The sequence below is a fragment of the Nyctereutes procyonoides genome, unplaced genomic scaffold (assembly GCF_905146905.1).
Source record: "Nyctereutes procyonoides isolate TBG_1078 unplaced genomic scaffold, NYPRO_anot_genome, whole genome shotgun sequence".
Lineage (NCBI taxonomy): Eukaryota > Metazoa > Chordata > Mammalia > Carnivora > Canidae > Nyctereutes > Nyctereutes procyonoides.
In genome coordinates, this window is record NW_026575122.1 from 15,857,240 (window position 1) to 16,145,597 (window position 288,358).

At 39.3% G+C, this 288,358-nt stretch overlaps 2 protein-coding genes across 9 annotated transcripts in view; one reads left to right on the forward strand and one right to left on the reverse strand.

Annotated features, from left to right (window-relative positions):
- The window catches only part of LRBA (LPS responsive beige-like anchor protein), a 732,259-nt gene extending 653,668 nt beyond the window's left edge, over positions 1-78,591 (forward strand). For 5 of the 7 annotated variants that reach the window (XM_055336397.1, XM_055336402.1, XM_055336398.1 and 2 more), the window contains exons 48-57: positions 5,658-5,825; positions 28,690-28,779; positions 33,026-33,218; positions 37,987-38,049; positions 43,337-43,492; positions 50,164-50,331; positions 66,007-66,108; positions 69,142-69,338; positions 73,511-73,662; positions 77,268-78,591. In XM_055336397.1, coding sequence (XP_055192372.1) covers positions 5,658-5,825; positions 28,690-28,779; positions 33,026-33,218; positions 37,987-38,049; positions 43,337-43,492; positions 50,164-50,331; positions 66,007-66,108; positions 69,142-69,338; positions 73,511-73,662; positions 77,268-77,358 — 1,380 coding nt within the window. In that variant the 3' untranslated portion in view covers positions 77,359-78,591. The remainder of the gene's footprint in view (positions 1-5,657; positions 5,826-28,689; positions 28,780-33,025; positions 33,219-37,986; positions 38,050-43,336; positions 43,493-50,163; positions 50,332-66,006; positions 66,109-69,141; positions 69,339-73,510; positions 73,663-77,267) is intronic. The other 2 variants (XM_055336401.1, XM_055336403.1) reach the window with 1 other exon arrangement.
- A 7,354-nt stretch (positions 78,592-85,945) lies between these two features.
- DCLK2 (doublecortin like kinase 2) lies at positions 85,946-233,854 on the reverse strand. 2 transcript variants are annotated; one of them, XM_055336512.1, is made up of 16 exons: positions 233,302-233,854; positions 210,219-210,553; positions 141,755-141,857; positions 138,666-138,767; positions 137,742-137,792; positions 133,639-133,733; positions 116,032-116,107; positions 115,091-115,199; positions 113,195-113,252; positions 105,118-105,237; positions 104,727-104,873; positions 98,171-98,304; positions 97,697-97,774; positions 92,121-92,217; positions 91,426-91,506; positions 85,946-90,253 (listed from the first exon to the last, which is right to left on the reverse strand). In XM_055336512.1, exons 1-16 carry the CDS (start codon positions 233,720-233,722, stop codon positions 90,053-90,055), a joined length of 2,208 nt encoding a protein of 735 aa, XP_055192487.1. In that variant the 5' UTR covers positions 233,723-233,854; the 3' UTR covers positions 85,946-90,052. The 2 variants fall into 2 exon arrangements, 1 of the variants encoding a protein (XP_055192487.1); XR_008665900.1 differs by having other exon boundaries at positions 90,188-90,253; positions 90,391-91,506.
- Between the last annotated feature and the right edge of the window lie 54,504 nt (positions 233,855-288,358).

A 288,358-nucleotide genomic window follows, 5' to 3' on the forward strand; every position in this document is an offset into this window, starting at 1 on the left:
AAGGGGACAGGAAATCTGGCAACTATTGCAGAAACTAGACCTAATGGTGCACACAAACAATTTGTCAGTCTTCTTAAATGTGAATAGCTTTCCGCAAAGTGGCTGCTCTTGCTTTGTTTGAACAGGCTAAACTTTTCCTTTTTGGACTTTAAATCTTAGAAGTGAAATGTGATCCACATATTCAATCAAAATCATTTAATTCAAAGCATATTTTGATTGGAACAAAGTTGACATGGAAAGAAACTCTAGAATAAAAAAGTTGAAAGGACTTTATATCATATATTTAGCAGGAAAATTTGAAACAGTTCTAATTAGGCTGAAAAAAACAGCTTTCTTCAATGTAAATTACAAAGGTCATATATCAATGTTAAGGAAACATTACCACTAGTGTTTGAAATCCAGCACATGCAAACATAACAGACCAGTTCATTTTAAATCTGTGTGTGTGTGTGTGTGTGTATGTGTATAGGAAGAAGGCTGTATTACATGTATTTGAAGTGAAAAATACTTAAAATTCCAAGTTCATAATGTTGTGTATTACCTTCTATCCAATCCCAACATTAACTCGTTTGAAACATGTGATCTACACTCAAATGAATTCATACTCTTAATATATAAAAGTACGATGAAAAATTTACAAAACTAATGTTTATTCTTCCATGTAAAATATGATTGGGTGCCTGACTGGCTCAGTCAGAATAGCATGGAACTCTTGATCTCAAGGTTGTGAGTTCAAGCACCACATTGAGTATACATTACTTAGAAGTTTTTTTTAAATCTTTAAAATATGATTAAATACACCTTATAATTAAATGTATACCAGGTCAAGAGGGTTAGTCATTGATTTTTATTTTCTTCTTTGATACCTAGAGCAAATGCATTTTGAATCTCAGAACTGAATCAGGTCTTCTGGAAGCCTGAGAAGGGCAGTGGTGGTATCGATGAATAGAAATATGTATCTGGGTTACACAGACCTACCTCCTTCTGGTTCTACAATTATTTCTATACTTAAGGATTTGTAAATACTATTTGATCTTTTTTTTTTTTCATAAAAATGACTTGTCACATAGCTATCAGTAGCTTTATTTGATGGCTTTTTAAAATGGTGTTGTATGAGAACATTTAACAAAAATATAAATAAATATTAGCATTAATTTGGGAATAATACATAAATAAGGTTTTCAGATCTTGAGATGAATGATTATCTTTCTTTTGTTAATTAAAATTGGCTTTCTTGATTTTTGCATAATTTTTACATTAGAGAAAATTTGATTGTTTGAAAATAAAAAGACATTGCTACAGTATCTCTGAAGCATACATAGATTAAGAAACACATGATTAATGCCTTTTATTTTAGAATTTTTATTCCCAGGTAACAGCATGTTTTGGAAAAAAACAAGCCATTTCTACATAAATTATCGTATTATTTGTACTAGAGGAAACAAGAATAATTTTAAGTAATATTTTTTATCAATAAATAATTCATTTCTTTAATGGGTAGTTTCAGGAAAACATAGGTTACATTCTTTCAATGAAATTTATTGTGGGACACATATTCATATATGTTATAATTATTTCTGACACAAGATTACACAAATGAGTTGTTTATGAATAATTTAGTATTATCTTTATAATATTAAAGCTTGAATTTGTTGATGTTCTGCACGTGGACCAAACAAATGAAAGTTACTAATAAGTGTTTGTATTTGACATCTGTATACTGTACTTTTTAGCATATCTCAAGTGTTTTAGTCTCTGCTTAATAGATCTCATTAAAAAAACAGATATCAGCCCCAAGACAGTTTGTCAAGACTAATATGAGTCCCCCTGGATTGGATTGACAATTTGTGTGAGGCTTCATATGATAGTCTTTTCATAGTCTTATTTGATCCTTAACAATTGGACATTAGTCACTGATTTATTTTATAATAACTCAGATGAGTTGAATATTATTGTATTGTGTTGGACATTTTAGTGGATTTTCTTTTTACAAATTTTACTCAGAGCACACATTGGATGTAAATGATGTATCCAGCCTGCTAGGGGAGTACTAACAATTGATTGGTTAGGTTTGAGAGCAGCATGGGAAGAATGTTACTATCCCCTAGCTGCAAACCGTATTTAATTCCAGTCTTAATGAGGACTGTCTGACCTAAAGGCTTTGAAAAATCACAAATGTTTAGCATTCCACTGTCATATTTTTATTTTTTCGTGACTAAAAGTGTGGATATAAGTATTTTATACTGAATATTTTTAAAAATCTTAACATATAAAAAGAGCTTTAAAGAATTTTTCATATGTTTTATGATTTATATTTTTGACTTAGAGAAACAAGTTATAAGATGGAATCTCAGGGTATTCCATTTTGAATTATTTGTATTTCTTTCCCTCAATAATATCCTCCTGCCTGTCTTTACCTCTTACCTCAAGACTTTACTACGTGCATTTGTTTATTATTACATGCTTTTGGCTAGGCACTAGCCATTCACTACTACCAAAAGGATGTTAAAGTCCTGAGCTGACTTTGTTTTGAGATGGTTTTAAACTTTTTTGGAACTCTTAACACCTGTAGTAGTTGTTCTTTTGGATCTCTTTTTAAAACTTTAGTAAATTGCAAGAAATGCTTGAAGACCACTAATGAGATTTTTTTGATTCGTTTTTAAAAATTTATTCAAAGTCTATCCATGAACCTCTGGAAAAGATTTTTGCCAATAATTCCATGAATTTTACTAGTCAACACCTTAAGACTTGACCAATATGACAGTGTAAAGGGAGGGTGACCCATGACACTCCGGTCATCTCTGCATGTGTGTTAAGGTGTAATAGGAGCATAGAGTGTCTTTCAGCATTTTTGCTTAACATTTTGATGTAGCATCACGATATAAAATTTTAAGCATCTAAATGTTAAACGTGTTGTTACCAAGTTCACCATTTTGAATGTGCATAAGGAAGTAATCAACATTAAGAAAACTCACAATTCTTTTTTTGATGATGCATAAAATGAAATTGCCCTGGTTTTTAGAGCTTTAATATTGAGAAAATTTGCTTGTACTTTATCATCTGCTGAGCCTTCTGGAATTTTATAGTCTCAAATCACAACACTACGGACACTCAGGAGACTCCTGACTGTTTTATCTTATTAAACAATTTTGAAATCATTAATTTTTAATTAGCTTGGATGCAGAGTTTTTTTATTGTTTCAATAGTGTGCGTATATGAAATAAACGTTTTTTATTTAAACTACTGGCGAGAGTATTATTTACATAAATAAGTGTAGGTTCTTTCTAAGAGTACATACTGTGGGTTTGCTTCATATAGTCACACTTTTTTGTAGACTCAGAGATATTACATGCTAATCTATTATAGTAGGGCTTTTCAGCAGTTTATTAACTCAGATTTTGAACAACTAAAAAGGATGTAAGCTCAAAGATACGTGTAAGTCCTTCCTGATTGAAAGTTCTAATTAAGTGAATTGGAGAAAATTAACTGAAATTAGCTGTCAGAAAGTCACATTTAAATGAGTGATGAGCTAGTCTGGCAGTAAACATTTAAATGATATAAATTGCCATTTAAGTGTATGGTTTAATGTTTGTCATGCATTAATGTGACATGAGACTGCAGTGACAATCAAGCAGCTTGCTCTAATTTGAACATATTTAGGGCTTTTGTGTGGAGTGCACTGCACACAAATTAAGACAATTGCTGTTTTTATGTGTCACTTTAAACATGGCTCCCACTCCCTCATCCCTACCCAAGGCCCAAGTTAATGAAACAAACGTATCATTTTTGTGTGCAGCTTCCATTAATAATTCCTGAATTTTCAGATTAATTTTAAATCCATGTACTTAAAATAGGAATTTGCTTAAAGCCCTTCTCTATTTCAAAAAATACATGCAGCAGTTCTCTTTTCTCTTAGCTATTTACTAAATTTATAAAGTTCATGAGTTTTATCAGAGATATCTAAAATACTAACTTTCACAGTTGTATGAGAATTGCCTCGAGTTTTATTTACAGATTTATTTTTTGCATTTTATATACTATGTGGTATATTGTGAAATCCTCTTAAATATTAAAGGAAATATATTCTTTGAATTCAGATGTAAATATTTTTCTTATTCAAAGGCACTTATTTGGGGCAGCCCGGGTGGCTCAGTGGTTTAACGCCGCCTCCAGTGTGGTCCTGGAGACCTGGGATCGAGTCCCATGTCAGGCTCTCTGCATGGAGCCTGCTTCTCTCTCTGCCTGTGTCTGTGTCTCTCTCTCTCTCTCTCTCTCTCTCTCTCTCTGTCTGTCTCTCATGAATAAATAAATAAATAAACCTTAAAAAACAAAACAAAAAACAAAGGCACTTATTTTTTAAAGGGATTTTTTTTAAGTAATTTTTATACCCAGCAAGGGCTCAAACTCACAATCCCAAGATCAAGAGTTGCATGCTCCTTTGACTAAGCCAGCCAGGCACCCACATAGACACTTATTTCAATAAAGCATGTTCTTACACAGGTGTACACCTGGGAACTATAGGAATGTCTTTTGTCATGAGGTGGTTTATATCTTATTGGTTGCTTGCTATAGAGGTTATTCAATTTTGTTCTATAACCAATAGGTTTCTTTTTATATTGATAATATAGTAAACCACACCAAATACATCACAGCCATATACTTAACTACAGGAAAGTAAGAATTTTAAAGAGATAACATCATCCGATAAAATCTGGTATACTTCAAATCAAGCTTCAGCATTTGAGTTTTAGAGCTCTGTGATTTGAATAGCACTATTTATTGATAAACTAGTCCATAATGCTAAAGTTTTATGGTGAAATAATTTTGAAGAATTTTAAATAATACAAATCTAAGCACTTTTATAAAAATGTCTCCAATTTTTTAAATTATTTTATGTTTATAACTTTATTACATTCGGCAGTCATTTGTTGGTACTTACTATGTTTTAGGTACAGTGGTTGGTAATTGGGAAGGTAATGATGAATTGGAAGTGTATCTTGTGCCCAGCATTTCCACTGAATTCTTGATTATGTTTGTTCATTATTTATTGGACACTATTAGCATAAAATATTTGGTCTGGTTTGATATTAATATCCAGAATAATAATTCAGTAATCATAATTCAGTCATTATAAGTATCCCTCCAAAGATAAAATTTGCTGGCATAAAATTTGCTGGCATATTTCAACTCAGTTGAAATAACTACATAATTTGGTTATAGTTGTTGCAGTAGACAACAAAATATTTATATCTAGAAAAAGCATAAACATTTCAGGTGAATAGTAAATGTTTAATGTTTTCACATATGCTGTTCCAAAGTGGCCTTTATATTGCATCACCTCTTTTCTTTGAAGCATAAATTGGGTACCTGTCAGGCCCTGAGTTACAAATATGACCAAAATAGACCCAGTCCTGGTCCTCACAGTGCTTACAGTATAGTAGAATGATACTGAAATGTAAGCAACCTAATACAATTCAGTGTGAAAAGTGCCAGAAAGCTTCTAATTATAAAGAAAGGAGAATAGATTCTGGTGGAAAATAAGACATCAGAATAAGTCTGCTCGCCATAAATTTAGTGTAAAACTTTGCTACTTGTTCTAAATTTCTCTATATTTTAAAAGCTGAATTCAGAATAATCATCTGTGTACCTTTTTTCAGGCCCTGGAGAGTGAATTTGTTTCCTGCCAGCTTCACCAATGGATTGATCTCATTTTTGGCTATAAACAGCAAGGACCAGAGGCTGTTCGATCCCTCAATGTGTTCTATTACCTGACGTATGAAGGAGCTGTCAATCTGAATTCAATAGCTGATCCTATATTGAGAGAAGTAAGTTATCTGACTGGATCTCTTAGGTATCTTTAGACTAGAAGGTACTAGATATCATCTTCCCCATGCTTTCATTTTGCATATGATGAAACTAAAACCAGGTGAGTGAAGTGACTTAAGCAGAATAACCTTTCAGTTAGTGACCTAGCTGGAACTTGAATCTAGGACTTCCCTCCAACAAAATATTTGAATCAATATAAAATGAGAGCTGCTTCTTCAATTTGGACCCATTCAGGGATCACTAATCATTTCTATAATTGTTAAATTTTGAAGGCTGCTCACTAAGTTAAATTATTAGGAAAACAGTAATTATTAAAGAAATAAGATTGTAAGCGTAGGGGCACCTAGGTGGCTCCATGGTTGAGCATCTGCCTTTGGCTTAGGTTGTGATCCCGGGGTCCTGGGATCAAGTTCTACGTTGAGCTCCCTGCAGGGAGTCTGCTTCTCCCTTTGCCTATGTCCCTGCCTCTCTCTGTGTGTCTCATGAATAAATAAATAAAATCTTTAAAAAAAAAAAAGATTGTAAGCATAAATCTATTTAAATGTGATAAAACTTGTGTTTAGATATTATAGTACATAAGTATATATGTAACCGTAAAGAAGTTAATAGTAGGAAGGAATTCTAAATCTTTTTCATGTCCTCAAACTTGATCTTAGAAGTTATTGAGACTTGTTTTGTCTTGTCATTTATTTTCTTAAGTAAAACACTCAAAACGTGGTTTTTGATGAATACAATATTCACCAAAAAAGTCTGTAGATAGCCTTGATATTTTTGTATGTATTTTAATCTAATTATGAATCCTAATGCTAACATATATTATGTGCAAAGATTATAGGATTTAACAGAGTGACTTAGGTATCTGTACAATTTTAGAACAAGTATATTTAAGAAACTAAGACTGATTCATAGGGAATATTTATTTCATTTTAAAGGGAACATTATTTGTAATAAGATTTGCCATTTTTCACCAACATGAAATGCATTATTTTTATTTTAAGATTTTATATATTTACTCATGAGAGACACACACACACACACACAGAGAGAGAGAGAGAGAGAGAGGCAGAGACACAGGCAAAGGGAGAAGCAAGCTCCATGCAGGAAGCCCAATGTGGGACTCGATCCCGAACTCCAGGATCACACCCTGGCCAAGGGCAGGTGCTAAACCGCTGAGCCACCCAGGGATCCCCAGAGATGCATTCCTTTTTAATTCTACTTATGACTTGATAATATTGACAGTATATAATAAGTACATATTTAAATATACTTGCCAGTATATATCATTGCCTGGTTCATGTGCCAGACAATGATTAGTACACAAGCAGAAGCATCATGTATTTGATGTACATATGTCTTAAATCGCATAGGGTTTGGATTGTTGTTTTTTTATTTAATTTAGAGCTGAATCAAATGAACCCTTAAAGACTTTTCTAATTTTTCATTTCTTGGAAAACGTTCCTTATGGGGCCATTTTATTTTATTAGAGCAATAACTGATTGCATGACCTAGAATATACATACTTCCATATATAAAACTGAGGTTAGGGCAAATATACAAGTGGAAAACAATATATATATATATATACATATATATATATATTACATATTTCATTGTTAGACTAGAATAGCATAGGCCAGTTTCCTTTTTTTTTTTTACATATTTGAAGTGTTAACTTTGTTTTATAGATGTCCATAATTCTTCACCAAATACACCACCTACTTTTGTTTTTTCATGTTCCCTTAGAGTAATTATTCACAAAGCTACATAGTTGAATTATGACTGAAAGGACAATATAGATTTGATTTTAGAATCTCCTGTTTTACTTAACATACCAGCATATTATCTTATATTGCTATATAATCTGCAATTTTAATTTTGAAATTCCATAATACTCTGTAGAGTTGCACTGAAGATATACTTAACACTCTCTTCCAATGTGAGATCCTATTTTTAAAGATTTTATTGATATGTCCAAGATGATATAACTATACCTTCCTTGTCATTAGAGTCTGTGCTACCTTTGCATGATAAAGGATGGTTCTCAGCCTGTACCTTTATGATACTGCTAGTTAAAAAGTGAAACATTTACTTAGCAGGTTGTTTAAAGAATGTAATTTGTTCTTTGTTTTATGGGATTTTTTCCCCTTTTATCTGTTTCACCCATTTCCCCATACTTGCCTCCCCTCTGGCAACTACCAGTTTATTCTCTGTATTTAAGAGTCTGTTTTTTTCGTTGTCTCTTTTTTCCTTTGTTTGATTTTTTTTAATTTTTAAATTCTACATATGAGTGAAATCATGTGATATATGTCTTTTTCTGAATTATTCACTTAGCATTATACCCTCTAGGTCCATCCATGTTGTTGCAAATGTCAAGATCTCATATTTTATGGCTAAATAATACTGTGTGTGTGTGTGTGTGTGTGTGTGTGTGTGTGTGTGTGTGTGTGTGTGAATGAATAAAGACATCTTTATCCATTCATCTACAGATGGTGGATGCTTAGGTTGCTTTGATAGCTTGGCTGTTCTACATAACACTGCAATAAATATAGGAGTGCCTTTATCTTTTTGAATTCATGTTTTCCTTTTTTTGGGTAAATAGTAATAGAATTACTAGATCATATGATAATTCTAGTTTTAATTTTTTGAGGAACTTCTATACTGTTTTCCAAAGTGGCTGCACCAGGTTGTATTCCCACGAACAGTGTATAAGAGTTGTTTTTTTCGCCCCACATCCTTGCCAACACTTGTTATTTCTTATATTTTTTATTTTAGCCCTCTGACTGGTATAAAGTGATATCTCATTGTGGTTTTGATTTGCGTTTCTCTGATGATGAGCAATGTTCAACATCTTTACTGTGTCTGTTGGCTATACAGAAGACATTTGGAAAAATGTCTATTCAGGTCCTCTGGCCATTTTTTTAAATTTGATTATTTGGTGTTTTAGTGTTGAGTTGTGTAAGTTCTTTATATACTTTGGATATTAACCCTGTCTTGGATATATCATTTGCAAATATTTTCTTGCATTCAGTAGGTTGCCTTTTTGTTTTGTTGACGGTGTCCTTTGCCATGCAAAGGTTTTTATTTTGGTGTGGTCCCCATAGTGGAATTTTGCTTTTGTTTCTCTTTCCTGAGGAGACATAGCTGGAAAAATATTTCTATGCTAATGTCAAAGAAATTACTGCCGATGCTTTCTTCTAGGAGTTTTATGGTTTCAGGTCTCACTTTTAGGTCTTTAATTCATTGTGGGTTTATTTTTGTGTCTGATTTAAGAAACCATACACAGTTTCATTCTTCTACATGTAGCTGTCCAGTTTTTCCAGCACTATTTGTTGAGAAAACTATCTTTTCCCCTTTCTAAGTCTCTGCTTTCACTTCTTTTGTATATATACCCAAAAGTAGAATTGCTAGATTATATGATAGTTCTGTGTTTAGCTTTTTGAGGAACCACCGTACCAAATAAATTTTTAGTATTTCTTTTTCAAGATCAGCATTTGCTAAAGATTATTTAAAACTTTTGCTTTAAATTTCCTTGGTTCCTATTATTTTCCACATTAGCAAGTAGTTAATTATTAGCAAATTAAACTTTAACCAGTTTTCCACTCATCACACATATATTTATTTTTATATTATATAAACATATATATTAGATTCACCATTCATTTAAAAAAATGGCCTATTATGTCCTAAATATGGTAGGTACTTAGTATTCTTGAAAGAAATACAGTAGTCCATCCCCGCCCACCCTTATCCACAGAGCATATGTTTCAAGACCCACAATGGATGCCTGAAACTGTGGAGAGTACCAAACCCTATATATACTATGTTTCATCCTGTACATATATACCTATAATAAAGTTCTGTTTATAAATTAGGTACAGTAAGAGATTAACAACAATAACAAAAGTTAGTTGAATATAGTTTCTTTCTCTCTCAGAATATCTTATGTACTCTACTCACCCTTCTTGTGATAATGTGAGATGATAAAATGCCTACATGTTGAGATTAAGTAGGGTGAATGACGTAGGCATTGTGCCATAGTGTTAGGCTAGTACTGACCTGATGTCATGGCAGAAAAAAGATCATCTGCTTCCAGACCATGGTTGAGGTCATGAATCCATTGAAAGTGAAACCATAGATAAAGGGGGACACCTACATATTACTTCATTATTTAGCACTATTCATAAATATACATGATTAATTCTCAAAGTTTTCTGGATGTTATTAAAACAAATATAATTTTTATTGTAGTCATTCCATATCATAGTGCTAACTTGGTGATGTAATGCAATGTGATACAGTAGAATAGATAGATAGATAGATAGATAGATAGATAGATAGATAGATATGAATTTAATTCCTGACCCTGATGCCTGCTAGTTGTGTGACTTGGATCTTCCCAAGACTCTGTTTCCTTATATATTGAATTGGCATGAGTACACCCACCCCATAATTTAGATGAGGCATAATGCATGTAAAGTGCCGGCATGGTACCTATCCCATCATTAAGTATTCATTAAGTGTTAAGTGTTAGCTCCTTTCCTTATTCTTCTCTGTTAAACCCCTGGGTTAAGAAACACAGCCATGAAAAGAATATGAATTACTGATTGTATCACAGAAAGATCATAAAATACTAACACTAGATAGGTTATCAGAGACTGTTTCCTAGAAGACACATGCAAAGTTCATTGTAAAGTGAGGCAAGGAAAGAAAAGTATAGGTCATTGATTTATTCATTTTTTAAAACATTTTATTTATTTGAGAGAGCATGGGGAGAGGGAGGGTGAAGCAGGCTGCCCGCTGAGCAGTGAGCCCTATGCAGGGCTCAGTCCCAGGACCCTGAGCCTAAGGCAGACACTTAACCAACTGAGCCACCCAGGCATCCCAATTTACTCATTTTTTTAAACAACCTTTTACTAAACCCAAATTATATAATAAGGTTAAAAAGTTGAAAGTCAAACACCTGCTCTCATCAGCTTGAGTACATTATCGAGCTTGGAAATATGGATAAGTAAACAATTATAATATACTGTGGTAAACTCAGTTTAGAGGTAAGTACACTGTATGTATGCACAAGCATACACAATAGGCACTAACCCCTAACTGCCAGAATCCAGACACGTTTTCTGGGAAATGAGAGACTGGATTGAAGGATAAATGAGAACATTGGATAGAGTCACAAGCAAAGGGTATCTACACAGAAGAAAATGTATACACTTTCTGCACATAGGTGAGGGAGATCATGATAGGAGAATGTGATATATGTGCAATGAACCACAGGATAAGATAAGAGAGAAAGACAGGAACCATACCATAAAGGGCCTTTAATACTATAAAAGTAATTATAACTACACTGGCAGAAGGCAGTAGATTATAGGTTGAAGTTTAGTGACATAACCACATGTGTGTCTTAGGACCTATCTGAAAGATTGAAAAGATAAAAACTGAAAAGTGCCCGCTGGATTATTCTAAGATCACCATGTGATCTTACAGAAATATTAGGAGGTAGAGGACTGTGCAGTGGATGGGACATGAGCAAGTAAACACAGTGAGAAAAGAAATAATTGAAGAGAGAATCTTTAGTCACTTTATTGAGATATAGCTCGCATATGATACAATTTACCCATTTAACATGTACATTACAGTAGTTCTTCGTATATTCACAGAGTTTTATAAGCACTACCATAATCTAATTTTAGAACATATTTGTCACCACAAAAAGAAACCCATACCCCACTAGAAGTCACTCTGAGATTTATTTTCTTTTTTAATGGGTAAATATTTGACCATGTTTCTATGTTAATTGGAAAGATCCAAAAAGAGGGAAGTGTGTAAAACATACATGGAAGAGAGCATGTAGTAGACTACCAAACTCTATGAGGAAGAAAAAAGGAACAAAATCCAGGACACAGATAGAGATAAGTACTGTACAGCGTGGAGCAATACTGCCTTGTCTGAGATCAGAGAGTAGACGTTTACCCTGAGGACTGGTGTAAGTAAATGTGCATGAACAAGAGGGAAAAGGCAACAAGAGTATGAGGTTTATACCAAAGGTGAGGGTGAGATAATATTTATGGGAATACCTAACGTAATGATGGGTGCTTCCTAGATGTTCAGTAATAGATGATTACTTTCTTTCCGTTGTTTTTCTCTGTTCTCATCCGCACAAGAGTAGATGTACAAAAAAACTTGACTGGAGGGGCACCTGGGTGGCTCAGTCACTTAAGGGTTTGCCTCCCGCTCAGGTCATGATCCCAGGGTCCTGGGATCAGGCCCCACCCCAGGCTCCCTGCTCAGCGGAGAATCTGCTTCTGCCTCTGCCTCTGCCCCTTCGCCGGGGTGGGGGTGGGGGTGGCGCTCTCTCTCTCTCTCTCAGATAAATAAAAGAATTTTTTTTAAAGAAAAAAAAATTGGAGAGGCGTGCGTGTGTGTGTGTGTGTGTGTGTGTGTGTAAATACATGGAATATATAAAGCAGGGTTGAAAGTGGAAGGGTGATTGATGGAATTTGTTAAAGAGGTGCTGTTAACTGGTACATCTAGGCTGGTTTGGATAGATAAGGAAGGGGCCAATAAACTGGGCAAATTTGTTCTTTTATTCATTTATTCAACAAGTAACCATTTTATTCAAGGTACTGAAAATAGAGATGAGCAAGACAGACAGAGCCCCCCCCCCCCGTGGAACTCACATTCGAATGGGGTGCACAGAAAATAAGCAGTAAAGATTAATGAAGAAAATAAGACTAGGTAAGAGGATACAGAGTGCCATGTGAATAGGGTGCTCTTTCAGAAAGGTTTCTCATGGGCTGCCTCTCTCTTCATAAACAATTTCCTTCCTACTTTGAGATTGGAGCAAAGCTGTACAAGGTGACCCAGGGAGGCAGCTCCTATGGCTCTAACCATGGCCCGCCACGTGCCTGTAACCCCCTGGCCCCGACAGCCTCCAAGCCCTCTTGTCACAGCCTCCTGCTAGTGGTAAAGCTCCCATAATTGCCCTCTTCTTGTTCACTCCCCACCTCATCTCCAGGCTACACTGTCTTTTCTTCAGAACCTTGTACCTCTAAGATGCTTTAACACCTCTAATATTAGTAAATATGTGCATATACTTGAATTATATTAGAACGTTATCTCTGCAAGATCATAGTAATGGGACCACTATAGATTTGTGCTTCTCTTGTATTAAAAGCAAATTGGACTTATTTCTGTCATTAAGTATAGTTTTACTTATTTCTATTCACTGCCATATATTTAGTTTAACTTGGAACAACACTTAGATACTCACAGAGTCAAGTTATTTATATACAAGCCATGTATTTACTTACTACTTGGGAAAAGCTTCATTTCTCTTGAGGAAGTTTTATTCTAGAGTGAATGGTTAATATATATGGCATAGTAAGTGATCATCAAAATAATCTCTCTATAAAAAAAGCACTAAACGATAGAAATAATAACCGTAAGAGGGGGAAGAGTAATCAGAGAAACAGCCTGCAGCACATTAAACTTTTATGTTGTTTTTAATTTTTAGAAAACAGCTGGGTTATCAATATCCAACTATGTGTACATTTGCATATCACACACCAGAGAGAATTATTTTTCAGGCAAACACACTATTTTTTTTCAAATATCTGTGACCTCCGATTAAAAGATAGATTCTTATCTTTAGCTGTTTATTCTAACAGACCTCTTTGCTCCTTATTTCTGTCTCTTTGATAAATTTTTCTTTTTCTCTACCTTTACTATTTTTCAATCTATTTTCCAGCATTTACATATATTCTCTTTTTTGTGCATTTTTTAAAAATTGAGGTATAATATTAGTCTCGGGAATAGATCATAATAGATATTTGTGTATATTGTGAAATGATTACCGCAGTAGGTCTAGTTAGTTAGCATCTGTCACCATACAGAGTTATGGAATCTTTTTTCCTGTAATGAGTACATATATTCCTTCATGGACAAGGTACACATAAATAAAAGTAGTTATCTTCTTCTTGTTAACTCTGCTGAATTTGGTTTGACTTCTTCACTTCTCTTCCTTTATATTCCTTTCTCTTCCTTATCAAACCTTCCTAACACTATTTCAAAAAACTAAAATCAAGGAAAGAACAAATTTAAAAAGAGAAAAATTAGTATACTTGAATTCAGGGTCAGATATGAGTAAGAATAAATATATTTTTATTAAGAAAAAAAAACCTTCTAAACTCCAGATTCACAAAATAAATACATGATGAGAGAGTAGACTCTCTGCTGAACAGAGATCCCAATATGGGGCTCGATCCCAGGACCTGGGATCATGACTTGAGCCAAAGGCAGATGCTCAACTGACTGAGCCACCCAGGGGCCTCAAGATTTTCATTATTTTTTTAAAGGTTTTGTTTATTTATTCATGAGAGATACAGAGAGAGAGAGGCAAAACACAGGCAGAGGGAGAAGGAGGCTCCTTGCTCTATTTACATAGATGGGCAGGGAAGAGGAGGAGGAGGAGGAGAGCCATGATATTGCTCAATTTAAAGAATTATATACAATGGGTCTCATAATGTAAAAGTAAAATCTGAAAAATTTCCCTAAGTTGTGTTTAGTGTCAGTGGTTGGTTTTCCCTCTTCCAAATTTATCCTTCCAAATGCTGTTTTAGCAACACATAATCACTCTGAGAAGGTCTGTTTTCCAAAAGCAGCAGCAGCAGTGTTTAAGTTTACATGACCCCAGTTTCATGACGGCAGTAGCAAATCAGATATCTTATCCAAGGAAAAGCATTTTTGGCTTAGAATTCAATCACTTTCGTGGTGGGAGTCAACAACTTGTTTCAGCTCTAACACTACTGCAGAACGCTGGCTGCAGTGAATCTTTCAGGAAGCATAAACACAATTGGTATTTATAGCATTGTTAACATTTGTTAAATAGTTAGGGGAATGGTCTGTAAGTCTGTTTTAAGCAGGTGGGGCAAGAATCTTTGTTTTGACTGCAGTGAGATTTAAGAGTAGGACAGTAAGACAACATGATTACTATGGTTATAGCAATAGAGTAGATTAGAAGTATTGAATACAGTAAGTTAAGAGTTCATGCAGCCACTATTCAGAGTGTTACAAAAATAATTCTGAAGTATCTCTGGCCAGAAGTGTGTTACACAGATGGCATATTTGACACAGTGCAGGCCAGGAACTGTACAACGAAAAGCCAAATAAACAGTAAGGATTAGTCAAGTTTTAATTGAAAACCTACATAAAAAAATACCTTGAAATTATGCCAGACTTTCTTGTATATCAAAACCACAGAAATCAAAGTTTCCCTTAGTCAATTAAATGAACATCAAAGTTGTCAGTAAAGCTAATCTTTGTATTTTGCTAGTTATTATTGCATATTGCAGTCTTCTTAGTTAAACAGGTATAGCTAAATTATACGTGCAAGGATATAAAACAGGCACAGTGTTAATATTTTCATGATTTTTTTTTTGCCCTGTCAACCACCCAAGGAATCCAGAGCCATTCTATCATGCTGATGTCTTCTGTCATGAACCTGTTTACTTCAGATACCATCTTCATTCTAAATTGAGAATGTGAAAGTAGTCTCAAAGCAAGTGACTGAATTTTGTTCTCTAAATTTTAAACTAAATGCAAGCTTCTAGGAAGGGTGAGATGAAAAATAATTGCATAGATATGAAAAATCTATATAAGATTATTTACAAGTATGATAGATTTCCAAATGCTCAGAATAGCAACATTAAAAAAACACTGCTAACGAAGATGAGGAAGTTTACTTAGAATATAATCACTGTTTTTAGTTTTCATTATTGGTGCGCAAAAGCAACAAAAATTCTAGTAGTTTTTGGGAACTTCTTGAGTCAAGTACAAATTTTTTAAATGTTAAATATTATTAACTACATTCTAACAGTAATTTTATTGTCTTACCCTGTTCTGCCCCTGTCAGTACTGTGTAATTAGAGAGTGTGTATTTGTGTGTATGTATGTGTGCATATTGTCTTTCAACTCTACATCCCTCAAGGTTGATGATCATGTCATCTAATTGCTCACTGTACCTCATTTCATTATTCTTACACAGTAGATGTTCACAAATATTCTTGTGAAAATAGACAACATGTTTTTTACCAAATGAATAACTCAATATGGCTGCTTATTTCCAGGACATAAGTTAAACATATTTGTCTGGTTTTGAGAAATAATATAATGGTCTGAATCCAGTAAATTAACTCTTCTGATTTTCTTTTTTTTTTTTAGAAATGTGCCCTACGTTTTCACTGTTTGCCTCTCAACTTTGGCAACCTCTTTGAAGCAGCATTTCACTTATTTTTCTAGGCAGGCTGCTTTATCTACTCATTTCCAGTAGCTAGAGATGGAGGTGTTTTGAATGAGCACATCAATGTTCTAGACAGAGATACTGTTTGAAATTATCCATGAACACAGTGCCGCTGAACATTATTGAGTGACATTTGTTTCTGTTGGTTGTGTCTGCTCTGACTAGCTGGTTTCTTTCAGATTGGCAGCTGGGATTATGCTGCAGTGGATGGACAGCTATAAGAAGTGGAGATTGTAGTGAGGTTGGGCTGGGCCTCAATTTAATGTGTGTCTGGAATGTATGAGTTCAGTTAAATGCACTAATGGGAAATCTATGCATATTTTTACAATTTAAAATCACCTTATGTTTTACCTTGCTAACTTCCATAATATTATGGAATAAATATGTAAGTAAAAATACTCCTCTCCTTTCCTAATGTTCCCTCTCTGCTGATTTCTTATTACTGCATTATTTTTTTAATAAGTTTTATTTTATTTAGCAAGCTGCTCTTTCTCTTTGCTCTTTATGTACTCCATATCATCATCATGACATGTATATATCTCCAGATAACAAGTACATTGTGAAAAGCATATAGTTTACTTGCAAAATTTATATACTAAATGATGACCAAATATTGCTAAAACAAAAGGCTCTTTGATATCAGGTAGATATAAATTAGGAAATAAGCTCAAATAACAAAATTAACTTTGTAGAAGGTCTCTGCATTTCACAGTTTTTGACCAGTTTATCAACTGGAGTTGTTCCTAAATGATTAAAAAATTCTTCTGGCTACTATGTTGATGGAGAAATTAAACTTCATAAAGGTATAATAAATATTGGCATATTTTTCTTAGATTTTTCATATTAAGATTTTTTCAAAATGGAAATATTTTTGTTTTTCTTTATTTTTAAAGTAATGCATGTTAAGATATTAAACAGTATATAAAATATTAAACAGTATAAAAATGAAGAAAGTATTAATTTTTATTCGCCAATCTTTTTATCCACTTTCACCAGAGATAACAGCTGATAATAGATTGGTACATACCCTCCAGATTTTGTGCATGTATACTCAGGTATATGTACGCTCAGATAACACATGGAAGTATGTGTGTGTGTTTATACTTTTTTTTTTTTTAATGGCAGTCACACACACAGAGAGAGAGAGGCAGACACACAGGCAGAGGGAGAAGCAGGCTCCATGCACCAGGAGCCCGATGTGTGGAATTCGATCCCGGGTCTCCAGGATCACGCCCTGGGCCAAAGGCAGGCGCTAAACCGCTGCGCCACCCAGGGATCCCTATACTTTTTATTTTTTGCTTAAATGAGGTCATATATTAAATTCTTTGGTAATTAGGATTTTTTTCATCAACATATTATAGACTAGTTTCCATGTAAGATACGTTCAGCTCAACTCATTCATTTTAATGGCTGCATAATATTTCATCATCAGAGTTTAAGTAGTTTTGTCCCATTTTTACTGCTGGAGAGTGCTGTCATAATTGTATCTAAGTTGTGCATTCATCTCCCTCTTTCCTTATGAAAATTTGTTGAAGTAGAATCAAAAACTCAGTCTTTAGTTGAAAACATAATTTTATTTTTCTATATGTACAATTTCTCAAAAAATTTTTAAAAAGGTTATGTTTCAAGTCCATGTTTACATAAAGCAACTTCTTTTCATTTTAACTTATTTATTTCTTCACCATATTATCTGGTCTCTATTTTGAATATTTATCTAGTTGAGTTTAAAATATGCTTAGGGATGGGACACCTGGGTGGCACAGTGGTTGAATGTCTGCCTTTGGCTTGGGTTGTGATCCTGAGGTTCTGGGATCAAGTCCTGCATCAGGCTTCCCGTAGGGAGCCTGCTTCTCCCTCTGCCTATGTCTCTGCCTCTCTCTGTATGTCTCTCATGAATAAATAAATAAATAAAATCTTTTTTAAAAATATGCTTAGGGATGCCTTTATAGCTCAGTTAGGTAAGGTTTGGACTTCTGATCCTGGCTTAGGTCTTGATCATGCAATGATCATGAGTTCAAGCCCCACAATGGGCTCCGTGCTGGGTGTGGAGCCAAATTTAAAAAAAAAATTAATAAAATATGCTAGTATATCATGACATTTCTTTTTTACTTGTAGGCTATTTATCTTTTACATTTATGCTTTACATAGTTTGAATTCTATGGGTTTTTTTTATTTCTAGGGCACTTTGAATATTTATATTTCAATCTTAAAAGATTCCTTTTAAATAATTTGAGTTAGGTTCATTATGCTACTGTTTTTAAGTTTGTTTCTTTGTTTGGTTTTGGGTTTTTTGTTTTTGTTTTTTGGTTTTTTTTTTTGTTTGTTTGTTTGTTTGAGAGAGAGAGAGAGAGAGGCTCTCATGAGCCTGAGTGCACGCTAATACACCAGCAGAGCAGAGGTGGGGCAGGGCAGAAGGAGATAGTCTTAGGCAGTCTCCATGACCTGAGATCAGAACCTGAGCGGACATCAAGAGTCAGACGCTTAACCAACTGAGCCACCCAAGTGCCCCACATTATGCTATTTTTTAAAAATTTTGTACATTGAAAATTTTTCTTCTATTAAAAGGCTGTTTTTGTTCTATTAAATTTGCATTTCATTTTTTAGGTTAAGAATGAGTTTGATTTCTTAATGTTTATAAATGATGCTTTGCCTTTTTTTTTAAACAAGCTAGAGATGTTATCCAAACAAAACCATATATATTATATATAATTTTGTCTTTTGGAATCCTCATGTATTTTTTTATCAAGTACTTGTCCTCTTTTAGCCTTAGTAGTTCATATTGTCAGGATTTTTGTCCTTTAGGAATTAAGTACAACGTTCAACATATTATAATTAAGTAGTCATTTGATTACTATATTTTTAAATTCACTGATACCAAAGCTAGATTTTTAACTGTGGCCCCAAAGAACACTGATTCTGATCAACCAGACATTTTAGTCAGTAAACATTAAGTGCAAATCTACCAAATATCTAGCAAATTGTGCTCAACATAAGTTCAAATGTGTGTAGGGCAAGAGGAAAACTGGCACAGATAATAATATTGTATGTACAGTAGAAATCACTGAATATTCTTAATGTGACTCTTTTTTTAAGTACTGAAAAGTGAATTAATTCTGAAATATAAAATATAGGATCTTATTTGGATTTTTAAACCTTTCTTGGCAAAGAATTACTCTAGAATCTTAAGACAGCTTTTTATTTTATTTTATTTTTTAAATCATACCATACATTTTTATTTTTTTTAAGATTTTATTTATTTATTCATGAGAGACACAGAGTGAGGCAGGACATAGGCAGAGGGAGAGGCAGGCTCCATACAGGAGCCTGATATGGGACTCGATCCCAGGACTCCAGGATCACGCCCTGCGCTGAAGGAAGTTGCTGAACTGCTGAGCCACCCAGGCATCGCTTATACCTTTTTATTTTAATTGGAAGGGTGGAAAGAAGAAGATGACAACATCCCCTATAGGGAAAAAATTTATTTTGTTTCTCATTCTAACTTTATTATTTTTTTTAAACTCAATTTGCCAACATATAGTATAACACCCACTGCTCATCCCATCAGGTGCCCTTCTTCATGCCCAAAACAGCTTTCTAGAACTTAATTTTGATAATCACAGAAAATCTTAATAGGTCGCTAAATGTAATGTGTTTTCCTGATAAATTGTTTTTCAATTTCTCTATCCCAATTTTATAGTGCTTTTAGATGTAAATATATAGGAGATAAAATATAATTTCAGAGTTGTGTGCTTAAAAGAAACAGCATACATATGTGTTTACCTTAATTGCATCCATATGTTTAAGTTATTTCTCTTCCAAACCCATCTTAAAATAAAATTTTATAACTTTATTGTTGGTTACTAAGTGTTGTGCTGATTTAACTTGTTTCCTCTGTTAGATTAAAAAGACCCATTCTGAGAGACTAAAACAGTCATTAAGTTGAAGCCAAATACCACATTGTCACTAAGCCAAGTCTACTTTTATTTACTTTTATTTCTTTTATTTCTTTCTTCCTTTCATTCTCTCTAGTGTGTTAATCTATATATATATAAACTGTCTCTTTCTCTAGATACAGTTATAAAATCATGCAAGTATGCAATAGTTGGCACAGAGAACAATGGAACATGCAGCTTGTTGAAAATATTTTCATAATATTTCCATTTGGAAATCCATTAATAAATTCTCTAGGTAATATTTGAGATGCTGTTTATAAAATATAAATATGTGGTTTTACTGGAATGGCTCAAAGTATTTGCATAGTCTTTTTTATTATATATTTCAACATCTGGAATGCTGCCTGCTGAACTCAGGTTTTCTTATAGAAAGTAGTAACAGGCTATTTACAGAAATAATTGGGAATCAATGAATAAGAATGTTAAATAATAAAGTAAGCTTTTTAGTAGAAATGTTTAATAGAATGTTTTATTCAGTGTGGGGCTGCTTTGTAATAGTGTTCGGAGTGTATCTTAGCTGCATCCCTGCTGAATTATGTTGACTTGGATGACCATTCATTCTTTCAGTAAATATTTATTGAATACCTACTGTATGTCAAGTACCCAGAAACACAGAAATATTTGACAGTCTCATCTCAAGGGGACTTACGGCCTAATCAATAAGGGAGAAATTATAAACAAGTAACTAAAATGTTAAGTAAGTAGTAGAGGTCTGTGCACATTGCTATAAGAGGAACAGGGAGGGGTAGCAACAGTCTGATGAGACTGAAAAAGAAATTTCCCAGAAGTCAGAGATACCCAAGCTATGTCTTAAAAAATAAGAAGGAGGTAACCCCACACAGAGAAAAGGAATAGAAAAAAATAGGAAAAGAAAATAGTGTATACAAAGACAGTAGGACACATTACATCTCACGGTATATGATATGAGATGAATGATGGCAGAGGATGAGACTAGAATCATAGGCAGGGGCTATATTATTACTAATCATAATTATCACTAGTTGGTAACATTATGAAATGCTTACTTAACCTCAACCAGCACTGTGTTGTCTTTTATGTATATAGGGTAATAATCATATGAAACATTTATTGCTAGCTTACATTATGTCAAGATTTGTTCTAAATGTTTTATATTATCTCATTTAATCTTCATAATACCCATTTAATTATCACCATTTTTAGATAAGGAAACGAAGGCACAGAATGTTAAGTAACTTGCCCAAAGTCACTTAACTAAAGTCACTTAACTAATATGTGAAAAAGCTGAGATTTTAAATTAAGCAGTCTGTTCCGATGTCTGCATACTTTACTTCATGAGTGATGTTACCTTATGGAAAGGAATTTGGATGGAAGGATTTTAAGTAGAGAAGTTATATAATCAAATTTGCAACATGAGGATTGAACATCTCCTTGCAAGCTCAGGTGTATTTAACTCCAAAGAAAGATGAAGGCTGCTGGCTAATGTTTATAATTTTGGTTATTGTAGGATTTTTTTTCTTAATGTAATTTTACAGGAGAAATGAAAAAAGATAAACTATTTTTTTTAGATAAACTGTTTAAAAGCAGGAACATTCTCTTGTTTTTCATTGAATCTTTCTAGCACTTTCTCATCCCCCTGTAAGATAATGTAAGGCCAAATGTGTTAATTATTGAAATCGACTTATGGGTACATGGGGGTTCATTATCCTATTCCATAATAAAAATTTAACATAATCAAATTTTTAGCATCTGGAACTAAGACTATCTAGATGAAGGAATGTTCATTAAAAACAGTTTAGGCACTTGGTAGAGTTTATCAAGCAATACCAGTCCACTTTCCTGAATCTTAACACCTGTGTTTTCTGTGACTTCAAACTTCAGTTGTGCCTCTAATTTTCTGTTGCTTTATACATAAGTCTGAAGGGAAAAGTGAAGAAAAAGTGATAAATAAAATTACTTTGAGGGACTTTTTCAAATCACACATACTGCCCCAGAATATCTCACTTGGCTCTTAAGAAAATCACTATATAGTGAGATACCGAAGTGTTGTCATATCCCTCAGCTATGTTGGGGTGAAGAAATGAGAGTTACTGCCTTTACTGACATCTTTCAGACCTTCCCTGAAAGACTCTTTGGTCTCAGTAATAGCAATTATCAGCCTTCACTTATACTCCTTCTTGTCCACATTTTGCCCTTGTCAAGAACTGTGCTTCTCTCTCAAGCTTGGTTTTGTCCCCAGTACAAATCTAGATGAGGAGGCATAAAGGTCTGATTGAGCTTGCTAATGTAATAGGCACTAAATTCACTTTTTTGTTGTGAGAATACTATGTGCAAGGTACTTTATACTAAAATATATGATATTCTGAGCCCTTATAGTATAGTGCAGAGACTAGTAATTATTAAAAGTTACAGAAAACATTTACAAGGAAGCTTAAATCAAGTGTGTAATCAGATGAACAGGCTAAAAGATTTAGTAAACAGTACACCAAAAATGTGGAACTTAAGCAGGGCTTTCTTGAGAGGGGTAGGACTCAGAAAATTGAAGATGAGGGTGACCATTCCAGAAGAAGCAGTCACATGAGAGAAAGAGCAGAAAGAGCTGATTATATAAGAAAAGCAGCCTGACAGAAAAAGAACACTGTATCAGAGAACTGGATAAGGGAGTAAAGTGAAAGATGTTATTGCCTGACATTAGTCCTTTAATTGCTGGAGATGAATTGAAGACATTTGATCAAGAGAATATTGCATAAAAGAGAGTTTGGGAAAACTCAATTCTGCAGTTCACACTGAAGGAAGAAACTAAAGAGAAGAAACTAAACTAAAGAGACTATTGCAGTTCTCAATACCTAAAATTATAAGGGACCTGAATTCAGAAAGGAATGAGGGATATGAGAAACTTTAGAAAAGAGGTGATTGGATCTAGTGAATGATTATATATGAAAGGAGGAGGTAAAATTTTTAAATATCAATAAGAATCAGGACATAAAAATCAAAATAGGAGTCTAACCCTTGACTGCAGAATGTTAGAATAAAATTAGTTTAACACGATTTTAAGATATGTTCATTTTAAGTGTGCTGAGATGTATGATACACACAATATATACATAGATGGCCATTAGGCAACAGTGTAAATGGACACTTCATAGAAATCAGTAATTCTCTGGGTTTAGATTTGAAAGTCTTTCCCACAGAAAAAAGTTTCAAGTCATAGCAGAAAAAATTTCCAGGGCAGAAAGTGTAGATGAAGAAATTCAGAATGCTAGAAGAGAACTTGCAGTGATGAGTTCTTTTATGGATGAGAGAGAATAGAAGTCAGCAAATGAAAGAGAATAAAAAAGAAAGAGAACTAAACTGGGGGTAGAGCCATGAAAGCCACAGAAGAGAGAATGTGAAGAAACTAGGATGTGATCAACAGTGTAGACTGCTTCAGAGATCAGGGTGAATGAAAAATGGTAGGTGAGTTGTAGAAACAATGAAAAGAATCTACAACGGTCAGTTGATGATATAAAGTGTGACTACAAGAATTTGAGATCATAATCATTATCCAATAATCTTATTCCATAATGTTCACGCTCGAAAAAGCCCTTTCTGTTGTAGTTTTATCACCCACAACTCTTTAAGATTACTCAAGAATTAAAGTATTCATGCCTAAGAATTCCGTAGTCTTTTTAGCTATTGGGAGGACTTGGAAAGAAAATCAGTAGTTAACCTGTGTGGGATAATACAGCTTTTGTTCTGTCATTTAGGAAAATAATCAGACCATTATATTACATGACTTGAAAAAGCCATTTCCTGAAAGAGGTCACTAATGTGCAAATTCTAAAATTTTAGGTGTTTTTTAAAGAAGTGTTTTCCAGTGGGCTCAGTCAGTTAAGCATCCAACTCTTGATTTCTGTTCAGGTCATGTTCTCGATCATGAGATTGAGCCCCACATGGGGCTCTGCGCTTGGGGATGGAACCTGCCTAAGATTCTCTCTCTGTCTCTCTCTCTTTCTGCCCCCTGCCCCTCCCCCTCCTCGTGTACTCTTTCTCAAGAAAAAAAATAATAATAAGGGCACCTGGGGGCTCAGTCAGTAGAGCATCAGACTCTTGGTTTCAGCTCAGGCTATGATCTCAGGTTCCCACACTGGGCTCTATCCTCAGCAGGGAGTCTGCTTCTCTCTCTCTGCTCCTCCCCCAGTTCATGTGTGTGCTCGTGCTCTCTCTCTCTCTCTCTCACTCTCTCTCTAATAAATAAATCTTCAAGAAAAAGAGAGAACATTGGTATTTCTTAAAATTGTCTTACCATCATATCCTTTTCATTTCAAAACAATGTAAAATGTGAAGCAGGATATGTAGTATTAAGACTGGTTACATTAAATTTATATCTATAATTAAAATTTATATTCAATAATGTCATTCTTAGCTTCTCTGGAGTAGTTAATGTTACTGACCATTCTGTGTTTGGAACTCTCACCTTACAGCTTCCATGTCACTGTCCTGCTCCCTGACTCCTAACTACCCCCTCCTCTGTTTTCTTCATTAGTTCTTTATATGATACCCTAAATATGAGTATTTCCCAGAGTTCAGCTATAGTTCCTTTTATGTGTGTGTCTCATGTATTTCCTTCCTGGAGCTTAACCAGTGAGTTTCAGATTGTGTGCCACAGCCCTAAGATTTCTCAGAATTGTTTCAGGAGTTGCTAAGAAAGCTTATTAAGGATGGCTTCATCCACCTTTAAAGTAGATAGCAAAAAATAAAAATAAAAAATAAAATAAAGTAGATAGCCCTATACCTCTATTTTTGATATATTGGGATTTCATGTTACATTTTATTTGAAAAAGGAAGTCATTTCTGTTGCTTAAAAATACACACATATTACACAGGGAAAGAGAAAGATGTAAAACCATTGACTTAACATTTCTCTTTTCTGAATTACACCTAAATCAATACTGATCTTTGATGTCAGAGCCAATCTTGGGCTTTCTTTTGCTCGTTGGATATTTCAACATGGGTAATGGTTACCACTATCACTTCAGATTCTACATGTCATGTAAAATACACTTTCTCATGGCAAACTAGTTCTCCTAACAGAAACTTATATTTCCATCCATTGCATTATTACTCTCTAAAATATGCAAGTTCAAAAGAAAAAGAATTAGTCTGTCTTTTTTCTTTTCTTCATTGCTCAAAGTCATCGTTCTCCAAGACCCATTGATTTTTTTTCCTTAGTCCATGGCTTATACATTTAGCCCTTTCTTTCAAATACCACAGCTTCCATAAGGGTTGAGGTATATAATCCCTTTTGTTTGGGACTGACCTCTCAACCTCCAAAGAGATATTTTTGTCTCTGAGTGCTTAGCCCTGCACTATATCTTAAAATCTTATGCCAGATTTCAGTTTCCTAAAATAATTTGTTTATCATTAGTAACTCCTGAAACATTTCTTCCCTTCCTTCCCTGATTAGCTGTGTTAAATGAGGATCACGCTGAGTCCCAAACCTAATAATAATGCCACATTTTATTTAGTGCTTAGTATGTGTAAAGTACTTTGTAAGTATTTTTAATTTTCTAGACAATTCTGTGAACTAGGTATTGTTAGTTTCTCTATTTTGTAGATGAGGAAAAGAGGTTAAGCTAATTGCCCAAAATCACACAGCAGAAAAATGGCTAAGTCAAGATTAATACTCTGAACCATCCAGTGCCACAGGCCATGTGTGCAAGTTATCTCTCCCCTGCCCTCCTCCATTTAAATAGGGGAAAAGACATGTGGTTGTTGGGCAGGGACCACCAAAGGCAGCATCAAGGGTAAAGGTGCTGGCTTTGCCAACTGGTCTTTAAAAATTTAAGATTCACATTCATAAGCTCAGTTAATAAATCCATATATCATAAAATAGCAGTGCTCCCGCCTCTTTCTTTGTGACTACCGCTATGCTTCAGGTTCTCTCATTTTATTTTTGATACTTTTTCTTCTTCAAGATTGTCCTGATGTTGATCATAAATTGATTTAGTCCCATCAGAAAACATTTTAGAAGTCCTGACATGATCCTAGTCTTTATTCCATGCTTTCTCTTGGCTCCTTTTCTTGTATCTAAAGTCTAGGAGCAACATTACCTCCTGCTATATAAAACCAAACTTGCCTATCCATGCTACTCTACTAATTGTGTCTGAACATACTTTGTGATGATGATGATGACGATGATGATAATGATAGAGATACCTTATTAATTCATTCACTGTATTGCAGGCTCATGCTTTTTTGTGCTTCGTCTTATCCCAGATCTTGGCATAGTACTTAACAGATAAGAAAGAAGGATAGCTTAAGATTAAGAGCTCTAGAATCATGCTGCATAGGTACAAATTTTGAGCCTGCCATTTAATTACTATGTGACCTTGGGCAAGATATTTAGGTTCTTTGTGCATTATTTTTTTATAGATGGATATAATAAAGGGCTCATATCATATAGTCTATTATTTTAAAAGATTTATTTATTTATTTGAGAGAGAGTGCAAGTCTGCAAGCAGAGGGAGAGCTAGAGAGGCAGACTCCTCACTGAGCATGGATTCCCCACATAGGGCTAGATCTCACAACCCTGAAATTACAGACTGAGCCAAAATTAAGACTTGGATGCTTAACTGACTGAGCCACCCAGGCACTTGCACTCATAGCATATAAAGATTAGCTGACATAAGATAGTAAAGCACTTCAAAAGTTCTTGGTAAATAGTTAAGTACTAAATAAATATTTGTTGTTATTATCAGCCCTTAATATTTGTTGACTACATATTGAGTGTCTAATCTATATTAAGCACTTTACTATATTTTTACATAAATATCATTTAATTTTTAATATAGCATAATGAGGTGATACTACTGTTATCTACATTTTTATAGGAGAGAACATTGAAACTTAGAGAGGTTACTAAATAACTTACTAGATCACAGAGTTTACAAGTGGTATGCATTCAGGATTTGAACATGGTATGTTAGACTTCAAAACCCATGCTGCTTCCATCATACCACTCAGCTTTCAGGGTGGTGCTTTTCAATCTTTTCTGCCCAAGTCATAGAGCACTCCTTGAACTTACTGGCCTGACTACATCAAACTGATGTTTAACCTACTAGGTACATTTTCCCTGCTTATTAATATATTCAAGGTCAGAAACATTAAGACCTGGAGATCCCCGGGTTGCCCAGCAGTTTAGCGCCTGCCTTTGGCCCAGGGCGCAATCCTGGAGTCCCGGGATCAAGTCCCAGGTCGGGCTCCCGGCATGGAGCCTGCTTCTCCCTCTGCCTGTGTCTCTGCCTCTCTCTCTGTCTATGTCTATTATAGATAGATAGATAGATAGATAGATAGATAGATAGATAGATCGATCTTAAAAAAAAAAGTAGACCTAATACTGCTATATACATAGTTAACGATTACTGAATGCATCAGTGAGTGAATCGCTATCATAGTTTCTTACAAGTTACATTTTTATAAAGGATTACTAGTGGAATCCTCACTTGACAAATAAAAAACAGAAATTAGTACTAGAAAATGATTATATTTCCTTGTTTATGATATATTGCCTATAGTCCTACAGAGCGTATAAAAATTAACGATCTGTTTCCTAGGAATTAAAAAAGTGACATAATGAACATATATCCTCTTATGAATTTGAGAGGTTTTCCTCCTTCATTTCACCTGGAACTTCAGAATACTGACTGTTGTGGGGGTTGAAATAGTCTTTCTATAACTTTGCTCCCTTCTCTCTCCTCATACATATTATATGATTTATTCATTCACCCAATTTAGGGATCTAACAGTAAAGAAGATAGATCAGGTCCTTGCTCTCATAGATCTTGTATTTTAGTGGAAGAGAAAGGCATAAATAAGTAAACAAGTAAAATAATTACAGATGGTGATAGCATCTGGCATTTAGAGATTTCTCATGATGAAGGAGTGATTGGTGATTGGGAAGTGAGCATCTGTGCTAGGTGTACAGGAAGGTCCATAGTAAGCAAGTACCTTGCAAAGGGTGCACACACACATCTTTCAAAAAGGGCATGCACATGTTTCTTATGTTTAGTTAGTCCCTGGTTTAACTGTCTTATGCTTGGATGCAACATATGGCTTTTACTTTGTTGTTTAGCCACCTAAGTTCAAAGAGACTGTCAACAATAATGCTCTTCCTGTGGCAAAAATAATAGCATCAAGCCATTTTCACAGGTGCTATGTTCCTTTTTTCCTTCTTTCTACTTCCCAGGATGAAATGGGGCCTAGAATCAAAGCAATAGGTTTTCTCTATACCTGTAAAAGATTAGCTTTAGTCATCAGGGATGATGCAAGCAGGAGAAAAAAAATGCAAGAAAACAGAGATGGAGCCAAAAAGGACAATTTCTGATTGTAATAGCTGGTTTCTGTTTCATATCACTGAGCAAGATGAGAGGGTTTTGCAGGGTTTTATAGGAACAGCTTACACAGTACTAAAGGATGACCTCACCCTCAATGCCCTTGCCAGGTGCTTAGACCCACTGTGAAAACATAAAGTTGATTTTCAGCATGAAACAAGCCAGAAGTAGGAATGACATTTTCAGGTGACAGTTGTGGTTCTACTGCCTATAATTAGCACCTCTTAACCCTCAAACTTGCCCATGCATTTTTCAGGCTGTTGAAGCTCAAATTCGAAGTTTTGGACAGACACCTTCTCAACTACTCATAGAGCCCCATCCTCCCAGAGGTTCTGCTATGCAAGTGGTAAGTGCCGCTTATACTCTTTTAATTTCTTGCGTCTCTCTCAGACCATGCTTAACATTCATAACCATGTTTTGTTGTACTTGAGATTCTCTGCCACATCTGAACCTGTTCTTTTTATGCAATGTTTGTCAGCCTGCTAACAACCAGTAAATATTATTGCATGCTGTTCTGGAGTCTTTAAAGGTAAACATTGTTCTGGTGCTCTAGGATCTCATCAGTTCATGTTTTGTGTTGCAGAATTAAAAGGTTTATAATTGTCACATATCCCCACTGCAGGATAATGACTCCAGACATAAGATGAATGAGTTTTCTATTTTTTTAAATATTTTTATTTATTTATTCATGAGAGACACAGGCAGAGGGAGAATCAGAATCCCTGAGGGGAGCCCAATGTGGGACTTGAACTCGGGACTCCAGGATCACGCCCTGGGCCGAAGGCAGGTGCTAAATCGCTGAGCCATGTAGGCATCCCGATAGATGAATTTTCTGATTTGATCCTATGAGTTTCTAGATTAGTTTTGCTATTGTGTTTGTTCTTTACATCCCAGTATATTTTTCTGTTTGGGAATTTTAAAACTAAAATGTAGGACATTGTTACTGAGAGTAAGGGACTGCAGAGAGAAGAAAAGGTGGTTTGGTATACCACACCACCCAAAGCTTAATACAGTGATTTATATTTCTCATGATTTTGAGGGTTAAATGGTCATTTCTTCTGCTTGTCTCGCTTGAAGTGCTGCGGGTAGGCTGAGTTAGACCTCTTTCCATGTAGTTTTTCATCATCAAGGAAGTTAGCTCAGGCCACTTTCAGAATAGGAACAATGTTCCAAGAGAACACTTCTTGAAGCTTGAGCTCTTGAACTCACACAGCATCATTTATACCACATTTTATTGGCCAAAACAAGTCAGAGGCCAGCCCAGGGTCAGGAATTGGAGATGTAGAATTTTGACCAATACTAGAAACGAGACAGCAGCAAAGAGAGCAAGAGATGTGGCCCTTTCACCTCTGACTCTGTTTCTTTTTTTCTTTCTCTTTCTATCTCACCATCATCTTTGTGTCTTCCTTTTCACCCTCTGTTATTTTCTTTTTCCTTCCAAACCTTTTTCTCCCTTCTTTCTCTAGTTATATGACTTGGCCGTCACAATAAAGTATGCTCATTTTAAAAATTATTTGCATCACATTTTCCCCTAAGTGTTTTTAAACAGGTGAGATCAGATTTAAGTGAACATAAAGGGTAACTAGTGAGCAGATTACACAAAAAGCAAACATTTAACAAGAACAGTGGAAGATAATGCCATAAAAAATAGCAAGAATGATTTATGTTTGTGGTTTAGAAATCATTTTAGTAATAGCTTATCAGTGAGACTCAGGCTATTATGATGTTGGCTAATGGAAACGCCTCCACTGCTCCACTGACTTTCTGCCTGGGTCATTGCACAGACTTGGTCTCTGTGTCAGAGGGGAACCCCTCCTGCCAAGCCTCTCTCCTTGGCAAAAGAGTTCATTGAGGCAGATCAGCTTTCTAGGATATGAAGGCCACGCTTATATGAGGATGGGGTACAGTCTTTCCCATTATCTTTATCCTCTGAATTGAATCCCTGAACTCCTTTCCAGACGTGTGCAAATTGTGTTTTCACATTACACATATGTGGGTGGGAAAGAAAGGCGTGTTGGAAGGAAACCAGAGTTGTCAGCAAGGGTACACTTAATCTGTGACAACTGAATGAAACTGGGCTAGCAGTTTCCTCCTTCTACCTCAGATGTGGCTCCCTGAGGCACCCAGAATTAGATGAAGGTTTGTTTCTCTGATCCCTGTTTTACCAGTCGTCGTCCTCATATGCCACTGTTGCCATCACCATAGACTAGCCCAGTACACTGCAATGTGCTGCTTATTTCTGGTGCTTCTTATTCCATACTTAATAGCCCAGGATGTGATGCAACTCCCAACAGTTTCCACTGCTTGCCTGCCTCGGGAGCACTAGTCAAAGATGGAGTATGTAGAAACAGACTGGAGGGACAGCTTGTTATAAAAATGCAGTGGACAGTTCCAGATATGATGTCTGTGGCTTTCTCTGGAAGTGGCCTGTCCTTGCCATGTGGCCTAGAGTTGGCCCACTAGAGTCACTATGTAAACAAGACATTCTTCCTACACATTAGAGATGTTTCTGTGGTTTTTTTAAGGACATAAACATTGGAATTATTCAATTTCAGCCTAATCGTATTTACAGTAGGAGCTGTTAAGCTCAAAAATAAGTATCAACTTCCTTTCAGTGAGACTTTATGATGTATGTTATACTCTTTCTCAGAGTTTATAAATTGACTTTAGTAAATATTTTTTTTTAACTATAAGGGAAGAATAAGGTTTGGTACTCTGAAATGATGTTCATTTCCTTTTCCCAGGACTTTTTCAAAACTAGCTTGTAGGGTATTGTGTTTGTTGTTGCTCACTATTTCTCATTTTTGCCCAGTTCCACAGAGTTCCTTAAAAATTGTATAAAAGGTTCTTTATATAACAAAATTTACTAATTGATATAGAGGTTTTGAAAATCAAAGGCCCAAATGTTTATTGTTTTTACTACCATTCAGATGAGTCCCCCCCATCAACCATCAGTGCACCGTACCCCACCACACACACATACACACACACACGAATATAACAGAAATTAAAGCCACCTCGTGCTGCGTTAAGTGCATGAGCCATAATATACACCAGGTGTAGTAATTAGCAGGCACACGAAGGCTGCCTATTTGTCTGGTTTTGCTGCTGTTGCTGTATCCCCCTGTGTTTTCACACCATCAGATAGTTGGATTTAATTGAGGCCACATCAGATGAGGCATTACTGACACCTTTAATTGAATGAGCATCCAGGGAGGATTAACTCATAATATTGATTGGCTTTTAGCCACTTGCTCAGAAGGGTGTCTGGGTAGCTTATTAGTTGCCTTTATTTACACCTTTATGCAAAGAGTGCAAATAGGAATTCTTAGTGCAATATGTTTTTCTAAGTACTCTTAATAACTTTTTTAAAAGGACTGATAATAAAAATGCAAATGTATTTAATTTTTTATTAGCAGTTCTGAATAAATACGTGTTAAATATATGTGCCTAACACATTTACATATACCTGGTGTTTTGAAATATGGCAGTAGGAAAGCAGCCAGAAGCACTTCATCAAAGTGTTTCAATTGTGAATGATACTAATCAGCTATTAGAAAATAGACATGTAGAAGAGGATTGCTGGAAATGCACAGTGCAATTACTGGGTGATAGCATACTACCCCGACATATAAATAAAGCCAGTAAATCACAGCAGTGTTATATATGTCTTGGATTATGACATACGAGTTGTAGGAATGTTCTAAATCTTTAGTAGTCTTCAAGATTTATTTTGTTGCTAGTTATTAGAACAGACAGTGTTTTTTTGTTTAACATTTTCAATTACTTGCTGCTTTTCAAAGGCAAAATCAAAAGTCTTGCACTTTAGTTTTTTTAATCAAAAGAGCAGAGGGACATCTAGGTATTTCTCTTTATCCTTAGCTATAGCAGAAATTGTTAAGAGCAAGCACCATTTGCATTATAATAGGGCAGTGTTTATGACTTGGTACACTATATAAATATATTGTTTTTACAAGTACATTTAATTATGCATTGCTTTGAAACACCTTTATAATTAAGTTTGTATATTATGTTTGTAAGTTATTTCTCTACTATAATACATGCTGTGTAACTATTGTTTATAAATGTTTGTTTTAATTATCTCTTTATTTAGTTGTCGAAATCTTCGTGCTAACTCAACACAACTTTTGATGATCTTTGAAGTTACCTTGCCTTGCTTTTATACCTATTGCCTATCCTCATTCTTTTTTTTTTGTACTTGACACATTATAGCAACTGAAATGGTTTAATGCAATACCCAATACTTTGCCTATTTAGAATCTAAATCAAATCATTTCTGTAGTCCTTCATGAGAGTAGGGTGGGAAAGGGAGCTAATAAAATCTATGGATTTTTTTAAATGTTTCTGTTAATGTTATTTTACTTCAATCACTAAAACGTTCAACTAATGACGTACATAAAAAACAAGCCAATCCTAATTGCCATTTCTATAACCTTTCTGCTCACCACACTCTCAGTTGCAACTTGTGTTAACATGGTCTTTCCTCTTCTTTTCCTGCACCCTCTCTCTTTCTTGTCTTTCTTTGTCTTTTCCTTCTTGTATATTTGGGTCTTGTCATGCCCACTCAACAGTATCTCCTCCTGCAGAGTCCATTGATGTTCACAGACCAAGCCCAGCAGGATGTTATCATGGTCCTAAAGTTTCCCTCCAACTCCCCTGTCACTCATGTGGCAGCTAACACCCAGCCTGGTTTGGCGACTCCTGCTGTGATCACAGTCACTGCTAACAGGCTCTTTGCAGTGAACAAGTGGCACAACCTTCCTGGTAAGTAAAGAAATATTATAATACATAGTAACTGCTGAACACCATTGAAAGCACTGTAACTTTAATAGCCACTTAAATATAGCTCAACATTTAAGGTTTTCAATTTTCAAGCATTCGTCTGAATCAAAATATTTAATAGTTTGAAAGGCTTGAAGAAGTCCCTTCTGAGGCATATAATACAAATATTAAAACATAAACTCTGGCATCTGGTGGTTTGTCTTTATTCCTTGTAGACAAATATTATTTCTCTATCTTAATATAATGATATTCTATATTGTGTCCATAAGTAGTATGTATTTATTTATTAGATCTTTTTTCCACTTATTCATATACTCAGCATTTTTGATTGTCTACTTATATGCCTTTTTGTACATGACATCATAGTATTTGTCATGGATGATAGAAAAAAGAACAATTAAATTATGTGCCCAAAATACTACGAACCCATAAGTACATTTCTATTTTTCCATTAAGTGTTGAATAGTTAGAGTAACTAACAGCAAGCTACTGAAATAACCATTAGAATAATAAACCAAAGTTTGAGGAGACTTGAGAGTTCATCTAATCCAGCCCCACGGTTTACCACAAAGATACTGAGTCCCCTTGTTCAGTATCACATATGGCCAGTCAGTGGCAGAGCCAGGTTTGAACCCCAGTTTTCTGACTCAAATTTTATGATCACCCGCTATGATTTATTGCCCCTCATTAGAACAGGAATGTTGGGATCTGGATCTAGCATTGTTCTTTTTTGGCCACTAGTTAGAAATCCTATTTGTAAGAAGGAAAATCTTTTAAAGTCCTGAAGATTATAGGCTTTTTTCCAAGCCATTGTTTTAGGTAGGACATTTTAAAAGATAGATTTTAATAGTCTGTTAACTTGTCATTAAATCTGTAAAATGTACGTAAAGTGCTGCTCATTATAATACCCGAACTGGTTGCAAAAAACAAAAATATAAATTCTTGAACAGGGCCTCATGCCAATTAAATGCAAAAACTCTTAGAATGGAACAGAATTGAATTGACATTCAAGCAAAACTTGGTACACTGACTTTGCTCAATAACGTACCCATCATGAAGAATCTGTGATTGGTATCAGAATTTACTAACTATGGCTGTTTTCCTGGCTGTTAGAAAGGAGATGAATGCCAGTATTTGATTAGAGAATAGATTTCAAAAAAAGTGGAGAAGGTAGAAATTGAGGCAGGTATATCTTGTCTCTATTATTAGGTCCTTCTATTCCTTTTTCTTCAAGTGAACTTATAGTGATAAGTGTGTATGCAGATGACATATTTTGGGACTAAAGATTATCATTTAACAAATGTGATTTTTGGATTCTCTAATACCACTGGTTAGAGGAAAAACACGCTGGTGGTATATTCTATCAAATACACTAAAGGATTTACCTAGTATGCATTTACTCTTAGAGCTGGGCAAAAGCACCAGTGTGTGTGGCATCAGGGCCAGCACCAATGATGCCTGTCCCGGTGGCTGCTAGTGGCAGCTCTGAGAACTTCTCAGTTTAAACAGAGTGACTGGCTATGTGAGGGAAAACAAATCTTTTCACCTGCTGGAAAGTCCTGGCTACTCTGCCACTGTCTTTAGTTTAGCCGAGCTAAGGGCAAACTCAGCAGGCCCTGAGCTGGCTCAACCCAAGGGCTACAAGGTCTCCAGCTGATACTCAAGTTTTAGGTACGCTCCAGAAGTACTGCTGATGAGTTCTGGGCCTCCCATCTTGAGCAAGCCTATTTCTCTGACTGGAAAGCCTGCTTCCCTTAGTACTTGGTTGTCAGGTATTCTTTTCCTTACTTCAGAAGTAAGGACTATCTATAGAGAACCTATAGTAAAGTGGTTTGGGGGCAGCATCCCTCTGCTGGAGTGCCACTTACTCTACACCCAGCCCTTCCCAGCCCAAGCTCACCATTCTGTAAGCTACACGCTTGGAGGACTGCATATGTTTTGCCAATTCTTTGCCTGTTATTCTGCCCAGTGAGCCTTCTTTGGGTCTGTACTACGGAGGATGAAACCTCCACCCAAAATGCCTAAGATTTGTCATTGCTGATCTGTCAGGGGGGAAGGCAAGCAGCTTGAGTGATAGAATACAGACAGGCTCTTGAAGCAACCCACTCGAAATACCCAGAGGCCCTAGCTAATCAATGGGCTGCTTACAATGAGGCATAGTTCCCAAAGAAGGGAAGAGTCCCTCTCTGCCTCCCTCCTTGAAAAGCAGCCCCCACCCACTACCTCCTCCTGGCAGGCTGGTTCTCCTCTGCCGTGCTGCCAACCGCTTCTCTGCAGTGTATTCAAGAAACTTCTCCTTTGTTCTGCCTCAGGTGGGGGCCCCAGACGATGGAGAGACACCCATTTTGGATGCCACATATACCTTGTGTCACCCCATTTAGACACCATATGTACCTTGCGTTTTGGTCTCACCCTCTGGCTTTACAGTATGAAGCAGCACTTCCTCACCAGATAAATACCTATGGGAATACCCAGTAGTTACCCTTCTACAATGTGATCTTCAATTCTGAGCTTATACCTACACCTGAAAATATTAAGCATCCATTTTATTAAATCTGTGTCTCATTTCAAGTATGTTTATATAAATCTGATCTTTCGTCCTATCTTGTTCTACTTTTTCCTTGCCTTGATATGCCTCGATTTAAAACAAATGTCAGGAACAAAAATGTCAGAAATCCCTAACAGCTTTTCTTCAACGAATATTAAATTCGTGTTATACTACTTTTTTTTTTAATTTAGATTCTAGTTCTTTTCTAAGAATCTATGATTTCCATAGTTTGTTCATTAGACAGCTAGCTACTGTCATTTCTTTCAGCAAGGTCTGAGTCCTGATTTTTTTTTAAATCATCTTTATTTTTCCTTCTCCCTCAAAGGACCTTACAGGACCTGCGAACAAAATAAAAGAATAGCAGCTAATGTTTATAGAACATTTTCTAGGTTCTAGATACTGTTTTAATCACTTCACATGTATTAGCTCTCTGATCCCCTCAATAATGCTAGGATGTAGGTTCTGTCTTTAGGTTGAACCATATGAAATAGCTTCTTTATAGGTCAAAATGTCAGGTATTATTAATTTCATATTGTTCAGTCTAACCCATTTTACAAATCAGAAAACTGAACCGCAGAGGCTACATAACTTGCCCAAGGTCATAGGGCAGTCAGTGGGAGCACCAGAATTTGAGGCATGACCACAGATATTACCCTCCTCAATTTCACTGACAGTGTATCTTCCATGTTTCTATGATCCCAGATTCTCAGAGAAGTAGAGAAACTCTGTCAAGGTATTAATAGTGATCAGCACTGGTATTACTGGAAGTTAATGGCACTGGTGGGTAAAATCAGAGGCTATGGTGCATTTTCCCTGAATATTCCCAATATGTGTCCTGTGATTTCTTTGCTGACAGAGCCAGTGATCAGCAGACAATGCCTTCAATAAAAAAGACTGAGTTATACAGCTTCTTTTCTCCTGCCACTTTAATTTCTTATACATACTCAACTGTAATTTTTAGTGCTAATATTGTACTTGCACTAGTATTTTATTAATGATCTTTAAAACCACCTTGAAAAGTTGATATTTGCTAACAGGGGACATGATGACATAATAAATTTTAAAATAATCTAATGAAACTCATTGGAACATACCCCATTTTTCTTTTCAGCTCTTCAAGGACAGTCAGAAAGATTTCCTAAAATATGACGTCATTCAGCAGAGTTCTAATACCAACTAAGCAGTAGTTTAGATGTTGATAAGTCTATAAAAGGCAGATACTGACCAGAGTGAATGGATGAGTCATTCGGGGGAAATAATTTGGAAAAGGGCCCAGAATTTAACTATCAGAGTTACAAAGCTGAGAAGATCATCTATTCCAAAGCCTTCATTTTCAGGTTTATGCTTACCCAAGTCTGCATAAGTAGCCAGCAGAGGCTCCTGCTCCCTAGCACACTTCCTCTTTACCTAAATCCTTCTACCTTTCATAGGGAAACAACCCACAAAATCTCTTTTCAATTACAAAATAACTATGCAGGAATCTTTAGAACCATTTTGAGAATTGAACAAACTATTCTTAGTATGGATTGATTTTTGTTATTCATTTGCTTCTCAGAATATTTTTAAATTGAAACCATGGAAATATTAAATATTAATAAAACTTTTCTTAAAAACCTCAATCCAATCTTGAAGAAAATATTTCAGCCAAATGCATTTAACTAAAACATTTATCTGCGGATAGCTTTCTTTATTTTTTATTCAAACTTTCAATTGATTGGTTTTAAGTGATGGATGAAACATTAAATGTTCCCTGACTTAGAGCTTTCCTTTTCTCCATCATAAATTGACGTTTTTGTGGATCCTTTGTGCTGTAGCATTCAAAACTGCCTTTTTAAGAAGTAACAAAAAAACAGTATTTGCTACAGTCAGCAGATGGTTGTCACATTTTGTTTTCAGCGCGCTTTACCACTTAATTTTGTTTTGTTGCAGCATCAGAGGTTGCCAGTCAAGCATCTGCTATAGCTTATGGCCTAGGACTGGAGCCACTGCTGATGGCACATGTTCAGAACAGCACTAATCTAAAATAAATGTTTCATAAGCTAGCCATAAAAGCACCTGGATTTTTTTCTTTAAATTTCACCAAAGTATATGAGAGATTTGGAGGTTGGAAACAATTCTACGTAAGACTTGACTTTAGCATTGTTATATAGTTTAGTATATGAAAAATAATGCTTTTTTTTTTAAATCTTTTGTGAATTCCAGCTCATCAAGGTGCAGTACAAGACCAGCCATACCAGCTGCCAGTGGAAATCGATCCTCTCATAGGTCTGTCACTTCTTTCTCTCTTTGCGATTCATTAAGCTCTGTATGGTGGCCCTGAAGTGTAGATTACAGTTGTTTTTCACTTGCTGGTTGCTGGGAATGGAATTTTCCTGATAAACCATTTGCATGCAAATTGGAATGCAATGAGCTGTGGCTATGCTGGTATTTCATCAACTCCCCCTCGTTGGTTTGCCTAATTTGAACAGGCCTAGGACGCGTGTCACTGAAAATTAATATGGATGCTGTAATAATGTGTGATTGAGAATGCGCATGAAGTACTGTCAGGATAATATTGGATCTTTTCATCACTCAGACTTGTTGATGAGCAGGAGCGAGGCACGTTATGATGAATTGGTGCACCGGTAATGTGATGGAGCTCCTTTGCTAGGGAAATTTTCATAATAACAGTGGGGTTCTTAGCAGCACTGTGTTGTGAAAAATAAAACTGCAGTGCCAGGGTTTCATCATTAAAGGAGATCAATCCTTTCTTCCTGGACCCTCTGTTCAGTCTGAGGGGATTAATGTGCAATTGCAGAGCAGTTTCGAAGTTGAAATATATTGCCCAGCCAATGGCAGTGTTAAGATATTTGTATTCATTTTCCTATGGTCCTACAGCCCAATAAATTGCCATTGGAGGTTAAATTTGTTTAAGGGGGAAAAAAGGGAAAAGGGAGGAGACCAGGAAGAGCCTTTGGGATGAAATGAGCATCTGTAGCAGATGACTTCGAATATTTAATTCCTTCTGTGCTTTTTGAGTCAGTTAGTTGAAATCTCTAGTTTAGCATTTTTCATTCTTGTGGGTGGGGATTTCAAATACGGCTTCACCAAGAATGTTACTGATATTAACATATTAACATTTCTTGTTATAAAAGATGTTATTCAGCAACTTTTAGAATAAAAACTTAATTGCCTAGTTGTACAGGTATGCTGCCAATGGGCAGCATTGTAATTTTGTGTAGCTGGTAATTTTGTTAAATTTTGTTAAATTTCCCTGCACTTAAAATTTTTAAATTTTTAAATAAAGCAAATGAATAAGCTGATTTATTATTTTAAAATCCAAGGTGTTCCCTAAGTGTAGGTCACCTTTTTTGTCTTTAAAACCATTTTTTCAGTAGCACTAAATGGCTACCATTTGCAAATGAACTATCAAGATGAACTGAAATAACTTTAAGCTCAAAACTGATTCACTTATTAGTCTCCCACATTTAAGAAATCTAAGAAAGAATTACCCACAGCAAGGATAAATACTACTATGATTCCTAAATCATCTTTTGCTTTCAGTACATATGATTTGCCATATATTAAAAAAATAAGGGATCCCTGGGTGGCGCAGCGGTTTAGCGCCTGCCTTTGGCCCAGGGCGCGATCCTGGAGACCTGGGATCGAATCCCACGTCGGGCTCCCGGTGCATGGAGCCTGCTTCTCCCTCTGCCTATGTCTCTGCCTCTCTCTCTCTCTCTCTCTCTCTCTCTCTCTCTCTGTGACTATCATAAATAAATTAAAAAAAAAAAGCAAGGAAAAAAAAGTGTTCACTTGGGTAAAGTTTTAAAAGTCAGGAAAATAAAGTCGATTTGATAAGTCATTTCAAAGCATTACTTATGAAGTATAAATCACTGTTTTCCTTAAAACTTGACAATGAATATCCTATAGTCAAGTCTAATTAAATGATTTCAACAACTGTCACCCTTTAGACCAGGCGTGGGTAAACATTTTGGTAAAGAGCCAGATCGTAAATATTTTAGGCTTTGTAGACCATAAGGTCTCAGACACAACTACTTAATTCTGTTATAGCACAAAAGCAGCCATAAACAATATATAAACAAATGAGTATTTCTGTATTCCAATAAAACTTTATATACAAAACCAGGCACAGGCCATAGTTTTCTTCCCTACTCTACATAATTGGTCACCAGACTATTTGCTCTTGTATCTCCTAAAATATTGTTTAAAATCATGTACATTCTCTTGTATTTTTAATGTAGCCTCTGAAAGTTTTTATCACAAGTTTATATAGTTGCAAAGGTTATTGTTTCTTGCATAGCGTATAAAATCTAAATATATACAATGGATTTTAAATATCAAAGTGAATTGATAGTCACCATTTTCTGTTTTTAAAAAATGCATAAAAAAAGCTTTTAACAGTTGACAACTTTATATTCCTTTTCCATCTTAAATTTATATTTTTATCATATTTCTATACAATTTTAACTTCTCAAAATTGATTACCTTATTATACTTTTCAGCAGTAAAAATATATGAAAAATTAAACATAGGTATGTAAATTCAAATGTTAAAATTTCCTATGATCATAAGACTCAGTTTTTCTAAAAACTAATCTGCACTGAGTTATCATTACAAATACTATTAATATACACTTATTAAAATCATAAATTTTAATAAACATTATTAAACATAAAAACAAATAACTTATTGGAAATACACCTTTAATGAAATGGATAGGGCTTCCTCCTCCTCCCCTTTGCTCAAGTATTTATGAATGAATGTTATTTGCTGCTGAATGAGACAAGATTTGTCAATGATTCTATCCTTTTCTTTTTTCAGTAGGTGGAATCTGTAAGGAAAGTTACATAAGAAAATAATAGATGTGAAAGGAAAGAATTTTGTTTTAACAACATCACTCAAATCTTTTAACTCTTTCTGAGTTATGTGACAATTTATATAGTAATCTATTATTAAGAATTATTTTCATGGTCTATCATTAAATGATCATTTTAGCAATCTATCATTGAAATTTATTTTTAATGATCTATCAATTGACATCATGATTAGATCCTCCTTCCATTTTATTGAAAGCAGTGAATTGGAAACCACCTGCCCTGCAGAATGATTTGATACCTTGGCATTCTCAGCCTCACATCAGTATTTTGAATTGTCCCTTTCTTTGTATCTCAAGAGATTTTTATACCCTGAGATAAAGTATTATAGTAAGATTCTAGATAGGAAAGAAATATGCAAAAAAAAAAAAAAGAAATATGCCTTTATTTTATTTAGTGGAAGAAGAGCATGCAAAAAGGGATATAAGAAAGGAAAACTCATAGGAGAGTTCTCAGGCACATCTATTTCAGAGAAGAGAACATAAAAGTTGAGGAACTAGAAATTGATTCCCTTAAAACCATCTGTGCCTGTTTATCCCTTGGGAAATCTTATATCACCCTCCTGCCACGGGTATGCATGCCCCAGTTTGAAGACTGCTTATCTAGACAAATATACCTAATTTTCATTAAATAAAAATACCTTCAGTACTGAATCTCAGGAGACATTGAGATAAAGGCAGTTGTGAGATAGGTTATATAGATTGCATGGATGGATGGATGGATGGATGGATGGATTGGGGTGGGAAGGTTGCAATATTAAATTACAGGTAAGCACTTACTTAGAAAATCATTCATCTGAATGCTGAAAGGGCATCAGCCTTTACCCATGGTGGGTACATTGTGGTCACTCAATTCAAAATTATGCATGTACCCAGAGCTGTGAAGTGAGATCCTCTTAAGAGACCATGCCCTCCAAAAAACAAAAACAAAGAAAAAGCCAAAGACCAGTGAAAGTTTGTATCATAAAAGCTAAAGTCCTATAAATGGTAACAAAAATAAACATTTTTACAGTTTTCATGTGGAATGAAGTATTGTAGTAACCAGTACAGAAAGTACTACATACCTTGTCTTTCTTTAAATTGCTAGATTTCTTGGAATAAAAGAGCTAAGTTGTACCACACAGCTTCACTGCGGTAGACACTAATGTCTCTCTCTGATGCACTATGATACCCATAAAAGCTTTTTTTCATTTGCCAGCAGCTTCTCTTTGTGTGGGAAGGAGGTAGCAGAGGAGTGATCCCCAAATAGAATTCTACCCTTTTTACTACTGCTATCACTTTCTAGTTCATTAATCCTCCAAAAGTATATGAAGCCTATTATCAAAGTTATCGAATAATCTTACATGGTTAAGTCGTGTAGACAGAGGCTAGCAGAAGCTTGCACTGTGTCTACGCATACATTTGCTATGTCATGTTTGCCATAAGGAAAGAAAAGTTTATTTCTGTCTCCAGTAGTTCCAGTACAGCACTGGGAAGTATTTTGAACACTTTTTTTCTTCTGCATTACTTTCTGAGCCTTCTCTTAGATTGGCCATACTTAGTTGTTATGTACAATGAATATTTTTCTATTTTTTATTTTTATCAAGAATGCATTTTATAAAGGTTGAGATTTTTCTTTCCCCAAAAAAAACCTGAAGACAATAATACAATGAATGTAATGATCAGATGCAGAAATTTACTTCATTCGTTTTGATTTCTGGTACAATCAAGTTCCTTTGTTATTATAAGAACCACTATTTGTATCAGAAAGTTGGTGGTGAAATAACTCAGGCCACTAGAAACAAAGCTTTCTCTTTGGTTGGCCTCATGGTTCCAAAAAAGGCATCTCAGTGAAAATTCCTTTTCTGATAATGACATACTTGATAGTGTATTTCTAAAGGATTATTACTCTTCCTATGTGCTTGATGTCTCTGTGTCTGACCTTGTGCCTTGTGACAAACCCCGTATCAGGTGCTCTGTAGCACTTTGAAAACACACTGCCAGACTGTCTTGTTTTATTGCTTACATAAGGAGTAAGAAAGTGGCAGTGTGCTGTGCTTTGACTTTTTCAATTACAAGTATCTTTAATAAATAGTCATTCTATCCTTTCCTTACATGCAAGTGCAGCTGTAAACAGGGAAAATGGGAGTTCACATCTAGTCAAATTAAAGAGCTGTTAAAGCCAAAGTACTCCAAGATACTACGATATTTCAAATATATAACATTTAAATTCTAATATCTCTTTCTTGTGACAAAAAGTTAAAGGTAATAGATTGTCACAACATGAATCCATTCTCATGACAATGGATGTAATGAGATTGTCAGAAACACAAAGCTAACTGTGGTGCAATCTGGAGACTGTAATCTAGTTTGGTCCTGCCCAAGAGCTGCAAAGCGTGTTCTGAGAATTGTATACTATTTTGAAATTGTAGTATGTTATTATTTTTCCCTCTAGGCAGAATTTCTTACTGAGATGTTGAATTTAGCTACCCCCCATTCTTCCAACAACCGGGTATCTTTTCCTGTTTGGTTTTTCACATATTATTATGTTTAAAATTTAAAATTAAAGATCAAATATTCTTATCCTGGGACGTGTTGCCTCTCCTCCCTCATTCCCCACCCTCAGTGTTACAAACTATAGGATTTTTGTATGTGTGGGGTTTATTAGCATTTTTGTTTCTTCCTCTCTTCTCACAGCCAGCAATACAGGAATGCACAGGAGGCAAATCACTGACCTTTTAGACCAAAGTATTCAAGTCCATTCCCAGTGCTTTGTCATCACTTCAGACAACCGCTATATTCTCATCTGTGGCTTCTGGGATAAGAGTTTTCGAGTCTACTCTACAGATACAGGTAACATATTTTCTTCATCAATGAACTAAAGTTAACTAAAAGTAGCACCAAGAGGCTTAGAATGCTCTTTCATCTTCCTTCTAGAAATTACAGAGTTGTAAAATGCATAATATGTGGAAGAGACACTTTTCCCCTTTTAAGTAAATATCTATTCCATAGTCTACTATTAAGTTAACTTCAGCATGTTTTTAAGAGGCAGTCTTTTATAGTAGGTTTGTCTCCCATGACTCATGCTTACAGAATGAATGATTCATTTGAAATCATATCCAGGTATGTAAATACCATATGCACATGTATATGCACAATCATATAGCAGATGCACATACATATAGATGTATTTTCCCACTTTTTTTCCCTTAATAGAAATTCTCATTAAATGTATTTCTTAGTAGCAGATACCTTGCCTCCTCCCAACTCTACATAGAATCTTGCTGAAAGCTGCACCATCATGAAGGAAAGTAGCTGACTACTGATTTTATGTGTGACAGAAGCTCTTGTTAGAATATAAAAGTTTAAGTCCATTTATTCATTTGCATGTATCTCCCTAAGGGACAAACCAAGCTCAACTCACTATTATTATAGAAGAAGCAATCTAGTAAAATGTTTATAAATTTTTGTATATAGGACATTGAGAAAAATTGAAAAATTTAATGAAGTCTCCAAAGTATTTTAGAAACTAGGCAGCTCAGGTGGTTCAGTGGTTTAGCGCCGCTTTCAGCCCCAGGGACTGATCCTGGAGACCCAGGATCAAGTCCCACGTCGGGCTCCCTGCATGGAGCCTGCTTCTCCCGCTGCCGCCTATGTCTCTGCCTCTCTCTCTCTCTCTCTCTTTCTCTCTCTCTCTGTCTCGTGAATAAATTTTTTAAAAAAATCTTAAAAAAAATAAAGTATTTTAGAAACTGTTAGAGGAGGAAATCAACTTATAGTGCATGTGTAGTTGCATGAAAGAATCAAAATTAGATATTAATATATCAGAACTTAGTAATACTGTGGAAGTAGATAATTCAACTAAACCAAGGATCTACAAATATCTTGCTTAAATGTGGCAGGAATAGGAAATTCTTTTTAATCGAAATATCTAGTTAATTAAATGTTTTATAGTAAATCATTTTTCAGTCTTATTTAATAATATTTATAGAATATAAGTCCATGTTTCTGCCTTAGTAAGTATAATATATTGAAAAATTAATTGTTGATTATTCAAGGACATTGTCCTTACACATTTTGATGATAGTACTGTATAGCCATGAGAAAATAGGGAAAAGAGGTTGAATATGTACTGTTCATATAATAAACCCTAGAAGTTGTTTTTGCCATGATCTTGTGTTTTGGTTTTTTTTTGTTTTTGTTTTTGTTTCTTTGTTTGTTTTATGGAACTGATGATCTAGTTTTCTTATAATTTGCATCCTACTTTCTGTAGGTCCAGAAAGAAAATATCATTATTCAAGTCTTTCTCATTTATTAGGTGCTTACCACTTGTTAAGGTCTATGAGGTTGATTACTAAAGACTAAAACTCCTAGAATTCTTAAAAAATGCCATGGAGATTGATGTGTTTCTAAAATTATTTATTATAATAATGAACTTTTCTGACTTAATAATTAAATTTTAATTTTAACCTCTTCTTTCATTATCATGGTAATGATAACCTTAGAATTATTTGACAAAATTATGCTCCCTTTTTAAACATTCAGATTAAAATTGTTATATTCTTTCACAGAATTTTCTTAAACATGCATTTAGATTGCTTATTGTTTTTTACACATTTAAAACCTTATTTTATTATTTACATACAAAAAAATTAATTTGGGGGGTTAAAGTTCTATAAGTTTGGTCAGTTTATAGAATTATAGAACCACCACAATGAAAATGCAGAGCAGTTCCATCACACCAAAAATTCCCTGCACTGCCCCATTACAGTCAGCTTTTACCCCCACCTGAGCCTTACACAACTGAACTATTCTTTTTTTTTTTTTGAACTATTCTTCATCTCTGTAATTTTGCATCTTCTACAATGATATGTAAGTGGAAGTGTATGTAATGTCAATCTTCAGCTTTGGCATTTGAGGATTTTTGAGCTTGCTGACATTCCATGTCATTTTTAAAAAGCACTGAATATTAATATTTGTAGAGCTGACCTCACTGTTATCTAATACTAACAATTAAAATTACTGTTACATTCACACAGAGTTCTTTCATATACACAATATTGTTTCAGCCTCGTAGCAGTCCTGTTAGATAGAACAGGTATATTTAGCCCCATTTTTCAGATGATAAAAGTGAGGTTTAGAAAGGTTAGTGCCTTGCTGAAATTTGTATAGTAGATAATAGTGATTTTAAACTGGGTATTCGAGCCAGCTCTTCTGACTTCAAATATAACATTCTGTGATTCTACTATATTGTCTTATTGGTGTACCTATCAATATTGGTTTTGAAAAATAATTTACAACACTGAGTTCCTGGTATGTCTTCCATGTTACATTAGACTAGATGAAATTCCTTCCCCTCTTTCCAAAAACCTTCCACTTTACTGTTTTTTAAAATATGAGAGTGTGTGTATGTAAAACATTTTTATAAGTACTAGCCTTATTTTAAACTTCAGTGGGACTTATTTAGCTTATACAATAAAAATATTTACACTTGCCAAAAAAGTTATGAAGAAATCCTGAAATGATAGTCCTAGTATCTTAATATCTTATATACAAACTCTGATGCTAGTTTTATTTAAAATAATTTCAATTACGGTAAATATGTGTTTGTGTTTTTTGACAATAGGGATATTAAATATTTTCTCCTTTAAGTTTGCCAGAGAAGCAAGGGGGAAATTGTGTGATCAATAATATATAATAGCAAAGCTATCGCAAGTGTTGAATTCAATTATATTTTAGCACATAAGCCAAAAAAAAATCCTTCTCTTATTAGATTCAGGGTGGGGTGGGGGGCGGGGAGAGAAACATGGTTGTAACGGAAAATTCTTTAAACATAAATCATGTTTTCGGGACACAACTAGAACAGCAGAGGCAACAATAAAACCTTCCCTCGGTGGTGGGAATTATTTTCAGGCCACATTTTAGATTCAGTGGTGTAGAGTCCTGAGCTTGAATTTTTTTTATTTGTAGCACAGCTGTCAAATAAAACATTAACTAGAAAATTTGTTCTGTCAAAAAGGGGATATTCTAGTGCTTGTGGTAATATTTGATATTAGTGTGTGGAGAGGTGGACTGGTATTAAAGGAAACAAAAAATAAAGGTTGAGAAACACTTATGAGATTATCAGAAAATAATTTACCAAAAGGAGCAGCAGGTATTTATATTCTGTGATTTATTTAGGAGGAGTGAACCTCAACCTCATAGCAATAACAAATATTGCGGAGGAAGGCTGCCAGAACAGGAAAAAGTAAACTTAAAAAAATAATGTTTTCCAGAGTTGAGTCCAAAGTATAAATTGTAGAAAATAAAGTTAATTTGTATTAAAATATGAAACGCTTTAGATGTAAATATGTAAATGTCACTCCCTTATTTCGATCTTCCTGATGCCCAACCTAAATTCATTCTACATTATTCTCACTGATTCTATCTTGTTTTCTTTCTTTTATACTACTTATCACTGTTCATAATTACATGTGTTTGTGTCTGTTTAATGTCTGTCTGCCCCAGTAGACACTAAATACTCTGAGGGCAGGGATCATGTCTATTTACATGTCTCTTGAACAGCAATGCACATGTCAAAGGGCCTAGTACCTGGCACTTAGTAGGTGTGCAGTAATGTTGAATAGAAAATAACTGTGATAACTTTGGGGGCAAAAATTAAAGCACTAGGAAATTGTAATGGAAAAAGAAACCACAGTAACTGAATATACATTTTCCTAACACTGATATGATAGATACAGAGGGATGACTTAACCGAGAATTAACAAGTACGAATCTTGGAACATGCTGCCACTCTAGTTAATTCATCCCACTTTTATAGCTAAATCTTTCCACTTTGTCCTCACATGAGTTGGAAACAGGGTAAGTCACCAAGCAAATAGCTGTTCTTCTGCAAGCCTTCTGGAAGCACATGGGTTTCCTGCGTACCAGGTGCCTCCTGTACCTACTTAAAATTGTACTCACTCCCCTTCTTACTCCTACAACCCACTGAGGTGATAGGTATCAAATCTTAGGCTTATTTAGCCTAACCTCAATAACCTATTTAAATCATGCCTGGAGTTTACAGGCTCTCTGCACTTAGGTATAGGCTGAGACAGAAATAACTATACACACTCTGTTATCAAAAACATAATCAACATGATATATGGTGTCTTCAGTTATTTTCAGTAGTTAAAACTCACTGATTTAACCTTCAGTTTTCTAATCAGTAATAAGAGTGCATTCAGCTTCCTAACTTTGTCCTACCCCTTGTGCCTTTACTCTAACCCCACCCATTTTACCACTAAACCTCTCCACTTTGTTCTTCAGGTAAATTGGAAATGATGTGGAAATGATTACATCTTTTCCTATTTAATTTGTGCTTTCTTGGGGCACCTGGGTGGCTCAGTGGTTGAGCATCTGCCTTTGGCTCAGGTTGTGATCCCGGGGTCTTGGGATCAAGTCCCACATCAGACTTCCAGCAAGGAGCCTGCTTCTTCCTCTGCCTGTGTCTCTCATGAATAGATAAATAAAATCTTTAAAAAAAAATAATTTGCACTTTCTCTTTTCCATTGTTTTCATTCTAAGAAGCCTTGAATTCTTATGATAGTATCAATTCTAAAAATTAGCTAATTTTTTTAATGAAATGTTTTGATGTCAAATTAAAAGGTTGAAGAAATTCAGAAACACACATTTTTAACTTTTAGCAGTTAAAACACCTGTCTTACTAAAGTCCTTATTCACAGGAGAAAAAATGCACTTTATTAGTTGTGCAATTTGAGACTGAAATTAATGTGAATTTAAAGTTACTAGTAGTAGGGGCAGCCCTGGTGGCTTAGTGGTTTGACACCACCTTTGGCCTGGGTTATGATCCTGGAGACCGGGATCGAGTCCCGCGTCGGGCTCCCTTCATGGAGCCTGCTTCTCCCTCTGCCTGTGTCTCTGTATCTCTCATGAATAAATAAATAAAATCTTAAAAAAAAAAAGTTACTAGTAGTAGGTTCTCTGCAAGTGGAAACAGTATATTTGACCTTTTATCTGAATTAAGTATATTTCTGCATTTTATTTTTTAATTTGCAGCTTTTGTAATAAGCTTCAGACTTCCTAAAATCAAGAATTAAAAAAAATTAACAGAAGTATTTTTTAGTTATATTTATGATTATCTTAAAGAGTTAAATACACTTAGATGCTAATACTTAGGTGAGACCTTAAACTTTGTTTTAATTTTTTCAGAGATTTTATTTATTCATGAGAGACACAGAGAGAGGGGCAGAGACATAGGAAAAGGGAGGAGAAGCAGGCTCCATGCAGGGAGCCCAATGTGGGACTGGATCCTGGGACTCCAGGATCATGCCCTGAGCCAAAGGCAGACATTCAACCGCTGAGCCACCCAGGCGTCTCATGAGACCTTAAACTTTTGACTAGATTATGATGTTTTCCAAATTAAACACAAACTTTTTAGGCATATTAATCTTTTTTCAGTTTAGTGGTCTTCTTGAATATTTGAATTCTATTTATATGACCCCACTGGAACACTTCTTCAAAAATAAAAAGAAACTCGTGCTATTAGAGGTAGACATTCTGTGACATTCATCTGTAATTCTGTAGACATTTCAAAGGAAAATATTAGCTAGAAACCATAGGGATGGAGTGGAAGGGCTGCTTTAGCTATTTCATTCTTTAGACAAGTTTGTATGAATCATAAACACCATATCTGATTTTTAAACAAAGATTTTCAAAAGTGGGGGCTTTACTTTTTTTTTCCGGCACTGTTATGTGAACAATTCATCCTGTGTCCGAAGCCCTCCCGAGATGTATGGTAAGTGTACTGGATTCTTCCCTTTGGCGGTCATTAATGTTAGATAAACTGCCATTATCTTAACTCCATCATCACCCCCCAAAGATTTTTTATCATTCAGACAATCAAGACAAAGAAAGAATGACCCAGCTCTAATTGTAATCTCAATATATTAGTCCTTTTACCAAAACTTAGTTCATGTAAATCTGATTTGAAAAGAACAGAAACTCTCCAAAGTGACTTTTATCATCCTTGTATAGATCACGTTAAAAAAAAGAGAAACACATTATATCTTTATTAATTCAGAGACAAGTTTGTGTAATAGTAAAGGCTGAATTGTAAAGCAAGGCACTTAAGTTTTATTTTGCTTTGAATCATACAGAGTAACTTACGAAATTGCTGAAATTATTCCAAATAAGAGTTCTGCTGGGCCTGCTTTAATCAGTAAACATGATTCATTTGGAATTCATAGTAGCCATGTATAATGATATGGTATCATGGTCCTAAGTTTGTTGAAATAGTTTCAACATTATGTTTTTCAAAAATGTTATTATCACTGTTCAATTGATTTTTTGTCATTGTTAATATTCGATTAAAACTTTTAGGTTAGACCAGATCAAATTTGATTGTAAAATCTGAATCATCAGAATTGAGTTAATATGACTTCATTATTTTATAAGTTAAATGGTCAGTGGAATTTCTTTAATTATTTTATAGCAGTTTTAAATAAAATTGTTTTGTATTTCAGGAAAATTAATTCAAGTGGTATTTGGCCATTGGGATGTGGTCACTTGCCTCACTCGTTCTGAGTCCTATATTGGGGGAAATTGCTACATTCTCTCAGGATCACGTGATGCAACCCTTTTGCTCTGGTACTGGAATGGAAAAAGCAGTGGCATTGGAGATAACCCAGGCAGTAAGTACAACTTATTTTATAAGTAAACTGTTACAAGTGATATATAATAACATTTTGCAGTGAAGTTATGTTTTCTTATCATGGTAAAAGTGAAATTGAATCATTAAGTCGTTTTAATTTCCTAGTTATAATTTAAGAAAGGTCTAGATAGCCTCTCAATTATTAACATTTTGTGAGGACTGATAATTCAAGTCCAAGTTGAAAATCTCATTTTTCATGGTACAGGTTATTCTTATGACCTGAAAATGCTAGTTCCTCATTGGAAATGGCTTTCACCAAATAAAGAGAGGTGTTTCATTCACGAACATGATATAACATAAAAGAGCAATCACATATTATCTTGTTTTTTGAATACATATTGTAAGAGAGCAAAAAAACAATTATAATTTTGTGGAAACAAACCAGTCTTTATAAAGAATATGCTTTCATTTACATATTAAAAGATAAAACAGGTCATAAAAGGCCAATATGGAATATTCAAATTGGCTCTTGGTTTTTCAGATGGGAAATGAAAATGTTCACCAACAGCCTTAAACATCTTTATGAAACTATGCTGAAGGCTGTAAAACAAAAAATGTGTAACCATTTAAAATTGTAATTCACAGAAGGCAAAAAAGGAAGCAGCTACCATTAAAACCAATCGCACACAGCTGCAGAAAAGAAATGGCTTTAGAAAAACACATTAAGAAGTAGGAAAAAACAATTAAAGGGACCACCTGAAAAATGAGAATTTAATTAAAATGATTATGACAACAGTGAAGAGTTCCTGCAAGAATAGCTTTAGCTTTTTACTTCATAAGGTAGAGCTTTTTAACTGCTCTTAAATATTTACAGTTTCTTAATTTAAAGCAAGTTGCACTGTATTTGGTTAAGGAAGCACCATTTGTCCCTGATTGCTTTACCTGAATACCGTAGCACTCTGTCATTTAGCTCCAAATTATGAAACGGTTGGCATATGCTTCAGTCCCTCACATTTTGGATTGACTTCTTAAAGCTGTGCTTATTAAATGTGTAATATTGGATTGAAAGTGAAACCTTTTAAAAAATAGTCAAAAACCAGTGTAGAAGTTGTTTATGGGAAATATTTTATAAAATATTTTCTAAAAGCTGTTTATGCTTTTTTGTTTTGTGTGATAGGTAAGCACAATTTTTATTAAATCCTCTAAGGTATATTTCTTATGTCACTCCAATCAGAGATGATTCCCTATACAAATAGGATACAAAAAATAACTTTAAGGCTGTGATGCTTTGGGTTATACAGTCTTTGTGCTCAAGTCAAACTTCAGTGTATGCGTTTAAATGAGAGGATAATGTGTCCATGTGTGTCTTTCACATATTTACATAGACATCTGTATTTTATATATAATTATGATAAAATTTTTAAACGTAAAAAAAAAAACCTTGGGGAATTGTTCTTCATTTTCTTTTGAGAAATGCTTTATGTTCTTTACATTATGGAGCCTTACATTCTGCTCCTTCTTCATTTCTGCCCTTTTAGGAGTGTCTACTTTCAATTTCTTTTTTTCCTGTGTCTATAAATTCAGTTATCTAGATTCAGTAAATTATCTTAGACAAACCTAGGCTTGACATAAACAATAAATATACAATTTGTTACTTAGCTAAAAATACTTAGGAAGAACTTTCTCTTGCCTTAAAACAACGCGTCTCATGCACGTAAAATATTCGAAACACAAGAAAAAAATGTTTTGTTTTTTGTTTTTTTTTTTTACTTCCTTGACTTAATTGTGTCCTATGTTATACATGGTCATTACCAACGTGTACTCTGAGAAGTAGCCAAAGGCTTATTAGCTACACTTCCGTGTGATGGTGGTTACATTTCAGAAATTAAAGTATATCTAAAACTAGAAATATTCAGCTTTTCCCGAAGGGAGAAATATATATTTAAATACCTTATAAATCATCCTAGAGACGGTTTTTACATGCATGTCTTCTAAAAAAAAATGAATCAAGTAGCATTGACCAAATCCTAGAGTTGGAGTAAAGCAAATCCAAGTTCCGAGCTTTGCTGTGGTCCTTCTATCTTTTCTGTTAAATGAAAGCAACAATAGTAACTGACTTAAGGTGTCATCAGAAGCACAGAATGCTTAGAGCAAATAAATCACTACACAAACACCATCTTGTTGGCATCAGAGTATACATTATAATGTTATATTTTTCATAAAGCACTTCATCTATACCCTCTCATTGTCTGCAGCGTGGTGGACATTAACTCCTAGTAATGCTGGTAATGAAAAGAAAAAAAAAAGAATAACATAACAGCATATCTAATAAAAATTTTAGAAAATTGTAATGTATCTTGACTAAATTAAATTACCTTTCTCAAAGTGAACCTAATCCTTTCTGGCCCTTTTATAGTGTCTGATGTCCCAATCTAATTTTGCTTTAGCTTTGAAGGATGAATCTGGGTGAAAGACAAATAGGCACTTTTTCATATAATGAGAATTTCCACACATTAGAATAGAAAAATGAACAAGCCAGCCTAAGCTTTTCAGAAGAGAATGACAAACAAAAACAAAGACGTTTTTACCACGCATGTGAACTGTTTTACACATTCGCGCAAGCTGGTTTGGATTTTATAAGCCTCTGGCTGGTTGATGTCTCCACGATGCAGCCGCTGAAGTCAGACCTTTTCAAATGAGGAATTTTAGGTTATGCTTATTCCTATATTGTATCTCTTGGATGCAATACAAATAACCTTTAAGAAACTGCCACGCTTTTTTTTTAACATATAATTTCAACCTGGTCTATAAATGCACACAATGCCTCAACTTAAATTTTTGAATACAGACTTGTTTCTTTCTTGATGGGAAAATAGGTAAGTTCAAGAAAACTAAGCTATTGCTTTTTTTTTTTTTTTTTTTGCATTTTATAGGGTCTCCTTCAAGTATTTAGTTTGTATGTTTTGCTTTTCAAAAATCATGAGGATAAGCTAGAAATCTTCCTTCCTAGGGTCATATGCCTGCACCGTTTTCCACAAATCTAATAGTGCTCTCTGTGAAGTTCATGGCTTTATTACTAATTTTTAAAAATCATGTTATCCAGTATTAAAATACACATTGCTTGGGCAAAATCAGGCTAACTCAAACTGGATAAAACCTATATATGGTGTAACTTGGGCTTTTAAAAGGGATGCACATGTTTTATAAACTCTGCCTAGATTATGTGGCAAAAGCCTTGTTTTCCTGTATAACAGATAGTTTTTCATCTTTGATTCTTTTGTTTTGTGATAGTTATCTCCTGTGGAATGCAATTTTCTTACCGAGAAGAGAAATTAAGATATGATTCTATTTAGTTGTAGATTTTTAAATAAAATTAACCCAAGAACATTTTCATGAAAGGTGTTTTCTACGTGGAAGCACATTTCTCTTTGCCCTCGTCCTCTTTGTCTTTTAGAACTGAATCTGTGCACCAAAATGCTTTTCCTGAAACACTCATTTTCCCCTCAGAATAATGCTATAAAGACTGTATGTTCACAAATTTTGGAGAAAACATCCCCCAGTGCATTCAATTGACATTTGAATACTTTAAACTTGGAAATGATCTTATAAGCAAGATGAAAATTTATAAAATAGTTATTACCTACGATTTTATTATTGTATTACTAGATCATAAACTTAGATGCATTTTAAGCTTTTAAAAGTAAATGCTTATTAAGTATTTTCAGGCTTCTGAGTAATTTTTTAAAAGCCACAGTAGATTAGCTTGAGAAGCAAATGGTTGCTGACTATGAGGGTGTTGTATGTATGTGTGTATATAGTATTTCAGTAAAGTACTTTTCCATTCTCACATTCTGTTTTTGATTTGATTGAAAGGTGGCATTTTTTTCCTCTTTGCAATCAGACATGCTAATCTATGTCAGCTTTCTCCTTTATAGGAATGGCGTCTACTGGAAAAAAAAACACAACTATTTAAGTTTTTTTTCATAACAACAAGATTCTGTTCTTTAAGAATATTTCAGCACCATTAATTAGAAAGAAGGTTTTATTAACCATAAGGCTAGCACTAACAGACCACAGAGCTGTTTTTTAAAGTACTGTATGCCATAGCTGCCCTGCTTTTTCTCTGTCTAAAACTTCATTTTGTTATACTCTCATCAATCACTTAAGTCATTACCGTAAATCCTACTGTTGTTAATTTTACTAGTATCACCCTAATGAGACATTCCTGCTATAATTAAAAATGAATTCTAACTTTAAGGCATTCTAAATTTTTTTTTAATGAATTTAGAATGATCTTGCCATATGACTATAAATACCACTGATATGCATGGACTACTCATCAGTCTATAAGAAAAGTAGTATCATTATATGTCCAGGTGTGAATTATTTACTGATTGCTTCTGTGCACATGTGCTTATGCATATGTATATTTTTGTGCACATATTTAGGAATTATGTTCTTTCTATCATAAAGCCTAACATGTTTTACTGAAGCTACTGATAAATCCTTATTCTTTGTCTTGCCAAAATATAGTTGGAGGTAACATAACAGTATTCTTTCTGTAAGTAGGTGTCCTAGAGCACCATCTGCTGGATGTACTCAGGGACTTAATACTGGTAAATTTGAAAATCACTACTTGATTAAGTCAGGTGTACTTTGCTTTTAATTGTCTGTGATAGATTATTTATGGGTTACAGATGCCAAGATACGTACATTTGTGTTGAACTATATACATTTGTAAAAGAAATCACTTTCATCCTTCTTTTTCCCCACCCTAGCATAGAATTGGAAATTTATAAGAAATTTATTGTTTAAGGAAAAAGTAAACAACCTATGCCCAACGAAATAAAGCATCAGTTTGTCATGAAACAGACTCTTATCTTCTCGATCCCAGATCTTCATTAAACTACACTGGAGGAAAGCTGTTTGGATATTTTAACCTTATGTTCACTTGATTCTGAATATGAAAGCAATGCTTGAATCAACTGTGGCTTGAAACCTGGGCTATGACTCTTGATCTGATTCTTTGTCTAGAGCATGAGTTCCTGTATTTACCTCATCAAGAGCTTTCCTTGTGGTCTGACTTTTGGCGTACACTGTTGCACTAACACCAAGACTGCCCTGTATTTTTCTTTTTTTCTTGAAGAATTCATCAACTTGGGTTTGAAGCAGTATGTTGGCAGTATTCAAGTTCAGGTGACATTAAACTACGTTTATGAAATTCTCCAGAAGGTCCAGGATGTTTAGTGCTCCATGATGTAATGCAGGCCCTTGAGTTCCAGCAAAACAACTCTGTATTTACTGCTTGTAACTAATAGTAGATGTGGTAAAAGGAATTATATTCATATGGCAAATGAATACAACCTTAATGTGCACCATATGCAGAGTGGTGGGGTGATGTGCCAATATATCACATTTATTTACCTTGTTTAGTTGCAGAGAAAAATGAGTATACCATTCAGCCGTAGGCTATAGTCATCTAAGTATGAGAACAGAAGAACTGATGATTTATGCCCTCAAATTGAAACTTTGTATCTTCATGTGTAGATTTTAATAGTGCCACACCAAGGAAAGTTGCTTGTCTAATACTTTATGCTCAGATGGGAAATTTCATTTCAAACAATTGGTAAAACTAATGTAAGATTTAAGTTCCCTCTAGTCAACTAAAGTTCTCAAAGAACATTTTGAATATATCTTTTCATTTAATTGAAACTGAATATGCCCTGAAATTGCAAAATCGTAAGCTACTTCTTCCATTTCTAAAAGTAAGATTCTTCAGCTTTTAGAATATTCCGTGTGTGTGTGTGTGTGTGTGTGTGTGTGTGTAACCTTTTTGGAGAACCACTATAAGAACACATTTAATGAAGACCTCCTGGAACAGTGTATTAGACTGACTTTATCACCTTCCAGAAAGTTCATTTCATTAGAGAAATTGTGTGACAGTTTTCGTGTACATGTACCTCATATTGTGCTTTAGATATTCCTGAGAATTTATTAAAAGAGACCCATTTTTATATGAAATTAAGTATTTACATGCTTCTAATGATTTCTTTTACAAAGCAACAATTGCTCTAGTCTTTAATTTTCCTCACAAATAGACTTGGTCAGACTTCAGATTGTAGACATGAAGTATGTTTAGTTAGGAGAAAAAATCCTTAGAATTCTTTCTGCCTGCCATGGCTAAGGCTTCATAACTGCTGAACTTTTTAGCTTTTATTCTTGTAGCTTGTAATTTTCTACAATTGAGAGATTCCGTATTTCCTTGGAGTGAATGGGATCAGGATGTTTCTTTTTTTTATTGTAGTTTAATTGACACATGACATTAGTTTCAGGTGTACGACATAATGACTTGATATATGTATATATTGCAAAATGATAACCACACTTTATTTAGGTAACATCCATTGCCACTGCAGTTATAAACCTTTTTTCCCTGTGATGAGAATCTGCTCTCTTAATAACTTTCAAATACACAACATAGTATTATTAATTATAGTCACCATGCTGTACATTACCAGGACTTATTTGTTTTATAACTGAAAATTTGTACTTTTTGACCACCTTTATTTACCATCTCCTCTCCCCACCAACTGCCAGTCTTTTCTTTGTAACCCTAAATTCAGTGTTTTAGTTTGGGTGGTTTTGGGTTGTTTCTTTTATTCCACATATAAATATGATTATAAAGTGTTTGTCTTTCTCTGTCTGGCTTATTTCACTCAGTAGAATGCCCTCAAGGTCCATCCATGTCACAAATGGCAGGATCTCCTTTTTATTTTTATGAATGACTAATAATCCATAAGTACACCTACACATACCCCATTTTCTTTATCCATTTATCCCTTGGTGGATACAGGTTGTTTCCATGCCTTGGCTGTTGTATATAATGCTGCAGTGATCATGAGGGTATAGATATCTTTTCAAGGTAGTGTTTTCATGTCCTTCAGAGATAGATACCCAAAAGTGGAATTGCTGTATCATATGATAGTTCTATTTTTAATTTTTTTGAGGAACCTCCATATTGCTTTCCATAGTTGCTATGTAGCAATCTACATTCCTTTTTTTTAATATTTTATTTATTCATGAAAGACACAGAGAGAGAGGGGGAGAGAGACACAGGCAGAGGGAAAGGGAGAAGAAGGTTCCATGTAGGAAGCCCAATGTGGGACTCGATCCCTGACTCCAGGATCACACCCTGAGCCAAAGGCAGACCCACAACCACTGAGCCACCCAGGCGTCCCGCAATCTACATTCCTACAACAGTGCATGAGGGTTCCCTCTTCTCCACATCCTCTCCAACAGTTGGTATTTATTTTCCACTTTTTTAATATAAAGAATAGTCTTGGGCAGCCCAGGTGGCTCAGCGGTTTAGCACCACCTTCAGCCCAGGGTGTGATCCTGGAGACCTGGGATCGAGTCCCGCATCAAGTTTCCTGCATGGAGCCTGTTTCTCCCTCTGCATGTGTCTCTGCCCCCCCGCCTCTGTGTGTGTGTGTGTGTGTGTGTGTGTGTGTGTGTGTGTGTCTCATGAATAAATAAATAAAATCTTAAAAAAAAAAAGAATAGTCTTCAGTGAAAGTGGCTTCTTTTTAAAGATTTTATTTTTAAGTAATCTCTGTACCAAACATGGAGCTAGAACTCACAACCCTGAGATCAAAAATTGCATGCTCTACTGACTGACCTAGCCAGCCACCTGTATTTATTGTATTTTTGATAACGGCTATTCTAATAGTTGTGAGGTGATATCTCATTGTGGTTTTCATTTGCATTTCCCTGATGATGAGTGGTATTGAGCACCTTTTTATGTGCCTGTTGGCCATCTGTATGTAGTCTTTAGAAAAAATACTATTCACATCCTCTTCACATTTTTTACTTATTTTTTCCTCTGTCCACTTTTTAAATTAGATTATTTTATATTTGTTTGCTATTGAGTTGTATGAGCTCTTTGTATATTTTGGATATTATCAGATATATGATATGCAAGCATTTTCTCCCACTCTGTAGGTTGCCTTTTCATTGTTCATGGTTTGTTTCTTTTGCTCTGTAGAAGCATTTTAGTTTGAAGTAGTCTTACTTATTTTTTGCTTTTGTTGTCAAATTCAGAATGTTTCTAATAGCCAAAGATGTGAAATATTTTTATCTGTATTCTTTTTTGGAGTCAGAATTTTATGTTTATGTTACTGGACACTAGATATACAGCTATAGAAGCTATCAATGAATTAGAGCCAAATCAAGCCCCTCTATGGGGACTCAACAAATGAAAAGTCTCAAGAAAGTAGGAAAAAGAAATCGTTAAGTAGAATTTGATATGTTCACATAATGAAATACTGCATGGCCATTAATGTATTATGAGTTTGCAGTATTGACATGGAAAGATATGCTGTCTGTTATCATTAAATGTAAAAGATCACCAGACTATATATGATATATCTTCTAGGTATCTATGTCTATGTGTACACTTTGTATTCTGTGTATATTTATGCATAGAAAAAAAGTCCAGAATGACTGCCAGCAAAATGTTTTTTATGTCATTTAACAATAGTTATTTATAGGTAGTGGAATTTAGAGGCAGTTTTTTCATTTCCTTCTTCATAATTTACTAAGTTATCTGAATGTTTTATAATGAGCATGTATTACTTTAATAATCAGAGACAATGAAGATATTTGGGGAAAGAATACCTAATTATATTAATATACCTTCACTTCCTGCTTCTAGATATTAGTAGTTTTATAAGAAGTTATATGGATTGTTAGAGAAGGTTAGAAAGTCTAAGAAAAAGAAGAATGGGAAAAATCAAAGTATAATTTTTAGAAATTAAGAGACAAAAGAATGACAAGGAACAAAAAATAATCAGAACCATCTCTAATTTTCATTTATGCAGCATAGGGTAAGATATACTTTTGCTGAAAGAAGTGTCTACAACAGAGAGTGAAAATCATTCTACTGTTCGTAGTACTACTTCTACTCCTAAGTGATACCTCCTGGGTGCTCCCTACATGTGGGCATTACTTTACATAGTAATTCTTTTATCCTCATAGTAGTCCTGTGTGGTAACTACTACTATTATCCTTGTTTTATAGATGAGGCACAGAGAGATTATAAATATGTCTTTACTTTTTTCCCTGGGCCTTTTGAAGCTCCTAGATCTTTCTGTAACTATGAGAACATACCCAAGGGAGGTCACATAGGTAGTACTCTAGGCCAGAGGTACCACTCTTTTTTTTTTTTAAGAGGTACCACTCTTGATCACTAAACTGTACTACATTTTTAATTTGACTTAATTGGGCTGTAGAGAATTTGATGCAACCCTGTCACTGAAGCACGCCTTATATTTACAAAGGAGAATACAGAGATAATTTTGCTAAACTGAGTTCTTATGACAGTATGCATCATGTTAGGATTTTGAATTTTTATTTTTATTTATTTTTAAGATCTTATTTAAGAGACAGAGAGAGCATGAGCTGGGGGAGGTGCAGAGGGAGAGGGAGAAGCAGACTCCCCGCTGAGCAGGGAGCCTATTGTCGGGCTTGATTCCCAGACCTTAGGATCATGTAAAGGCAAATACTTAACCCACTAAACCACTCTGGCACTCCAGGATTTTGTGTTTGTTTTGCTTTTTGTTTTTCAGAGCCAATGCTCAAGCAGGGGTAGGGACAGAGGGAGTGGGAGAATCTTAAGCAGCTCCACCCCCAGCTCATAGCCTGATGTGGGGCTCAATTTCATGACTCTGAGGTCATGACCTGAGCTGAAATCAAGTCATACACTTAACCAACTGAGCCACCCAGGCACCCAAGGATTGTGTGGGTTTTTTTAAAATATTATTACACAATTTAGGATTATACTTTAAGTATGCAATTGTAGGTATATATTCACACAACACATTTTCTAATGGAGGAGGAGAAGGGTTGATGGAGAAAGAAGGAATAGAACAAATTTCAAATAATTCCCTTTGCATAATTAAAATGTAGTGTTATAATTCCCTTTGGAACATTGGGAAGTTAATGGGAAAGGTTTAAGAAACATTTAGTAGCTAACCTCACTTCCGTTTCAGAAAGCTATTTCCTTTCTTGGTTTGCCATTATGGTGAGCCACATGAGAAACCTAAGTGTACAGTTTTCACATTAATTTTTTTTCTCTCCCTTTGTGTTGTAGTAATCAAAATGTAATTAAAATGGAACAAAAGGCATGTGCAAAACAGAAGTATCCATCTTTAAGAAATGACTGGCATATATTATATAATGCTTAGATTTTGAAAAATCTATATATACTTAATTAATAACTTACATATTTAGATTCTTAAGCTTGTGTTTTCTTTCAGAATGAATACTCTATTGAAATTTTTTTTAACAAAGACATGTTTCATATTTTGTTTTGCCTCCATGAGGTCAGATGGTACTACATTTTAACAATGTGGAAAATTATATCAGTTGTTTTTACTTAAGGATTTTGTTAATTGCTGTAAAATATTCATTTTGTATAAAAATTCAGTTGTAATAATGCTTAGATTTTGAAAAATCTATATATACTTAATAACTTATATATTTAGATTCTTAAGCTTGTGTTTTCTTTCAGAATGAATACTCTATTGAAATTTTTTTTTAACAAAGACACGTTTCATATTTTGTTTTGCCTCCAAGAGGTCAGATGGTACTACATTTTAGCAATGTGGAAAATTATATCAGTTGTTTTTACTTAAGGATTTTATTAATTGCTGTAAAATATTCATTTTGTATAAAAATTCAGTTGTAATAAATAGTTTGAACTGCAATACAGCTTTTTGACCTTTCCAATTACAGACAGGTATTTATAATTTGCAGGTTTATAGTAAGGTAACAAAACCTGATCCAGTGACCATAGAATCAGGTCATTTGCCAGTACAATACTGTATTTTATTCCGTTCCTTATTTCCACAGTGCATTACACATAATATATATCGAATAAAGGCTATTAAAGGAAAGAAGGAGCAAGTGAATGAGAAAGCAATCAGGAAATGCTAACTCTTGGCCCAGGAGTCATTTAAACAAGCATTAATTGAAAGAACTAATATCATTTCTACAGAAGTAGGAATAGAGAAATGTTAAACCAAACTTTGTTCCATGATAAATAGTATTTAAAAAATGAGGAATGAATGAAGGGGGATTCTCTGCTAATAATATATTTAAACTGCTACGGAGAACTTCACAGTACATTTTAAAGCAATTTAATTTTCATAGGACTGAGGAAATGATGCCAAAAATACCAAGAACTTTATTTATTTTTAAAAATGTAAGTCAAAAGTTTGCCAGAAAAACATGTCTGCTCTGTTTTTACCTGGATTATTAATCCCTCTTGTTTTAATGGAGGCTTATCTTTTGAAATATTTTTCTCATTGAATATTTATGAACAGGGTGCTAGAGAAATTACTATTTTCTCTTCTTTGAGGTATAACTGTAAGTGTTTCAGGGTCCACTTGATGGAGAAATATACTTAGTTATGAGGGCACCAAAAGAAACACATTTAATAAAAACATTTGTTATATTGCCTAATGCTGTAAAACATGTCACCTAATATTTTAAAATATAGATCCAATATAAATGCTAAATGGGAATTATGGAGATCTTGTGCTGCTTAAATACAAGTTGGGTTGTTAGAACAGTGTCTGTAAATTAGAACTGATATTTCCAGTATCATGTACTGTGAAAAGCACATCTGTAAAAACTGGTGTGTCCTGGTATTCTTGGCAGGATTTGGGCTGTCTTTAATCTCCTTTGACTTGTTCATCTTCCTTTAAGGCCATCCATAAAGATGCACTGAGTATCCTTTTCAGTCTTTAGTTAGGATTTGCATCAGTAGTCATAAACCTGCTCTCCGGACAAAGACACCCTTTCCTTTGAAGTAATTGCTCAAGCTTTTCAAAGCAGTCCAAGAAGTCTATCCTCTTTCTCTTTTTATTTTTCTTTAAGAGGAGTTTGAAGTGTAGCCCCTTAAACTAGCAACAAGATAAATTTTTCTCCCAGCTTTATTGAAAGCCATGACAATTTTTCAAGCAGTAAGACTTTAAAAGGTTCTTAAAGGAATCTGTTCTGCTTTATGATCTAGCTATTGGTAGATCCTACTATCTCAGAAAGCAAAAGTTAACGACTTCTTGTATCCATTAACTCCTGCAAATTTTTATCAAAGAATTAACCTGATATTTTTCAGAGTACTTTTTTTTTTCCTGTTCTTTATTCGTTTTAAGGACTTCAGTGAAAAAGATGATAGCTTTGGGGCCTTTGAAAAAGTAATGTATGGCCAGTATTGTTTTATTTGAGCTGATCTCCCCTGCCAACCTCCCCAAGTATTAACTCTCAGGGCTGGCACGAGGTTGGGATGTGAGTGCTACAATGGCAGTGAGTTACATGGTTCCTAGATTTTGTTTCTGGACTTTAAAGACAAATATACACAGGTACAGAGCAGCTTTTCCTTTCCTTTCTGTAGGAGGTTATTGCTGTGCTCTGTGATCCAGGATTATGTGTAACTACAGAGAAATAAATACATTCTGTGAGCCACATATATAGCCTGTGTTCTGCCTCTGACTTTCCCTCTACCCTTAGTAATTTTATTCCAAGTGGTCCCCAAAATATCTGTGGAATTTAAACAGTTTGGACTTGTTGGATTTAAATCCCCTATCATATAATTCTATTTGCTGTAGTGAAATTTTAATATTTAAAACATTTGGTTTATTGGAACTTACAAAACTCCAAGTATTTACTGTGAACAGATTTTTTTGATGAGAAAATGTAAAGCATACTCAATCCACATAACAGATAGTAAAGGGAATACACAGTTCAGTCTTTGGATAAGACTGGAAACAGCTTTCTTTAAGAGGATTTCATATCCTTCCCTATATTGTCCGTGGATTTTTAGAGGCTATCAATGTGCATTTCTAGAGGGGAGGGAATGTTAAATAGCATGTAGTCTTAGTGGAAATCCAGTGAAAACCAGTTACCTGAGAACAACCCAGTGGTCATAAGTTTACCCTTATGTTTTTAATTTGTTGTTTTTCTTTTCCTTTCCTTTTTTTTCCTTCTATATTTCCTGAGCTGTCTAACCTGCTTCCTGGGTTAGAGAACATTTTGCCAAACTTTGAAGTCAAAGTCCTAGCACTGAACAATTCTTTATTTAGAGATCAGGCCCTAGGAAAAGAAAAATATTTTTCAGTATGTGTATGTCTTCTGACTTGTGGAGGGAGAAATGATTGGTACAGTGTGGATCACTGGAAATTCATATTTCATAAGTAAAGCTTACTTACAAAAAATGTTAATTAGGAGTTTACAAAAAAGAATGCTTTTACCTTAACCCACTTGGTGGGGCTTATCATGAGGCTTCCTAAACTCTATAATCCTAGAAAATTCTTAGTATTTTGACTCTTATGCTAAAGAAATATATTTAGCAATTTTTTTTTTTACTTCTTTCCTATTCCCTGGGAAAAAATTTTTTAGATCTAGAAAACAAAAAGTTAGCACTGACATGCTTAAGTGACAACACTTTAGATTGCTTTCAGTTGCCATCAGTTTTCCTTCACACTTATATTTCCCACCAAGGAATTCCAAGACGACTCAAGTTAAAACACAAGTCTCATCCCCCCCGCCCCCAATAAAATGGTAACTTAGGAAAACAAAAGAATAATCACATTGAAAATGTATTCTTTAGATCTTAATGATTTTAATTCTTGATTTTAAAAAGTGGCCAATACATGTATTTAAACATTAATTTAAAAAATAACATACGGTATTTTGTAGAATGTAGTGTCTTAGGAATGGGGAAAACCATGAATCATGGTTACCTAACTCTAGGTAACTTTTTAAAACATACTTATTTCTACTTTTTGTGGCAAAGCCTATCTCTAACAGAAAGTTAAGTAGTTCGGGTTGGCTTACAGTATTTGCTTCTTTTATTTAAAAATTCCCAAATTGGTGTGCTTTTTAAGGAAAAAAGCCATAGTTCTTAAATTCTTTCTGGTTAGCAAACTGTCAAGTGAGTTTTTTAATTAAGGTGGGTTTCCCACAAAGTTTAAAATCTTTGAATCAAAAGACACCAAGCCCCTTGTTCCACTTAACCCCTTGCCTTTAATGTGTCATCTGACGTCTCCCTCTGTCACTAAGTATGTAGGCCAGTCCCAGTGTCTCACTGCATGTGGCACAACCAGTGTGGTGCAAAGTTTGCTATGATGCTCCTCTACTTAAATCTCATGCAGAAATACTTAGAGTCACCAAAAGTCATGAAGGATTCTGTAGGGACACAGCTATGCATCATATGCCACAATAAATGCATTGTGATAATTCTTTGTAATAGCTAGACATGAAGTAATTGTAGGCTCCAGCTGTTGTGGCCTCTGTCTCCATCGGAGAGGCCCTCCCCTGTTTTCGGTCATGGATCTTGTGCATTCAGTAAAAACTATTTATTTTCCTTCTTCCCCTCACTATCCTCCCAGAAAAACAGGCATGTACATATATTTTGCATGAAATTTCAGAGAATCTACTGACCCATCAGAAAAACCACTGCTCTGGAGCCTAGTTTAATTTTTCGACAGCCAGTATTTGCCTTTCCAAGGACGGTAGGTTTCTGGCAGATTTTGTCTAACCTACCTGATAGGATAACAAGTTGTTCTTTTCTACTGAGTTCCACAGCTGGTGCTAGAGAGCATTTTCTGGGCACATTTGCCCCTTTTGGATTATACAGTATCATTTGTCAATATTCCTGTGAAACCAATTCAAATCAAGGAAATCTAAGCATGCTAATGGAACACTGCTCTCCAGTCCCATTTATAAGGGCTTTCTGTGTCTTTGTTTTTAGAGACTATAAAAGTGGAGGGCTAGTGTGGTCTGAAAATAGTATTCCTTAGGCTAAATATGGAATTCGGCTTATCCTTGCCACTTGGCATGAATCAAGCCACAAATGAAGCCCATTACTGTCTTCTTATCTGAGCTGGGCCTGTTGGTGGTGTGGGTTCCTTATTAACCAGCCAGTTTTTTTCTTTTTATTTTGGGACTGAAATGCAGGATGACTTCTACTTGTGAAAATGTCTGGAAACGTCTTCCATTGTCTGGATACTCATTCTCTGTTAGCCCTTCTTCACTTTCCTCCTCTAGTTTTCAGTCACAATCAGAACTACGTGAAAGAATTTATTTCCCCTCTATTCTTTGAACCACAGAGAAATACACTCTGTGAGGTTTATATATCAGGAAAATACTTAAGACTAGTAAATAGGCTCTGAAGAGAGGGGCTACTTTGAGATACTGTGTCCTAGTTCAGACTGTCTTCACTACAATAGGGATCTCAGTGGCCCATGGAAGAGGGGGGCTGCCTTCCTTGAAATGTGAATCAAGCTAGAGTCACTACTTTTATAATCATCCATCTATAAATCATCTAATTGAGTGGCTTATATTAATATTTGGGAAGTATCTGAGGCATTCTAAAAGGCAGACTTTTGTCTTATTTTACTCTGTTTTCAACCACTGTTGCTTGATAATCATGTAAGGATTTGAAATTTGGCAACTGGTCTTCATACTCTAGCATACAGTTTGGATCTAGTTCTAAAATAGGATTTCTAGACAGATTTCCAAACTATGAATTAAAGATTCAGGCATTATAGGGATTAGGAACAAGTTGTTAGTTATTTAATCTAAGTAGAGGGAGCTGAGAGAGATAATCCCCCTGCATGAATTTGATTTGTTTCTAATCTGTTCCTTCCTAAAGGTGAGACCACCACTCCTCGGGCCATCTTGACAGGCCACGACTATGAGATCACTTGTGCTGCCGTCTGCGCTGAGCTAGGCCTGGTGTTAAGCGGTTCCAAAGGTAAATCTGTGGTACCTTCATAAAATGTATGCATTTTTTTGGTGTCTTCCAGTAACAAATTGCCAAAGATAGATTTAGTACTTTTTTCTCTAAGCTGTACTGTCCATTATAGTAGCTATTGGCCACGTAGGACTGTTTAATAAATTAACTAAAACATGTAAGTTAACTACATAAAATTTAAAATTCAGTTCCTTGGTGGTACTAGCCACTTTGCAGGTGTTCACTATTCACATGGCTACTGTACTGAACAGCATAAATACAGAACATCAACATCATTGCAGAAAATTGTGTTTCACTACAATGCTCTAAAGAGGGAGGCAGGAACAAGGAACATCTTTGTCTGTCTGTTTATTCTTCTGGACTCTGGGCTAGGTTTCATCTCACACCTGGATGGAAACTCGACCTGGTCTGTTTTAACTTCCAAATCTCAGAACCAGGCAGGAGCCAGGATGGCATTGAGAATGGAGTGGAAAGAAACTTAAGCTGGTTTCCTGGATGTTTGCCCTTGCACCATCATCATATATTCAGGCCAAAGATACTAAGCAAGCTTTCAAAGAGCACACGCAACAAATCAGGATCTGACCTGGAACAGAGCTGTTTCTAATTCATTGCTTATTCCACTGCAATAGTTTATCCATCTCTCTGTCTCCTCCCTGGGCTGAGTCTGAACGCACAAAAAAATACTGTAATCTTATGTCTTTGAAGGTTATCTGATAGGGATGCATTGAGTATTTGACTCACCTTATCTGTGTCTCGAACTATAATACTTAGTCTACCTAACAAGACAGTAAATATTCAAAGAATAGTGTTTAAAAATTTAGTTGGTCAAAGCAGTGAAACAATGTTCACAAAAATTCTATACCTACTAGATTTTTTTCCTTCTTATACCCAGTAATTTCATATATCTGGAGCAAATATAAGTTCTTAGCCTGTATAGGATCCACATTAGACAAAGGGGCGCCTGGCTGGCTCAGTCAATGGAGTGTGTGACTTGGGATCCTAGGGTTGTAAGTTTGAGGCCCAGACTGGGTATAGAGATTAAAAATAAAACCTTAATTTAAAAAATTAGACATATAAAATGAACATATCATATTAAAAGTCATCCTTGCTTTGAGTGGCAGTGCAGGACCATAAAAATGACCGTGCAAGCTGAAACCATGTAGACTAATCTTAACAATGAATGGGAAAATTTGTGGTTGTTTCATGGCTTTTAAAATCTTTTGTCAATACATTAAAAATTTTCTTACAGTTATACACACACACACACACACACACGGGCATTAAAAAAAACAGTAAAACTCACATTTACATAGAACACTATAATTTAAAATATTAGGAACACTGAAAATTAAAGTGTTTTCCTTGTGGGGACATACCCAGAGTACTTGAACAGTGCTTGCCTGCTTCTGTTTGTATAACATATGATAAAGAGTGAGAATATTTCTGTGCCTTGACCAGTTGTCATGCTCCTAAGTTTTGGTCAGGTTCCAACATTTTATCTGCTGTGCATTCAACAGTATGAAATATTCCCCTGGGTTCTTCAAAAAGTGAAGGTTCTTGTTGGCATCACTTCTTCTGGGACGTCATCATTTTTGTTCAACCCCTTTTCTAATCTGTGTCAGTAAGTTCACCTTCACTGAGCTCCAGTCTCTGAGCAATGTCAACATTTCCAGAATCTGTTCTTTCTCCTGTAACCCCATTTATATTCAGTACAAAGTTCCCTCACAGCTTTATCACTTTTCATTTCCTTACTGAGAGTTCATCTTTTGGCCAGTAGTCTCTTGATGATCCATTTTTGTAAAATGTCACATGGGTTTCTCCCTGGGGATGAGGAAGCACCACAACCTTACAGTTTGCTCTGTGTGCATGAACTGAGTAACAGACCATCAGTGACCACTCACTGACAGACTCTGAAGGAGATGATGTGTCGGTCACTCAGGATGCACACCTGTTATTTGCACAGTCGTTTGTGGACTGAAGAGCTAGTCACAAAATGTGAACTTTGTGCAATATCTGTGAAACTTGAAGTATAAACTGTGTTGAGGAACTGATGTCATTTAAAGGTGATAAAGACAGTGGATATCCATGCATGCTGGCACTAAGCGACGCAGAGGCTGGGGGTATGGATTTATGTTGGGAAAACTTAGATACTCCCTGAGTGGTCAAGAAAAAAGCAGGTTTTCTGCTTTTTTCTTTAAAAGGGCATATGCTTTTAGTAGTCTCGTGGGGTCAGGTCACGAGTCCCCGTAGGCCTGAGGAATTCAGCTTGGAGATCAGCAGGCCTTATATGCTTTACCCCTCTTGTCTGACTCAGACATGTCTTAGAACTTACTCATCACACAGGTGGTTTTGGTTACCTACTCCTTCTTTACATGTAGCAGGCATTCAGTAACAACGAAAATGCTTGGATATGCGTGTACTGATCAGTAGCTCCCATCCTCCTCGGGCAGCTCAGCCTGGTGGGTGCCGCTCGCTTTGGGGGCAGCAGGCAAGTGTACTCATTTGCAGAAGGATCTCTGGGTGAATTTATTCCGGGGGTGGGGGTAGTGAGCAGTGGCAGGGAAGAAGGCTCAGGGCTCGCAAAGCTGCCCTCCTGAGCTCTCCCCACACCGGCCCACAGCACAGGCACTGCTGTTGGGCCCCTGTGACGTGTGGCAGAGCTTCACGGTGAGCTTGACAGCAGCCTGTGTTTAACTGTGGCCCGGCCTTCCTGGAAGCTCCTCTAGGATTTGAAATTTGTCCTGTTCCTTTCTGAATGTGTCCTGTTTCTGTCATCTCTTGGCATAATGAATTTCATAAAGTAGCTCCCTGGCTCTTGAGGAGAAGTGAACCTGAATATATGTGACCTGGCTTTCTCCTTTCCCAAGTAGAAGGTGAGATCTGGCCAGCATGCAGAGGACATTTTGTAAAATAACATATATAAGAGAGAAAATGTTTAGCTTCAACTGTTTGATCCTGTTTGATGTGTGCTCAAGATTCATTTTAAATTTGTCACCATTAAAAAGGTTTTGTCTCTTGTTTCTCTTTTCTCAGAAGGGCCTTGTCTCATACATTCCATGAATGGAGACTTGTTAAGGACTTTGGAGGGTCCTGAAAACTGCCTGAGACCAAAACTCATTCAGGCTTCAAGAGAGGGTCATTGTGTCATATTCTATGAAAATGGCTGCTTCTGTACATTCAGTGTGAATGGGAAACTCCAGGCCACTATGGAAACAGATGATAACATAAGGGTGAGTACGCTGCAGACTTTTCTCCATCCTAGACCTTGACCTCTCAGTGTGGCGAGTGAGGAGGAAGAGGCTTCACTTTTTTGGTCATGGAGGGCCTTTCCATGCCGGAAGAAAGTCATCAAGTGGCACTTGGACAAGGCCTGTGCATTTCACAGACCACGCGTCCCAGCTGAGCCAGAGCACTCTGTACGTGACAGCGCTCAGCGAAGCCAGGGCTGAAAACTTTCAGCAGGTTTCCCTGAGGCCCTGTGAAGCCAACCTGGGTGGCTTTCAGTTGTTCAGCCTTTTTTTTTTTTTAATCTGTGTTTTCTGAGTATCAGAGCTAAAATAGCACAATAGACTACACCTAAAACTGGCTCCTGTTCACACTTGAATAGGTTGCTGGTGGGAGTGGTAGGGATTATGACTATTCAGGATTAGTAGCTCATTTCAGACTTCTTGAATAACAAAACCAACACTTACCAAGTCAGGGGAGTTAGACTTCCAATTATGATGTGAATTGGGCATTTTTTCCCTTTTGATAAACAAGGAATGGTAATGCTAGTGGACCTTCTGGACTCTTTTTTTTTTTTAAGATTTTATTTATTCATGAGAGGCAGAGAGAGAGAGAGAGAGAGAGAGAGGCAGAGACACAGGCAGAGGGAAAAGCAGGCTCCATGCAGGGAGCCCGAAGAGGGACTTGAACCCGGGTCTCCAGGATCAGGCCCTGGGCTGAAGGCGGCGCTAAACCGCTGAGCCACCCGGACTGCCCACCTTCCGGACTCTTGCTTCACTTTCAGGACATGACTCCAAAAGTATTAGAGATTGAAGAAAACAATAAGGACTGCTCTTTGGAGAGGCTATTTTTTCAAGGCCCTTCTTTCCTCACTCCCAGGCCTTGGGGCAAGTTAAGATAAAATGAAGCTGCGGTGTTCCTGTCATTTTCCAGGATAAAGTTGGAGGTACATGTGAACTGTGTGGACATGTTGGAGGTGCGAAGAGGATCATAGAGGCCTCTGCCCTCCGAATGTGGCTTGAAGCTAGCTCTGGACATTATATTCGTTGTTCTTCCTAACCTGGGGCAGTTTAGATGACATAAATTCTCCCAGTTTCCCAGATGTAGCCTGATACCCCCCCCCCCCCGCTTCTTTCAAGTAAACAAATAGCTGGGGCAAGGAAGTATTAAGAAACAACAACCCTAAGTATAGACTACATTGATGAAGTGAAAGGCACTTGGTCCTTCTGTATCTTAGCATTGATTTCTTAATTCATTGTCGTCTCCATTTTGCTCTGTGAGTTTTCTTCACTGTATTTTGACTGCCTCTACCACAAAAGCGTGCACTTATACTTTTATTTTTCCCTTCCTTCCCATAATACTTCATTTAAACCAAGTACACATCAGAGGATTTTCCTTTCTTCTTCTCTTTACAGTAATAATGTTGATAATCTGTCACTTTGAGTTACGATTATATTGTCAGCAACACTAATAAATCTGTAAAATAATTTGAAATCCCTTGCTGGCTAAAACAATATCTGTGGCATTTCAGTTAGTACCGAAGGCTCTGGGAAGTTCCTTGAGGCAATGGTAAGGAGGCTTTCTGCAGACTGTTCATACATACATGCTTTTCCTCTCTGCCCTATAGCCATTGTTTTTTTTTCCCCCCCTTTAATATTTCCCACTGGATTTTAGGCTTAAACAATCCTTTGCCTTTTTCCCAGCACTCCTGCACTTTATCATACTAACTTGCAAGTGGCAACTGTGTGATTAAAACAAGCTTGCCTAAAATGAGCACTACCTGCCTGTGGCTCCAGAGACTGACACTTTCACAGCTAACTGCCCAGGGGGAGGGGGAGAGCGGAGCAGGATGGGGGAGGAAAGGAAGAGGGAGGAAGAATAAGAGACATCACAGAGCAAAAATCTCCAGTTCAGTCGTGCAGCCTGAGCCTGTGTAAGGAAAGGAGACCGTGGAAACAAATTAGTCATCAGCTCAGACCAGAAATTAAGTTTCTTTGAAATACCCAGAACCCTGCAGGCAGGCAGCCTGGGGAACCTCTGCACTAATCAAGGCTTCCCACCTGTTTTTATTTAGATGCCAGATTGTTCAGTGGCATTTGGTTAACGTATCATAGCACATCAACTAGGCAGTGTTTAGATGTCTTAATGAGTAACTTAAATTAAGTGGGCAGCCTGTACAGAGCAGCAAAGTTGTTTTATCCTAAACAAAGGATAACCACCATTTCACCCATAGGAACTCATTTATTTTCTTTTTCTGGGAAAGCTGTGTTTTAGGCCGTGATCATGCCCAGCAGACTGCTGTGGCCATAGAAACCAGTGCAGCTGGGGCATTGGCCGAGGCACTCGGGATTTCAGAGGGCATTTCCATGTCCCTGGGGCCCTCTTAAAATCTCTAGTCTCAACCCAACCTGGATACTGAGGATGTGGGCTAGAGTTAAGAACTCTGTGAGTGCCGGTTTGGGTAGAAGACCTGGTCCCCTCTGTAAGTGTTACCTTGGCTTAAGAGGTACTCCAGGGGAACCTGACAGGTTCCTCATGAGAAAGGCCAACAAAATACTTTTTCACTTTGGCAGGCACCTGGCTTATTAAAATGTTTTGGATGCCGATAAATGCATAATCCTAAAAATCCAGGCTTTATTTCATTCCAGACAGAACTAGGATTAGAGATTCTTTATTAGAACAAAGAGTTAAAGATTAATAGTTTTAATTTATGTTTTAATATAGCACATATCCAGCCTCAAGTATAAAACTCAAGTGAACCACAGTCATAAGGTTAATGGATTTTCATTAGCTGAATTTTGTAAGCGTAGCAAATAATAGTTTCCCTGGTTTGTACCGCGGTTCTATGATATCCCTTAGAGATCACCATCTGTGAAGTGAATGGGGGGAAAAGAATATTGATATTTACTTATATTGAAAAACCTTACTACTTGTATAAGATTTAGAAAATACTTCTTACATGTAACTATCTTCTGTACATGGGTTTTTATTTCTTAGATGTATTTTTGTATTGAGGATAAGCTACACTTAAGAGACCAGTAAAAGTTGGCATCTATGTAAATGTGAATAGAAGGGCTGTGAAACAGTCCTTGGTTTTCTATGATTCTTTTTTAGAAATTTTGTCAAAGGGCTAGCTTACAGACTTAGGGCAACTATGCTAAAAGTGCAGAACAGTGTAAATATATTTTCAGGAGTTAGATTTTTTTTTCTTTCCAGCTTGTTAGCACAGTGTCTTCCCATATTCACTGTCCAGGTAGACATAGGATTACAGGTGTTTACGCTTTCTCTAGAAAAGGATAAAAAATATTTTAGACTTCGCAGGCTCCGTATTCTGTTGTTGTCACTTGTGAGAGTGGCCGTAAACGAATGGGTGTGGTTATGTTCCAGTAACCCTTATTTACAGGCACTGAAATTTGGAATTCATGTAATTTTCACATGTCATGGCATATTATTTTTTTCCAACCATTAAAAAATGTAAAAAGTCACATAAAAAATCAGTCGTCTGCAATTGGCCCCATTTGCGGGACTGAAGAACAAATTCCATGTCTGTACTTCCCATTCAGTACCGGCAGGAAGCTGTCGGTCTGGGGGCAGGAAGACCATGCTTCACTTGGTGTTTAATTACCCTGGAAGGTGGTTCTCTACCTATCAAGCTGTACCCTAACTGCTGTAAAAGTCCAGCAGGCCTAGTAAAGGCACAAAGCATGCGGGCCTTCTCTCACGGGGGCCACAGCCCCAAAGGCAGCGGTGGTTTTATTGGGGATGTGTGGGCAGCTAGCACAGCCTTGGTACAAAATGGGCCTTGCACCCCCACAGTACAACTAGAGATGCCAGGAGGCTTCTCATTCCAGAGTGTGGGCCCCAGTCCCCAGCACACACCCATTTAGATAGTACTCACAGAACTGGAAGACTTTGCCACCTCATCTTTAAAAAGCAAAAATTAAAAAAAAAAAAAAAAAAAAAAAAGAAAACCTCAAACACTGCCTAACTTTATCCATTTGATTTTTGAGAAAGGGCAGAAGTTTCCTGTAACTCCTGATTTCCTAAAAACTCCTCCGGAGCACCTGCACACACTCCCCCTCTGCACCACAGCGCTGCACGGTGGAGGGACGTGGAGCGGGAGCCAGCGTTGTCCTAGGGCCACCCTCTGCTGATCACTGCTGTGTCTGTCTTACAGGCCATCCAGCTGAGCCGAGATGGGCAGTACCTGCTCACAGGAGGGGACAGCGGCGTGCTCATGGTCTGGCAGGTGTCTGACCTCAAGCACCTCTTTGCCTACCCGGGCTGCGATGCTGGAATCCGGGCCATGGCCCTGTCTTACGACCAGAGGTAATACACAAGACATGGTCTACTGATGGTGATGTTAAAAACGGGAGGGAATTTATTTAAAGGGACTGATGGATAGACTGGGTTGTGGGGATCACCTGGGCAATCAAAATAGCCAGTGAATATTGGAGTTGTTTCTTCTTAAAGGGTGTTTTTCTTTTTGATGGCATAGCCGCTCTTGGACAAAAGCTGAATTCTCCAGCAACAGGCAGATAGAAGTAACAAGGGCTGTAATTATATTGCCATAAAGCTTTTTATTTCTTAGACTACTTTAAAATAAAATGTAAGAGCTCTAAACATGTTTAATATAAAATGCCTGTATCTCTGTTCATGAGGGTTCTATGGAGGGATTTGCCTTATTTCCTAAAAACTTCCAAGTGGTAAATTTTAGGTAGATTGTCTTCGGCATCTTATTTCTTAATATACAGTTGCTGCTTTTAGTTTCTAATTTATCATGCTAACAAATACGTAAAATTTACCATCATTTTTTCACTGTTGTACAATATCACTACTGCCCATCTCCAGAATTTTTTTTTAAGATTTTATAATTTATTCATGTGAGACACAGAGAGAGAGAGAGAGAGAGAGAGGCAGAGACACAGGCAGAGGGAGAAGCAGGCTCCATGCAGGGAGCCTGATGTGGGACTCGATCCCAGGTCTCCAGGATCACACCCTGGGCTGAAGGCGGCGCTAAACCGCTGAGCCACTGGGGCTGCCCCAGAATTTTTTTTTTTTTAATAAAGTTTTTCATCATCCCAAAGAGAAGTTCTGTACTCATTAAACACACTTCACATTTTCCCTCCTAAACCTCTATTCAGCTCACATCAGTTCCAGTGTCTGTCTTTATGATTTTGTTTCTTCTATGTACTTCGTATAAGTGGAATCATACAATATTTGCCCTGTCGTAGCATGTGTCAAACCCATTCCTACTTGAGGCTGAATAGTACAACATGCCACTTTGTATACCCGTTCATCTGTTGACATTTTGGTTGTTTTCACCTTTTGGCTATTGTGAATAATGTTGCTATGAACATTTGCATACAAACACCTGTTTAGATTCCGGTTTTCACTTATTTGGGGTAGATAGCCAGGAGTGGAATGGTTGAGTCATTTGGTAATTCTAGGTTTAACTTTTTGAGGAACTACCAAACTGTTCTCCACAGTGGCTGCACCATTTTATATCCCCACCAGCAGTGCACAAGGGTTCGGATTTCTGCATATCCTCACCAACACCTGTTATGCTCTGATTGTGTTTTTTTAAAAAATAGTATCTATCCTAATGCGTGTGAAATAGTCTTTTACTGTGGTTTTGATTTGCATTTCCCTATTGACTACTAGTGCTGACTTTGCACTCCTAATAGTGTCCTTCAATGTGCAAGAGTTTTTAATTTTAATGGTCTTTTTTTACCGTTGTTGTGAATGCTTCCACTATATCCAAGAAATCATTGCAAAATCGAATGTCATGAAGCTTTTCCCATGTTTTATAGTTATAACACTTATGTTTAGTTAATGTCTGTATATGATAGGAAAGGGTCCAGTTTTTTTCTTTTGCACGTGTGTATCAGTTTTCCCAATGCCAATTGTTGAAAAGACCATCCTTCTCCGACTAGATGGTCTTCTCACCCTTACTAAAAATCACTTGACCATATATGTGAGTTTATTTCTGGGTTCTCTATTCTGTTGGTCCATATGCCACTACCAAATTGTTTTGATTACTACAGCTTTGTGGGAAGTTTTGAAATCATAAGGTATAAGACATCTACATCTGATTTTTTTTTTCAAGATTGTTTTGGCTATTTGGGGTTCCTTGAGAATCCATTATGAATCTTAAAATGGGTTTTTCTATTTTTGTGAAGAAAAACAAGGGATTTTCATAGGGATTGGATTGAAATCTGTTGATTGCTTTGACTAGTATTGTCGTTTTAACAATATTAAATCTGTCAGTCCGTGAACACGGGTTTCTTTCCATCCATTTGTTTTCTTTAATCTCTTTGAGCAACATTTTATAGTTTATAATACACAAGTCTTTTGCCTCCTTGGTTAAATTTATTCTTGAGTATTATATTTATTTTGTTGCTTTCGTGAATGGAATTGTTCTTAATTTCCTTTTCAGATTTTTTTCATTGTTCATGTACAAAAACACAGCTTATTTGTATGTTGACTTTATATCATGCAAGTTTGTTGAATTCATTAATTCTAATATTTTTTTGTGGAATCTTGAGGATTTCCTACATATAAGATCATGTCATGGGTAATAGAAATAATTTTACTTCTTTCTTTCCAATTTGGATGTTGTTTGTCTTGCCTAATTGCTCTGGCTAGGACTCCCGGTACCATATTAAACTGGTAAAATTATTTTTGTCTTGTTCCTGATAATAGAAGACAACCATTGAGTATGATATTAGCTAGTTTGAGTATTATCAATCATAAAAAAAACCATGTTGAATTTTGTGAGATGCCTCTTTTTTATCAATTGGTAGGTTTTTGTCAGTTCTGTTAATGCGGTAGATTACATTGATTTTTTTGTCTGTTGAACCATCCTTGCACTCCAAGAATAAACCCATCTTGGTCATGTGTATAATCCTTTTAATCTTTGGCTGAATTAGATATGCTAGTATGTGTTCAAAACTATTATGTCAGTATTCATAAGGGAATTTGGTCTGTAATTTCCATTTCTTGTAGTGTCTTTCTCTGACTTTGGGGTCAGGATAATGCTGGCCTCATTGAATGACTTACAGAGTCTTCTCCTTTACTTTTTAGAAGAGAAAGAGTTGGTGTTAATCCTTCCTTAAATAGAATTCACCACTGAAGCCATTTAGTCCAGGGCCTCTTTTTATTGGGAGGTTTTGGATTATTGATTCAGTCTTAGTAGTTAGAAGCCTATTCACATTTTCTGTTTTTTCATGATTTAGAGGTATAATGTGTGCTTTTAAGAATTTTTCCATTTAAAGGGCTCCTGGCTGGCTCAGTCCATAGAGTGTGTAACTCTTAAGATCTTTTTTTTTTCAACAATTTTTCCATTTCATCTATTCCATTTGATCTGTTGGCATATAATAGTTCCTAGTATTGCCTTATAATCCTCTTATTTCTGTAAAATTGATAGTAACAGCTCTATAATTTTAGTTGAGTATTTTCTTTTTTCTTAGTAAATCTAGCTAAAAAGTGTGTCAATTTTGTTAACCTTTTCAAAGAACCAGCGTTTTTGGTTCTCTTGATTTTTCTCCTCTCTTCTGTTTTATCTACACCCTATTATATCTTTCCTTCTGTTTGCTTTGGGGTTTAGTTTGCTCTTTTTCTACTTCCTCAAGGTGTAGAATTAGGTTACTGATTGAGGTTTTGTTTAAAGATTTTATTTATTCATGAGAGACACAGGGAGAAAGAGAGAAAGAGACACAGGCAGAGGGTACTGCCAGTGGCATTCTCAGCTCACTCAGTGGCATACTTTAATTATCAAAAAACATACTGTAGTCCTCAAAAATTGCTAGCTTTGACTGTCAACTTCTATATTTACCTTGTAGATTTGGAGAAGGCAGTTCTTTCTTTAGAACAGATTGATCCCTAGGAAATAAACAGGTTTGTAAACCCCTCATTTTCTCTGCTTCTCCCAGGTGCATCATTTCTGGCATGGCCTCAGGAAGCATCGTTCTGTTTTATAATGACTTCAACCGGTGGCATCATGAATACCAAACCCGCTACTGAAGGTGACAGCTGCACATCAGCCTCACCCCCGGCCTAGGCAGGGGAAGTAATTGGGAGCATCTTTCTCTTAGAAATAGCTATCACATCTGAATGTAAACTTAAATTTGCTCTAAGAAGCAAAATATTTTTTAAAGTTAATTGCTATTTTTGTAGACTTTGCTTGACTTTTTTGGGGAGAACAGCAAAGCAGAAAATTGGCTGCTGGGTTCTGTAGTTTAAAAAAAAATCTATATTTTTAGTCATGAGAAGTCTATTTTCACCAATTATGGAAACATACAGTGGAGCAAGTAAACCCACTTATTCTAGCTATATTATGAAAAAACACTTCCCCTTTATCTGTAATCTTGAAAAATACATGATTTTAACAATAGGGAAATGGGTTAAAATACTGGGATAGGGAATTTTTGCTGTACTCTGGGTCCTGTATTTTTCCAAGCAATTGTGCTTCTTCAGCACTGAAATTTCTGGGATTTAAATGGTAATGTTTAAATTATGGTAAATGTAATTTTAAAACATCTCAATGAATTATTTCTATCAATATTATTCTTCAAGCATGCTTTAGACCTAGAAAATTATGGTTTGGGGAAGTTCTTTTATTTCACTGTGTGGTTAATATAAAGGATCTAATGTTATAGCAAGTGTGAAGTATTTACAATGTTTAATATTTACAGCGTTTTCCTGATATGTTGTCTTCATACACACCAAAATGAAATGATGGAAAGGCTCGTGGGCCCACAACCTTTGTTTTTCTTTTAAAGTAAATGCAAGTACCAAAGCTCACCCCTAAGGTCTGACTGTGCCCGGGTAACTGAGGCAGAGCTGTAGGCCGGGCTCCCTTACCCCACCCCACCCAGTCCAAGAGCAGAGGCTTCGAGATGCTGTAGGAAGCAACACCCACCTTACCTGCTGTTTGTTACTAAGTATCTTCACCTTCCTTTGAGTAGCAATTTGTACTAAGAAACATGTTATTTTGGTGTTGTATAATTCTACTTTTCTAGTAGATTGCTGTGTGGAATTCTGTGAAAAATATTTGAGAAAAGGTCTGTATTGCATAAATAAATTCTTTGTAAGTTGTGAATTTCGAGTTGAAGCCAGCATTCCATGCCCGTTTCTCTTGCAACTTACCTAAATGGGTTCCCCCCTATTTTTCAATATTTAGCTCTTCTCTAAAAGCAGAGATTTGGAATGAAACAACACACTTGACAGAAAAATAAAATGCCACTTGTAATTGAATTTTTCAACACATCTTTTCACTTCTAATTTAAAACAACGATAAAACAATTTGAACAATAACTGATCAAAGAGACGCTCTTAAAAACAGGAACATGGGCCGCCTTTGGCCAGACAGCTCTCTCTTATTAAGACTTTAACACTGATGAGAGAACACCATACCTAGAGCTAAGATCCACCACTGTTTTACAAATTAAGAAAAAACAGTAGTCAAATGTGAGAACATACATCTTAGATCAAAGAAATACCCAAGTTTCTGGCAGATTAATTAAACATCCTCACTGCTGTTACCCTCTCTGATATTGTACTTTGGAAACTTTAGGGAAAATGGTAAGAAAATTAGGAATACTTAAGTCCTATGCCCAGCATTTGATACTTCAATTACCCCATTTTTATAAGCTTAAAGCAAAGTGAATAAAGCAGCTTCTTCTTGGAGCCTAAGACGAAAATTGGTGCTTCCAATGCCTTTATTGGTTTTAAAACTTACAACTATGGAAAGTTATCAAGATAAGTAATACGTATTACTTACGTATGTGTTACGTACGTATTCCTTTACTCATAAAACAAACATAGCTGGTGTCAACACCAGGGGTTTCTTAAGGACAGAATCTGTTTACTGTATTTGCTAGGATTTACTCAACATTCACTTATTTTAAAACAATGTTAATGACTTTCAAAAAAATTATTTCAAATAAATTTAAACCAATTAGGGGAAAAAAGTGAAAGCTGAGGTGGTTTGGGATGAAACTGGATGAGCCACACAGATAGGAGGAGCGGCGGCACATCCAGTAAGTGGACCTGGTTGCAAGCGTGGTGTGTTCGGTTTACATCAGTAATTTATGGCTGGTTTTAAAATGTGCTGCCTCAAGAAATTCAGATTTTCCTCCCTGATAGTATTGATTCGTACTGAAATGTCACCAATCAAGTCCTCGAGGCTCTGTAATTTAAGAAACAGCACTGGATCTCTGGGAGGAAGCACGCGGGCTTGGCGAATGCAGGACATGAAAACTTGACAGCACGCTGATCCAAACTGATGGATGATTCACTCTCGGATGAGAATCTTGTGTCCCCAGAACCCACCAAACATCCATAAATAAATATTATAATACATTAATTCAATAAAAGGAATAATTTTGCCCCCTGAAATAACATCACACTTTAGTTAAACTTATCAGCATACAGGACAAGAAGATTCAAAGCGGGGGAGAAAAAAAAAAAAACAAAGCGACCTGAACGGGAGCCCTGAGCCGCTGCATGTCAGATGTGAGGTAGCTTAGAACCTGGGGCTGCCCTCTTCCACCACCTCCAACAGCAGAGCAGAGCCCAAGGGCCGGGGGGGGGGGGGGTGCTGACCGCACACACCTGGTGCCATGGAGTGCCCCCCACCTTGCTGTCAGGTGGCCAGGAATCCCAAATACAGCCAGACAGCACTTCCACTCTGCACCCTTTTTAGCAAATAGATTTGAATTAAAATAACATACAACAGATGTATCAAGACAGGGATTTTGGGGCAGAGATTTTTCACTAGGTAGCCACCAAATTTTTGCTGGATGGGGTTTCAAAAGTTCCTGACCATACAAATCATGGGCCTGATTTGGACCTTCCGACTGCACTAACCCCCCCCCCCCCCCCCCCCGTGAAAGAACACAGTACACCAAGGATACAGATTCCTTCTGAGCCACACAGAACAAAGGAGCCTACCACAGAGCTTGGTGGAGACGCTCGGCTAGTTCCTGGTGTGCATTATAGACAGAGTAGCAGCCAGCCCCCCAGCGTCACATCCTCCCGTGACCTCACATTCTGCCAAAGTGTGTTCAGAAACAAGAAATAAGAAGAAGGATGTGATGTAAATCTCAAAATCTACATGAACCATTTGTATCAGCAAATAAGCCGGTGCCTCTGCTTGGCTACTTCTGCCCACTCTTGAGGAAAGAGTTTTCTACTTCGACTAGGAGAGCAACCAGCCTAACTACTCCCCTTTTTTTGTAGTATAAAGTTTTGTAGCAAGTTTAAAACTTCCTGTGAAATGGAAGGAAAAGACCATAAAATAGCAAATCAATAACAAAATACAAAAAATACCTGTTAAATTTTTTTGTCTCTTTTATTTCCTCTAAGATATATGAAGAAAATATCTTTTATATTTTTCTTCCACATAGATTTGAAGAGTTGAGTCCATGGTGCACTTTTTGGGTCCCCCAAAGTCATAACCTCACTATTTAAAAACCCAAGCCTCCCCCCATGAATAAATAAAATCTTTTAAAAAAAATCGTAAAAAAAAAAAAAAAAGAAAAGAAAAAACTACCTTTAAAAAAAAAAAAAGGGGGATGTCTGGGTGGCTCAGCAGTTGAGCATCTGCCTTTGGCTCAGGGCGTGATCCTGGAGTCCCAGGATCAAGTCCCACATCGCGCTCCCTGAATGGAGCCTGCTTCTCCCTCCGCCTGTGTCTCTGCCTCTAGATCTCTCTGTGTCTCTCATGAATAAATAAAATCTTTAAAAAAAAAAAAAAAAAACTACTTTAAAAACCCAAGCTTGACACATCACTCCCAGCCCTCCATGCTATGAACCAAAACTGCAGACTGCCCAAACCAAGGGACGTCACATTTTTCTAAGGAAGCCGAGTGGGCCTTGGCCTTCAGGCAAGCTGTCCTGGACGCAGCCCGGCTCTCCAGCAAGGGAAGAAGGCGATGCGCGAATGTTCTTAGGAATTCTGAGACCTCGGTGGTCATAAGCCAAAAACATGAAGTGAATTATTTTTCTGTCTCAAGTTCAGGAATATTTTTCCTTGCCAAAACCAAAGTTGGGGGGGGGGCAGTGCTGTGCAGGCTGTTCTTTCCTCATACCTGGCAGGAAGCAGCTGGCTGCTTTGCAGCCCTGAACTTGGACAGTTTGAAAGACATTCCCCAGGCCCGACTCCATCCTCCCCACCCACGTGCCCAACCCCGCAGCGGCTTCCAGCGTGCGGAGCGCCCCCCCCCCCCCGCCCGCGGGAACAGCTGGAGACGAGGCTGCGCACGCGGGCTTCCCGCTGGATGCACTGCTCACCCGGAGCCCCCCGGCCCGCCCGCGCCCCTGACCACCTGGGGGCCGCTTCCCCGGAGCCAGGCTCAGCACCCCCAACTCTGGCACGTCTGGAGGGGCTCCCCGGCCTTCGGAGTCTTCCCGGGGGCGGAACGTGGACCTTCGCGTCCCGCTCAGGGAGCTGGGATGGCTCCGACACCCGAAGCGCTCCGCCAACTCCGCGCCCTGGGCTGAGCCTCCCGGGGCGGGGCCGCCACGCGTCCCGCCAGGAGCTCGGCCTGGGCCTGCCTCGGCCTCTGCTCACGTCCCACGTCCGCGCCTCCTACCGACTAACCGCGGCCCCCGCCGCCCTCCCCCCCCAGCGCTGCCGACAGTCTACGCGGTTCCCGGGAACCCCCCCCCCCCCCGCAAGGGCCAAGGGGCGCGGCAGGGCAGGGGAGGTCAGCGTCCCAGCCTGCCGGTGACTGGGAATCGGCCCGGCCCACTGGGAGCCGAGACAGGCGGTCTTCCCACGTCGCCGTCCCCCTCACGTGCAAAAAAGAATAAAACAGGAGGACGGAGATGGAGATGCGCCCGCTGCGCTGCCCAGCGGGGCTGCAGGAACCAAGAGGGCAGGGGCCGCAGGAGCTGCAGGGAGCGCAGGAGCTGCAGGGGCCGCAGGAGCCAGAGGGGCTCAGGGGCCACAGGGACACAAGGGCCGCAGGGCACTCAAGGCGCGCCTCCTCCAAACCGCGATGCGGACAAAAGTCAACACACCTTAGATTTCAAGATTTAAAAAAAAAAAAAAAAAAGGACCTCTCAAAGATTCTGCTTACACTGGTTGCACGTTGAAATGGTCGTGGAGAGACACGGGGTTGGATCCAATCTGCTACCAAGTCCGCGTCGCGCGTCCCTTCCGAATGCGGCACCGGAGAATGCCCAAGGTCAAACGGGGCGGCCGCCGCCGCGTTCGGGGGCGCACAGCTGTGGATCCTTCCCCTCCCGCGCAGCCGGCTCCCAACTGCCCTCAGGAGTCTCAAGGTCACATTGCACAGTCCTGTCCGCCGGACCATTCGGGGGCAGTTTTGCCACACGTGCTCAACCCGTACATCGCAAGTATTTCCGTGGCACCGCAGCCTTCTGGAAGAGAAGGCGGCGCACGCCCCTCGGCCGGTCGCCCGGCCCCGCAGGCGCCCCGATGGCTGCAGCCGGTGGCCGCGCCCCTCCCGCGGCCTGAGACCCCCCGGCGATGACCGGCGGTCAAGGACATGCCATCCTCCCCGCAGGGGCGGAGGAGCCCAGCAGTGACATGCCTGCACTTAATTTTGACCCTGAGAGCAGAAGAGCTCAACAGAGGTTTTCCAAACCCCCGTGGGGTCGGATCCTCACTCGGATGACCGCTCACATCCAGGCCGCGATTTGCCCCCCGGGGCACAGGGAGCCTCCAAAGAGCACTGCTTTGGGGACAGAAGGACCTCAAACTGCCACGTGACCCTGTGTCCTGCCACCCCGGTGCCTTGTCTTAGGCCAGCCCACCGCTTGGTTTGCTCCTGGAGCCCCAGCACCTCGGGTGGCGCAGAGCACGGGGGGGGGGGGGGGGGGGGGCAGGTGCAGAGGATGCCCCTCCGTCCCAGCAGCGGTGCTCGGCACTTTCTTAGGTTGCAAGCAAAACAGCGGTGCTCGGCACTTTCTTAGGTTGCAAGCAAATGCCTCTGGCCCCGTCCCCGGGAGGGGAGCACAGGCCAAGACCTGCTGCACCTCGCCTTCCAGGTTCCCGCCTTCCTTTCCCTGAGCCCTTTCCCTCCATCTCCCCCTCCATCTCCGCCGGCAGCCGTGGACCGGCTTGCTCTGTGACCCCGCGGTGAGGACAGAGGCAGGAGGGCCGAGCCGCCCCCCACCCCCCCCCCAAGCCTGCAGGGAGGAGTCGTGGGCCAGCAGCAGCCCAGGGGGATGGGGCTGCTCAGGTGGGTCTCATTCCCTTCCCTCCGCAACGTGAACTGAGATCCAGAGCTGAAGTGGACGGTCCTGAGCCTGGAGTTGGGCAGCGGGCGGAGGCCGGGCCGGAGCAGCACCAGGCCACGCCGCAGCGACGCGAGCAGGCGGTCTGAGAACAGCACCCGGGAGGCCGCAGAGTCGGAGAGCTGCCCTGACCCCCACACCCCACTTCCTGCAAAGCCTGAGCTCCCCGCCGCGGGCTCCACGGGATTCGCCTGCGGCACAGCGACAGTCCCTATCTAGTCCCGAGTTTCTGTCTCTGCACCTGTTACCAAATATACTTTGACCAAGATGCATTTTCCTGTGCCCTTCGCAGGCATCATGCTCCCTGCCCCGCCTCACCCACAGCTTCCTGGGACACGGACCCGCCCGCCAGAACCTGGGCAGGCGGGGGGGGGCGTCTTTCGATCCCACGTCCTCCGCACCCCTGCAAAGCAGCGCCACACAATCCTTCGCCCACCCCCATCACTTTTTTCTCAAGAAGGGTTTATTGCAGGTCGGGTACACTTGTAAGGGGCAAAAGTCTAACAACGGGAATGAACTACAGGGCCCACCAGTTTAGAAGATGAGCCAGTAAAACAAAACTACGGGTTATATACAATTATTAAAAAGGGAAGGTGGTGGGGCCAAAAAAGGAAAAAAGGAAAAACTGCCAGCAGCCTTCCAGAAGGTCAGTAACAGAGATCGTTTGCGGAGCACCCTCCCGCCCCAGTCCTGACTGTGCCTCGGCCGGGCTTCCTCCGTGTGCGCGGCCGGCTCCGGAGGCCGAGCAGGTGGCGCCGCGGGCAGGTGGCGCCGCGGGCAGGTGGCGCCGGTTCGTCCCGCTCGGCCGTGGCCGGGGCCGGGGCTTGGGCCGGGGCCGGGGGTGCGCGCGCCAAGCCTTCTTTCCATGAAAAAGCCAAAGGACAACCTCCTCCGCGTTGCCAACTACACGTGGGGAGGGCGGGGGCAGCACGGACCGTCTCGGAGCAGAGCGACCGTCCCCTGGGGTCCGCGAGCAAATAAATATCCAGTGTCGTCTTAGGCAAGCCGGCGCCCGGGCGCTCGGGCGGTCGGGCCGGAGCCGTGGGGCGGGCCTGGCCCCGGCGCGCCCTCCTCCATCACGGCCGGTCCCCGAGGTCCCCGAGGTCCCCCGAGCCCGTCGGCAGAGGAAGGGACCCCGCGGAGGGGCAGATGCGGTCTGTGTTCTTCGTAAGAAAAAAAGGATCACTCCGAGTTCGCGGGAACGCAGGAGCGATCTCGATTCACCCGAAGTGTCTCTATAAAAACGCGGCGAGTCCCAGGTCTCCGGGCGACGCCGAGCAACGTCCGCGGGCGCAGGACGCGCGGCTCCGGGAGCGGCGACTCCACGCCCCGCGGGGCCGGGGCCGGGGCCGGGGCCGGGCCGGGCTCAGTCGCGGTGGCGGCGCCAGGTGCCCGTCCGCTGGGCGCCCGCCGGGGCGCGGGGGGGCGCGGGGGGCTCCGGGGCGGCGGGCGCGGGGGGCTGCGGCGCGGGGCGGGGGGCGCCGGGCTTGCCGCCGAAGATCTGGCCCTCCTTATCTAGAGCCGTGTTCTGCGGAGAGAGCGCGGCGTGAGGCGGCGGCCCCGCGGGCTCCACGCCGCTCCACGCGGGACTCGGAACAGAGGAGGAGAAATAACTCGCGGCCCTGCCCCAGGGCCCCCTCCCCGGCAGCCCCCCCCCGGGCACCCCGCCCCCCCCCCCCCCCCCCGCATCCCGCATCCCTTCCTGGCACCTCCTGCCCCGCTCTGCCCTCTCTCTGGCTGCTTTTGGGGCTCCTGTATCCACCACCATGTGAAATGAGGCAAACCCCCCCAGGGCACCCCTCCCTCAGCACCCCGCCCCCTTCCCCGGGCCTTCCCATCCCCTCTGCCCCTCCCCCAGCACCGCCTCCTGTTCCCCCCTCCCGGGGCCTCCCGTCCCCCTCTGCCCCCTCCCCCAGAACCCCCCCCCCCCGTCCCTCTGCCCCCTCCCCCAGAACCCCCTCCCCCGCCCCTTCTGCGCAGCTGCAGTTCCGAGCGCATCTCCCAACCAGTCTAAGAGCCCAGGGCAATCCTGGGCACCGAGCACCCCCCGTGCCAGGGGGCCTCCGGCTGCTCCCAGGCAGGTTCTTCCTCACTCTCCGTCCTATAAATAAGCAGCCCCCGCGGCTGCCCCGTCCCTGGAAGCCCGCAGGGGGACGGTGCCCCTTACCCGCTCTTAGATCCCCCATGATCTCACCTGACCTGCTCTTCCTCTCTTTCTGGGCACTTCTGTCTTGTGACACCCCCAAATTTGTGTGTGTGTGTGTTTTTTTAAGTAAGCTCATGCCCGACATGGGGCTTGAACTCATGACCCTCAGATCGAGTTGCACCATCCACCGGCTGAGCCAGCCAGGTGCCCCAATCCTAAGTTTTTAATGTGCTCAACTTCTCAAGGAGCACAGGAAGGGCCAACAGGAAGAAACCGCCTTGCTGTTCTGACCTGAGCCTGGGAGGTGAGGCTTAGTCTCCGTTTTCCCTCCTCTGACTCAGTTTCAACCTTTCGGGCCCCTCCGCTGAAACCCAACCAGCTGTCCCCTCACTGGGTTTCCAAAGGTGTTTCCAGGTCTCCGGCCCCTTTAGCTATCGGGCACGGGGGTCCGGAGGCCTTCTGTAGTCTCACTACCCTGGGGGAAGGTAAGGCGGACTCTCCTGGTGTTCTCCGAGGTCTGGGGAGGACGGGGGCACACCAGGCCTCTGGGGACGGGCCTGCGTGTGGCTGCCTGCAGGGCACCGGGGCTCAGCTGCGAAGCCACAGCTGCTTTTGTTGGGTGTTGTACATATGCATATACCACAGAATCCCTCCTGGATAGAGGAAAACACCAATTCTCCAGTTATTTCTCCTTTTCTCTTCCCGTCAAGAGACCACGGATGTGTGCAGCAGAACAAAGCATTGCAGAGCAGTTAGTACGTACCATTGCCTTGGACCTAGTCAGAGGGAAGCAATGCAGGCGGCGGGAGAGGCAGGAGAGGGAGGAGAGAAGCAGGGACAGAAACTGGACTTACTTCAAACAGAAGCAACACGGTTGAAACAGTTTTGTCTATCTTAAATTAAGCCCAAGTCATCCCCAGAACGCCCCCTGAGAGCAACGTAACCCTGGGCGGGGAGAGCGCCCGGCAGCGAGTTCCTCCCTCGTCCAGGTGGCTCCCAGCGCGCCCAAGGCGGGCATGGCCGGGACAGACCAGGAGCCCACCCTGCAACAGCGACTGTCCTGGAAGCACCCGGAGGACAAGTCAAAGGAAGCGCAAGCGCCATTCAAAAGCACGGGCCTGTCTTCACCCAGAGCCGCCTCCAGTGGGGCGCTCTCGGCCCCTCCACACCCGCCTCACTGCTAACAGTGCATCTCCGGAAGTGGCAGTTGGTTAAAAGAGAACAGAAGCCTTCAGGGAAGGACTCGTCCTACGCTGCTGTTCACAAAAAGAGGCTTTTGCACCACGTGACAACAGCGCTGAGCAGAGGACCTAGGGGCCTCCTGCCCTGCACACGCTCGCGGCCCTGGGCCGGGACGGGGGCCACGCGGCCGACTGCGAGCCTGCCCCGGGCTCGGCCTGCAGCTGCAAAGCGGGCCAGTAGGGACAGGAGCCCCGCAAGGAGAAGCAGCTAAGCGCTGGGCGCTGGTGTCGGGAGCCTGAGACAAGCACGCGGATTTAAGGGGGGCTGCGAGTGAGAAGCTGCTCTGATGAAGCACAGCATGTCCAATACCAGGATTCTGCTTCGGGATTCCCCAGAGTCTCAACTGGGTACAGAGGGAAACTCTGAAGTGCCTCTCAAACTGCCAAATCAAACTGTCGGATAAAATGCAGACAACAGCATCAACTTTACTTTCTTTCGCTGTTATTTACATTTTCCTATCCTATAATTTTCCCATGGGAACTGGGGGGTGGGGTGCGAAGGTACAGAGAACCCCGGGAGGGACCGTCCAAGGTGTGGTTCTGTCTGGAGGTCACACCACAGTGTCCCCCTGAGGATTTGGCCCCACCACACTGCTACGACTCCTTCCTCCGCTACGTGCATCTGCAGGAAACCAGATCAGCCTCACAAACTCTTCTTATGAGAACATAGGATACCGGGGAGAGTCCTTTGTGGTCATTTTTAATATAAAAAAACATTTAAAACTGTTCCCAAGGGCAGGACACACAGACACACAGTAGTGGTGAGAGCATGAGGATGACAGCACGGAAGCATCGCAAGCTGCCCCCACACAACCATGCCCCGGGCCAGGTCCCCATGGGGTGAGGGTCAGCATGATGTCCCCACGGGGGGCCGTCTTGCCACTGCTTGGGGAACAAGCCCAAAATTCACAGGCCAGCTTTCTGGCCACTGAGAACTGGGACCTCCAGAGACCAGCGTTACTGACTTCCCGTGGAGGTACTGACCGTGGTGACGCCACTCAGCGGCCGCTCAGAGCCAACGACCTGCAGCTGTGTAGGGAACGCGAGGTGAGCCGGGCCCCTGCCCACACGCTCAGGAGGACGACTGCACAGACACGTGAACTCGCACCTGCACGATCACCACTGGGATTACGAGGACAATAAAGGGGTGCTCGTTCACACCACGACCCAGCTAGAACTCGTCGGTCTGAATCTGACTACTGACCTCCTTCATCAGCAAATGGGAAAAATATCGTTTGTCAGCCCTGAGACACAGGTCCCGTCCGCGGGGCTCTACTCTACTCCTCGGGGACAGAGCCGATCCCGGGCCACGAGGAAGGGCCGATCACCCCAGAGCGTGGTGGGCACAGGCCTTGAGCCATGACTCCTGGGTGGGCGCCGAGTGCAAAGGGGACCCAGGCAATGGTGCTGAGACTCTCCTACGCCTGGGCGCGGTCCCGCAAAGGTCCTGCCTCTAGGCGATGACGCTGAACAGAGTCATGAAATTTTGATCCTAAAAAACACTCTTTAAGGTTCTTCATGCGTCAAGCGCGCCAATGTTTAACGTTTCGGTTTTTTCTGAATTTCACAGAGGCTGCCTCACGGTGGACGTGGCTGGTCTGTAACCTGCCATCCGCCCAGCAGCGCTCGCCCTCATCGGTGAATCACCTGCGAACCTTCTCGAGCTCTTGAGTCCATCAAGATGGCTCTTTTCAAAGTGTCTACACTGTCCCTCTGAGGACTCTCGGCAGAACGCTGCTAAGGCGCTAGGGCAACCACAACTCAGAGGCCTTCCCACTTCTTTGGCACAGAGCACGCCAACGTCCTGCAACGTGTCAAAGACCTGCAAGCTCAGGCTGTCTGGGGGAGGGGAGCGGGGGGAGCCTGCCTCCGGGGGGCCAGGCCTCGGGGGCCTGCCTGGGAACCGGCAGCCTCCCCAGGGGGAAAGAACGACGGACCAGCGGCCGTGTGGAGGTCGGGGGGGGGGGGGGGGGGACACAGCTCACCAGCGCGCTCCGTGTTCACAGCTTCGGGGGCGGGGAGGGTCCCCCAGCTTCTGGCTGGACCCAGAAACCTCTTAAGCAAATGCTCCTAGACTACGTGGGCCAGAGCCTAAGCCACTGCTTCCCTTCTAGCGGGTAGAAAACAAGCTGACCTTTTCCAGAGGGTGAGAGGCTTGTCCTGAGGTGAGAGAGCTGCACGGATGGCGACGGCCCGGGAGTGCCGGCGGGTTCCCAGGCGCCCTGAGGTTCCCCCAGACCCAAGGTGCTCGGGGTGGCCAGGCTCCAACGACTCGGGCACCTGTCTCCCTAGTCTGATTCTGAAGCCACCGGGGACACCGTGGCCCCGGGAGGGCAACCCCTGGGCCCGCGAGCCCTGTGGGCAGGACGGAGGTCGCGGCCGGCTGGTGGCTCTGTCTCCCGGTGCACGACGGGAGCAGCTCTGCGCCCGACTTCAGGGAGCTAACGGCACTCTGGCCGGTTTATGCTTTTTGACTTTATTTTCCCTTTGGCTAAATCTAGCTTAATGTCACCTCCCTTGCTTTCAAGAAACATTTTGAAGGAAGGAAGTTCTGAAAAACTACGGGGATCACTGTCACTGGCTTCTCATAAAATCTTTCTGACCCTGAGAAAACTAATATTTCTTTTTTACGTTTTTCTGTACTTTTAAAAGCCCCAAAACGCGGACTTTTAAAAGGAATTTGTTTAACGTTAGCTGTTTCTTATCCCAGGTCCCAGAGAATAATTCCTCCCTCACAGAGTCTGTCTGCGAAGGCTCCAGGGGCAGGGAGTCACCCCCTCGGGCTGTAAATCCGCCCGGGCTCGGGAGCCCCTCTCGGGCAGACGGTCGAGAGCAGCAGCAGCAGCAGCAGCAGCTCGGGGCGGGCGCCGGGCCCGGGAGAAGAGGCCCCCGTGGCCCTCGGCGCTGGCCTGGCTCTACCTGCACAACCCCTCCCCCAAGGACTCGAGGCCTGGGAGTCAGCCAGAGGGGGGCACCCCGTGTGCCAAGCCAATCTTGAAGCGAAAAGAAGAACATGGAAGGTGCCAGCTTCCATGCAAGGGAGGCCCTCGGCTAATCACGTCTACACAGTCAGCGTCGGCTGAGCAGTCAGGCCGGACACTGCAGCTTTCCAACAGCAGAACACAGTGCCCTCCCCTCCACTTACCATGATGACCGAGACCCCGGTGGTGGTGCTGTTCTGTTTGGGGAGCGCGTTATTAAAGTGCTGTTTGAGTTTACCTGTCACTTCCGCTTGCATATTATTCTCCTGGGAGGCATCATCCTACAGAAAAGAAAAGAATCAAATACAATGATTTCTGATCATCATGCCTACATTGTGTTTTCTGTAACAGTCACCCCCACCCGACCATCTCTTCCTAAAAGGATCCCTCTTTACCACAGGGTTAGGGGGACGGTTACCTTTTAAAAGTAATTACTGTTGTGTAGCAGCCTCAGAAAGACCTCAGGCCCTTTGCCCTGCTCCTTGAGCCTTGCTGGACTTGGCACCCATCTCCAGGACCACAAAGGAGGACACTCTTTAGACTGCTGAGACCCTTCCCCCCAAGGCACAAATCCCACAAATTTAGTACAGATCCCACCCATGGAAACATCAAAATTAACGACATTTATTATTTTAATCAAGAATTCAGTTAGTTGTTGGTCTTTATTGCTCATAGAGAAAGAGGCATCTCAGCTACTCGGTCTAAGACCCAAATCACTTGGCAGGATCCAGAGAGCCTGAACCCCGACGGCAGGATGTGTGGGATGGCAGAGACGGTGGAGGGACTCAGGGAGCCACCCTCCGCAACAAACCAGCAGAAGCCCTTGGCTAAGTACATTAACCTCACTCTCATGGAACCTCTGAGAATAAGGGGAATGCGAACTCTCCAACCAGCACCATTTAATGGATCACATTTACCCTAAACCCAGAGGCACCACCAAGCCCAAAAGAACTCAGGTCAATATCACGTGGCCTCCACCCGGCTCCAGAAGGGACGGTCTCATCCTCTGTACCCATGGCAGGAGGTCTCCTGTGACTCTCCTATGACCATGTGCCATAAAGACACAGGGATCAGGGTCTGAAATATGCTCATCTCTGGGCAAATCCTGAAAACTCTCAAAGCTCAGAAGCATAGAAGGCAAAAGGTAAAATAGCTCCTGACAGGGTATCTGGACCAACTCTTCCATTTTGCAGATGAGGAAGGTGAGGGCCATAAAGGGACGGTGACTTGCCCAGGTCACTCGCAGAGCAGGATCAAATACTCCAAGATCCTCAAGCCACCTGCTTTCTCGCCGAGAGCTATCTGCTCACTACCTGCTCAGGAGAAATAGCAGCCATTTCATCTGCTACAGAAAGTAGATGCAAAGCTCTGCGTGCACAAAAGCCACGGTGAGGAAGCAGGCTGATGGTTACGTTGCTTACAGATGTTCCTCTCTGAGAACGTGGGTACTTACTGACACCCAGGGGTGGCTCAGGATTTCTCCCGCAGTACACCGAGCTTCGACGTTTACCTGAAGCATCTGACTGATTAATTCCTGGAAAGAAAGAAAGACGACTATACAGGAGACGAAGCGGGGAATTCCAGCGTAAACAGAGACATTTGAGTTTGCACCAAGTACTTCAAAGAACCAGCCAACACAGCTGCTCGGCCATTTCAACATCAAAGCTATTATCACCTACACCCCTCTGCCTACTAGGCGGTTCCACGGACACGGCTGTTTCGTGGTGGCAGCAGCACAACAGAAGAGAAAGTCTCTCCTGGGCCTGCATTAAACCAAGATGTTCTCTCCGAGGACTTCTGGTTATTATCATCATTCCGCAGCGTAAAACCCGCAGTATTGTGCCTCTTGGCAAGTCAGTATGTCTCATTCCCACATTCTGATGAGTGTCCAATACATATTTCTTTAAAAAATGAAAGAACGAATGTTTAGGGCTCAGAGGAACGGAGGAGGGTGGCAGAGGCAGACTGGGAAGACAGCCAGTCTGGCCTTCAGAGTTTCAGAGTCTATACCGCGGAACAAACTTAAAGAAGAAACCCACATTAAAGTCCAGAGAGCTGGAGCTCACTACCAAGAGCTGCGACAGCCCCACACGACCGAGGGGGGCCCCTCAAGAGAAAGCAGCCCACGGGAAAACCCCAGATGGGTACCTTTGCTGAGTCCGTGATGTTATCCCAGTAGGGGGCTGGAAACTCCAGCTTCCCAGCCAAGATCTGGTCGAAGAGATCTTCCTGGAGATTGTTCTCACTAAGTCAGTGACAAAGAAATGGAAGGAAAAGCAAGTCACTGTGCAGGTTTTCAACAAAATACTCACGGGAAGAACGCAGTAAGGAGTCCAGTCTCTTCGGCCTGGGCGTTTCCTATCTGAATTGCACTTGTTATGACACTTTCTTTCCTTCTAGACCATGAGCTAAAGAACATTTCCATAGGCCTGGGTGTCAGGCAGAGAGAGGACACAAGACTCAAGAAGTCCGTGTAGTGGGTACAGTTTCAGCTGGGGAAGACGAAATGATTTTGGAGATGGATGGTGGTGATGGTTTCACGATACTGCGAATGTGCTTAATGCCACTAAACCTGCACATTTCAAAATGGTTAAAATGGCAAATTTTATGTATATATTTTGCCAAATAAAAAAAGGACTCAAGAAAAAAGTGGAATTCACAAATAATGTCAATTCTCATTTCAGGAAAAAACCACCTCAGCATCTGCCATCACTTAATCTCTCATGGCAATCAGAGTGGAAAGGCAGCAAATCTGAGTCCGAGCTCCTTGCTCTTGTTCTTTCTCCTTTTCCAATACAACAGCCAAGATCACCGAAACAGCCAAGATACGAAAAAGTTATAAGGAGTCCAGAACCTGAATACAATATTCACGACATAATTAGCTCCCCATTGGAACCTGACTTTTGTTTAAGCTCAATTTGAAAAAAAGAGCCCATCCAAGACCGGCAACTGGAACTGCACACGTTGAGGTGGGCATCCGTCCTCAGGCTATGCCTAACTGTGCTACCCTCAGACGTGCTCTTGCACACACGGCTGATGCCTAATGAATGAGGACTTGCCTTTTGATGTAAGGAGCATGGAAATGTACAAACACTGCTGGGAAAAATTCAGGAAGTTGGAGGTTCCCCAACGTCCCAGAAAACAGCCACAGCCCCAGAGCTACCCCACAGACACACGCCTGGTGGGCGCATCAGTGGCCCGAATGAAAACTTTTTAGGCCATTACAAAGCCTTCCTGGAAAACTCTGGATGGGCTGCCCGAGTCAAGATCAAAATCCAGGAGTGGAAGCTCCGTCTCAGCTGGCAAGTATGCTGCATCTCTCTTGGGGCTTCCCAAAGGGTGCCTATTGCTCAGCATGCTCACCCGGGGCCCCACCCGGCCTCAGGACAAAGCCCAGCCCTGCTAACTGCCCTCTCAGGGTAAGCAACTGTGGTGACTGTAGAAATCGGTCATGTAGGGCAGTGCCTACAGACTAATTCCGGGGCTGTAAGTTGACGTGACAACTCCATTCCTGTTCAGTGACAATGAGTATAGGCGAACCTCATTTTATCTCTGCTTCACTTTATTGCACTTTTCAGATATTGTGCGTGGGGTTTTTTTTTGTTGTTTTTGTTTTTGTTTTTGTTTTTTTTACAAAGTGAGGGTTTGTGGCAACCCTGCATTGGGCAAGTCTATCCGTACCACTTTCCAACAGCATTTGCTCACTTTCTGTCTCTGTGTCAAATCTGGTGACTCACCAAATGCTTCAAACTGTTTCATCATTATTCTATTAGTTACGGTGATCTGTGATCACGGACTACAACTTGCTAAAGCTCAAATGATGGCTAGCAGTTTTTAGCAATAAAGTATTTTATTTTTTTAACTTTTTATTTACTTATCCATGAGAGACACAGAGGGAGGCAGAGACACATGCAGAGGGAGAAGCAGGCTCCATGCGGGGAGCCCAATGTGGGGCTCAAACCTGGGACCCTGGAATCACGACCTGAGCTGAAGGCAGATTCTGCTCAACTGCTGAGCCACCCAGGCGCCCCTATTATTATTATTTTTTTTTAAGGAGGCTCCATACCCAGCATGGGGCTTGAACTACCAACCCCAAGATCAAGAGCTGCAATCTCTACCTCCTGAGCTAGCCAGGCACCCCTATTTTTTTTAACAAAGCATTTTTAAATTAAAGTATGTACATTGGTTTTTTTAGACATAATGCTACTGCACACTTAACACACCACAGTACAGTGTAAACAAACTTTCTATGCACTGGGAAACCAGAAAATTCAGTGTACTCGCTTTACTGTGGCATCCCCAGGGGTCTGGGACGGCACTCCCGCACCTCTGAGGCATGCCTGCAGAGCCTGGGAGCTCTGTGGATCGCCGTGACATGTCACCAAGCCCCACTGAATCAACATCTGCCAGTTCATGAAGTCTGGGCCGAGAGGCACAGTGAGCAGCAAAAGTCAGGCCAGACAACCTGGCAAGGCAAACGATCCCCACTGCTTTCCTGGAAAGTGCTTTTTCTAGGAGGGTGCACAAACTATTTCTTTCTATGTGTCTAAATGTTTTCTTTTTCACTGTTATTTCCCTACTGACTGAACTCAGCTCAGCTCTCCTTCAAAATGAGTGGAGGAGGCACGTAAGAACACACTGAGATTTCACAGACATCTTTAGAAGACTGGAGAGCCCCAGGAGACAACGTTAGAAAAAGATGTTAAAAATCACCCATTTCCAGAACTGTTCCTTTTAGCCATGCCTCTGTATTACTCATTACTTTTATTTTCTGGAATATTAAACAGCTTATATTTTGCTAATATATGTGGCTTTTGTTTTGCTAATAAACAGCTAAAAAGTTGGAAGTGGATCTGCAGCAAGTCATTTGGGTTCTTGGCAAAATATTCTGAGTCAATAAACAACAAGCCTCAGGAATTTGAAGGCGCCTTTTAGGATCCATGCTGAGAAATGCAAGCTCTTTGAGAGTTTCAGGCCACCCGTCACTAGAAGAACAGAAAGATAATCTATCCTTCTAAATAGTCACATAGTAAAAGCAACTCTGATTAAATCTATACTAGGCTTATGAACACATTTTTATTCTACAATCTGGCTGAGATGCAGGGTGCTTTTAAGTCCTAAAACAATATATAGCCCATGGATCAAAGCGCAGCAAGCTGAAAAATGTACGTTAAGAAAAACTTTGAAAACAACAGGCATTTGCGCGCACACCCTTTTCAATGCCAAGTTGTTAAAGGTCTGATGTGGTAACTTGAAATGTTGTACACTATCTCACAAATGATGTTCAAACATTTCATTTACGGAGGTAATGAGTGTATGCTTCAGAAAAACAAAATTATCAGTACAGTTATGCAAATATCACTTTATGGCAGTGGCCCCAAGAACAGAGATGCTTAGACGATAACTAACCTTGTGGTTGAAGGACCATATCTTGAATATAATAAGTCAGCAGCTTTCATAATGCAGCTTCACTGCTTCTGATTAGCCCGACTTACCTCCAGTTCCCACAAAAAAGCTGCTGTCCACTGAGCAACAAGTCATCATAGATACATGCTGTTCAATCTCAGTCTCACTTTTGTCAAAAAGTAAAACGCAAAATCAAATTTAAAAAATAAATAACCCGCAGACTGCACTGGCATGTGGGAACACTAGAGGGAGTTGTGAGCACACATTCCTCTAAACTGATCCCTGAGAACCCTTTGCCATCGGATCTCAACTTGGGTTAACCAAGGAGAGGACTCTGCTAAATCTGGCCCAGTGATTCCGTGCCATCAAAACACACTACCCCCTGCATGTGACTTGTTCCCCAAACAAGTCATCACTAAAAACACCCAAAACACAATGTGATGGTAAAATGGCCACAAATTATCCCACTCCATGAATATACCTAGTTAATCTTCTCTCACATGTACTGTAGGCTCAGCTATTTGACTTGGTTTGGACAGTGGGACATCAGCCAATAAGTGTAAGCAAGCAGAGACTTGGAAAGTGGGTTGAGCAAGGGAACTTGCCCTCTCTCTGGCTGCTTTTGGGGATCCTGTATCCACCATCATGTGAAACGAGGCTAACCCACTGAATACTGAAAGGCACTTGAACAAATCCCATCCATTTTCCCTGCTGACACTGAGCCAACTACCAGGCATGCGAGTGATGCCACACTGAACCAACAAGTCCCAATCAGCCAGCTCAGATCAGAAGAACTGCCCAGTGGGTCCACAGAATTGATTGACAGGTCTCCCCTCTAGAGTGTAGTTTATGATTCAGCAAAAGCTTACTGGTAAGTACAGTAATCCTACAGTCTGTGTAATCCACCCAAGCCATTGCCCTGATGGAAGACCATGCTGTTGCTGGCCAGGCAGAAAGAGCTTCCCAACTGCGGAAACCCAACCTGTGCTGTAAGAACAAGGTCCCACTCAAACACTCTAGCTTTCCTTTAACCTTGGTGATTTCCAGCCAAATGAGTTCCTGACTTATGTGACTCAGATGAGCATGCCTCCAGGCTCAGTTTTTTCTTCTTGATCAATATTCTAGTGATGGATATCTTTACACCATAGGCCCGTAGAGACGACTGACATCTCTCTATCTCTCTAGTGATATCAGTAAAAAGAAAACTGTTCAGCTCAATTGAAAACTGATCATTTAAAAAAGATACACCTGTCAATTTTTTCTGTATGTTTGAAAGCTTTATAATAAAATGTTGGGGGAGGAGCAGATAATTAAACCTATTGAACTTACTGACCTCATAACTACACCATAAGTATGACATCAGAGAATGTGCTTTCTTTACCATTTGATTCCTGACACTATTCTAAGTGCCTGGCATACAGGAGCTACTCAACAGTAGTTGTAAAATTAACACACACACACAGGACTAAAATGAGGAGAGAGCTCAAGAAAACTCAGGAGAAAATCATACTTGCATCATTAGATGAACTTCTACTTCCAAGTCATGCTTTTTCTCCAAAGAGGGAGATGAAACAGACCAAAAGAGGTGCTGTAGCCAAAGCCCCGTACTCCCTTCATGTACACAGTGCTGGGTACTGGGTGTGTTCTGTGTCCTACATCACACACCCTGACACCTGTGTGTGGCCACCTCTGCTCCCCTCAGGTGAGATATGCAGTTACCAAGAGGAGGTCTATTTGTTCCCAGACCTATTTATGCTGAAAGTATTTATAATTCTACTTCATTAAATATTATGTGAACAGATGAAATTAATTGTAAAAGAAAAAGTTCACGGTTTCGGAGTCTGTGAGAACTATGTTGAATGCTTTGGAAAGTGAGTTATTTAAAAAAAAAAAAAAAAAAAAACCTGCTGTCAGATTAAGTAGGAGAAATGACTATTGAGAACTGGAAAAAGGTTTGTTTACCAGAAGGATCAGATTGCTTCACAAGGATCTTTAAATCTTACCGCCCTTAAAAAAGCCTGAGAATGGAAATTGCGGACACTGGATGATGGGTGTGCTTTACAGAAAAATAAGCATAAGAAACTCAAGAGGACCATACACCGAGCAGAGGCCTTGGCCTCACACCCAAAGTGTGGTCAAGGAATATCCATTAATAGGTTGTAAACTGAGATAAAAAGTGAAAGGTATGTTTATTTAATTTTTAACTGACATTTTTATTAACCAGTTTCTGGTCCTGATTGCCAGGGCAAGAATGTCTGCTTCTTGATCAAAGGGAGAGACTTTACAATTCAAATATTGTTACTCAAAGAGCCACTGACCTTCGGAATGGTGGGAATCCACAGAGAAGTATGTATGTGATCACGCCTGCTGCCCAAATGTCCACCTTCAAGCCATAGCTGGGAACACAAAGTGGGTGGAGGGAAAAAATAAAGATATTACTCCCAGAGACCCTCCATGTTACTGGAATACTTGCCTTTGTTTGTTATAAAAAAAAAGGTTTTCTCAGTGTCAAAGCACTCATCTCACATGGAAGAATTAGCTGCCCTTTGGACAGAGGCATCTATTCTTCTCCCAACCTAACCACAATCTTGGGAACTACTGCCCTATTTCCAAGACTGGCTTTAGGACAAAACTCCAAGCCTATGGCTCCTGGACATAGAAGTGCAAAGTCACGGTACAGGTAATACTCCCCCCACCTTCCCCACCTTCCCAGGAGGCACATGAATACAGAGCAGCTGGAGCAGCAAAACATACCTTTTTCAACTATTAACCAAAGCCACCAGGAGTCTTACCCAGTTTCAGCAATTATTTCTGGAGCCACGTAGGTTGGTGTGCCACAGACTGTATATAAAGGGCCTTCCACCACTGTGGCCAGCCCAAAGTCTCCCAGTTTCAAGGACTTGGTTCCATCGGGGTATTCACACACCTGGAACAGAAACCAGCCAATAATCAGCAGTAGTTTCTTTTCTCAACGATTTCAAAAGGGCTCTTGGAATGAAGTAGTAAAGACATAGATACACGTATCAATCGGCTAAAAAAAAATCTCTCCCTGTGATAGTAACACCATGATTTATTTCTGATGCTTTAAAGCTCTAAATCATTTCTTTAGAAATTTGCATGATTGTGTGAAATGTGAATGACCGTATCTTTCATCTTTGTTTTTGTTTGTTTGTTTGTTTTGAATTTTCAGAAGATTTACTTGAGAGAGGGTGCAGTGGGGAGGGGTGGAGGGAGAGGGGGAATCTGGAGTAGACTCCTCACATAGCAGTCACCAGGTCTGGGTGAGGACCACGTGAGGACGTATCTTTCATCTTTGTAAAACACTCCTTATCTAGGAGTATAATGAATACGTGTGCATGCTGACACAAGAGTCAGGGATGTAGGTAGCTGCTTACCCAGCATGGCTTGAAAGGCTTCTAAACCTGGGAGCGGGGAACTGACCTTTGTTGCACGCTTACCGTGTGTGAGTACTTGAGAGACTCGAAATGGTGTTTCTTAAGTGTCCACTAAAACACTCGCGTGTTTCATTTAGAACATAAGATCAGGACGTGTTCTTTGGGCAGTCAATGCTGAATATAAATATTTTATAAGGGAAAACATTGGAAGTTTAGAAAAAAAATAAACTTTAGGGTCAGGCAGCCTGAACCTGAAAAACCAACACTCCTCTCGTTTTTTGGTTGCATGACCTCCAAGAGTCACTCCCTGAGAGTGTTTCATCTGTGAAGTGAAAGGAGACTAGTCCCTAACCTATGGGCTGGTGTGAAGACTTGAATTAGGGTTCAGTGAATGCTCCTTTATTCCTAGAAGGACTGGCTGGTAAAATCAAATCATTATTGTATAGGAAACGGTTTCACAATGCTGGTGAAGATATGAATGCTTTTTGCTTACACGGGAAGCAATCTTCCTAGAAAACATTTCAGCAACATGTAAATTTCTTAAAAATTATTTATAACCTTTGATCTAGTAAATCTACTTCTAAGAACTAATCCTAAGGGAACAGAGATGAACCCAAAGGTTACACACAAGGCCACCAGTCTCAGAATTTATCTATGTTTTTAAAAAATTGAAGGACAGTGACTTCATAAATCATGGTACATTCCTATAATAAAATACTAGCCAGTCACTAATAAGCACATTTCAAATAAGTATTAATCCTATGGAAAACAGTCACTATATTACACAAAAAAAGAATATTCAAAATTATATATTCAGTATAATGCACCAAAATGTTTGGTTTCTTTCTAGTTGATAGTACTAAAGATTACTTTAGCTTTCTTCTTTATACCTCTCACCAGTTTCCAAAATCTTTACAATGAACATGCATTGGTTCTATAATCAGGAAAAATTAATTTTATATATAAGCAAATTTTCCTATCGGATAAAAGTCTGAAAGTTACATTTTAAATAGATGGCTTTTAGATTTCACTGCATTAATTTTAACATGCCTATTTATCTCTTGGATTTCCATTTTGAAAATGGTGGATTCCAGAGAATAATTGCAGAGATCTAACCTGTACTTACGTAATGTCTTTCTCTACTTTTACATTTTAGTTCTAAATGCTTTTCCTCATATTTTACTATGAACTGAACCAGATCCTCATCCAAACCACTCCTTACTAAAGAATGAACAATTTAGAAAATTATGTTTTTTCAAGATAAGCATGTTAATAACATCTTCCATTAGTCTGATACTTAATGAGGGGAGTGATTTATACAGACATCATGGAAAAGCATCAGAACCTCAGGGCTCCCCACCCCCGCCCCGTGATACCCAATCTGTAGAGGCATTTACAAAGTATGTCACTGAAATAATTTCTGTACCTGTGATGTCCTCATCAGTTTAAGAAGAATGTTTTTCACCTTAGTATCTTAGTAACTGCTTCCACAGTTATGTACTAAGTATGCATCCCCAGCACACATCTTTATGACTTTCAAGTTTCATGGGAGTAATGGTGAGGCTGTTGAGTTCCTCACAGATATTTATCATTCTGAGTCAGCCACAACTCAGCAGAGGCATATTCAAAGCTACTAATGATTTAGCCTAAAGCAAGAGAAACCAGGTTCTCAGTCATGCCAAGGTCTTAGGACAACTTTCCATCCATTATGTTGAATGTAAACATTAACGAGAACAATCCGATATAGAGAATTACAGTTAGAATTTATGATGCATTTACTGAAATCCAGACTTCAGAAATTCCCTAAGTAATTGCAGTGATAAGAACATTCTAAGCAACATAATCTTAAATGTCTGTATCATAAAGGCAAAAAAAAAAAAAGTTTTATTAATGTCATTATTATTTTGTTTTTACAACTTTAAAATACACTCATTAGGTACGTTTTATTGAAAAATAGTGTTTACTTTAGACATGCAATTTACAGATGCCTAGGGGTATTTGAGGGTTGTTGTCAGATACTCAGAAGTCCCCGAAGCCCCATTCCTCATATCCCCTATAAGGAATTCAGAGTCAGATGCAGGAGCATAAATAGAAAGGTACTGGACAGTTCATAATCACTGAATTATGTCTGGGCAAGTGGCACTCCTTGGCTAAACATCAAAAGAGAAGTGTCCTAAGGAGCAGACAAGCCTGAAATAATATTTTATCTGATTCATCTCTTCCCAACACTAGACACAGAGGCAAATATGTGAAAGATAATATGAGTATATTTCAAATCTTAGCTGGAGATTCTCTTCAAAGCAGGAATACGTATAAATCTACACATTTGTGACATTGCTTTAAGAGACTGACACAGATATACACACATATGGCATTGCTTTAAGAGACTAATTTTAAGAAAGGGCTGAACAAATGCATAGGGACTCCAAAGGCCTTCTGTTCTGGCAAAGTTTGCTGCATTCTCTCGCCAGTTACTGACCTCCTCACAGAACTTTAGAGATTCCAATATTTTCTCCACACATTATCTCACTGGACCTCAGAATCCCCACCCCCACCACCACCCCCAGCCGAGTGAGTAGGAAAATAACTGTTGCCTGTATTACAGATGAAGAAACTGAGGCACAGAGACTCAGGTTACTAGAAGCTACTAAGTAGGGGTGCCAACCAACACCTTTACCATCCCGCAGCACCATCCCACAACTGGTTCCAGGTCTGGGAGCCAGAGGAGGCCTGGCAGACGCGGCCTGCTGCCTGCACCCACACACAGATGCTGAGTGAATCCCAGCGATCACGACTGTGAGAACTCCAGCCCTGCGGTGTTCAAATGCCCCACCACACGCTGAGAGATGCTCTGTCAAAAGTTGCACTCAGAATGCAGAAGTTAAAAATGTGAGGAATGCAGGTCCCACATACGAAGTGAACGCTGCATGTTCTCTAAATAAAATGTCAACATAATGATTTAGAAGGGCTTCAAATATGAGAAACCAACCCTCTTCTCTCCCCAGTCCCCAGAACTCCTGGAAAAGCAGAATTTATCACTGGTCTCTTATAGTTAAGTCTGACAGGGCACCACCAGGCTGTAACTCACAGCATTAATGGCCACCCCTGTGCTCCCTGACACGGTGACCCATACATCTCTGCTGGCAGGGTTTTAAATTATGACACTGCTACCAGAGAAGGGGATGCAAATCAGATGTCTGAATGCTCTGGTGTTTAAAAATGGAATTTGTTTTTAGAGTAGGAAGAGGCTGACTGTCACTCTGTGTATTTACCTTTAGTGCCTCAACATCACCCTCATCGTCAGGCAATGCCAATCGGCTAACCAAATGTAGAATCTGCAGAGTGGTCTAGTTAAGTTTTCAATGGCAGGCACATATTTTACTTAGATATGTGCAGCTAAGGGCTTGCAAAGCCTGACCTTTTTATATCACACATTAGCCTCATCTAGACATCTTCTTTATTATCTTCTTCCTTTTCCTCCCCTTTGGGTAGCACAGTGGGGCTGCTATAGGTCTTGAAGAGGGGTGAAGATGCATCTAGGGCAGGTTAGGCTGGACGAGGGAGTTTTATCTAATTTCCTGGTCACAATCTGAGACATGTCATGTTGGAAACTCCAATCCCCATCACAGGACCTTCCTTCAATGTGTGACAAGAGAAAAGGACGCAGTAACAGGCTCTGAGATGTTACACACATTGTGAGTGGAAAAGAGGAGAAAGAGGAGGGGAGAGTGGAATCCATGAGCTGGGAAACGGACACTCCCTGGCTTATAGGCAAGTTCGCTAATGCCTCAGTCACCTTACCTTCCTCACAGGGCCTCCAATAATCAGAGCTGCAGTACAGGCTGACTCCACAGTAACCTACTATCCTTAGGGACCTGTGGCTCTATATTCCTAGAAAATGTCAATAACAACAGCCACCAGGGTGAGGTGGCCATGGGCAGCAGGAAGAAACGAAGAAGGCATTCTCTTTAATACCATGGCATTTGCGCCTGGCCACACCCAGATAAAGCCCTGTTACGTTTGCTTGGGAAGCCCCTGGCCAACTTCAGTCATGTGGTGCAGGAGCCCGGGCCTGACAGACACGGTGAGAAGACTATTTTGAGGAGAGAACATCATATCCTCACTTCTATGCTGAGGCCCAGTTTACAGTTCTGTCTCCATTCCTCCTTCGAGTTCATAAAACCAAGTCCATGATACATCTTGTTTTTACAGAGAAAGGGTATTTATTTTCCCAATAGGAAAATCTAGACAGGAAATATAATTCCTCAAGGAAGAAGACAGTAAGAAAAAAAAAAAAAACAAAACCTCACATACTTTTAAATGGATACTCAGAAATCATCAAATGGTATTACCAGAAGTAGAAAATGGACACTCTGAATTAGCAGAAAGTCCCCAGGATGGCCTAAAAGCCTAAACATCAACACATATGCCTTTCAACAATTATTTGCAGAGTACAAGTATGAGACAAACTGTAAAGATTTGTGTTCAAGGGACACCTGGGTGGCTCAGTGGTTGATCATCTGCCTTTGGCTTAGGTTGTGATCTCGAGGTCCTGGGATTGAGTCCCACATCAGGCTCCCCACAGGGAGCCTGCTATCTCCCCTTGCCTATGTCTCTCCCTCTTTCTCTGTGTCTCTCATGAATAAATAAACAAAATCTTAAAAAAAAAAAAAAAGACTTGTGTTCAAGTATTGGCTGCTGCCTAAGTGCCTGTCAATGCTCTGTCACCAACCACTTACTCCACATCCACCATGTACTTCCTTGGCCCTTGTCCAGGGCACTGGTGATATGGAAATAATTGAGACACAAACCTTGCCCTTCATGGTGCTTATCTAGAGAAGGAGTCACCCAAGTATGTGATGAACTCTCCACAGTAGGTCATGTACAGCAGCAACTAGGAGTGGCCGAGACTGACTCTGTCCAGGTAGATAGGAGTGATGTCAAAGAAGACATGCCTTTTGCTCAGTGTCTTAGAAGATAAACATTTGCCACATTGCTGGGAGAGAGGGCATTGCAAATGTAGACCAGTATGGAAATGAGCAATGATATGTAATGGTGCTGACAAAATTAAGTCTTAGCTAACGACTGGGGATGGAAAAATCTGAGTTTGGATCATTAGGATAGAGAATACTCATAGAACCCCACCTCCTATGCGGTAAATGATGACAGTACTCAGTCCTGAAAGGTAGAAATAGGAAAAAAAAAAAAAAGGTCTTGTGTATGTTCTGGGGGATGTGTGCTTGTCAAAGCCCCTAATCAGCTTCTCTGAAATTCCTCTACCATGTAGACACAAAGATTGGCCCAATTAGGAAGCTGTGTTTATTAAGGCCACCATAGAGGTGTGCTAAATATGGCACGAAGGTAAGTGCCACTGTGGACGATGGGTGGCGAAGGGTTAGACAGAGGGGAGGCTAGAAAGGCAAATTGGGACCAGATTATGAAGCCACAGACTTCCTTCTGTAGAACAATGGAACGCATGAAACTTTTCAGCAAGAAAAATTAGCTGAGTCTCAACTTCTATACCTGCAAAGCTGAGATAAATGAACTAGATTATTCCCAAAGTTCTGTCCTGCACATAAACAAACCATCGTATTCTGTCTCCTATAAGCTCCTAGTTCTATCTCTAATTTATTTTTCAGAATAAAACTTCAGAGGTTTTGCCTCAATTTTCCTTCTTACCTTTTTTTAGTACCATCAACCAAAATGTAAACAGAAACGTGTTTCCTAATGTCTGATAAACAATAAATGCAGAAATGCATATCAATTCAAGAAATTCATTAACAATTTATGGTCATTGAATTGAGTCATGGTGATTCTCTAAGTTTAAATTCTCTCAGTCCCTTATTGCAGGATTGGTACAGACTCTAAAGTGGTATTGTTTGCATGTGATCATGTCATTTTTAATGACAATTTATGCAAATTAATTGGAACAAAAAAAGCAGCGATGACATACCAAGAGGTTCTCTGGCTTGATGTCTCTGTGCACAATGCTGAGGCCATGAAGATACCTGAGAGCGTTAGCCAGGTTGAACACCATCGCACTGCCGTCCCTCTCAGTGTACTTGGTTGAAGAGGTAATTGCGTCAAAAAGATCTCCACCCTGATGGACACATAAAAGAACACAACAAAATGTCAATGGTTACAATCCTATGAAAGTAACAAAGAAGGTTCATCAGCCTAGTGTAGATGAAAAAAAAAAAATGACACAAGTGCCATGAACAATTATTATAAATAATGGAAGTTTCAAGGTAGCAAAACATTTCTCCAATTAGGTCCTCCAACAATATGATACGTATTGGGATTTGGCACCAATGAAACCTCTTGAAATCTCTGCATCCTCTTACTTTGACCAATTCCATCACCAGAAAGAGCTCAGTAGCTGTTTCCATCTCCTCAACCAGCATGATGATATTTGGATGTTTCACCCTGCGCAGGATTGACACTTCATTCTCAATCAGGTGCTCCTGTCAAAGAAAGGGTTTAGAGAGGTGGGTCAGAAACCACAGAACCCTCTGCTCTAAGTCTATATTCTGGAAGATGCCCTACTGTAGATTGGACGCCGAGGAAAGCATCTCCCTTGGCACAAAGACAAAACCAAGCCCCGGCAGAGTTTGTTTCCATAGGGACAGGACAAGTCAGTGTGACACGTCACTGTCAGTAAAAAATAGAACTGATATCCTTGAAAGGGCTCAGTGGTGCTGCCCTGGCACAGAAAACATACTGTCTTCTTGTCTCTTCATTACCTCCAACACCCTACGAGATCATGACACTGTGAAAGCTTCAGCACATGGCACTATACTTTGTGATTCAGCTGGAACCACCTTTCTCTCTCTCTCTTTCTTTTTTAAGAGAGAGGGAGAGAAAGAATGTTAAGCAAGCTCCATGCCCAGTGCAGAGCCCAACACAGGGCTCGATCTCATGAACCCAAGATCTTTACCTGAGCTACGATCAAGAGTTGGATGTTTAACTGACTGAGCCACCCAGGTGCTACTGGAACCACTTTTTAATTTGAGTATACCCTCAAATTCAAGATCAAGTATACAAGGAAATCTGCATGTGTACGGAATACAACTTGAGCATTAATTTTTTTTTTTGTCTTTAAACCATTATTAATACGAGTTTGAATTTCATGTTGAGTTTATGAGGGGAAAAAAAGTTCTTTCTCTGTGGCTGGGTATGGAAGCATTCACCAGAAGGATGTTCCTTACCATCTCGTATTTCAGAAATCAGGAAACATAGAGTACCATAGGGACTACTGTTCTCATTTTAACTCTAACCACTTCCCTGAAAATACTACCTGATTATCAATCCTGGTGAGTCATGCAGCTGGGATCAGCACTGTAGCAAAATGTTTACCCACAGCATTAAGGAATTCTTCTCAATACACCAACCATGAATCATGAACAACTACCACTCTATTTTTATTATGAGACATGAAAATATTTCAATAATTCACATTTGTTGATCCTCATTAGCTATAACAATGAATTATTTTGAATTTAGGGTATGCGCTGTAAAATTAACTAATTGCCCTCTGACATATTCTGGGTTTTCAAATACAACTTTTACATAAAACTTACCATATAAAAGATATCGCTTGCTACCTAAATATACCCATGTACACGTGTGTGTGTGTTTGTGTGTGTGTGTTCCCCTCCTATTGTCCCTTTTGCCTTTGCTATCATGAATCTCAGCACTAAATTTAGTGTTCCACTGCAGGAGCAAGAGAATTACCCTTAGGTCAAGATATCATTTAGGTTCTTCACTGATCTTCATGCATCCATGTGTGTATGTCTTTTTCCTCTAAGCTACCTCAAATAGTCTGACAATACATGAAGTATACACTATAACAAATGAATGAATAGCACCCACAGAAAATCTATGCAAGCTCTGCACATGCGGGCCATAAAATCAGAGATGAATGCACTGTGCTTGTCCAAGTGGTCACTCAGTGTTGGCAAATGACAGTGCAAATGCTAAACAGAAGTAGGAAAAGAAGAACCAACATTTACTAGGAATCTAGTCACTAGGTCAGTCTCTTTGCAAAGAAAGGACTTGTGTAATGTCTTAACACTTTATCCTTAGGATCATCTTTTGAGGGAAAATGCAACACCTAGGTTTCTGATATCCAAGCACACATTTTTTTGTACTACACTACAATATCACCTTTTAAAGAGGAATGCTTTGGTAAAAGTCAGAAATTTTCAAAGTGAAAAATAATCGCTGCAAAGCTGAGAACACCGGATTCCTTAAAAAGATAGGAACTAGGGGTAGTATTCCAGTGAGTTGTGGGGGCAAGTAGAACCACACTAGGCTTTGTGCAGGGAGGAGAATCTAAGCCCCTTAATGAGCAGGGCTGGGAAGTCTGTGCCCAGCTCGGGACTCAGCAAATGCTTCCCCATCTCCCGGAAGCATAGCGGTTCTCAGACCCAAAGAACCACGGCTGGGAGGCTGGGGACAAGGCCGCCTACCTGTTTCCAATCCCACATGTCTAAGTTACAGAGCTGCAGTGCCGAAGCAGCTGTACAGCCAACTCCTTGTGGCCACAAAGACTCTGAGCAAACACTCCTCATCTGTTCACTTATTTCGAGGCCTCTGGATCACCTGTACCAAATTTTTCCTTTATCACACCAACAAGCAGAGTTAGGTGTACTTTTGTGAACATGTAAAGGCGCGCAACTGCATTTCTTTCACTCTATCTGAAGCCAAGACAACAGGAGTCACAACCATTGTAGTAAGAGAGGCATTTTATTTTGAAGGTAAATGGATCTATCACTTCGGTTTTCCTCCCTCCTATTTCCTCTGAAGTTTCAAGAGTCTGTACATTTACCTCTATTCGGGGGCTCTATTAGTGATACTAATTGAGAGTGACATATGTAGAATAATCCCCGTCACCAGTACCCCAGGAGCTCTCTCAAATTGGAGTTAAAATAAGATGTCTACCACCTAGGGAGACGACACCTCTCAAAAGTCATCTTTTTAAATAAAGGGTTCAAGAGAAAGTCTTCTGGGAACTTTCTATATTGTGGACCTCCCCCCAGGACCACCGGCAGTGTTACATTCGAAATCCTGAGCACTGAGTAGTGCACCACTTCCTCCACCACCGCTTATCAGCTCAGCTCCTGTGCTCTCCTGGACACCGGTGAGGGCTCTGAGCGCACAGTGAACGTTTCTGTTGGAATGTGGGAGACGTTAGCCTTTGTCTCTCGACCTCTGACTGTGCCTGTAAAACTGCCTAGGAAGGAACAGTCCACTTTTTAAACTAACCATCATCAGAAGCAAAACAAAAGTAATCCATAAAAATCTTTGCGGGTGTCATCTCCGATTTCTTATGCAACCCTTGTGTCATCATATGTAAAAACACCCTCTAGATTACATTTGCCAGAAAAAAATCTCTCTCGATGCAATATGAACCTCACTTTTATCTCGAACTGCAGTGAACTTACGTTTTTCAGCCATCTACCATTATTCATGTTAAGTGATTCAGGATTCTAACTCCAAATAATTTACATATGAATCACTTCATGGCAGTGTTCCCTGGTTCTGAGTGAGAGTAAATAACAAAGAAAACTGCTAACCTGGCACAGGATACCACCTTATCTTTGGCCACGGTGATTTTTAATGTGTGTGTGTGAGAGAGATGCTTTAGGGAATAAACAACTGCCCCAAATGCAACTAATCATCTTGTCGCTACATGCCCCAGCCCCACAAAGCAGCCCTTTCCTCTGGTGCCCTCTGTCCTTCTGTCCGCTGAATGAAAATGGTTGGTTGCCCAAAGCAGACGGGGGTTCCCCCAGCCCCTCCCTCATCCTCTCATAAAGTCCATCAATCCCCAAATCCTGCTTCTCAACAGCTTCTGAATCCATCCATTCACTTCCATCCCTGTAGTCAATCTCTTGCCTGGACCTGCAGGCATTTGCACAGGTTTTCTCTGTCTGGAACCCATCCCCCCAATATGCACACTCCTTGGGGAAACTCCTATGTATTCCTCAGGTCCAGATTGGATCTCACCTCCTCTAATTAGCCTCCCCTGCTCAATCCTGACTGGGTGAGGCACCTTTCCGACTTCCCTTGGCTCCTCCTATGCTTTGTTGCAACCACTGCTCTCACCCTGTTGTCTGGAAGTTTCTGTTTACCTTGTTCTACAGCAACCAGCATAGTTAGTTCTGAAGTGTCTAAGTGAGTAAATAAACACATCATGCATCACTCTTGGCCAACAGTGGTTTTCCAGCTGGTATCCACTATGCTTAATGAGTATTGCTCCCCAGTAAGAGGGAAAAATACTCAAATCATCCCATGTGATTTCTATGGTAGATGTATGTAGCAGATTGAATAATGGCCACACAAAGATATCAAGCCCTAACCCCTGGAACTTGTAAATATTACCTTATTTGGAGAAAGGACCTTTGCAGATGTGATTAATGATTCTGCAATGAGGAGATAACTCTGAATTATCTGGGTGCCATCACAACTGTCCTCATGACTAGAGGAAGAGGGAGATTTCACAGAAAAGAGAGGAAAAATAAACACACAGAAGGGAGTGAAGACAGAGGCAGAAATTGGAGTGATGTGGCCGCAAGCCAAGGAATGCTATCAAGCCACCAGAAGCTACTCAAAGAACAGATTCTCCCCTAGAGCTGCAGGGGGAGTATGGATCTCAGACTTCCGGCCCCCAGAACTGTGAGAGAACAAATCTCTGCTGTCACAAGCCACCAAGTTCATAGGAATGTATTCCAACAGCCTCAGGAAACTAAAGCAATATACATTTGGATTTATGTCATGCATTCATCACCTACGTATACTGGGCCCAAGCACAACTGTGGGAAGAGAAGGGCAGACCACCTCAAGGCACCAGAAAGCTCAGAGCTTCATACACGACACAAATTTAATAAGTGATCATTAGAATGAACACCATTTAGAATATTAGAAGAATTCTTGCATTTACAAACCCCACAGCTTTCTCAACAGCCTCCAGAAATCTGGCCTGCCTCCCGCTGGGCAGATCCTGTGCTCATCTCCTACTCAGAGGCACCTAACACACTCTCCATCCCTGGGCCTTTGCTCAGGCCGTGTTGGCCACCTGGAAGGCTTTTCTTTCAGGGCTGCCTATTGAAATCCTAACCACTGCTGGAGTTCCAGCTCAAATGCTTGCTCTACAGCGTCTTCACTGATCACGTACTTCTCACGTGTTTCCTCCAAACTCCCATTACATTCTCTGCAGAACTGGTATTAGTTTATCTGTTAAATTACCCTATTTCTAGCACACTTTCTTGGACACACATCAAAGTTTAGGTAAATGAGTAAACTAATTTAATGATATAATTGTATATTACAGAAAAGCAAACAGAAGGCCAGAAAGGTTAACTTTTTTTTTTTTTTCTCCAGGTTCTTATTACATGAACAAATGAGTAAACTGAACTTAATAGGGAACACAGTAGACTGGCTAATGCACAGGCTACATAATCAACTAGCATAAAATTCCAATCACTGCTCTGCCTCTGTATGACTTTTGGGAAGCTATTAAATCTGGACCTCTTTTATTAATGAAACTGGTATATCTCGTTTAGCAAGTCATTAAAAGCAATGTGCAAAATATCTCCATGTCCGAGCCTGGAGAGACAATACATTTTAGTAAATGGCAGATATTATTTTCAGCATTATTAATTTTTCTGTGTACAATCCATAAAGCAGAGGTAACCAACAACACTCCAGAATAGTAGCTGATTCCAAAATGCCTCCCCCTAAATTTTGTTTTAAAAAACTCTCTATATCAATTTTTTTAAATAAAATTGAATGGGAAAAATCAACTTATTTAGAACAAATCAAGTTTTTAAATTATAATTCTGTATAGTCAAAGTGGAAACAGTTGCTCAAATAAGCAAAATGTGAGGATGGAAATAAGTAGATGATCATGAATTATAAAAACAGAATGACATTCCATAACAAGGAAAAATAGATTCAAATGTTTAAAGTGACCTAATCATTTGCCTCAGTACTTACTGTACCAGATATTTTTTTTCACATAAAGAGCTTTTTTCAACTACTGAAACAGCTGCTTAAATTTTAATCAGGTAAACAATATCCCTACCATAGCAATTTTTTCACTTTTTTGATAAAAATACTTTATTTTTTTAAACAATTCTTTTAATTTTTTATTTATTTATTTATGATAGTCGCACACACACACACACACAGAGAGAGAGAGAGAGAGAGAGAGGCGCAGAGACACATGCAGAGGGAGAAGCAGGCTCCATGCACCGGGAGCCCGATGTGGGTCTCGATCCCGGGTCTCCAGGATGGCGCCCTGGGCCAAAGGCAGGCGCAAACCGCTGCGCCACCCAGAGATCCCCGATAAAAATACTTTAATACAGTTACTTCAAGCATGGCTCTCCAAAGTATGACACATTCTGCTTAAATCCCACAACACCAGAAAAAGAAACACTTATTTACATGTGGGGAAAAGGCTTTGCAGTTAAAAATTTAATAATATTGTCCAAACAATAAGTAAAAGCACACAATTATTTAAAGAAAATTAGCTGTAGGAAAAGCTTAATTATTCAAAGAAAGGGGGCATTTTGCACAATCTCTGCTTCATTAGCTATCATGGTATGGTTAGAAAAAAAAGCTATGATAAATTTGACTTTTGCCTTTCTAAGACTTTACAATAATATTTTCTATTAAAATTTTTAAAAATTTCCTGTTAAAAATACATAATTTTATAAGTTTCCAATGAAGACTAGTTTAGGAGTTCCATAAATATAAAATCACTACTATTGCTTCAATTCTCCTAATTAATTATACATTGTGAATTCCTGTAGCATATTAATAATATTAACAGTTAATATGTGCTAAATTCTTACATGCTGGTAGTTCTCTACAGGTTTTCCATACCTTAGTTTAGTTAATCCTCACAATAACCTTGTATCTTAGATATTATTAACCACATTTTAGTGGGAGAAACAGAAACACAGAGGGGTTAAGTCACTTTTCCAAGGTAGCACAGCAAAAAGAAACAAGACTAAAATTTTATACAATCTAGCACTAGAATAGCACTGTTCAACAGAAATATAATGTGATCCACATATATAAATCTAAATTTTCTAATACACGATTAAAAATGTCAAAAGACACAGATAAAACTATTAACTTATGTAACCAAGTATATCCAAAATATTACCATTTCAACACGCAATCAAATAAAGATATTAACGAGGCACAACATTTTTTTTTTTAGTACTAAGTCTTCAAAAATCTACTGTGTATTTTACATCTGCATTTCAATTCAGACTAGTCACACGTGTTGGACAGTGAGTTCTAGAGCCTGCTTTCTTAACTGCTATGCTACCAGAAAGTAATCTAAAAAGGCCTTTGTCAGGACACCTGGAGGGCTCAGCAGTTGAGCCTTTGGCCCAGGTCATGATCCTTAAGTCCTGGGAGTCCCCACATTGGGCTCCCTGCATGGAGCCTGCTTCTCCCTCTGCCTATGTCTCTGCGTCTGCCATGAATAAATAACTAAAATCTTAAAAAAAATAAATGAGAAAAAATAAAAAGGCCTTTGTCATCCCTGCTATAGAATATTTATAGTTAACATATCAATACTCCAGTAGCATTTCACCATTTGATCTTTCCCAGCCCAGCTTAAGAATGGGAAAGAAAAAATTTCATTGAGGGAGAAAGGCAGGCAATTCCTTGTGACTGCACATCTTGTATCAGCTTTTGTTACAAACTACTTCCCAAGGTATTTGTAACATAGAAATAGGGTTTCCCTCAAGGGTAGAAGGCAGATTGTTTTTATGATCATGGTCAGGAAACCAAAGTTTTCCTCTAGGGCAAAGTTTGGACAGGTTTGCTAGCAGCCCCCTCATTGAGGGTTTACTAAGCTTAAAGATCCTCAGATGTGATATAACCCATTCTGTGTACAGCAATCAGCAGGGCTCCTCCGAATCACTTCCATGGGACTCAGAGGCCAAGAGGAACCAATGCTACCTCCTGTGCTACAGCAAATAAAGTCTTTTGTCTCTGACCCAGCAATCTTGTGTCTTCAGCCAGTGTCCATAAAGGGAGAAGGCTAAACTGTTAGTCAAAAAGTAGGGTAAGGTCTTAGACTCACGACAGTTTGTGTTGCATCTTTTGAGCACTGCTGGGTTTTGATATAGGCCTCTCCCAAAGAAGAAAACTTATATTTTCTATAGCTAGAACCAGATGAACTCAATTTACTGTTTTAAGATTAAAGTTTTTTAAAAAAATAACAAGAGAAAAATAAAAAAAACAGGTTGATAGTGTTTCCTTCATTATCATCAATGGCCTCCCCCAGGTAAGGCCTTATCAGTGCCCACTTAAATTCCTTCACCACGGTAAACATCTTACACCAAGGTTTCTCAGTTTTTTTTTTTTTTGACAGAACACTTATGTATACTGTACCTTTCCACAACATTTGGCTTTGTCTATAATCTTCAGGGCAAATTCCTTTCCAGTGGACCTATGAAAGGATCAGAGAAAGGCAATTTAAAGAAACAAATCAAAGATATAATCATTCCTTAAAAAAAAAAAAAAAAAGATATAATCATTCCTGATTTCCTCTACTAGAGGAAACTAAGGTATTCTTCTAAACATCTTTTACAATAGGAAAACAGTTCAAAGAAGTACTGGCTTCCTCTGTACATCAGCCACAATGTTGAGTGGGGTCAGGGAGAAAGGTACTCAAAAAAGAAAAAAAAAATCCAAAGACACACTGTTAACTTCCTTTTATAAATATTAATACAATACTACACAACTTGCATATTAAAAGTACTGAAACTCTGTTGTATCAAAGCTGGACAAGAAACTTTTTCCATATTTAAATCTCAAAATAGCTCTCTTCGGAGGCAGAATAAATTAAGCAAAATGAATCTAAATAATTAAAAATGTTCTATTATCAATATAACTTTACATTCATCTAATAATGATTAAAAATTCCTAGACTTTCCATATCTTTCTTAAGGTTTTATTTATTTATTCATGAGAGACACACAGTGAGAGGCAGAGATATAGGCAGAGGGGGAAGCAGGCCCCCTGCAGGGAGCCCAATGCAGGATTCAATCCCAGGACCCCAGTATCATGCCCTGAGCCAAAGGCTGATGCTCAACCAATGAGACACCCAGGTGCCCCCTCAATATCTATTTCTCAGCTAAAATTCCATCTAGTCCCATTTTACCCACACCTTTAAATGCCTATTATCTGGTAGTAAAGACATACATACTTTGACATACAAATGTGGATGTTAATTTTTAATCACCTTTAACATAATTTAATCTGAACACGCCAAAATATCTTTTAGAATAGGAGTACAGTTAAACAAAGAACACTGCAGTCAGTATTCCTGGAATACATCAGTTTTCTCAAGCGCAGCTGCTTTTGCCACATGGTCATAGCACACACTGATGAAGCTGACCTTAGAAGAATAACTTTCATTTAAATTGCTTCCCCATCATGTAAACCAAACCCTGACTCAGATTTCTAGTAAGTCTTTAGAGATCATATTTCAGATGCTTTATTTGTTACTTGGGTGGCAAACTGTACATCAGAGCTATGTCGAGAACTTAGAGGATGGGGAGTGTCCTCTACAAGGAGCAGGAAAGTTTCACTGGAGATGCAGCAAAGTGGAAAAGCTGTAGTCACAACTTTCTGGAAAGCTCCCCACAAAAAATAAAAATTACCACTTAGAAAAAAATGGGGTATTGACCTATCAACACGAAAACTCTAACCTGAGTATTTTCCAGTTTTTATATAGTTTATGAAAGGCCTCGAATTAAAAGAATGGATTTCTTACCCCTTGAGAATTCAGTACCTTCAACCAAATAAAGCTGAATAATCAAAAATATAGTTTTCATATAGGCAAAAGTTGGTTGACCCTGATCTTAATTGGTCAGAGCTCCTGTATCCTGACCTACCAGTCTACACAACTAAGTATTAACTGAGAGGGTTACTGTGCAGTTTACATGGGTTAATAATACAAGCACAGCACTGAGAACAGTGCCTGACACAGGTCAGTGCTACTGAATCTTATTCTTTCCTATTCCTCTCTGGCTCATGGATGAGACCTGAAAAGCTCTCAGCCCAACTACATACAAAGCAAGTTTATGCTCTGCGTGTATACCTATATTTTTCCAGGTCAAGTTGCCTGTGGACTTACAAAACAGCTGGTCCTAAGGATAGACTTTTTCCAGGAAGGGAGGAAAAAAACCTCCCAGGAAGGCTTTTTGTTCATTCATTCAGGTAAGAATAAACTCCAGGTGAGAAATGTAGGTAAACAAATGACCATCCTCACTATCCACTCACCTGTCCATGCACTCTTTGACTACTGCAAAATTCCCATCACCAATAACCTTCCCAATTTTGTATTTCTCAAGAAGAGTTGATGATTCAGAGCACCTGTTTCCATTCACACCTGCACAAAAGGATAAATGCAAAGTCTAGCAAACACATCAGCACTTCATCTCAATTCCTACATATCTGTAAAATAATAAATCACAATGCGTTCATTTCTAAATCTATGGTGAACCATAAGAAAATTTCTAAGCATATTTTCTAAAGGGAACACCTGAATCACCAATTTCCTTTTGATCCCGTTGTGAAATCTGAAACCAACATCATCAAACAAATCTAACAAATCCCTGAAATATCAGCTGAAACAAGTAAAAGGAAATTTAACCTAAGCTTTGTAAACTTCTTTGTTAGCTCTCGAGAAAAGGGAAGAGGATTACGGTGGGGATTCAATTTTAGAAACTCCCAAGATTTCTCCTCAGGGTTTTCTAGTAAAGAAAATTATTCCCAGCCGGGATACGTGTTAAGGCTAACTCCTGGCTGAAAATCCTCTCAAAAAGCGGATGGGGGAGAGGCAGGAGGAGGAAGTGGTTAAAATGACTATATCTTACAATGTATCCCAATGCACAGCATGTAGCAGACATCCAATGAAGAAACACACTTTTGCTACCTAATTGAGAGACAGGAAAGCCTACATGTAGGACTTGAGCAGACTGCCACTAAGGAAAAATAAAGGAAGCCCAAGCGTAAAATCTGAAATTGGGTTAGCTTAATTAAAAACAAGAAAATTTTATATATCTTGAAGCAACTCCCACCAAGGCTCAATAGGCTAACTGGTGACCATGATTACATCCCTGTTTAGGAAGATCATAATTTAGCCCAATTGGGTCTTGGGCAGCCACCAAGTTCACATGGATGACTTCCTTTATGAAAGCAATCATCAGATTGGGGACTACCTTCAGGACTCATACAACGACCAAGTTCAGGTCCACCATTTACATTGGAAGAGGATCCGCCGTGTGCAGAAACCTGCTGAAAGAGGAGAGTGACCATTATTTATCAGGAAAATTCTACATATCTTCAGCTAGCTAATCCTTAGTGAATAGAGAATGATTACATTGTTCAAATATATGTTACAAAAACATCATCTCTTCCCTATATCATTAACACACATCTTCCTTACAGCACTCTCAACTCCGATTGGGTATCAGGAAATTGACAGTTAATTGCCCTCTTTGATACTGCTCTACTTTTGACTTCAATGGAATAAAGCAAAGCAAACTATTATGGCATCACAGCTGAACAAGGTACTTCTTAGTGGCAGATAAGGTTTAGAAATATAGGTAATTCCAAGAAATGTCAGAACCGAGTCCCCAGATGCCACAGCTATCCTGGGGTGGACCTCAGGAGTGCCCGCTAAGGTGAAACCCTTCTCAGAACTCCAGGTCCATGCCTAGGACTGAATCCCCTTCCACAGCCTCCTGTGGCACTCAGATCCAGGGCACACCCCTGGCTCAACCCTCTTTATTGACCCTAACACAGAATTCCTCCTACCCATTTTAAAGACGTAACTACTAGGAACCAGAGAGAAATAAGAGAGAAAACGAAAAGACATGTTCCAACTCAATGAAGCTCAAGTTCGCAGTCTAACACAAAAATCTCTCTAATTCTTAGAATTGAAAAACTCGTATATGAATATTATTCACATCAAGTTTATTATTATGAATGCTTGGAAAATGTATGTATGCTTCTTTTTTTTTTTAATTTTTATTTATTTATGACAGTCACACAGATATAGAGAGAGGGGCAGAGACACAGGCAGAGGGAGAAGCAGGCTCCATGCACCGGGAGCCTGACGTGGGATTTGATCCCGGGTCTCCAGGATCACGCCCTGGGCCAAAGGCAGGCGCTAAACCACTGCGCCACCCAGGGATCCCTGTATGTATGCTTCTAAGTGGAATTTTTTCTTTATCTCTAAGACTCTAAGGCTTTTGAACTCAATTTTTTCTCTTTGAACTTTAATGTTCTTTCTCTCTTTTTTTAAATTATTCCTTTCAGGAGCTTCCAAGGTCAAAGGACTTACCAAATACTGAGAAGTCTCTTCAACATTTTTTTGTATTGTTGAACCTACCTGCTTGCCTCGATGCCCAAACTACCCTGGTTCCTCCGTCCCATAGTGATTGTGTCTTACTCATCACTGCATCTCCCGTATGCAGCACAGGGCCTGGCACACACAGTACTGAATTAATACTGGCTGATTAAAGGCATAAATGACGGGCCAAGCCAGGGCTCCGCCCTTCCCAAAGTGTTCACAAGTTGGAGACCCTGGCTCTACTCTCTACCCCTGGATGAAGTAAGAACCTCACAGATACTAAGTCTGGTTCCAAACCCAGGAAAGCCCAATACTTATACACATTGCTTCAAACAGAATCATCCAGAAGTTCTTCTGGAACAAGAATCGAGCCTCAAGAATAAGAGGTATTAGAAATTGCTCTGTTTTCTCAGATCCCATATGACCACCTGGTGTGGACATTAAAACCAGCAGCAGTGTGTCCTGTTAGAACGTGAGGCCAAAGAAAAGCAGTTCTGAGAGACAACAAATCAGCGTCTGTCCTGAGGTAAACATGCTCACAAGTTTTGTCTCCTTCACACTCTGACATGCAGAAAAATTGTGTAGCAACGTGGGGAGGATCCCTTTCGGGCCACCCTTAACCTGATGCCAATACCACAATGCTTCACTATCCACTGGCTCTTCAGAGTTCAATCATTATGTTTCTCACAAGGTAACTAGCAGGCAGTTTTTCAAAATTCAGCTTCTTTGTTCTATTTTTCTGCTGCTGAAATTAAAGGCAACTCCAAAATCAGCTGTAGTCTGTGCTAGAATGTTTAAAAGCTACCTTGTTTAAAACCAAAGCCCAGAGAAGGGACTTAACGGGAAGCCTAAAAGAAAGCCACAAGGTTCTCTGGTCAGTTCTGTTTCCACAGCTACCACCCTGGTCCTGGTCCTCCTTCAGCTTCTCCTGGCGCTTCATCAAAGTTTGGCCTCCTTAGTTACTTTCAATCTCAGCCATTCCACACAAGATTGCCAGGAAACTTCTCCAAGGACAGCTCTGATGTCATCCCTAGGATCCAAAGCCTTGGGGCGGGGGATGAAGTGGGGGTGGGGTGGGGGATCTTTGTGACCAATAGAATAACCCCACCCGAATAACCCCATGATTTGTCCATCTGCCCAGTTTGTTTCTCACCTTTTTTTTTTCATGAATTTTATACATTATTTCAATTTATTTTTTAAAGACTTATTTGTTTGAGAGAGAGTGTACGATCTGGGGAAAGGGGCAGAGGGAGGGGGCGGGGAGAGAGAGAGAGAATCCTAAGCAGGCTCCATGCCCAGATGTAGAGTGGAGCCCACAGTGGCGCTCCATCTCAGGACCCTGAGATCATGACCTGAGCCAAAAATCAAGAGATGGACACTTAACCGAGCCCCTCACTGACATATAACACTAACTCAGTATTAGTTTAGTTATTAGATTTTTTCCTTAAAACATCTGGCACAGGGATGCCTGGGTAGCTCAGTCAGTTAAGTGTCTGCCTTCAGTTCAGGCAATGATCTCAGGGTCCTGGGATCAAGCCCTGATTTGGGGTCCTTGCTCCAAAAGGAACCTGCTTCTCCTACCTCAGCTGGCTGCTCCCTGTTTTTGTGCTCTTGCTCTCTCTCTCTCTCTCGGTCAAATAGAATCTTAAAAAAAAAAAAAAAATCTGGCAAAGTCTTGAATCCAATGACTGAGAAATGTTTTCAAACTGTTGAATGTACAATGGCTACAAGAGATCTTTTGCTAAATCATTCATTCCAAATTTGTTCCTCTTCTAATCTAACCCTTCCTACACTGAAAACTGTCAGTCAAGGGAATAAGAGCTCCAAATTAAATTCACATCAGTCAAATTCTTAATAGAATAAGGACAAGAAGAATGCCATTTTGGAGAAAGTTCTATCTCAGAAAATAAATGCAAAGATCCCTTTTGATCACTACTCACTCCTAGCTTACAGTGATAGGGGAAGTGGATTGTAATACCTGGAAACAACTACGGATAGTGACAAGCTTGCCGGCGTGCCTACATTTCCCAGCCCAGAACAGGGCAGCCCCACACCCTCAGGCCGCAGCTGCTTGAGTCAGGGCACTGGGCAGGGACCTTCTCTCCCCCCCAACACTCCGAGCCTAGGGAAATGTCCTGTGCGCAGCCCCACTGCTGATGTCCTAAGACCCTGCCCTCCCCAGGCCTTCCTGCCTAGCTCTTTTGGAAGCAGGTAACATTCTGCTAACAAGTCCCTTTCTCGAGCTAACTAAAGTTTAGTTGGCTGCAAGCTGATGTGCTCTAACTCCAGTGCTCTCCGAGAGGGAAATCTTGGAAGGGACTAAAACGAAGGCATTTTTACCTCCATCTACACATCCACACGGTGGGGTGACTCCTCAGAGTATTTACTAATTAAGTTCCGGTGAACCACTTTAACTTTCCCAGTGTTTGTTTTGATTAAACCCCTACTCCGACCTATCCCAATTCCCTGTACAGCCCAGCAATGACAAACGCGGTTTGTGTTGGGATTCACAGGCAGCAAGGAAAGAGATCAGGAGACAGGGAGGGGTGGGAACTGGTTTCCTGGCAACTAAAAGACAGCGAGACCTGGGCTACAGTCTGAGCCCAAGGGGAGCAAGAGGCCTGTGGTAAGGCCTGAAGGAGAGGCTACTTTCACGGGTAGGTGTCACTAAAGGTATCACTAAATCACCAGCAAGTGCAGCTTTCTTAGCAAATAATGATGGCAAGAAGAACATTTTTCAAAACTCTCAAACTGAATTGTTTAAATATTGAACCTCAAGCATTCACAAAAACAAAACAAAACCAAAGACGTACATAGAGTTAACAGGAGTAACATACCTAATAATTACCCATCCAAATAACGTTCCTGGATTTGAAAAAGCTTAGAAAATGAAAATATGAAGGGGAGTCATTTCATGATAGCACAGCTGAAGAGACAGGGACGTGAGCTGACACAGACACAGCCCTCCTTTCCTCCAGCAGCAATAACCTACGCAGGGTTGCTAGAGGATATAAAGATGAGGTGATAGGATTCCTACTGGCCAGAAGTTTACAATCTCACGAGGAGACCTACGCGCATGCTTAAGACCTTTCCAAGAAACCTCCACATTCCAAGAGATGGTTTCTAAGGTTCTGGAGGGTACAAACGACTCTCAAGATCCATGAGAGGGAGCCATTTTGCTAAGGCTCGTGAGGAGGGAATCACACAGCCGGGGATTAAGCTCCCTTGACCTCCCAGGAAGGAAGCTTGGTGCTCCTAGGGTACAAGAAAAGCTGAGTATTCACCGAGATCTCTGGACAGGACCCTGGCAAATGTGAAGTGTCTATCGTGAACTATAAAGCAGAGCATTCCCAGTGCCCTGAGAGACATGCAGACAAAGAGCAATGAAAATGCAGGGGATAAAGCTAGGACTACAGAATCCTCCCTGTTTCCCAGGCACAATTTACAGATTTCCCTGACCCATGTAAGAGAATTATTCTCCTTATTGAAGCAAGGACTGAATTAGCAGGAGAGATTAAGATATGGCATTCCTGATTAAACCTGCCCCATTCCTGTTGTCAAACTAACAATTTTTATTAAAATCTCTTAAAATGCTAATGAGCATTCGTGCTTCCATCAGCAACTACGATGCTGACACAGCACAAAGAAAGCGCCTAAGATGCTGCGTGTTTTGAAGATCCTCCTCAATAAAGCATAAATGGATGGCAGCATCTGGGCCCTTTCAAGATTATCTTCCATAATTACTAACTGGTTCAAAAAGATGTGATTATGGTTGGGGGGGGTGGGAAGAGGGGAGCAAATTTCCTAATGAGGTCCTGATTGGTCAAGGAGGGAAGGTGATGGAAAAGACTGGAGGTATTGCTGCGAATGTCAGGAGACCCTGTCACCGCTGCCCTATCTACCCGCCTCTGGCAGCAGCAGCTCCATTTTTAAAAGCACCCAAGGAAAGGAAATGCCTAAGAACCTGCTTCTGCTAAGAACTTTTTAAAGAAAATTCAAAAAAAAAAAAAAAAAAAAAAAAGGAAAAGAAAACTCAATTCCTCAGCTGCACTAGCCACATGTCAGGTGTCTCATTACCACATGTGTCTGGTGACTACGATATTGGACAGCGCCAACATAGAACATTTCCATCATCTCAGAATGTTCTATTGGACAGCACTACTTTAAGCCCTTGAGAGACATCTGTATGTTTATATTTTTTTAATTGAAGGATAGTTGACATGCAAAATTACAAGAGCTTTAGGTGCACAGCATGATGACTGGACATTCATATACATTATAAAATGCTCCAATAAGTATAGTTACCATCTGTTACCAAACAGAGCTATTACAACATTATTGACTATATTCCCTAGCTTATACTTTACCTCCTAAGCTCCTTCACCTATTTCACCCATCCCCCCCAGACCCCTCCCCCTCGGGCAACCACCAGTGTGTTCTCTGTATTTATGAGTCGTTTCTGTTTTGTTCACTTCTGCTAAAGACTTTTTTAAAAGACTTGAAAATAGAGCAGAAAAAGCTATAATGTGTCCTCAACTGCTAGTATCATTTAAAAAGGCATTCATGGCTGACAGTAAATGCTATGTACTCAATCATGGCTGATAATAAGTAACATTCCAGCTTTCTACATTTTTAGCCAAGAAGTCAAGTCAGAGTGCCTTACATTAAATTTCTTCAATAAGTAGATTATTACAACTTCTACAAGACTTAAAACTTAAAGAGAAAGGTTAGGTACTACACTAAAAATGTGAAGTTTTATTCAAAGGTAGGCAATTCTCCAAGAAAAGTGGAAATGACTACATCAATGCATTATAGCATATTACTATTGACTTTTGAGTATATTCCTGGGCACTACTTCATTCTGAGTTTTCATGAAAGGAAGCACTTGAGCAGAATCTAGGAGATATTCTTGTGTAGTGAGTTGACTTTTTTGAGGCATCTCTGAAAATGGCACTATAATTCAATTTTTAAGCGGCCTACTGCAGGGGTCAGAAATATTTTCTGCAAAAGGCTAGAGAGTAATATTTTAGGCTTTATAGTATGGTCTTTATCACAATTACTCAGCTCTGCTATTGAAGAAAGCAAGCAGTCACAGAGCACATGTAAATGGAGGAGTATGGTTGTGTTCCAATAAAACTTAATTTAGAAAGTCAGACTATGGGCCGAATTTGGCCAGCAAGCAAACTCTTGGTCTACAAGAACTTTCTTAGGAATCTAATTCTTACACTTTAAAACTATGGAACAGAATAACTCAGGGTACTGTTGCTGTAAAGCAGCGATTCTCGGGCCTTGAGTATACGTTAGGACCACCTGGAGTAATCTGAAAGCTTCTATTGCTAGGCTGCGCGCCAGAGTAAAGAATCCTTGGCGTAGGGCCTGGGAATCAGTATTTTTTAAGCTCCAGAGATGATCTAATGTGTGACCAAGGTTGAGAACCTCTGTGGAGGAAGTTTCTGGCAGCAACTATAATTCTTTAGCTACCATATATGCTCCTGGTCACTCATCCAACAATCTAACCATTGCAAGTTATCTATAGCCAAAGAACAACTTTTTCTTTGTTAAAAACAAAGAAGACACTTTTTACAGTTTACTGAATGCCTACCTTGTGGCAAGTCCTAAAATGAGTACTTCACATCTTATGAATTAGGTAATATCATAATCTCCATTGATCAGTGAAGCAACCAAGGCTCAGGGAGGTTTTATAACTTGCCCAAACATCACAGCAAATGTGGAATCAGAATCTAAACCCAGGTCTGACTCCAGAGCCCAGGAGCTATCTAGCTATTCTCACACTGTCCCCTCCTCTAGGAAGACAAAACAAGAAGTCTTTCAAGGCTATTAAATTAATGTAGGGATGACACCCAGTACAAGACCCACTCACCAAAATATTCATTGTGGTATATTTAGGACATGCTTTCAGATTAGAGAATTATAGTCACATCCCTGTAATTTAGTCAAATAATGTACAAATTGATAAATCCAGAACCTTTCCTCACATACAGTTAAGAAATTTTTTCCTTAAAAAGAAGACCTCTGAAATATATTGAAGGTTTTTAGAAGCCAGTATTACCAGCTATTACTTGCAAAGAGATTTGCTTCCATTATTATTTTTGTGGGCTTAAAAAAATATTTTAAAATATCAATTCCAGGGGATCCCTGGGTGGCGCAGCGGTTTGGTGCCTGCCTTTGGCCCAGGGCGCGATCCTGGAGACCCGGGATCGAATCCCACGTCGGGCTCCCGGTGCATGGAGCCTGCTTCTCCCTCTGCCTATGTCTCTGCCTCTCTCTCTCTCTCTCTCTCTCTGTGACTATCATAAATAAATTTAAAAAATTTTTTAAAAAGTTTAAAAAAATATCAATTCCATAAAAAAATACATCAATTCCATTAATTAAAAGGGAAAGCCAGCATGAATTACGATAAATGCTACATTAGAAATGCATTCAAAAACAGAAATCTTCCAAAGAAGATACACAGATGGCCATCAGACCCAAGAAAAGATGTTTCAACGTCACTCATCATCAGGAGAATGCAAATCAAAACCACAATGAGGTATCACCACACACCTGTCAGGATGGCTAAAATCAAAACCCAAGAAACAAGTGTTGGTACAGATGTGGAGAAAAAGGGACCCTCATGCACTTTGGTGGGAACGCAAGCTGGTGTACCCACTGTGGAAAACAGTATGAAGGTTCTCAAAAAATCAAAAATAGAACTACCCTATTATCCAATAATTCCATTACTGGGTATTTAACCAAAAAAAATGAAAGCACTAAGTTGAAAAGACAAATGCACTGCTATGTTTATTGCAGCATTCTTTACTATAACTAAGATATGAAAGCAACCCAAGAATTTAATGAATGGATAAATTTATTAAGTCATATAAAAGAATGAAATCTTGCGTTTCCAGCAATATGGACAGAGGTAGAGGGTATAATGCTAAGAGAATTAAGTCAGAGAAAGACACATCATATGACCTCACTCATATGTGGAATTTAAGAAACAAAACAGAGGAAAAAAGACAAAGAAAGACTTAAATATAGAGAACTGGTGGTTGCCACAGGGGAGGTAGTGGCGGCGTGAAATAGGTGAAGGGGATTAAGAGTACACTTATTGTGATGAGCACTGTGCGCAGAATTGTTCAATCATTATATTGTATGCCTGAAACTAGTATAACACACACAAAAAAAAAATTTAAAAAAAGGGGGGGGGGATCCCTGGGTGGCGCAGCGGTTTGGCGCCTGCCTTTGGCCCAGGGCACGATCCTGGAGACCTGGGATCGAATCCCACATCGGGCTCCCAGTGCATGGAGCCTGCTTCTCCCTCTGCCTGCGTCTCTGCCTCTCTCTCTCTCTCTCTCTCTCTCTGTATGACTATCATAAATAAACAATAAAAAATTTTTTTAATTAAAAAAAAACTAGTATAACACTATGTTAATTATATTTTTTTATTTTTATTTATTTATTTGAGAGAGATAGGGAGAGGCAGAGACACAAGCAGAGGGAGAAACAGGCTCCATGCAGGGAGCCCAACGTGGGATTTGATCCCAGGTCTCCAGGATCACACTCTGGGCTGAAGACGGCACTAAACCACTGAGCCACCCGGGCTGCCCTGTTACTTATATTTGGATTAAAAGAAATAAAAATAAAAATAAAAACATACCTTCAGCACTTTTATATTGGATTTGTGATAATTGACTCTGAAACATTTCACTATTAGTAATGATATAGGAGAACAATTAATCTGAATCAGCACCTAAAGCTTGGTAATATACAATAAAGCATTCTTATCTGTAGCCATACCTCAGACTTGTTTTCATTTGGCTAAATTAGTGACATTTGGTCTTTGTGATTGGTTAACAGTGGTAAATAGTGAATTATCTGGCTAAACAGAAAGCAGGCAAAAGCCAACTCAACAGTCTATGAAAGGGGCTGCATAGAACCTGCTGATTTGTGCCTTTCTGTTCCTCTGAGTATCACTGCCACCTCAGTTGACTACGTGGTCCACTAAAAGTGGCACAGCATCTCCGCATATCCTTATTAAGTGAACCCTTCAAAGTGTTGGCTTATTGAATTCTGAGCAACAGACAAGCGGCATAAGCATGCCCACCTGCTAACAACGTCTGCGTGCTTTCACTGTGCGGAATCAACTTCTTGGACACCAGGGTACTGGGAGAGGTGCCTCCCTCTTCAGTTCTAATTATGGAAGTTACCACTGCCAGTGCAGGACAATTCACTGTAACTTCTAAGTCTTAATTCCACGCAATTATGTTCAGTCTACTACCAATAATTCCTAATGGGCCACTGTCATAAGTAAGGGAGTATTTAAGATTAACATGTGAGTTGCTTATATTCAAATAAAGTTATTACAACTGATCCCATTTATACACTGATTTGCTTGGCAAACTCTCCCTCTAGTTCCATGCAGGTGGGCTTCAGCCCCATTGAGCCATCTACCCACCAAATGCCTCTATTTACTGAACAACCACAATGTGCAAATCACTGTCCTCAAGCAGTCTGAGATTTATAATGAGGATTTTGTTAGGCCACTGAAAAGTCTTCAAAACTGCTTAGTTAGTCCCTCGTTTTTGTTTTTGTTTCTGTCAATAAAACCAATTACGTTCAGAGATGAAGTCACCACCAAGCATTTCTAGGGTAATAAAAAGTGCATAGAAGCAGTCAATCTCTCAGTACCAAAGATTATTAACTAGTTTTAAATACCAGAGAAAAACCAAAGCTCCAGGGAAAAGCAAAAGCGTCTAAGGTCAGCCGCTACTGTGGATTTACATTTCACAGCTTTGAAAAGAAGTTTTGAAGTTCAGAGGGTCAAAGAGTTGCATTTTAGCTCTGCCAATCAGTATGAGATACTACTGCCCTTTCATCACACTTCACAAATCTGGAAAATCTTTCACCACCAGCAGACCCAGGAGACATCATCAGATAAAATATCAGCACATCAGACCGTTTATAATCTCAAGATGTTGGACAGTGTTCCAAATGTACTTTTTTTTTTCTTTCCTCTTTCAACCAACAAGAATACTCATGGTAGACAGCCTCTGGGCATGCACTTCAGCATCAAAACATGAGACATTTTATCCCTCAGCATCCACAGATGTGCCCCTGACTCAGAAGCCTTAAGTTACTATAGCCTTGAAAGTCCTAAACCGGGACATGGATGATGAATTAAATTCCAGGGAAATGCTTTCTTCATCCATCTGGCAGCTGATGACACATTTAGTACTCTTTACTGCCTATCTGTCCCAAAGAAAATGCTGTGATTTAAGCACAGAAAATATTCCCGCAGGGAAAGTTATCAGCTAGATCGAAGGGACTCCAAGGAGCTTGGGCAGAGGAAACAGGAGATCACAGGCTGAGGTCAAGAGGAAGTGGAGGATTAAGAAGAAAACATCAGTGGTGGTGAGATTCTAGAATTTGAAGGGGAGAGAAAAGAATGGGCAGGGGTGATGGTCAGGAGAACAAAAGGACTGGGAGGAGAACAAAGCAATAAAACTAATAGGGAGAGAGACTTTTTGGCTTTGAAAAAGGAAGATGGACAAAAACTTATTGAGGAAACGGGCAGCCTCAGGAAGAATTTCTAGGTGGCTGATGAAGAGATGAAAGCAGAGAGAAGGGGTGTGGTTCCCCTAAGCCTCACCTCCTGACTTTCATGCCCTTGTTTAGTCCCTTCCCTTGCAGCAAGGAGCTGACACGTGACTACTAAGCTCTTATGGAAATGATGGTGTCTGACTTCCAAGACTAGGTCACAGACAGGAGGGCTTCTCTCCTGCAGAGCACTTGCTCTGGGGAAACCCAGCTGCCATGCTCTGAGGCCAACTTATGGAGAGGCCCACATGGTGGAGACCTGATGCCTCCTGCCAACAGCCAGCACCAACCTGCCACCAAGTGAACAAGTCACCGTGGAAGAGGATCCTCCACTCCTGGCAGGACCTTCGGGTGACTACTGCCCTGGTGCACACCCTGACTATGACCTTGTCAACCATCTTAAAGCCAGAACCACCTAGTTAAAAGCTGCTCCTGAATTTCTGCCCCACAAGAACCGTGTAATAATTTTTATTGCTATTTTAAGCTGCTAAATTTTGAAATAATCTGTTACTAATAATCTGCCTTATAGAGTACTAATGGAGCTGGACTATACACAGAGGGCAGAAACAGAGAAGAAGCATAGAGTCGGGAAGGTTATTCATAATAGAGAGAAGAAAGCAGAGGCGGCAATAAAATCTGGAGCCAGACTTCTCTTTCTCCTTCCTTCTTATATACTGCGGCATGTTAATTTTTTTCTTTGTGAGTACTTCCCTCATGGGAACACTGAACATGGAAATCCCAAAGCTTATGGCAAAAAAGAACAGCAAAGCTATTCTAAATGCTTTCTCTATATATTTTTTCTATATTTAATTAATCTCAACCCTCTGCACTAGGTCCTATTTTTTTTTTTAACACATAAGGGTGATGTGACTTTCCCAAGATCATAGAGCTAGTGAGTAGCCAAGCCAAGATCAAATCCAGAAATTCTGGTTTCAGAGCTCATGCTTTTATTTTTTTTAAAGATTTTATTTATTTATTCATGAGAGACACACACAGAGAGAAAGGTAGAGACATAGGCAGAGAAAAAAAGCAGGCTCACTGGGAGGAGCCTGATGGAGAACTTGATTCCAGGATCCTGGGATCATGACCTGAGCCAAAGGCAAACCCTCAGCCACTGAGCCACCCAGGCACCCCAAGACAATGCTTTTAACCACTATACCTACCATCTTATGTCCTTCTCTGAATGGAGGCATCTGAGCACAAATGAGTTCTGGGCTTTGTTCTTTGACACTTTGTGTAACATACTATGAGGTACCACTTTTGTCTAATTTCTCTGGCTCGAGTGGATCAAAGAATTCTCTTGGTTCCTCTTAGCTTAACTGGTTCAGATTGAAACAGTCACAGAAAATTTTAATTATTAAAAAGCACTAAAGAAAAAGAAGAATGAGTCCAGAGATGCTACGTACCCAGCTGACACAGGTCTAGTACAACTTGGCATGAACTGGCCTTACTAAAAAGGCCTCTGGGCTCCCCAAGTTCTGACTGCAGTGGGCAGTCTGAGGTCAAGGTAAAGCCTGGAGTGTACTGAAGGTGGCTGGTTTCTAGCCTGCAGAACTGCCTCCTCCCCAGGTGACCATCACTACCCAGTGGTCTTGCCCTAGGAAAACCAGATTCCCTAAATCCATACAAAAGCAAAACCAAGTTCTAACACCGAGGGCCTAGGTTTTGGGGAAATGACCCAATAGAGACCTCCTAAGTAGCCCTAGCAACTCATTTTATGAATTTTTGGTCGACTATATTGTTTTATCATCTGTTTAACAGACTGGCATTGATTTCACACTGTGTCCTTGGGAGTTAGTAATGGTGATAAGCATGGGCTCTGTTTTCAAATCCCATTATGCTACTATACTCATAAAGGAGCTTCCATGCCAGGCCGACCATGTAACATTACCTCAAATCCAGGTACTCATATGCTTATTGAGCCTGGACTACACTGCCTTGTTTATATACTCAGTTCCACTGCTGGCCTCCAAAGAAAACCAAGAACCCTATCTCTCATGAACTTTGCCATTTTACTAAAGCTTTTTGGGGTTAGATAGAAGTGTTGGGCACTTCTCTCTACTCTCCTTCATCCAGCCTCTCCCCAACCCCAGGACTGCCTCTCCTTTTTCCCCCGGAGCACTGCCCGCCCACAATTCCATTTCTAACATCTCAACCCATTTTTACTCAGAGCATTTATGTATATCTAAACCCAGATATTCAGTATCTGGCAAGCCACCCCCAGCACTCACCCTCCTAAAAGACTCACACAGCATAGCTTTTCCATCATAACCGTACAAGCTTCCTCCTGAGAGGTCTGTGCTGCACTCACTGAACCAGACCCACCAGTGATGGGGGGGGGGGGGAGTCAGAGGTTAGAGACAGAGGCCCAGAAAGGGTCAGAGATCCCAAGTGGCCAATGAGACCCTGAACAAGTCACTTCACATTTCTGAACCTCGTCTATAAAATGAAAACTAACCACAGATCTGAGATGACTTTGTTTCACATTGTAGGTTTCACATAACTAGCAAAACCAAAAAATTATAATCAAAGTACAGCTAACTCTCATCCTAACACTCCTTTCAGTTTTAGATTTAAAGACTTCTGATTGCTTGGTTGCCACCCTATTTCTTACATTCCCATCTTGCAAAAATTATTCACAAACTGATGACAGCTTTCCTTCCTCTCTTGGCTTTGGTCCAGTCTCTCAAAGAGCATGATCTTTGTTTTTTTTTTTTTAAGATTTTATTTATTTATTCATGAGAGACACACACACAGAGAGAGAGAGGCAGAGACACAGGCAGAGGGAGAAGCAGGCTCCATGCAGGAAGCCTGACGTGGGACTCAATCCCGGGTTTCCAGGATCACACCCTGGGCTGAAGGCGGCGCTAAACCGCTGAGCCACCTGGGCTGCCTGAGCATGATCTTTTATAAATGTGTATGAATGGAGCAGAAAGGTCTTCCTCAAAGAGTATTATGGGGAAAACTATGAATACCCTTTTTTTTGTGGAGAGGTGGCTTGCTTCTGTATTTCTCATATCTTTTTCAATGAGCAAACAAAAAAGCCACAGACACTCTGTGGTCAGAGATTAAGCATCACAGTAGGACTCTGTTTTCATCTCTAGTTCTTCCAACATCCCCACCAAAATCCTAAAATGATTCCCAGAACTGGCACAAAGAGGGGAAAACTGTATTTGAATATCAGATTCTGCCTCCTTTTGACTTAACTTTACCTAATTCCCTATTAGGTAAAACCTAGATAGTTAAATCAATAAATAATCTAGCAAAACTGTGTCCTGGTACACAGACAGGAATGTCAAGTCCTGCACATGCTGTCCTGGCTCGGTTGGCTTGCTTTTGCCAATGCTGATTCTCTGGAAAAAGATTATCTATTCCCAAAGCCATTAAAGCATCTACCCAGGATAAATAGTTCCTGCCTATGAAAAACAGTCCTCCATTGTCAGACATTCCCTCTTAATTGATCTTAATAAGCCATTGTAAATGAAGGGGAAGAAAAAAGCAGAGCACTAACACGTAGTAATTATCTGTAATTCTCCATTTGTAATGTCACTGAATAGAGAAAATAATGCAAATGTGGACAGATGCTGACTGCAGCTTACACTGCCATCAAAATTAGGGTTATTTTGTACAGTAAGTAACATGACTAAGCTGCAGTAGCTCAAAGGCAGGTCTTCATCCCCAAGACAATATCCAATACCACGGATTGCTGGGAGCAGTTACCAGATGCAGTTTCCATAAGGCATGACCCAGGAGGATAGGCCCCAGTTTGGCATCGTGGCCTAGAAGTTGATCAGTGTGGCAGAGACTCATTTTTTTTTTTTTTTGCCAATTTAAAAGAACTATAATCCTAGCATTTTAGAGGTTATTTAAAAACAAATGTTCTTATTAGACAGATAATAGAAGACCCAGAGGAGGTTTTACAGCTGTGAGTAAAGCCCACAGGCCTCAAGCTGGTGGAAGACAAAGTGAGTTTTGGATGGTAGGGGGTAGGGTCATGGAAAAGTTAGGTAGAAGCTAGACGGAGCAGTGAAAGGAGCAAAGGGAGGCTGAGTTCTAAGTCCTTGAGGGGAGAATGATAGAGACAGGCCCCGGAGGCAAGGACAGTGATAAATATGTGACGCATTAAAAGCCTGGGGGCACAACATTCTGACCTGGTGGTTCTAAGACCCTGAGACTAACAGACCAGGAGCTTCTGGTGCAGAGCAAGCCTCCCCTCTTTCACCTCTGCCCCAGGGTAACCTTAGATGTATTATAATGCATTTGCATTGCAGGTACTGCCCTGCCCTGTGGACAAAAGCCACCTTGACGGTTCCAGTCACAAACTCCCTGTGGGAGGAGTCTTCCCAAAGACTGGACGCAGCCTCCACTAAAGACCACCCACCACACTGCACATACTCAAACCAGAAAGATTCAATAATACCCAATCCCAAAACAACCTAGGGGTGGGTTCCACCTTCCAGAACCTGCCCACTCTCCTACCTTGAGAGTGTACTTTCACCTTAATAAACTGCTTGGTGCTTGCTACTTTCTTCTGGCTGTCTTTATTCTGAGCACAGATCCCCGTGTGTATCTTTGCACGGGGAATCCAAAAACGAAGACCTCCCCATTCACACAGGGCAGACTCTCTCACCAGTAACAGAAAGCCCGCTACTCTTCATTTTTCTGATACTCTCATCTTCTATCTTGACCAGTAACCAACATTACTCTTCTTTACCTTTTTAGGTGTCAATGAGTAATCCTGAGCACTTATCCAGCGGCCTTGTGACGGATGCTGGGTACTCGACCATTTCCAGTACACTCAGCACAATGAGAACAACTTTATCTAATGTCTCAGCAATAAAATTTATGTTTTTAAAATTCCATGAATTACCACTCCAGAAGTATAAGTGATCTTGTGAAAGTTTGTGTGCATGTGTGTGGGGTGGGTGTGCGCTCTGAGCATTAAACGGCACCAACTAATTAAGGCACAACAATTAAAAGGAACAATCTTGGGCTCACAGCTGCAGACAGGCTAGAAAGAATGATGGGAACAATAATGAAGACAGATGTGAATGAAATTCCAGGGAAGCAAGGGATTTAGGTACTTGCCAGAGGCCCTGCCTACCCTTGGGGACCTACCTTGGCGGGACCTGGCTGTGGCTAACTGGAAAGTTTGTGTGGGGTTCGCCCTAAGGTTAACAGTTACCAGCACTAGGAGCCACTTGTTTGTACTTTAACACATGATGAAACTGAAATTAGAAAAGAAGTGAATGAACTTGAATCATTTTTACTTTAGTTCTCTTGAAAGTTACTCAAATTAAAAATAATGCACCTCCTCACTGTCTATTTGAGGTGCAATAAACTGGGGGAGGGAGAGCTGAAAATACTTCATTGATTAGTGATTTTTAATTTGTATAATTTGTTTTTGTTTTTGACAGTTTAGAATTCCATTAAAATCATATTATAAACTGACCGAAGTGAGGTTAGTACCTCAAAAATGCCTGGTTCTTTTGATAAAGATAAAAAGCTTCCAGCACTTGGAGGTAGGTGAGAGCTATGTATGCTCTACTCCCAAACTTACTACCCACCTCAGTCCAGTGTCTTGTCTGCCAATATACAAAAGGAAGCAGACACAAAAACAGAAAAGCTGTCCTTCTCCTGAAGGAATTCCTCTTTTTGATCTGCCACTTAACATGAGAATCATGCAGGTTCGTTTTGAATGTTCACACAACATTCTCGGGGCAGGACAGACAAGCCGTAGAGTCAGGTGGAGAATAATGAACCCTTCAAGTGGGGGGGTCCATGATCCTCACCGCTCTGAGGGTACCAGGATGCTGCGCTCACAGGTTCTCATTCCTCACTCACCCAGGGGTGGTGGGGTTCTTACAATCCATTTTACTAATTGAAAAAGTTCACATCTTTAGAGTCAAGAAAACCCACTCAGACACAATATCTGAAGCATTTAGGCAACCAACTTTGGAGAATGTATTCCTAATGAAGACATTTCCAATGTCACCAAAATGCCAAGAGACTAAATAAGTTAATTGGCACGTGCATACGCAGCACTATATATACATCAGTATTCTTAGAGTACATTACCATGCAGATAATCTGATTGTTTCTACAAAAGGAAACTTTCACTCTTTAATCTCAACTATTTCCTGCTGTTTCACCAGGCGAATTTTCTCTTATCCATTTAAATTATTGAAAGTTACTAAATGAAATTAATGTTGAAGTTTTGCAAATTTGGTTTCATTCATCATTTTTCTCCCTCTGTATTAGACAAAATATCTATTAAACAAAAAAACGGTCTATTAAACCAATTGCTGATCATGTTAAGTTACCGTTTATATTTTTAGGACATCACAGTCAAAACCTAAGATACCTAAGATTTATTTCTAACTTCTCACCAAAATGAACATGTCTTTTTGTGTTAACTACATATGTGCATAAGTACCATACTAGTATTTTGTCCTGTTTTAGACTTTCGCAAAGTCAAATTAGGTCAGTAGTATTAAAATCAGGATTCAAATTGAAATTTTTAGAAGATTTATAGTGTTCACCAAGGCTTTCCCATTGCAAATCATTTTGATAATAATGGGAAAACTGCTACTTGTTTTACTTTACCCCAACATGATCAACCCTAACCACCACCTTATCTTCCTGTTTTAGAGATGGGAACACTTGAGCTCAAAAGAGTTAAGTGAACTGACCCAGATTACAAAATGAAAAAGGATACAGGATTCAAAGGTAGGTCTTCCCAGCTCCAAGTCCTAAACTCTTTCCTTTTTCATTTGTAATTGCACCCAAACCCTTGGACGAATTAAACTATCAAACTATGCATCTCAAAATAACAAAATCACACAAACATGCCATATATCCTATTTCATACCTTTAATCCTCTGAAACTTCCTGGGCTAGTTGGAGAAGAACTAGAGGATTTCGTTGATTTGGGAGTTGACAGCTGGCTGCTGGGAGTTCCATTAACTGACCAGGAGCAGAGACAACAAAGGAGACAGAGGTCATTAAAACCCCAAAACAATCAGATTGTGCAAAAACACTAAGCACATGCACGACATAGTTCCAATGAAGCTTTGATTCATTTAAAGCTCAAAGCAGATGGCAAATCAGTGAAAGGCAAAAATAATGTGTCTCCTTGCATTACAAAGTACCAGACAAATAAAGGAGTGAAACTAGAATTGTTTTTCAGTAATAGTTTTCCAACAGTGACATAAACAAATATATAAGACATTATGGTAGAGATGTGAATGAGAATTTGTCCATACAGCCCACCTGGCAACAAGGGCAGAGAAATGAAACGGCTGGTATGTTTGTAGTCCTTTATTATGAAGCTGTAACTTCCAATATCCACTCTCTCGGTATATACCAACCTTCACCCAGAAGTTCTACAGCTCTCCCAAATCAATTTCACCATAATCCAAACATATTTTCTAAGTATATTCTTAATGGAAAGGGAAAATTACTGCTCATTTTTCTTGCAACACCTGCTTATCTGTTTGAAGGCCATAAAGACACTCAACTTTCTTTTAATCTAGTCCTTTTTATTTCCTTCTATTTTCTTGTCTTCACAGTTTAATTTCTCCCATTTTTTTAGCAAATCTTGATTTTTTAAGATAGAATCCCTTCCAAACTTCTACACACTTCCTAGGTTGAAGGCTCAATTCAGAGCATAGCTAGGAAAAGTATGACCACTGTTGTATAGAAGGGAAGGTAAATTTGCGGGTTTTATTTGAGAGAATGCTGGTCAAACACATCAGCTGACTCATGCTTATTCCTAATTGGATCATCTGGATCTGTTTCTGCTGTAATTTCACAAACTTGTTAATTAACACTTAGGACTTATAGTTGTTTTGCTAAGACGTATTTGCAATCCCTTTTATCACTAATCTTCGATGCTTTACCCAAAGATGAAAACTGTCACTCTTATCTATGGAAAGAAAAGCAAAGTCCATCTTTTTCTTTTCTTTTTAAATATGAGGAAGTAGACAACTATTATTTTAAATGAAGCTAATCAATATAAAAAGCAAAATGCAGAGGTAAAAGTCCCAAATGGGTGACTCAAAAATGTGAGCACCAGTCCTTGAGTGGAGGCAAAAGTCCTCAATCAATAAGTATTTGTGATTAGATGAATCATCTATAAACCAGGATATTTGGGACTATAAAGTCATGCTTATTTATTGCATTACTCATTTTAAATTGGGTAAGGATGAAAACATTTTCTAGTCACTCTTAACTTACCAAACTTTAATTTTTCTAATTTAAAACCACTCATGCATGAACAATGATCAGTTACCTATAATTTCTCAACAAATGTATGTGCATATTTAGAGCACGAGTACAATGCAAGGAACTGTGCAATTAGAAACGGTTTAGAATATTCAACAGTCCTGATTATTTCTCAATTAAGTTACATTTCAATGTTGTTTCTTTTAAAAATTCTCTTTTTTTTTTAATTTTTATTTTATGATAGTCACACAGAGAGAGAGAGAGAGGCTGAGACACAGGCAGAGGGAGAAGCAGGCTCCATGCACCGGGAGCCCGACGTGGGATTCGATCCCGGGTCTCCAGGATCACGCCCTGGGCCAAAGGCAGGCGCCAAACCGCTGCGCCACCCAGGGATCCCTAAAAATTCTCTTTAGATAAAGGGAATTGGTGGCAGGAATTCACATAAAACAGAAGTTATTATGGGCAATGAACTAGTCAAACTGCTGTGAGCTGAGGCTGAATTTTTTCCCTTTTTTTGGCTTATTCCATACAGAAACCTGTATAGGTCACCAGTCTCTGTAAGTGTTGTTGGCGTTCACAGATATTCAGACACTACACTGATATCACAGGCTACCTTGGAATAGTGACAGGAGAAAAATCAATTCTTGCAAATGGTGATCCTGACAGAAGACACAACTCCCTGAAAACACGCCCCCTCCTAAACATAGTTTCTTCACAAAACTCACTGCTAGGGATTTTACTGCTGTCAGCAACGACATGTCCATATTTTCCTCCAAATAATCTCCGCCTATGGGATCCCTGGGTGGCACAGCGGTTTGGCGCCTGCCTTTGACCCAGGGCGCGATCCTGGAGACCCGGGATCGAATCCCACGTCAGGCTCCCGGTGCATGGAGCCTGCTTCTCCCTCTGCCTGTGTCTCTGCCTCTCTCTCTCTCTCTGTATGACTATCGTAAATAAATAAAAAAAAAAATTAAAAAAAAAATAAAAAAAAAAAAAGAAAAATCTTAATAATCTCCGCCTAAAGGGATACAAAGTCACATTTGGGCTTCTAAGTTCCCCAGAGCATTTGGAAAATTGTAAAAAAAAAAAAAAAAAAAAAAAAAGTTCCTTAATGAGTAGTCCTTCATTTCATTTATTTGCATATTTCTCCAGAGTCATAGGCAGGGTAAGTGGGACCAAGGACCTCTCACACTGAGTCAGCTCCTCTCAGACTGCTGCCACCAACTGGTAGGTGTGCAATAACCAGCCAGCACCTTTGTCATGCTACTACTATTCCTTCACCACCCCCTGATTTTCTCTCCCCAAATAAGGCTATTCTCCATTCCTCCCCTCAACTGTAATGTAAGAAATAAACTTGGGGCTTGTTTGCTTGTTTATTCTGAATATTTTCTATCTTGGCAGACTCTGAAAGATTCACAAGCTAGAAACCTAAAGGGAGAATTTTTAGGACTCAAATTATGGTAACATTTACCTGCTCATGTCATCCAGCTGAATTTCTATGTGTTTATTACACACTATTTAGCCCTTTGGATAGAGTTTTGTTGAGGAATTCAGTTAACCAGAAGGCCATTTATGGGCGCATTTCTTTCCCAAGACTGAAAAAGTATAATGTTACATCTACACAGTTACTAGCTCTGTTTGAAATTCCACTTTGTCCCACAGAAAGTTCTAAATGTTAACAGGTATGCCACAGCTAGAGGTCTGTAAAAGAGCATTGTACTTGTGGGTACAAGTGGCTTTTAATAATACATATTTCTCAGTTTTCTGTAACTGCATGATGTGGTGAACATACTTTTGAGTTTAATCTCTCATAAAGAAGCTGTTTGCCCCCTGAAACATGATTTAAACATCTCAGAACTTTTACTTACAAGTTTAAGATCTACTCTACTATCTCAAATGCAAATATGCTACCGAAATATTAAGATTTCTTGAATCAATTTTTAAGCATTCAAAAATTCAATTTAAAAAGATTTGAATAAATATATATACAAACATAATGGTGTGCAAGACAAATGTGGCTATGAAACATACTTTTAGTTTAGTATATATTAGATTCATTATAATATCTCATTTTTTAATCACTCCTCACTTCCATTTATTTTACTGATATGATAAACACATGTAAACCTATGGCTAAAATGAAAGTTAAGAACCTGACAAAAATCTACATTTACTATTGGATAAGCTCAGGTAATTGTATTTATGCAAATTTCATGTTATATTAGCTTTCCTAGTGTTTGAGATACTTTATAGAAAGCATGATTTGAAATAAGCTTCACAGCACAGAGATGATTTCAGTTAAAAAATATTCATACTGTCAATATTTTTAGAAAGAGTGTTGGGCCTATTAGCTGTAGGGTGGGGAAGAAGGTAAAAACAGAAGGGGAGGAAGGTTAGAACAGAAAAGTTTAATTCTATGGCTATTTTCAGATCACCAATGAACTTTAGCCTTTGTCAATAACAGAATATTTTCCAAAATTAACTCCAAGATAGACCCGTTGAGGTGGTATGCCTCCTTGATCACTTCGTACAGAGAGGGAATCGGCAATCTTCTGACAGTGACTGGTTCTCTGATAAAGAAAGGAGGCTGAGGCATCCTGTGCACCACGGAGCCCTCCACAGCGCACAGATGTACCCCGGTACAAGCCAGATACGTTCATGGAAATGGAGCAAAAGGAAACAGAAATGTGGCAAAAGACAAAAACAAAAACCCAGCAGAGCGACAAAGCCTTCCTAATCGTGGCTCACCTGGGGATCTGGTTGCAGAGTAGGCACTGGAGTGGTGGCCACCCCTCTTTACTGTGCACATTCAGTGAATACAAAGAGGAGACAGTAAGGAGAGCAGTTATTCAGCAGGTCGGAATACGTATACAAAAAAAGGGTAAACAATTCGACCTAAGGAAAGTGGGGTAAGGGATGAGTGCTGAAGGGGAAGCAGTGAAAAGTACAATGTCCAAAAAACTCAGCCTTTTATAGGGTCTGATGCTTGAAACAGTTTTTATTGATACTACTTTTACATGTTCTAGATTTCCTACATGTAAAATCGTGGTTTTTCACAATCCTTTCCTCAGTAGGAAGGGGTATCAGCAAAATTACTTATAATTACTATAAACGAACCTTATAGAAATAACACATCAAGATATTTATAGATGTTTTTAGCTTTTCAAAAGGTGTCCCCCAAACAGTCAAAGTGATGACAAATCTGCAGGGCTAGAACCTGAAAAAAACTTAATTACAGGTAAGTCAGACCTTAAATAAGCACTAATTTCCGATAATCACTACAACTATTAAATTGCTTAAAGAAGGAAAAGCCTGTGAAACTTATCAAGTAAATCCATTCTGTGTCACCTGTGTATATGTATGTTTTAAACCTGTAAGAGAAGAACATCCACTATCAAATAGCACAAAGTTAAAAATACAGTACGTGTGGTCCAAGTATGAAACACTTCTACCTATGTACCAGAAAATTCTAGGTGTAGACTGTTCTTGAGAAAATGTGTCAGAATAAAACAAGTGTCTCAGCAGATTTATAACAACTTTGAGAAACAGGCTTAAATGTTTTATTTTAAAAATCATGTCATTTACATGTTTTAGAACCTGGCTGCATATATAAACATGGGAAAGGCTACTAGTTATAATAATTAAAGAAACTGAAGGAGAACGACTAACTACCTGAAGCTGGTGATTTGCTGCGTCGGGAGGGCCCAGGGCTTTTAGATCCAGAATACTTAACAGCTGAGGACCGAGAATAAGATGACTTCAAGACACGACATTCTAGAAAGGAAGGAAAGGCTATTAATTAAATCTAGTTTAAATACTAATCAAGGGAAGATTAAATGTGAATCTAGTTTACTGCCTAGAACGATTACCTGATCACCTTCTGTTATTGTTAAACAACTTTAATATACAAAGCAACTGTCCCAAAAGTACACCTGAGGTTATCCTTCTTAGTCGTTAGACTAGGCATCTTGCAGACCATCTTATTGTTCTAGTGAAGTTCCTATGGAAATCCCCATGTCCTAACTTGATCACACACACATAGAGCCTAATCTAAACATAGGCAACTTCCTTTTTAGTCAGTATTGATAGCAAAAGGCTACAATTTTTTTCTCTCCAAACTGTCTGATAATCTTATTATCAGGTATGGGACTCTTTACTGTCTTATTTTCCACTTTCCCTAAGTATGGAACATCAAAAATGAGGAAGCTAGCTTTAAACAATAACTTCGGTTTTTCCATAAATCACTGAATAGAACAGCATTTAGAGCACTCAAACTAATTGCAGCTAAAATAATCACTGCTAATTTGAATAATTAAGAACGTGGGTTTTGGAATCATGAAGATTTTGAACGAATCATGGATTTGATTTTGTTAACTGTTAACTGGGGGGCCTCAGGTTCTAAGCCTCAGTTATCTTCTCTATGAAATTGGGTTGAGAATAAAACCTGTTTCGTAGGCTTGTTATAAGGATTAAATTTGATAACATATTGTCTGTCATTTACGTTAAAATACTTCAATTTATGCAGTAAAATTACAATGTGGATTGGTTTTAATCTATTCCTCAGGGGAATAAATTAACGTGTGAAGTTCACTAATCAGGACAATACACACCAGGGGGGCTAGTTAGCATTTGAAAGACCCTAATCAAAATCTTACACGGAAGGGGCTGTAGCAACTTCAGTTTTAGTTAATTAGCATTGTGGATGTTAAACAGGAGAGAGAGAAAGAAAGAGAGAGAGAGAGAGAGTGTGTGTGTGTGTGTGTGTGTGTATAGAAACAATCGTAAAGGCAGGGCCACTCTTTCATAAGCACAAGTATAAATCTAGAGAACCAACAACTAGAACTTAGTTTTAGGGCCGCTCAGTCAGTCCTGAAGCCAGTTCTTGAAGGAGGATTCTGTTACTTGGCTAAAATGCGTTTAGCATTTTAATGACTCTTTAATGCAAGATGTCAGAATCTTAAAAGGATAGAAAGTTAGGACTTTGTTAAGATTAAAAGACAAGTTAAATAACCGGTTAGAAACACACAACTTTTCCTCTGAATAAATAACAACAGTGGCAGAATTAGGTCTAATTCTATGACCTGCTGGTGGTATGAAAACTTTCCCAACAACAATAACGAGAGCAATAGCACATACAACAGGCATTCTTCTAACAGCTTTATATGTACATTGACTCATTTAATCCTCACAAAATCTTATGATTTTGAAAAGGCCAAATATCCCCAGTTTACAGAAGGTTAATAATTGGCAACTGAGAGGGAAGAGATCAGTAGCCTTCATCCACCTTTCACTCTTGGAGCCCATCAATAGCTAGCAACAAAAACCAGGAATGATAAAACTAGCTTATGTAAGTTTACATCATACACGTAAAACATGGAGTACATATATAGTATGTGCTCAATAAACATTTTGTTTTTGTTAGCCAAATTAACGTTACAACCTAGCAGATAGCATGTTTCAGTGTCTCCACTTTCAAATCTACTAATATTGAGTGACATCAAAGGAATATTATGAAATGAGATTAAGCTAAAATCAAGAGAGATGTCAAATACAGATGATAATGTAAATGTACATTTCAGTCAACCTCCACCATCCATGAGAACAGGGGAGAGCATCAGCACACATGATACGAAAGGACATTCTCTGCAATCCTTTCCAGTAGTATAACCAGTTTAAAGCAGGGCCAGCCCAAAGAACATAAAATGGTACAGAAACCCTCAATGAAATTTGGCAGCAGTGAAAAAAATGAAACAAAATGAAAAGTACAGATAAACGAGCCCTAAGCACAAAGAAGATAAATCATTCCCAGGATAACTGACATAGTATGACACAGAAGAATTATACAAAGAAGGCTGGTACCACAAAATATCTCATCTTGAATTTTAAGATGTTTCTGGATCACAGTATTCATTTCATGACATGTTTCTCTAGTTCTGGACGGTCAGAATCACTACAACTGGAAAGGGTCTACTGTCAGGCTAATTTTGAAAAGCCAACTTTCCTCATTCATGAAATAAAAGAGTGAGACTGTATCTTTTACATCACTCTCCTATGTGAAATGTTATGTCTGTATATGGATTTTACCACATTTGAGGAGGAAGTTGACTTTACTATCAGCTAAAATAATCACTATTACTACAGTAAGTTTAAATTAATTCAAGACAAAGAGTAAAGCCATTTTCCCAGAATCAGTAACACTTGAAATCACTGCAGTAATTGCTAAAAAGCTGAAAACTCCATACATCGGAAAAAGGGATTTTTCTTATTCCATCAATGAAAAAAGCTTTATTTTTTTTTCCTGCACATATGAACAAGGCATGTTGGTTTCTTTTTTAAAGCTGCTAACAATGAGGTAAAAAGAAATCTAAGGCAAATGCTATTAACAATTTAGTTATTATCCTTTTATCTATCTCATTATGCACACAGAAAATGTATAACTAACCATTTCAGATTCAATAAAACCCATATATTTAAGGTGGCACAGCCAGCCACTGTTCTGAAACAGGGCAGGAAATGCACTTCAGAGGCAACACAATGCAGTAAAAACATAACTTGTTTTAGTCTAAAAATGAAAGCTATTTGAATTAGGTTGTTTTTAACAGCTAGGCCAATGTTTTCATTTTATTTTCTGCCTTCATTAGTCAAAAAGAGTACCACCAATGTCATCCTTTCTTCAACGGGCCAGACCACTTAACATTGCCAACTAAGCCCCAAGCCTCTGCTTCAAGGGTATGATCAAGATGGTCAAAAAACTGCCTTACCACTGTGATCCAGGACAAAGTCATCTTGGGCATAACGAAATTTTTCAGGTCCACAAGCAATAAAAACATCATCATCACCAAAAAAGTCTTGCAGACAAGTAACCTAAAGAGAAAAAAAAAAATCACATCTAAGAGATAAATTAAACATATTAGAATTAGAAACATTATAAGTGAAATAAAAAGTCAACAAAATTCACTATATTTGCAAGCCTCACCTATAATACTGTATTGGAATGAAAAGCAATTTAACATCACACTACATTTCCAAGCCCTCTACTCTTCACAAAGGACTTCCACACACTTTTCCCTGACCTGAGAACAACAGAATAAGGAGTTCATAGCTGGCATCAATATTTCTGTTCCTAAACAGAGTTGAGGACATATACCCAAGGTAGAGTGATGTTTTCCATGATCCCCAATTAATGGGTGGCAGGGCTGAGGCTGATGGAGGTCCCTGCTCTCAGTCTAATTTCTTCATTTCTACCCTTCCTCACTCTCCCCCTTCCCAGCTGGGCCACCCTGGACATGACTTCTCTGTACCTCTGGTACAGTGTGCCTTAGGTTGCTTTGGGGGATAATATATGAAAACTGCTTGAAATAGTGCTGGGCATCTAAGGGCTCAATGTATCAACACTCATCTCCATCAACCTTATCGTTAAGATCAGAGGAAGTTTCGGGGCCCTTCCAAAGACCTGTACCTAAATGTATAGTCTCAATCTTATATTCCTTTTTCAGCCCTTCCCCCCAATCTACCAACACACACACTGTATCAGTTTCAGATTCCACAGAAACTGGACCCACTGCAGCAATCACATTCATCCACTCATCCCAGTGATTATGAGAACTATCCTCCTAGATTTTGTACACTTTTCCCCATTTTTCAATTGGCTATATGATTTCCTCTTTTTTTAAAATACTCTTTTCCTAATAATAATTATAAAGTTTTAAGAAATCACTCCTCTAGTACTTAGAAGGATTTGAGCAAGGAAATATTGGTATTTTGACTAGGGAATAAATGCCAAACAATTAAGTTGATTATATGGAATAAAAGTATTTAACACATATAAGGACTATAATAGATTTTTTTTGTTTTTTTTTTTTCCTGCAGTTCAATTTAGATCTTCCTAATCAATCTTCTAATGATTCCACCTGTCAATAGAAGTTTGGCTTTCCAAACATCGTATCCATAAGATGTTTTCCATCCTTTGATTCAGATTCTAGCACATAAACATATATTTGGATAAATAGTTAACCAAATTATATAACTATCAAATAGGTTCAGATTTGCCCCAAACACTCTCAAGGAATGGTAGGTATAAAATGAACGAGTGACACAACTGATTTAAACAAACATGGTATTTTGACTCAGGACCCTGACATACTTCACAAAATAGTAAACAACTCTTGTCTCCACTTATTCAACAAATTTGTACTGAGCATTTATTATGTGCCAGGCACCATTCTAGGTGCTATAGAAATATTAGCAAAGAAATTTTAAGAAAGAAACAAAAACCCCTACCTTTATGGAGCAAGTGTGAAAAGCAGCACAATAAAAATGTGTAAGTAAATATAAAAAGGTGGTAAGTGCTATGGAGAAAGATAAAGCAAAGACGAGAATAGTGAATGTGTAGAATGGGTGCTCAGAGGACGCCTCATGCAAAGGTGACATTTGAACAAAACCTTAATAGAGATCAAGGAACAAGCATGTGGGGAAAGTGTTCTAGGCAGAAAGCACAGAATGTGGGAAAACCCTGTGAAGAGATCAGGCTGGGCATGTTCTTGAAAAAGCAGTCCTGGAATACAGTAAAAGAGGGGGAGGAATGGATGATACACGGAAGGGGAGGTAGAGCAGATGACATAGGGCCCTGTCAGCCATTGGTAAGGATGTGGGCTTTACTCTGAGATGGAAAACCAGTAGAGGCTTCAGAGCAGAAGACCATCACAGTGTGACTTCCCTTTTAACAGGATCACATATGCTCAGATTAGACTGGAAAGGGACAAGGATGGAAAGCATCGTTAAAGGCTATTGCTAATCGGGCAAGAGGTTAGAGTGGTTTGTGCAAAGGTGTTGGGAGTAGAAGTAGTGAGAGGGGGCTACACTACTCCTTTGGATATGGGAATATGAAAGGAGAGACAAGACTATGATGGCTCAGGGGTTTGGGTTTGAGCCACTAAGGGGATGATGTCATTAACTCTGACAGGAGAAAATATAAGATAATGGACAAGTTTAGTGGTAGAAAGGGGCTCATAAGTTCAGATTTGGAAGATTAACTGTGAAATGCCTATTAAACCCCCAGGTGGAGGTGCTGGATGGAAAGTTGGACACAGACAAATCTGAATGTCACAGGAGAGATCTGGGCAAGAGACGTAAATTCGGGACTCCCCAGCATATGGATGATATTTAAAATCTTGAGATGAATTACGGCAATGAATGCACATAAGGAAAAGATCTAAAGCCTGAATTCTGAAGCACAGTAACATTACAAAGTCAAGCTGAAAAAGAAAAACCAGCAAAGAAGATTGAGGAGCAGCCAGTACAGAAGGAAGAAACACAAAAGTTTGTAGCACACTGGAAACCAAGCTAAGAAATGGTTTCAAGGAGGAGGGAGGAGAGAGCAATCACCTGGGTCAGTGTTACCAACAGGGTAAGTAAGATTAATATTGAGGAGTAACCATTGAATCAACAACACAGAGATTAGTGGGATCTTAAAGATGAAAATAGTTTTAATGGAGGGGTTGAAGAGAATGTCTAATCAGAGAGCTTTAATAGAGGATAGCAGAAGAACTGGAGACATGAGTATAGACAACTCTTTCAAGGAGCTTTGACTGAAAAGGTAGAGCATAGGACTGGGAAAATGGCAGGAGGAGGAAATGGAGGGACACCTGCGTGGCTCAGAGGTTGAGCATCTGCCTTTGGTTCAGGTTGTGATCCCAGGGTCTTGGGATCGAGTCCCGCATCAGGTTCCCGGCAGGGAGCCCGCATCTCTCTCTGCCTGAGTCTCTGCCTCTCTCCGTGTGTCTCTCATGAATAAATAATGTTTTTTTTTTAAAGGAAGAAATGGAGTCCGTGGTGAGCTAAACCTATTTTTTAAAGATGAGAGGACAAAACACATTACTATGCTATTGAAATGATCGAGTAGGGAAAAAACGGTGATGCAAGGAAGATAGGGGAGACCTGCTGGAGCTGTGTCCCTCTGTAAGAGAGAGGAGATAGGAACAGAGGGCAGGAGGAGGGACTGACCTCATGTGAGACTATGGTCAGTCTCCCCCAGTAAGGGAATCTCGGTAGAAGCTGCTAGATGGGAACACATAGTGGTGGGGCTGGTGGACGTTTTCTGATTACTTCTTACTTCACTGAGAAAATGGAAACAAAGTCATCAACTGAGAGTGAGGCTGGGAGAGGAGGTATAGCAGGTTAAAGGAGGAAGAAAAGATAAAAAATTGCAATCTGGGATTGTGGGGAGTTACTCATTACTAGTTTAATGAATACCTGTTGCCTCCACTCCAAAAGGAAAGGAACAGGTCTGTCTTGGTCATTGCTGTGTCCCCAGCAAAGGGACTTATTTATAGACACCGTACAGTGTAGCGTCTCTAACCAAAAGGGGAGCCCCACCTTCCAATCTGGGTCCTGGCCCTAAACCCTCTGCTGCACCTCCCCAACACACCCCAGGAATCTAGTGCACTGTCCTGAGGAAGAAACAATGATGTCCCCATAAGCAGCATTAAGGGTCCACTCGGGATCCCACAGTCTGCATGACAAAAATTCTTGGTTCTAAAATGAAGTTAGTCAGTCCATATATTGTTTTAGAAAAAAAAAACCTTTGAAGCTAGCATTGTTACTGTGTCATGGGGTTGCATCTAACTAGGCAAGAGAAGAAAATCTATATGAACATAGATAATACAAAAAACTAGGCTGTATCGATAATGAGTAAATAAGGAATGGATGGGAATATTCTCTCCCTCTACTGTTGCTGACTTAAAATACAAGTCTGTTCACATTTTCCATAATATAGTCATGGACTGTTTGGACTGTCACTACTATGTTCCACTAAACTGTAAACTTAAAATGCACTAGAAACACCAGCAGACAAGGAAATTGATGAATATGATTAAATGTAAACCGAAATAATATCTGCAGAAGGAGGATGAGGTTTCAGTTCTGTTTTCACTTTCATTGTAGAGGAAACTCCATTTATAATGTCATCTAAAATACAGATGTCAAGGGCATCTGGCTGGCTCAGTTGGTAGAGCAAGAGGCTCTTGATCTCAGGGTTGTGAGTTTGAGCCCCACATTGGGTATACATATTACCTAAAAATAAAAAATAAAAATAAAATAAAATACAATTGTCAACCCCTGAAGCATTTGCTGAGCTGAGCACTTACGTGTGTCTGGAGCAGAGCACTACGCTGCTGAGCCTGTGCCTCTTTACACGTAGAAAGCCTGGGCAAGATACCAATTTCATTTCATCCTTAAAGACTAAATGTGATCACACGTAAAGGTAGCTGTTATTTCTTCACTAATTCATGGACTCATAGACTTTTTAAATTTAACTTAATGGATCTTTCTATAAGTATAAACAAAATAAGTACATGCTTTCCTACAAGTTCAATGAATTATGTATTTTCCCAGGAAATACCATTGACAACTTGGAAACGTTCCTCTCATAGTCTTGACTTGTAGAAAATTACAGACAAAAGCGTTAAGATATCCTTTTTAAAATTAAGATATCGACTTGATTAAGTCCCAGAAATAACACACAGAAATGTAATTCATGTACATATAAATACACACATGTATACATATACTTGTAAAATACATAAGATTGTGTTTATATACACACATTAAAAAATAGTTTCTACCAACATCATCTTGGAATAATTATAAAAGAGAAAAAAAGAGATTTGACTTAAATGTAATAGATCAGAGCAAAGCACCAGTTTATATCTATATATGTAAGCTTTACACATAAATGTCAACATTTTTAGATAAGGCAGGCAAGAATACCATTCCAATTTTACGCTAAAATTATATTTGTGTACCACTAGGCCTCCAAATATAATATAGTCATTCTTTACCCATGCTTACATTTTACAAGCATATGGACTACATATTTAATTGTTCCTAGTAGTGTCACAAACTCAGTCAATACTTTTCAAAGTCAAATATCTGATAAAATGCTGGAGTCTGATGTAAGCTACAATAACTATTTCTCACCAATGGGAGTCACATTAATTAATTACTGCATATTCATTCTAAGTTAATCAAGTGCCTACAATATGCCAGGCATAAACAAAAGGCAAGAAGCACAGTCTATTGTTAGAAACTGAGAAGAAAAGTAACAGTCGGGGATCCCTGGGTGGCGCAGCGGTTTGGCGCCTGCCTTTGGCCCAGGGCGCGATCCTGGAGACCCGGGATCGAATCCCACGTCGGGCTCCCGGTGTATGGAGCCTGCTTCTCCCTCTGCCTGTGTCTCTGCGCCTCTCTCTCTCTCTCTGTGACTATCATAAGTAAATAAAAATTAAAAAAAAAAAAAAAAGAAAAGTAACAGTGGTTCAAAATGTCACAGTAAGAGGAGACTATGACAGAAGAACACTCTGACAGTTATAAAGAAGCACAAATGCGCATCCCATAAAGTAAAATATCCATTACTTTTAGAATATTTCATATATTTGAGTAGTTACATAATTCTTACTTTTATCTTTTTTTTTAAATATATCTCTTGTTCTTTAACTGTGGTGGTCTTGTTCCTTCATTCATACGTTTTAAAAACTAGACTTTAACATTAAGTTATGGGCCATGTTAGTAAATCTGACTCAGAAAAGAATATATCAGGACCATGAATAACATCTGAAAGTCCTTCTTAACAAAGGTGAGGAAAGTTTATCAGTTTAGAAGACCTCTCACTGTCTGCTTCTAAATTCTTCAATACAAGAAACTCTTCAGAAATAATAGATGTTTTGTGGCTCATGAAAGAAGCAACATGAATGACGGGGAAGTAATATTTCTGCTAAGGTACAAAATTAAAGCAATCAGGAGGATCTAATGGAGAAACATCCAACTGAGAAATAATGTACTGATGGGAGTCTCTAAGCTTTCCAAAGGAATGTGGGCCATTTAAAAACAGTAATTTTTCCTATCATTCACGAGACAGATTAATTAGATTGGGGTGAGTAGGTGGCAGCCATAATTTGAGTGCTAATTCTTAATACATTACATAAATTAATAGATTATTTAACAGCCATGATTACGTTTTGATTTCCCTATTTGTTCTCTTTTAAAGGATATTGAAACAGATATGAAGGCTTGAGGTCTGACAAGATACCATGCATGCATATAGGAGAATAAAATTTTTCCTCAAAAGAAAAAAGGTAGAGGACACAGGGATGTAATCTTCCCTGGACGCACATTCTGAACTAGAGGAGGTCTCTATTTCCTGACCCATTGGAAATCTTGCATTTCTCATCCTTTCTGGAGTTACGAAGGAGCTGGTGGTAAAACAGTTTGGATTTCTCTAAGATCTCTTCTTACTATAAAATTCTAAAATGAAAATATTTTAGTTTCTAAGAAAAGCTTATTTATATTTTTGGAGACTGTTTCTGAAAAGTTAAGTGCATAAAAAAGGAACACTATTTTAAGTGGGTAAATAGCAATGTCTACCGGGAATACTTTCAGTTTCAGGCTCATAGGTCCTCAAAGAAATCTTCAACAAAATCTTTTTGCCCCTTCCAAATCCAGGTATTCCCTTAATACTCTGTAATTCACCCAACATAGACATTATCATTGAAGTAATTGCCTGGACTTTGTGTCTGGACCTCTCACCAGACTGTGTGCTCCATACGTGTAGGGACACTGTCTTGTTCATTACTATAATTCCAGCACAGTACATAACATCTGGTAAAAAGGGTTTGTTCAGTAAATTCCTGTTGATTAATGAAATGCTGAGTCCCACTCACTCCAAGTAGCCCTTCTCTAGAGGCTCCACTTCATACTCCTTCAATGAATTCCTATCAACTCATAATCAATCATGCAAGGTAGTCCTTGTTTCCAGATTCATGATATTGGTTTTCTATGCCAGTATAACCTATAAACTCTGAACACACCAGTCAAATCCTATAGCTCCTTAAAAAAAAAAAAAAAAAATTCAGCTGTTGGTTCAAAACCTTCTCAAGATCTTCCTGGATGAAATCTGAAACTGGTCCCTTACTCAGTGGGCAGAGAGAAACCAAAAAAAAAAAAAAAAAAAAAAAAGACAGGCCATTCCAAGTTGGGAGGTGACAGTTTTAACCAGCAAAGGAAACTTCCATATGAGGCTTGTTTTGCATGGCAGCAAGACAAGTGGATCCCTACACATGCAGCCAAATCTTAAAAGTTCACATAGAGGTTTTAGCCAGGTTCAGACATATATACCAGGCAGATGTTCTCTACAGACATTATCTCAAGGCTATGTCTTTGGAGCAGCCTTAGGTGGGGAAGGCAAACAGAACCCACATTCCAAGGACAGGGGATGGGGTAAGGAGCCTCTAATCACTCACATTCTGCTCATGGGTTGATCAGCAGTCACGTCTTGATGACCTCCCCCAAAATCAACAAATACTTGATCACATTTTGGCTTTAAACACCTTAAAATAACTTCTAAAAACTCATTTTAGATCATGCAAGCTCTTTCAGGAATTAAATCCCTTTCATCATTATTTCAGGGTTACCTCAGAAAAACCTCTAAAGAAATCTACCATTACAACCATTTGGTAGAGGACATTTAAAGCAAAGCAATTTGCTATTAAATCTATCACTTGGTGATAGTCAGACTTGAGGATGTATTAAATAAAGGTCTCTTGAGATACTTTCCAAACTATTTGTTAAAAATTTCCAAGACCTAATAAAAATGCAGACGAAACATCATTGGATCTCAGTAAAGGACTAGTTTAATCTGGCATTAACTTACCTAAATATAGTCAGGGTCAAAATCTCGGCTTCCTTGAAGTCCATCTTGCAGAACAAGAGTGACATTTTATAGAAGAAATGGGATTGACATGGGGAAACTGAAGGACTCCATGAAAATCTGCTTTTCACTTCCCTTCCTGCTTCTACTTTTGCTAGGACCTGCACCCCTGACCTATACATGCCTTAAGGTATGTACTCCTTGTAAGGGACAAGGAGTTAACAATTTCTTTGAGGTCTTCCAGCACAATAGATAACATCTAAGGAATGACTAAGAAGACATCACATGCATATTCCAGACCACTGGCACTATATCCACCCCAAGACCCCCTGGCTCCAAGGAGTAACACCTGGGTCTTCATCTTTATTCTAACCCATCCTGGATATCCAAGAGGACATGTACACCAGACCACAACCCTCAATAAAAAACCCCCAGACCCCAATAAAGACAAGACTTCCTCTATTCTTGAGTCTCCCAGATGCTCTGTCTTTACCTGCATTCTCTCTACACCTTCAATAAACTCTTCTTTCACCACTTCCTCCTGCTGGCTTGCATTTGATTTCTATCTTGCATGTACACAGGGACCCTCTCGCCTGGACCCAGCCTTCCAGCAACAAGATGATAGATATGAGGAGTTAAAACACACACTGGAGTTTTTTATGGATTTTCTTTAACTGTGTGTATGAAAGAAAGAAACAGAATAGGAACAATAGTCCACATCTGTTGAAATTAAAGGCTTTCATTATCAGAGTTCAGTTTTAAAAGCCATCTCCAAAAATAAATAAAATAAAATAAAATAAAATAAAAGCCATCTCCACTGAACAGTAAAGAACAACAACAAAAAATTTTCTAACTTACTTCTAAAGAGGATTTGAAGGAGCTCAGAAAAGTCCAGTAAGGGGTTCATATCTGAAACTAATATTATGTCAGCTTTCAATGGAACTGCACTGGTAACCTTGATTTCTTTTCCTAAGAAACGGACTTAAGTCATAAATTGCCAAAAAGGAACTGCATTTAATTTTGAACCCCCAAAGACTAGTCTGCCATATGTAATTTTTCTACCATATAAACAAATGGAAATACAAGTTTTTTTAAGACATAAAGAAAAGCCAAAAAAGACAATTTTAACATACATTAAAGGATAGATAAGCCTAATAACTACTGAGTCATCACCTGTTTCTATTGCTAGCATGGGACACTTTCTTTTGTTGTTAAATACACTGCCCTCATAAATATTTGAAAGCCATAAATTCAGCAGGTTGATTTCATCATAACAAATATTATACCAGACACACACACACCACTTTTTTTTTAAACCATTTCTATCCTTAGAACATAAATTCTGCTTAACACAAACAGGAAAACTCAAAAATGAAATAAAGAAAAGATATGCTATTTGGTTATTCCAAAATGCTAGGAATAACAATCAGAAAAACCAATTCACAGGTCAGTAAGCAGGGCCTGTGGGTCTCCCCATTTTTTTACCCTCTACCCAGAATACAATCGGCATAAATAGCCTGCTTTGTTCCCAGTAAATGTTGGCTGGCCTACAGTAAGGGAAGGATCCCTTTGTACAGTAAAAAGAAAGCTACTTAGAATAGCAATGTTTTTCAGCTTCCTGTAAAACCATTCAGCCAGCCACTGGTGACCCTGTGGTTGCCATGGAAACAGGACTGAAGCTAAGAGACGACAGTACTTGACAGTAAAGGGCTTCTCAAATAGACAACTCCCGACATTTAGTTTGTTTCCAGTAAAAAAAAAATACTGGACCTTGCCTTCCCTCTCCTACTGTAGCCTCTTCATAAATAATAGCTGGCTGTTCATCAGTCACAACGAATCACAGAATCTTGAGACCATAGATTTGGTTTCAGGAAATACCTCTATCAACAGGATGAAAATCTCTTGAAAAATTTATAGATATTTGGCTACCAAATGTATTCTGGAGGAAAGACAATGATCACTCTTCCTAGAAATGAAGTCATTTCTAAGCTGACCCTCTGACTGCTCCAGGGCCCCAGTGTTCATTCCTACAGGAAAAAGTTTCAAAATCTACCCTAGAGCTTTCCACCACTGGAAGGAGGCTGCAGCAAGAATTTAAAAGAATTCACTGGGGTGCCTGGGTGGCTCAGTTGGTTAAGCATTCAACTCTTGATCTCAGCTCAGGTCTTGATCTCAGGGTCAGAAGGTGGAGCCCTGCATAGAGCCCCACATTGGGCTCCACACAGGGCATGAAACCTAGTGATAATAACAAACTAAAAAAGGAATTTAGGTAAGGATGTCAAAAGAAACATATTAAACCAACCATCATGAGTCTTCCTCTAATTCTGGAGAAGCTGGACCTGAACGTTTGCAAGCAGATGTGACTAGAACTGGAGTCAGTGCTCTCCAGGCTCCACCATCTTCACATAATAAACACATATATCAATCCATAAGTGTCACAGGAGAGGCAACTGAGAACCAAAGTAAAAGGGGGCAATTTTCTAATCCAAATTTTTCTGTTTCCAACAGAAAGGGAAAGGGAACAAGCATGGAATACCTAACTACACACTGTACACAAAGAGGCTCATTTACACATGAATTTCATTTAGCCCCAGAACAACCTTGTGAAGTAGGCACTGTGATTTCCAATTTACGCAAGAAACAAAGGCTCAGGGATCCCTGGGTGGCGCAGCGGTTTGGCGCCTGCCTTTGGCCCAGAGCGCGATCCTGGAGACCCGGGATCGAATCCCACGTCGGGCTCCCGGTGCATGGAGCCTGCTTCTCCCTCTGCCTATGTCTCTGCCTCTCTCTCTCTCTCTCTCTCTCTCTCTCTCTCTCTGTGACTATCATAAAAAAAATAAAAAAATAAAAAATAAAAAAAAAAAGAAACAAAGGCTCAGAGGTTAAGTAACTTGTTCAAGGTCAAACAATCAGAGGAGGAGCTGAGATCTGAATGCTGCCAGTGTGACCTGGAACGTAGTCATTGTACTTGACCACACACTGTCTCCCTAAAGAGAAAACAGTGTGATTTACAATCTATGAAAAATAACGTAAGAGATTTTATTGAGAGAAGTCAGAGAAGTTTTTATACATGCCAAAACCCGGATAACCAGACCATTTTTCTAGGTCTTACTTTTACAAAGTAAATGAATGGCAAGTACATAAACTTATATCTAGGATTTATCTTTCTTTTTAAGGATCAACTCCTAAGTAATGTCATAAGGTCAGTACAAATTCGGGCCAACCTCCTATACTTTAGGGAATATGGAATAAATTCTGAAATTGATAACTCCAAACAAATTGGCTCTTTCTAAAAACAAATTACAAGCACAAGTTAGAATCATATGGTTTTAGAATAGGACTCCATTTGCTGCCAGACTGGAAATTCTAAGAGTATAAACATGTGTTAATAAATATTATGACCTTTAAAATTTTAACATGAAGATAAAACCTGCAACATTTTCCAGAAATTCAGTCTCTGCATATATAAATCCATTGTCAGATTAGTCCACCCTTATGGCATCAGTTTAACTTATGGTGAGTGCATCCAGGTAGTTAAGATCCTCGGAATCAAGACAAAGAGATCCATTAGGTAAGGTAGTGTAGAAAAACTCGCTCAGTTAATTCTGTACTTGTTTTGGAAAACACCAACCACTGAGCACTAGGAGTACAAACGTACAATACTACGTTATAATATAGTAGGGCTATTTAGGTTTGTAGGAAAATCATCCCTATTTAATAAATTTTTAAAAAGGAATCATGTCCACTCTTTTTACGTTGCTTTCATCTTAAATTGTTTTTCTCCTGTCTTGCCATTGTGCTCTTGATGTAGTTTTGGAATATAGGTGAGGTTTGGTGGGGTGAGGTCTGGAGCCAACCATCAAAAAAGAATTCTTGAGATGTCTCTTGATAGTGGTTTTATGAAAGCACAGGGACTGGACCCATGGGCAGGAACAGCTGCTGCGCCAGGGTTGCGAGGGGTGGCTGATTATATACTTGGGAGTTGGGGGAGGTAAGGAAAAGGGAGGTTTTCATGCTAAAGAGGACAAGATATTGGAAGGCCTTGCCATTGTCAAATTAAGGTTGTTTTTCCCTCTAGTAAAGCATTAACATTAAGATAGTTGGGAGCTTCCTTGTGGAAGTTAGGAAGTTATTGAAAAGAATGCTTTTCTTCCTTGTAAATCACTAAGACACTTTGTAAACTAAGAGAGACTTCTGTCTATAGGACTACGATCTCTACAAGTTAACTATTTGTTTTGCCTTTCCCTTAGCTTTACGGCACCCAGGAGCGCCTGAGGAAAGTCACACATGTCCCACCTGGGGTAGGGGGTCCTTTGTGGGTGTCAGCTTGTGCCCTGTCCTCAGCTAGCTTTCTGTTCCCTTATTACTCTGAACCTTTACTTGTCATACCAAAAGACTACTCAATTACCCTTTTAGCATCCCCTCTGCTCGCTTCTAGTTTGCTGCATTTGACTTCCCATGGGCTAAGGGTGATGAGGTTTAGAAAACGCACGCGTGTAGAAAGAGCAAACTGGGTAAGGGCTACAGGCTTTGACTGGAAGGAAAGAAAATAAACTTTAGGGCCCCAATTTCACACTGTGCCCAAACTTCCCTTTGCGAATTCCCTAGTTTTAAGATGTGGGTCCAGGCTGGTGAGTTGGATAGACTTGAGTCCAAAATAAGTGGGGCAGTTCTATGCTGCAGAAAACATAAGATTTTGGTTTCTATAGCTGCAACTATTTTCACATGACAAAGACTCAAAATTTTCATTTTAAAACCGACATAAATCAATGTGTTTCCACCCCCCTCCCCCAAGTCCAAGCTTCTTAGCAGATGAAAGTCTCACTTCCACAGTTGAAGAAATCCTCTGAATAAGTTACATGCCTATGGCTGTTCCGAAACGGAAAGCATGCCATCCATTCCAATAATTTATGACAACATTTTTTAAATGAAAGTGATATTGGTTGAAGCAAATACCACAATTAGATTTTCCTATTTAAAAGGCACCTGTTCCTGAAACAGACAAAACTTGTTACACTAACATATACACAGCTGATTTGCAAGTCATTTGAACAAGTACTTAATTTAGGAGAATTCAAAACAAGATAGCTCAGTTTAGATTTACGTGTTTATCAAGACTCACTCAAAACATGCAAATACTTATAGGAGGGTGGTATCTATGGACTGTGTACTTCTACTCCCATTTATGTGCAACTTAAAAATAAAGGTATAAAAATCTTTTCTTGTTATTTCATTTTAAGGTAATTTAATATATTTAAGTAATCTAGGACAAGACCAAAGACTAGGCAAATAATGCCCAACCCCTAGAGTTAACAAAAGTTATTATGTCATGTTTGCCTCAGATCCCTTTAATATCTGGAAATAAAACATTATAAAGTTAAAATCTCTTTTGTTTCTGGTCCCCAGACCCCACTGCTGAACTCTCTCTTCCCTTCCTTCCTTCACCACCACCATAGGAAAATACTACCGAGTTATTTATCATGGGCCCTTCCAAGCCATGTTTTTAGCTTTTGTATTATAGATTAATATATCCACAGACAACCAAAAATATTTAGTATGTCTTTAAATTTTTATATAAGTTGTATCATACTAAATATATCATCCTACAATTTGTTTTTTGTTTTGTTTTGTTTTGTTATATCCCGTTTTGATTCTGAAACCTAGCCAGGTCTTAGTTCTTATTAATTCCCTTTTTCAGCTCGCTGATCCAGTCCTAAAATTTAACTTTTTTTTTTTAATTTTTATTTATTTATGATAGTCACACAGAGAGCGAGAGAGAGAGAGGCAGAGACACAGGCAGAGGGAGAAGCAGGCTCCATGCACCGGGAGCCCGACGTGGGATTCGATCCCGGGTCTCCAGGATCGGGCCCTGGGCCAAAGGCAGGTGCCAAACCGCTGCGCCACCCAGGGATCCCTAAAATTTAACTTTTAAAAGATTATCATTCTACCATTATTACTTTTGATAAATTGCAAAGAAATACTGCATACCCTCAATACTTCCAAATTCTTTCAAATGCCTGTTTTCTTAGAATATTCACTTTAGTTTAGATATTATAACATTATTAGTGCCCATGTCCTTAGATGGAAGAAAAGATGCATGAGTCAATGCTTTCTTTGCCTACAAGACTTCATCTCAAATTATGTGAAAGGAATGTACAGCAAATGCTTGACATTTAGGTCTAGAGATTTAGGCATAACTGTCATCCCAAAGAAAGGTTTCTTGACCCAAGGGAGTGTAAACTCTGCAAAAAGAATTTTTAAACTACTAAAACTTGAACTTACCTATATCTAAACTTTAAAAAAAAAATCTGCAAGATGCCTTAAAATTACTAATTCATAGAAATAGTTCCTTTCAAAAGACAAAGCAAAAGCAAAAGAAACCAAAATCACATGTCAGATTTATTCTACACTATAACACAAGACAGGTTCCAAAGGCACAGGAAACTTCCATTTCATAGGGAATGCATAAAAGGAATCCCTCCCCAGAGAATTCCATAAGCTGGAAAACACTGATGAACTGTATGCATGCACAATTTCTTATCTTTTTCTTGCATCCAGCAAAATGATATTCTTTCAAAGAAACATCTATTTATTTTTTGCAAATCTCCAGGGGTGTCAATTAAACTGAAACTGGAATCAGCAAGTAAGGGAAGTTGTCTGTAAGCATTTATCATCAAGTTATATGCCTTGCTTAGGGAGCCAGCTGTCTTAAATAACCATCCCCTCCCTGGGGCCACAAGTCTGGGCAAGAATGCTACTCATGTCAGAAACTCATGTCACGAGATTAGATTTGAATGGAAAAGCAAAGGGAACGTGGTCTGTTTGCTCCAGCTGGGATTGATTATTCCCTTCCCAACAAGGAGGTTGTTATTTAGCCTGAAAAGAAGAGCTTCCTTCCTTCTTGGATATTTTCCAATCCATCATGGCACCTGAGTGACTTAGAGAATACCCTACCTTACCACAACTTAGAAGCTTCTCAGCCTCCCTCCAGGAAGATGTCTTGGTGCATTATTTCTCCATCAGTATGAACAGAAATTACACTTGGATTCTGGCAGTGTGGCAAGGTTAACTTGGGAGCCTAAGCAGGTAAATAAAGCCAGAGGGAATATCAAGATGGAAGCTTGATATTCAGCATGAGCTTGTAGCAGCCAAGGAGAATGGGGAAAACATCCAGAACCTGGAGACTCTGTCCATCTTTTCCTGTTGTACCCAGAGCACCCAGCACTATGGCAGAGTATAGAACACTCGGGGGGGGGGGGGAGGAAAAAGAACACTCAGGGAATATTTATTCAGTGAGTAGCACAGAGGCAGGGGGAACTCTAGGTTCAGTGGCTTAAAGTATTAGATTCACGGGGCGGGGGGCAAGCTTTTACTACCAACATATGCATAGAGATAGCTACGAAGAACCGAGGGCTTAGGCAGAAAACAGATGTGAGACGGGGAGGCAGAGGCATGTCAGCACAGCAGTAAGGATTTGAACATGAGCAGGATCCTAAATGTACGTAAATGTTATTATCACAACGTAGTCCATCCTCCTATCCTCTACCCCTATAGCTGGTTTGTCTCTAGCAACTTAAACAACTTAAAGGGAATACCCCAGCTTACAGCAAGGATCAAGATAAATCGGACCACATGTAGACTTTGGTATCCAAGCACTACAGACAGGAGGGACATGCTTTGAGAATAGGGAAGAAATGCCAAAAGGGGTTGCCGTCATCATGATAATTTTTAAAGAATAACTATGAAAGCTTCATACATGTGAGACCTGGGCCAAATGGACCATGCTGTCCTTACTGCCACCTCTACCAGCTGATGAGAAGCCCTGGCGGAGGACCAAGGATGAGCTCCTCTTCACAGCCTGGTAAAGAAGAGCCCTGTTCCTTGCCTCCATTTCTCAGATTCTGCCTTAGTCTGGCTTGAGTCCCAATTCCCCACCAGAGACATACTCACCCCTCTCTCCTCCGGTTACAGGAGAAGGATTAGCTCACAGGCCGACAAGTAAGTTCCATCCTTAAGACCACATCTTGAGATGGCAGTCGCTGCTTCTGTTTAGTGTGGGGCAATTCTCTTCAGTGCTTCCCAAGTAAATACTCGGGAAATCAGCCGGCACTGTCTTGGGTAACAGGCTTTGGCTGAAATCTTCCCAGGCTAAGTAGTCTCACCAACAGAGGAACTTGATGAACAAAGTTTGCAGCTTATTTAAGTGCCATATTCACACTTCAAAAAAAAATATTTCATGATTTATCCAGAAGAAGGGGGTTCTGAAATGATTAGGTTCCTATTCTAAGGACAACTCAGGTCCCCCTTCTAAAATGAACCATGGCCATATAAACAAATAGAAGCAAAGTGGCTCACGGCTGCATTAATTCATAAAAGCGGTCCTCAGCTTCGAACAAACACGAGTGGGTCTGGGTGCGGCACGGCAGGCACAAAGGGGAAGGGGACCGTGTTCTAGCAGCAGCAGCAGCAGCACCATTTCCACATTCTTCAGCCCTTGAGAAACCACCCTGGGGATATCTAGGCCATAAGCAAACTTTTCATGAAGAAGACTGACAACGGGAACCAATCCCAATCCTTCCAACCCCAGAGCAAACAGGATGCTGAAGGCTACTCAGAAGGGGAAATGCCATGCACAACAAGGACTGGTAGGAAGGACATCCTGAAACTGGCTCTGTGGGTGTGCATGCATGTCTGTGCTTATCTGGTGTGTCCATGGGGGAAACACTAATCTGTGTAGTGGTGCCTGTGATTCCTGGAGCTCGTTTCCCGGGTACAGCTGAGGTGCAGTGTTTGAGGACTGCTACTGCTAACAAGTCACGTTTTGATATACCCGCCTTCCTTGCCTTCAGTACAGTGGGATTAATAATCATGGAAGATTCATAACCCTTTCCACTCCACAAGAGTTCAGCAACCCTTCCGTCTTAAATCATCAACATCATTGTGGGACAAATAATTTGAATATTACTCTCATCACTGCCATGAGCTGTACACGTAGCAAACCCCCTTCTGCTCCTTTTGTTTGAATTGGCTTGGCTCTCTTTCCCCTCCCGACCTCATCCAGAAGCAGCACCTATTAAAATTCATGATGTTTCCCTCAATGCAAGTGTCTGATTGCTGCTGTCAGTTTCCCACTTCAAGGATTTTCATACTGCCTGAGAGGACAATGCAAGACTCACACTGCTATGGAAATAGGTCAAGCTCAATTTTTCTATTTCGTTCGGCTGCCAAAAGTATAGGCTTTTCTAGAAAAAAACATGTCCTTCTGGGCAGGCTCAGCACTTCAGAAGAGGTGAAGAGGGCACACTTCTTTCCCTCACCAGGGGGAACGACTGTGTTTTCCTCACACAATACCTCAGAACCTTTGTTCCATCACTGGTGACTCTGGAAGAACCTGTCTTTTTGTTCTTTGTATTATCCTGCTTCACAGACATTGACACACCAAACAAAATGGATCACAACAAAAGAGGAACTGAAGATTGGGACATTAAGAATATTTTTGGTGCCTGATGCCCTAAGTCCACAGTCATCCTGTTGAGATGATTGGGTTTTTTTCCACCCTGTGCTACCTAGAGAATGAAGGACAAGTGGAAACCACCAGGTCTGTTACATCTGATATAGCTCAGATCCATCTCTCCAATTTCCTTCTCTTCTCCTTACTCCCACACATGCTTACACTCTTCTATGTGGGGCCAATGCTGTGGAAACACTGTGTAAGCGGTAAGGAAGAGGACAGAACATTCTTAAATACTCAAAAGTCAATATAATCCAAGACTATTGCTGAATTAATATAACTACAAGGGATCTGGCATTTATGTGGTGGTGAACCCCAAGCCCACCCCCATTTTACAGATGTGGAAACAGAAGCCGATAAGTGAATTCTCTAAGGCACAAATGCAGTGGCAGGATTTGGAAGAAGCCAGATCCCCTTACTCCAAGGAGCTACTCCTACTTTATTCCTGTAACAGGAAAAGGAGAGAGGCATGCCATCAAGAGACCAATGATTGAACAACCTGAATCCAGCTAATTTTTCTTGTACTGTCAAGCAAAGACAAGAAAGAAGAAGGCATCATTAAAAGAGCATTCGCTAGAGAGAGGAGACCTAGATTCTAACACCTAAAATATTTTTGTTAACCTCAAGAAATGTGTTAACCATTCTGGGTCTTAGTGGTTTTTCTCATAAAACTAGGGGCTTGGAGTATGTGATCTGTAGATTCCTTCCAGTATACAGGAGCGTGTTTCCACACATATATTCCCTGAGCTACATGGTCCTGGCACTGCATCAAGCACAAAGGGGATTTAAATAAAAAACAGAAAAGAGAAAGTCTCTTTCATCAAAGAGCATTCACATTTCTTTCCTACTGTTAAGTCGAGGCAGGTCTTCAAGAATACAGGATAAAACAATTCGGAACACACTGTATTACTGAATACTTCCCATCTACAAGGCACAAGACTGGGTATTGAAGGAATAACAATTAAAAGTAATAAAGGAACGGCCATCTCTTTAAGCAAGAGATAAGATACATGCCTGTGAGAAGTGAAATAATTTAGTAATATAGAGCCATATTCTGGACCTATTACAAAAATGGACTCACTTGCCAATTTATCTCCTATCCAGTCAGATCAGAGAACGGCCTAGAGGGCTCTGAAAAAGCTTTCTTAGGAGGTGGAATAAGCAGGCCAGACTAGCCAGAGTGAGGGGTTCAATTCCGATTGTAGAAGAACTGAGGGCAAGAAGAGGCAGGACAATGGAGGCTGTGGTAGTGCTGACACTACTTCCAAGCACAAATTGTATGCTATAGCCAATGTTTGGTCTTCTAGAGCATTCCATAATCATTTTTACTTCTGTACCTTGTTCTTATGTTTTTCCTACCTCCCATCTCCACAGCCCCAGGCCTCAAACTTTTCTGTGCTCTCAAGGTTGAGAGCAACTTATATTTTTAGGAAGATTCACTCTAGTTTAATACTGCTATCTTTCTTTATCCCCGGTAACATTGGCTTTCCACATCAAACATATTACATTTTAATTTAACTTCACTAAAATTAATTTTTGACCCATTCTAAGATGATCTCTATTTTATATAGGTATGTCATACCAACAGGACTGTAAATTCTTTAAGAGAGATTCAGACAATTCAGATACCTGAGTCTTAGACTTGGAAGTTACCACTGAAGTCATTAAACCCAAATTCCCTTAGTTTATAGTTAGATAAACCAGGATGCTACCTATAGAAACCGCAATAAGTCAGAAATATATGCTGAAGACATTGTGAATCTAGCCACTGTAGAAGGGAAACTGCAGCAACTGAAAGTGAAAAGGGTTTTTGGTAACTGCTGTTTCAATTTCTGTAATAATCACTTTTACGCAAGAAAGGGATCTTCAGATGTCTCCATCATCAAAAGTATGTGATTTTACTTGATTAATTCTAAACTTATGGTATGTCAAAGCCTATAGTACAGGTTTTCAGAAAGGAAGGGTCAGAGACCATGGTTCTGCCTCTAAATGAGGATGAAAATGTGGTCAATGTGGTCAGGTAATTTAAGCCTCTTAATATTTCAGCTCCAATTTCTTTCTAGGGGAAAAGAAGTTATCAGACCAAGTAATCTATAAAGAACTTTTCCACTGTCATATACTACTTTTCATTTCCCAATATGAGAGAGAACACCTTAGTCTTCCATGAACCATGCTACTCCTACTGTCTATGTATTTTCCACAGACCATTACCTTCTCATTGCTTCTGAACTAACTTTGAAAAACTTCTAGTTTCTTGTAAACTGAACCAAGGTCAATATTCTCCCAGTTGCAGTTGTCAGAAAACACTGATTTCCTGCTTTCCCCAATCCAAATATCTATCAGCAGGGATATTTCTTTTCTCTAATTTTTTTTCTTTTATTCTCTTCTAACATTACCTGCATCAAAGGTTGCCATATAAAAATACAAGACATCTAGTTAAATTTGAATTTTAGATAAGCAACAAATCATTTTTTAGCAAAAGTATGCCCCACACAATTTTCTTTTCTAAATCTGACAACTCTACTCACATCCCTCAATGAATGATATCGTTCTCCAGTCTTATTCAGGGATTTTTAGAATTTTTATGTTGGAAATAAATATTTTAATAGTTTTCCAAAAGGAAAGGTCCTACTTATGTCAGCTGAGCAATTTCTTCGATCAGAGTTAGTACTCTTGGACCACCCTCTTCCTTCTTGGGAAGGGTCTAGGTAAGATGGCACTGGGAGCCAAGAGTCTTTGTCTTAAGCCAAAAAGCTAAGAACAATAAAATGTGTGGAATCTGACCAGCACAAACACAGCAACTTGCAGAGAAGGACCCTCCCACATCCTTTGTATAGTGATGACAGAGCATGCTCTTACCGAACCCTAGGATGTTCACAGGGCCTTCCTCCTCATAACATCTTTTAAAAATTACATCTCCAGATCAAAGCAGATCACCTCTCTTTGACCTTTAGAAGCAACATCACCTTGGGGAAACTGAAATAGTTCAGCTTGGTAATCAGCTCAAAAGAATAAGCTAAAATCTATAAATGATCAGTGAGAAATGTTGGGTAGACAGAGCACCAACTGATTACATGAAGAGCATATGCTAAGTGCCATTGCCAACTCGGTGCAAAGTTATTAACCTATGAGTATTAATGGAAAACCATGACAGTCTTAGGACTCCAATAACCACACATACAGAAGTACGGATCTTGGTTCCTGTCCTGGTTGACTAACAATCTAGTGGCAGCACCACACAGAAATACAGTTCCCTCCTTTTTTTGAGACAGGATGAGGAAACCACAAGCTATAAAGCTTTTCTAGCTTTACCACTCAACTATTAGATACAAGTCTCAGAAGTTAAATTCTGTGAGGTATTAAGTGAAGTGTGTAGTCTCATTTGGCTGACAAATAACTAGCAACCTGTGCAAAGTCAGAAGGCAGATGCCAGCTACTTTCTTCTGTAACTTTATAGGAAACCTTGCATGAATATTAAATACATGAATGGAGTCTCTTCCATAGCGACTTGCACAGCCACAAAGAGAGTTTGCCCTTCATAAGCCAAGGAAATAACTACTGCAAAGGCCCAAAGAGCTGTTGTCTGTAGGCCTGATGCCTCTCTTCCCTCCAGGTGAAATAGATAATTTGGGGGCATTTTTCCCTTGAAATGAGAAAAGCACATCCTAAATGATGGTCCTCTGATGAGTGTAATTTACCTCCAGAATATGAAAGAGAATTCCCTCAACCCCACCCCAGTAATGTGCCTCCCAAGAGAATAATGTACCCAGTCAGGCCCACAGAGCTACTCTTTAATCAGAGGCTATTTTACATGATCATAGTCATCATTAGGCAGTGTTCCGCCCACCATTTATTCCTCTGACAGGGAAGAACTCTGAAAAGGAGGCAAAGCTCCCTGCCATTCAGGGGGATCTGAAAAAAAGTCAGCAGCACTGCTTTTTGAGGGTTGTCTCCTAATCAGAAAAGGACCAGCAATCAGCTCAGCAAGAGCCCAACTCTTCTTGACAGTGCACAAAGACTGCATGAGCAGACAGGACTTTTAATCACTGCTTGGAGCGGTGCTCTAATTACAAACTCAGTTAAAATATGCATTAACATTTGCATCTTGGGTAGTCATTTGTCACACAAAGAAAAAGAGAAAATGTTTACTCTTCACACAAGTTGGCACTCAGACCTTCTTCACCCCTTTGGAGATAAAATACCAGGAAAACATCCCATTTCACAAGCAAATAAGAATGTGAGGAACAAGTGGTGAAGATTTGGTGAGATTTTTTTTATTATTATTATTTGGTGAGATTTTTAAACAAATATTGTGTTGGTATTGGCATCTAAATGCTGCATTGATTAGAATCCAGACTCAAACACTGGGTGAGCCAGTTAATATTAATATAGATCATACTGTAAATGTAACCAAAGGATTCAGGCAGCCCTCTGTTGGTTCTAAACAAGAGACTCAGATACAAAATCCTAAGGTTCAAGATTTCCTCTCATATTTTTACAGGTCAATTTATGTCTTGAGATAGGTTCTCTCCTTTAAGCCACGTTCATTATTTCAGCCATAAAATGTTTACCATGTGTTCAAACTAATACACAGCGTGCAGCTGTTTATGGCAACAACTGCAGCAAACATGCCACCCATCTAAAAACAATTGCTAGCAATATGGAGCAACTTCCCCAATCCAACCACCTTTATGTGGGAAGACAAATTTAAAAAAAAAAAAAAAAAAAAACCTCCACCCTGGGCAATCCAATCAGCAGTGATTGTATATAAAATTGCCACCTAATTTCAGCAAATATCCATGGTATTTCGAACAGCTGCTAAGCCTATAGAACAGAAATAGTGTTAACACTCTTAAAGGCAAAGATCAGAAGAAACCACAGAATTAAACACTCACAGCTCAATGACTCCCCTTTAATTACAAAACTCCATAACCCACAGTTGTTAAAAGTCAAGTGTCTTTAAACAAAGAAGTTTTCAAAGTTACTGAAAGTATATTCCATTAGAGACAGAAGGAATATTCATACCCTTGGGGAATTGTTCCTAAAGGTTAAAAATGTGTGTGTTTCAGGATGACTGAACCCATTTCTTGTCTCCAAAATCAGAGATTACTCATGTAAACCAAACAAGTGTTTTCAGAAAGCAGTATGAGCAAAATCTTTAACTGTAGGATCTCAGAGTGACAAGAAGGGAATTTTGGTTCCTCCTACATAATGCAATTGAAACTCAAAATAAATCATTACCACCCAAAGAGGCATGTTATGGTTAATCTACACATGGTATGAGGAGATCTGAATGCTTTTAAACTATATGCACTCTTATTGTCTTTTAATTAATGACTGTAAATCTGCTGCAATCTGCTGTGAGTTAGGCTTTTAATTTAGGGGAGGGGTTGGGGGTCACTAGAAAGAGCATTATTCACAGTGGCTTCTACCATAGCTGCATATTTTTTAAATACTAGTGCCTAGGATGCCTGGGTGGCTCATTTGGTTAAGCATCTGCCATTAGCTCAGGTCATAATCTCAGAGTCCTGGGATCAAACCCAATATGAGGCTCCCTGCTCAGCGAGGAGTCTGCTTCTCCTTGATCTTCTGCTCCTTCCCCTGCTCATGCTCTATCTCTCAAATAAATAAATAATCGCTAAAAAAAATAAAAAGAAATAAAGTAAAATGCTGGTGCCACAGTCTCCTGCCCCAGACCGTTTAATCAGGCTCTCTAGGGTGTGGGGTCAGGCATCTGTATCTCATTGGTAGCTTTCAAGATCTAACCCAGGTGATCCTAATATGCATCTGGGGTTAATAGCCACTGCCTTAGAGAACAGACATCATACTCTAATTTCCAAGGCAAAACTGAAGGTTACCTTTATCTTTAAGGATATAAAAGCCATGATGTCATGTCAGAATAAGTACGACAAAGGTGGCTTAATGGTTTCATACTGTCTTTAACTATGGAAAGTTGAGAAAAAGTTTTTTAAATACTCAACTTCCCAAGATCCATGAGAACTATGGCAATCCCTCACCTTATTTGTGGATATTCATTCTTTTACTATGATAACGTTCAAGTGGGAGTGCAAGCCAGGACATTTTAGAAACAGAAAAATTGCCCACAAACAATAAGGTATTTTAATGTGTGCCTCAAACACATTAAAGTTGATCTGTGAAACCATATGGGTTTGAACTACGTGGGTCCACTGGAGTGGAGTTTTAACAGCATAGTACTATGAATGTATTTTCCTTATGATTTTCTTAGTAACATTATTTCTCTAGCTTTCTTTATTGTAAGAATACAGTATTAACACGTAGACAACGTGAGTGTTAACTGGCTATTTATGTTATAAGGCTTTGGTCAATAGTAGACTATGAGCAGTTAATTTTTTGGAGAGTCAAAAATTATACAAAGATGTTCAATTCCGAGGTTGTGGGAGGAGCAGTGCCCCTAATCCCTGCGGTGTTCGAGGGTCAACTATATAATCTTCTTGAGCCTGCGTACAAAATGTTTTGCTTTTTTAGGTAGTATTATTAACACAAAATGAATGAACCTTTTAGAGTCTTTAAAACTAAGAGTGTTTTATTTGAGCCCAAGTTAGAACAGTGGCCCAGGAAACACAGTGATGAAAGTGTTCTGGAGAAGAAACAGTTTTCACAGGGTTATATGCTTTTTTACATCTTGTAAAAGCTTAAAAGATTATAGATTAGCATATGGGTAGGAAGCACAAGTTTTAACGTCAAGAAAAGCAGGGAGTAGAAGCACTGATCTTAAGGACAAGATGGTTTTCTTTTAGGCTCCTCATTTACAAAGCAAGTGCACAATGTATGCTTGGTGGGCCATAAATCAGGATTTGGGTTTAAGCAAAGTTTATGTACAGTTATGCTGACTTAGAAATAAATCTAAAACGGCTTTCATTTTATCTCAGGCCTTTAGAGATTTTTTTCTCTCATCAGTATTTAGTAATAACTTCTGTTTACTGAGTTCTTACTATGTACTACAGCCAGAGAGAAGTCTTGCTGAATGTTCTCTTATTTAATCCTCACAACCACCCTGAAAGGTAGGCATTGTAACTCTCTGTACTCTATAGATAAGGAAAGGATCTCAGAGAAATTAAGTTACATGGTCCAGTCACACCAAACAGGGCTAAGGAGTGAGCTGGGATCCTGGGCTCTGAACTAGCGTATGACTTGGCTGTTATTGAATAAATGAGGAAATTAATGATGAAATGGTTGCTTTCAAAAGACAGGACTCCATTTGAGGAGGTGACTGCCCTGCAGAATGATTCAACAATTGTCATTTTGCCAATGTTGCAAGAAAGGAAGATGTGTCACACAGCCATAGTGCATTCTCAGTACTCAGACAATTCTACTGTCATAATAAATACTAAGCTGAAGAATGACGAGACCCGGAGGCAAAATACAGGGGTGAAAAAAATATTTTTTTTCTGAATTTGGGTCTGAGTTACTGCCCTTTGTGCTATAGTTACTTCCGGGTTAAACTTCTATCAATACCCTAGGAATTAAGATATACTGGCTGTTGAATGCAACTGATGAATCACTGAATTCCACCTCTGAAACAAATAATACAGTATATGTTCATTCAATTGAATATAAATTTAAGGGATGCCTGAGTGGCTGAGCGGTTAAGCGTCTGCCTTTGGCTCGGGCCGTGATCCTGGAGACCCAGGATCAAGTCCCACGTCAGGGTCCCTGTGTGGAGCCTGCTTCTCCCTCTGCCTGTGTCTCTGCCTCTCTCCCCCCTCTCCCTGGGGTATCTCATAAATGAATAAATAAAATCTTAAAAATAAAAAAGAATATAAATTTTAAAAAAAATTTTAAGATTATTTACAGCAAAGGAAGCCTTTAAAATAATAGCCCTGTGGAAAAAAGCTCAGCAAGTTTTAAAAATTGTGCATTTGATTTGAAATGATATCAACTAAAATACTTTGATATCTAGATATCTACCATGTTAACTAAAATTAACATTCAAATCTTCCATAATATGGGCCTGAAATTTTAGGAAGAGGGCCATACAAATACATATGGAAGATAACGCTAATTAATAGATTTAGACTAGCCCTGAACCGCATCCTTTAAAAAAAAAGTCTAGAGCTGCTCCCTAATAATTCTCTGTTCATGTATTTTAACAAATCAAAAATAATAAACAGAAGGTGGTGACAGTAAGAAAAAAAGGAAAAATATGCTCTGCTGAAGCTTTACTGAGTCAGAGAAGACATACAGCATGAGTTTCTGCAATATACAGGATGCAAACTCGAGGTATCACCCCACAATAGAGATAAAGAGACATATGTAATATCTTAGTATTTCCTTTTAAATTTAAGTTCCCTAGACAATTCAGCTCTAAAATAACAATTTCACAAATCAAAATCTCTCATCTCCCATTTTGACAGCCCTTTGTAATTTGCCAAAGGAATAAAATACTTACAAACGGAAGCACCTCTCTGTGGATGCTGGGCGCATCTGTGCATACTTTCAAATGTATGTGATCTGGTTTCCTTCCTTTCCTCACAAACTGTTAATATATTAGAAAACCAAACTGATTCCAGAGATCTTTGGTGAGTTATTGTACTGAATTATGGGGCGTTACATTGTCTTTTATCAGTTTCACATCTTATAAATTATCTGATATAATCCGAAGAAGTGGAAAAGATCTTAGACCTCTGGGAACTAAAATATTTACATTTTGTTTCTTTGTTAATGCACATCCTAGATATATTACCCTTTGAAAACACAAGCACAGACTGATATCTAGCTCTTGAGGGAAGACCTATCAAGTGGCTCTCCAGGCTTCAGATTCACCAGCATCCATTAATTTTTCTAATTTATAGAGGTTAGTTGAAACTGCAAATAGAAAGCACATTTATTACTGTTTTACAAGACCCTTATGAGTTCAAAGATAGCCTACATGTAGGCACTTCTATACTGATTTACATCACAAAAGGGAAACTTCCCCATTTGCTCAACTAACTTCTCTACAACCACAGTCACTGATTTTTACAGCCCCTGTTCACAACCTATTTAATTTAAAGCTCTTACAATCAGATGTTTTACCTAAAGATTGCTTCCCTCCCTTTTCTCATTTCCTTTAAATGTAAATGGTTTTAACTAGCTTAGTAAGTTTCTGTATGTTTGTTTTTTAAACTCAAATGGGTGGCTATAATTTTTTTAAAAAAAATAATGAATTTGGAGTCAGGAGTCTTGACACCAAAGAGCTATGTTATTTCAGCTATGTTAATCAAAGCCTCTCCTGGGACTCCAACAGCTCATCAATAAAATGAAAACAGCTCAGTAGAGGATTTCTAAGTGTCCTCCCATCTATGACTGCATAGCACAAATGTTTCCCTTCTTTTTCCTTCTCTCAGAAATGAGTCCAGGAAGAATGAATTTTCCAGTTGGAAGGGATAGTATGCCTAACAGTACCTTGTCCAGCTTCAACCTTGGGGTCTCTGAACACAGAAAGGAACATCAATCTTGGCTCTATCCTAATCCACTATGAAGTAAGTCATTCAGTCCTTTAATACAACCATTTCCTCAGCCTTACAAAATCCCTGCAGAAGCCTGAGCAAACTAACCTCCTCAAGTTCTAGGTTTTTAATTGCCCAGGAATATCAAGAATCCTAAAATACCTGGATGAAGTTCATCCTCAGGGCCTCCCAATCAACAGGTGCTAGAATATTGAATATAGATAATCTTAAAAGCTGCAGAACAGTGAATACAGTTATCAGGGGGGAAAATACCATTCTTTAAGCATGCCAGATGATCAGAGAGGGTCTGAAATAAGGAAGGAAAAAGGAAATCACACTTGGTTTACTATCTTTCATATGCCAAACCACTCCTCTCTCTCTGTGTCTCATGCCCAGGGGTTCCTACCCTGTCTAGTGAAGAAACAAGCATGCTCCTCTCTTGGCCACCACTCTCCATCAGTCTCAATTCCTAATCTAATTCAAACTCCACTTTGGCACCAGGATCATTCTTCTAAAACACTTTCTCGATCGTTATCACTTTCACTGTCACACCTGATTTATCTTTGCACAAATCAGAAAAGGGTTCCCTTTCTTCAGTGAAGATTTGAACTTAGTGTATTACTCCATACCATGAAAGCTCTATTCTGGAGTGCTATCGTTGATCATAGCTATGCCTGCACATACAGAAATCCCACACTCTCATCTACTCACAACACCCCTCCCAACAAACACCAGTGCACACAAGCCCGAAGTGTGCACTCCACTGGTTCATGCCTCCCAGGTGACGTGACTCTATCAGATTCTAAGGTGATAAAAGATGAGTATTAGGCTCCTAAAAGTGGCAGATATACAAGAGAAGCCACCTTAGGGAAATTCCAGATCCTACTGCATCCGGTGGTACAGCAGACACACGTATGTATGCTTCTTAGTCTACACTTGGATTGTGTATGTGCATGGACATAACAGTTGGTGGGATTTATGCAGGAGGGCCTCTCTTCTGCTGCTCCAGGGATCATCTGAGAAGACTGGAATCTCCACATCAACCGCTCTCATGTTAGTCTATACCTGGACATGAATGGTAATTCCTTTGACATGGTATCGTTCTAGAGAGCACAATCTAAGCATTTTACATGGCTTCTTTCCTGCTATACCGTTAGTTCCTCAGTGCTCAAAAAATAAGTCAAATCCCTTAGCCAAATTTCATTGAATTCCCTGCAGAATTGAGCTACACATCTCATCATTTTTTTCCTTATCACCCTAAGGTTTCCACACACCGTGGTAATCACGACTCTTTCAATAAGCCATGCACTTTCACTCCTTCATGCCACCCACTGATTCAGCTACTCTTTTGGGTTTTTTGTTTTGTTTTTAAAGATTTATTTATTTATGATAGAGAGAGAGAGAGAGAGAGAGAGAGAGAGAGAGAGGCAGAGACACAGGAGGAGGGAGAAGCAAGCTCCATGCCGGGAGCCTGATGCGGAACTCGATGATCCTGGGACTCCAGGATCACGCCCTGGGCCAAAGGCAGGCGCTAAACCGCTGAGCCACCCAGGGATCCCCCTGATTCAGCTATTCTTTTGAAATGTCATTTTTTAAAGTTCATCCTCAGGGCCTCCCAATCAACAAGTGCTAGAATATTGAACATAGATTTTTAAAGATTGTATTATTTATTTGAGAGAGAGAAAATGAGAGAGCATGAGCAGTGGGGAGGGGCAGAGGGAGAGGGAGAGGCAGACTTTCCGCTGAGCAGGGAGCCAGATGTGGGGCTCCATCCTAACAGCCTGAGATCATGACCTGAGCCGAAGGCAGACAGACACTTGACCGAGCCAGCCAGGCTCTCCAGAATGCCACTTTCTATATTCAAAAATCCAACTCCTTCTACAAGATCCCCCTCAAACGTCACCTTTGCTATGAAATCCTTTTTTCTTTCAGAAAAATTAGTCACTAGCATTCTGATTATTCATTCAACAAATACTTATTTAACATCTCAGTTAGAAGCGTATCTATCATATTATAGTATTTTAGTTTGTGTGTCTGAAAGTTCCCTGAAGATAATTTATATTCCTAGAGACTGGCATGATGCCTGACACATATTAGGTGCTCAATAAAGAAATGCAACTTTCTATCTCCATTACCCAATCCAGTCAGCAAAATCCAGAATAATCATTATCAATTAGGATAAAGATTCTCTGCATTCTCAAAAGGGGTGACAGTGTCCCCAAGGAGGGGGTAGTTATAGACTGATTTGTGTCCTGCTCCACAAATTCATATGATTTAACTCTAAACCCTAGTACTTCAAATATGACTCTATTTGGAGACAGGGCCTTTTAAAGAGGCAGTTCAAGTCAAAGGAGGTCATACGGGTAGGCCTTATTTGAATCTGAATGGTATTCTTACAAGAAGAAATTTGGAAACACAACAAGAGGCACCAGGTGTGTGCATGCACAGAGGACAGGCCATATAAGGACACAGCCAGAAGATGCCATCTGCAGGCCAAGGAGAAAGGCCGCAGGAGCAATCAAATCTCCTGACAACTTGATCTTGGACCTCTAGCCTCCAGAACAATGAGAAAACAAATTCCTGTTATTTAAGCCACCCATCTGTGGCATTTTGTTATAGCACATTATTACAGGGGCAAAAGAATATTACAGTGATTTGTGGCTCCCAAAGTTCAACCCTACGTGACAAAATTTTATTCCTTAGTATTTATTTCATTAGGGTAAAATTAAGAGATTTTGAATTAACTAATAAATGCTGATAATGAAAAAGAGCTGAGAAACACTGAAGTGGCTAATACAGAAATGCATCTACTACTGCAAGTTTTCAAGTCCGGGTGGATCCATGCTCACTGGGAGACTATGACTCCCCAGAATCTACAGGCATACCTATTCCTGGTACCTTCCTCCCTGTAAGAACAGGGGCAGTGTCCCTGGCTGTGCTAGTCTATACCCCACGTCCCTCCTGCCTTGTCAGTACTTTATCCATCTTTACTTCTTTATGAGATCATTTGCTAGGGCATTTACATATTTCTCAAGTATTTCCCACTTCAGAAATAAAATGTCTCTACAAAGCCCACTCAATCTTCCTCATTTTCTCTCTCTCCACGGCCAACATTCCTAGCAGACTGTCTTCATTCACTATGTCCCTCTCCCCGCCAGCCCTAATGTGGCATCTTCCACCTTGCTCCACAGAGGCTCCTAATCGCCAGCAACCTGCACACAGCCAAATCCCATGGGCATGTTTTAGTCTCACTTCACAGGACCTCTGCCAGCATTTGTCCACTTACCTCCTTCCTGACTCTGCTCCACCTTGGCTTTTACTCCACACCCCTCTGTTTCTCCCCAGCCTCCATGCCACTCCTTCCTCACCCTCCTCCCTCCGTCCATTACTGCTGGAATTCTTCAGGGCTCAGTCCTCAGGCCCTTTCCTTGTTCTGGCTCTACACTCTGCACAAATGATTCAGTCCAGGACTTTGGTCATGTCTCACCTTCCTTCAGGGGTGCCTGTTCTCCGGAATGCACCTCAATCCACCCAGCTGTACAACCTTGGCTCTGTGCTCTTCCCATCATTCCTAGTGTAAAAACTCAAAAACCCCAGTACTATGTGCAGTGCCCATGTCACAGACCCCCATGGAATACTTAAGATTTTACTCCCTGATGCCTGGAAGCCTTGCTTGATACCTGCTGTCAGTAACCAGGCAGCCCCTCTCTCTCCGCCTCATTCCTGACCCTCCAGAGGGGCATCCAACATATTTGCAGATAGGCTCTCAGTAGTCTGCTGACTTCTCAGATACCAGCACAGTCATCCTCTTTCTTTCACAAAGTAGTGCTTTGTTGTATATAAAGGCCAAGCCTCTTGAAAAACTATTCCCACCCTAAAGTTGATATGGATTAATTCTATGCCTCAGCTGGTACACAGAAGGAAAGCAAATGTCCTGATCTGTAAAAAAAAAAAAAAAAAAAAAAAAAAGAATTTACACAGTATATACTTATGTGTAGGTTGGTGATGCTAATGAATTCAACCTTCTGAATTCACTTTCTCTTGAATAATTTTCATGAGCTATTGTTATTTTTTCTTTAATTGTCTTTGCGGGGGTGTGCCTGGGTGGTTCAGTTGGTTAAACTGTCTTCGGCTCAGGTCATAATTCCAGGGTCAGTGGGGAGTCTGCTTCTCCCTCTCCATGTGCTTGCACGTGTGCTCTTGCTCTCTCTCTTTTAAAAAAATCGTTTTAAAAATTTTTTAATTTTTAGGAGAGATTGAAAGTAAGAGAGAGCATTAGCAAGAGGAGGGGCAGAGAGTGAGGGAGAGAGAGAGAGAATCCCAAGCAGGCTCCACATTCAGCACAGAGTCGAACATGAGGCTCAATACCAGGACCCCAAGATCATTACCTGAGCTGAGGTCAAGAGTCAGATCTCAACCCACTGAGCCACCCAGGTGTCCCTGGGCTATTGTTATTTAAATGAGAATATCACATTCACATGTTGTTATAAATTTCTGACACGACAAAGGTAAAATAAAAACCTATCACCTCTCTTCTGTTTCTGTACATTTATTTAGTAGAAGCTTCCACAGTTGATTAGCTTCCTTTACACGTTGAAAGGCACATAGTGGGCAGCCCCGGTGGCACAGTGGTTTAGCGCTGCCTGCAGTCCAGAGCGTGATCCTGGAGACCTGGGATCGAGTCCCATGTCAGGCTCCCTGCGTGGAGCCTGCTTCTCCCTCTGCCTGTGTCTCTGCCTCTCTCTTCTCTGTGTATCTCATAAATAAATAAATAAATATTTAAAAAAATAATAATAAAGGCACATAGTAATAACATGAAAGCTTGCTTCTAAAAAATTCAAAACAAGGAAGTGCACATAATTACTTCACATTAAAAAAAAATCAAGCTAGGTCTAAAATGTAAATCTCTTTACAGAAATGAAGTGTTGTACCTTTTCTTGGTACAAAAAGAATGTTAATACTAATAAACTAAATAAATGCATCCTGATTTCAAGGAGCTTATAGTCTAATGGGGGGAAGAATGTAATTAAAGGATACTTTGATCAGTGAGTATTAGCAAACAAAGAGAAAGAGTGACAAATGGATGATTACTGGAAAGACCCAAGACAAAGAGACCTTTGAACCAAGCCTCTGTAGCAAGCTGGGTTTTGCTGCCCAGCATCCATGTCCTCACTTTTCTAGTAACAGAACACACTTTTTTCCTTGGGAAACAATCTCCCTCCACTTCATCCAAGATGGCCTTCAACCAGCATAATCAGAGCACTGAGTTATAGTTGGATTCTGCAATTATGCCATGGTGACAGAGTTCCTTCCAAGATGCCTGCTGGAGGGATGGAGTGGAGCTGGAGCCGTGTTAGACTAGCGCAGAAGCTGCCAGGATCCTCAAGAAGAGAAGTGCAAACAGCAATGGTGAACTCTTGCACAGCTGCCAAAATGCCCTTTTACTCCTTCACAGTTGAAGTCTTACTCATTCCACTGCCTTATTTAAATGTTCCAACCTTTGAGAGGAGGGAAGGTCCTCTCAGTCAGAATGAGTCATTCCTTTGTTCTCACATATTTTATTTAATATCTTAAAGCGTTTACCAAGCTTGTTACTCAACTCTTCTTGCTGACAAATGGATAATATTGGTCTCGAATTTGCTCTGTAAGTCTGTTCCATTTATGCAGCATTCTAAAGATTCAAATACCAGCAAGACGGGAGTCTTTCACTTTTTTTTTTTTTTAATAAAAGAGGTGGGTTTTATTTTTTAGTCGTTAAGCAGCAATGATGCATATTTTTTACCTTACCTCAAGAATTAATTATAGGCATTTTCAAAAATTAAATCTAAATCACAGTTCAGCTATTTTAAGAACAGTGTATAGGGAATTCATTGTTTGGGGTCAGTTATTAGGCTTTCACTTCCTTTGATTTGCACATAGATCAAAAAAAATCATTTATGTCACCCAAGTGCTTGAAATTATGCATGCATTTCCCACTCACTTTTATTACTTAACAAAGGCTGAGATCCCAAAGATTCATAGGATCCAAATCTTGTGGTTGCTATGCTCACTGTTCCCTCAGGTCTTTTACTTCTGTTCTTATAAAATAATGTATACACACATATATCTATGTATACAAATATTTAAACAAAATTTATGCATTTATATTTGTACATACCTATAAAACGTTCTCCACTTTATTGAATAATTTGGTACATGATTCAAATTGACATAAAATAGGCGAATTGAAGGAGCTGATGTTAGAATAACAACATTAATATTATGCACAGCACTTCATTTTATTATCTATATGCATTTTATTTACTATTTTTGAGAGAGAGCATGTATGCACATGACTGTGTAGGTAGGAGGGACAGAGGGATAGGAGAAAGAATCTTAAGCAGGCTCCATGCCCAGCGCAGAACCCAACATGGGGCTCAATCTCACAACCCTGAGATCATGACCGGAGCCAAAATCAAGAATTGGACACTTAATCATCTGAGCCACTCATGCACCCTTGTATACATTTTAACCAGAGCCACATTTTAAAAAAAAATCTTAATTACTGATAAAACTTCACTGGAGCTTTTTCATTCTCATCTAGAGACACATTTTCCATTTCAAACTTCTTTAAAATACTTAAAGTACTATTTTCCTAGACTTCCAAAGTAATTAAGTAGTCCTTGTCTGCAGAAAAATGCAAGAGGGAAGGCAGCAGCCTCAACAAGAAGCTAGACTGTCCTCATTCAAGCTCATTCCTTTCTGTACATGCAGAGGTTATATGTGACCATCCCAACATCTGCCTTGAAGATCTTGACTCTTTCATGGAATCAGATATGTTGATGAGGATGCTTCTGAAGATCCCCAAATCATCCCCACTTCTGCAAATTCTTTATATTGGCTGCCCTTTCCAGAAACAAAGGTTGCATAAATGTGCATAAAGTTTTCCCTCCTTCCTGTATAGTTGGGGTATGATGTTGGCAAGACAAGAAAGGGTCAGCAACAAGAAACTTTTGGGAAGAGTTTATGATATAGCTAGCCACACTAAAACCAGAATAAAAGCAAAATAAAAAACCACCTGGGAAAAAAAAAAAAAAAAAAAAAAAAAACCACCTGGGGAGCAGCAGGAGCACTGAAGGCCAGCAGAGCCCTGGGTGCTGAAGTACTCTGTACCCAGAGACCTCTTCCCTGGAAGGGCAGGTGCTGGTTACTAGGAGGTGGAAAACTGCAGTCACAATCTCAATGCTGAGAAGGATAGAGAGGGAAGAAAAAGGAGCTCTGGCTACTCTCTTTCCAGCTCTGCTGTCCGTTTTTAATCAGGAAAGTTCCCACATGGGCTCTACAGGACTTGCTGGAAGAGATTCACAGCTCATTAATGGCCAGTCATTCACCAGACAAAAAAGGCCAAGATGAAGGCAACTGGTTATTAGTCTGTCAGCTCTAAGTTCACCCTATTTTGCAGCAAAAGGCAGGAGATGGGAGGAAACAGGCCTGAAGAATGTGTCCAGAAGAGCTCCTACTCAACAAGAGGTCATGAAGCTCTACATAAATAGAAGTGTCAGGTTCAAGGGTAAAGGCCTGGAGCAATCACTTCTGAATTTTGAAATGATAAATGCCACATTTATCAAGCTTTTACTCTATACTCAGGACAGTGCTAAATGCTTTTAATATATCTCACTTAATCCTGACAATAGCCTTATGAGTTGGTATAGTCATTCCCATTTTATGAATGAAAATGGCCTTTTGCCATCATTTTACAGATAAAGAAACTAAAGAGCAATTAAAGGCCCTTCCAGACATCACCCAGGCTGGGGTTTGAAATGTAGCCTTCTGGCTTCAATTCTAGTGCTCTGTCCATGTACAGCAGGCCTCCTCTTCTTATAGAGAGTGAAAGAGTAGCAATATTGACCTTTCTCAAATGGTGAGAATATGCATGAGTTACAGATATAAATTGTTCTCTTTTTAAAAAAATAATCTCAAGCACATTTAGTTAAACCTCCCATTAAGTACCAGAACTCTAAGGGAGAGAAAAAAACCTCCCCCTGATTTTGAGAAGTCAGCGTATTAAATGTACACTCATGTGCACTTCTACTATGCTCTTTGTCAAAATGTTCTTTGAACAAAAAAGCAAAAACATTCATTTAAAAACATAAGGGAAAAAAATAAAAAAAAATAAAAACATAAGGAATTAAAAAATGTAAAGGTTTTTTTTGTGTGTGTGATAAAATTGCATCCGTTGGTTTTATAAGAACTGGATGAACAATTCAGTGGCCTTTTAAAAGTCACTTAACTACCTCATTTTCATCCCCAACCAACCTGTCAAGATCTCTTTCACTGAAGTCAAGAATAAATGCAGATTTTATGTATTAAACACAATTCCAAAGCATACAGTGAGAGACATTCATGACAGCCCCATGAGTAAAGAAGCTTTTATGTTGTGAAACAGCAAATGTTTGCCAAATGACTCTAAGTTAGTCTTCATGAAACATTAAGCAAAAAATCCTCCAAAAACCGAAAACAAAACACTTCTTGCCAGGCATCTTATAGCCAGTTGCCAAAATGCATACTACAATAAAAACTTGCTGATTTTCTTTCCATTATGCTCTCTGTTTCTTCTGTGAAGCATTCTGGCTAACTGACACAGTGAACATTGAGTACTTATAGGCTACTTTCTGGTACCCCAGTGACATCAGCTTCCACCAGCCCAGATTAATAGTCCTGTTTCTTCTCAAGCTTGTTTACACCAGTTGTGCTTGTTAAAATTATATAATTTAATTATTATATAAATTGGAGAGATATCAGTATGAAAACAAAGTTTTTCAATGCAAATTAATTTGAATGATTCAGAAAAGCTCCATAATCATAGATTACTAAAATAAACTGCTACTGAATTAAATGTTCTCAAAACATAATGGTTTTGGGGGAATGAATGAGGTCTAATAAGTTTAAATGGATTCTGCTCTCAGACTGGTTCACAGGTATCTAAGGTCTCCATCTTAAACTAAAGACCTTAAACTAGCATTTACAAACTCTGTATTGTAGACTCTTGTATTTTACACAAGAGATATAAGATAGAACTTTCTCCAGCTAATCACAATCTAAGCCAAGAGGCCTCGGCTCTATAGCAAACATTTGGTGAATCAAAGTCTATCTACTTTTCAAAGTTAAAATCTACAATAAAAAGTACATGTAATTTTTATATTATGGGATTAAGAGGTATAAACTTCCAGTTATAAAATAAATAAGTCAGGGGGATGAGAAGTATAGCAAAGGGAATATAGTCAATAATACTGTAATAAATTTGTATGGTAACAGATGGTAATTACACTTACTAAGGCAAGAAAAAAATGTATACTTTTTTATGATACTTTCAGGTTAAGACTTTTGATCCACCAATAAACTATTATATCAATTACATTAAAATAAGATTTCCACTGCAGTTCTTGTCATGAGCAACTTTTTAACACTGTCAGTTTACGAACTTTCAGGGCACCTTATTACAATGCCTATCTTATTCATCATTTGACAAAATATTTTTTCATTACTTTACCAATAAATATTGCCCAAATTGGTATTTCACTTATTAATCCATTTATTATGACTTTCCATGACATGTAAAAATATCATGGCTAGAAAGAAGGGTAACGCACCAGCAATGACCTCCCCAAACTGGACACACCTCTCACTATCCAATGGATTCTACATGCTACACTGTGTACTGCCAGCATCAGTTCCTCAGGCAGCAACTTTCTATGAAATACAGGTGTCTCCTTTCTAGCCCTGTTTTCCCAACAGGGATTGTATGTAAAAAGGTTAACAATGATGGAATACAATCTACATTACAAGGAATGAAACTGAACATGACCAGGTCAGAGTCAGGAACCAGCAAGCACCAACCATATAGGACTAAGCAGTCATACAATTTATTTTTCATGCTTATGTTTCCTTACTATTTAATTTAAATGTGTTTATTATAACAATGGTATATAACTAATTGTTTTTGATTGGGTCATTCACCCAGTTTTAAGTAGATACCTCAGCTCCAGCTGTCTATACAAAAAGGGCCTTCCAGGATGCCTGGGTGGCTCAGTGGTTGAGTGTCTGCCTTTGGCTCAGGTTGTGATCCTGGGGTCCTGGAATCAAGTCCCTTACCAGGCTCCCCACAGGGAGCCTGCTTCTCCCTCTGCCTATGTCTCTGCCTCTCTGTGTCTCTCATAAATTAAGTAAATAAATAAACAAATAAATAAATAAATATTTTAAAAGGGGGCCTTCAGAATATCAATTCTGACTTGCTGCCTTATAGCATAGAATAAAATTTCACATTTATTATCTCAGCTGACCTGCAGGAACTCCACCAGGTAGGCATTACATGTATTATTAGCTGCATTCTATAGACGGGGTAGCTGAGCCTTGTCCAAAGTTAGGCAGCAGTTTGGTGGTGCAGCCAGATCTAGAACCCAAGCCTTAAAGCCCTATTTTCACTACATGACCAGTTTTTCAGTCCCCAAAATATCACATTGTGTTCATATTTTAACCATGTGAACCTTAATCAACTTACACAATTGTTACATGTATCTACGGCTTCTTTTACCAGTGGACAGCCACCGCCTACTGATGGCTCATTATATGGCAGGTATTATGTTGAGCACTGACCATGTATGACAGTCATCTCAGCTTTTTGCTAGGGACTTGCCCAAGCTTACACATCTAGGTAGGAGAGCTGGGACTTTACCCAGGCTGAATCCAAAAACCCAGCTCTCAAGTGAACAGCTGAGCTTTCAGCTGCTACAGTAGAGTACTGGCCAAGTAGTTTATAAATTCATCTAGGTAAGCAGCTATGCTTTTGTATTCTTCTTTTCTGAATTTACAATTAGTACAATGGGCAAAATAATCTGTTGACAGTTTTCTCTAGTATTGCTTTCCAAAACAGGGAGTCTAAAATTTGTGTGTATAAATCAGTTGAAGGCTTTGTGAAAATGTAGATTCTGATGTGGGAGAGCCACAGCTGAACCTGAGATTCTGCATTTGTGAAAACTTCCGAGTGTTGTTGATGCTGGTCTTGAACCACACCCTGAAGGGTAAGATGCAAAACCTTTCTCCCATATATCTTGTCATAAGTGAATGGATCTATTGGGTTAGGTATCTTACCAGATTTATCTCAGAATATGTCAAGAGCCCTTTGACATCAGGTGGCTTTGACTAGCTGAAGATGAACAGAAAGCTAGGAAGTAGGAATCTTTTTTGTTCAAAGTTTTATCTCCAAATATTATTTGACTAAATTAATTTTGCTTGTGAAGTTGTATAAGCTCCTCAGAAGCCTCAGAAACTTTGATGCTTTCTGATTTTTGATAGAAAAATCTCATTTGATACAGTGTTTCAATACTCTGCATTTTTAAAATTAGTTTTGATTTTTTAATTGACGTATAGTTAACACACAATGTTACATTAGTTTCAGGTGTACATGGTGACTCAACAAGTCCACATGTTATACTATGCTTACAAGTATAGCTACATCTGTCACCATATAATGCCCCCACCATATATTGACTACGTTCCCTATGCTGCACCCCTCCTCCCTGTGATTTAACATTCCATTTGGGGAAGCCTGTGATACTTGGGATTTTTGAGAGTCATTTCATAGCTATGTCTGTGAGATACTATAGAAGAAACATGAGCTTTTGGAGCAAAAAAATATCAGGATTTGACATTCCAGTTCTAACTACATATTAGGTAAGTGACCCAAGGAAAACTGATGTTCAAAGAGGTTAAGTGGACTAAGGCTACCTACTGCTTACATCTGTCATGAGAATTAAGTGAAATAATATATCTAAAACCACCTAGCACAGTGTCTGCCACGCAGTAGGTATCTACGTCTGTTTTATCAGCCCACTTCCCTCAGTATTTAGAAAAATTATTTCCTACAATGCCAGTCTCTCCCAGTTGGCAAAAGTGAAGGACAGCAACAAAATATTTATGCTAACACTTGGGCTTAACCAGGAAACCGTTTTAAAGCAATAGCAGCTAACACTCACTCAGTACCTAGTAGGGCACCAGCCACTCTCCAGGGATGTTTCTATTATCATCGCTTTTACAAGTAAAGAAACAGGTTCAGAAAGATTAAGTAACCAGCCCCAGATTTCAACCTGGAACTGTGACTCCATAGTTTGCTCTCCAAACCACTAACCATTTGCCTCCCAAGTAACCAAGTCCTTCATGATGCAAAGGGAATCAAAGGCAATCTCAGGGCAAGACAAATTCTAAGTCAGTATTCCTTGAAATGTCTCATCTTAGGGTCTAGAACACTTCCCTTCCAAGGCTTTTCTTAAGAAAAGCCTTACCCAGAAGTGGGGGCGGGGGGGGGGGCAGTTTAGTTTTTCTTATTGAGGCTGCTTCTCTATACTTATTCTGATAATTCAGACTTAAGTTCACTAAAGTTATGAGCCACATCTTAGGGACCTTTGTGTCTGTTACGTGTAGAGCCTTGAATTCAGGGGTGCTCAAATACTTGATTTAATAAATTATTTCCCTTGGAGCTTGGCTCATTGTTAATTCCAGCATGGATTCTGTAAGTAAAATGCTTTTAGTCAGTTCTGATGTCAACAAATACCAGAGGAAACTAATTTTAATTTGGAACACGAGTGAGGAAAATGAATGCTATAGAAATTTAGCATGCTAAATAATAAAGAAAAGAAACTAAAAACATCCAGGACACTATATTTCTCTTTTCTAATCCCACATTCTATTCAACCAAGGGTGCAATGGTTTAGAAACCATTATCTACCATTACCCTTCAGAGAAGGAAGATCTGGGGTCCATTATGACATCTCAAATTACCCAATCATTATCCCTGTTGAGTAATTCAGATGACACCACCTAAGACACTGTTAATTATATACAAGATGACAGATGTGCTCCTGAAAATTGGTTGCAGATCTAAAGAGGGAGTCAGAAGGGAGTGATGAAAGAGAGATTCATAGAAGAATATTTGGCAACTCAGGGAATTAAATGCAAACTACAGTAAATAATTACTGTATTTCATTCATGACAGGTTCATAAACCTTTTTCATTACTAATGGGGAAAAAAAGCTCAGATCTTTTATGATCCTTTGTCTAAAAGAAAGATCCTAGCATAGTTTAACTTAACATAGTACAATTTCATTGTTACAGAAAGTTTCCTAAAAGAGGACTGAAGCATTTAACATGTCAAGCATTAAACCTCAAACGAGGGTTCAAGCCAATTTAGCGTGTTATAATTACAGATATATGGTTCACCACAATAACTATACTCTAGAGCACAAACTCATGCTACTCTCTTGAGGAATGAGTCCTTGTCTTGGAAAACAAAGCTAACAAACCACACAAAAAATTTTTTTCAAAGGCATCTTTCAAACCTCTGCAAAGTAGTTCGCATTTGCTCTGATGTCATATTTTCCATCACATCTTTCTGCCAAGAAATAGATGTGTATCTCCAATTTATCACTTTCTCAGCCTTAATGTCTTTAGAATTTTCCTTTGTGCCATAATCTATCTAGATACTTTCAGTGGGAACTCAGTGAAGAAAAGAGACAATGAATATTCCCAGAATGGTCCCGTAAAGATGCTGATAAAATGGTAAGAGAGCCAAATGCTAACGAACAAAACCCTAAACGCCAGGTGTCCTTGAATGGTTTCCATCTCATAAGAACCAAAGGCTTATTCTTCTGTTTCAGCACTCCCTTCTAACTCCCTACTTAGATCTGCAAAATGAAACACCAACAGGAACACCTGAGAAATAAAATCTGACCCTGTCATCACACTCACTGCTGGCAGGGACCAAATGAGTATTCGGGGAAATAGCCAAGTGCCAAACTCTTAAATATTTCACCTTAACTTACAAAAGCTTTTCCAATACAACTTTAAAAATGAGTCATGATCTGGGGTAGGAAGGGTAGCATGAATCATCCTAGGACTTTTATAAGATTAAATTTCAGAGAAGTTAGTGAAATACTGCCTAGTGTTAAGAATTGGAAATATTATGGAATTAAAACTCCCAGGCTAAGGAAATGCCACGCCAACTTCTGCCACCATAAAACCAGAACATCCAAAGCCACACACAGTTTGTAGAATGGTTTCAAAACCATAAATGAAATAGCTGATTCACTGAATCTGCATGTTCTAAGGAAGAGAATGAATTAAAGCAGGCATTATTTTTTTCCCTGAATAGGTAGACAGTTTTGTGAATAAACACATTAAAAATCTTAATAATAAAGACGTTTCCCATCCAACTTCTCTACACATTCTGTAAAAGTCCTGAAAACCTTTAAGTACACAAATATGATAATGCTTGCTACAATCTTATGTTATTTACTAGTCCCAATGATTTCACTGTTATCATCAATAAATTATTTTAATGTCTTTATAGCATTCCCCATCTTACTATCTAATGGATACATTAACTATAACAGAATATATTTAAAAATAAAAATAAAGCAGCAGCGTCTTCATGGATTCCTCTGAACAGCAAACAGAAAAAGAAAGAATAAACAATATATTAAATTTCCCACTAGCACCTTGACTTCTCTTCAGCCCTTGAGCATATGGCAGTATGCTGCTGTATTCACAGATACTGCAAAGCCTTTTGTGAAAAAGTCCATTTCTCCCAAGCAGTGTCTTGGTGAGCATCTCTGCCACTGTCTCCTGTCTGACACACACCGTCACACTGCCGACCTCAACCACGTGGTCCCTTTCACTGGCATTGTCACAGTTACTCTGAGTCCTCGAGACCCATGGATCATAGGAGCAGCCTCTCTTCTTGCAGGGGGAAGCCTATTACATACTTGTTTCCTCTTTAGTCCCATTCACCTGAGGAGAACAAGGTGAAAAAGTGCCTAATTTCTTCTACTGGAACTTACATTCTAGGAATATAACAAATTGAGAAGATAAACTAACAAATCATCACTTTATTGTTTAGTTTTAGCATTTGCTGTGACTTACGTTAATATACTTCATGAAAAAAAATCTGTTATGTTTATGTTTTATAAAAATTGTATTCTCCATTCCCCTCTGTGACTTATTACCAGAGTCCTTGATTCTATCACATACACTAGCTCATTAAGGCTTTATTATTTTTTTTCCATACTGCGATAAAGACCAATATCCACTTTTACAGACTATATACAAGGCTAAGCTATAACTAAGCAGTGATATCCTAAGGGTATTTTGCCTGTTAACAGTTGCCAAAAATGTATAGCATTTAAATAAGAAATAGGCAAACAAAATGAATTTCACCTAAACTTTGAAGTTATACTTTTATAAAGACAGAGTGCAAAGATAATAATTATTAAATACAATGGAATATACTCTTGGCTCAAAACAGCATTATCTTTGGCACTGCAGAGCCATCGTACCCTGAGTGAGCCAGTTTCTGCCTCTCCCAGCAACAGCCAACACCACTTCATTGTTAATGATGCATGACTGCATTCACTCCGAAAGGAGACCCACAGCATGTGCTGACCTAGCTTTTATCTGCATCTCCTGCAAAGCAGCAGCCCTTTCAGAGTCTTCAAAAGCACTGTTAACATCAACTACAAAACTCCCCTGTTCCTTCCCTGGATTCTCATTTCCACTGCAAACACCTCGGAAAACCACCACTTAATTCTGCATCCCTGTGTAAGTTACTGCATAGCCACACTCTGCTGTGGCTAACCACTGGGAGGTCATCGGAATACACGCTATCAAGTGAAGGATATCATATCACTGGCACCTGCCTGGTAGTTTGGATACACTCCTTTTACACACCTAGTCTGCACTGTATCACTTAGCACTGACATCACTTCGGATGTGATCATTTTTGTTTTTCCCAACTACTTGCTAGCTTTTTGAGGATGGAGACCATATCTGAAGTCATTTGCTAAGTGTAATACAGAACTGTACACGTGGCAGGTCTACAATAAGTGTTTGATTTCTTTTTTCAAGATAAGTCTCACATTTAAATAAGACCTGAGAAATCCAAAAGCAGTTATAACCCTTTAAACTTTTCCACTCAGATTCCTAAATTTACAAAATTTACCACATATCTCAGACTTGCTTTAGCAATCACTAAGCATTTAATTGGCCAAATAGCAACTTTATTTGTATTTCATGTATTGTAGCAAAAAAATATGTGTGTGTGTGTGTATATATATATATATATATATATATACACACATATATATATATAAAATAATCCTTACTGAGCATTTACAATGGGGTCAGACACAATGCCCAGCTAAGAGGTTTACACAGACTACACATCACTGAATCCTCATGACTACCTTATAATACAGGTGGGCAGAAGTCCTACTGGCTTTTTAAATGAGGAACGAGGCACAGGGAGATTACCTACCTGGCCCTACATCCCACAGCTACTGTGACAAAGCCAGAAATCAAAGCTTGTAATTTGGTTTTGGAGCCCTAGAACTTATTCTCCATGCTCTTAAAGAAACTACTCCTATTTATTTCTGGTTTATGAGACTTGATAACCTCAAAGCTACTTTCACATACTTATTACATCTAAACTCAATAATGAACCTGTGAAGAAGGATATATATCATTACAAATAAAGAATAGGCAGAGACACAAATTTCTTCCATGTAGCCCCAATGAAAGTATCAGATATACTACCTAATTCCTCTATGCTAAAATCCAGTGTGCAATGCTTCCCGTAGGTTTCCATGGATATGCAACATTATAATTAGATGGCAGCTGAAAAGGATGTGGTTTCAGGGTTCAATAACACCATTTACAACATATTTTATTATGGAGTGACACTCTAAGAATATGAAAAACACAGGTGGTCACATTTTATGAATAATTTTCCAAAGCTCATTTGAAATCCTGTGTGAACTTTCCTATGGGGAAGAAAAGTTACAAATGGAGATAAATTTCCAAAACTCTGACCCATATATATATATTATTATATATATATAATTATACTATATACTAATATTATATAATTATATAATATATATATTTTATATATATACATATATATATATATATATATATATATGTATATATATAAAATTAACCCTTTACTATGGGTAGTTCCTGGACACTTTTCCTTGGCATTTTACCACTGAGCCTAAATAGAGTAGGTCTTTCACAGACATTTATTTTCATTTGTAGTCACTTAACATTCACTTATGTTCCAGACTTCTGTGATAGACTATACTATTGTCCTATATTCTCTATCCGTCCCTTTATCCATGTCCTTTGCATACATGTCATCATCCCTTGACACAAGAACTTAGCCATGTGACTCACTTTGGCCAAGAGAATAAGGAAGAAGTAATGTTGAGTTTAAGCCTCAAGAGGTCATGTGCATTTCCACTTGCTCTCTTGTGCTTCTGATATACCATGAGGTCTGGGCTAGTCTTCTGGAGGAAGAAGGATGAGAGATATGTGGAGGAAAGCTGCGGACTAAGTTGTCCCAGCCAGCCTTACCCCTTCTCTGCTATCAGCAGAGATCAGCAGAGCTGCTGCAACTAACATTTAAAGGATGAGAAATAGATGCTTATTTATAAATGCCATCGAGTTTGGGGTGATTTATTATGCAACAAAAGATAACTGACAGAACTTCTGAATTGCAGTTATGTGCTAGGCAATTTCACAAATTATCTTACATAATCCCAACAGCTTTGGGGGAGTTTTAATGATTAATGCTACCTTCTAATCTTTACCAGTTCATACTTCTCTTTATGTATATTTTAATATAATTTGGGAGTGCTTGGGTGGCTCAGTCAGTTAAGCATCTGCCTTCAGCACAGGTCATGATCTCAGGGTCCTGAGATCAAGCCCTACACTGTGCTCTCTGCTCACTAGGGGGGTCTGCATCTCCCACCCCCTCTGTGTTCTGTTACTCTTTCTCCAATAAATAAATCTTTTTAAAAATTCGAAATAAAACTATTTGTACAGGCCCTTGGCCTATAAATGAGAATCTCTTGGGGGTATGAAGCCTATGAATATTTTTTTAAGCTTTACAGGAGATTTTGAGATGTAGCCACAGTTAAGAACCCCTAATTGGCAATCCTACAAGATTAAAGGCCAGGCCTCACTTTCACCCTTAGGCAGGGCTTTAAAGTCTGAGTGAAACTGGGTCTTAAGGCACGTCAGGGTCACAGTGAAGAATGTCAAGAATCAATCTACTCCTGTTAGGACAATAAATTCCAAATATTCCCCACCCCCCAACCATGCCAGTCAAGCCCAGGTGCATTTTGCAATGATGGTACCCATACCCTATTGAGATGCTAATGAGAACCACTACAATTTGTCAGTCAAGTACCATGTGGTAGCCCTGTGTTAAATACTTTAGCATAAATCTTACTTCATGCATATTTAGAAAAGAGAACAAGAAGGTTAATAAGTACTTTGATGAAGGTCACATCACTAATAAACTGTGGCTGCAAGAATCAAATTCAGTCCTGTCCTTTACTTAAATCTCTAAAGCAAAGCACTCCAGCACTGGGCATCTCTCACAAAGACTCCAAGGAAAATGTATTTGAAGCAATGACCTCTCAAAGGTCTCCAGGGATGAAATGTAGACTTGGGTTTCTTGCAAAACTTATAGCCATTGCCAGGACCAAGGCAAGAAGGGACAAAAAGAATGCGATAGGAGTATGGGAACTGGGGGTGGGGATGTGGTCACAGATGGAGATTTGGAAGCAGTCATTTGGTGAATAAGTTAACCTTCAAATACTGGATGTCCAAAATTCAAAAGCTATCTGCATGAAAATCCAGAAGCTTGGTTCATTATGTAAACAACTCACACAGTACATAAAGTACCAAGAGAACTCATGAAAGAAGTATTTATTTGGCTGCTTGATGAATTTGCAATTACTTTTTACTTTGTAGCTTTTATATCTCTGCAGCTAAGATAAAGTGCACTGAACATGGAATCAGGAGATTTGAAGTTTGGTGTCTGCCAGTTGCTAACTACATGGAAAAGTCATAGCCTGTTCAGAACCAAGCCTGATCTATGAAACCACATTCCAGGACCCCTGAAGGCCGCACCCTCCCTAAACCCCACTTCCTCAGAATAAGAAGCAACTGCTGCTGCACACAGCAACTTTTCAATCACATATCTCATTATTTTTTAAAATGTTCTATTCCTTTGAGGCTCTCACTATATAGTTACACCACTTTGTATTTTCCAATGCTGTCATTCCCCCTCTTCCTCTGAAGGTTAGACCTGGGTTCATGGCCTGTCCATCCCAAGTACTTTTGTTGAGTGGTATCATGACCTTGTTGATAGTTGAGACAACCTCCTCGGCTCCAGTGTGGCCAGTACTGCCATGGTTCTTCGGCCACTGCCACATCCTGGACTTTATCATTCAGAGGGACCCACTTATGAATCCTTAAAATCTCTCTCATGACCACAAACTTCCTGTTCTTGCAACTCTCTCAATCCTACTACACCTATCCAATGGTCTTTAGAATTTTAGCCACTCAACCATAGTCCTTCCACCTTCTACTGGATTCCTCTAGACTTGGCTTCCTTCTTCATCCAACTTCCATGTTCACTATCGATAGGGTCAAGTTTCCATGACTTGATTGTACTCTCAATGCCCATAACTGAGAAAACCCCAAATCCTTGTCAACCCAACTTCAGGTATCTTCCTCATTTTCTTCATGGCACTTTTCAATATCAAAAATGTTAAATTAATTATCTGCCTTCCCCCATTGGAATTTAACTTTCATGAGAGCAGAAGCCTGATCTTATTCATAATTGTATCATCCATTCTAGAAGACACTCATTTCTGCAAAATGGATGAATGAACCCAAGTGCTTCTTTCAAGTGGCCTTCCCTGCCAACGGCGGGGAAGGTACCCCTCTTACATTCTTTCACAGCACCTTATACCTACTCTATCACATTGTATTTTATCATTCTTCACTGCGCTCTTCTTGAGGATACTGAGAAGTCTTGGACACCAGTTGTATGCCTTCCATTTATCCCAGTGTCTAGCACATAGTAGATACTATATTTGACTAAGTGGTAACATTTAAGCATTTGTCTTTAGGGTGGCATTTTATGGAACATTAGTCTAAGGGGCTATCAATAGGGTATTCTGCAAGAGAAGGTTCCATGACCAACAGTATCTAAAGGGAGAATAGGGCAGTTGCTAACCTAGTCTCCTTAAGTGAAATGGAAGGCTGCAAGGAGAAAGAACACTACTTTGGAAAACTACTGGAAAGAATAACCATAAACCAATAGCGCACCAGGCTGCAAAAGACAGTATGGGTTTTTAGGTGGCAGAAAAATGAAAAAAGAAAAAAAAAGTATTTTAAACTTTTGCTGCAAGATACCAATAAAACAAAAAACACTGACATATGATCCCATGCTACACACACACACACACACACACACACACACACAGACACAGCTTCTTATAAGTGACTGAAATGTTAAGACATTTTCAGTTATTTTGTCAACATACCAAGTACTGCCTTATCTAATTTCACACAATAGTCCCTACCATAGGAATGTCTCAATATTTTGAACACAAAACTGAAATTCAGAAGAGAATGCTTTGAAAATGTGTGCTCTCATTTTGTGAATTTCAACACTGTATCACAAATATAGGCTAAATTCTGTTTTCCAATGGAATTCTTGTAATCATGAAATAGACTGAACAATACTTGAGGCTATATTGGTTTCTGTGAAAGGCATGCAAAGCCTTTTACTGAATTCTTCTCTTCACCTTGTTATAACCCTCGTTTACGTGAGATGACTCAGGAACTGAAACTAATGTAATCTACTATCAGTTGGACATTTTATTTCTACACATTATAATTATCTGACACTTAATGATTGTTATTAGCAAAATCAACTATCAAACCCACAACACCTTCACATTTTCTTCTCAGAATTATATGTATTTTAGGTTTAATTTAGAAATGTCTGACACAGAATAATTTTCCCCATCATCTGAGTAAAAACAGTAAACTCTTTTTTGCCATGTAAATAGATGGTTTTCCCTTATAGACCTGCTTACTATGATGGAATAGCTGAAATTCAAAGTACATTTGATCTTCATCATCCACAGATTCTGTATTTGCAAATTTGCCTACTTCCTAAAATTTATTTTTGGCTCCCAAATCAATAATCACGCTGCTTTTGTGGTCACTTGCATGTACACAGTGGTGAAGACTTTGAGTTGCCCAACACACATATTCCCAGCTGGGGAGGTTGAGCATAGTGATGTTTTGCTCTCTTGTTTTGGCTCTTGTACTTTTCGCAGTCTGTTTGGTACCATGAGTTTGAACTTTTGTGCTTTTTGTTGGCTTTCTGCTTAAAATGGTCCCCAAGTATAGTCCTGAAGTGCTATCTAGCATTTCTAAGCTCAAGAAGGTTGCAATGTGTCTTATAGAGAAAATACATGTGTTAGATTATGCTTCATTCAGTCATGAGTTACAGTGCTTCTAGTGAGGAGTTCAAAGTAAATGAATCAACAATTCATATATTAAATAAGGTGTCTTTAAACAGAAATACATATAAAACAAGATTACATATTAAATGGTTATGAAAATTGTGACCACAAGCTCACAGGAACCTAACATTGTATTTCCCCTAGGAGCAATAGAACAGTATTTGCTAATTCAATATTTGCAGCAACTGTAATAACTATAGTGAAAAGTAAGAATCAATTCTCCCATCCCTGGCACTGAAAGCTCTCCCGTCTTGCTATTGTTCCTTAAAGCCTCTACTTCTCGAACCCTGCTCCCCACATAAGGGTCAGCATACCCACACACTTTGATTCATAGCCCACATTGCCCACTAAATTTTGAATTTTCTCCTGTATTTTGTGGCATACAATCTAGCACTCAAATGCCAAGAGAAGTCCACTGATAATGTAGGAACAGTGCTCCTAATGAACAAAACCAACCTGAGTGCAGAGGTCATGGAGGGAGCTACCACTTTCCTTAACACTAGATCATTGGCCGGGGTGTGGGAGGAAAAGATCAAAGAAGCAGCCGGTCTCCTGTGTGGCTTCTTCAATCTGGGTGGGAAGCAAGGCAGCCTGTCTGTGCCTCACAAGACCTTGAGAGAAGGCCAAGATACCACAGCTTTTCCCCACACACAGGGCTGGCTCTGTGGCACGTGACCTGTATAGGTACACAGAACCTCAGGCTTGTTTTAATATTACAATGCTGAAGTCTTAAAATTCTTAATTTTTGAACAAGGAGCCCTGAATTTTCACTTTGCAGTGGGCCCCACAAATTAAGTAGCTAGTCCTGCCCCCTGGACTCCCATGCCACTACTCAGTGGAGTAGTTCCAAGAAATTGAGGCTCACCTCTGCCCAGAAGGGGCAGTTCACAGAACCGGGGGATCAGAAAGAAGGATCAGAGGGGCGTGTCAAGGTGCAACAAGGTGATCAGTTGTCTAGGAATGTCCCCCCAGGACTCCTATAGCGTTTCTACCTCTACTAAAAAGGTTTCTGGCAAGGAACACGGACTCTGGGGCCCAGTACCTCTAGTAACCCAGGATGGTCATAGGCTCAGATAAAGGACCCAAATAAATGTTAAAAGGGGGCCACAACTACTTTCTCACAGGATAGTCTCATGGGTTTCCACAGATAAAAAATGTGCACCAGGCAAAATGTAGTTCTTTGTCATATTTACTGGGGTCATATGAGCCTAACAGCAAAACAAGGGATATTTGCTATATAAACTATGTTTAAGTTTTACTTAGGTAAAAAATAGTATTTATTTTTCTTCACACACATACACAAATTTTTTTAACTTCCACACAAGCAATTTGTGACATGTAATTAAAAACAAAACAAAACATTATTTCCCTAACTCAGGCTCAACATTACAGCGAAGGGGTTATTTTTTTTTTCTTAGAGATTTTTTTTTTCTTTCTTTCTTTATGATAGTCACACACAGAGAGAGAGGCAAAGACACAGGCAGAGGGAGAAGCAGGCTCCATGCACCGGGAGTCCGACGTGGGATTCGATCCTGGGTCTCCAGGATCGCGCCCTGGGCCAAAGGCAGGCGCCAAACCACTGCGCCACCCGGGGATCCCCGAAGGGGTTATTTTTTAAAATAAATTTCATTTACTCCTAGATGAAAATGTGCCAGGCTTTTTTCTACCTCAAACATCATAACAGGGCTGCCATGGCCCTTAATAAAATGATCAAGTTACTGCAGGAGCCATACTTCTGATCCTTAGTATTTCTGACTTTTCTTGATATTTCTTCCTAAACTCATTTTACATTCTTCAGAGTAAATTTTAAACCTTTAGTGGCCCCTTAGGAAACCAAGCCTTTGAGGAGTTTCTGTGGTAGGACTTGATGCCAGCTCTGTGGCTTGGCAGTCATAAAAAAGGCCCTGGAGTAGCTCTTCAAATTCTGTGTTGCTCTTAGCACTCTCCAGATCTTACACTCAACCTGGATTTTCTGCATGACGTCTTCGGCCCTCGTCTTCTGCCATTCTGCTCTGGACCAAACCGAGACTGCCGAGGGGGGCTCCTCCTCCTACCTCAGCATCAATCTGGTGGCAGACACTCCAAAGCAGTCTTACTTCGTTGCTGCTTCATCAACAGCTGACCTTCTCCTTCCACATCGCCCTCTCTGTGAACTAGGTCTATTCCCTCTCCAAACTTCTCCAAACTCATTTCCTACTATACCCTAACATTAACCACACTCCCTGTGGTACTGCCATTTGTTTTCACTCTTGCTTTGGCCTGCGGCTGCTGTGTGGTTAGTGGAAATGTTCTCTAAATCAGTTCCCCCAGTTGAAGCCCATTTGATATTCTATTTCTTCATGAACTCTTCCCAATTCCTCCGGTTCCCATTTCTGTCCTTTAGCTGAAGAGCAATATCTATTAGGGCTTTGTCACTGTCTCATTATGGCATGTGTTTGAAATTTCCTCGCCAGAGAGAATATAAGCACCTCAAGAGTCGTGACTTCACCTCACCTGCGTTCTGCATGAGCAGGCAGTCAGAGGCTCTCGGTGAAAGCGTGTTAAGCCTCTGAGCACCACAGCTCTGCTGTAGTATTCCAGAGTAAGTACAGACTGGTAGACTGGCTAGCAGTTTAATAAGAAAATTTTATATATATTTTTAAATAGATATAAGATTTACAGATAATCTATGTATATTGTGTATATCTCATTTCCCTATAGCAATGCCTAATCTGCTTTAAATATAGTTTGAGGAAGCCATTAATCAGGAGCCATTATACAATAGGACACAGAATTTTATGGGTCACTAAATTAATCTAAATACATTAGAATGAAAACTGCAAACACAACTGCATGAAAAGCCAAATCATTAATGGAAAGATTAGGCAACCCTTCAAAGCAATTTCTATTTCCACAAGAAGAAATTTTTGATTTTTAGGAAGAAACACTATTAACTTTTTTTCCTGGTAAGGAAATATTTGTTGTCAATTGGGATGGACTTAACCATACAGGTTTTAGAACTTCAGGAAAAAAATGACCCATTCCACTTAGTATTTTGGACAACAAGGGATTTTTTTGAGTATGAAGTCATCAATTTCAGTGCAATACTCTAATAGTTGCTTTCAGTATGTAGGTATATATGTATGTATTTATGTTTCAAGAGTTTTTTGTTTTTTTTTAATTCCAGTTAGTTAACATACAGTGTAATTTTAGTTTCAGGAGTAGAATTTAGTGTTTCATCACTTACATAAAACACCCAGTGCTCATCACAACTGCCCTCCTTAATATCCATCACCCATTTAACCCATCCCCTCCTTCCCTCCCTCCATCAACCTTTGTCTGTTCTCTATTGTTAACAGTCTGTTTTATGGTTTCCCTGGTTTTTTTCCCATGTTAATCTGTTTTGTTTCTTAAATTCCACATATGAGTGAAATCATATGGAGGGGGACACCTGGGTGACTCAGTCAGTTAAGCATCTGCCTTTGGCTCAGGTCATGATCTCAGGGTCCAGGGATTGAGCCCCACATCTGGCTCCCTGCTCATGAGGAGTGTGCTTGTCCCTCTCCTTCTGCTCCTCCCTGTCCTGCTCATTCTCATTCTCTTTCTAATAAATAAATAAAATCTTTTTCAAAAATCAAATACATGTCTTTCTCTGACTTATTTATTTAATATAATACACTCTAGCTCCATTCACATCATTGCAAATAGCAAAATTTCATTCTTTTTTGATGGCTATTATACATAACATAATATATATTATTATATATATAATATATATAACTATTTCTTTGTCCATTCGTCAGTGGACAGACATTTGGGTTCTTTCCATAATTTGGCTATTGCTGATTAAGCTGCTATAAACATCAGAGTGTATATATCCCTTCAAATCAGTATTTTTGTATCCTTTGGGTAAATACCTAATAATGCAATTGTTGGGTCATATGGTAGTTCTATTTTTAAATCTTTGAGGAACCTCCATACTGTTTTCCAGAATGGCAAAACACTACTGATTTTTTAAATAAAAGTAGGGATAATTCTCCAATAAGTTATTTGAATATAATTTTGATAACACATCTTATTAGCCAAAGCACAGGAGCACTTACATTTTTTAAAGCTATTAAAAATTGTAAAGTATTCCAATAGATCATAACTGACTCATGAACACTGGACCATTTGTTTTCTACACCACTGTAATAATTTTAAGAGAAAGTATTCTCTTTTGTTACCAAGAAGCACCTTGTATTCAAGTTTCCTAGATGTCACAGTGACAATATTTTTAAGTCATTCACAAACAAATGTGTCATCAGAAATAGAATATTGCAGTAGTTTCATATTGCAATAACAGGCTCTCTCAAATATAAATTTACCTCATGGTCACAGATCACCTAGATCATATCAGGTCTCTGTTGTGAAGGAAAAGGAAAAAGCAGTCACAGTTCCAGTAACAATAAGAAAAGGCAGTGTTACCTACATTTCAGCATTTCTTCTAAATAATACAGATATCCATCCTGCCACAAACACCTGAAATAGTTTGACAGCATAAAAACACAAGGAAAATTAATGAATGCACTAAAATCCACTTTTTCCCAGCTACAGCGAAGATACGCTATAATCTCCAACCAAATAATACTTTCTGTCCACGGACGTAAGAAACTCTACTCTCTCTCTCTCATTTCCGGCTAAACACTATCTCTCATTTTCTCTATCTCATTTCCTGCTCAACACTATCTCTCTCATTTCCTGCTAAAACCAAATCTATACCCTCTGAAACTGCTTAAATTTCTTTAGGAATGTCTGCTTCTTATCTGGAATTCAGTTTAGGAACCACCTCCCATGAGCATTTAGGAAACTGTAAAACATAACTTTGAAATAATATCATCTAAAACAGCTTCCCACATTCTGGGACACTGAATCCTTTAGGATTGATCATCTTTCTGAACTCATTTCAAACTCTCCAAGTAAACCTTATAAAATGCAAATCTGAATCTCTTACAATTCTTCAATGCCAATCCAAAGCCCAATAGATGAGGTTCCCATCCTTCAAAAACACAGTGACTGCTGTGCATAATCTTGCCCTTGCCTTTTCAATTTCAAAAAAGTATATTCAATAAAATATACCTACCTATATCTCTTACACTGGCCACTCCGAAAACACTGGCATCCCTCTCAATACCCCCATATCGTTCCTCCTTATACCCATTAAATTAGGTGACTGCTTCTTAGTCTCAGCACTATTGATGTTTTGGACCAGTTCACTCTTTATTGTGGAGGGATGTCCTATGCACTGTAAGATATTTAGCAGCATCCCTGGCCTCTTCCCATTAGATACCAGTAACACATTTTACCCTACCCCACTCCAGTTACAGCATCCAAAAATGTCTCCAACAATTCCCAAATACCCCTTCGGTGGCAAAATGACTTCTAGTCAAGAACCACTAAACCAGATAGTCACTGAATCCCTAGATAACTTCAATATTCACAAACCCCTTAAGAACAAAGTCTTTCTCCAGGGCACCCGACTGGCTCAGTCAGTAGAGTATGTGACTTTTGATTTAGAGGTTGTAAGTTCAGCCCCACATTGGGCATAGAAATTACTTAAAATCTTAAAAAAAAAAAAAAAGGAACAAAGAACAAAGTTCTCTGTACATAGGCTGCAGGATCATACAACTCAACACAGAAACTCTGTTCAAAACAAATGTGTTTAAAATTAAAAAAAAAAAATGTGTTTCCCTAAAAGCAGCCATCTATAGGTGAAGAAAAGGAAGGCTAATGGCCTATGATGGTGCTCTTATGTTGGACAATAACCAGTCAACTCAGAAATACCTCAAGCCCTAGTTTCTAGGGGTTTAATGGCAAACATACTAACAGAGACAAAAACGGAATTGTGCAGAATCCAGGAGTCATGTGCAATGAACAGAAACCACGTTAGAATAGACAATATTAGAAGACACTTGAGAACAGTCGACCTTGAGCAGTCACTGAGACACAGAATTGCTATTATTTTTGTTTGCCACAAAGTCTATGAACCTGACAAGGTTCCTTATAATCTATACTTTCCTATGTATCCTTAAATATGTCAAAAAGACAGAGGATCTAGCTTGCAAAAGGTTCCATTGACCAAATCCAGGATACCTTGAGTTACAAAATAAATGATAGTAAAGAGTATAACCCATAGATGAAAATAAATAACCTCATAATCATTTGAAAGTGAACAGAAGTTTTGGAAAAGGTCTAGGAAGCTATTCAGAGCTAAGTCTAAAGACTAAAGCAAATAATCATGTTACAATTAAAAATAATTATAAAGTAATTAATCTTGCTTTGAATCTTGAAAACCAGCCCTGAGAGTAAACAGAAAAATGTTTAGAGCAAAGGCAGCTTTCATAGCATAAGTATACTACCATATCCAAGATGTCTGACGCCAAAGGACAGAAGTTCTTTGGATATGCTCTGTAATATTCCTTGCAGAGTATGCCTATCTCAAGGTGACTGCAAGAATTAAATGACATGTGTAAAGAGTCTGCCATAGTTTTTGGCACTAAAGGCTGGTTGGTGTCTTTCCCATCATTAAAAATCTATAATAATAACAGTCCTTGTTGCATAAATGTAAACTCTGTGTCATTCAATATTACAATGTGATTGTCTATCATAGGAAATGAATATATTTAAATCAAATTTCAATTTTCATTTTTTGATTCCAGTGCATATAATCAGCTCCTCAGGGCACAATCACACTGATCGCAACCCTTCTTAAATCCTAGAAGCTGAAGAAGTGATTAAGACATTGACTAGTGTGGCCTGGGCAGGAATCCTCTGGCAGTGAAAATATATTTTAAAACTTCTAGAAAATTTTTAACTTTTATCTTTTATCTACACATAAAAATCTGGGCTACTGAATTAAGTGAAAATGTTAAAATCTGGATTAAGCTGCCTTAATGAAACTTTCAGGAGTTTCCATGTATACAACTTTTGCTTTTTATAAGAAGGAAAAACTGTCTTTATAATTTCCATTTCACAATGGCATGTGTCAACTATATTTTACCACTAAACATACAGGACATAAGTGATACTACGGACTAGGTGTTTAATAAACTTAATCCTTCAGAAACACAACCATGTAACATAATGTCAGTTTCAATAAGTACCCATACACAGATATTTAAATATCTTCCATAAGCCATATTTTATATGGCATTTTAATGACTTCGTATGTGGGCAAACAAAGAACAATATTTTCAAATATAATCAAATGTCTTCATGCTCACATTTAGAGAAGCTTTCCATAAAACCATTACAAAACAAAGAAAATTTTAAATAAAACTTCTATTATTTCAAGTCTTAGGAAGAGTCTGAAATGCATAAAGAAAAGGAGAATGCTCTTTCTGGGTAAGCACTGCTTCATTGCAACAGTCCTCAGGCTGAGAAAATTAAACTTTTGTGGAGGCGAACCTCTAATGACTACAGAGCTTCCAACACTTTGTGCTATGAGTCTGGCAGCTGCATCACACTACAATTAAAATATTCTAAAAATACATAAAGAGAATATTCATGAAAGCTAGTCTTACTGTTTGAAGTGTTCCTCCTTATATAAAAAAATTGCTAGAGGTTGATTTTTAAATCCAGAAAATTGCATGGGGTTACTGAAAAAGCAAATACAGACTCTAGCACTATTTTTCTCCATGAAGCAATTCTTAGTTTAGATTCAATTAATTCTTCTTCTATGAGGCATCACCTTTAGAATACAGATGACCATGGTCAAGTTTAACTTTTGCTCTCTAGAAAAATCAATGACTAATCAGGCTGAAAATAAGAACTCCCATCAGCTAAAGGAACAGCATAAGACAGGCCAAAGTGAGGTTCATAAACTGCTCTGCGATAATAAATAAGCTAATCACATACAAAATTTTGAAGCAGGCATCATTTGGAAGAGAAGAACCAAAGACACTAATTGGTTCTCAAAAGCTAACATGTTCTCCCAAAGATTTCTCATCTATAAAATTAGCAAGTTGGACTAATTAATTTCCTAAATCAGCTACATATTCTGAAACACTATACTGACTCTGCACCTGTCCTTGTTTTTACAAGGCATGATGAATGACCCTTTCATGAAATCTAATCAACTTGTAAATATTGGTAGAAATTTGGCACACATTCACAATAGATTACAAAAACAAATCCAAAAGTTATCTATGACCCACAAAAAGCCAATGATTAACTTTAAAAATCATTGATTTCAAGTAATCTTGACTTAATTTTGAGTCAAAATATCACAAAGCAAAGAATTATGTGAATTCACTAAAAACCAGAAATATACCTATGAGATTTTGACATCTAGGCAAAGGTTATAAAGTAAACATTCAATGAAGTGATAGATCTTTCAGTTCAAGATTAAGACAACAGCATACCAAAATGTGGGTTATTAGCTTAAAAAGAAAATTTTCCCCCTACTAAGCTTAACATTTTCAAGACTAGTTGGTCAGCATTTGCCTCTAATATAAAACTTATACACAGATCAGTTGGCTTTTCTTGTTACACTACTTTCTAGAACCGAAAGTAACAAAGGTGGAGATGGTAAATGGGCTTCAATTTGTAAATAGGAATTTCATAAAATGTGCATTTTTCCATGCAACAAATTAAGTATGTGCATTGGGCCTGGCTATCATGTCTTGTCTTTTTATAAGGCTCTCCCAGCAACAGAAATACTGCAGCACAGGCCAGTGGCATTGCCAACTAGGACAACTTTTTGTCTACAGCTCTGATACTCTCTCAAATTCAAAAATACTGGAGTCTCTTCCAGTAACCTACCTCTAGGAATCTACGCCAAGGAAAGGAAACGATCCAAAACATGTTAAATCTTTAAACAGCAAGATGATCAGAGGATAAAAGAATGAGAAACTGAAGATAACTCAAATGCCTAACAATAGGTGAAATATATTATGGTGTGTCTAGCCATTGGAACAGTCATTTATGAAATACGAAGATTATGTAAGAGTATGATTAATAAATGAAAAAAGGAAACACGATCACACATAAAAATCATGTTATGTAAAAAACTGTATATGTATATTTAAATTGCATTAACAAAATTGGTATTAGTTGTTCTGTTTAGGAAATAGAATGAGGTTTGGGACTAAGGGCAGATGTGAAAACAAATGTTCAGTCTTTGCACTTCTTTTAATTGTTTGTAGAGGAATTGAAAAATGGATCATCCAAAAATGTACAACTTTGGCCTGCAGATTATTTCAAGATGAAAATAATCAAGGCCCAAAAGACTCAGAAGAAACTTTGATTTTCCCCCAGCTGCCTAAAAAAAATTTAGGTATAGGACATGCTCCAGAACAGGAGTTATCCCCCTTGCCAAATAAGTATAATATGATATGAACTAGGTAGTAGACAGGATAGAGCCTATCAAGGCCTGTTTATTCAAAGTCCTCTCTCCGTACCAGTTTCTGGATGGCTCAGGAAACATTTGTTTACTCAGCATTTAATCTTTCCTGTCTTCCTGTGAATTTCCTTGCTTCTCTTTGAAGCTTGGGACTCCCATTCCCTTTCTCCTTGGTCTAGAATGACATGTATACCTCATGTTGCCTGGTTTTGGAATCTCACTTTTTTTTTTCCTCTTTTCTCCCTTTTGAAAATTAAGGTATAAATTACATAAAGTACACAAATATTAAGCAGACAACTTGTTAAGCATTTCCATTTGTGTATCCCTCTATAAAATCTACTCAGATCAAGCTATAGAGCATGCATTCCTAACATCCCAGCAGACTCACTTATCCATCCCACTAGCAGTAACATCCTGGAAAAAAACTATAATTCTCACCTGTTATCACCCCAGATCACTGGGGTTTAGGAGGGGAGGGAATTTTTTTAAATTGAAGTGTAATTAACATACAGTGTTATATTAGTTTCAGGTGTACAATACAGTGATTCAACAATTCTATACATTACTTAGTACTCATCAAGATAAGTGTTTTCGGGATCCCTGGGTGGCGCAGCGGTTTGGCGCCTGCCTTTGGCCCAGGGCGCGATCCTGGAGACCCAGGATCGAATCCCACATCGGGCTCCCGGTGCATGGAGCCTGCTTCTCCCTCTGCCTGTGTCTCTGCCTCTCTCTCTTTCTCTCTCTGTGACTATCATAAATAAATAAAAATTAAAAAAAATAAAAAAATAAAAGATAAGTGTTTTCTTGGCCCTCATTACCTATTGCATACCTCCCCTCAACCACCTCCCCTCAGGCAATCATCAGGTTTATTCTCTGTATTTAAGAGTCTGTTTTTTGTTTTGTTTTGCTTCTTAAATTCCATATATAAGTGAAATCATATGGTATTTGTATTTCCTGACTTGCTTCATTTAGCATTATATCCTCTAGGTCCATCCTGAAATCTCATGACTAGGTGCATTCCCTGTTTGTACAAAATTAAACATGATTTTCTCCTGTTAATTTGCCCCATGTCAACTTGATTCTTAGGTCAGCCAGAAGAATATTAAAATAGAGGGAGGATCCCTGGGTGGCTCAGCGGGTTGGTGTCTGCCTTTGGCCCAGGGCGGGATCCTGAAGTCCGGGATCGAGTCCTACATCGGCCTCCCTGCATGGAGCCTGCTTCTCCCTCTGCCTGTGTTGTGTCTCTGCTTCTGTGTGTTTCTCATGAATAAATAAAATCCTTTAAAAAAATATTAAAATAGAGGGAAATTTTTTTTCCTCCTCAACATACAGATTTTCCCATAGAAATGTACTGATTTTACTTGAGTAATTTTCCCTTAAAAAAAAAAAAAAACAGGGCAACCCAGGTGGCTCAGCGGTTTAGCGCGGCTTTTAGCCCAGGGCGTGACCCTGGAGACCAGGGATGGAGTCCCACGTCGGGCTCCTTGCATGGAGCCTGCTTCTCCCTCTGCCTGTGTCTCTGCCCCTCTGTGTGTGTGTGTGTGTCTCTCATGAATAAATAAAATCTTTAAAAAAAAAAAAAAACACACACAACAGGCATAAAAAAATATGGATAAGAATACTCAATTATATTAAAAAGTGTTAAAATGGAAGGATTCTGCATTTACTTTTCGTATACTTTCTACAGTTCAGCAGTCATATTCTTTAATTGAAAAAATTAAAATCTGGGGGATCCCTGGGTGGCTCAGCAGTTTAGCACCTGCCTTCAGCCCAGGGCGTGATCCTGGAGACCTGGGATCGAGTCCCACGTCGAGCTCCCTGCAGGGAGCCTGCTTCTCCCTCTGCCTGTGTCTCTGCTTCTCTCTCTCTCTCTCTCTCTCTCTCTCTCTCTCTCTCTGTCTCTCATGAATGAATAAAATCTTATAAAAAAGTTAAAAAATTAAATCTATGAAATAATTCTAGAAGTCATCTTTTTGTCAAGCATGTAATTAGTCCTTAACCTATTTTTTTCATTTTTTCAAATCCTACTCAAAGAATTTTGACACACGATGTATAATTACACAGATTGTAGATAACCCCCAGGTAAAAGTGTGTCATTCTAAAACCTAAAAAAAAAAAAAAAAAAAATCTGAAATAACCTGATTAGCTTATTAGCTATCTTATCCCTCATCTTTATCACTAAAGCCTTCCACAGAGCCTGACCACAGAAGGCTTCCAGCAAAGCTGTGAAGCGTATATTCCAGCTCCACCACCAGCTGTGAGATTTTAAATAATAGGTTACTTTATTTCTATTTTAATTTCTCCAATGTAAAATGGGAATTATAAAACCTAACTCTCAAGGTTGTTGTGAAGATTAGCAGAAAAGACTAATATAAAGCACTAATACCTGATGTAGTAAGCTATTATCTTTTATCTAGTAGCTAATTAAGCTGTTAGGTATTATTCTGAGCATTGTAAAATACATATGTAACAAAATGTATTTTTAATAATCAATTATTATAATCACTGCAAAATACAACTATAACAAAAATGAAATGAATTTAACACAATTTTATGATCCACACATTACTCCAGTTTAGACATCAAAGCATAAATAAAGAAACCAAAGAGTTTGCAGTCATGTCATTTTAACATACTTAAAATCTGCTTAGATCAGGAATCAGAGAACAAATGAATGTTTTCTCCCTTTCTATATACCTGAACTTTCTGAAGTGCTGAAAATCCCACTCTAGTTACTCTCATTTTGATTCCTGATTGGGATAAATTTTCCATTGCTTGAGACAGAGCAGGACTACCCACACTTTAGAAGTATGAATGTATAATAAGACAAAAGACAGTCACCTGGATCTCTATTATCCACAAAAACAAAATGTATGCATTGGGCGCAGTGTGAGAATTATAACCAAACTCTGTCCTCCATCTACTTCAAGGAAAAACTGTATCAGGATCAAATGAAGCATAAAAAAAATTTTAAAGTAGATATCAATTATTTGATTTTTATGGAGCAACATTTGAGAAGAGATGGTTTTAAATAAGAATGGTCAGGTCATTACAAAAAAAATGAATCTTCACTAGAAACTGTGATGCCAAAGAAAGTACAAAAATAAGTTGTTATTCGTATTACAGCACTCATAAAATAACTAAACTTTTTAAAAAGTGACGATGGAAACCTTCATAAACACTGACTGATAAGACAAAGGCACTCAAGAGGTCTCCATGATCCCCAAGGAGGATCCCACTGCATGTGGGTATACAAAGATTGGCAGTGGTCCCAAAGTCTGGAAGTATTTTACCCCCAAGAATCAACTGCTAGCAATTTCTGAGTCTGTTTTGCCTCTGCCCATGACAAGAATCAACTTGTTCCAAAATTCTACTAAATATGTTTCTTTTATGTTAAAGCTCTGCTGTTTCTGGGAAAGCTAAAAGCTAGAATTTTTTACACATGTGGACAAAAGCTATATTTGGACCTCTTATTCTCTTAACAGAATAAAGACAGTTTTAAAGAACTCCCCCTGCTGCAGTTTATTATAAGAATGTAACTCTTTCAAACAATTTTAAAAGTAAACTTCATTCTCCTATCCAATTCCCTTAATTTAAAAACTCAAGATTTTATTTATTATTTATTTATTTATTTATATAGATTTTATTTATTTATTCATGGGGGGGGGCAGAGACACAGGCAGAGGGAGAAGCAGGCTCCATGCAGGGAGCCCGACGTGGGATTCGATCCCGGGTCTCCACGCCCTGGGCTGAAGGCGGTGCTAAACCACTGAGCCACCTGGGCTGCCCTCAAGATTTTATTTAAAAAGAAAAACATTTAATCTAAATTAATTACAAGTTAAGAAAACTACTGAAGAGAATAGTCATGACTTCTATTTACAGATCTTTTTCTCCAGTCATTTATCTATAAGCACATAAGTTGTACATTTTTTAAAAACTGATAATCTTAACATACTTTTAAGTATTAAATAGTTAAAATTTAACATATTTTTAAGTATTAAATAGTTAAAACTCCACAATATTAAATCATGATTTCTTAGACTTCTCTTTAAATACATGTAAAAACCACTTGGGATATCTTTATTTAATCCCCTGTAAAGCTGTACTACTTAGCTTTATGTTAGCGTCATATAACAAAGGCAAATGGATTGAAATCCAGGACAACAAAAACTATAAACCATGACACGCTGACACACCTGCCTTCCTAAGTAAGAAGTAGACAGACAGGCTATGAGAACATCTATAAGTTTTGAAATAAAGTTTAGCATGTGGCCTAAGTGGTAACAAAAACATTCAAACAAGTATTTCTTTTTGAATCATTTCATTTATTTGACAACACAATTTCTGATACTTAGCTCTATTGACCTTTTGGGCTCCAAAGAATTACACTGTGTCTATTCTGTGCACTGGAGGATGCATAGCAGCATTCCTGGCCTCTACCTGCTACATGCCAGTGGAATCCCCATCCCCAGTGATGGCATCAAAAAGGACTCCATGGTATGGGCGACAGATGGTAACCACTTTATTGTGGTGAGTACTGTGTAATGTATAGAACTGTCAAATCACTATGCTGTACACCTGAAACTAATATAACATTGTATGTCAACTGTACTTCAATAATAAAAATTAAAAAAAAAAAAGATTCCAGACACTGCTAAATGTCTCCTGGAGGTGAAATTATAGCCAGTTGAGAACTTCTGCTCTACACTAAAGAAAACACAAAAGTTAACATGGATAAAACCCTAAAACATGGGCAGCCCCAGTGGCTTGGCGGTTTAGCGCCACCTTCAGCCCGGGGTGGGATCCTGGAGACCTGGGACAGAGTCCCAAGTCAGGCTCCCTGCATGGAGCCTGCTTCTCCCTCTGCCTGTCTCTCTCGGTCTCCCATATATAAGTAAAATCTTAAAAAAAAAAAAAAAAAAAAAAAAAAAAAAAAACATTATTTTAGTTGAAGTGATTTTATAAAGAGATAAAAAATGCATGAGTCAGTTGTACTAATTAAATCAGACATGGTGAATGAAGTCCATACTACTAGGAAGATGTGATCATCCATTCTGATGGAAGAGAAGTTCAAGGGACATTGTTTTAACAACAGTAATGCTACTGGCACATGATATTTTAATCAGGAAAGCTTTCAAGCCCATAAAAGATCACCAGGGCCCCTTAAAGACTCTAGGATAGGTGTCAGGATGAGATCAGTGACCGTTCATGATGAACTGCCTATAAATTGTTAAATCTCTACCTGTGTTAAAGATCAGATTAATTCAAGATGAAAACAACACATGTGAGCAGAAAGTAACCAAGAAAAAAACATAAAAGTTAAGACACCCTAACTTTTGTGCAGGAACAACTTATTTAACAGATCTTAGTTCCTTTCTCATTCCTTTCTCTTCACCTAAGCAAAGCTATCCTTTTATTGAAATTTTTCAAACAGATCGTTTTACATACCCATAAAAAAAGATCATTTTATGAAATAAGGTTTGCATTAATCTTAAGCATAAGACAAATTTCTTAGGCTATTTCAAAGCAAGAAATAAATAAATGTGGGATCCCTGGGTGGCGCAGCAGTTTGGCGCCTGCCTTTGGCCCAGGGCATGATCCTGGAGACCTGGGATCGAATCCCACGTCGGGCTCCCGGTGCATGGAGCCTGCTTCTCCCTCTGCCTATGTCTCTGCCTCTCTCTCTCTCTCTCTGTGTAACTATCATAAATAAATAAAAATTTAAAAAAATAAAGAAATAAATAAATGTTCTCGTTGTAACACATATCAACCAAAAATTGGACTTCAAGTTTAAATAGTAATTCCAGTTTTTTTATCAGCATGCCAAGAAAACTATAGCATTTAAGGATACCTGGCACTCTGAAAATATAACATCCAAAGCGTGTCTATCAAAAGTAAACTCCATAATTTTTCCAGAGAAATATTTTATTTAGAAGTTTTAAGAAGGGACTCCTGGTTGGCTAAGCGGTTGAGTGTCTGCCTTTGGCTCGGGACAGGGTCCTGGAATACCAGGTTTGAGTCCTGCATCGGGCTCCCTGCATGGAGCCTGCTTCTCCCTCCGCCTGTGTCTCTGCCTGCCTCTCTCTCTCTCTCTCTCTCTCTCTCTGTCTCTCATGAATAATAAATAAAATATTTAAAAATAAAATAAACGTTTTAGGAAAACAAAATAAAGTCTTAAGATACCTCTTTTCTTTGCACATGGGAAATAATGTTGTAAGTTCTATAAGACATAAATAGTGATAAAATTCTTGTAACATTTTATAGCCAACATGCTAAAATTTTAAGGATAAACGCATAATGTTTTAATTTTTACAACTGATTGAAATCAGTCTTGTTTTCCGTCTTGGTGCTTGATTTTTTTGCTTCTAAGCAGACATGAAAAAGCAGTGGAAATCAGAACAGCAAACTTCTGATTTCTGATGACAACTATAATTGTGTTTCCTTCTAAATTAGTTTTTAAAAATTTCCCTCTACTTTTCTTTCTTAACATAAAATTGAAAACATACTACAGTTTTTTTTTTTCTTTCCACTCAACATTTTCCCAGGTCTTTACATATCCTCCAAACATAATTTTCAATGGCCATGACTATATTCTACAGTAATATCAATTAGTTGTTGTCTATATTAGGGATTTTAAATTGTTTTCAATCTTTTGCTCTTATTGCTGAAATGAAAATTCCTATGAATAATTATATTTACATTTCAGGTTATTTTGGATAAATTCCTAGAAGTTAATTTACAAGTTCAAAGAGCAAGAACATTTGTATAATTGCACAAAACAAATTGCTTTCCATAAAGATTATGAAATGCATACTTCCATCATTCTTTGAAAATGCCAATTCACTGCATATCCACAAATAATAAACATTTTTAAAAACCTGTCCATTTTAAATATCAAAAATATCCCATTGCTCTAATTTTTTTAGAGATAGAATTATAAATACTAAGTATAAAAATTGCTCAATCTTTTCAAGTGGTCTGTGTCCTTTTTTACCCATCTTGCATTACAATGTTGTTTTTCTCATATTAAACTACTCTAAGGGCAGCCCAGGTGGCTCAGCGGTTTAGCAATCTCATGAATAAATAAATAATTTTTTTTTAAAGATTTTATTTATTCATTCACGAGAGACACACAGAGAGGGAGAGGCAGAGACATAGGCAGAGGCAGAAGCAGGCTCCATGCAGGGAGCCCGACGTGGGACTCGATCCCGGGGTCTCCAGGATCACACCCCGGGCTGCAGGAGGCGCTAAACCACTGCGCCACCGGGGCTGCCCAATAATTTTTTTTAAAAAATAAAATAAAATAAACTACTATAACTCAATATAAAAGATATAAACCTTGCTTATGACATCTAGAAGTTTTTATATTTTACGTTGTTCAGTCAACCTTCCCCTTGTGATTTTCCACAATTTTATGCTTAGAAAATCCTTTCCCATTTCAACCTATTGACATATTTTCTTTTAGTTTTTTGTTTCATTCGACATCTATATTTTTTCTTTTTTTTTTTTTTTGACATCTATATTTTCAAAACACCTGGAATTTATTTTTGCTATGGTATAAGGATGATGATTTAATATCTGGTAGCATAAGAGCCCATTAATCATTATTTCCAAAATTTTCCTGCCTCTTTTTCCAGATTAGCTTTTGAAATCACTTAGGTTATTCTTCCCTCCACCCCCAAAAAATCTCATTTAGATTCTTACTGAAATTGCAACTAAACTATAAATTAAAATTAAGGAGAATATATAGAAGAATGTTGAATAGTGGTGCTGCCAGGCGATTATCCCATAGAAATGAGACGGTCATAGAAATACTTCCAGTGGTGTATGTATTTGTTTACACCAAATACATAGGCTTTTTGTTTCAGATAGTATTTTTTTAGAAGTGTATTAGAGAACTCACCTTCCATTTGTTACAGAATCTTTAACTGAATGTCAATTTTGTATTTTATCAAATGTCTCTGTAGCATTTCTGGGATTCCATGTACCATTATGCTTTATTCTCTAGATCTCATGTATAAAGATGTTTTTGTCTTTAGTTCCTGTCATTAAGTCCTACTCTTAGCAATGTAGTCTTCTTTAATATGTGGTTTATTTGGGGTTGCTTGTGCTTTAGTTAACATTTTTACATATTGATATTTCTAGTCTGGAGTCTTTCTGAAGATACTTTTTTTTGGATAATTATTAAAATTTCAATGATTACCCATTTCAATTAGATGTTCAACTTCTGCATTTCACTTCCATTTTCCCTGAATAATATTCATTTAGAGATTTCTAAATCGGAGTCTCAATTTTTAAAATCTCATCTGCATTTACTGTTCATATGAAATTCAGGTTTTTGAATTTGGCATATTTATGATTTCCATTTTTCTTTTTGTTAAGTATCTTAAATGTTTGTCTCTATATTTCCCGTCTTGCTGTGTCAACCAAGAATTAGTTATTTGACTTAACCAAATCTTTTATTCTAATCCATTTTCATTTACTTGCAGAATGAATCTTAAGTTGTTTTGTGTCATGCTGTGCTATTAACTCACTTTTTAAAGCGTCTATTTCCATTCATACTGTGAAACCTATCTTGGGCAGACTGCTATGAAGTGTCATGCTTTCCAATAGTCTATTTAATTAATCAAAAAAGTCATTATAACCTTACTCTACTGGAATTTTTAGAACCTATTTTTTAAAATTTTGTTAATGTTTCAGGAAGCAATCGACTAACTAGATCTGGTGTTAGGAAATTAGAAAACTACTTTGTGTTTTTCCAGAAGGCACTGCTCCAGTATTTCATTCTTAGCACCATACCAGCTGAACACTTCAGAATAAATTAAGTGTGTTATAGGGAGAAAACAAAATGGGATGAAGAAACAAATTGAATGCTGGAAACTATAATGTTTAACACAGTGGGAATACAAACAATTTAATGAAATTAGGAAATAATACACTTCAGAAGCTACATGTTTCTCTTTAGAAATGATAATCTAATTGTGGCAAAACTCAATATTCGTGCATTCTTGAAATTTGCCCAATTTTTCTTATTAGCCCATTACATTTCCTAGTATGTTATTACCATAATTTGGCTTGCTTTTTCCTATGTAATTTGTGTATATTTTTCAGAAATGTTGATTAATGGGGCATCTGGGTGGTTCAGTTGGTTAAGTGTCAGACTCTTGATTTCAGTTCAGGTCATGATCTCAGGGGTTGTGACATTGAGCCCCATTTCGGGCTGTGTGCTAGGTGTGGGGCCTACTTGGAATTCTCTCTCCCTCTCCCTCTTCTCCACTCCCCTCCATACACACATGCACTATCTCTCTCTTAAAACAAACAAAACAAACAGAAAAGAAATCCTGATTAAATAGCTCCCCACTGTGCCCTATGAAATTCATACAGACATTCTTATGAAAGTACTTTTTTGAAATGAGTTTTCCATATTACATGTAGGTGGGGAGGAAAGGCTTTTCTAAAAATGTTAAATATATTTAATTTTTACTCCTGTGATTTACCAAACCCATAATCACTCTACTAGTCAATAGGTGCTCTTATTCTTAAACAGAGAACATCTCATTTAATATAGGAAGCCTCTTGAAGTTACACTTTTCCCTCGGAAGTCTACATTTCCCTGACATCCAAAAAATAAGTAATCCAATTAAAAAATGGGCAAAAGACATGAATAGATATTTTTCAAAAGAAGATATACAAATGGCCAACAGACACATGAAAAGATGCTCAACATCAGTCTTCATCAGGGAAATACAAATCAAAACTACAGTAAGATATCATCTCACACCTGTCAGAATGGTTAAAATAAAAAACACAAGAAACAGAGTGTTGGCAAGGATGTGGATTAAAAGGAAACCTCTTACACTGTTGGCAGGACTGCAAAATGGTGCAGCCATTCTGGAAAATGCATGGAAGTCCTTCAAAAAGTTAAAATCTGAACTACCATATGATCCAGGAATTACACTAGAGGTATTTACCCAAAGAATACAAAGATACTAATTCAAAGGGATACGTGCACTCAGATAGTTATAGCAGCACTATCAACGATAGCCAAATTATGGCAACAGCCCAAGTGTCCATTGTGGTATATACTTGTGGTATATAGGTACAATAAAATATTACTCAGCCATGGAAAAAAATGAAATCTTGCCATTTGGAACAACATGGTTGGAGCTAGAGAGTATTATGCTAAGCAAAATCAGCCAGAGAAAGACAAAATACCATATGATTTCACTCATATAGAAATTTAAGAAACAAATAAGGAACGGGAAATAAAAGAGAGAGAGAGGCAAACCAAGAAATGGACTCTCAACAACAGAGAACAAACTGGTGGTTACCAGAGGGGAGGTGGGTGGGGACAGGGGATGTGGATTAAGGAGGGCACTTGTAATGAGCACCGGGTATTGTACAGAAGTGCTGAATCGCTATACTGTACAGTGGAAACTAATACCATGCTGTATGTTAACTGGAATTATTTAAATACAAACTAAAAGAAAGTTGTCTACATTTCCCTTTCAGTGACCATAAGAAGTACAGATTTCTCCACACTTTTGAGATATTTGAGCAAAGACATAGGTAAGCCACTTACATTTTTCATGATAAAAGCTAATACACACACATACACACACACACCCCTCTCAAATAGGAGTACTAGAATAATTTCTAGAGATTATAAAACTCTTACTGTCAAGTATGCAATCACCATGACACAGGGAGAGTTTAAAAGTAAGATGGGAGAGCTGGGGGGCTAGTAAACGTCTTACCTGCTTTCCGTCCAGTGTGCAGAGCCTCTTGACCACCCCTGAATCTAGTTTAATGGCTTCGGTGATATCTGTCAAGACCTGCTCAAAGGAATGAGCAGTCTTCTTATTTAGAAGGATCCGCACAGCTTTTCTAGGCTTCACTCCACTTCGAATCACAGTCACTAATTTGGGTTTGATGAAATCTTTACTTTCTTTCACTTCACTCTTCACGGAGGAGGGAGCAGCCAAAGCTCGGGTTGTCCCACCCTTGATGTTCACAGACCAGTTCGGGTTAATATTTTTGGTGTAATCAACTTTACGAAATGGTTCATTTGATGCACACACGTAACTCTCACCTAAAAAGCAAAAAATCAGTTTAATTAGCATGATTATCCCCACCACAGGAGCACTGTTTCTTAAGAACAAAGGCTGGAGACCCATTAAGTGAACTCCTAAACTTAACAGGTTCACTGAAAGGGGGATTCACATCCTTTTCCTTGGCATTCTGCATACTACCTTCCCTTTCTATTTAAACATCTGGATTGGTTTTGAGAGAGGGAATAACACACATTACAGAACGAAAGCACTAGACAAATAGGAAAGACTTGGGCTTTACTCTGATCAAATACATCACCCTGTATAATTCCTCTGCACTTTGGTTCCTATTATCATTGCCTATGACTTGAAGCTGTTGAATCAGCTGAATTCTAGAGTACTTCCTAATCCCCAAACTATTCACTAACGTTAACTTTAAAAAAAAAAATCTCATTCTAGAATAATTATATCACAAAATAATATATTCATAGAAAGAAATAAAACCATTTTTCTCCTTTCAACTACAAATTTCAGTCCCAACTGAAGAATGATGGCTCCATCTTCACATAGCTGTCTAAAATATATTTAGTTGTAGTATCATTTACTCAATGAAGTACTACAAAAATGAAGAAAGAGGGATCCCTGGGTGGCTCAGCGGTTTCGCGCCTGCCTTTGGCCCAGGGTGCGATCCTGGAGTCCCAGGATCGAGTCCCGTGTCGGGCTCCCTGCATGGAGCCTGCTTTTCCCTCTGCCTGTGTCTCTGCCTCTCTCTCTCTCTCTCTATGTCTATCATAAATAAAAAAATAAATCTTAAAAAAAAAAATGAAGAAAGAGTTTTGACAGCTCGAAGAAATTTACTTCAGGCATTTTATTTCTTAATTAAAGAATGTGAATTTAAAATAATTAGTTCAAATAGACAATCTTTACTATATCTACTTATAAGGAAAAGGATATTAAATAGTTTACAACAATGTGTTTGGGCTCATCGGTTGAGCCACGGACTCAATCTGGATCAGGTCATGATCCCGGGGGTAGCCCTGTGATGAGCTCTGTGCTCAGGGGGGATCTGCTTCTCTCCTCCTCTCTCTGCCCCTCACCCCATGCAAGCAGGCTCACTCTCTCTAAAATAAATAAATCTTGGGGATCCCTGGGTGGCTCAGTGGTTTAGCACCTGCCTTTGGCCCAGGGCGCGATCCTGGAGTCCCAGGATCGAGTCCCACGTCGGGCTCCCTGCATGGAGCCTGCTTCTCCCTCTGCCTGTATCTCTGCCCCTCTCTCTCTCGCTCTCTCTCTCTCTCTCATTAATAAATAAATAAATCTTTAAAAATAATAAAAAATAAAATAAATAAATCTTTTAACAAAATAAAAATGTGTTCATTATTCATGCTGCCTTCTGCTTAATTTTTATTGAGTAAAACACTAAAACTATACTATTTATCCATTGGTTTACTAACTCAATGTTCATTACTTTTAAGTTCCAAAATTATAGTTGGAAAAATAATGATTTTTATAATTATATGTTGAAAATCATAATTCATAATTATATGTTTAAAAATCATAATTTTTCTTTCAGGAAACTCAGAAGTCACCCAATTCTTTTATCCTCACCTGTTTGGCATACAAAGCAAGAGGATTACACGCTAAGATTTTCTCTAAGATACCCTCTAACTCAAAAAGAATCAGGTACTTTTTCACATATTCAGTATAACAGTCTCACACTTAATAGAATAATTATATGATACAAGCCTTAAGTGCTGTTCATGCTTAAAACGAAAATAACCAAAACAGTAAAAGGCAATTCCTGAGGAAAATTAATATAAATATCATATTTAACTATTATCAGGATGTTCTTAAAATCCTGATGAATGGAGAACTTAGAGACTCCCAAAGGCACATGAACAATTCAGTAACAGATCAGGCATATAAGAAGGGCCTAAAAAGAGGAGTAATGCCTTCTATTTAAAGGCAAAATTAGGCCACTGTCCAAGAGTCACAGGTTCTACTGCTGCTTCCACACCACTAATCTGAAAGCTAGCACAACCATCGCCATTTAGATATAGATTTTCCATCTCTGTAGGTTTATCTAAATGACTTTTCTCAGTGTAATCATCTGGGAAAATGGCATGTAATTTCAAATAGATATGAATTTAATAAAATAGCACTATACATCACATGCATGTATTTATAAAAAGCAAAAATAAACACTTGTGATTTTGCTTTAATTTTATAGAGAAAACAAGACTCGTGTTGCAAAGCTCTAAATAAAATTTAATTACATGCTCTGATTCAAAATATTAAGATGGAAGAAGGAAAAGGAAATTTCAGTAAAAGACAGTAATTTTTTTTTTTTTAAGGGCAGGGAGCTGTCAGCTGAGGAAAAGCCTTTTCTCAGTATAAAGGGAAAACACAGTGCTAAAAAGAAACAAAACAGGAACAAATTTAATATGTCGGATTTCCTTGATCAACCCTGCACAGTTGACATATCAACGAGATGAGCTGCCTTTTAAATTCATCTGTATTTTGCCTCTTTATACTGGTTTAGGACATCAGAATGAAAATAGGTAAAGGATGTCTGTCTTTTGGGCAATTTACATGTTTAATGCAATCCCTATCAAAATACCATGGACTTTCTTCAGCGAGAACAAATTATTTTTTTTTTTTTTGAGAACAAATTATTTTAAGATTTGTGTGGAATTAGGGATCCCTGGGTGGTGCAGCGGTTCGGCGCCTGTCTTTGGCCTGGGGCGCGATCCTGGAGACCCGGGATCGAATCCCACATCGGGCTCCCGGTGCATGGAGCCTGCTTCTCCCTCTGCCTGTGTCTCTGCCTCTCTCTCTCTCTCTCTCTCTCCCTGTGACTATCATAAGTAAATAAAAAAAAAAAATTAAAAAAAAAAAAAAGATTTCTGTGGAATTAGAAAAGACCCCGAATAGCCAGGGGAATTTTAAAAAAGAAAACCATATCTGGGGGCATCACAATGCCAGATTTCAGGTTGTACTACAAAGCTGTGGTCATCAAGACAGTGTGGTACTGGCACAAAAACACACATGATCAATGGAACAGAATAGAGAACCCAGAAGTGGACCCTCAACTTTATGGTCAACTAATATTCCATAAGGGAGGAAAGACTACCCATTGGAAGAAAGACAGTCTCTTCAATAAATGGTGCTGGGAAAATTGGACATCCACATGCAGAAGAATGAAACTAGACCAATCTCTTACACCTTACACAAAGATAAACTCAAAATGGATGAAAGATCTAAACGTGAGACAAGATTCCATCAAAGTCCTAGAGGAGAACACAGGCAACACCCTTTTTGAACTTGGTCACAGGAACTTCCTGCAAGATATATCCATGAAGGCAAGAGAAACAAAAGCAAAAATGAATTATTGAGACTTCATCAATATAAAAAGCTTCTGCACAGCAAAGGATACAGTCAACAAAACTCAAAGACAACCTACAGAATGGGAGAAGATATTTGCAAATGACGTATCATATAAAGGGCTAGTTTCCAAGATCTATAAAGAACTTACTAAACTCAACACCAAAGAAAACAATCCAATCATGAAATGGGCAAAAGACATGAAGAGAAATCTCACAGAGGAAGACATAGACATGGCCAACATGCACATGAGAAAATGCTCTGCATCACTTGCCATCAGGGAAATACAAATCAAAACCACAATGAGATCCCACCTCACACCAGTGAGAATGGGGAAAATTAACAAGGCAGGAAGCCACAAATGTTGGAGAGGATGCGGAGAAAAGGGAACCCTCTTACACTGTTGGTGGGAATGTGAACTGGCGCAGCCACTCTGGAAAACTGTGTGGAGGTTCCTCAAAGAGTTAAAAATAGACCTGCCCTATGACCCAGCAATTGCACTGTTGGGGATTTACCCCAAAGATACAGATGCAATGAAACGCTGGGACACCTGCACCCCGATGTTTATAGCAGCAAAGTCCACAATAGCCAAACTGTGGAAGGAGCCTCGGTGTCCATCGAAAGATGAATGGATAAAGAAGATGTGGCTTTTGTATACAATGGAATATTCCTCAGCCATTAGAAATGACAAATACCCACCATTTGCTTCAACGTGGATGGAACTGGAGGGTATTATGCTGAGTGAAATAAGTCAATCAGAGAAGGACAAACATTATATGGTCTCATTCATTTGGGGAATATGAATAATAGTGAAAGGGAATATAAGGGAAGGGAGAAGAAATGTGTGGGAGATATCAGAAAGGGAGACAGAACATAAAGACTCCTAACTCTGGAAAACAACTAGGGGTGGTGGAAGGGGAGGAGGCCGGGGGGTGGGGGTGAACTGGTGACGGGCACTGAGGGGGGCACTTGACGGGATGAGCACTGAGTGTTATTCTGTATGTTGGCAAATTGAACACCAATAAAAAATAAATTTGTTATAAAAAAAAGGATGTCTGTTTTTTAATTTGTTTATGTGTAGTTACAGATACATTTTAATTCCTTCTCTCTCCTCCTCCCTTCATACTGTTTCTATTAAAATCTCCTACATCAGTTCTATAATATGTAAAGTTTTGAACCAGCAGATACCCATGTTGGCATCCTTGGCATACCACATTTCAGCACAATGGTTCAAGACACAGTTTTGAGGTCACACCTGTGTTTCCATATACTGGGCACATAAAGCCCTGCAATAGAGAGGTCATACCTAGGTAACCACAGCAACCAAGATACCCAGGCTAGCTTCCTTTGTGATGTCCCCACCCTGATCAAACAATCTCCTGATGGTAATTTTGTCAATTACATACATTTGCCTATTAGGAGAGAACATGTTGACAAAACAATTTAAGATTTTGGTTCCTTGGGTAGTTATAGCTCTTGCTGTTAACCAAACAACAAATTATTATTGTTAGGTGCTAAGCACCTGTAAGATTGATTAGAAGCAATCAGCCGCCCTTCAACCAGATTCTTGCTACTATAGAGATTTGTTATTCCCCCCCCCCCCCCAACTTGTCACTTCTTCCTTCCCATCCTGGTAGGAACATCACTTCCTATTGAAACTTACTCAGCTAGAAACCTTAGGCATCATCCTTCACTCTTCTGGCTTCCCTATATACTACATTTTGAAATCAAGCTCTGTCCATTCTATTTTCTAAATATTTCTCAAAACATCCACCCTCTGAGCCCTCACCACCACCCTGCCTACTTGGATCAATGCAAGAATCTTGTGTTTTCTGCTTATTCCCCAATAACATAACAAACAGCAGCGCATTTTATGCTATTGATACAGCTGAAAGTAATTCTAAAGTAATGAATTCTTCATTCTAAAGTAATGAATTTTATATACTTGTAAAATACTACACCCTGAAAGGATTTTTAAAAGGATTTTTGCCAGGGATCCCTGGATGGCTCAGCGGTTTGGCGCCTGCCTTTGCTCCAGGGTGCGATCCTGGAGTCCTGGGATCAAGTCCCGCGTCAGGCTCCCAGCATGGAGCCTGCTTCTCCCTCTGCCTCTCTCTCTCTCTCTCTCTCTCACGAATAAATAATAATTAAAAAAAAGAAGTGTTTAAAAATAAAAAATAAACAAATAAATAAAAGGATTTTTGCCAATACAAACTACATTCACCCAAGAAAGGAAAAGATAAGCATCTCATTTATAAATTAGAGTTAAACTAATATATAAATGTGCACATACAGATATAAATACACACATAAATATGAAAAATAAAACTGTCTCTTTAGTCCAGAATTGATCTGACATTAACTGCTAGATCTCAATATTATCATAAGCTGCTCTGATGCTCACAGACTGACCTGTGTTCTTCTCTGGGATATAATCTCATAGAATATCTGTATCAAATAAAGTCACTCTGAGCCTATGGTAAAGTGACACAAAAACAAGTTCACTGTACAGTCCACTAAATACCAGATATCCCTCTCTTGCACTCAATGAGTGACTGCCACTTTTTTTTTTCAATTACAGCTTTTTCCTCAATCTACTGTGCTCTCTATAAGATTTAATGAGATGCTCAAAGAATTGTCCTTCCTAAAAATAAAAAAAGAATTGTCCTTCCTTAACAGCACCCAATACGAGCAAGTCCTTGCTTCCCCCAGACCCTTTCTGAAATTATCCAACCAAAGCCCAAATTCTATGATAAGTCTAACACCAGCTTACTGAGATCCCCTATGGTATCATACAATGTCCATTCTCTTTGCTGCAATGAGTAATAAACTCAACTGCTTCAACTATAGGTATATGCTTGATGGTCTCTGACTAAAGGAAACTAAGACACACACAAAACACTCACTGTCTTTCCTTCTTCCCATGAACAGTTTTTTTTTTCTTTTAAACGAAGAGGCACAAGGAATGTTTGACAGAGCCTAACCTTTCTTATTTATTTACTTATTTATTCAGAGAGAGAGAGAGAGAGGCAGAGACACAGGCAGAGGGAGAAGCAGGCTCCATGCAGGGAGCCAACGTGGGACTCAATCCCAGGTCTCCAGGATCACACCCGGGCTGCAGGCAGCGCTAAACCGCTGCGCCACCGGGGCTGCCCCCCCATGAACAGTTCTTTGACCACAGGAGTTTAGGGGGAAGTCATTTTGGAAATTATGATCACGTGAATACTATATACAAAGAAAATTTGCTTTACATAGAGAAAGAAGATGGGTAGAAGCATCAGGTAATTATAAAACTTAACTGTTTTCATACACAACAGAATAGGAAATCTTTGAATTTCCTTTAAGATTCTACAATGGCAGAGCTATGGCTTCTTACCACTGGCATTTGTTCAGACACTTCATAGTTAGCAGGTGGTCAAATTAAGTTCTACAATGGTGTAATACAAACTGCATATTAACCATTAATGTTCATCCTTCCTCAACCCAAGAATATGCCTTTTCTTTAAGAGACAAGAGAATATTAAATGCTAGGAACTCCTCAATGTCTTGTCTCTGAAAACCTTCATCCCTACAAATGTTTTTCAGACTGTGCCAAATTTTTCCACCTTGTCTCCCTTTTCAGCAATAGGATAGTCACCTCCTATTGGATGTTGAGTCCCTTTACATGTTTCTGTGTCCTCATGCTGCAGTTTCAGAGACTCTCTTCTTCTCTCCTCCATTGAACTAGGCAGCCCTCACTACAGGATTAGATACAAATACCTCCCACCTTGAACACACACAGATCCTCCCTCTCTTCATTCCTCATCCCACTCTACCTAATGTGCTTTTGGCTTCCATTCACTGCTGAGTTAAAAAGCTCTCCTCATCTATTTTTTCCTCATTTCCTCACCCCCTGTTTGCTCTTAGGCCACTGTGGCATCACTTTTGCTCTCTGCATTCCCCTGGCTGGAACACCCTGATCCCTGAACAGGTCTTTCCTAACTGCCAAATGCAAAGCACATCTTCCAAAAATCACTGGATGTCTTCTGAGGACACTGGACACTAGTCATATTTTCTCTTGCAAATCCTTTTTCCCTCAGCTTCCACAATCTGATTTCTCTTGGTTTATACCTCTTCTCTGGTTGCTCCTTCCTGGTATGCTTTTTCAGGGTCCTCTTCTCCCACCCATCTACTTCATACTCCTTAGACACTCTGTAGGCAGTTGAATTCAACCCCATGGCTTCAAATACTCCTTTATCCTGAGGACATTTCCAGCCTACTCCTTTCTCTTGACTTCAAGCCACTTACTGAGCATCTATACTAGATTATCTATGGATATCTCACATGCTACTGTCTAAAACTAACTTTACTCCCCATTATTGCTACCTTGGCCTCAAACTCTCCTCTTCCTGAATTCCCCAACTTACTGAATGAAATCATTGCCTAAAAAAAAGTCAAGACTCCTGCCTCCCGGGCAGCCCCGGTGGCGCAGCGGTTTGGCGCCGCCTGCAGCCTGGGGTGTGATCCTGGAAACCTGGGATCGAATCCCACATCGGGCTCCCTGCATGAGCTTGCTTCTCCCTCTCCCTCTGCCTGTGTCTGCCTCTCTCTGTGTCTATGAATAAATAAAATCTTTAAAAAAAAAAAAAAACTCCTGCCTCCCTTCTCCCTTCCCTACATTCAACAGAACTGGAAAAACTGTTGACCTCGGTCTAAGCACCTCTGGAATCTATCCTCTTTGATTTTGCGTTCTTTCATTTCTCCTTGGATTAGAGTAGGTAAGCTCCCTTTGGGGCCTCACCTCCTCATCCTCCACATAGCTGTCACAGTAAATTTTTAGAAATTGTAGATTTGATGTCTTTTGCCCACTTCATTGCTTTTAGAATAAAGGCCAAACTCCTCAGCACATCACACACTTCCACTCTCATTCCCACCACTTTCCCACAGGTTCCTAACTTAGTGTCATACCAGTATATTTGCAATTTCCTTCCAAACTCATCATACCCTCTTGTTTTCATTGCTTCTTGTATGTCTGAAATAACCTTCCTCCTCCTCCCATCTTGTCTCTTTTTTTTTTTTTTTTGAGATTTTATTTATTTACTCGTGAAGGACAGAGGCGGGGGGAGGTGGGCAGAGACACAGGCAGAGGGAGAAGCAGGCCCCATGCAGGGAACCCAACGCAGACTCGATCCTGGGTCTCCAGAATCAGGGCTGGGCTAAAGGTGGTGCTAAACTGCTGAGCCACCTGGGCTGCCCTCATCTTGTCTCTCTTTAACTGACCAATCATGATTAATCACTCTTGGCAAGGAAGTAAAGCAATAGAAACTTTTGCATATTACTGCTGCAGGGATTTTTAATTGGTTCAATCGCCTAGGAAAAACAGGCTCAATCCCCTAGAAAAACATTATCTAATATTAAGTTTACAACATACACATCATAGGACCCAGGAATCCACCCCAGGAAAATATCCTGGAAAAACTCATGCACATGGACAGTAGTGTGTGTTTGCAAAAGCATTGCTCAACAGTCAAACATGAAAATCAATCCACAAGTCCAACAATAGGAAAACAGATACCGAGATTGTGGTGTGGCCATATGTACTACTATACAGTAATGAAAATGACCAAACAAGAGCTGTAAGCAACAACTTGGATGAATTTTACAAATAATGGTGGGAAAGGATGACAAAAGACTATAGGTAGTGAGATTCAATTTCTCTAGAGTTCAAAACAGGAAAAACTAAACTGTATCAATCAGGGAAGCCGGGGATCCCTGGGTGGCTCAGCAGTTTAGTGCCTGCCTTTGGCCTAGGGCCTGATCCTGGAGTCCCCGGGATCAAGTCCCACATCAGGCTCCCTGCATGGAGCCTGTTTCTCCCTTTGCCTGTGTCTCTGTCTCTCTGTGCCTCTCATGAATAAATAAATAAAATCTTTCAAAAAAAAAATTCTCTTCTAAAAAAAAAAAAATCAGGGATGCCTTCATTGGTGATAAAAATACAGATAAAAGCAAGAGTCAAGCCTCTGTTATCTTGGGAAGAACTGTAACCAGGAAGGGACACAGGAAGAAGTTCTCGGATTCTGGCAACACTGCTTCTTGACATGGCTGGTAGTCACAAAGGTCTTCACTTTGTAACAACTCACTGGGCTATATATGTATATGAATCTTCATAATTTTAAAATAAAAAATTTTAATTGCATTCTTCTTATACCCCAAGCTTACAATATATCAATTTCTCATAATCATTTATTCTTTCTCTCTTCCAATGGTTCTTTTTTTAAATATTTATTTATTTATTTGAGAGAGAGCGAGCATGCACTTGAGTGGGGTGAGGGGCAGAGAGAGAAGAAGGCCCTCCACTGAGCAAGGAGTCCCACATCGGGCTCCCTGCATGGAGTCTGCTTCTCCCTCGGCCTGTGTCTCTGCCTCTGTGTGTGTGTGTGTGTGTGTGTGTGTGTCTCATGAATAAATAAAATCTAAATAAATAAATAAATAAATATTCAAGTATAATTAGCATACAGTGTTGTATTAGTTTCAAGTGGACAGGGCATTTTTTTAGTCCAATAAATGTAATGTGTCTTTCAATAAAGGGAATAGGCATGTGTGTACTTATATATATTTGTATATATACCTACACTATTTTTATTAGCTAACTCACAGTAATTCCTCAACATTTAAATGTCAATTTGCTGTTAGAAATTACGAATAGTTGGGATCCCTGGGTGGCGCAGCGGTTTGGCGCCTGCCTTTGGCCCAGGGCGCGATCCTGGAAACCCAGGATCGAATCCCACACACCGGGCTCCCGGTGCATGGAGCCTGCTTCTCCCTCTGCCTATGTCTCTGCCTCTGCCTCTCTCTCTCTCTCTGTATCATAAATAAATAAAAATTAAAAATTAAAAAAAAAGAAATTACGAATAGTTACATTCATCTTATGCTGTTGGAACTGAACAACAGTATGTTTGGCTAGCCTACCTTTAGAGTATCTCATCTACTTCTGTTAAAATACTTACATTAACTGCCTAACCCCACTAATTAGTCTATAATTACAAACTTTTGACATTCATGGCAGAAAATCAATTATACAAAATATGGACATTAAGATGATGCATAACTTGAAGTGGAAGCAAGCACTGAACTTTATGATACAAGCCTAAGGTGCAAGGGCTCTTCAAGCTTAGAGAAGTTTCCCTCCTCACACACGCATATTTAAATATAGTAACATAAAAATGGAAAGATGAGAGTGCCTGGGTGACCCAGCTGTTAAGCATCTGCCTTAGGCTCAAGTCATGCATGATTCCAGGGTCTGGGATCAAGCCCCACATTGGACACCCAGCTCAATGGGGAGCCTGCTTCTACCTGTGCCCCTCTGCCTGCCGCTCTTCGTGTTCATGCTCTCTCTCCCTCAAATAAATAAAATCTTTAAAAGAATAAAAAAGGAGGGGCACCTGAGTGGCTCAGTGGTTGAGCATCTGCCTTAGGCTCAGGGCTTGATCCCTGGGGTCCTGGGATCAAGACCCATATCTGGCTCCCTGCAGGGAGCCTACTTCTCCCTCTGCCTCTCTGCCTCTGTGTCTCTCACGAATAAATAAACAAAATCTTAAAAAAAAAAAAAAATGGAGGGACGCCTGGGTGGCTCAGCGGTTGAGCACCTGCCCCTGGCTCAGGGCGTGATCCCGCGGTCTCAGGATCGAGTCCCACATCAGGCTCCCTGCCTGGAGCCTGCTTCTCCCTCTGCCTACGTCTCTGCCTTTCTCTCTGTGTGTCTTCCATTAATAAATAAAATCTTTAAAAAAAAATGGAAAGACAAAGAGAAAAGAAAGCTTAGCTAACACTTTAGATCTAATATTAGCAATAATCTTAGGAACCTTAATTCTTTGCTAACTTCTAAAACCAAGAGAAAAAAAAATGCTTCCATGTAACCAGAGAAAATAAATCTGGGTATGTTGCATCTATAAAATGGTTTGATGTCTTTCATCAAGCATAGCATTTGTGAGGCTGTCCTACTGGGTGGATTAAAATGTGCATATCTCCATCTAAGCACATCAGAGAGGAGTTCCTACGCCCATCTGGTTAAGAAAAATACAGTGAGGAGAAGTAAGATTGATTCATTATACTGTTGTGGTAAACAGCTTAGTCAGGTTTTTTACCCGAATTGTACAGAAGCCAGAATTTCAACTGATGGGGATCAGCAGAGTTACACAAAGGGCACTGCTCCGGCCTGGAAGCCTATCCCATTCTGCACTCCTCTGCTGTGTCCCAGGACCACTGCTGTTGCATTCACAAGATGAACATAACAGCCTCCCCTGGGGGGCAAGGCTGAGGACACAAACAGATCTTTCATCTGTGAGACCAGTGCTTTTTCAACACACCTGAAGGCAACTGGCTGAACCAAGTGACGTCCTAAAGGTCACATCCAGCGGTACAGTCTGTGATACATTTCATTCAGAAAGGGGCACAAAAACTAATTTGAACATGTGAATATCTATGAAGAGGTATACCCAGAAATCCATGTTTCAGCATTGAAATTTCAGAAAAGTTTAACTGAAGACCAAAAAACTTAGGTAGAAGTAGAAACAAGAATCCTACACACCAAAAATGTAAAGCTTACTAGCTGAAAAACTGTATCTAATTTCCTGGTAGGATGGAACCTACAAATCATATCCATTATCTGTCTTTTTACTTCTCACGCCAGGGCCAAGCATATTCCACGGTTTATAAGAGTTCACTATGACCATTTTAATTCTGTGCTTATTTTGATAGAACTTAAAATGTGTGATTTTAAGTTATCATCTGATTCTGGAATATGTGAACAACTGCTTCTAAATCAAGTCCAGTCATGCCACTCTGTGTCCAATTTCAACTTCTTTGGTACCAAGGGGTAAAATTTCACTGGGAGTTAATGAGGAAAAAGAGAAACGGACTTAATCTATGTAAAAGATGTGTTCACAGTAAGTTAAGGCCAGAGGACATAACTTTACCCTGCAGAAGTGGAGCTTTAACCGTGCAGAACTGACTCTTTACATGGCGTTCTGAAATACGGCACACTGAACTCAGTGTTCAGTGCCATGGTCGCATTTGGGAACAATTTAAGATTGAGCAAAAAGTATCTGTAGCTTTACACTGCTATTTTACAGTTTTATTGATCATGCAGTTTTGTTGGTGTTTACATTATCAATTTGTTTAGGTTGTGTTGGTGTGCAAGATGTACAGTATACCTGCCTTTCTACATATTTCAGTGACAATGTAATTAAAATAATTAAGGCAATATTGAACTTGTAAAAGTTAGCTGTTAGATTTTTACATTTTCATTTTTAAGTGGCCCAAATATTACAAAAGTTTAAGAAAACTGCAATCTTAAGGATGTTGAGGAAGAGAGAAAATCTCAACCAAAATGCATCCATCTCATATTTCTCTTTTTTTTTAGAGGGGGGAGAGGCAGAGGGAGAGGAAGAGAAAGAATCTTAAGGAAGCTCCATGCCCAGCACAAAGCCCTACAAAGGACTTGATCTCACAACCATGAGGTCATGACCTGAGCCAAAATCAAGAGTCAGACAATCGAGATATCTATCATTTAATATTTCTAAAGCAGATATCTGTCATTTAATATTTCTATCTTTTTTTTAAGATTTTATTTATTCATTCATGAAAGACAGGGAGAGAGAGAGAGAGAGAGAGAGAGGCAGAGACACAGGCAGAGGGAGAAGCAGGCTCCATGCAGGGAGCCCAACGTGGGACTCGATCCTGGGACTCCAGCAACATGCCCTGGGCCAAAGGCAGGCGCTAAACCACTGAGCCACCCAGAGATCCCCATCATTTAATATTTCTAAAGCAACTGGGCCATAATGGATTAAGGGTTAGTCCTTCAAATGGCTCATCATCTGACCATAGGTAAAACTTTCCTTGACAGAGTTACCCTAACTTCTGGAAACCTTTGCTTAATACCTTCCTCCTTCATCCCTTAAATCTCACTGTGGGTCTAAGAGGAAGACTTGACACCAGTTTTAAGCAAGTGATTGATAATGAGAATGGCTCAAAAAGATTCAATGCAAGTGAGCGCCTGGGTGGCTCAGTAGGTTAAACATCTTGACTCTTGATTTCAGCTCTCAGGTCATGATCTTCAGGTCATGAGATGGAGCTCTGAGAAAGACTCCATGCTCAGCAGAGAATGTGCTAGAGATTCTTATTCTCTCTCCTTGCTCTATGCCCCCCCCCACGTGTTCTCTCAAATAAATGAATCTCCCCCCCCACACACACACACACACAAAGGATTCAATGCAAGTGATGAAAGATTCAAAAGCTAGATGTTTGCCCAAGAAAGAGGTGACATTTGCAGGATGGGAGGAAGGGGAAATAGTAAAGTATGACCACTATTTCAAGATGTCTGAAGACCTGTGGTATAAAAGATAAGCCTGATGCAGCTCCAAATGGTGGCTCTAGACTATAGCAGGGAGGTTATAAGAACATAATTTTAGGTAAGATGCTGAAGACCACTACCATTGCATGCTAGGACTCTGCTAAGAGTTTTATACACACGTAGAGCCTTCCATCTATTGGCCTGGATCACTAAACTAAGAGACTGACATCAGGCTACTTCTCAAGTTCTTTCTCTCTTAGAGGCTTGATGAACACAAGTATAAATAGTAGTAAAATTCCTTTTTTCTTTTCTTGATTCTCTGCCAAGGAGGCAAACTACTGTTAGGTAAAAAGACCAAGATGATGGATAAGTGTAGTGGGGAAGAGAACATCACCACTGCCTTTAAGAAATAAATATATTGGGATCCCTGGGTGGCACAGCGGTTTAGCGCCTGCCTTTGGCCCAGGGTGTGATGCTGGAGACCCAGGATCAAATCCCACGTTGGGCTCCCGGTGCATGGAGCCTGCTTCTCCCTCTGCCTATGTCTCTGCCTCTCTCTCTCTGTGTGTGTGTAACTATCATAAATAAATTAAAATTTAAAAAAATAACTATATTGTTATTATTTAAAACTTAAAGTACTCTTAAGTTTGTAAAACATATGCAGTGAAGGAAAATCAGCGAAAATATTTTAAAAGTTTTACTGCGAAGGGTGTCTGGAGGGCTCAGTTGGTTAAGCATCAGACTCTTAATTTCAGCTCAGGTCCTGATCTCCTGGTCATGGGATTGAGCCCCACATCCGACTCTGCACTCAACAGGGAGTCTCTCTCTCCCTCTGCCCTTCCCCTTGCTTGCCCTCTCTCTAAAATAAATAAATCTTTAAAATTTTAATTGCGATTGATATATTTTGGTTGCAAATGATTATAATTTAACCAACATATAATAGATAACACAGAAGGCTATAACTGTAGATTAGTCACTTTGAGATGTTAGCAAAGGTTATAATGTATTCAAAATCATGTAAGTTGATCTCACAGCCCATTTTCCCTATTCCTTCAGTTTATAAAGTAGCAGCATCTGACAAATTACAGTATGTCTAGTTTACTACTGCCTTATTCTTCCTCTGCAAATTCAGCCAACTGTCCAGTCTTAACTAAGAAAGGTTTTTAAAAACACCTATAACCACCTATTCCCATGTATTAAAAGATCTAAAAATGGCACAAAAGTAAATCATCATTGTACCCTAGGTATTTGTCGCATAGGATAAAGAAATGAATAAAACAACTGTGGTCCCAGCCCTCAATAGGTTTATAATTTTCCCTTTCCTGAGAATGTTTTATGGAGAAAGCCTCCTACAGGTTATTGAGGGTTCTAAGAACTCCATCTAAACCTGGCCAACTTTACCCCCCCCAGATTTTTAGTAATCTCTACACCCAACAATGGGCTCAAACTCACAACCTCGAGACCAAGAGTCGCCATGCTTTACCAACTGAGCCAGCCAGGTGCCCCTAAACCTGGCTGACTCTTAAAAAGAGACATAGAGCCAGACAGAGCCAAGATCATTTCTCTTTCCCACTCCCAGAAGCGCTTCCCAAGATCACTGAACTCTAAAGGGGAAAGGGTCTTAACAATTATTTGTATTTCATTTTATAAATGAGGAAACTGAGGTCAAACAAGGAAATTCTGCAGAACCATGTACAGATCTTATTTTGCAGGTGTACAGGATAATGCATTTTATTTCAAGACCCATACATAGAACATTCTAAGTTGTTGTTACAACTACAGCGACTAACGAAATACTGTAATCTTCATTTTCCAAATATAAGTGATAATAGATTTGGCTCCAGCAGTGATGGAGCTCTAGAGTACTGATCTATTGTGGCCTATGAAAATTTTGGGGGTGGAGTGCCTGGGTGGCTCAGAGGTTGAGCGTCTGCCTTCAGCTCAGGGAGTGATCCCAGAGTTCTGGGAACGAGTGCCACACTGGGCTCCCCACAGGGAGCCTGTTTCTCCCACTGCCTATGTCTCTGCCTCTCTGTGTCTGTCATGAATAAATAAAATCTTAAAAAAAAAAAAAAGAAAGAAAGAAAAGAAAATCTTGGGGGTTGGAGTAGACCCCAGTTCCTCACAGGTGGTAGAAAAGAGCAGTTCAGAATACAGAAGTTCAAAAGCCAAGGAGAAAGGCCTCAAGTTCCAGCCCCACCTCTTGCTATTGGCACAAGGCGGGCAATGTCTTTATCCTGAGGATCAGCTTTCCCATCCATAAAATGGAAAGTCAATGCAACCATATTTCACAAGATATTTCAAAGGTTCAATGAGATGAAACATGTAAAGGATTTCACACAATGAGTGGACATAAAACATCTCACATGTCCAGCGATTGATGACTGGATAAAGAAAATGTGGTGTGTATATATACAACAGAATACTGCTCAGCCATAGAAAAGAATGCAATCTTGCCATTTGCAACAATGTAGATGGAGTTAGAGACTATTATGCTACATGAAATAAGTCAGAGAAAGACAAATACCATATAATTTCACTTATATGTAGAATTTAAGAAACAAAACAGATGAACATTGCGGGGGAGAAAAAAGAACAGCAAACCAGAAAACAGATTCTTTACAGAGAACTGAGGGTTGCTGGAGGGGCAGCGGGGAGGTGGGTGGTAGAATGGGTTAAATGTATGATGGGTATTAAGACAGCACCTGTTGTGACGAGCACCTGGTGTTATCACTAAATTCTACACCTGAAACTATTATTACATTGCATGTTAACTGGAATTTAAATAAAAACTTGAAAAAGAAAAAAAAAGTGGCCAGCCTGGGTGGCTCAGCGGTTTAGCGCCACCTTCAACCCAGGGCCTGATCTTGGAGACCCAGGATCGAGTCCCACGTCAGACTCCGTGCATGGAGCCTGCTCCTCCCCCTGCCTGTGTCTCTGCCTCTCTCTCTGTGTGTCTCTCATGAATAAATAAATAAAATCTTAAAAACAAAAAAAGAAAAAAAAGTAAAAGATAAAACGCCTCAAAGCAGTGCTAATGCTAGGAATCCGGAATCCTTAGAGTAGTGGTTTATTTTACTGATAGAATAAAAACAGAAGTGGTGGGAGCACAGGCAGGTGAGAGTAAGAGAAGGAGACTTAGCCAGGCAGTACAGACCCACAGCAATTTCCCTGGCCTTCCCCATAATGAAGAAAGAAGTTTGAAACCACTACCCAAAAGGGATCTAGTTTTCTTTATTTTATATCAAAGGACCATAAATGATCTATTTCCATAGCCTAAAACCTTATGAAATATTGATTTTTTCTCTTAACTACCAGAGTATTGCTATATCAGACTCTAATTCATAAATGCTCTCCCAAGTATTCCACTTCTTCCCCCAACCCTTAATAATTTTTTATTCTTCACATGAAAACTTCTCATTACCTCTAGAAAGAGCTTATTATGTAGCTATATTTTAGCATATCTGAGTTTTCCTGTTTTAGGAAATGAGATAAAACAATAAGATTTATAGGAGCAGATAAAATGGAAGACTCATTTTCTTCATAATGATGAGTTAGCATAGCATTTCTGTATCTAAATATAATCCAGTTTTTCAAAGTATGCATTTTTTTCACAAACATGTAAGAACAACCTTATTCAAATTTAATTCACTTAGGGACGCCTGGGTGGCTCAATGGTTGAGTGTCTGCCTTCGGCCCAGGGCATGATCCTGGAGACCTGGGATCGAATCCCACATCGGGCTCCCTGTGTGGGGCCTGCTTCTCCCTCGGCCTGTGTCTCTGCCTCTCTGTCTCTGTGTCATTCATAAATAAATAAATAAATAAATAAATAAATAAATAAATAAATAAATAAATAAATAAATCTTTAAAAAAATTTAATTCATTTAAACCTTCCCTTGACAACCAAGGGCCTAGAGGTGAAATCACTTTCTGGGCTACTTATTCAATGAATTTTGCGTGTGTCCAAGATCTCTGACCTCACCATCCTCCCAGCCTGGTGCAGAAGACAGACCCGATAGACCACTAATTACAAAGATAAGTGTGATAACAGAGGTAAGGAAAAACGCTCTGAGTAAGCCAAAGAAGAGCTATCACCTTGACCCCAGGCCTGCACTCCAATATTTGTTCCTCTGGAAAGCCTTGTCCATCATCCTGCCCCCACCTCATTTCCACTTCATCTACAGCACTTGAGCTAGAAACAACCTGGATGTATATTTGTGTTCATGTTCACTATCTCTCTCCCTCTAGAATGTGAGCATCTTCAGAAAGAAACCCTGCAATAGCACCTGAAACAACAACAACTATACTCTCGATCAACAACTATCAGAGATCAGTATCGCTAAGGCCTGGGAAGAGGCAATAGTTGAAGTGGGTCTTGTAGAACCCAGGAGTCTGCCAGAGAAGGCTTGCACACCTAAGCTTCAATGTTAAACTGCCACATCCTATCACATGAATGCCTTTAATGTTTACTGCTTTTGACTTCTATGTGCAAATATCTTTTAACTCATGGGGTTTACGTTTCTTTCCTCACCATAACAAGTTTTGAAGAACTCAGTTTCCATTATTATCATAAAAATCTTTCAGGGGGGTAAAATCCCTACCCTATAATCTGGGTTCTTACTGAGATTCATTTTTACTTAAAACTCTCTCAGTAACTATATTTTGGTTTAACACCTTCAAAGAAGCTGACCTAACCAAACAGATTCAATAAACTAGGCTTACTAGGAGAACTTTGGGAACTTCAAGTGCTTGATCACTTTAGAACCTTATTTTTCTTAAATTCAAGTGAATCAAGCTAATTTTCAAGTTAATGTAATGGAATAATGGAAGTATCACTTATCAAAATAATCAAAATTCTCTCGCATTAAAAAAATTCAATGTTTGTTGTCGACTGAGTGGCAAAAGATCAAAATAACATAAAACAACATTTTACTCTGAATGAGAGAGGCAGAGGAAGGTGTCTATTAATATCTTTAACTCCTGGCAAATACTTCCTCAGAGACTTACACCCATTCCCTGCTTGGTAGTAGGACCATTTATAGCCTCATCAATTTTCTGGAAGACAGGATCTGGGTAGGGAAAGGCAGCCGTCATCATATATTCAGTAACTAACCACTGAGATAGGGGAAGGATATACACTTTGATTCTAGAAAGGATCTTAGAGAGGTAATCTGCCAACCTCTCAATCAACAGGAAAGGACCCCAATGCCCAGAGAACAGACATGATTTTTTCTCAAATCCAGTCAGTAGAACTCAGGTATCCCAACTCAATTTGGCATTGTTTCTACTATCCATGGGCATCTCTCTTCAGGACATCAAAATTTTATAAATACAGCCAAAATGTTCAGAAGAGGAGAACACTCATGAAACAAAAACCAAGACTAGAGGGGTACCCGGCAGGATCAGTCTGAGGTGCATGTGACTTGATGATCTCAGGGTGGTGAGTTCCAGCCCCACATTGGGTGTATAGATTACTTAAATAAAACTAAACAAACACTTAAGGAATTCTGACGCTTAGCCCCAGACATGAGAACTTAACACATCCTCTGTACGTTCTCAGTTGTCTATCAGAGATGCTCTAAGTTTGGCTGTCTCATGGTTTCAGGCAGCTGAAAGTGATTTTCTCAGTACTAACTTGACATTCTAGGTCCCCATCCAGTTTTAAAGAATAAGCAATATTACAGGGATGCAGAGGACCAACTTGGTGAAATTAATCCAGCAAGGGAAAGTAAATCAAAAGGCTGAAGATACCCGCTGGTTTAGCAAAGTACAAGAGAAGTGCCAGTCAACACCTGAACACTGTTTTTAGTCTCCAGAGACTTTCAAGGTCAATGGCAACAGAAAAAATCTGGGCCATGCAAATTTCTTTTGTCATCTGAGTTCAATGAGATTGGTTCTGAACGTTCTTGCCCAGCTGTCTTGAGTCATCACTTTCTATTCTTCGCTAAAAACATTTTAGAAAAACATTTTAGGAAAACAGTATCTCCTAAACTACAAATTTCATGGGATGGAAGAGGCAGAGGAGAGAATAGAACACAATGTAAAAAATACTATCAGAGAATCTTTATTAAAAATGAGCCAAAATGGCCAGGGGCACCTGGCTCAGTTAGAAGACCATACAACTCTTGATCTCTGGGTCATGAGTTTGAGCCCCCCATTGGGTACAGAGATTACTAAAATAATAATATAAAATTAAATTTTTTTTTAATTTTAATGAACTAAGATGAATTAGTCAATTTTGACAATATGGGCAATACTCATATGGTCTATACCCATTTTTACTGATGTAAATAATAACTTTACAGGGAGCTATTTAGGTCTTCTACATGGTAAACCAGAGCATTTGAGCACGCAATTTTACTAAAAGCTGAAATTATTTAAATTCTCAAATGATTGATATTAAGCATGATGGTTTTTCTTTTCTTGAAAACGGTCTTGCAACAGGGTATTCCACTCATTTTGTTGGAAATTCAAAACCCAGACAAAGATCCATTGTCAGAGAGAATGTCACTCTGACAAAAGAAGGCCACAAGTTTTCTTCTTTTGCAGTAATTAAAACAAGCAGACAATTGGCTAGATGAGGGAAACATTGCTGTCATGCAAATATTTGTGTTATATCATTATTTATCATATGGTAGTATAATTTGGACTCCACACATACGTATGGTTCTCCATCTTCCAAAAATCAGTGAATAAACAATTGAATGGAAGTTTGTCAGCTTTCAAGTTATAGTTGAAACTATATAGTTTGAGAACTGGACTCAGTGAACCATTCAACACCAGGGCAATGACAAATTCAATGTACAACATATGCTCTCATTAATTAATATGCATAATGGTCATCTTGACCACCCCCCATAATGATATTCCTTTTTGGAGTACATTAATTTCATGTAGCAAATACACTGTTAAAATTACTTGAGAGGAGCACCTAAGTGGCTCTATGGTTGAGCCTATGTCTTTGGCTCAGGTTGTGATCCTGGGGTCCTGGGATCAAGTCCTGCATCAGGCTCTCTGCAGGGAAGCCCGCTTCTCCCTCTACCCATGTCTCTGCCTCTCTGTGTCTCTCATGAGTAAATAAATAAAATCGTTGGAAAAAATTGAGACAAGGATATTAAAATCTGCATCTGTCTTCAGACCACACTATGGACAGCATCCCAAGGGAATATGAGTAGTAAGTACTTAAGCAATAGTCATTGCCTTGATTTTTCCACAGGGCTCCTAATCTAGGTTGGGTCAGTCAGAAAATGTTATTCAGTTTTGAAATACCTAGGCAAGTGTTGCTTTTAAGTATTTAATATGATAAAGAAGGTGATAGAATCCTTTTAATCCTTTATTAACACTCCTCTGGTTGTCATCATCTCCTCAGGAAGCCTTTAAAACCAAAACACACCAAGTGACCAAGAGAATGCGTGCAGTCAAGAATACATACCCACAAACTGAAGAGACTACTTAATTTTGGCTGGGTCCTCATCTAGCCAAGACAGGGAACGCTTCTGGTAACAATGACTAAGTAGAGAGAAACTCAACTACTTTCAGGACTCCTCGGTGGGGCTAAAGCAATTCATTAGAGGTGAACCGGAGATGGAAGGGCACAGCCTGCAGGTAACAAGCATGTAACAAGCCATGTTGCTTGTGTCCTCATGTATAAAATGGGCATAATACCTTCAAATCATAATATAAGAATTTGATAACAGAAAAACAGTTGGTTCAGGGCACCTGGGTGGCTCAGTTGGTTGAGCATCCAACTCTTTGTTTCAGCTTGGGTCATGATCTCAGGATGGTGAGACTGAGCCCTGCGCCGGGCTCCTCACTCAGCAAGGAGTCTGCTTCAAGATTTCTCTCCATCTGCCTCCCCCTCCACTTTCTCTCCCCCTCCCCCCGACTCAAATAAATCAATCTTTTAAAAAGAAAGTAAAATAGTTGACTCAAAGTTCGGTTTCCTTTCCCTGTCACATCAATATTGCTATGACTACATGGAATGTGCCATTTGCATTAAGAAAGATGCATGGAAGCAAACTTTATGCAAACATGCAGTCAGCATATGCTTGGGCTCTGGCTCATTTTTAGGTGCTCTCTGGACCTGGAAATGAATTCTATACTACTAGTAAGGCCTTTTCACCCTGAAAGGAAGGAAGAATAAATACAGTATTACAGGAATTCAAGGATGACCCAATATAGAGCCAAGCAGTCCCTTTGAGTGAAGCATGGTTGACATTGTAGGATTACTAATTTATAATAGGCCCCAACTACTCATTCCAGCAGCCTCTACCATTGTAACTAGCTACTTCCAGTAGGGTGGGGAGGCAGGAGAGACTGACCTTGATTTACCTCATTACCAACCAAAAGTGGAAAACCCTTTAGCACAGTGATTCTCAATCTTGGCTGCACATAGGATCACCTGGGGGAGCTTTTAAAGCTCCAACTGCCCAGATCACACACCCCAGACACCTGAATATGTGGAGGCTGAGTGCAAGCGCCCGTAATTTTTTTTTGAAGTCCCCAGTGACCCAAGGTACAGCAAAGGTTGAGAACCCCTGTCTAGCATCCCGCCTCCTGACCTCATGTAACTTCTGCCGCAAGCCAGACTAGGAAAGCCAACCTCGAGCATTTCGCAACCACAACTTCTAAGTAGAGCCGGTGCGACAGGGTCCCAAAGGCTGGAGCATCACCGATGCCTGGGCCGAGGTCCACACAGAGGGCCGAACAGAAAGCCTACCAGCAAGGGGGTTACCCAGATCCTCATCTGAAAGCCACCTTTTCAAACAGTTTGCACTAAAAACAAGCCAAAATCCCAAACTCACCCATCTTAAGAGATGTCACAGAAGCCTGCTGGGATTTTTTCCCCCCTTTTAAAGACAAATGTCTTGGGAGAGAGAGTCTATGGGGGAGCGCACCCCCTCACACACACACACACAGCCTGTAGCAAAGCAGACAGAACCGCACAACCCCCAGGGCCGCCCAGAGAGCAGCCGGTGAGGTCCCCGGCGCAGCGCAGGCGGGCGCGCGGGCCCGTGGCCAGTGCACCTGCCGTGGCGCCGGGCCGCACCTGCCGGCCGGGCCCTCCCCGCCTACCTTCCAGCAGCTCGTCCAGGCTGGTGACCTTGCGGCTGCCGTCGATGGTGTAGATGGTGCGGACGCCCTGCGGCAGGTTCACGTTGTCCGACAGGGAGCGGGTGAGCTCCATGAGCAGCGCATCGAAGGACCGGAAGCGGTCGCCGGAGATGGCAAACAGCAGGCCCTTGAAGTAGCGGTCCCCGTTCCGGTAGAAGCGCGCCTTCTTGGCCTTCTTCTCGGAGCTCAGCGCCTGCAGGGTGCGCGTGCGGTAGAAGCTGCAGTGGGCGCTGTGCGCCGGGCTGGGGATGAGCCCGTTCCCCCTGGGGCCCGAGCTGCTGCTGCCCCCCGAGGAGCCGGGCGCCCCTCGCCGCGACCCGGGCCGCGGCCTTTTGTCCCGCTCCTCGAAGTGCTCCAGCTCGATGCTCCTGGCGCTGGCCATCGCCGCTGCGCCCGGGGCTGCCCCCGGAGCCCGCCGCAGCCCAAGCCTCCGCGGGGCCTGCTGCCGAGGCGGGGAGCGGCCCGGGGACGCCCGCCCGCGCGGGGCCTGCGGGCGCCGGGACACCTGGCCGGGCACCTGGCCGGCACCTGGCCCGCACCTGGCCGCTCCCGCAGGTGGGGCCGCCGAGGAGCCGGACGGCCCGCGCCCCGCTCAGGCGCCGCCGCCGCGTCCCGCCGCCCCGCTCATTGTCCGGCCTCGCTCGCTCGCGCCCGCCCCGGCGCCCCCCGCCCGCCCCGCCCCGCCCCCGGCGCCCCAGCCCCGCCCCGAGCCCGCGCGGGGAGCCGGCCCGCAGCCGCCGAGCCGGGCCCGCGGGCGCACACAAAGCTCGGCGCCGGCCGCGGCTCCCGGGAGGCCGGGGGAGGAAGGAAGAGGAGGGGGAGGAGCCCGGAGCGTGGGAGAGGCGCCGCGGGCCCGCGGGGAGCAGGCCCTGCCCCGGGGGCGGCGCGGACGCGGGCTGCGGGGGGCGGCGCGGGGCCCGGTCCTCAAGGGGAGCCGGCCCGCCTCCCGCCTCCCGCCTCCCGCCTCCCGCCTCCCGCCTCCGCCCCCTCCCCGCCCCCGCCCCCGCCCCCGCGAGCATCCGCGCGCGGCCCCGGCGCCCGGCAGGAGGGGCGGGGAGGGGAGGGGAGGGGAGGGCCTGCCCCGCGAGGGCTGCCGCGGCCCGGTGGGAGGCGCGCGGTGGAGACGGGCGGGGGGACCGACTCCCCCGGGCAGCGCCCGCTCCCCGCCCGCCCCCCGCCGCGAACCCGCGCCCCCCCCGCCCCCCGCCCGGGAGCCCGCGCCGCGCAGCCCCAACTACAAAGGAAGGAGATTCAAGGGCAGAGATCACGGCCCCGGCTCGCCTCCGAGGGCGGCCAAACGAGGCCAGAAATTCAACCCATGACGCGGGATTTGGGCACGAGATTCATTCATTTTTTTTTTTTTTTAGAGGAAATGTGAAGCTTTATTTTAAAATCCTTTGATAAAGCAGTTTCCCTTGCAGGTGTGCTGACACGGGATGTCGAGTTAAGTCTGAATGAATAAAGGATCCGAAATTGCGGGGCTTGGAGGGATTTATTTAATCGACAAATATTTGATAAGAGCACGTCGTGGTCAAGGCACCTCCCCTCCCCCGCTTACACTGCAGCGCATGCAGTGCTGCTGTCACCTAACATCTGGAAGCACCCATCATACTGGAAAATCTTAATTTACTAGTGTTTGGCCAACAGTAAAAAAAAAAAAAAAAAAAACATTGTTTCCTAAAGGCTAACATTAGTTACTTGCATGTTGCCATCGGAGAAAGATGAAGCTAAAAGAGGTTTGGTCCTAATCTAACAGGTGGGTAAGCTCCCCGGAAACCTTGTTTATCCAGCACCTGGTTCTTTGAGTGGCCCTAGACAACAAATCCAAATCAACCTGGTAGGTAGGGAGACATGGGTACTTCTCTAGGAATGAACCGAGTCCTGGAAGACCTTAGAGAAGGCCGAAGTGTATGCGGTAGTTCTTCAGCGGCTGCGAAGTTGCCCCAGCACGACAGTGCTCCAGAAGAATCCTGCTCAGGCACCACTGTAGCCCCAGGGCAGTCTCAAGGACACACCTGGGCGTAGCTGACTTCTAGAACCAGGCCTGGAGCAGGCCAGGAAGTCAGCTGATCTGAGGTTACAGCTGATCTTTTCCCCTTGTAGTTTTCAAGGGGAAAAATTCTATATTATTAGGTCCGAGACCATGATAGACCTCAGTTCAGACCAATTAAATCAGAATTTCTGGAGATAGGCTTCTCCAACAGTGTGTCTTTAATTTCTAAGATTTATCTATTTATTGTAGAGAGAGAGAGAAAAAAAAAATCTCAAGCAGACTCCCTGCTGAGCATGAGCCCCACCCACCCCTCCCCCACCCCTCAGGGCTCCATCTAACAACCCGACAACTTGACCGGAGCTGAAACCAACAGCAGGACACCCAATCAACTGAGCCACCCAAGTACCCCAACCAACAGTATTTTTCAAAAGTGCTCTTAATGTATATAGAGCCAAGGGTTCAACCACAGGCAGTGACATTAAGAATCAGATCAGTGTTTCTTCTCAAACTGATGTACTTACATGGTAGGGGAATCTCATAAAATGTAGCTTCTGATTCAGTGGTTCTGGAGTAGAATTTGAAATGCCACATTTCTAACAATCTCCCAGGTAATGCCAAGGCTGATGGTCTCCATAGAGTATTTTGAGAAAAAAAGAGGTAACCGGCAAATTCCTTGAGATAAAGGCCTCATTAAGTACAAGTAATTGCAGAGCCTATCAACTCTGTAAATGGTTCAACATGGGTGTGTTCATTTGTTTTGCTATTACTATTCTTGGGGGGGAGAAAACACTTTTTTTCACTCATTGTTGTAGTAACAAATTATCCCAAACCTAGTGATTTACAGCAATATATATGGACTAGCAGTTTCTGTGAGTCAGAAATCTAGGAGCAGCTTCCCTTGAGTTTTCATTAGATAGCAATCAAGACGTTGATTGGGGCTGCAGTTATCTGAAGCTCTGACTGGCACCAAAAGACCTATTTCTTACATGGCTCATTCATATTGTTGGCAGGAGCCCTTTAGATCCTCACCAGGAACGCTTCTCTATAGGGTCACTTGAGTGTTGGAACAACACGTCAGCTGCTTCCTCTAGAGTAAGCATTCATGAGAGAACAAGGTAGAAACCATTATGTCATTCCCATACTATCCTGTAAGTTATGCAGCTCAGCCCTGTTCAGTGTGGGACACTGGGGGTATGACTACCAGGAGTCAGGGATTATTGGGATCATCTTGCAGGCTGGTCATGAAGACTTCAATCACTCAAGCTTTAGGACCTTGATATATACACATTTTCTCACTCAAAGATTTCTGACAAAGGTTTGGCCCTTCTTAAATCGTGAACGCAATGAATATGCCAGTATTATAACATTATTACCTAACTTTAAATCCCTAAATAAAGATTACTATTTCTCAACAAGGGTGAGGGCCAAAGAAAAAGAATTTCCAAAGCTGTTACTTAGTTAAAATTATGCTCTTGCATTAATTTGTTTAAAGAATTTTATTCCTAACCCTCATATAAGAATTAAGATGTGATCATTTTTCATAAGATATATATTTAATGTATATGGTACATACCAGGACCCAGTTTGCCAAAATTTGGATATTTATTGTGGTGGGAAAAAATTTCAGCATTACAATCCTAATGCAAACAAAACTGAGAGTTCTAGGTAAGCAACAATTAATTGGGGTTGCCTCATAGTAGAACCAAAGCAAATTCTCTTTTAAGCTATTGCAGAATCTGCAGAGTAGGATATTTCAACTGGTATTTCCCTTGTTGAGATACCCCTTTTTTGTAACCATGAAACACTATCTGATATGCTAATCAAGTGTCATTACAGAGATGATCTAATTCTCTTTGACGGTTGTGAGGCCTACCAATTCAGTTGGCCAGGACCTGAATTGAAAGGGCTTCATTCGGAGGGACTGGCCTGGCCTCTTCACCACCTGGAAGTTGGCCTTGACCTTAGCTCTCTGTTGGTGGTAGATTCTCTGTATCCTTTCCTCGGCCCTCTTAATCTAACACTTGTCTGAATAAAAACTTTTGGGCAGAGTATTTTTTTTTTTTTTTTTTTTTTGGTGCAGAATGCTTTAAAAATGGCTTCATTTCTATGCTACAGAGAACTTAAGAATTTCAATCCAAAACCTTTTCTCCGTTTTTTTTGTATGATTACAAAGGACCCCTTTCAGCTCTTGATGTATAATAATTTTAAATCACCAAGTATCCAGTGAACATGAACATATTCTTGATGATATCCAAGAGAAGTCTTTTAAAAACCATTTGGGGCAGAAAATTTCAACTAGGCATGAAGGGAAGGTAATTGTTTTTTGTTCTCTACACTTCTCCTTAGATCACAATTTCAGAATTTTGGAACTGCCTTTTCACCAAATGGTAACTCCCCGCCCTCCCCTCCCCCCCCTCCTGGACCAAGAAATACAATGGAAATTTTTATTTAGCATTATTTGTTTAAATGAGATTTCATTGCATAACTTCTTTGTGGAGCTTTATATAAGAAAATTTGCCTTGAATATTTGCTGATTTTGCTTCGGGCTCCTTTACTTTTCCAATGCATTGGCTAGTCTTCATTTCTGGCCAGAAGCTTCTGCTCTTAGAGGCAGTTTTCCAGCTCCATTATTTATTACGGTAAAGATGCTTACAAACCTTTTAGACTGCACTGTGCTGAGACTTTCTGCTGTCTCATGTTTTCATTCCTTTTTACTAATGCCAAACATTTCTCCCAGAAACAAAAATGATGAAACAACTATTTTCAGTGAAAGGGCCTGGTGACTATGGACTTGAGTTTTTGAAACTGAGCAATATTTTTTATTTCATAATCTTTAATGTCGATAAATTCTGGTGGTTTTCATCAAGCTTTAACAGGAAAGGGCATAAAGCAAAGCAGGTCAGAAAGAGACTCTCTCCCCTTACTCCATAACCTGAACCTAGACTGGAAAAAAGATTCAGATGAACTTCTCTTATTTGTTGTTTCACCTTGGGAGCTTTGCTGTCCTTTAGTCATGATTCTTACAGCACTTTACAAATATATTAATGACTTCTTTGCAAATATATGTGAAGGAATGATTAAAACTACCTTTTCAGGTTCAGAAAATTCACACTTACTGGTTAACGATGTAGGAAAAAATGTTAGGGTTTGCAGCCAATGGCCAAGAAAGAATTCTTATATTTGCAAGGTGCAAAGAAATGTGGTTTTATTAAAGCTCAGGGACAGGACTGGTGGGCAGAAAGAGCCACACAGAGGTCATCACATACTCTCAAGTTGGGAGGGGGTTTGGGAATAGCATAAATCTCTAAGGAATTTTGGAAGGGAGGTTTCCAGGACCCTGAGGGGGCTGGCTATTGTTGGGAAAAGGTCATTTATTACCCTCTAATAAAACCTTAGTCATGAGACCCTTCAGATGTATATCATGGGCCACATGCTTGGAGAATGATTGCCAACATGTATCTTGGGGAGTTTAGAGATAAAGGAAGTTTCTAAAGGAATTTTTATATGTTAAAGTAGACTTATAGGATCCTGGGGATCGGGCTAAGACTGCCTTTTGCCCTTAGCAACTTGAGGCAACCAAGTCCCTAGAGGAATGTCACTCTGCCTGTTTAAAGGACTTGTCAATGGGCTGTAGGTCATAAGGAAATTTAATACTTTTTCTTCTGCCTTTCTCTCCCACATCAGTTAAGTCTTTCAAAAATTCCAAGTTTAATTTTTTTTGTTAAGATTATTTATTCGAGGGCATCCCAGGTGGCTCAGCGGTTTAGTGCCGCCTTCAGCCCAGGGCCTGATCCTGGAGACCTGGGATCGAATCCCACGTCAGGCTCCCGGCATGGAGCCTGCTTCTCCCTCGGCCTGTGTCTCTGCCTCTCTCTCTCTCTGTGTCTCTCATGAATAAATAAATTAAAAATCTTTAAAAAAAAGATTATTTGAGAGAGAGCAGGTGGGCACATGTATGTGTGCTCATAGGGTATGGGGGGAAGGGTAGAGGGGGAGGGAGAGAGAGTTTTAAGCAGACACCCCACTGAACATGGAATCCAAAGTGGAGGTCTATCTCACAACCCTGAGATCACAACCTGAGATGAAACCAAGAGTCTGACCCTTAACTGAGTGTGTGATCCAGGCAACCTCCAAGTTTAATTTTTTATGGAAATCAAGTGAACTGAAGAAAAACTCAAATATGCATGCTTTAAACATATATAGCACACAAGTCCCCCCCCCCTTTTTTTTTCCTGTGAGAAACTGTAGTTTAATAGTTCTCCCTGTTGGTACATTTCACTTCCACAAAGTGTGTGGGACAAAGACTGTCACTTTTTATGTAAATTCTATCCATCCAAAATTGTACTCAGTTATTTTGTCATTCACTAGTTCACCTGCAATAGTTGTTAAAATGAAAACAAAAACAGTTAAATGATATAGCAACTTTCTTCTTAGAAATGTGAACTTTTTTCTTTTAAAACTTCCTAAGAAGCAAATCTAGGCAGGTAGTAACCCTAAAGTGTCCCTACCTTCCCGATAAGGGAGTCAAAAAACAGGCAGTGATTTTCAACAATTATTTTAATAATATCAAAAGTGAGACTATGGAAAAGTACCACAGTACTCTCATTTTATTTCTATAGGGTCAAATTTCCCAAACCTAATATAAAATTTACTCTTTGAATCTAGGCTTTTTGCTCCATTTAAAATTCAAATGATTTTAGCGGCTTCCTCTTCTCAGTAGCACATTCCATGTTTATACAAGTACTGAATGTGACAAACTGTGTTCGTGTCATTGTGTATGTGAGATTAAAATAATGATGTTCGTGAGTACTTAAAGCGTAATAAAGCTTTTGTGATGATTAATCAGTAGTTATGACCTAGTTAAAGAAGCAGATTATAGATGAGGAAATAAGAAAGATTAAGCAGCAGAGATAGAAATTGACTCCAGGGTATTCTAACTCTAGAAAATGTTCCTCTCAAGCTTTCAAAATTCATTAATCATAAAGAAGTCTATCCCTCTAGGAAGTTATAATTAAAAATTAATGATTTTTATACCTAGAGTAGGTTTATAATGCAAAGTAGCTAGTTATTTTAGGATGAATATTCTGTATCCCATATTTGAACTATTCAAGTGTAAAAACAATATATTTATTTTATATATGTTAATAATGATAGTACACATACTTGGTCAGTCCCCTTTAATAAATCTATACTCATTTGGCTACATATTTAGGATCAAAGATATAGTATTCCTTGGTATTTCTCAGAGATCTATTTGAAATAACGGATATTGACCATGCTTTATTGTTTTTTGTTTTTTAAAAAGATTTTATTTATTCATTCATGAGAGACACAGAGAGAGAGGCAGAGACATAGGCAGAGGGTGAAGCAGGCTCCCCACGGGAAGCCCGATGTGGGACTTGATCCCAGGATCCTGGGATCACAACCTGAGCCAAAAGCAGACATTCATCCACTGGGCCACCCAGGTGCCCCTGCTTTATCATTTATATAAAAGATCAGAAAGGGGGCACCTGGGTGCCTTAGTCAGTTAAGCATCTACTTATGGCTCAGGTTATGATCCGGGATGGAGCCCCATCAAGCACCCCTTAGTAGGGAGCCTGCTTCTCTCTCTCTCCCTTTGCCCACCCCCATACTTGCTCACTCTCTCTCCCCCTCCCCCCTTCTCTCCCTTGCTCACTCTCTTTTTTTTTTTAATTTTTTTTTAATTTATTTATGATAGTCACAGAGAGAGAGAGAGAAGCTGCGCCACCCAGGGATCCCCCTTGCTCACTCTCTATCTCAAGTAAATAAAATCTTTTTAGGGATCCCTGGGTGGCGCAGTGGTTTAGCACCTGCCTTTGGCCAGGGGCGCGATCCTGGAGACCAGGGATCGAGTCCCACGTCGGGCTCCCGGTGCATGGAGCCTGCTTCTCCCTCTGCCTAGGTCTCTGCCTCTCTCTCTCTCTCTCTCTCTCTCTCTCTCTCTCTTTCTCTCTCTTTCTCTGTGACTATCATAAAAAAATAAAAAAATAATAAAAATAAAAAAAAGATTAGATACATATGTGGGTGTACATATGTGTGAATAAGATTATATATCTTAACTGATGTTTGGTTTTCATAGTTTAGTAGTATTATAAAATTAATCTACTTCAGTACTAAAATTAATCACAATTAGTTACTGTTATGATTACTACAATAATATTTTACTTCCTATAATTCCTCCTTCTAGTGATAAGCCCCTGAATTCCTGAGGTCTAACCTGGTTCTAAAGCTTAGTTCAATGTCTTCATGAAGAAGAATCAATCAAATTACTCAGCCCTGCAGGGGTCTCTGTCCCAGCTGCCATTGCTGTCAGCACCCTACACCGTCTCCTACCTTCTCATGATCCACTCATGCACTGCAACTCTGGGCCCAGCAACAGTTTCTGAAAACATAGAGAAGAACAAATAAAGAAAGAAAAATTTGCTCTCTTGAAACAGTCTTGGTGCTAAGTTGGCAGATAGATCTGTTTCCAGGTGACATTGTTTTCACTAAGACATAGGATGATAGACTAAACCTGAGTAGATAACTTCAAATAGGTAGAAAATGGGGTTTGTTGAAGTAATTACAAATAATTTTCTTTTAAGTTCTTACTTGTTAAGAAGGACTCTCTTAATCTCTTCAGATTTCTCAGATTCCTTTAATAGATTTGGCAAGGCCTGAATATGTCAATGATTGGCATTGTAACATGATGGAAATCCTGCAAACCACTATAAATTGCCCAATTGTTTCTCTTGGAATGGTTCTGAAGTTACCTACCTCATATCATGTAGTTTGCCAATTTGTCACATAATTTGGTGGGAAACTTTTTTTGAGAGAGCAAGAGAGCGAGCAGAAGTGTGTGGGGCTGGAGGTGGGGATGAGGATATGATTGGGAGGGAGGAGGGAGAGGGAGAGAGAGAAAATCTTAAGCAGGCTCCATGCGCAGCTCAAAACCCAATGTGTGTCTTGATCCTACAACCCTGAGATCATGACTTGAGCCAAAATCAAGAGTTGGACGCTCAACAGCCTGAGCCACCCAGGCGTCCCAGTTTGGTGGGAAATTCTAAAAGTAACAGAATGTTTAGGGAAAGGCAGCAGGAAAGTGAAATATGGTGGCCCCAATGTATCTCTATTCACAGCTACTTTGTTCATTTTTATAAAAGTACAACTGACATATAACGTTAGGGTACACAATTGCTTTATATTTTAATTAATCTTAATTCAAACAATGTGTCAAGCTTTTGATTTTGGACTTGTTTGAATGAGTGGAAAACAATAATTTTTTTTAATTATTATTACTGGTTTAGTCAAAGACTTTCCCTAAAAAAAAAAAAAAAAAAAAAAAAAAAGGCTTTTCCTGGAGCAAAAGTTTTACCCCAATGTTGCTTTTGTAAAAGGAGGTATATAAACTTAATTGCTGGGGCTGCCTCGCTGGCCCAGTTGGTGGAATGTGTGATTCTTGATCTCAAGGTCATGAATTTGAGCCCCACATTAGGTGTAGAGGTTACTTGGAAATAAAATCTTGGAAATAAAATCTTAAAAAAAAAGAGACAAAAATAAATAAACTTATTTGCTAAAGTTAAAGACCTCCACCAAGAGACTGTAGTCAATCCCCAGATTCCTTACAGTCTATGCACCATTGTCAAGACTTTCAGAAAAAAAAAAAAAGACTTTCAGAGGCAATAAATTTATCCACATCCAATATCAGAAAAATCTATTACAAAAATTGAAAAAAGTCCTAAAAAGTTCCTAATAAGACTGCCGCTGATAAAATACTGCTTTATTTGGAGCAAATGAGTGATTTTTTAAAAACCTCTGAATTAGATCACAGACTAAATTGTTTCAGCCAGCTCTGAAATTATTTTTTCATGTTTTAGTAATAATTAATTCTCTCTCATAGATCCAAAACAATCTCTAAGTTTTGTCATTAAAAAAAAAAAACTCAAACTGACAGAAAAGGTACAAATTCAGTACAAAGCATTTATTTTCTGACTCATTTGAAAATAAGTTGCTAACATAATGTCTTATCATCCCTAAATATTTATCGTATATTTTTTTTAAATAAAAACATCTTCCTACACAGCATGACACAGGTATCAAAGTCAGAGAATTAACACTGATAAATTGCTATTTCTAATTTTCAGAACCTATTCACATTTTGCCAGATCTCCTGATAATATCCTTTTAAGTAAAAGAATCCAGTTTAGAACCATCCCATGTGCTTTGCTCTTTAGTCTCCTCTGGCCTTCAGCATTTCCTCAGTCTTTTCTAGATTTTCGTGATCTTTGTATTTTAAAGATTATAGGCTAGTTATTTTGTACAGTCCCCCACCTTGGTGTTTTTCTGATTTTTCCTCAGGACTAGATTTAAATTATGTGGTTTTGGAAGGCATATCAGAGAAGTGGTGCAGTGCTCTTATAGCAACATTTCAGATAGGGCTCAATTTCAATTTGTCTCATCATCTATGATATGCCTTTTGTCTGATTTAAGTGGTACCTGCCAGTCTTCTTCACTGGAAATTTACTCTTCTTTCCTTTGTAATTAATAAGTCTTTTGTAAGAAGGCATTTTGAAACTTACATAAATATCTTATTCTTCCTTGAACCTTCAATTTATTCTTTTTTTTTTTTTTTTGTCAGTTTGGAGTCATGGTGTCCTGTTTTATTCAATTACTATCATTATTTATTTTAAGGCTCAGATTATCCCCAATTTGGCCAATGCATTCAAGCTAACTGCTACTCTATGTCCTTTTGCCGTCCCCATCATTTTTGAGCACTTCCTTTCAGTTATATGTTCTGAACTCATGTGGTACTTTCCTCTGCCCTAGTCCTGGAATCGGTCATTTTTCTTCCTTTTAGTGGAGAATGATATTTAGGGGACAATATTTGGGTAATGGGCGTTTTCATTGCTATGGGTTTCAGCTGCTCCTGGGCCTCTCAGTGGACAGAGCTAGGGACTATATGTATATATACATACACACGTGTACCTTGATGACCTTCAGTTCTCACCACAACCCTCTCCCCCACACAGATATCTTCCTCACCCCACTCAGACCCTAGTACCTTTTGCTAGGCCACCTCCTGCATGTGTGTTCTCCTCCTCCTCCTTGGACTTGGGTACCCCACACCAGAGAGCCTTCCTACACGATGCTCCTCACCCTGCTTTGGCTCTGACCTTCCTCACAGGCCATTCCTCCTCTGTATTGCCCTTCTTGCTCCACTCAAGCTCCAACATAGAACACCTGGGCTACCACTGCTGCCTCCTTACCTGAATGTCTTCCTCACCCTTCTTGGAGTCTGACCCTGCTTTGGTGCATCAGAGCTACTACCCCTTTAGCCCCACCTAATGGCTTTAGTTCTGATTTGTTTGGTAAGAGAAAAAGAAAAAGGAAGACCTTAATATTTTTTCTTGAAGTTTAATTTACTCTCTCTGAGTCCTCTAGATACAATCAATAGACCTCTGATGAGCTGTTGTTCTTAGTCACCCAGCATCTCTTCCCCTTGTTTTGGTGGCATGCCCTGATTTTTTACTCATGAAATACTCTCTTCCACTCTCAGTACATGTGTTTTATTTTTTATTTTATTTATTTTATTTTTTATTTTTTTATTTTTTATTTTTAGTGCATGTGTTTTAGGCAAGACTGACTTCACCCCTTGCTTCAGGGATGGGCATATGACTCAATTCTGCTCAATTGACCACATGTTCTTGGCTCTAGTGGTTAGCATTACATTTTACTCTGTTGCTTAAACCAACCAACCAACCAAACAAACAAACAAAAATCATATATTCATCCATGATTTCTTTTTCTCATATCCCACCTCCAATTAATAATTGTCCTCTTTCAAAACATATACCAGATAAACCATTTCTGCCACATATGGAGGTACCCTATCCCAAGTCATTTTCATCTCTCTGATCTCCTACCTCCAATCTGTCCTACTATAGATTACTCATCTTTTGCACAGTAGCTAAAATGAGTCTTTTAAAACTTTAAGAAAGATGATGTCACTTTTCTGCTCAACAGGCACCATAGGCTTCCTCTTATACTCAGAACAATATGTGATGTCCTTCTGCTATTGCCAACCAGGGCTTGCATCAGGACCTATGTCACCTGAGGTATTGATAAAACTATGGATGCCTATGCCCACCCTAAGGGATTCTGATTTAATTGACCTGATGTGGGGGGCCTGGATATGGGTTTCTTCTAGAAAGCTCCTTGGTGATTCTAACATGCAGCCAGAGCTAAGAACCACTGCCTACAGGATCTGGCCCTGGCTACCCGTCAGACCTCATATGTATTACTGTTATTAGCACTCACTCCAGCCATCTGGGCTGTTCCTTAAGCATGCCAAACCCAGGGGTTTTGCCTCACTGGATACAATGACTTCTGACACTAGCTGCTCAGAGTTAAACAGAACTTCACAAGTTAAGGGCATAGTCCTTCTTAAGACTGCCCTCACTGCAGGCAGCAACAAGATCAGGAATTCCCAGGCTAACTACTGCTGACCAACTGGCCACAAATTCAGTGGTCATACTATGCCTTCAGGTTTGATAATTCACTCTAACAACTCACAGAACTCAGACAAATCATTATGAGTACAATTTATTATAGTAAAATAAACAAATAAACAAATCGGGTCCAGCCAAAAGAAGAGAGGGTGGGATCTGGGAGGGTCTCAAATGCAAAGCTTCTGTGTCCTCTCCTTGCATAATCCAGATGCATTAACTGCTCAGCACATGGTGGGTAACTATACCCATAGAATGTTTCTAACTAGGGATGCTCACTCAAGCTTCTTGTCTTGGGTTTTTACTGGGATCTCATTATGTAGGTATGATTGATGGACTCATTAGCCATGTGATTTAATTCAATCTCCAGACTCCCTCCTCTCTGTGGTAATCAAGCAGATATCCCATGGCTGAAATTCATAATCCTCTAATCACATGGTTGGTCTGTTTGGCATGGCCAGCCCCAATCCTGAGTCATCTCTTTGGCATAAACTCTCTAGGGGCTCAGCGGGAGTCACCTCATTAGCATAAACTAACAGGGTCCACTGTGAATAACAAAAATACTCTTATTACTTAGGGAATTCCAAGGACTTAGAGGTTACCTCCTAGGAGCCAGGGACAAAGGCCAGGCAGATTCTTTATTATACAACACTAGGTAAAGACATACCTGGCCCAACCTACCCTGGGCGTTTCTGGTTATGTGATCTAATAAAACTCTTATTTGTTCAAGCCAGATTGAGTTGCATTTTCTGTCACTACTAAGAGTCCTTAGTGACACACAAATCAATTGGTTTTCCTGACTCCTATGTCTTCCCATTAGTTTATCTCATAAGTAATTGTCCATTGGATCAATCTTCCTAAACAACAGTTCTGATCTTGTCATTCCATTGTTGAAAATCCCCCATCAATAAGTTACTCGAGGTTCCTTTATCTACTAGTCTGAAATATTTAGTCTGACATTCAAGGTCTACATCATCTGGCTCTAATTTTCTTGATCTCCCACAACTAGTCTTTAGATATATACTGTATTCTTTTATTCAAGTAACATCTACTTTTTAAAAGTTTTTATTTAAATTCCAGTTAGTTAACATTTAGTGTAATATTAGTTTCAGGTGTACAAGAAATTGATTCAACACTTTCATACAACATCTGCTGCTCATCAACAAGTGCCCTCCTTAATCCCCATCACCTATATCACCCTTCCCTCCCACTCCACTCTGGTAACCATCAGTTTGTTCTCTGTACTTAAGAGCCTGTTTCTTGGTATATATACACATTAACTGGAATGGACTGCCTGCCTCTTGTGGAATGCTTTTTGCATTTTCCCAATCTGTGCCTTTGTTAGATCATGCTGTTTGTTTGGAAGATACCTCTTTTTTCTACTTGTCAAATTGTACTTACAAACCTCTTCCATGAATTCTTCTCTAATAATCCCAGCTGAAAGTAATTTCTTACTATAAATCCTTCAGCAGTGAGCACTGTCTGTGTGCTTCTCTAATGACACCCATCTCATCTTGTTTATCATTAATACTAGTCCTTTACTGATATTTGTGCACTTATGTTATATTAATTAAGCCAACATTTAATGAGTTCTTACAATGCTCTCAGAATATAAATATGAATAACTAGTTTATATCCCAAAGCAACTAATTATCTAGTAAAAGAGGAAAATATATCTTTCATCAATTGGCTTTATTAACCAGACATTATCTCTTCAAATATTTAATCTTCCATATCCTGCCTATTCTCTCCTTTTGGAATTCCTGTTAGATGGCAGTTGGACCTTTAAATTTATTCTTCATGCTTTTTCATATTTCTATTTCTTTATTTTTGTCCTACATTCAGGAAAATTTGTTCAAATCTATTTTCAAGTTTACTAATTCCTTCTCCAGCTAGTTCTAATCTGCTGCTTAACCCATTTATCCAGTAGTAAATCTAAATAACTATTCATTTCTAAGAGTTCTAATTTGTTCTTTTAAAATTTAGGGTTTTTTTCACAGTAAATTGCCACTTCATTTTTTTCAGAGCCTTTTAGATCTTCAAATTTTAAATCATATATAGTGTCTTTTAGATTGTTTTTCTAAAATATCGAATTTAAAAATAATAATAAAATAAAATATGAAACTTTGAAATGGAAAGATTTATATTATACCTAATTTCTCATGCACTCCCTTCAAAGAGGCTCATTTTTGTCTGTGGTTATCCCATGCTGCATGGATAGCAGAACTTCATATTAACATCCTCCAGTACCTCAGAGGCAACTCGGGCCCAAGACCATGATAAGTTTTAGGCTTGAGGTTTCCTGCAGAACAAGGTAAAGTAAATTTAGACCACACATCAATTAAAGTAATAGGCTTGGAAGCTTGGAATTTTTATTTCTCTTAGAAGGCTCTTTTTTTTTTTTTTTTTTTTTTCCATGCACAGTTCTGTCATTTCTTGGTCTTATTGGCCGAAGTTTTGGGTCCTCTTTGGCTGGGACTGTGTTGGACCCTGGCTCACGGGTGCCAACGTGTCCCGGTGGACGCCCCAGAGACCCAGACCCCAGACAGGCAGATGCAATCAGCAAGAGGGTTTATTGAGCGTTTGCGCAAACGGGCTCTCCGCCTCCGAGGAGGAAAAGAGCCCCAATTAGCAGTTACAGGGATCTTTTAAAGGCAAAAGGAAAGAAACCGCCTAAAGACAAAAGAACCGCGGGAGTCGCATAGCTTCCAGGTTGATTTCACAGAGGGTCAACATGAACCTATTCAGGGACATTCCAATCAGGGTGTGGGGGGAAATGGTTTTCTTATTGAGAACAGAATGCTTTTAGTTGCTAAAATTTCAGGAAGGCGCCTGGATGGGCTGCCTCTGGGTTAGGGCTGGCCCTACTTACAAGGGGGGAGGTTTCTTCAACTGTAGCTTTGGATAGTCCTGGCCTTATATAGGCATCTCTGTTCCTATATTGCCTCAAGCAGGCATAAGAGGGCTTCTGTTCCTGATGGGCAGTAACCCTGGTTGTTACCAAATCAATACCATGGTTTCCATCAGCCTCTCAAGGTTATTGTTGCCTCAATTCCCATATTTATCACTCTGGCTTCTAATTCCCTCTGTGTTTTGGCACTTGAGGATTCCCTTTCTGTCAGCTACAAATTAACTTAAAAAAAAAAAAGATTTTATTTATTTGAGAGAGAACATGAGGGGGGGTACAGTGGAGAAAGGAGTGGACAGTCAGAGGGGAAAGCAGACTCCCCACTGCAGTGAGCCCAATGCAGGGTTCCATTCCAGGACCCTGAGATCATGACCTGAACCCAAGGCAGCCGTTTAACCAACTGAACCACCCATGCGCCCCTAAAAATTAACTTTTTTGTTATTGTTGTTATTTTTTTTTTATCTAGTGTTCCTCAGAGCTTATAGCTAGAAGGCTTCCATGTTATCTAGTCAATGAAATTGTTAGAACCAGAATAAAAATAGATATGTATCCAACCACATAATATCTACCACACCAGAAGATAACCTAATACAAGCCATGATAAGGAAGTGAGGAAAATCTCTTGGAAATTCATAAAAGGTAGTCATTAATTGCGATTGCAGGATTTGAGAAAGTCTTGATTGAATAGCTCAGTCCACTCAGGCAGCGATAACAAAATACCACAGACTGGGTAGCTTATACACAACAGGAATTGATTGTATGGTTTTATGAGGCTGGAAGTTTGACACATCAGTGTGCCAGTATGGTCAAGTGAGACCTTTACGTTTATTCTCAAAGTTGCTGCCCTCATGGGCTAAATAAAGAGCCATTGCCTAGAAGTAAGTTCCTTTTTGGGATTCCAGTTTTCAAAAGCTATCTCTGTTTGAAAGCTTAAGTGTCTAAAAATAAAGAAAATAGGAAGACTTCTCCTTAGAGGAAATGTTTAGCAACAAATAGTCACAAAAGTTTGAGAAGGACCAATAAAAGGAAGGACAAAAATCTAGCTTTATTTTATTTTCTAAAATTTATTTTACTTGCTGAGTTTTCCAAAAGTTACTTAAATAGAAACAAAAGGGAAATGAAACAGTCAAGAGTATTTCCGTTTGCATTTTAATTAAAGGAACAACTCCCCATTGGTGTGTCATTTGAGAATAATTTTTTTTTTTTTTTAAGAGTAAAAGCAAAAAGACATTGGGATACCTAGCTGATTCAGGGGACTCTTGATCTTGAGATTGTGAGTTTCAGCCCCATGCTGGGTGTAGGGAATTACTTAAAAAATAAAATCTTTAGAAAAAAAAGAAAAAAGAAAAGGAAAAAAGCCAGTATGTTTCATTTTTATGACATCCACACTGCATTCATTCATCAATTCATTCTTTTATTTACTAAATATTTGTTGAACATCTGTGTCAGGCATCATAGTAGGCTCTAAACTAGGGATGTAACTTAGCTAGTGATTCCTTTTGTGTGGTTGGTATTGTGAACTGGCTAATTTTTTTATTTGATCATTCTTGCAGTATGTCTTTTTCTACTGCAGAGTTTGGAATGCTGAAATTTTCATTTTTCATGATAGGTCCATCCAGTTTGGAACACCTGCATGAGATTTGGGAGAGCAGAGGGGAAGTGGAAGGCATTTTCCGGAATTTTGCTTTATTCCATTGGCAAACTAGGTCATGAAATGTGAAATTTTTTGGTAGTAATGTTCCCAAGTCCATTACCTAGCTTTCTGTGTATTGAGAGGAGTTGCTAGGGAGAGGAAGCCATGCTTAGCTTCTTCATTCCCACTTCCTAATTTCTCCACTATAGCTATGACCATATTTTTTGAACCCAATAGTTAAGACGATAGCCTCGGAGGAATAGTGAGCCGGTTCTAAGGAGTGGTTCTAGGATTCATTTCTAGAGACCACACTCTGCCAAGCATTTTGTAAGCACCTAATTCCATGTGTTAAATCCTTTTCTGTTTAAAATATGAAGAATGGCTTCTGTTTCGTGCACCGAATCATGCCCAACACACCCTCCAATGTTAGTTAGGGATAATATTAGAATTCTTAGAGATGCAGCGTTTAGTGTTGTATATAACTGATCTCTGTACATTTAGTTTCTTTTTTTTTTTTTAACCAGATCCTGCGATGAAAATTAGAATATACCCATATTAGGCAGTCACTATTGACAATATGCACAGATCTCAAGTCAGATAACCTGAGGTTCCCCAAGAGCATATGAGCTTCTTGAAAGCTGAGACTTTGGTTCGCCTTGGATTCCTCAGGTGCTAAAACAGCACTTGGCACGTCCATTTGTATCCACCGGTGGGGCACGAATAGTCAGGCATACAGTTCTTTTATCAGCCTAGCCCAAGAAAGATACAATGTTCTCATTTTTTTGTGAGAGCAGTGATTGTGTATCTGCTAACGATCACCTAATTGCCATTGTCCACCACAAATATTATTCCAGACTTTTTTATTTATTCCAAAGTATTTTTTCCATCAGCTAAAATAGCTTCCAAGCATAATGTAGAATAAAGATTTGGAGTATGACAAGTAAATGGGTCCCATATTAGCCATGTGACTTGAGCAAGTTATCACACTTCTCCAAGCTTCAGTTCCCTATGTGCCAAAGGGGGAAAGTAATGGTCACCAGGTAGTTGTGAGGATTAAATTTATGTATGCAAAACACAGGTTCTCCCCTGACTTTCCACCTTACAAACGAACCCAGTAATTTGTGCTCTCCTCCATCTTCTCTCTGAGAATCTTTAATCACTGCCTGAACCTCATGTCACTGCTTGTTGCAGTATGTCATTCATGTGAGATTTCTATACATTATTCATTGAGCAGAGTATTGCAAAATATCGCAGTAGAGGCAACAGGGCACACAAAAATGAATAATACATAAGAATTTATTTATAATACAATATAATAGTATTTAGTCAAATGTATGGAACTTTTATTTCTGTAAGTCAAAAATAGTCAAATTATTCCAATATCCTATGGCTGAACTTATCTACTCTTGAAGTGCTCACGATCCATTGATACACACAAAAGTCCCAAAGAGAGGGCTACGACAGAATCACACACAAAATGTTATGTGGATAAAAGAGACAGAAAGACTACTGATGGGGAAGTTATGAGAAAAATTTGTGGAATAGATGGCATTTACCAGGGCATAAAATTATCAGAAAAGGGACATGTCAATCATAAGGTAGAAGCTCATAGGAGGCATCATCCAGTGTTCTGGCCCAGTGACCTAGTCGACTGCTCATTGATTTAGAAGAGCAGCTGCCAACAAGTGAACTCAGTGGGTTTATTTTGGAAGGGCTAAAGGCATTTCAATTGGGTTAAGGAGACAGAGCCAACTTTCCTACAAGAAGTGAGGCACGCGTGTCTGTGGTAAGAGCGGTGAGGCCCCCAGAGAATGCTTATGTCTCATTATTCACTTACATCTTACTTTGAATAAAAATTTAATATAATAAAGAGAAGATAGGGTAATGGAACTCGCTTCAACCTTAACAATTAAGGTCTATATATCACACAGATACTTTTTAAAATTCATGGGAAAATATACATTAAGATTTACCATGTCAGTGATTTTTTAAAGATTTATTTATTTGAGAGAGAAGGAGAAGAGCATGAGCAGGGAATAGGGAGAGAGAGAATCTGAAGCCGACTCCCTGCTGAGAGGCTCCGTCTCAGGACCCTGAGATCATAACCTGAGTCAAAATCAAGAGTTGAAAGCTTAACCCACTGAGCCACCCAGGCACCCTCCATTTCAGTAATTTTTAAGTGTATATTTCAGTGGCATTAAATATATTTGCATTGGCTTTTTTTAACTTTTTTTTTTTTTTTGGAGAGAGAGAAAGCGCGAGAGAGGGAGCAGGGGGGAAGGGCAGAAGAAGAGGGAAAGAAAGAATATTAAGCAGGCTCCACACCCAGCATGGAGCCCAACCTGGGGCTTAATCTCACAACCCTGAGATCATGACCTGCCTGAGCTGAAATCAAGAGTCTGAGGCTTAACTGAACCACCCCAGTGCTCTAATATGTTCACATTGTTATTCAATTATTTTTTAAAAGATTTTATTTATTTATTCATAGACACACAGAGAGAGAGACAGAGACACAGGCAGAGGGAGAAGCAGGCTCCATGCAGGGAGCCCAACGTGGGACTCGATCCCGGGTCTCCAGGATCACACCCTGGGTCAAAGGTAGCCACTAAGCTGCCAAGCCACCTGGGCTGCCCTTAGTATGACTTTAAAGTTCATTCATGTTGTTGCATGTGTCAGAAGGTCCTTCCTATTTAAGGCTGAATGACATTCCACTGTATGTATATGCCACACTTTCCTTATCCTTGCTCTATCAAGGGATATTTAGGTTATTTCCTCTTTTTGGCAGGAGCAACTTTTAAGCCAATTTGGGTCAGCATAAACTTGGCTAGCTTCAGAGAGCTCTTTACCTGCCAGCCCTGGCTGGGAGGATGAGATGAAACACCCATCATCTACCAAGTCCCCTGAGAAACTGAGGTAGAGATCACCAGATAGGCCTTGTCCCAGTCTGGGATGGAACCAGTGAGGGCCTGAGACTCAGGGCCCTAAACCTGTGTCTCCACATCCTTGTCCTGAGACTGACCTTGGAGACAATATTCCACCAACCTCATCACATGCCACCCCCCCACCCTCACCCCCCCCCCCCCCAACAGCAGACAGTCTTCTGGTTTTCTTCTATAGTTCTTTTGGACAAAAAAAGCTTCATTCCCTGTGTGTCTACTTAAAAGTCCCATTTATGAATAAGGCCTCAGGGACAATGGCTTTCTTTCAAATTAGTTATAAGTGGCAGTTCAGTAACTCCTTCTGCTTACCTTATACTTTGTTGCATCTTTTTCCCATGATTTCCACCAGGCAATCAGTCTCAGGAAGGAAAGTCAGCAGAGCTATACTCCAGGAGCCCATAAAGTGAGAAAGAGAGTTGCCTTTCTTGTTTTTTCCTAACACCTCTTAATTTTTAACATGGCGGGTCAAGTCTTCTTGCTCCTTACCCCAGAGGGGAAAAAAAGGGTAAGATTCTTCACTTTGTTTTGCAAAAGTATGTTGATATGACATACCCTCTAATTACAGCTTCACTATCAGAGTATTATAAGGTTGCTGCAAAGACCAAACAAGAATAGATTTTGAGAGTATATCACCCATGCTCTTTTAGTACATCTGTAATTATTGTATACATTCTAATTACAATGTGCTTCTTACCTAGATATTCCTGCTCAAGGAAAACAACTACAACTGCAACAAAAAACAAAACCCCACACCCAACCGTGCTTCTATTTTTAATTACTCTATTTACACTCTTAAGCCAAACCTGTCTAGCGCTACCTGGGCTCTGCCATCAATACTTTTTCTAACAGCCACTCAGAGGTGACTTGAGTGTGCAAATTGACAACACAGTGTCATTGTAACCTGAAATTAGATAAGACTTTGCCTGCCAGATCTCAAATGTTAGGGTTTTAACCCTGTGATTCTCAAGCAAAGAAACACTCCACCCATCTGGGCTCATTTTTACCCTCACTGCCTTGCCTATTCCTCTAGGGTATGAGCAGGTGGGGGGTGGAGAAAAGACTCATGGGAGTCCAATACACTCACTCTAAGCTGTTTTCATCCAATTAGAATTAATTCCATAATCTCATTAGCTAAATTTTCAAAAAATATGCAGTGAAAGTTATTTTATTTCATTTTGTAAAGACTTTTTTATTTATTTGAGGGAGACATCAGGAGCAGGAAGGGCAGAGGGAGAGGAGAGAGGATCTCAAGCAGACTCCACACTGAGCACAGAACGTAATGAGGTTATCCCAGGACCCTGAGATCATGACCTGAGCCAGATCCGAGTCAGACATTTAACTGACTGTGCCACCCAGGTGCTCCCATAAGTTATTTTAAAAACTGCTTCTAGGGGTGTCCGGGTGGCTCAGTTGGTTAAGTATCTGACTCTTAATTTTGGCTCAGGTCATGATCTCAGGGTTGTGAGATGGAGCCCAGTCAGGGGCTGGCTCTGTGTTGGCCATGGAGCCTGCTTAGAACTCTCTCTCTCTCTCCCTCTTCCTCTGTCCCTACCCACACCTCCAGAATGCTCTTTCTCTCTCTCTAAAAATAAAAATATAGAGGTGCCTGGGTGGCTCAGTTGGTTAAGCTTCTGCCTTCAGCTCAGGCCATGATCTCAGGGCCCTGGGATTAAGCCTTATGTCAAGCTATCTGCTGAACAGGGAGTCTACTCCTCCCTCTTCCTCTACGCCTCCCTGCTTGTGCTCTCTCTTTCTCTCACATAAATAAGTAAAATTGCTTCTATATTTTAAGGTTTCCCTCATGAAAAATATGGAATTTATTAAAAAAATTTTCTAGTCAAAACTAGTAACATCTACACCCCCTAATGTTTCTGATACCTTGAATACTGGTTGAAAGTGTGGGAGTGATGAATAATAAGTAGAGACAAAATATTTAGAGTCATTATTTTGTTTCATGTCTTAACAAACATAAATGGTGACAAGGGTTGGAAGAAGGAATCAGAAGAAGAGAAGTATAACCTTGCTTCTGCCATTTACTGTCTCTCAAATCATCTAAGCATTCTGACCTGCAGTTCCTTTATTTTAAAAATTGCAGATGATTACTTTCTTGGTGGTATGCTTTAGCAATTCTGAAACAATTGCCTGTTTAGTCTAGGCATAAGAAAACAGGTCAACAGATTGAGGATAGCAGGAGGTGAGTTTTTCATTGTTAAGGAAAGGGAGTTACATTCTACATGATTTAGGTAAATGTCCATATGATTAATATGTTAGATGGAATATGATGATCAACAACAAATATGACTTGACAGTTTGTCTTTAATTATTGAAATATCTCTAGCTCTATGTTGATAGATGTGACAGTTTCCACATACCTCAAGCTGAAGATCTATTTGTGAAACGTGGGTTTTGCCCAAATTATCTAGATTGCATGTTTATGCTAATCAAATGTATCCAGTGAGCTTATTAGTGGGTCGAACAATTAGTAAAATAAATCATCAAGTTTCCAGTTTAATTAGAATACTGTCCAAATATATGAAGACCAGAACTGACTAGAAATTAGTCCTATTTAAGTCCTATTTAAGTGCAAATTGAGCAGACATGTTAACTTGTTTTGCATGTATAGCTCTGATTCCAAATATTGTATAATCTTCATGCTTAGATTTTTGTGTCTTACGATAGAACCTGACAATATGAATCATCATATTGGATAGTATTACCCTCATGAATTAAAAACAGAAAACATTTTCTACTGAAGAAAATAAAGACAGAAGTACATTAATTCCCATTCCATAATGACACAAAGGGGAACGCTTGCTGTTGGAGAAATTGAAAAGGAAATGGTCTTTGGAGAGATGAAAATAGAATTTGTAACCTCTTAAGCGGATGTAGCTCCTTCCCCAAACCCTACCTCTGATTTTCTGCTCTTATTCAATCGTGACAGTGAAATCTATTGAAAGTGACATTTTTCTTGTCTGAACGGAGAGAAGAGGTACAGGTTACCAAGCCTCTCAGAGGGCTGTCTTGTCTTTTTATTTATTTTTTATTTTTTAATTTTTTTTAAAATTTATTTATTAGAGACACACACAGAGAGAGAGGCAGAGACACAGGCAGAGGGAGAAGCAGGCTCCATGCAGGGAGCCCGACGTGGGACTTGATCCCGGGACTCCAGGATCACGCCCCCTGCCAAAGGCAGGCGCTAAACCACTGAGCCACCCAGGAATCCCCGGGCTGTCTTGTCTTGAGCTAGAGAAGAAACTCTTTACTCGTCACCTATGGGAGTGTCTGTGGGTCTGTGGAACCCCCTAAATCATGCTCAAAATGCATTTAGGAATTCAGGAGTGTGTTTTTGGGAAGAGGTTCCCTAGTGTTCATCATTGTCTCAGAGGAGGCTGTGGCCCTGAAAGGGTAATAACACTGCCCTTCAGCGGTGGTCCTGTCACCTGAGCTCCAAAGCTAACACTCTGACTCTGAATCAAAAGAGTTGTGTGGGTGCAGGGTTGGCATCAGTATGGTATTATTTGTTATTACAAATAACAAACATAGTGTCTTCAAGTATGTTAATGTAAATAATGCATTTAAGGAGAATTTTACAGTTTTCACATCACTTTTATCTTTATTTGCTCATCTAAAAATCACAATAATCCTGTGCTAAAGCTGGATAATTTATATCATCTTCATTTTACAGCTAAGCAAATAAAAACCCAGAGGGGAAAAAAGCAGTAAGTTGTTATAGATGATTAAAAGATGTATAGGGATGAGTTTCCTTCCCTCAAGTGATTGGCCTGGGAGTATATATCTGACTCAAACTGGGTCAATCAGAAGTTCTCTGTGAACATTTGGAAATGTGGCCAAAAATCAAATTGTTTGCCCAATTTGGTTCTGCCTATCATCAATAGGAAGCAGGGGGAGGGGTGAAAGGGGAGAAAGAAAGAGGGGAAGAGGGGCAGGAAGAGAAGGGAGGGAGGAAGGGTAGGAGGTGAAGGGGAGCAGAGATTGAGAACTGTTCTGAAGTCCTGACTTCGGGCTGGCTGTCTTCCCCTGGGTCCCTGAGAGAGCCTTGCATTGGTGACAGCACTTGGAACAGAAGTTGAATAGACTAGAGAAGATACTTTTAATTTTTCTTGGAATATAATGTTTGAAAGTGAAGCAAAGAACTTATCAAACATAACTGATTGAAATAGAGGTCCTACTTGATCCAGTGTTTGCAAGAATCATAAAAATAACATGCAAAAATCATTGAAAGGGAATTCCAATCTCATCCTGGTCTCTTGAGGATCCGTTTACAACCCATAAGAACAATTTTTTAAAAGCCATTTTCATCTGACTCTCAGTTTCTCATGCCTATTTTGGAACTACTCACATGACAGATTAAAAAACTCCCTTGGGACGCCTGGGTGGCTCAGTGGCTGAGCGTCTGCCTTGGCTCAGGGTGTGATCCTGGGACTCCAGGATCAAGTCCCACATTGGGATCCCTGAGAGGAGCCTGCCTCTCCCTCGGCCTGTGTCTCTGCCTCTCTCTCTCCGTGTCTCTCATGAACAAGTAAATACAATCTTTAAAAAAAAACAACTCTCCCTTATATTTCAACATGTGTGGATTTATATCTCATTGTTCTCACTCCCCTCCACCCCTTCTTTCCTCTCTTGTTCTTTCCTTCTCGTTATCTTTATTACACATCACAATAAATAAAAATAATAAATAATTCCTCCCTGGAAACCTGGAAGATGGTAGGGAGAAATTTTGAGAAAAACTGATAATTTTTAAATGTAAGGAAATGTCACTACAACAAATATGTTTATAATAATTTTCCTTTTCCTTTTTTTTTTTTTTTTGGCCTAAACTGGTATGAACTAGTTTCAATTATTTCTAAAAAAAAAAAAAAAAAAAAAAGAGTTCTAAGTAATATGTTCATGGAGAAAGTTGCAGAACTGAGGGGAGAAAGCTGGTCTTTTGATTTAATATCTGTTGTTCTTTTACATTCCCTTGCTATGTCTGCATAGATTTCTTTTGGCAGGGAATTGAGGGAATAATTCTTCCTCTTCTTTCTTCTTCTTCTTCTTCTTCTTCTTCTTCTTCTTCTTCTTCTTCTTCTTCTTCTTCTTCCTTCTTCTTCTTCTTCTTCTTCTTCTTCTTCTTCTTCTCTTCTTCTTCTTCTTCCTTCTTCTTCTTCTTCTTCTTCTTCTTCTTTCTTCTTCTTCTTCCTTCTTCTTCTTCTTCCTTCTTCTTCTTCTTCTTCTTCTTCTTCTTCTTCTTCTTCTTCCTTCTTCTTCTTCTTCCTTCTTCTTCTTCTTCTTCTTCTTCTTCTTCTTCTTCTTCTTCTTCTTTCTTCTTCTTCTTCTTCTTCTTCTTCTTCTTCTTCTTCTTCTTCTTCTTCTTCTTCCTTCTTCTTCTTCTTCCTTCTTCTTCTTCTTTCTTCTTCTTCTTCTTCTTCTTCTTCTTCTTCTTCTTCTTCTTCCTTCTTCTTCTTCTTCTTCTTCTTCTTCTTCTTCTTCTTCTTCTTCTTCTTCTTCCTTCTTCTTCTTCTTCTTCTTCTTCTTCTTCTTCTTCTTCTTCTTCTTCTTCTTCTCCTTCTCTCTTCCTCCTCCTCCTCCTCCTCCTCCTCCTCCTCCTCCTTCGTGTTCTTTTAAAGATATTTTATGTATTTGAGAGAGAGAGAGAGCACAAGAGGGAGGGACAAAGGTACCAGTAGGAAGCCAGATGTAGGGCTTGATCTCACGACCTGAGTGGAAACCAAGAGTTGGGCACTTAACCAACTGTACCACCCAGTTGCCCCAAGACTGGGTACTACTTTTTTAATTTTTTTTAAAGATTTTACTTATTTACTCATGAGAGACAGAGACAGAGAGAGAGAGAGAGAGAGAGAGAGAGGGAGGGAGGGGCAGGCTCCATGCAGGGAGCCCGACGCGGGACTTGATCCCGGGTCTCCAGGATTGCACCCTGGGCTGAAGGAGGGACCAAACCACTGAGCCACCTGGGCTGCCCCCCAAGACAGGGTACTTCTTAAACATTTTTTATATCTTTTACTAGTCTGTGAGTACCACTAGAGTAGGTTTGGTGTGTGTCCTGTTCACTTCTGTATTTTCTATGTCTAGCACATTGTTGGTTTGCAAATAATTGTTGATGCTAAAGAAGTGACTGAAGGAATAAAAGAATGAAATAAGCCTCCATCTTCAATATTTAAAAAAAAACATTATAATATTGGGGTGCCCATCTGGCTCAGTAGGAGGAGCATGTGGGTAGCCTGGGTGGCTCAGGGGTTTAGCCCCGCCTTCAGCCCGGGGTGTGATCCTGGAGACCCTGGATCGAGTCCCGCATCAGGCTCCCTGTGTGGAGCCTGCTTCTCCCTCTGCCTATGTCTCTGCCTCTCTCTCTGTGTTTCTCATGAATAAATAAATAAAATATTAAAAAAAAAGGAGGAGCATGTGACTCTTGATCTCAGGGCCATGAGTTTGAGCCCAACGTTGGATGTAGAGACTACTTAAGTAAATAAAAAAATAAGAAATATTATAATCTTATTTACATTTGTGGAGTTTCTTGACAGGAAAATGTAATAAATATAAACTGTATAATTGCCATTGCTATTAAATTTATGTTGCCCTACAGAATAAAATATTAAATTTCAGTTAATTTTTCATTATTGTCTTATTTTTTTCTTTGCCTTGTGGTTTATATCTCAAAGGAAACTTTTCCAATTAACTGTGATTTCTGTTGAAAGCTCTTTGCTCAAAGAGGGCAATCAGTCTTATCTTCAAGTTACGGCTTTTGTGTTACATGTTAACACAAAAGGGAGTGGAAGCTAATTTTGCTAATCGGAAACAGCTCTAGTTACATAGCTCAAGCCTAAAAATATGGGCTGGGCTATAGATATGGGGAAAGATTGATGAAACAATATTTCAAGCCATGTTTTCTACATATGTTGCAATGAATCTGTATTTGTATTATTATGAATACAAATCATAATTGACTTGGTTGAAAGCCTGATGAGTGTATCGTGTCATAGTGATAATTGCATTGGACTGAGGAAAAAAAAAACAAAAAAACAAAACAAAACCTTCCTTGGGATTTGAAAAACCTTAACTTCCTGCTCTTATAGCTCAACATTTGTAGCAAAAGCTACTTAACCTTAATATATATTTTATTCTATGAAACTCCTTCCTAACCTATACCCCCCAAAAGACCTAAATTTTTTCTCCCAGGGACTCAGGGCTTCCTGTTTCTCTCCCCAGCCATCCTTAGATCTTAGATTCAGAAGGAGATAGATGTAATTTTCCAGGGGCAAGAAGGAATCATGCTAAGCCTAGTTTCCTTCTTGATCTCTCAAATTGGGTGGAGGTGTCAGCGTTGAGCAGTTGGCTTCAAAACTTAACTCTGATACTTCCTAGTTTTGTGACTTCTAGCAAGTCTGTTGCTAAATTTCCACAACTGTAAAATAGGAATAATGGTGCCTATACAGGTTTATTATTGAATGTTAAATACCTGACACATAGTAGACTTCCACAAAGAGTGCATTCTCCTTTTCCTCCTTAGTGCCTCTTCACTCAGTTTTGTCTCTCCATGAAGGAGAGCTCGTGACTTTCACTAAATCTTCTGAGATTTTCCTCCAGAAAGAATATTTTCCTTTGCCTCTTGGAAACAACTGCAGAAGCTTACTTCTTGCTACACCCATATCTCCAGGAGCACTGGGACTCTAAAGCCTGATGAGGTTGTAGGGAAAACATTAAGCTCAGAAATCTCTAACCACCTTTTTTTACATCAAGCCCTGGAATACTAAGTTATAGGCAGTCAACGATTTTGATACCTACTCTTAAAAAGAAAAAAGAAAAGATTTATTTATCTATCTTAGAGAAAGAGAGAGAAAGAGCACATGCACGCATGAGCAGGGAGGCACAGAGGAAGAGGGAGAGAATCCTTAAGCAGATTCCCTGATGAGGGCAGAGTCTGAACCCTGGGCTCAATCCCAGGACCCTGAGATCATGACTTTATTTTTTTATTTTTTATTTTTTTTCAAAGTTTTATTTATTTATTGATGAGAGACACAGGGAGCAAGAGAGAATGCAGCAGAGACACAGGCAGAGGGAAAAGCAGGCTCCATGCAGGGAGCCCGACATAGGACTTGATCCTGGGTCTCCAAGATCAGGCCCTGGGCTGACGGCGGCACTAAACCGCTGAGCCACCTGGGCTGCCCTGAGATCATGACTTTAGCTGAAACCAAGAGTTGGAGGTTTAACCAACTGAGCCACCCAGGTGCCCCTCTACTTTTTTTGTATAAGGAGTTCATAAGGTACCATAAGGTCATAGGTTACAACAGGTGATGATACAGTTTTTGAGAAAAAAAAAGATGATCTTTAAAATAATTTAATAATAATTTAGACTTGCCTATTAAGAAAATTTGTCCAAACTGGGATGAATTTTTAGCAGAGAGTGGGTATTAGATCAATGAAAATTTTGCATTGTGCTAAAAACTTCATCTAGATCATTTCACACACAGAAAAATTACTTTATTGATGACTGTGGCTTATTACATCTGCTGAGATATAAGCAAAAAGTTCTAACTTTAATTTGGACTGTAGTCACTAATTCTCTCAGATTCTCTGGTTCTTTGTAAAAAGGGGAATTGAATCTCTACCAAAACAAAGCCTCTTTTAACATTCATACTATTTTGTTTTCATTTTAATCCTTTTTTCTACCTCGTGTAGCATGGCCAAACATCTCAGTTTGCTAAGAATGGTCTTGTTTGGAGACTGTTGTTTTGATATAATTATTAACAGAATCTCTTTCCCTACCAAAGGTGGTTTGGACAATGACATTTTATGAGTACTGACCTGAGGGCATTACATTTGATATTTTTCCTTTGGAATTGCAGAAGAAAAACTTGTAGTCTCAGTCTTTCCTTTAGAATAGTTCTATAGATGGAAGTCATAATTTGGAGGAGCTGGGAGGGAAAATTTATGCCTTTATTATATCTAACTCTCATTGTCTTTCAATTATGAATTCAAGTAACAAATCATAGCACTATTAGCACTCCTGTGACTTTGTCATCAAAAAAATCACATATAGTTTCATCTCACATGACAGTTATTCCAGATACTGAAAAAGATCACTCCTTCCCATTATTATTTTTATTTTTTTTTTTAAGATTTTATCTTTAAGTAATCTCTATACCCAGTGTGAGGCTGGAATTTACAACCCCCAGATCAAGAGTAGCGTGCTCCATTAACTGAGCCAACCAGGCGCCCTACTCATTATTACCTTTAAATTAGATCATAGGAGATCATGATCTTTGCATCTACAGATATTATGCAATGTTGTAAGCCAGCTATTGGTCAGCGCTGTACCTTCACCAACACGAAGTTACATATTCTTACAGCTGCATCGCCCTGTAATATTCTGGTAGACATTTACACTATTTTGCAGGATTGTTGTTAGTCAATATGAAGAATTATTTCTTAAAATTTTGCAAAACTGGAAAGTTTAAATAAGAATTCTTAATTCTCTGTAAGGCAACAGGGCCTTTTGACCATAGCACATGAGTCTTAATGTCACCTTAATGGATACTCTTGGAAATCTACAATCTTTCCAGCCTAAGTGCTAATATGGAACATCTTGGCAACTGTCATTGCTAGATGGCAATGCTTTCTTTACCCTACAGAGATGAGATACAAAGTTCTTTGTCAATCTCTTTGAAAAGAGAAACATCTGGAAAGTTTTAGAAGTTATTTTATCTTGATGCCATCAAAGTTGAACCGTGGACCATCATTCCTTTTTCTTTCTGATACAAAGTATGTTAAGATGATGATCTAGCCAAAGAGAAATTCATTAGTCTTGGGTTATAAACAAAACAAAACAATTGTAGTTTAATATAAAACCCCTTGGAAAGTTCAGGTGTTTCTTGACAGACACTATCCTTGTCTTATAAAGTAGCTATAAAAGCTTAACCTCTTTGTAAGAATTTATCTTTACAAGTCAGCATTTTCAACACCTGTAACAAATAGAACAAAAAATTGAAATCAGTTGTTTTTTATTTATTCATTTTTAAATTTTTAATTTAATTTTTTATTTTTGAAATCAGTTGTTTATCCAATATATGCCTATAGCTTTTTCAAAGACCTCTAAAAATCTTAATGTTTTTTTTTAAAAATTTAAAATTTTGGGGCACCTGGGTGGCTCAAATGGCTAAGCGTCTGCCTTCAGCTTGGGTCCTGAGATCAAGCCCCACATCAGGCTCCCGGCTCAGTTGGGAGTCTGCTTCTCCTTCTGCCCCTCCCTTCCACTCGTTCTCTCTCGTGTTCTCCCACTCAAATGAATAAACAAACTCTTAAAAAATACTTAAAAAATTTTTTTTGAGAGAGAATGTGCCTACATGCTTGTGCAAGTGGTAGGAGAGCGGCAGAGGGAGAGAGAGAATCCCAAGGAGGCTCCATGCCCAGCAGGAGCCCTGATGCAGGGCACAATCTCAGGACCTGGAAACCATGACCTGAGCCAAAATCAAGAATTGGATGCTTAACTGACTGGGCCACCCAGGGACCCCGTCCATCTTACTGTTCTTTTTTTTTTTTTTTTTTAAGATTTTATTGATTTATTCATGAGAGACACAGAGAGAGAGAGGCAGAGACACAGGCAGAGGGAGAAGCAGGTTCCACGCAGAGAGCCCGAAGTGGGACTCGATCCTGGGACTCTAGGATTACGCCCTGGGCGGAAGGCAGGCACTAAACCATTGAGCCACTCAGGGATCCCCCATCTTAATGTTCTTATTCAATCTAGCAACAACAGCCTTTCCACTGTTTTTATTTATTTATTCATTTTTATTTTAAGAAGTTTTAAAGTGGGGATCCCTGGGTGGCTCAATGGTTGAGCCTCTGCCTTTGGCTTAGATCATGATCCCTGGTTCCCGAGATCGAGTCCCACATCGGGCTCTCTGCACGGAGCCTGCTTCTCCGTTTCCCTGTGTCTCTGCCTCTCTCTCTCGTGTCTCTCATGACTAATAAACAAAATCTTTAAAAAAATGTTTTAAAGTGAGTTCTACAACTAACATGGGGATTGAACTCACCACCCCAAAATCAAGAGTTGCATGCACTATGAATTGTGCCACTCAGGTACCCCAACTGTTTTTAAAGATAAATTTATTTTCAATTTGTCTATATTTTAATTATTTTCTTCGTTGATGTATTAATAAAACACAAAGTATTATATCACACATTTGTTTTTCAAAACTATATTGATAACTATATACTTGGTTTGTCTTATAATTCTATTTTATTTTTCACACTTAAAAACTTTGTTCTGAAAGGGATCCATAGCTTTATCAAACTGTTGCTAGACTGCCAACAAAGTCCATGACACACACACAAAAGGTTAAGAAAACTGGCTTTGGAACTAAATCTCAAAGTAGAAACTTCTAGGAGGCACAGCAGGCAACCTTCCATCTATTCACTGCCTAGAATTATAAAGTTTTAGCTATGGAAAGGACTTTGAATAGAACACCTGTTATACAGGTCAGGTATACATTATGTCAGCAAATTGTTGGAAACGGCCATTACCACAGAGAAATACAGGTAAAGTTCTAAGAATGGTCAGAAGAAAGAGAGACCACTATCTATTAAGGGACACGCAGAAAAAGTGTTATTTCTGTTGGTTTTGGCAGAATGTGTAAGTTCTGGGTATTTTTGGTTGGGAAATTTATGTTAAGGTCATTCATAGACTTACCTGAAACAGAGACTTTGGAGCCACCTTTGATTTCATCTTAGCCCATATCTGTGATCAAGTCTTATCATTTTTGCTTCCTTCCTATTTCTTATAACCAATCCCTCCTATTCATCCCCCATGATCTTGCCTGGCTTACTACCAGCCCTACTGGAACAATCTGCTACCTGAACTTCCATCTCCTCTCCTGCATCCCTCTACACAGGCTATCCTAACCACAGTGACAACAGTAGGTTGTTGGTTTGCAGCAGTAATGTTAAAGAAATGGTTGAGTTTTAGTATTACACACATGATATAAGCCCCACATTAAAATTTTGAATGTTCATATACAACATGTATGTTAAAATTGAAGAGGATACACTAGAGTAGCAGCTATTAATCTTGGCAACACATATAGTCACCAATAGAGCTATTAAAACCATAGAGCTGTTAAAAGGTCCTGATGCAGGAGCCTTGCCCCCATGGTTCTGATAATTCCCATCCAGACTGAGCTCTTGAACTGCCATCCCTGTTCCTGTCTGCCCCTCTGGTTTTCACATTTATCATGCCCCACCTTGCACCCCATCAAAGTGGTGGCTCCTCAAATTCCCATGATGCATTGCACAATGTCCTGCTATGTGGTGTACTTTTCCTCCTCAACTATTCATTTTTTTTTTTAAAGCCTCTTTTCCAGGAAGAATTTTAAGTCTTCCCTAGGTAAAATTGTCCATTCTTTCTCCTTTTTGCCTCTTCTCTGATCTGAATGTTCTTGTATCATAGCAACTGTGTGTATTTTAATGTGTCCCTCCCTACCTCTCACTAATAATGACATTGCAAAGGAAGCCATTTCCCACATGTCATTTTTAAATATATGTATTTTTTAAAGATTGTATTTATCTACTTATTTGAGAGAGGGAAACAGAGAAAGCCTGTGTGAATTGGGGTGGGGGCAGGAGCAGAGGGAGAGGGAGAAGCAGACTCCCCACTGAGCCAGGAGCCAGGAGCCAGGAGCCTGGGGGCAAGGCTCAGCACAGGACCCCAGGATCATGACCCCAGCTGAAGGCAGCTGCTTAAGGGTCTGAACCACCCAGGCTCAGGTGCCCCTAAATATATTTCTAATGATTTCAAAACCTTACATGCACAGCACTACTATGTAGAAATATTACTCTTAAACTGGAGTGAAATTTGACTTTTATCTATATTTGCTTACATAGTACCTTATTTATCAATCCCATTTTATAGTAGTATAAATAATAAGATCCTGTTTTTCTCACAGACCTATTTGTAATAAAACATGTATGAGAACTCAACTGGGAATTTTGAAAAATGTGTCCTCATTATTATTTCTTTAAACCATCGGAATCATTATAAACATAGCATGATAACGTTTCTATCAAAGTAGCAGTAAGCCCAGATGCCAATCTTTTATTTTGCTCTGGAGTTTCATATCAACACAAATCAGAGAAGTGGCAGCTGCTGCTTTCACAAGTGGTGGAGTCCCCTGGCAGATGGGACCAGCTTAGCTTTGGACCCTTTGGAAGCTGTGGGAGTAGTACATTCTGAGCTTGCATTTGCAATGCTGGGCAAAATTTGCAAAATGGCTTCTCAGCAAGGAGTCTGTATTTGCATACTCAAATTAGATCAGTACAAATGTGAATGCCTCCAACCTGGTTTCCATGTCAAATCATCACCCTCTGACAACACTGACCAGTGTTGTCCCCACTGACAACACCGACAGATCTATCTTGATTATTCATTATAACCTCTACATTTGAAAGTTGAAGCTTAAATTTTGTTATTTCCTCTATTTCTTTATGCTTTTTAAGTCATTAATCACAGTCAAGAGAACATTAAGTTCCCACTGCATTCTCTTATATACTGTCAAGGATATATACCCCTCAAATAATTAAACTTATGGGAAATATTTTTAAATGGACTTATTTCCCAGGTAAAAGTTTTGCTGAATCTTTATCTCCGTGTTATCACTATTAGATCTTACAGTAAAGCTGTAATGAACAATCGCAATTCTATAAGAATTCCTACTTTCTATATGCTACTTTAAAAATGTGATTAGGGGCAGTTCAGGTGGCTCAGTGGTTTAGCGCCCCAAGGTGTGATCCTGGAGATCCATGGAGATCCATGGAGATCCATGGAGATCCATGGAGATCGAGTCCCACATCGGGCTCCCTGCATGGAGCCTGCTTCTCCCTCTGCCTGTGTCTGTGCCCCTCTCTCGGTGTCTCTCATGAGTAAATAAATAAAATCTTAAAAAAAAAATAAAAATGTGATTAGAAGACAACCTACATCAGAATAAAATGCAGATTTTTGCTTCATTCTTAATGAGGAATTTGTACTCCATGTGATTAGTTATTTTAAGTGGGCTTCATGCCCAACATGGAGCTTGAACTCACAACTCTGAGCTTGAACTCACAACTCTGAGATCAAGATGTGAGCTGAGATCAAGTTGGATACTTAACCAACTGAGCCACCCACGTGCCTCATCCATGTGAATTCTATGAACCGTAATGTTTGAGAATTACTGCTCCAAGTCATTTTGAAAATGACACCCTCCAGATAAAAGAGCATTTTAAAATTCCCTTTTCACAGTCCATTGGGTGCAACTCCAGCTTCTGCTAGCATTTTTGCTTCTCATGTTGGTTTGGCCATATTTATGCCTCAAGATTCTAATACCGATAGCAGGGATTTAGTTCTATGTGGCCAAAGATAGAATCCAGTTATTACTAACCTCCTAATTGGCTGCTTTTCTTTTGTAATTTCTTTTGCATTTGACATCTTTAACTCCAAATCTTAGTTTCTTAAAATATGGTTATTCTCTTGCTTAGTCAGCTGCAAGTATTCTTTTAGAAACAGCAAGAACTCTTTAAAAAAAATAAAGCCCATATGTTTTAATGTTAGTGTTTTAATGCCTGTCCAATCACCACCTAGATTCTGTTAAAGACCATTGGATAATAATGATAAATGCCTGTGAAGAATTATGATAATTATTCAGTACAGAAATCCTTCACTATCCCTGCTTTCATAATTTTAATTGACTTCTCTCTTTAATTCCAAATGTATGTCTGTTATATATTTATAAAAAGTTTCATTTTTATCATTATTGCCAAGTAGTTTATAACAATTGTCAAAAGGCTGTGGAGCATTTAGATGACCACAACTTTTTTTTTTTAAGATTTTATTTATTTATTCAAGAGAGACAGGGAAAGAGAAAGAAAGAGAGAGAGAGAGAGGCAGAGACACAGGCAGAGGGAGAAGCAGGCTCCATGCACCGGGAGCCGGACGTGGGACTCGATCCCAGGGCCCTAGGATCACACCCTGGGCTGGAGGTAGACGCTCCACCGCTGAGCCACCCAGGCACCCCACCAACCATACCTTTTTAAATACAGTGTTTCTCTCTTCTTTTCTTAACATGCCTGAAATTACATATTTCTATAAGAAGACTCTTCATAGTCTTACAATTTCATATATGCTCTGAAGAGAAGCCAGAGCATAGTTACCTTGCAAAAGAGCCCTCAATAACAATTTAACATTTCCTGCCCAAAACCCTAGGTTGTGGTAATTTTCAAACATTGTATAAAATGACACACATTCCATATATGAGGTGTGATTAAAACATAAGACAAGTCACACGTGAAAATGGCTCTCATTACTTTATAATCACACCTCATACATAATCTTAGGCAATCAGTCATGGAATATAATTTTAAAACCTTCACCCTATTGCCCACCTACCTCTAATCCAACTTCCCCTCAGGCCACCCCGAGGTGAGAAAAAGTAGATTGCCTTCCAAAGACATCTGGTTTGGAATGTAGGGGGGCAATCAAACACCCTTGGGTGGATGTCAACGGGGATCTGCCACCACTAAAAACTCAGCACTTCTGTGGTCTTGAAATTACTTCTGGCTGTTCCACGTAGGGGCAGCTGAAGGCAAAATCATGTAGTCAGTGACGTCTGGTTTCTGCACTTCTGCCCTGGTTTCCAGACCTGCCGTTCGGCACATCTGAGGATCCTCCTCCCTGACTTGTGCCGCACAGGCAGTCCTGAATCCATCAGGATTGCCAAGCAGTATTGAGTGTGAGTATTGTCTCATTTCAATTCTGACCCATCAACCTGTAGCCATCTCTGTCCTGTCTCATCATTTGGTTCATTTCAATTCACAAGAATTGAAGAATTTATGCTAGGAAGCTATTACGTGCCAGGCACGGTGCTTGGTGCTATAGGGATGAATTTTTAAAAACCATGGCATAAAACAAAAACAAAAACAAAAACAAAAACAAAAACAAACCATGGCATAGCTTTGTGGAATTTGTGATTTAGCTGGACAAGACAAATGAACAAATTTAATTACCTAAAGTTAAGGTGATTTGTTCAAGTAATTGATTACATTCAAAGAGTTGTAACAGTGCTTGGTAAATGCTCAGTATTTTTTCATGAAATAGAAATATTCTAAGTGCTAAGCTAGAGGTGTACACTGGGTACCATAGGAACATGATGGTTCAAGGAACATATCCTGAAAAGATTACAGGTGAGCTAAGTCTGAAGAGGATGAGTCAGTTATTCAGGATAAGATAGGCTGAAAAGGCACTTGGGCAAAGGGAAGAATTTGAGCAAGACATGGAGGTTTTAAATAACACCGTGCATGTGAGGACATTTTAACAATTGGGTTTTATAAGACTTTAAGATATAAAGCAAGGAAAGGTAGGAGATGAGACTAGAGAGGGATATAGGTGTAAGGTTAAAAAGTATCTTATATGCCTTACTACATCAGAGTGTATTTTATTTGTAGTCAAAAGAAAGTCCCCGTCATATTTGCTTTTTTTTTTTTTAAGATTTATTTATTTTATTTTAGAGAGGGGGGGTGCAGAGGGAGAAGGGAAAGAAAGAATCTTAAGCAGTCTCCCCATGGAGCTTGGAGCCTGACGTGGGTTTGATCTCAGGACTCTGAGATCACAATCTGAGCCGAAACCGAGAGTTGGATGTCAACTGACTGGGTTTCCCAGATGCCTCCCTCATTTTTTTTTTTTTTTTTAAGATCTCTGTACATTTAGTAATAGATTGGAGGGAGACAAGAATAGAAGCAGAGTGTACGTTTCGGAGGCTACTGCAATCAGTGAAGCTAAAGATTGGCGGTACAGATGATGGCCTGAGCCAGGATGAAGGTGATAGCTATCAAAGCTGATGGATCTACCCCTGTTCCTGAGGTAACAAACCTTTATATGGCAAAGACCTTTTCTCTTAGGTAAAATATAGGTATTCCCTTGACCTTGGTTTTCAAGAAACTCAGAACTGAATGATTGCTTACTATTATACACACAGATTAAAATGGCAAGTGGTTGGGCAGCCCTGGTGGCTCAGTTGTTTAGCACTGACTTCAGCCTGGGGCCTGATCCTGGAGACCTGGGATCAAGTCCCATGTCGGGCTCCCTGCATGGAGCCTGCTTCTCCCTCTGCCTGTCTCTCTCTCTCTCTCTCTCATGAATAAATGCACAAAATCTTTAAAAATAAATAAATAAATAAGTAAATAAGTAAGTAAATAAATAAATAAATAAATAAAATAAAATGGCAAGTGGTAAAATTATCCCAACCATCCCACTTGATTTCAACATACAGATGGTCCCTAATTTGCGATAGTTTGATGCATTGATTTTTTCAGCTTTATAATGGTGCAATCCATATGAATTCAGTAGAAATCCTACTTAAAATTTTGAAGTTTGATCTTTCCCCAGGCTAGCAATATGTGGTAGGACACTCTCATGTGATGCTGGGCAGCAGCAGCTGCAGCTCCCTGTCAGCCACATGCTCACAAGGGTACACAACTGATACACTCACAACCATTCTGTACTCATACAACCATTATGTTTTTCACTTTCAGTACAGTATTCAACAAATTACATGAGATATTCAATATTTTATTATAAAGTAGATTTTGTGTTGTGATTTTGCACAACTGTAGGCTAATGTAAGTGTTTTGAGCACATTTAAGGTAGGCTAGACTATGTTATGATGGTCAGTGGGTTTGGTGTATTAAATGCATTCTTGGCTTACAGTATTTTTAATTTACAACATGTTTATTGGAACATAACTCCATTGTAAGTCAAGTAAGATGAGTATATATTTTAATTTTACATTTTTTTGTTGTGATAATTTATATGCAAGAAAATGCATAGATATTAAGCATGCAGTTTGATGAGTTTTGAAAACTATATATACCAATGTAAACAATTAGCCAAAATGAGATTTAGGGTATTTCCATTACTTCAAAATATCTCCTCTTGTCCTCTCAAGTCAATTCTTTCTGTTCCAGGCAACCACTTTCTGATTTCTGTTACCATACATATGGTAGTTACCATGTTTTATAAGTGAAGTTATATACATCACAACATATCACAATATATCTCCTTTTGTGTCAGGCTCCACTCAATATTTTATTTGGGAGATGTATCCACATTGTTGATTTATTAGTAATTTGTTTCTTTTTATTGCTGATAGTATTCCATTCCCTTGTTAATGAAATTGAAGTATTTCACTTTTTTGACTACTAGGAATTAAGTCTGCTATACACTAATAAAAGTTTTTTGTTGTTGTTTTGTTTTTGTGGACTTAGTTTTAATTTTCCTTGGGTAAATGTTTAGGAGTAGAATTACTTGGTTTTAAGATAAGCTTAGATATAGTTTCTTATAAAGAAACTGTCAAACAGTTTTCCAAATCCTCATTAGTATTAATTCATTGCCAGTCTTTCTGATATCAGCAATTTAGTGGGTATGAAATTGTTACTTATATTTTCCTGATGGCTGATGATATTGTGTAGCTTTTCATGTGCTTGTTGGCCACTGTTAACATCTTTTGAAGTATCTATTTAAATGCTTTGTTATTTTTAAATTGGTTGCAATTTTCAAACTGCTTTGTAGAAGTTACTGGACATAAGTCTTTTGTCACATATGTATATTATAAATATGACCTCCCAGATTTTGTCTGGCCTATTTCTTTGCTGTAATAGTGTCTCTGGGGATCCCTGGGTGGCGCAGCAGTTTGGCGCCTGCTTTTGGCCCAGGGCGTGATCCTGGAGACCCGGGATCGAATCCCACGTCGGGCTCCCAGTGCATGGAGCCTGCTTCTCCCTCTGCCTCTCTCTCTCTCTCTCTCTCTCTCTCTCTCTCTGTGACTATCATAAATAAATTAAAAAAAATAGTGTCTCAAAAAAAAATAAAAAATAAAAAAAATAGTGTCTCTGATGAGCAGAAGTTTTTATTTTAATGAAGTTCATGTATGATTTTTTTTTCTTTTATGGTTGGTGCTTTCAGTGCCCTACAAAAGATTATGTTAAGTCATGAAATTATTCTATGACTTTTTTTTATTTTTTTAAAGATTTATTTATTCATTCATTCAGAGAGAGCGAGGAGAGAGGCAGAGACACAGGCAGAGGGAGAAGCAGGCTCCACGCAGGAAGCCGGATATGGGACTCGATCCCGAGTCTCCAGGATCACACCCCGGGCTGCAGGCGGCGCTAAACCACTGCGCCACCAGGGCTGCCCTACTTTTTTTTTTTTAAAGAAATGTTATGGTTCTAATTTCTGTATAGGTCTATAATCTACCTTAGATTAGTTTTTTAATATAGAATGAAGTAGGAGTCTAGGTTCAATTTTTCCCATATGTATATTTGATTGTTTCCATTTGTTATAAAAATGTTCCTCTCCCATTGAATTGTACTGATTTGTTGAAGATCAATTGACCAAATATATGTGGTTCTGTTTTTGGACTCTCTACTATTCTATTCCCTATAACTATTTGTTTATTCTATGATAATACCATTCTGTCTTGATAACTGTGGCTTTACAGAGATTATAATAGACAGGCGGGATGGGTAATCGGGTGACGGGTATTAACGAGGGCACTTGATGCAATGAGCTCTGGTATTATATGCAACTGATGAATCACTGAATTCTACCCCTGCAACCAATAATATATGTTAATTAAATTGAATTTAAATTAAAAATTAAAAAAATAATAATGTGTCTATCTTCATAAAAAATAGGCATCCATATGTTATCACAGTGTATGTTCACATAATAACACATTACTTCATAAAAACCTAGGTAGCTTACAGAAGTACAATTCTATTTACCCTTTTTCTACACTTTTGCTCCAATTGCCATAATTTTTTTCATACCTACTTAATGCATTGCTAGTAATTCTTTTTTATTTTTTATTTTTATTTTTTTGCTAGTATTTTTTTAAAATGAAACTTTTTAAAATGAGACTTTATTTATTTTGGGGGAGAAGGGGCAAAGAGAGAGGGGAGAGAGAATCCCAAGCAGGCTCTGTGCCCAGTGCAGAGCCTGATGCAGGGCTTGATCTCACGACCGAGATCATGATCTGAATCAAAATCAAGAGCTAGAAGCTTAACAACTGAGCCACCCAGGTTCCTCACTAGTGCTTTTACTTTAAAGAACTAATAATCTTTTCAAGGAATTGAAAATTATATATAAAGATATTTAAAAATAATTTTTTATATTTTTCTCCCATTTTACTATTTTCTAGTGCTCTTCACTCTTTTCTGCATCTCTGAGCTTTCATCTGGTGTCAGTTCCTTTTAGCTTGAAGAATTTCTTTTAGCATTCCTTATAGCACAGTCCTGTTGGAGTTGAATTAGCTTTGTCTTTCCAAAAATGTCTTTATCTTTATTTATGATTTATTTATTTTAAAATATTTTATTTATTTATTCATGAGGGACAGAGAGAGAGAGGCAGGAACACAGGCAGAGGGAGAAGCAGGCTCCATGCAGGTTTCTTCCTAGGTATCTTATGGTTTTGGGTGCAATCGTAAATGCGATTGGTAACTTCATTTCTCTTTCTTCCATCTCATTGTTAGTGTACAGAAATGCCACTGATTTCTGTGCATTGATTTTGTATTCTGCCACATTGCTTAATTGCTGTATGAGTTCTGGAAATCTTGGAGTGGAGTGTTTTTGTTTTTGTTTTAAATATTTTATTTATTTATTCTTGAGCAGCACCAGTGGCGCAGCGGTTTAGTGCCGCCTGCAGCCCAGGGCGTGATCCTGGAGACCCGGGATCGAGTCCCATGTCTGGCTCCCTGCATGGAGCCTGCTTCTCTCTCTGCCTGGGTCTCTGCCTCTCTCTCTCTCACTCTGTATCTCTCATGAGTAAATAAAATAAAAATAAAATCTTAAAAAAAGATTTTATTTATTTATTCTTGAGAGACACACACACAGAGAGGCAGAGACCCAGGCAGAGGGAGAAGCAGGCTCCTTGTGGGGAGTCTGATGTGGAACTCCATCCCAGGACACCAGGATCACACCCTGAGCCAAAGGCAGACATTCAATGACTGAGCCACGCAGGCATCCCTGTCTTTATCTTTAATGTGAAGGGTATTTTTACTGGATATAGAATTCTAGGTTGGTACATGCTACTGTCTTCTACCCATCGCTGTTTCTGATGAGATGGCAGATTTATTTTTAATGTTGTTTTCCTGAATGTGTTACATCCATTTTATCTGTTTGCTTATATGTTGTTGTTGTTGTTTTTTTTCCCCTCCTTCAACTTTGGTGTTTAGCATGTTGACTAGAGTATGTGTAGATTTAGGTTTCTTTGTATTTATTCTGCCTAGAGTTTGCTGAACTTCTTGGATCTGTGGCTTGATGTCTCCCATCAACTTTGGAAAATTATCAAACATTTTATTTTCAAGTATTTCTTCTACCCCATTCCCTCATCTCCTCTTCTTCTGAAACTCTAATTTCATGCATTAGACCACTTAATATTGTTCTACGGATTTTAGATGCTCTGTTCAAATGTTGGCTCATTATTTTTTTCCCTCTTTTTACTTCAGTTTGCATCATTTCTTTTTTTTTATTATTTATTTATGATAGTCACACACACACACACAGAGAGAGAGAGAGAGAGAGAGAGAGAGAGAGAGGCAGAGACATAGGCAGAAGGAGAAGCAGGCTCCATGCACCGGGAGCCCAACGTGGGACTCGATCCCGGGTCTCCAGGATCGCGCCCTGAGCCAAAGGCAGGTGCTAAACCGCTGCGCCACCCAGGGATCCCAGTTTGCATCATTTCTATCAACTTACCTCCAGTGTTTCTTTTTTATACATTGTGCAGCCTATTGTTAACCCCATGAAATAAATTATTCATTTTTGACATTGTAATTTTCAGTCCTAGATTTATCATTTTGTTCTCTTTTGTAGTTTTCATTTCTTCACTGAAAGTCCATATGTTTTTAGACATGTATTTAACTTTTTCCATATGTCCTTTCACATATTTATCATAGTCACTTTAAAGTTTTTTGTGCTAATTCCAAAACGATGTCATCTCTGGGTGAGCTTCTAGTGTCTGTCTTCTATCTTGAATTTAAGTCACATTTTCCTGCCTCCTGACATAGCTTACAAATTTTTACTCTATGAACAGCATTATGGGTAAAAAAAAATAGTAGTGGTGGAAATAAGCAATATTTTATCCCTAGTAAAGGGTGCATTCTTTCCTCTGTTGAGCTACTAGTTTGAGGGCTGGGTGGGCAGGAAGTCAAACTAATCTGTAATTGATACATTTATGGGCTTGTAGGAGTTTTCAGTAGGTTTAATTTACCTTTGGTTTCAAATGTTTTAAACAAAGGTTTAGTATTTTCCTGTCAGTGTGCTTTGAGAAATGTGAGAATCTTGTGATTTTTCCCTGCTATATTGTCCAGCCACCAGTTTCTTGGGTGTTTGGGGTGTATTTTTGCCCTCTAGCCCAGTCCTTGGCTTTCCATGCCTCAGCAGATTCTCTTTACCCTTGTCCTGCTCTTATCTTTTGCAGATCTACTAGCTTACAACTTAGTATAGGACTTATGTGCTGTGGGGGCTTTCACTCAGCAACTCTGCCTTTCTTCCAGCCTCTGGTCAGCCACTACCATGACTCAGTGAAGGCTCAGAGCCACATGGTGGGGATCTCTCTGAGCCTTCTGACCTTGCCCTCTCTGTTTGGCTTTTGTCTCCTTCTTTGTGGATAACATTCAGTGTGCCTCAGAAGTCATTCTCACAGCTCTTCTGTTCTGCACCTGGACTTCCACGTTGTACCTTTAGTTAAGGCCTTGTAGGAAAGAACTGACAAATAAGTGCAGAGGTACCTTGTTGCCGTGGCTTCCTGGGCTTTTCATCTATGATGCCAGCTCAAACATAACGAGGAAATATTTGTTTAAAGTTAGGCTGGTTCAACACACCCTTGTCAATGGCAGATTTACTCCTCCATTTCCTCTGCCAGGGATAAAAGCAGTCATGCATATTTTCTTTCTTAAGAAGAGTTATTCCTTTTTGGAATTTAGTTTATTTAAGTTACCTTAAGTTCATTTAGGTTTGTTCCTCAACTCTTTGGTTGTTTCTGCTGTATCAGAGTACCAACTCCTACATCATCCTTTGATAGCTTTTACTAGAATTTAATATTTTTAGCTTATCCAGCTTGTTTTTGTTATTTGGAGTCATTTGAAAATTTCTACATCCTATCAAGAAGCAAAAGTCCCTTATTTCTTAATTTTAGCATTCTTCTTATTAAAAACATGTCTTTAAAGTAAAGCATTGGAAATCTTTTTTTTTTTTTTTTAGAATTTTATGTATTTATTAATGAGAGACACACACAGAAAGAGAGAGAGAGAGAGAGAGGGAGAGGCAGAGACACAGGCAGAGGGAGAAGCAGGCTCCATGCAGGGAGCCTGACTTGGGACTCGATCCTGGGACTCCAGGATCATGCCCTGGGCTGAAGGCAGTGCTAAACCGCTGAGCCACCTAGGCTGCCCTGGAAATCTTTTCAAAAGTTGTTTAACTCAATTGGTAGAAATGTTAAGTGTGTACATTGTTAGATTGGTGGAATAGGAACCATTCTTCGAGTATAGTGAATTGGGAAGATAGTCCCATACCCAGGAGTTTGCAGGAATCTGGGCAATGAGGCAGGAAAGTGGAAGAGGGAGAAGAAGAAAAGTTAAGGAGACGGTTCTACTATCTCATACTTAAGAACACTCATGGTCGGGATCCCTGGGTGGCACAGCGGTTTGGCGCCTGCCTTTGGCCCAGGGCGCGATCCTGGAGACCCGGGATCGAGTCCCATGTCGGGCTCCTGGTGCATGGAGCCTGCTTCTCCCTCTGCCTGTGTCTCTGCCTCTCTCTCTCTCTCTGTGACTATCATAAATAAATAAAAATTAAAAAAAAAAAAAAGAACACTCATGGTCCACGAACAGATATAAAGACTTCCTTCCATATTATAAGTAAATGAGTTGGCATTGTAATGGAATTTCCATGACAGGAAGGACAGCTAGATCATGCTGCCTTAGACTGTTCTTTTTGAACCATTAGGTAATTACTGCTTCCATCATGAGGGCCTTGGAGACTGCTCCCTCACTCAATAATTTGGTACAAGTGTAGAGAAATGTATTGTGGTGGATTTGTACTTTGTCAGGCTAACTAAGCTGGAATTACATTTCCTAGAAATCTTTTCCTTGTATATGTTCAAGTTAAGAGGCTATAGAGGACAATGTGCATGAGGTTTGGAAGTGAGGAAGCATATATTCTTTTTATGTCTGCAAGGTCAATCTGGAGGCTCCACGTGTTGTTGCCACTCATGCACACTACCATTTATCTTCTGGCTCATTATGTTGGCTGGGTGTGCAGACTATAGCCACTTCAGTTCCCTCTGGGTCCTCTATCAGTTTCTTCAACTCCTGAACCATCCACTTATTTAGCTCTGTGATGAAGAGCACCAGCTTCTCCTGCAGGGCACTGCATCATCAAAATGGGAAATTTGGAGGCAGTGAAAGAAACATGGCTTCCGTGGGTTCCAGTTTGTCTCTGTTTTCCCTCACTTCATATACATCTTCCCTACCTAAATTCCTGCTCTGCTTACTTTAGCACCAGATGCAAAGCCAACAGCTTCACATAAACTGTTTAACCAGATCCCATAATTGCCTGTGGTCTGATCCCTATAACAAATCTTTAATGCTTATTTAAGTCTTATTTATTTGTTCCCCTGATCAAACCCTAATTGATACATGAAACTTCTCTTCAAACCCTGTAACTGAGAAAAGGCTAAACAGGCAAAAATTTGCCCCAATGCTGGGTTATAATAAAAGAAGACTAAAACTGGAACAATATGAATCTGGATAACATGGGCAAACTACAGATCCTTTTCCCCTAATTTCGATTTTCCTTGTAGGGGCTCCTTCCTAAATCCCATTTCAAAGACTTTATTCCCTTCTACTAGGAATAAATGTTATTAGTTACATTAATTCCTCAAAGAATAGATCAAGAAAAGGAAGACGAGAGAGCAAGCTTAAATCCTCCTTCCAATCTGCTTAACAGCCTGCTCCCTGTCCACAAGTCCTCTTGAGGGTTTGCCTTCTTTCCTGCTTGACAGCAGGAGTTCCAGGACACTTCAAGAGGGATGTGGTCTACACCCCGTTGTGACCGAGGCTTAGAGAGTGTAACAGGGTAACTGGGGCAGTGCAAACCTACCCAGTCAAATAGCAAAACCTGTACCTCCAGTAGCAAATTTTCTTTACCACAAACATGCTGTAAGTATTATATGCAATCGATCCATTAACGAGGCAACTTATATGAATCAACCCTTCTTCCTTCCTCAGGACTGATGATATCCTCACTCTGTCCTTGATTGTTTGAGCTTAGACTTACTGGTATAAGATTATTGCGGGTTGGGAAGAACATGCTGTGATTTTCCAGGTTTTGTGTGCCTTCCACTGATGGACGCTGTGGTAGGGGAGCTATTTTGGGCTGAGACAGCTTGTAGTTCTCCCATACACATGCTATGAAGACCATGGCCTCCTCTTCCCATGGCTTTGGGTGGCCCCCACCTGCCATGATGTTTTATTTTCCCTCTCTAGCTCAGTTGTATTTAGCGTTTGCACAAGGTAGAAACTTAACTCATAATACTCAGAATTCAGATAGATATAATCACAGAGCTAGATGAGATCACAGAGGATATATAGACCAACTCAGCCATTTTATAGATGAGAAAAGAGACTCAGGGAAGTGAAGTCATAGTGTACAGCTATTTGGGGGAATACTAGTAGTGAAGAGGACTGACATGGCTTTGGTTAGCCAACCCCTGGTGTCTGCCTTAAATACTGTTCAATTTACACACCACGGATTATATCCTCAATGACTATCACAGTGCCTGACACATTATAGGTGCCAAAAAACATGTACTGGCTGACTGACTGACTAAGTGAATATTGAAAATGTGCTGAGAGGTAACTTTGTATTACCACACGTCTAGTAGATAACTGAGCCAGGATATACATGAAGGCCTAATGTTTTAACCTCCATTCTTGGCAAAGAAGTAATTAGTTAGTTTGACTTTGTGGACCTGCTGGAGTTTGGAGGTCCCTGTAGAGGCAGAACAGTATACGGGCTGTCAGCAAGCCATGGTGGGAAGTGTGAAGAGCTGAACTTTACTGTGGTGGTTCTGCTACTTATCCCTCATGGTTCCAAGTGTTTGTGGTCCTATAATAGCAGGATCTTGCCTCAAAATCTAATAGTGTAGATCTGTGGTTCTAAATAGTTTTGACAGAAGGACCCCAAATCTTTAAAAAAATGTTGGCCCTCTCACTCATTATGAATAGACAGCTGTATTATTAAAGAAAATATTTTCTCAGTGCCATAGATTTTGAAAAACTATTGTTATAGATTCTAATTTATTTCACTTGAGCTTGGAAACATCAATTGCTGAGTTTTGTTTGCCATACACTTTGAAAACAAACTTTAAAGTCCTGAGTCACTTCCGAATAACCATTACAGTGTTTTCAGAATCACAGAGCAAAGGAAATCATTATCTTGGGAATCCTTCTAGTTCAAGGATTTTTTTTTTTGTTTTCTCCTTATAGATGTCCCTACTCTAAGGCCAAGAATTTTTGTATTTCCTCTTTAATTGACTCTGATTTTCATGTTGTCTCTCTCTCCCTTTTCCAACAGAAAGTATACATTATTTTATTCTAATTTTTAAAAATATACCATAAAAGGGAAAAGGAACTTCTGAAAAATTATTCTGTGATTTGGGATGAATTTAAATAAAAGAAAATTATCTCGAAAGCTTTGTTAACATTTGTGCTAGCTTCTGTAGTGGATAAAAAAGAAAAGAAGACTTTGTCCTAGTCCTTTAAAAAATAGTTTGAGCTAAGCTGTAGGCAGAGGCTTAGTGCTGCCTCATTGGGTGATTTTGGAAACCCCAGAAGGGAAAACAAAAAGCCAGAATCTATTATGTTCTTTTAGAAAAAGTATAAATATCAGGAAGGACCCTTGTTAAAACTAATGGTAATAAAAGTCATGATAGCTAATAATAATTGTTAGTAAAGCTCTTTCTTATGTTAGGCTCTGTGCGAAGCAGATACTATTAGTATGTGCACTTTACAGGTAAGGAAACCAAGCTCTGCTACTGAACAACAGCTTACCTAACCGCTTTCTGTCTTAGAAAAGAATTCAGCTTGGATGCAGATTGGCAGGCAGATAAATTTGTAAACCCAGTTGACACAGAGGATGGGTCCCAGAACTGAAGAAAGGGTGGGGGAAGGGACCAGGAGTGAAGAGAAACAAGAGAAACAAGTGAAGAAGAAACAATAAATAAACTCTTTATTTATTCATGAGACATACAGAGAGAGGCAGAGACACAAACAAGAGTCTTGATCCACCCGAGTCTTTGTCGTGTCAGCTAATATTAGGATATAATGATGCTGAAATTAGTGCACTCAAAACTAACAGAGTAGCATCTGGCATAAGCCTTGATAGCACTTACTTGTGAATGTTATTTTTCACTTCAGAATCTCATTTGGATTTAAGTTTCTGCCTACAGAAAGGGCAGAACAGATCATTCTAATTGTGATGAAAATAAATGTTAAGTTCACTTGCTTCTAAAATTAGGTCATCCTGAACACTGGGTTTAAGCAAAAGAAATGACAAAACCAATATTAAAAAATACTTTTAAAGTGTAGGCTTTTTTTTCCCTCCCCAACACTATACATATGGATATTTTAACAGTGTGGCATTACCTTAGGAAACTGGATAGTATCTAACTAGTAAGAACTTTCAGGAAATGAGTGAATGAATAATAACAACACCAATAATAATACAAAATATATTTCATTAGCACTTAATGTATGGTGAGCACTGTGTTCAGAGCTTTACCTTGGGCAGCTCAGCTGCTCAGACTTGGGTGGGCTATAAATGGATTGGAAGAAATAATACTTTCCATCTTCAAGAAAATTTCAAATGCCAAAATCTGACTCTTTTTGTATTTTATATTTTCTTTATATATATATATATATTATTTATTTATTCATGAGAGACACACAGAAAGAGACAGAGACACAGGCAGAGGGAGAAGCAGGCTCCATGCAGGGAGCCCAATGTGGGACTTGATCCCAGGACCCCGGGATCAGAACCTGAGCCAAAGGCAGACACTCAACCACTGAGCCACCCGGGTGTCCCTATATTTTCTTTGTATTATATATTTTTCCCAGTTCTCTGGAGTCAACATTCATTAGGTGAGAGAAAAACCTGACTTCTTCCTGGAGGATTCTTCTGTGGAACTCTCAGTGTGGCAGATTTTCTACCATGAGCATGTAGTTTATCATCTTTCTCTACCCTACCAGTAGTTAGGGCAGGGCTTTTTTTTTTTTTTTTTAAAAAAAGATTTTATTTACTTATTTATTTATTTATTTATTCATTCATTCATTCATTCATTCATGAGAGACAAGAAAAGAGAGGCAGAGACACAGGCAGAGGGAGAACCAGGCTCCCTGCAAGGAGCCTGATGTGGGACTCGATCCTGGACCCTGGATCATGCCCTGAGACAAAGGCAGACACTCAACCACTGAGCCACCCAGGCATCCCAGGGCAGGGCTTTTTAAACTAAAAATTCATAAAATATGCTCATCTATTCCATTCTACTTCATTTTAAATGATGCTAGTCAACATCTACTTGAGTGATCGACTATCCTGATTTTATGTCTCATCCATGAGTCAAGCCTATTTTGAAAACACTAGATTAGAAGCTACCACTTGGTTAGGGAAAGTCAACCTGAGATGCATGGGGGACCATTTGAAAACATTGTCCTTTTTCTGGTCAATTGAAACTAGTTCTTTTCCAACCCCATGATTGACTTTGAATAAATAAGTCTGATATGATTTTCTATTGTCCTCAGATTGAGACTCAGATCAAAAGCTGAGGACCAAAGATATCTAGAATCCCATATTCTATCTTCACAATTAGGAAGAGCTTCTTCGGGGGATCCCTGGGTGGCTCAGCGGTTTAGCAGTTTAGCGCCTTTGGCCCAGGGCGCGATCCTGGAGTCCCGGAATCGAGTCCGGTGTCGGGCTCCGGGCATGGAGCCTGCTTCTCCCTCCTCCTGTGTCTTTGCCTCTCTCTCTCTATGTCTATCATAAATAAGTAAATAAATAAATCTTTTTTTTAAAAAAAGGAAGAGCTTCTTCACTATAAGTTTTCCCAAGATATGCCAGGACTGGCCCTTCTACCACTCTAGGTCCCACACTTTGAGTCAATAGAAGAGAGAGAATTGTTTTCATGAGGAGAAGTTCAATGAGCACTGAATCCCACTCCTATCCCCATGGAGGAGAGGGTGAGATGCTCTCCCTTAGCTGAGACCAAGGAAAGGCTCCAGAAAGCCATTCGTAAAGATTTGAGGATATGTGCAAAAAGGGAAAACAGCATGGTGTCCCACCATTGATCAATTTCTTAGAAGCAGACTTGCTGACCTATTCCTATGGGACTGGAAAAAAGAGAAACTGTGAGGGAAGGTATTAGGGATGGATCACCAGGGGATTGCCATCTGTCCTCCAACCTCCACTTCTTAGTTTCTGAGTGGTATGGAAAATGGAACCCACAGGTCTGCAATTGCCCACAGAAGTTAGATGAGATGGGGGCCTATGGTTCTTGTTCAGGGATTGTGGTAATAGTAGCATAGGAAAAGAGTTGCGATAATCAGAGGAATTTGGCTTGATGTTCCCAACTGGCTGTGTCAACTGGAAGGTGTGGCCAATTTTGCAAGAGGTGATCAATGCTTAGGGGAGCTGTGCATGTTTCTCTGGCTCTCAGGGGCCCCTTTATTGGTCTTCTGGCCAGAAAGCTGTCTTCTCTTGGGAGTTTTTGCCACCTGCATCCACTAAGTAGTTCCCTGATTAAGTCTGCTCTCCAGTCAAAGTTCAAAGTCAGGAGATAAATGAGATGGGAGAAAAAACTTTTTCAAGTTTTGACTTTCCTTCCTGCTATTGGTTACTTTTCAAGGTTGTTACGCAGTTTCTTTTTGTATCTCATCCAGAGTTTTAAGTTTAGTCTACAAGAGACATAAGCTATCTAGGGAGATTACTCTATCTTGGCCGGAATGGGAAATCTCCATGCCCTCATCCTCTCTTTTTTAATAGTGTTGTTCTTACTGAAGGCTCCAAAAAATCATGAGACAGTTTCTCAGAGCCATTTGATTTTAAATGGCAGTGGAAAGTTCTCTTTTCTCTTTGGGTCAGAAGAGCTATTATTTTGGTGCAGGAAGAGTCCCACCCTAATCCTGCTATTATGTTTGGGAACATCTGACAAATACCAGTGGCATGGTGGTGATATTCTCACAAAAGGTGGGACCCAAGTAGTGAACTTGGGCAAATGAATTGGGAGTTGGAGCTGGGTGGAAGAATGGGGGAACGGAAAAAGTATGAGAAGGGATTTTATTTTGTGAAGTCAGTTGTTTAGGTTCACATATTCTTACATAATCTGTGATGTGTTTCTACTCTAAGAATCCATTTCTTTGTCTCTAAAATAAGAACAACTCATTTCATAGGTAATTGTTAGGATTAAATGCTTACATGTGAAGTGGTTATCAAAATGGTCAGCACAGAGTAAGCACTCAACAGTATTTAATAAATTTTAGCTAAGTGTTATCTGCAGCAGACAAATTGCCTTGTGGGTGCATCATAAGGTATGTCTCCAGAATTATTGGGAAGAGGTGGGTTTCTAATATGGAGCTGAACTCCTGCTTTTATGTGGTTATAAAGCCAACAGGTAGTTGTTTTTACTTCAGACAAATAGGGTACAGACTCTGCCTTTGGCAACTTTATAGTCTAATGTAGGAAACAAATAAAAGTGTCCTCATGATGACTCAAGATCATGGTTACTTCTGGGAAATAACAAGGGGAGTGAAACCATGGGGAGGGCATCATTGTACCAGTAAGTGCAAAAAGAGAAAGTGCGCTGAAGCAAATGAAGCAAAATATTAAGATTTGTGAAACTTGGGTAATGGATATAAGGTTGCTCTTTATTTATACTCTGGATCTTTTTAATGCTTGAAACAATTTACAATTTTTTAATTTTTAAAAATTTTTAAAAAATATTTTATTCGAATTCAATTTGTCAACATATAGTATAAGACCATTAATTAATTAAATTTGAAAATTCCTTTCAAACCGTCTACTACCCAAAGCAATCTACAAATTTAATGCAGTCTCTATTAAGATACCAACAGCATTTTTCATAGAACTAAAACAAATAATCCTAAAATTTGTATGAAACTACAAAAGACCCTGAACAGCTAAAACGATCTTTAAAAAGGGAAGCAAAGCTGGAGGCCTCACAATTCTGGACCTCAAATTATGTTATAAAACTGTAGTAATCAAAACAGTATGGTACTGGCACTATACACAAAAATAAACTCAAAATCACTAAGGATATAAGTGATAATTTAAGGATATAAATCTGAGATCTGAAATAATGAAAATCCTAGAAGGGAGCTCAGGCAGTAATTGGATAGAAGTGGGATTCATTGCTCGTTGAACTTCTCCTCATGAAAACAATTCTCTCTCTTCTATTGACTCAAAGTGTGGGACCTAGAGTGGTAGAAGGGCCAGTCCTGGCATATCTTGGGAAAACTTATAGTGAAGAAGCTCTTCCTAATTGTGAAGATAGAATATGGGATCCTAGATATCTTTGGTCCTCAGCTTTTGATCTGAGTCTCAATCTGAGGACAATAGAAAACCATATCAGACTTATTTATTCAAAGTCAATCATGGGGTTGGAAAAGAACTAGTTTCAATTGACCAGAAAAAGGACAATGTTTTCAAATGGTCCCCCATGCATCTCAGGTTAACTCTCCCTAACCAAGTACATTGGCCATAACAATTTCTTTCTAGATGTGTCTCCCAAGGTAAGTGAAACAAAAACAAAGATAAACTACTGGGACTACTTCAAAATGAAAAGCTTCTGCACAACAAAGGAAATAATCAACAAAACAAAAAGACAACCTATGGAATGGGAGAGGATATTTGCAAATGATATACCTGATAAAGGGTTAGTATCCAAAAATATATAAAGAACTCGACACAACTCAACACCCAAAAAACAATAACGCAATTAAAAATGGACAGAAAACATTTCTCCAAAGAAGACATAGAGATGACCAACAGACACATGAAAATATGCTACAGCTCACTTAACAACCATGCAAATCAAAAACATAATGAAAAAAAAAGAAAAAAATAAAAAAAAAACCCATAATGAAATATCACCTCACAGCCGTCAGAATGGCTAAAACCAACAACACAGGAAGCATTAAGTGTTGGCAAGGATGTGGAGAAAAAGGAATCCTCACAGATTGTTGGTGGGAAGGCAACCAATACAGCCACTGTGGAAAGCAGTATGGAGGTTCTTCAAAAAATTTGAAGTAGAACTATCATATGATCTAGTAATTCCACTATTAAGTATTTACCCAAAGAATACAAAAACATTAATTTAAAAGATTTATGCACTTCTATGTTTACAGTAGCATTATCTACAATAGCCAAATTATAGAAGCAGCCCAGGTGTCCAACAATAGATGAATGGATAAGGAAGATGTGCTATCAATATAAATGGAATATTGTTCAGCCTTAAAAAAAGAATGAAATCTTGCCATTTGTAACAATTCAGATGGATCTAGAGAGTTTAATGCTAAGTGAAATAAGTCAGAGAAAGACAAACACTATATAATTTCATTCATATGTAGAATTTAAGAAACAAAACAAAAGAACAGAGAAAAAAAAAAGACAAACCAAAGAAAGACTCTTAACTAGAGAGAACAAACTGGTGGTTACCAGAGGGGAGGTGCTTGGGGGATGGGTGAAATGGGTGAAGAGGGTTAAGAGTACACTTACCATGATGAGCACTGAGTAATGTATAGAATTGTTGAATCACTGTATTATGCACTTGAAATTAATATAACACTATATGTTAACTATGCTGGAATTAAATTTTTTTTTAAAGGTTCCTTTCTTCTGTTTCCCTTTGCCACCTTCCATGGACTCACAGAGCCTGAGTTCTGTACAAAATAAGCAAATGAGTTTTCTCACAAAATATATGTGGGGGAGGCAGAAGTGGGGTCAGTCTTCTCAGGAAGTGGGGCTTGTCTGATTCATCAATGACAGACTCTAGAAGGAGAGATAAAGATTGGAGGAAGAATGATATTCTCCTTTTACCCTTCCCAAGAAAATTACTTAACACTTCCAAGGGAGAATAGAAAGAATTATAAATACTTCTTTCCAGTTTTAGGGACACTGAAAAGGTACATTTAGGGGCCTCATTTTCCTGTTCAGAAGGTGCATTTATTTTTCGAAAGCCAGAAGGGGTCAAGGCTGCCTCCAGAAGAAAGCAAAGGGAGACAAGAGCTAGAAGGGCCCTGGCTTTGAGGGCTGGAGGTGGAGGTGACCTTTTACTGCCAAGCCTGACTGGTTGTGTCATGAGCTAGCAAGGACCCGGGGCAAACGCACCTCAGCAACAAGGTGGGAGATGGCACGACATGGTACTCAATCTGTAGCAGTAGGAAAGAGCTCCAACAACTTGTCTGCGATGTTGGCCAACGTTTATTTGTAGGTGAGTGTTCTTTGTCCTCTACCTATTTGGGTTCTTTTCTTTATATGCCATCCAAGAATGATTCTGGTTTTTCTTGGTTTGTTTTGTTTCCAGTTGGGTCCTGGAATGTTTTGGATCAGGAGAGATGGGTTGGGGTGGAAATAAAACCTTGCTGAGGAAATAGAAAATAGGAAATAGAAAAAAAAAACACTAAAGGAAAGAAGAGAAAAAGGAGGGAAATCTGAAATTTCGTAGCCTGCAAGCACTTCTTTGGAGAGTGTTGTTGAATAAAAGGTTAGGAACAACTGTGGCATGTGAGAAAATTAGAAGAGAGGATGTGAAAAATGAGTCTCAACTTCTCTAAATGTTCTTCAAGAGCACAAATGAAGAATAGAATCCTTTCTGATTTCACTTGGCTTAGACTGCGCATCTTCACATTCAACTTCCAGCAAGCTGAGTCACATGGGGCTCCGGGAAATATTTGGGTAGAGCTGTGCACTTGCAGTGTACATCAACTCTCAATATCATCTTCTCAGGTGTGAGAATGTCTCTGTGGTGGACAAAATTACCTTTGTTCCAAATACTATGCTCTAGATGTGGGAAAATGCTGTTATTATAACTGTATTAGCTCCTATGAACTGGAAATATAAGTCTAGCAAAAATGTCCAAACACTGGTGTTAGAAGATGGTAAAAGTGCAGGACCAAGTCTGAAAGGCTCTTGGAATGGAGTAAAAGGAAGTGTTGACATTATGAATTAGGAAGAACGGATGCCATATGGTGTAGGAATTTGGCAACGAAGTGCAAGTACCCTGGAGAGGTAAGCAGAAGAGCACATCCCTGAGAATTAAGGAGGTTAATAGAATGCTCTGTCTGGCTTTCTGCCCCAACAACTGTTCACCTTCACACCTGGGGGCACGTAGCTTCTCCTGAGGCTTGGCGTGGACCAGTAATTTGCCATCAGAAAAATGAAAGAATTCTGCAGTGGTGCTTCATCATCTGTAATAATGATGATTATCACCACGATATATTGAGCAAATAGATCTATCCTGTATCTAGAAGTATACATGTGCTTGTTTATCTATGTACCACTATGCTACACACTTTAGATACAGTATCTAATTCTCAGAACATCTTTCTTAGGTATTAGCTACCCTCATTTTGTTCAAGAAGGGGCCAAAGTTTGGGAAGTTAAGTAAGAAATCACATAGCTGGTGTTCAGTATAGGAAATAGAAATCACTTCGGTGGTTTCAAATACAAAGGATTCAATTTTCTGCAGTTTTCCTATGAAACTCCCAGGTGTGGATTTTCAGATATTTATTCTGCCTTCTGTTTTCTGAGGTTCCTAGACCTGGTATTAATTTTGAAAATTCTCAGCCATTATTACTTCAAGTATTTCTTCTGTTCCTTTTTCTCTTACTTCTCTTTCTGGTGTTCCCATTATGCGTATCTTTTGTGATTGTCTCT

Coding starts and splice junctions, on each gene's coding strand:
- DCLK2 (XM_055336512.1), bottom strand. CDS start 233,722: ATGGCCAGCGCCAGGAGCATCGAGCTGGAGCACTTCGAGGAGCGGGAC. Junction 113,253..115,090: donor GTCAAAGAGTGCATGGACAG/GTGAGTGGATAG, acceptor ATCCTTTCATAG/GTCCACTGGAAAGGAATTTG. Junction 92,218..97,696: donor GGATTCCCACCATTCCGAAG/GTCAGTGGCTCT, acceptor TCACTGACTTAG/TGAGAACAATCTCCAGGAAG.